The sequence below is a fragment of the Pristiophorus japonicus genome, chromosome 5 (genome assembly GCF_044704955.1).
Source record: "Pristiophorus japonicus isolate sPriJap1 chromosome 5, sPriJap1.hap1, whole genome shotgun sequence".
In the NCBI taxonomy this organism is placed as follows: Eukaryota; Metazoa; Chordata; class Chondrichthyes; family Pristiophoridae; genus Pristiophorus; species Pristiophorus japonicus.
The window spans coordinates 223,211,858-223,500,215 of NC_091981.1; the positions used below are offsets into that span (position 1 = coordinate 223,211,858).

General features: G+C 46.4%; 2 protein-coding genes across 2 annotated transcripts; both read right to left on the reverse strand.

Moving 5' to 3' along the window:
• Window positions 1–5,198: 5,198 nt before the first annotated feature.
• Window positions 5,199–141,850, reverse strand: abcb4 (ATP-binding cassette, sub-family B (MDR/TAP), member 4; the record flags this gene model as incomplete). The annotated part of the gene is made up of 27 exons (XM_070880061.1): window positions 5,199–5,399; window positions 8,391–8,537; window positions 12,961–13,167; window positions 17,321–17,518; window positions 20,398–20,554; window positions 27,617–27,757; window positions 30,992–31,092; window positions 50,271–50,474; window positions 52,263–52,346; window positions 59,304–59,381; window positions 61,363–61,467; window positions 62,034–62,180; window positions 63,170–63,337; window positions 64,219–64,380; window positions 68,345–68,515; window positions 76,317–76,520; window positions 78,675–78,800; window positions 80,190–80,300; window positions 89,100–89,213; window positions 99,706–99,877; window positions 105,733–105,857; window positions 117,745–117,916; window positions 124,044–124,235; window positions 125,502–125,559; window positions 127,860–127,862; window positions 134,926–135,064; window positions 141,833–141,850. Coding segments are annotated over 27 exons (3,705 nt in total), but the record flags the coding sequence as incomplete, so codon positions are not given.
• A 46,638-nt stretch (window positions 141,851–188,488) lies between these two features.
• On the reverse strand, window positions 188,489–190,076 carry LOC139264142 (protein suex-1-like). The gene is made up of 2 exons (XM_070880227.1): window positions 189,950–190,076; window positions 188,489–188,823 (listed from the first exon to the last, which is right to left on the reverse strand). Exons 1-2 carry the CDS (start codon window positions 190,074–190,076, stop codon window positions 188,489–188,491), a joined length of 462 nt encoding a protein of 153 aa, XP_070736328.1.
• Window positions 190,077–288,358: the final 98,282 nt, after the last annotated feature.

The following is a 288,358-nucleotide window of genomic DNA, read 5'->3' on the forward strand; positions in this document are numbered from 1 at the left end:
TCTTTAAATACCTGTGCTCCCAAGGGATTATGGGATCCCTTGGGACTCCAGGGGATGAGTCCTCTGGTGGCTGTACAGAGTAAATACAAGTTTACATATATAACACTTATGTTCATATTAGCAGTACTGTGGCACCAAGCCCAAATCCAAAGTGGACTGGAAAATGATGGTCAAGCCTTCTGCTATTTCTTCTTTTACTTCGCTCAACATGTAGCAGGAACAGAAACAGGTGTACGACAATATGGTTATAATAGATTTTAATTTTAATTTTCACCTGGACTGGAAGCAGACCATCTCAAGTAGTAAATGAATTTCTGGAATATATTCAGATCAGTAATCCAGAAAAATGTTTTAGAACCGACAAGGGAGCAAACCATGTTGGATTGGAGATTGCTAGTTTTGTTAGATATGGGTATCAAGGATATGGAGCCAAGGGGGTTAAGGGGAGATGAGGTAAAGATCAGCCATCATCTAACTGAATGGCAGAACAGGTAAGGGGCTGAATGACGTACACCTGTTCCTATTCCTGCGTACCTGTGGTTTACTGTTTTAATTTCTGTGCATTTGTGGTCGTCTCTCCTTTCCACGTATTTATCTCTTGTTTCTCATCCTGTGTAACCTTTGGGCTTAAATATTAGAGGGCTTAATGCCTCCCATTAATGGCAAAAAATAGCAAAAAGAGGGCGGACGCCGCTCTTTAATCAGCTAGTGGCAGATCCCTTGGCGTCCGCCATTTTACAAGACCTGGCAGTGCTGGCGGTAAGATTGATGGCCCTGCAGATTTAAGTAAGGGAGAGGTGACATCACCAACTTAATGTCATCTCGGCGAACTTCGACCTTAGTGCTGAGTTCAAGGCTGGGTCCTAAGCTCGCCATGAAAGCACAGTGTTCAGCAGACTCAGAGGTGCTGTCAGCACCTCTTAAATGGACACACACATTTCAGATAAGTTTGCATTTAAGTTTTTGGACTGGATTTTTTCAAATTTATTGATGTAGTGGCTTGCTGCAATGCATGTTAAAGTGTTTTAAGTGTGTAGGGAGTGCTGCTGGATGCTTTCAAAATCTCAGATGGTAATGGAAGGCCTCTAAGAAGACAGAAAATGCTGCAAATACTTAGCAGGTCAGGAAACATCCATGGAGAGAGAAACAGTTCACGTCTCAGGTCAAGCTGCTGCCGGACCTGCTGAATATTTCCAGCATTTTATGCTGTCATTTCAGATTTACAGCATCTGCTCACAGAGGGAAGAGGAAGACACAGAAGAGGAGTAAGCAGAAAGAAGGATGTAACCCAGACAGCCCTTTTCTGGCTGGGATATCTGGGATGGAATCATCTGCCTGCAATTCCAGGGACCACTACCCTAATTCCCTTCTCGTCCTTCTTGACTTGTCCGCAGCCTTTGACACGGTTGACCACTTTATCCTTCTCCAATGCCTCTCCACTGCCACCCAGCTGGGTGGGACTGCATTCGCCTGGTTGCATTATTATCCATCTATTCATAGCCAGAGAATCACCTGCAATGGCGTCTCTTCCCATTCCCGCATCATTACCTCTGGTGTCCCCCAAGGATCTATCCTTGGCCCCCTCCTCCTATTTCTCATCTACATGTTGCCCCTTGGCGACACCGTCCAAAAACACAGCATCAATTTCCACATGTACGCTGATGACACCCAGTTCTACCTCATTACCACTTCTCTCGATCCCTCCAAGGTCTCTAAATTTTGAGACTGCTTGTCCAACATCCAGTTCTGGATGAGCAGAAATTTTCTCTAATTAAATATTGGGAAGACCAAAGCCATTGTTTTTGGTCCCCGCCATAAACTTCGTTCCCTAACCACTGACTCCATCCCGCTCCACAACTTCTGTCTGAGGCTGAACCCCGCTGTGTCATATTTGACCCGGAAATTAGCTTTCGACCATATATCCGCAGCATAACTAAGACCGCCTATTTCCACCTCCGTAACATCGCCCGTTTCTGCCCTTGCCTCAGCTCAACCACTGCTGAAGCCCTCATCCATGCCTTTGTTAACTCTAGACTTGACTATTCCAATGCACTCCTGCTGGCATCACACATTCTACCTTACATAAACTTGAGTTGATCCAAAACTCGGCTGCCTGTGTCCTGACTCGCACCAACTCCCACTCACCCATCACCCCTGTGCTCACTGACCTACATTAGCTCCCATTTAAGCAACGCCTCGATTTCAAAATTCTCATCCTTGTTTTAAAATCCCTCCATGGCTTCGCCCCTCCCTATCTCTGTAATCTCCTTCAGCCCCACAACGCTCCCCCCACCCCTGAGATATCTGTGCTCCTCTCCTCTAATTCTGCCCTGTTGAGTATCCCTGATTATAATCATTCAACCATTGGTGGGCTTGCCTTCTGTTACCTAGGCCCAAAGCTCTGGAATCCCCCCCCCCCCCCCCAACCTTTTAGCTCTCTACGTCTCCTTCCTCCTTTTAAAAGGTTCCTTAAAATCTTTGACCAAGCTTTTGGTCACTTGCCCTAATTTCTCTTACTGTGGCTCGGTGTCAAAATTTTTGTCTCATAGTAAAACATCCCAAGGCACTTCACAAGAGTACTATGTTAAAGGCACTATATAAATACAAGTTGTTGTTGTTGTTGTTGTTGTTGTTCAACATTTGTCCCACACCTTACCTGCTCTTTGTTACTGACCATCACAGCGTCCTCTTGGCCACAATGCTGAGATAAAAGCCACCACAAAGCAAACTTTCTAAATCAACTTTTTACATCTATCCAATATGACATCAAGAAATCAATTCATCACCCTTATGCATTCTCTTAGTGACTGTCTTGTGTGTGCCTTTGCCTATCCTACTGATGTCACCCAGTAGCTGCAGCACGGCTGGTGGAAGGCTGCTGACATTCAGTGGGGGACACTGCAGATGGCCTTGCTGGTCGACTTTGAGGAGCTGGTGGCTGGGTGTCAAATCAAGTGATGGTGTTTCTTCTTCACTCTCTTCTTGGTCAGCTACTGGCTGGGCAGATTGCATTTCTTATGTGTGTAAAATGAGGAAGGCACATGGGTAGAGTTGTGGAGAAGGGAGGGTGGGAAAGCAAGAGGTGCATCCGAAATGGAGGATGATGTATGAGGATACCAGCATCTTGTATCTTTTCAGCCCTGCTGCTGGTCACGGGCTCAGCCATGCCCCTGCCAAGAATGGCCAGCACCAAGGGGGTGAGATGAAGCTAGGTATGGGAGGTGTGCCTCGTAATTGGTACAGATTGTTGGTAGGTGAATTATTTGGGGTGGCGTGGGGTGGAATCATGCATTGAGCAGTGTGTGAGGCTAGTGATGCAGTTAGTAGGAAACAGCTTTTGAAGTTGCATTCACTGACCTTGACCAGTTGCCTGAGGTTATGAAACTTCTTTGGGCACTGGAGCAGGTGGTGGAAGTGACACTGCTGGCAGTGATGGCCTCGGTACTGTGGTCTCACATTGTTCTTTCTGCATGGCCTCTTGGCGCCTGTGGGTAGAGGGACTCTCTTGCAGTGTTGACCCATTGCACAAAGCTGGAGTGCTATGTGCGAGACTCTGAGTGCCCCTTTCCTGGCTTGCTGAGCCATTTGTGTTAGCGCTGAAGCACTTTTCCCATTATTTAAGGTGTGGAAGAGAATTCAACTTAAAGAGCGTGAGACTGCCATTTGGGATGTCTTTTTAATGTTTTTTTTTTAAAAAGGCAATAACTTCATTTTTATTTTGTTCAGTTCAGAAGTCTTTTGCCCTTTTAATATCCCACAATGCCTAGTGAACTCATTTCCTTGCTTCTAGAAGCTGTTGGAAGATGGAACGCCGCTTCTGAATGCCAACTTCGCTACCGATGCCTGCACTATCGCCAGCAGGAGGGTGTTACACAGTGAGTTAAATCTGGGCTATGAATCTTTAGTCCCCATCGTGAATTTTGCTCTTCTACCGCTGCGACCATTAATCCGAGGATGCGGTGATTCAGTCAACTCTCGTGGCGACCACGAATTTCTAGCTCTCTGTATTTTTAGTTTGTTTTGTCCTGTTTATGTTTCTCACTCTCTTGCCCCACCCCTCCACCATTGTACCTGTGATTCTGTTTATCCTTCCCCTGTCTGAATCTAACAGGAAGTTTGCACAGATGTAAGTTTTTAATGAGGTATATATATATTTTTTTAATTCTCATACTTCAGTTAAGTGTTATATTTTGATATTTTCTAATAAATAAAAATAAAATTGGTCAGATTTACAGTAGTAATCGCTTTTAATATTTTAAATGTCTTTATTAAAATATAAATCATTAATCATTTTTTAATTATAATTACACATAATAAGGAAAGTTTCCCATATCATCCTCCCAGAGCAAGCCACACTGGAAGATAATGCAGGTCAGAGAATTGGTGTTCTCTGACTCTGCTCCCGTCAAACATGGATCCCTGTTGGGAGCGCGGGACCACTGAATTTGCTCAGATATATCTGCCCAGGAAATTTGGGAGTAGGTGATGGTTTGGTTTGTGTACACTCTTTGCATCTGACATAGCTGGCATTTTCTAACAGATCTAAACCAGGTTTGGTTAACAACCAGGTAACCAGGTTCCCTCCATCATCATCATCATCATCATCATCATAGGCAGTCCCTCAAACGAGGATGACTTGCTTCCACAAAACTTCACAGATGTTTCAATGAAGGACCCGATGTTCTAGTCCTGAACTCCAATTGAGGGGGTGGAAGATGCCTGTGCGTGGATTTTTTTAACACGTGGTGACCGTTGCACATCAGCTAGGCCTTTATCCAGTGGCAAGGGTGGAACCAGGACGACTGGAGACCTGCTCTGTTGCACGGACCTAGTGCGCACACATATCACAGTGTGGGCAGGCCCGTGCTGCCCCTCAGCCTTCGGCTCTTCTGGGCCCCGTACCCTCATTCGACGTACCTTCACCCAAGATGTTCCAGGGCCCGACACTCCAGCTCTATTTACAGCTCCGACCTGCAGTGGTTTTCTCACACAATTTGAAACAGTTATCTCAGATGAAGGTGCAATTAGCTGAAATCGCTGTTGGATGTTTTTATTACATTAAAGGTGCTATATAAATGTTCTATAGGTGTATTTTTTAATTGATTTTACTAGAAATTACAATGAAACTATAAATTATATTTTCTTGAATGATTGCATTGTTGATTATTTCATATCCTACTGTTTTCCCCTTCAGTCAATCAGTTTCGTCTCATTTGTGCATTAACTAGATTGTAGTAAAGAGCCTGGTTAGCAAGAAGCTGATTATGCGTTCCTTCCTCTGCAATCCGTCCATTATTAAACACTGCTATTTTATTGGCATTCTGGATGGTAGACAGGCGATGAGCTATTACAATACAGGTGCGGCCCTCTCTTGCTTTGTCCAGCGCCTCTTGGACAATCTGTTTAAATGAATTAAATGAAAAAATAAACCACATGAACAGTTCAAATTTAATGAATCATTTTGACCATGTTGAGATTTTTCAAAATATGTCTCAGCAATGCTGTTAACATTGATAACTTTGCAATTATATATCTATAATCTGGTACGTATGGAATGCACACAAAACATTTTTCACAGAAAACTGGGTCAAATCTACAGCATGACCAACATTGGCCCCCTTAGCTTCACTCTACACCAATCCCAACTCTCAAAAAGCTACATCCTATATCCTGTTCTGCAGCAAGTCTTTTTTGCCCATCGTCCCTATACTCACCAACCTTCACTGACTCCTTGTCAAAACAGAATTAAAAATCTTTATCCTTGTGTAGAAGTCCCACTAAGATCTTGCCCCAGCAATCGCCTCCAACTCTACAACCTAACACAGTGCCTTCTATCCTCCCTCTGTCCACTCAGCCATCAGCCATTTTGGCCCTACTCTCTGGAAATGTCCTCCCTAACCCAAATTCTGTCTTCCTACTTCTCTTCCCACCTTTAAAAGATATCTCAAAACTTTTTCAACCATGCTTTTGGTCATCTCCAACTTTTTCCACTACCGTTCAGTATCTGTGTTCTCCAATGTGAAGCGCTTTTAAACATTTACTATGTCTAAAGTGTGACGTAAATACAAGTTGTTGGTGCATATAAATGACTTGGAGGAGGGCTTGGGAAGCAAGACAAACAATTTACATGTGATTATAATGAAACCAGATTTGGAAAAATTTGGATCCTTTAGTAATCTGGGCCAGTAGGTAGCAAATACAGTTTAATGTAAATAAATGTAACTGGAATGAGAGCAAGGAACAGATTAAGGAATATGGTCCATTAAATCCATGTAGGGCTGCATCCCAGTATAAGTGCTGAGATGTGCCAAACAGGAACCTTTGCTGCTGACTCTAGCAGATTCTCCATTGACAGGGGAAGTTCCCCAACTACCTTGCCAATGGCAGGTGCCCTTGTTAGTGGGGATGCAGCTAGGGTGTCCACCTACTGAACAAAATGGATAGTCTACCTGAAGAATGCTCAGTTTGGTAGGTATTGTTATCGCTCCCAGAAAGATTTGCTTGACCCTTTGGCAGGGTATTGACTGCATTGGTAGACAAATGGAATATCACAGGAACAAGCAAGTTGTGAGAAAATTGGAAAGACAAGCAGAAAATGCTGGCAACACTCAGCAGGTCAGGCAGCATCTGAGGTCAGAACAGACCAGACATTTTATGCATGGACCTTTCCTTTAAACTACGAAAATTGCACTTAAGAAAGCTGGGCTGCTTCTGGCTGGAAAAGATACTAGGGATGACCAAAATAAGTTTTTAAAATTAAGAACATGATTGTTAAAGTTCATCCAGACAAACTGTTACATTGAAGAAGGGCTCAAAAAGTAGGGGACATAAATTTAAAAGTTAGGAGTACATAAAAATTTTAATCAAGGAATAATTAAACTATGGATTAAATTATAAGGGAAAGGACAAATGAAAAATAAATAGTTGCAAGAAATTGTTATATGTTTCTAGAAATACAAAGGTTAAGGGATATATATGTCAAAGCTGTAAGGGTTAAATTAACCATAACATGGCAGACTAATCAGACCAAATGGCCATTTCCTGTTCCTAAAATTTATTTTACTTCCTCTAATAAGAACATAAGAAATAGGAGCAGAAGTGGACCATTCGACCCCTCAAGCCTGCTCCGCCATTCAATGAGATCATGGCTGATCTTCTACCTCAACTCCACTTTCCTGCACTAGCCCCATATCCCTTGATTCCCTTAATATCCAAAAATCTATCAATCTCTGTCTTGAATATATTGGCCTAGAAATTAGACAACACTGCGCCCGTCCACACAGGTGCTGCACGAGCACCTAAATGTTCAATATGGTGGGCAGGAGGCACACTTTCATTACGAGCTAGAAGTTTACCACCTACCATATTGGCATAGGCCAAAAAATACCTGCCCAGGACCTGCCCATGAATCATGAATTAGGCCCTTTGCGCAGCGAATAAGGGCCCTAATGCCTGTTTGAGGCTCCCTCTGCAATACTGAGTTGTCTTTGGGCATCGTCGGTACTGGCTGCATTCAGGAAAAGCAAGTCTATATGCAGTCCTTAAAGGACCGCTGCAATCAATAAGCCAAGTTTGTTAAAAGTACCCCATATTAAAAACCATGTGCCACTGCCGTCCACCACTCGCCTCCCCCTCCGATCATGACCTCAACCATCTCCCCCACTGCCCCATGATCACCGCTGGCATCACCCACCCTGATCCTGGCCTCCGCCACCCTTCTGGTCACCCACTCTTCCCCTCCCCTTTCAGGGCTTCTTTGGTCAGCTGCCTGGGAATGCCATTCGGGTGTTGCCAGCTTGTGGGTTTGTTGATAATGAGGCCCAAGGTCCAGTATTAGGTGCACCTTGGGCCTGTCCATTTTGGAGCAGGGTATGTTTCCTGCACACCCGTTTTTAGTCGTGAACATATTTTTCACCTCTTATGTTCATAGTATGTGCATTACGTCAATAACTATCCTCAAAGGCATTGCTTAGTAAAGCTTTGTGTACGAACAAATACTGATTAATAGTTGTGATGAGAAACTGGTAAAGATACGAGAATCCTCAAGTAGTAGAAAAAATCATCTGCATATTTTGTCATGAAATAAACCCAGAGCTGTCCCATTATTTGATATTCTGCCTCTTTTCACAGATCAACCCCACTTACCGAACTTCCCACTACAGCACAGCTTTCTCTGCAGAAACCCATTTAGGATTAACTTTTCATCTTTAGTGCTCCTGGCACAGAGCTTTGCACACTTGGTGCACAATGTGGAATATGAGCATGCACAGCTCCCACAGTTTTCTGCCCGTTAATTTACCCCTGGTTGCCTCGTGAACATTTCAAAGTTATAATGGCTTTGCCTACAAACATATTGCACAAGACAACAAGGCCAACAGTTGCAGCCTCACCATTTCACTTTCTGTATCCAGCGCTGAAGTAGCTTCATCTAGAAGGAGGATCTTGGGGTTTCGGACTAATGCTCGGGCAATAGCAACACGCTGTTTCTGACCCCCAGACAGCTGGGCGCCCTTGTCTCCTACACACGTATTGTATTTCTAAATAAATTGAGTAAAATAAATAAAATTACTATTTTAGCATTTTTACAAATACTGCTATTATGTTATTTTACTTGCAGCTACTGTGCCTAGATTAACTGCGGTCTGGTTGTTTTTGACATTAGTTTAATAGCTTCAGAATTAGACTAATATATTAAATATCGTGGCACTGCAGTCAGTGATGAACTGTTTTACAACAGGCATATTATAGCATGTAACACACAATGTATTAGTATAGTATTAAGCAGTCCCTCATGTCGAGGATGATCCGGCTTCCACACCAAATAAAAGATGAGTCCACTGGTGTTTCAATGAGGGACCTGATGTTCCAGGTCCCGAGCTACATCCTGAAGGGTGGAAGATGCCTACGCGTGAATTCTTTTAACGTGGAGTGGCCGTTGCACACCAGCCACCACATGTGCTTGACAGAGCAAGGCCTTGGTCTAGTGGCAAGGGTTAACCAAGACGACTGGAGACCTGCTCTGCTGCACCTCTCCTGGGCCACAACCTCTTCGCTCCTCAACTCCGACACCGCCGCACCTGGGCCATGACCCCATCACTCCTCACCTCCGACACCGCTTTTCCTCGACTCCGACACTGCCACTCGCAGGTCCGGGGACACCGCGCTGGTTCTGGGGCTGGCTCCTCCTTATATCCCCTGTTATATATGCAGACTATAGATATACTCTCTGTGCAGTCACTGTATAGTTGCATGAGATGAAGACTTGATTACCTGATGTACTATCAATAAGGTTTACACTGTGTATATACTATGCTGGCACCACTAGAGGGTGTAACTGGTGGAGACCAGGGTTTCCTGCCATGGTGGCAGGGGCTGTATAAAAGGGTAGCCACCATGCAGCTGCCTCACTCTGGAGTTATTAATAAAGAACCAAGGTCACTACAGCTTGAGTACAACACAGTGCTTCGTGGAGTCATTCATAGGCACATTACAGACATAACAACTGGTGACGAGAATATGGACTTTCACGTGATTATGGCTACCTTTGGCACACTAAAAGACTTCGCAGAGGGTGATGATTGGGATGCCTTCACGGAAAGGCTCGAGCTATATTTCGTGGCAAAAGACCCGGCAGGGGAGACGGACGCATCAATGGAGAAGCGCAAGGCTATACTGCTGACCAGTTGTGGGCCCGGGGTCTACTGCCTAGTCAGAGACTTGCTGGCACCCACGAAGGCCAAGGATAAGACATACAATGAGCTAACTGAACTAATTGGCGACCAATTTAAACCAAAAGAGAGCATCCTTTCTTTCAGGCACAGATTCTACACTCACCGCAGACCTGAGGGCCAGGAGATTGCAAAACATGCTGCCGACCTCAGGAGACTTGCGGCACCGTATAATTTTGGCACGCACCTCAACACAGCATTGCGAGACATCTTTGTTATAGGAATTGGCCACGAGGGCCTCCTTCACAAGCTATTATCTGCCGACACCACAGTCAACCTGCAGAAGGCCATCAGCATCAGTCAGACGTTCATGACCTCGACCTGCAGCACCAAGCAAATTATTCATCCTGTGGACTCAAACCCAGCAAGTACTGTACACAGAATGGTGCCTTTCACAGACAAGATTGTAGAACATGGCTCTGCCCAGGGCAGAGAGCACAGACCTCAGGGTTCTAGAACTCAGAGTCCACCGAGGGGTGCTAATCGAGTAACACCATGCTAGCGATGCAGAGGAAACCATAGGGCTCACCAGTGTCGGTTTGCTGAGTACGTATGCAAAGCCTGTAACATGAAGGGCCACCTCCAGCGTATGTGTAAAAGAAATACGACTCACCATCTAGCAGAGGAGTCGGCAGATGACTTTGAATCCAGCGGGGAGTATGATGATTTGGCCAGAGAGGCAGCTCAGCCCCAAGAAGAAGTGTATGGAATGTATACCTGCACCACCAATTGTCCTCCAGTGAAGATGGAAGTCGAGATAAATGGCGTTACAGTCTTCATGGAAGTGAACACGGGAGCGAGCCAGTCAGTGATGAGCCAGGATGCCTTTGGGAGGCTATGGAACGAAAAACGACCCGAGCTGGTTCCAGTACAGGATAAGTTGCACACCTACACCAAGCAGCTGATCCCAGTCCTTGGTAGTGCGGATGTAAGTGTAATCCATAATGGCATGGTGCACAAGTTACCTCTGTGGATGTTGCAGGTGATGGGCCAACGCTACTTGAATGAGGAAGATCCAGTGGAAATGGGAAGACCTCTTCACTCCAGCAATCGATTTCTCTCATGCTCAGAGGCAGAGCAAAACCTCACCTTCACCTGGGCCAGGCACCAGAGAACAGACCAGCACAGCACCTGAGGCACAGACTGTCCATCATGACTGTGTGACAAAGATCTGACCGGAATGACCTAAAAGTACCTTCCCGGCTCCAGTGGCAGGACTCCTGCAGAGGAAGATCGAATTCACAGGCATTGTTCCAGCTTTTGTGGCAGAATCGCGGGAGAGAAGGATCAAGGCAGTCGACCTCGAGTACGGAGGCAAGATGGTGTCCCTGCTGCAGCGAGGTGCAGCATGGCTGAATAAAAAAGATGGCCGCGGCAATACCACGAGGTGCAACGCTGAGGGACCAACACGTGGTGTCTAACAAAGGATTTGATTGGGGTAAAGCCAGCAGGGTTCTCTTTAAGGAGACCTGCAACCAACTGAACTTAAAGAGACATTGTATGCATGGCAATCAATGTAATGAACTGATTAAGATTGTGAACAAAATGTTGTTGCGAGATGTCGGGAATAGAGTGTCCCCAATAGTAGCAAGTGATCGAATTCGGGACGGTAAAGGCACTGATCCTGATGCCCTGCCCCAGGTGTCCCCACAAGTTATAGTCCAGCGACCTCCGGGTGAAGGCACTGATCTTGATACCCTGCCCCAGGTCTATCCCACGATGTAGGCACCCACTGGCACTATTTACTATGGACCTGGAAACGAAAATGGCGCCAATATGTGCCGTTGCCCACCACCCGGGTGGAGACGGTGCAGCCCCCAGACCCAGTCGCTACCTCGGCCATGTCCGGGAGCGAAAGGTCAGAACCAATGAGTTCCCTAAACCGGACCTGGAACAGCCAGGTTCCCAACACTGTTAGAGAGCAGGCAGAAGATTCTGAAGCTCTCAAAGGTAGACAGGGGGGCCACACACATTTGTGGCTCTGCCTACCACTAGGCAATGGCAAAGGCCCTGAGTCCTGGCAAGGTGAGTGAACCAAGCCCACCCCTTTAGCAGGGGGCACAGCGCCGCTATCAGGCGACTAGGACCCCGTCCAGTTGCTCTGGAACCCGTGTCCTCGCATGCCTGTAATGCTACCTCAGTACTGACTATGACTGAACCATGAATGCAATCTACCCAATCCTGTCGCACAACCGTAAAACGTAACAAATGTAAGTCACTGAACCAAGGTGTCATGATACAAACAATGTTTTTTTCTTCCTTTCTTTGTACTTGCACTGTGTCTGATCCTGTATGTTAATGTAACGGGCCAGCTGCATGATCTCGCTGTGGGAGGGCGAGAGAGTAAATGGATGTATGCAGCCATGGACACATACATGGATCACACCCAAAACCCACTGGAACCTCCACTGTATCATCGAACCATCCAAACCCAACGTTGTGGCAAAAGGACTTGAGGGTTAACAGGGAGAGAGCCAAGCCAAAGCACAGCCAAAGTACAAGGGCTATTGGCACTTAAGTCTGGGGAGAGCTAAGCCAGAGCACATAGTGCAAAGATAATTGGCACAAAGGACTTGGGGGAGAGTGATGTTATATATGCAGACTATAGATACACTCTGTGTAGTCACTATATAGTTGCATAAGATGGAGACTTGTTTACCTGATGTACTATCAATAAGGTTAACACTATGTATATACTATGATTGCACTAGAGGGTGCAATTGGTGGAGACTGAGGTTTCCTGCCCTGATGGCAGGGGCTGTATAAAAGGGGAGCCACCATGTGGCTGCCTCACTCTGGAGTTACGAATAAAGGACCAAAGTCACTACAGCTTGAGTACAACACATTGCCTCATGGAGTCATTCATAGGCACATTGCAGACATAACATCCCCGACCTGCTGCGATGGTGGACACACACACAATGTATTACAATAAAAGGAATCCCTGTCCACTCATGATAAGGTTTGAAAAAGTATTAGAAAGGAATAAATAAGCACCCATACAAATCAAGGAAATACAGATAATTCCTTGGATTGAGGCTATCATTTACCCCACTGAATATCTGTCCCCTAATTTCATGAAGGAAGCTAGCAACCTCTACAATAAGCAGCTGGTCCTACAGTCAACATTTGCTTCTCTCACCAGTGCTTTAGGGTAAACAAGCTGTTATTTTCAGGGTTTATTACTGAGCTGCTACATGATGATATTGAGTGCAACCATGTAGAAACTTACCGCAGGGAGACTTTCAATAAAGGAATGTATGTTTGCTACTTTTGCTGCAGTCACTACCTCCTCCTGCGACACAGCCCTGCTGTTGTCCCCGTAGGCAATGTTCTCAGCAATACTGCAGTCAAACAGAACAGGTTCTTGGGACACAACACCGATCTGTGCCCGAGCCCACTGAACATTGAGATCCTTTACATTGTGCCCATCTAAAAGCTGGAGAAAAATGATTTCAATAATCAGTGCTTTGCCATTAAGGTAGATGTACATTGCAGACTGGATGCAGGAGGATCAAAAGATGGTGACATGCTAAGGAGCGACAGTTATCGCATAGCAAAATGTAGGATTCCTGCACAACAACTTCATGCGAACATATGGCAATGCCTATCATATAAGCACGATGACAACAAGGATGTTAATAATTTAGTCAGGCCTTGAGTCCTACGACAACATTAACAGACACTCCCGACAGGCACTGGTTTTGAATTACACCATTACAAATTTTGATTGATCATACTTCAATAAAATGTTTTTATTGTTGCAGTTTTTTAATACATACTCTTTGCAAATAAACACCTGTTTTTATATTATCCTCATGGAGAAAGCAGGACAGGATAATCTACCATGTGAGCAACTATGTGGATGCTGTTAGTGAAGGTCTATGAGTGATGAACTATGATCAGGGCCATTGACTGAAAATGTCAAATTCTGCTTATTTACATGGGATTGAATTCTGTACTTTGGTTAATTTTTCTATGAAAATGAAATCAGTGATCTCGCTCATGCTATAATTAAAATGAACACCCATTGGGCTAGAATTTCCACATTTAAGAATAGCAGCATTTTTTGGCATTATTTGCGAATAGCGGCCATTTTTTAATGCCGAAATAACGCCAAAAAAAGGGCTCAAGTTTCGCCAAAAGTTTTTAAAATTTTGGCATAGCGTTAAAATACCACCGTTTTTAAGGATGGTGATAAAAATAACGCCCATGCGCAAAAAAAGATCTGGAAGAAATGAACGCTTTTCATATTGTCATTAACATCTGGATTGGTTCAATTCTTCCTCTTTGTTGGACAGTTAAAAAGGCAGTGCTATCCAAAAGGGTTTATCTGTACATTGCAATCATTAAATAATATTCAACTCCTTAAAAATAAAATTTAACTTTAAATGTTCCCATTTTGCATAGGTGATTTGCATTTTCAACTTAGTCATTTGCGGAGGTTCTCGCTATTTTATGGTTGGGGTGGGAGGTGAATTGAATTGTGAGTGGTTTTGCAGACTTCAGTCTTTGAAGATGTATCTTTATTAAGAGTGACGCATGGAAAGATCTCCCAAGGCCGGTGCGTCTTCCCTTTAACTTCCCTCGCAGCGTTTGAGCCTTTTCGCTGCCGCCGCGTGGCCCACGGACAACTTTTCTTTGAACAACTTTTCACACAAAACCCGTAGCAACACCCAACCTGCAAAGCACTGTTTATTGGTATCTGGTGCCGATCTATACTGATTTTCTGAAGTCACAGTTGTACCTGTTCTTTTTGGAACAGCCCAGTGTTTGCAAAGAAGAACATTGCTGCTTTGAAATTGCAGAGAACTAAAAATAATTTCCAATAAAATAAAGTTAATATTTTCTTCAAAGTGGCAATTTAAAAAAAACAGCTAATTCGGAGTGTGAGTTAGCGGGCCCACTGTAAACAAACCAGTGATTGGATTTATTTAGTGCCCTGTTTGTTGTTGAAGGGAACCTTTTTTAAAAAATTCAACAGAAGCCCATGCTTTGTTGAAGTTAATATTTCGGGCTCCGTTTCCCAAGATGGCGCCGTTAACACCGATTTCGATCGGATTTGAGCAGGTACGGCAAGCTTTTGCAAATCGGTATTTATCACTGTCCTTAAAAATGTTCTTATTGGGGAAACTCTCAAACATGGTGTTATCGTTGGTTTTGACGCCGAGTGATGAACAAAAACTGTTCTAAAAAAAAAAAATCGGCCCTTAATTTTTAACGACGGTTTTATACCATTGGCGAAACTTGCAAAATGTCCTTAAAAGGTTTTTTTTTGTGCTAAATAAATTTAATGCCAAGAAATGGAGTTAAATCAATCATTACAAAGTGACAAATTTCTAGCCCAGAAACATCACTTTAAGAAACAGGATTTTAAGGAATAAATGGCAAAATGGACAGTTTTTCACAATATCCATGGTGCAGCAGCTAGCCTTGAGATGTATGTTTCCAGTTGCTGTAATGTGGATCCTAGTTGAAAATTGATGGTTTTCTAAGTTTAACAACAAATATTTTCAAATATCAAGGGAAAGAGAGAAAGGACATCACTGTGTCCTCTTTTGAAATTGGAATATATAAATACTCTCTCCTCCCCTCCCCCCGTCCCCCCCCCCCCTCCTCCTCCTTTTTCCTGGGGCATTTTGTTTATCAGCTTTAAATAGCTTTACAGTGTGGGGACGTGTATTATTAACATGCATAAGCATCTATTATCAGTATTTCACAAACATCAGCATCAACTTCTTGAATACTTTTCACATTTTTAATGCATCAACCTGAATTTCATGAACCAAACCACTGGATCTCAGTTGAAAATATCAGTGTGAAAAATCTAATTCTTTCCACAGTGCATTACAAGATATATGAAAAGCTCTATAAAAAATCAGGTACACCTGTAAAATTGATGTGCTATAACTTCAAATGCATTGATCCAAACATTATTCGGCATTTCACTTGTAAAGTCACTTAATAAAGTGAATAGAACTAATTAACCTGGAGACAAAGGGCTGGATATTCCTCTGATTGGAGGGTTAATGGTAGAGCAGGACTTCCTCCTGCCCACATGACTTTGTCACTAACCACCATTTTTTCCACCTGGGGCCTTACTTATGTTTGTAGAGTAGGTGAGCAGTGGTTACCGCTGTTGGGAGGAAGGGAAAGAGAGTGGCACTGCAGTATCTAAAACATTGCATGGTTCAATGACCACGAGAACAGGAGCCTCAAGGGATTCTAAATGGCTTAAGTAAAGACTAGAAGGGAAAAGCGTTCGCGGACTGAGGGAAAGGAGGTTCCTGAACAACCTAAGCCTTGCCACACTCAGTGCAGGAAGAGGTTTAATGACCTCACAAAATTGGTCAAGATAAGTCAGGACACTGGGGACAGTTTTGGTGTCTGACGTTCATTGGGTTGATTATGTTGATGGTAGGTTCAGTTCATTTTTGTGGTCGGGCTTCATTTGAATACTTCTGGCAAAGTACTAGCAGTGATTCAGCACTGACAGCTCGCCAATTGAGAGAATTCTCATATGGAGCTTTGAGTGCCACATGTGTTGCTCGTTGCCTCTGTGGGGATCTCTGTCAAGTCAGTAGAACTGGATGGCTCTCTCTCTTTGTTAATCTGGTTCCACTGAGAAGGAATGAATTTAAAGAGAGCATCAGTGGCTTTCTTTATACGATGACGGAATGCTGCCTGACTAGTATGTAAAAGGTGCTGCCTGGGAGGATTCAGTCTCAAAGAAATCCAAGGCAGTGGTGACTTTCATTGGTTCAGACTTTGTTGTTCTCATGTTATAAGTGGGCTGCAAGCCTTCAGCCAGCAGCTGATCTATCTATCTCAGTTGCCTCTGGAGGGAACGGTGTGCCTTCAGAAACAGTGCGCGCAGAGAAATCCAAGTTCTATAAACCCTGGTGAGTGGGTATCTGAGTGTAGGGTATAAACACCTTCTCTGATTTCTCACACTAAGTGCCTCCAATCTAACCTCTTCCATATCCTCACTCTTCTCTTCTTCAAAACATAGGAATAGAGGGATTCTCATTGGAAAATCCATGTCTACAGTTCAAAACTGTGCTTTCTGTAGAGCCAACTAAATAAGGCAGGGAAAGTGCTGACAGAACCTCCGGAACACTAAACAGCTATAATCTAAATGCAGGGAAAGTAACACAAACCTCCAACTCCAGCAAACAAAATGTCCTTTCCATCTGCAGTGTCCATCTCAGGGATACCACTGTGCTGCTCATAAAGCCATTTATACATTGGTGGCATTAAGTTAGGTTGAAGGTTCAGTGGTAAAATTGGATTCGGGTGGGTGTTAAAAGGGGAATGAGGAATTCTGTAAAGGGGAATGAGGAATTCTGCAAAGGAAAATTCCAATGCATTTTTTGGGGGTCAATTTGAGGTGGTAGGTCTGACTACCCTATTTTACTCAGTGTAGCACTCCAAAACTGCCCGTAAATGAGTGGTAATTCTAAGGAACTCCGGGCCAAAGTTTCCATCATTCGGACTTTCCTTCAGTTTGTGAAACACATCGATGATTATATGGGTTACGCAACATAAATTAGCAAAATGCTGATCCTGTTGAAAGAGTGTAAATCACCTACCACTTTCCCATGTAGTGGGTCATAGTACCTCTCCAGTAGCTGTACAGTGGTGCTTTTCCCACAGCCACTGCTGCCCACTAGAGCCAAGGTTTGTCCCTTCTCAATTGTAACTGTCAAACCTTGTAACACAGGCACATCGGGGCGAGTAGGATAGTTAAAGACAACATCTTCAAACTTGACTATTCCCTCAAATGTACCCTTTAAAAAAAAAATCAGAAGAATAACATTTAATACCATTTTAAGATTAGATAAACACATCCTGAATTACTTTTGCAAAGATATATTTTTCAAATGTTCTGCTGTCTATTTACAGTCTTAGAAAGCGAACAGGAATGTATAAGGCAACAATTGACATTTTGTACAACTGGTGAGGAGCATTTTATCAGAAAATTTTTGCTTGCATTTGTGAGATAAAATGTCAGAACCTACTTTTAGCCCTCGGGTGTCAACTGTAAAGACTTTTGCAGATGCATGGTAGTCCTTGGTTGAACTGTAAGGACCTACGGCCAAGGACTGCTTAAATTGTCAGTTTAAAAAATTCATTCTCAGGAAGAGGATATCACTGGTAGTGCTTTGATACAACTGAAGAGGGAAGTTAAGAATCAATTATGTTGATTCCTTGTGGATCTGTAAGGATGACAGGTTTCCTCCCCATCATCATCATCATCATAAGCAGTCCCTCAAAATCGAGGAAGACTTGCTTCCACTCAAAGTGAGTTCTTAGGTGACTGAACAGTCCAATACAGGAATTACAGTCTCTGTCACAGGTGGGACAGACAGTTGTTGAAGGAAAGGGTGGGTGGGGAGTCTGGTTTGCCACATGCTCCTTCCGCTGCCTGCGCTTGTTTTCCGCATGCTCTCGGCGACGAGACTCGAGGTGCTCAGCGTCCTCCCGGATGCTCTTCCTCCACTTAGGGCGGTCTCTGGCCAGGGACTCCCAGGTGTCGGTGGGGATGTTGCATTTTATCAAGGAGACTTTGAGGGTGTCCTTGAAACATCTCCTCTGCCCACCTGAGGCTCGCTTGCTGTGTAGGAGTTCCGAGTAGAGCGCTTGCTTTGGGAGTCTTGTGTCAGGCATGCGAACAATGTGGCCCGCCCATCGGAGCTGTCCGGGTGTGGTCAGTGCTTCAATGCTGGAGATGTTGGCCTGATCGAGAACGCTGTTGGTGTATCTGTCCTCCCAGGGGATTTGTAGGATCTTGCGGAGACATAGTTGGTAGTGTTTCTCCAGCGATTTGAGGTGTCGACTGTATATGGTCCATGTCTCTGAGCCATACAGGAGGGTGGGTATTACTACAGCCCTGTAGACCATGAGCTTGGTGCCAGAAAGAACATTAGTGAACAAGTTTGGTTTTATTATCAGAATCTGACAATTTCACTTTTACTGATACCAGCTTTTTATTTCCAGATTTTTAAATTGAATTCAAATTCTCAATTTGCCATGATGGGATCTAAACTCATGTCTGGATTTCTAGTCCAATAATAAAACAACTACACTACTGAACCTGGTCAAATAAATAATAATTCATCACCAGAGATCAAGCCCTCGACACTTATGGGGAGACCACCATTTTGTATCTGTCTCAATATGATACCACAATATTTAAGGCCGGTGGTTCTTCAGGGCAACAAGCGCATTAATTGGAAGACTCTAGTTGAGGTGCAAGTGTCCGTAATCCAGTAAAGAAAAACCCAGCTTTTTGATTGCAAGGAAAGGAAACCCACAATGAGCATGTAGCAGGCCCGGTGGAAGGAGTCACTTTGGCAGTGAGTCCCATCTCGAGGAACCCCTGAAATGTTACCCAATACCAGAAAAAGTTCAGTGACCTTTCCAGGGCAGCCAAGGTTACAAGGGGCATTCTTACCTAGTAATAATGCACTGTAGAAAATTATGTTTGCCTGTTACAGCTATCTTGTCCTCAAAGCCATTGCCCACTACCTGCACCTTAACTGCAATGCGTAGCAGGTACAACAGTAAATTTCACATCACCTTCTTTTGCAAGTGTTTACTTACTCACAGCTGAACACACAGAGTAGCAATAGAAGCCTCACGTGATAGGTATTTCATTGTCATTATCTGTTCTCACTTCCATCAAAGAATCCTTTTTGTCACCTGGGTTGCGTTCCATGTTATGGCAAACAGATGGCATTCACATACTCTTCTTAAAGGCAAGGAAGTGCCACTTTGCGTGCAAGGCACCAGGGCTGCAGAGAAGCTATGTCAATAATATTCATGAGCTGGGCTTGTAATATCCTGTGCACTCAACTACCCACAGTGCTTTCGTGCACAGCAGCCCACATCATGTGACTAGTGGCTTTCATGCTGGAATTGCAAAAACAGCCCTTTTATGCCTAATTCCTGATGCTGATGGGACTACTCAGCTGCTGCTTTGTGCTCGCGGAAGCTTGCTAGCCACTCGTGCTTTCAGCATCAATACTAGACGTTGAGATTAAGATTTGGAGAACCTAAATCTTAGAGCTGCTGAACCCAAAGTGAAGATTTCTGAATATTCAACTCCGATAGATTATCAGAATAAAGTCAACTTTGCAAAAATAATTGGAACAGACTAAACTAGAAACCTGTTAGCTTCTTTATTTCCCTTCTGCAAAATAAACATTTCCACAATAAAAACAGAAAATGCTAGAAATGCTCAGCAGGTCAGGCAGCATTTGTGGAGAGAAAAACAGGGTTAACGTTTCGTGTCAATGACCTTTGATCAGAACGTGAAAATGTTAAAGATGTAACATGTTTTAAGCACGAAAGGTCATCAACCTGAAACGTTAACTCTGTTTCTCTCTCCACAGATGCTGCCTGACCTGCTGAGTGTTTCCAGCATTTTCTGATTATATTTCAGATTTCCAGCATCCGCAGTATTTTGCCATAGTAAACATCCATAGTCCATGCTACTTATTTGTCTAGATTATGGGGATCTGGCAAACATTTCTGGCATTATGATCCAAAATGGATTAAAGTTTGTTTCATAGTTTTGTCTCAACTGTTTGGTGTCCAGCTGCTTCTGAGTAACCGGAGATTAAAGCATTTCATCTTCTACTTTACAGGACAGTGAAGTACTTACAGGAACATCACCAGTATCACTATAGCTGTCTATAGATGGCACTTGCTCAAGCAGCTTACAGATGTGGGCTGCTGACATCTTGGCCTTTGCATAGTCAGGTGCAAATGAGCTGGTCTGTCCCAAAGCCATAGCTCCAAATACAATTGCTGAGAATACGCTGGAATAGTCACAAATCAGATTAAGCAATGCACAGTCTTAACTTTACTAACATGCTAGTGATGTACACATTGATAATTCAAAAAGGAATTGATCAAAATCCTCATAAACATCTTAATGCTTCATCTTAAGTGGTTGTAATACATATCAGACGCAAATATGTAGAGAAAGAAGTTATTTGGAAGACCTTTAACAAAACCATGTAACCTTTCTTTACAAATGCAGTTTATAGGTGGCATTGGCAACAAAGGGTGTACCGAAACAGCAGGACAGCAGACAGGATGATGCTCCAACACATTGCCCAACACACCATCAGACATGGAGAGAGATGGAAACAAACAGAAGATATAGAAGTGAAAAACACAAGACCACGCAAGGAAGGAATAATTTAAATAGACTGTGGGATAGATAGACATTTTGAGGAAAAGAAAGGTGGAAACAAAATTAGAAAATATTGGAAACACTCAGAATTACATTATATTGAAATTACAACATGGAAACAGGCCATTCAGCCCAACCAGTCCATGTTGGTGTTTATCCTCCACATTAGCAGTAGTCAGTCCCATCTGCTCACCCTGTTGCCATATCCTTTTATTATCCTTTCCTTCAACCACCAAAATAACTTACTCTTGTCTTTGCTTCAATCACAACCTCTGGTAGGACATTCCACAGCCTCACAACCATTTCTCCTGCTCTCTATCCTAAATCTCATGCATTTAATTTGAGATCTATGTCCTCTCATTCTAGACCACAAAACCACTGGAAATGGTCTATTCCATCTACCTAGTCTCATTCCTTCATAATTTTAAATACCACTATCAAATCACCCCATATTCTCCTCTGATCAAATAAAAACAGTCCCAATTTTTTAATGCTTTTTTTGTATTAGTATTCCCTCATACCCGGCAGCATTCTAGTGAATCTGCTGTACCCTCTCTATTGCCTGAACATCTTCCCTATAATATGAAACCCAAAACTGCACATAGCACTCTAACTGTGGTCTTACTATGGTGTTATATACATTCACCATTATAGCTTAATCTTATTAAAGGGTTTATGCCTGACACATTAACTCACTTCTGTTTCCATTAATTGCTTGGGGGAACTGCTACTATAAATTCCCTGAGAAACATGTAAACATCTATAGAGGCATAATACATGCTTCAAGGAAACAACATGGGAAGAAGCCGAAGGAGGTCAGATGAGATGCAGAGGCAGGTTGAGTCTCTCACTGTGTACCATCCATGGGTACATGGGGTCTAGGCTGCATTTAAAGTATTTTACACAGTTCAAGAAGTTACATCAATAAGGACTTACTTTAATTGCCTTATTGTAAAGTATTGTCTTGCTGTATACTGAATATTCGCAGCTGTCATGTATGTACTTTTGGAATCACTGGCCACTAGATGGCGTCACTGTTGGAGGCCATTGGGCTGCACGCACGTGTGTCCAGCCCAAGTATAAAAGGCCAGCCATTTTGTACATTAGTCATTTTGGGCCTGAATAAAGCAGGGCCAAGTTCATACCTCTTGGAGTTAAACAGTACTCAGTCTAACAGTTATTGCATACACAACATTTGGCGATGAGGCAACAAGAACCTTTGCATGCAAAAATGAGCACAATTGGATTTCTGGAGGGATTCATGGAAGGAGAAGATTGGGCAGACTTTGTGAGCCATTTGAGCCAGTTCTTCGTGGTCAACAAAATAGAGGAGATCGGTGACGCAGATCGGCACTGGGTGGTGTTTCTCACGGTTTGCGGTCCAAAAATTTATGGTCTGATAAAGAATCTACTCCTGCCTGTGAGTCCAACAGAGGAGACATATGAAGAATTGTGTACACTGGTACAGGACCATCTTAAGCCAGATGAAGGCATGCGGAGGTACGCGGAGTCAGAGGAAATGTATTAGCATGGATAGAGAATTGGCTGGCTAACAGAAAGCAGAGAGTCGGGATAAATGGGTCCTTTTCGGGTTGGAAATTGGAGGTTAGTGGTGTGCCACAGGGATCGGTGCTGGGACCACACTGTTTACAATATACATAGATGACCTGGAAGAGGGGACAGAGTGTAGTGTAACAAAATTTGCAGATGACACAAAGATTAGTGGGAAAGCGGGTTGTGTAGAGGACACAGAGAGGCTGCAAAGAGATTTAGATAGGTTAAGCGAATGGGCTAAGGTTTGGCAGATGGAATACAATGTTGGAAAATGTGAGGTCATCCACCTTGGAAAAAAAAACAGTAAAAGGGAATATTATTTGAATGGGGAGAAATTACAACATGCTACAGTGCAGAGGGACCGGGGGGTCCTTGTGCATGAATCCCAAAAAGTTAGTTTGCAGGTGCAGCAGGTAATCAGGAAGGCGAATGGAATGTTGGCCTTCATTGCGAGAGGGATGGAATACAAAAGCAGGGAGGTCCTGCTGCAACTGTACAGGGTATTGGTGAGGCCGCACCTGGAGTACTGCGTGCAGTTTTGGTCACATTACTTAAGGAAGGATATACTAGCCTTGGAGGGGGTAGAGAGACGATTCACAAGGCTGATTCCGGAGATGAGGGGGTTACCTTATGATGATAGATTGAGTAGACTGGGTCTTTACTCGTTGGAGTTCAGAAGGATGAGGGGTGACCTTATAGAAACATTTAAAATAATGAAAGGGATAGACAAGATGGAGGCAGAGAGGTTGTTTCCACTGGTCGGGGAGACTAGAACTAGGGGGCACAGCCTCAAAATACGGGGGAGTCAATTTAAAAGCGAGTTGAGAAGGAATTTCTTCTCCCAGAGGGTTGTGAATCTGTAGAATTCTCTGCCCAAGGAAGCAGTTGAGGCTAGCTCATTGAATGTATTCAAGTCACAGATAGATAGATTTTTAACCAATAAGGGAATTAAGGGTTATGGGGAGCGGGCGGGTAAGTGGAGCTGAGTCCACGGCCAGATCAGCCATGATCTTTTTGAATGGCGGAGCAGGCTCGAGGGGCTAGATGGCCTACTCCTGTTCCTAATTCTTATGTTCTTATGTTTATCATCTCGAGATACAGATTTTACACGCACGTTCGCTCAGAGGGCCAGAATGTGGCGGAATTCGTTGCCGACCTGAGACGTATAGCGAGACCGTGCAAGTTCGGGGCTGTGTTGGCAGACATGCTGCGGGACTTCTTTGTAATCAGCATCAACCACGAGGTGATCCTGCGTAAACTACTGGCGGTGGAGACGTTGGACTTGAACAGGGCCATCACGATCGCTCAGTCCTGCATGACGACGGATAGAAGTCTAAAGCATATATCAGTGAAAAATCGAAACTCGGCAAGTACTGCAAATATGATTGATTCGGCGTTTAGCAGAGCGGCACATGGCAAGGCCTACCCGACTGCGTACGCGAAACCTGTGGCTGCCCAAAGTCTGCCAGCGGGAATGCATCAGGCTTCTCCATGTTGGCGTTGTGGGGGAAACCCTGGCACCAGCAGTGCTGATTTAAGCAATACAGTTGCAAAGGCTGTCTGAGAGTGGGGCATCTCCAGCGCAAGTGTCTGCAGATGAGCAAGCGTGCTGCGACACACCACATGGAGGATGATGGTCAGACTAGCGCGGATCCGGATACGGAATCCGAGATACCAGAGGAGGAAGTGTATGGACTGTACTCGTTCCTAACTAAGAGCAAACCGATAATGATCAACGTGAAATTTAATGGGGTGCCAGTATCAATGGAACTGGACACTGGGATGAGTCAATCGATAATGAGCCAGAGGGTATTTGACAAGCTGTGGGATACTAAGGCTGTGAGACCCACGCTGAGTCCAGTCAATGCCAAGTTGCACACATACACCAAAGAACTCATAACGGTGATTGGCAGTGCCACAATTAAAGTGTCGTATGATGGTGCGGTTCACGAGTTACCGCTATGGATTGTCCCAGGCAATGGCCCAATGCTGTTCGGCAGGAACTGGCTTGAAAAAATCAGATGCGATTGCAATGACATCAAGACGTTGTCGTCGGAGAAAGATACATGTGCCCAAGTACTGAGCAAGTTCCCCTCGCTGTTCGAACCAGGCATCGGCAACCTCAAGGGAGCCAAAGTGCAGAGCCACGTGGACTCGGATGCAAGACCCGTCCATCATAAAGCCGGGCAGTTCCGTATATGATGAGGGAGAAGGTCGAAATCGAACTGGACAGACTCCAGCGTGAAGGGATCATATCACCGGTTGAATTTAATGAATGGGCCAGTCCCATTATTCCTGTGCTGAAAAGTGATGGCACAGTCAGAATCTGTGGAGACTACAAGGCTACGATCAACAGGATTTCTAAACAGGATCAGTACCCGTTACCGAAGGCTGATGACTTGTTTGCAACGCTAGCCGGGGGGAAGTCGTTCAGAAAACTGGACTTCACTTCGGCCTACATGACACAGGAGCTGGTCGAGACGTCAAAAAGACTTACGTGCATTAACACGCATAAAGGACTGTTTATTTATCACAGGTGCCCTTTTGGAATTCGCTCGGCTGCAGCAATATTTCAGAGGAACATCGAGAGTCCACTGAAGTCTGTTCCCAGAACCATCGTGCTCCAAGATGATATCCTGATCACAGGTCGTGACTCCGAGGAATATCTGAACAACCTGGAAGAGGTTCTACATCGTCTGGACAAAGTGGGACTCAGACTGAAACACTCGAAGTGCGTCTTCATGGCACCAGAGGTCGAATTCCTGGGGAGGAAAATTGCTGCTGACGGCATCAGGCGCACGGACATGAAAACCAAGGCCATCAAGAATGCACCCAAGCCGCAGAATGTGATGGAGCTGCGTTCGTTCCTGGGTCTACTCAACTACTTCGGGAACTTCCTACCTAAATTGAGCACCTTATTAGAACCACTGCACATGCTGTTAAGAAAAGGCGACAACTGGGTGTGAGGTGCATCTCAAGACAGAGTTTTTGAGAAAGCCACTAATCTGCTTTGCTCTAACAAGCTGCTGGTAAATTATGACCCATGTAAACGTTTAATATTGGCCTGTGATGCTTCATCATATGGAATTGGTTGCGTACTCCAACAAGCTAATGAGTCGGGTAAACTTCAACCAGTCGCGTATGCTTCAAAAAGTTTGTCTAAAGCGGAAAGAGCCTATAGCATGCTGGAGAAAGAAGCATAGCCTGTGTGTATGGGGTTAAAAAGATGCATCAGTACCTGTTTGGTCTTCGGTTTGAACTGGAAACAGATCACAAGCTGCTCATTTCACTGTTCTCTGAAAACAAAAATATCAATACCAATGCTTCATCCCGCATGCAAAGGTGGGCGCTGACATTATCTGCTTATGATTATGTCATTCGCCATAGACCTGGCATCGAGAATTGTGCCGATGCTTTGAGCCGTCTGCTGTTGCCCACACTGGAGGTGGAAATGCCACAACCAGTGGACCTATTGTTAATTATGGATGCTTTTGAGAGTGAAGGAACCCCTATCACGGCTCAACAAGTTAAGACCTGGACCAGCCAGGACCCGATTTTATCGGTGGTGAAGAGTTGCATCCTCAAAGGTGATTGGTCTGCCATACCCAAGCAAATGTGCGAGGAGACCAAACCTTATATTCTCGCAAAGACGAATTGTCTGTTCAGTTGGATTGTATACTGTGGGGCAATCGTGTTATGCCCAAGAAAGGAAGAGAGAAATTTGTACGTGAGCTACATAGCACACTTCCCGGCATTGTAATGATGAAAGCGATCATCAGGTCTCATGTATGGTGGCCGGGAATTGATTCTGAGCTGGAATCATGTGTGTATCAGTGCAACACTTGCATGCAGCTCAGCAAAGCACCAACAGAATCGCCGCTGAGTCTGTGGTTGTGGCCGTCCAAACCATGGTCCAGGATCCACATAGATTTTGCAGGTCCCTTCCTGGGGAAGATGTTTTTAGTTGTGGTGGATGCATATTTGAAATGGATAGAGTGTACAATCATGTCATCCAGCACATCCACAGCTACCATTGAGAATCTCAGTGTCATGTTCGCAAAACATGGTCTGCCTGACATCGTTGTTAGTGACAACGGATCGTGCTTCACCAGTCATGAGTTTCAAGAGTTCATGAAACTCAATGGTATCAAACACGTAAGGTCAGCACCGTTCAAACCTGCATCCAATGGGCAAGCAGAACGTGCTGTCCAAATCATAAAGCAGCGTATGAAGTGAGTAACCCAAGGGTCACTGCAGACCCGCCTGACATACATACTGCTTAGTTACAGGACAAGACCACACACGCTTACTGGGGTCTCGCCTGCTGAACTAATGAAGAAGAGAGGTCTTAAGACCAAGCTATCTCTTGTACACCCTGACTTGAATAATCATGTTGAATATAGAAGACAAAGTCAGGGTATCATGATCGCGCAGCTGTGTCTCACGCTATTTCTGAAAATGATCCTGTATATGTTCTGAATTATGGTCAGGTCCCAAATGGATCGCTGGTACTGTCATGGCCAAGGAGGGCAACAGAGTATTTATTGTCATGCTCAAAAATGAGCAAACATGCAGGAAACATATGGTTCAGACAAAGCTGCGGCACACAAAACAATCGACGACCAACCAACCTACCCCCAGTCATCAGAGGACTCAGTGGTCATCATTGAATTGGGACCTTCAATCACTGACATGTTCAATAAAAATGGACTTTCAATCTCTGACATGGCCATTGCCACTCCCACCAGGTCAGCCACCCCACCACCAGTCACAACAGTCTCTGAACACTCACCCAAGGCTGGAGTTGAACTGAGACTTTCAACCCGGGAGCGTAAAACACCGGACCGTCTCAATTTGTAAAAGACTATGTTAATATCTCACGGGGGGGGGGTGGGGGGGTATTGTCATGTATGTACTTTTGGGATCACTAGCCACTAAATGGTGTCACTGTTGGAGGCCAGTGGGCTGCACACAAGTGTGTGCATCCCAAGTATAAAAGGCCAGCCATTTTGTATCTTAGTCACTTTGGGCCTTAATAAAGCAGAGCCAAGGTCATAACTCTTGGAGTTAAACAGAGCTCAGTCGAACAGTTATTGCATACACAACAGCAACAATCATTTATACTTACAGGAAAACATTACGGAACTCCATATAGTTATGTGTCACCAACCAGGCCCCAAATCGAAAACATGCGGCATAAGCGAAGAATACAATTGCTTGTGAAAGTGCAAAGGTCAATCCATACATGTGAGCCTTCTTTACTGCATTCCTTTGGAAAAATAAAAGGGAAAAGGCATGATCATTCTGTTGCCTAGCACATACATTGTCTAATCCAACAGATTAGGATTGCTGAGGCGCCGCCCTGAGGGAGTGGCAGTGGCCATGCAGTATCCTCTCTCAGGATGACAGCATTTGTCCTCTTAAACCCTGCAAATCCGCTAGTGCCCTTACTGATGCTTGTCAGTCAGCCAGCCTAGACCGCAGCCGCCCATGTCGAGGTGGTACAGTCCGAAACTGGCCCTTCTAGGCCCAGTGCTGCTTGAGGTCATCTTCTGAGGCCATCTACATTCTATTGAAATTCAGCAGCCTTCTACCAGCCATGCTGCAGCAACTAGGATAACACTAACCTGAGTACTCATTTTTAGTGTGGAAGCAAGTCATCCTCGATCCTGAGGGACTGCCTATGATGATGATGATGATGGAAACATTGCGTAGGAGCACAAGGACAGGCAAAGACACATTGAAGACAGGTACTAAGGGAATGCACAAGGATGATTATTTTATGTTTGCATGCAATATAGCAAGATTTTATTTATAAATTTGGTTTGGAATGTTTATTTTGTGGTGGCTTTTATTTTTTGCATTGTGGCCAAGCGGACGCTGAGATGGTTACTGGCAGAGGGAAGGTGTGGGGCCTCTGGTGAATGTGGAATTGGGGTTGCCTTTATTGGTAACGTAGCCGGATGAGTTGATCACGGACATCCTGGCCAGATAGGGGCTGTCTGAATTGCCTCTTTCCATCCACTTCCTCCTCCTCCTGCTCCTCAGACGATCGCCGTATAGCTGCTGGCATGGGCTGTTCCGCCATGATGACGAAGTTGTTCAGCATGCAGCAGAATGTCACGAACCTCGACACCCGCTCTGCTGAGTACTGCAGGGCTCTGCCAGAGCGCTCCAGGCAGCAGAAGCGTTGTTTCAGCAAGTCAATGGTGTGCTCGATGTTTCGTGTGGCAGTATGGTTTTACTTTTAGGAATGCTGCCCATGGGTGCATGGGTTGCGCACTGGAACCATGAGCTATGTTGTTCATGGATATCCCTTGTCTCCCAGTAGCCACCCTCTGGTTTGTTGTGGTGGCCCAAATGCAGATGGAACAGTGGACTGCCGCAGAGTGAAGGCATCATGACTAATGCCAGGATACTGGGCATTGACCTGCACGATTCGCTGAGTATGGTCGCACACCAGCTGAGCACAGATGGAGTGGGATCCCTTTCGGTTGCGGTACATCTCAGAGTTGAGATGCGTTGCCCACCAAGCGATGTGGGTACAGTCAATGGCACCCTGCACCATGGGGAAGCCCGCAATCCTCGCATAGCTGCATGCTCGCTCCGCCTGCTGCTCTCTGCCCAGAGAGAAGGAAATGTCGTCAGCTCTTTTGGAATACAGAATGCTGTAGGCCAAATGCAACGTCTACTACTGCACCTATGTCTGCAGAATCCTTGAAGACAGGACACCATCCTTCAGCCATACCACTCCCTGTAGACTCTAGCAACTTTAAAGAACTGTACAAAGCACCAAACACTTGTACAAAATCAGCAACGGCCAGTAGAAATCAATCAGCAACTAACCTGCAACTCTAGGGGCTGGATTTTCGGCTCGGCTGCGCCTCAGTTTGTGCCCCAAAAGGACAGTAAATTGTGTTTCTAGGCATAAAGCTGGGCATCGGCAAATTTGGCTCATGGTTTGTGGCGGCGCAAAAACTTACTGCCCCGCCCTTTAGTTTCACTGAGATTATGATGTCAATCGTAGTGCAGTGCTCCGCTACCCTGCCCGCCCCAGGAAACGTCTGAAAAACCAGGCATTCCCAGAGTGCAGCAGGCGGTATTGGCAGCGTATTTAAATGGAGAGACCTACATCGCTGGTCACATTGACTGCAACGGTTGCGCACATCATGCTGCGTGAAGCTCTGACTTGCAAATGGCACTTTTATCTGCCATTACAGTGTCCTTACAACTTCAGTGAGAGAATTTAATGGGGGTATTACTTGTTTGACAGCATATCATGCTCCATGCTATTGCCAGAAGAAGGGCTCTTGGCTTTGGGGAGGAGGACTTACCCCCGACGGGTTTACAGGCACGAATGCTCATACCTCCAGCTCTCTGAGAAGCAGTGTGTGAGAAGGCTGCGCTTCTGAAAGGAAGTGCTGACAGAAATATGCCAGCTCCTACAGGCAGACCGATGCCTGGATCGCTCTGAAGGCAGCCTTCAATATTCCCATCACCAGGTATCCAAATTCATTGTGGTGTGCTGTATATTTGGCCAACATGCGGGGCCAGGCATTGCCAATGGGGACCTGAGGAGGATGACAAAGAGGAGCCAGGCGAGGCCCCCCATTGGCTAGCCACACCACCCACAGTGGAGGCAACATGGAGGTGCTGTCGGACCAAGAGTCGCACATCGTCAGCTCATAATGGACCGGCTCTCCTAAATGGAGGAATCGGAGGGATGGAGCTAATACTGGACACGCTATGTGCCCCCATAAAGGCACATCTCCGGTGAACGTTGGAATGATATACAAGACACCAAAGGCAAAGGATGAATCATAATTTTACTGCAACAAAGTTAACAAAAACTCCTCCCCCTCCCTCCACCAAGCAAAACCATACAATAGACAATGTTATTTTCCAGGGCACTGAGCAACAATGAAGTTCCTTAAATCAACATTTTTTTAATGCCGTGATTTCCGGTTGGAGCGCAAAAACTTCCTTGTGTAACGCCTGATTTTGCGCCCGTGATCATGGAACCTCCAAGCAGTTTCCATAAACTTACACAGAGCCAGTAGAAATGAAAAATCTAATCAGCTGCAAGTAGCTGATCCCTTTAAATAGCGCTGGTGGGGAGTCCTTCCTGCTGCTGAACACATGTTCAGCTGTGCGTGTTTAAGAGGAGTTAGCTAGGGCATTGAGCTTCAGCATGGTGGCGCTAGTGTCAAATCAGCATCGCACGCTGATTGATGTCACGCTCTGCCTACTCTACACACTTCGGACGCATACTCTCTGTGCCTGCAGTAACGACCTACCCAGGGTGGCATCTGGCGCAACAGGCACCAGAAGTCTCTGCGTGCACCGCAGATGCCATTTTGAACCCGAATCGGCACCTGTAGGGCCAAACAGCGACTGCTATGGAGCCGAATTTATCAGCCATTCCGTCCTAATCAAGATCTTTCCACTTGTTAAACAGAAGCCACCATTACACTGTCAACTAAGGAAGTGTGACTGCCATTACCTGGAAGGAATTTTCAAGCTTTCTTCGTACATTTGTTCAAACCTTCTTTCTCGTGTTAGAGCTACAACTGTTCGAATATTTTCAACTGCCTCTGTAGCAATCTGTTTAAAATGGAGAAAACAATATTGTTAAATAGAGCAGAAGGGAGCTGCTTGCAACGCATTAAGAATAGACTCTTAATTGATGAGCTTCAAAATCCCAATCTTGGAACTCAACTTCTATCCATTGACTATGTTAACCTTGACCTCGTTGTCTGGGAAACTATACGTATTTTTTTTACTGGTGGAACATAAAAAGCAGCAGCACCTATGAAGAATTTTGCAATATGTTATTCCATCATCCCAACAGAGCATAAGGTACTGCCTAGTTTTACAAGGCCGCATTATAGCAATAGTCCAGTGTACCCATGTTATTTGGAGGCAAAGGGAAACAATGGATGGCTGCTGCGAGACCAGGGCTGCCATCTTCATCCCGAGCAAACCCCAGTACAGCTACTGAGTAAAAACACAAGGCACGTTCTTCAACTATAACATAAGAATTTGGAGCAGGAGTAGGCCATTTGGCCCCTCGAGCTTGCTCCGCCATTCAATAAGATCATGGCTGATCTGATCTTAGGCTCAGCTCCACTTCCCTGCCCGCTCCCCATAACCATTCACTCCCTTATCGCTCAAAAATCTGTCTATCTCCACCTTAAATATGTTCGATGACCGTGCTTCCACAGCTCTCTGGGGCAGAGAATTCCATAGATTAACTAGAATTAACCTTGAGCACAATTTCGGTAGGTTTGAGCAAACATTCCACTGTTGGGTCCATTGGGAGCCCTTTGGCCCTCTGGGGCTTCCTTCCAGATATCCATAAGTTGCCACGTGCTCCAAAGTGCATACAGTTGTGTTGTACAGAGATGTCAGAGGTGCACTGCGACAAACTCTGCGACAACCCTTGTAACGTGCTAGGCGCATTTTCAAAGGACATCATGAAAGCATTTGCTCATCCCTTCTAAAGGCAGGTTCAGGGGGGGGTGCCAAGCCCTGGCCTAGCCCGCTGGAGAATGCCTAGAGTTGGCATTATGGTCAACTGCTTCTTGTTCCTCCTCTGCTTGTTCTTCCCCACTTGTGGTGCTCATGGTGCTCCCTCCTCAATTTCACTATCTAAGTGCCCAGAGGTGCATGTAGCTGTGTCAGCACCTGCACTTTGTAGAGTATGTTATGAAGTGTTAAGTTCCATTGAATTGAATCATTCCTCACTATAGAAATCTCTATTAGAAGAAAAAAGATAAATCTGTTACTGTTGTGTTCAGAATAAATCCACAGGACTGTATTGCAAGCTCAAATTGTTGTGACCTTAGTCTCTTTATTCAGAGTGGAGAAGCAGCATGATGAATCACCTTTTATTCCTGCTTGCCCCAGGGTGCACAGGTGACCCTTAGGTCTCCCGCAGGTGTGCCCCCTAGTGGCAAATCTTACATATTGGTGAGGTTTACATACATACATAACATAATTTCCCCCCCGCAAAAGTCTTATGTACAAGTTATTTGCAAGTTGAGGCGATCTGGTGCCCTGCATCCCTGGGTCGATTGCCTGAGTTGAAGTCCTGACGTGGTGGGTTCATCCTTGTGGTTGACGGCGAGGTTGATCGTGTTCGTGGGTCGCTGGGGGCCAGGTCCTTTCAGTGGTTCCTGGTTATCTGTAGTTCGCAGTTAGGTCTGGTCCAAATGCTTTCTGCGTTTGCCCAGTACTTAGGCCCCAAGTTTCCACATGATTTGCGCCTGATTTTTAGGAGCAACTGGTGGAGAACGGACTATCTTAGAAATCGCAATTCTCCACATTTTTTTTTCTGCAGTTGTAGTCAGTTAGAACAGTTTCACTTTGGAACAGAATTTTTTCTTCAAAAGGGGGCATGTCCGGCCACTGACGCCTGATTTCAAAGTTTCCACAGTGAAAACGTACTCCAAACTAACTTAGAATGGAGCAAGTGAAGATTTTTGTAGAACTGAAAAAACCTTGTCTACACATTAAAAAATCAGGCGCAGGTTACAAATTAGGCGTCCAGAACGAGGTGGGGGGGGGGGGGGAGGGGGGGGAAGGGAAGTCATTAAATTCTACAATAAATCCTTATTTATACTTCTACAAATATTATACAAATAAATCCAACCTGAATAAAAATTTATAAGCAAAGAAAAGATTAAATAAGCCATCTTCCTACCTGTGTGAAAGTGCTTCAGCCAGGGAGAATGCTGCAGGAAGCCTCACAAGTTGAGGCAGCCGTTCGTTCCCGACGGCAGGGGGGGAGGAGGAAGCCGTTCCCGACTGCGGGTGGGGGGGGAGGGAGGGAGTGCGGGCCCGACCGAACGCAGCGGGGGGGGAAGGAGACAGTGAGAAGGCTGCAGGAAGCCTCACAAATTGAGCAGCCATTCCCGACGGCGGGGGGGGGGGGGGGGGGGGGGGAAACGGCTGCCTCAACTTTCTGAGGCTTCCTGCAGCCTTCTCACTGCTGCAAGAAGCCTCAGTGCTGATCATGGAAGGACAATGTGCTTTTATTAAAAAATGTTCAAAAATTAAACAGCTACAAAGAACTACAAAAATGGCCGAGTGCCAATGTTTCCTTCACACTGCGCATGCGCGAACGCTCCAACGCGCACGCGCAGGGTTGCTGGCAGGAAAAAACTAATTTAAATGGTACCCGCCCCCTCCCACTTACAAAATCGGCGCGAGTGGTAGGCTCCGCCCCCCTGGGCGCCGCGCCAAGCAGACATGGAGCTGCAGGGCGCTCCAGAATCAAGCGATTTTTTTCCGGCGCCGTTCTCGGCGCGAAAAACGGGCGCCCAGCTCGGAGGGGCACCCGTTTTGTAGCGTGTGGAAACTTGGGGCCATGGTTTCACAATCAAACGCTCCATTTTCATCGCACACACTCCATTCCCCCCCTTTGGCTAATACAGTGCTCGCGGTCCATCTGGGGCCCTGAACATGGTCTACATCACTTATTCTGATGTCGCGTGGAGGAGCTGTGCGATCATGGTACATTCTCTGCTGATAGCATACGTAAGGCTCGGTTCTGAGTGATTCTGTTTCAGCCGGAGTCCCATTCTGCATGTTCGACCTGGAGCCTCTTCCATCATCGCGAAGAGGTCGTCGGCTTTGGGTGGTGGGTACAGCACCTGTACCGTTGCTCAGTTGATCTTTACCTCCTCGTGGTCGTGATGAGTGGCCTGTGCCTCGGGGATCTGCAAAGGATCTGCACTTCGATGCCTGCTTCAGCTGAAGGTGGGGGTTTGCTCAGCCTTTGAGCAGGGGAGACGTCGTTTGCCGGAGAAGGTACGCAGAGATCTTCCCAGTTCCATCGAATCTTCCCCATCCACCTTCTACCAAGCAGCGTTGGCCCATCACCTGAAACAATCCACAGTGGTAAATCGTGCACCGCTCCCTCATGGGATACTCTTATGTCCGCACTACCAATAACTGGTATCAGTTCCTTGGTGTAGGTGTGCAGCTTTGCCTGAATCGGGATCAGCTTGGGTCGTTGTGCTTTGTCGTCCCACAGCCTCTCGAATACCTTCTGGCTCATAACTGATTGACTCACCACCGTGTCTAATTCCATGGAGACTGGAGTGCCGTTGAGTTCAACTTTTAACATCATCGGAGGGCTTTTGGTGATGAAGGTGTGTATCCCATATACTTCCTCTTCATCCTCAGGTTCAGTTGCCTCTCCTGCTCGTTCAGCGTGATCCTCGCTGGATCGGTCGTCCTCTCCTGACTTTGCCATGTGGTGAGTCACAGGTCATTTGCACATTCGCTGGAGATGCCCCATTATTCCACAGCCCTTGCACACATAGGGCTTGAATCGATATTGATGAGCTATGACTGCCCCCGCAGTGCCAACATGGTGCTAATGCATACGCATTCACGCCCCGCGGCGGACTCTAGAGTCACTCTAGGCCTAGGTCTGGCCTCTGCGGTTGTGTGGGCCCTGCCCTGTACAGTTCTGCCCACTGAAAACATTATTTTATGCACAGTGCTTGCTGGTGAGCTTCAATTCTGTGAAGATATCTGTTTCGTGTTATCGCTTGTGGATATGAAGGCTTGGGCTATCGTGATGGCCTTGCTCAGATCTAGGGATTCGGCAGACAGCAGTTTGCAAAGAATAACCTCGTGGCCGATTCCAAGCATGAAAATATCCCGCAACATTTCCCCTAGGGATCCTGCAAATTCGCACTGTCCCACAAGGCGTCTGAGGTCGGCGACAAAACTCGCCACGTTCTGGCCCTTATAGTGATGGTGCGTGTAAAAGCGATACCTGGCCATCAAGATGCTCTCCTTCGGCTTAAGGTATTCCCGCACCAGCGTACATATTCAACCAGCATTGTAACCCATGTATAAACTGACCTAAGTTGTACACTGAGAACAATGACCACTAGGTGGTGAACTTGTGGGAGACACTCCTAACCTGGACCTTCAGATATAAAAGGGGAAGCTCCATCCACTTCCTGCATTTGAGTGCTATGAAATAAAGGACAGGTCACAGACTGACCTTCTCTCAAGCATGGGCCTCGTGTGCATTTATACTGTATAGTAAGGACGTATCAATAGCGACAAGAAACTGGGATTTAAACCACGCGAGCATGGCCACTAGCAATAACAGGGGCAGTCAGGGACGATTGACTGGCAAGGGACCTTTTGTTTCAAACCGCAGCTCATGCTGGAGGCATGGAGGCACACACTCAGCTGGAGTTTGCAGAGGTGAGCAAAATACCTGAAGAAATGAATGCTGGGGAAAATCACTGGAAGCTGAAGTTCAGCGAGTTCATGTGGAGCACGTATACAGTTCATACACCAGGACGCCACCGATAATGATGAAAGTGCTCCTCAATGACATCCCAGTATCAATGGAGCTAGACACGGGGGCCAGCCAGTCCCTGATGGGTATCAAACAGTTCAAAAAGTTGTGGGCATCCAAGGCCAGGAGGCCAAAATTAACGGCGATTGACGCACAGCTACGGACTTACACAAAGCAGATCATTCCGGTGTTAGGCAGCGCCACGGTAGTCGTGACCCACAAAGATTCTGAGAACAGACTGCCACTCTGGATTGTCCCAGGGGACGGTCCCGCACTACTGGGGAGGAGTTGGCTTGCTGTCATGAACTGGAAATGGGGCGATGTCAATGCAATTTCCTCTGTGGAGCGAGTATCATGCTCACAGATCCTGGACAAATTTGAATCATTATTTCAACCCGGCATTGGCACTTTCATGGGGGCCAAGGTAGTGATTCATATAAACCCGGACGCCAAGCCAGTACACAACAAGGCCAGAGCGGTGCCGTATGCGATGCGGGAAAAGATAGAAGGCGAATTGGACCGCCTGCTGAGGGAAGGCATCATCTCGCCAGTCGAATTCAGTGACTGGGCAAGCCCGATTGTGCCTGTGCTCAAGGCGGATGGGTCGGTCAGGATATGTGGCGATTACAAGGCCACCATCAATTGGGTGTCACTCCAAGACCAGTACCCGCTACCGAGAGCGGAGGACCTCGTTGCGACGCTATCCGGTGGCAAACTTTTTTCAAAATTGGACTTGGCCTCAGCTTACATGACCCAGGAGCTGGCGAGTGAGTCGAAGAAGCTGACCACCATCACGACACACAAGGGGTTGTTTGAGTACAACAGATGTCCGTTCGGGATTCGCTCGGCCGCCGCGATCACCAACGAAATATGGAAAGCCTCCTCAAGTCGATTCCAGGGACGGTGGTTTTTCAGGACGACATCCTCATTACGGGTTACGATACTGAAGAACACATCCACAACCTGGAGGAGGTGCTACGCAGACTGCACCGGGTAGGGCTGCGACTGAAAAAGGCGAAGTGCGTCTTCCTAGCTCCAGAGGTAGAATTCCTGGGGATGAGGGTAGCAGCAGACGGGATCAGCCCTCCTGCGTCCAAGACGGAAGTGATCCAGAGAGCACCCAGACCCCGTAACATGACGGAGCTGCGTTCATTCCTGGGGCTCCTCAACTATTTTGGTAACTTTCTTCCCAAATTGAGCACGCTGCTAGAGCCGCTACACGTGCTCCTACGCAAAGGTTGCGAATGGGTCTGGGGGGACAGCCAGGAAAGGGCTTTTAATAGAGCACGCAAATTGTTATGTTCCAACAATCTGTTAACGCTATACGACCCATGTAAGAAACTTGTGTTAACGTGCGATGCGTCGTCCTATGGTGTCGGGTGTGTGTTGCAGCATGTCAATGCCAAGGGTCAGTTACAGCCAGTAGCTTATGCCTCCAAAAGTCTGTCCCAGGCAGAAAGGGGCTACGGGATGGTAGAAAAGGAGGCGCTCGCATGTGTATATGCGGTAAAGAAAATGCACCAGTACCTGTTTGGCAGGAAATTGGAGCTGGAGACAGATCACAAACCCCTAACGTCCCTTTTGGCCGACAACAAGGCCATAAATGCAAACGCATCGGCCCGCATACAGAGGTGGGCACTCACGTTAGCCGCCTATGACTACATAATTCGGCACAGACTGGGCACCGAAAACTGTGCCAATGCACTCAGCAGGCTCCCACTAGCCACCACTGAGGGGGCTACCAAGCATGCTGCCAAGATGGTCATGGCTGTTGAAGCTTTCGGAAGTGAAGGCTCACCCGTGACAGCCCGTCAGATTAAAGTCTGGACAAATAGAGACCCACTATTGTCTCTAGTCAAGAAATGTGTCCTGAATGGGGACTGGGCAGCCACGTACAGGGCATGCCCTGAGGAATTTAAACCATTTCACAGGCGCAGGGATGAACTCACAATTCAGGCCAATTGCCTACTGTGGGGAAACCGCGTAGTCATGCCCCAGATGGGCAGAGAGGTGTTCATCAGAGAACTCCACAATGGGCACCCGGGCATTGTCACGATGAAGGCAATTGCCAGGTCACACGTTTGGTGGCCAGGGATAGACGCAGATCTGGAACTTTGTGTTCGCAGGTGCAACACCTGTGCCCAGCTGGGCAATGCGCCCAGGGAAGCCCCCCTTAGCCCCTTGCCATGGCCCGCCAAGCCTTGGTCACGCATCCATGTGGACTACGCAGGTCCTTTCATGGGGAAAATGTTTTTGATTGTAGTAGACGCCTACTCCAAATGGATCGAGTGTGACATTTTAAATTCAAGCACATCCTCTGCCACGGTAGAAAGGCTACGGGCAATGTTCTCCCCACGGTCTACCGGACATCTTGGTCAGCGACAATGGCCCGTGCTTCACAAACACTGAATTCCAGGACTTCATGGCAGGCAACGGAATTAACCATGTTAGAACGGCACCATTCAAGCCGGCCTCAAATGGCCAGGCAGAACGAGCAGTGCAGATAATCAAACAGGGGATGCTCAGAATCCAAGGGGGTTCCCTACAATGCCACTTATCACGTCTCCTGTTGGCCTACAGATCCCGACCACACTCGCTCACAGGGGTTCCAACTTGCAGAGCTGCTAATGAAAAGGACGCTCAAAACCCGGTTATCCCTTATACACCTCACCATGAAAGAAATTGTCGAGAGCAGGCGCCAGTCACAATATGACTACCATGACAGGAATGCGAGGGCGCGATGTATTGATGTAAATGACCCTGTTTTCTTCCTCAACTACGCTGCAGGGCCCAAATGGCTCGCAGGCACTGTGATTGTCAAAGAGGGAAATAGGTAGTTAAACAAATCTGCCGCAAACATGTGGATCAAACAAAAAGGAGGTTCAGCAACCCCATAGAAGAAGCAGAGGAAGAACACGATGTAGAGTTCACTCCACCACAGGTGACCGAACACCGGAACCAAGTGGAGGCGAGCCCAGTCACTGTGGGCAGTCCGGACAGGCCTGAGGCACCGCAAACAGCAGACACTCAGGCCAGCGCCCGACAACCGGAGCCCCAACTCAGGCGCTCTACAAAGGAGCGTAAACCACCAGAGAGACTCAACCTGTGATCCCAATAAGACTTTGGGGGGGTGAGGTGAGGTGATGTCATGTATTCAACCAGTATTGTAACCCATGTATAAACTGACCTAAGTTGTACACTGTGAGAACACTGACCACTAGGTGGTGAACTTGTGGGAGACACTCCTAACCTGGACCTTCAGATATAAAAGGGGAAGCTTCACCCACTTCCTGCACTTGAGTGCTATGAAATAAAGGACAGGTCACAGACTGACCTTCTCTCAAGCATGGGCCTCGTGTGCATTTATACTGTATAGTAAGGACGTATCACCCCCGCAGTGCCAACATGGTGCTAATGGATACGCATTCACGCCCCGCGGCGAACTCTGAGTCATTCTAGGCCTAGGTCTGGCCTCTGCGGTTGTGTGGGCCCTGCCCTGTACAGTTCTGCCCACTGAAAACATTATTTTATGCACAGTGCTTGCCGGTGAGCTTCAATTCTGTGAAGATATCTGTTTCGTGTTATCGCTTGTGGATATGAAGGCTTGTGCAATCGTGATGGCCTTGCTCAGATCTAGGGATTCGGCAGACAGCAGTTTGAAAAGAATAACCTTGTGGCCGATTCCAAGCACGAAAAAGTCCCGCAACATTTCCCCCAAAGATCCTGCAAATTCGCACTGTCCCACAAGGCGTCTTAGGTCGGCGACAAAACTCGCCACGTTCTGGCCCTTATAGTGATGGTGCGTGTAAAAGCGATACCTGGCCATCAAGATGCTCTCCTTCGGCTTGAGGTGTTCCAGAACCAGCGTACACAGCTCTGTGTAAGACTTGTCCGTTGGTTTGACCGGTGCCAGCAGATTTTTGAGGAGGCCATATATCGAAGACCCACATATGGTGAGGAGAATCACCCTCCGCTTGATCGCTGTCTCAGCCTTGTCCAGTTCATTGGCCACAAAGTACTGGTCGAGGCGCTCATCACCCTCATCCCAATCATCACCCTCAACAAATCTCTCAAGAATACCAATGACAGCCATTACCGCGTGAAAGTTCGTGATCCATTACTCGTCGCCAATTTGTTGTGTTCAGAATAAATCCACAGGACTGTATTGCAAGCTCAAACTGTTGTGACCTTAGTCTCTTTATTCAGGCTCCAGAGTGGGGAAGCAGCATGGTGGATCACCTTTTATACCTGCTTGCCCCAGGGTGAACAGGTGACCCTTAGGTCTCCCACAGGTGTGCCCCCTAGTGGCAAGTCTTACATATTGGTGAGGTTTACATACATACATAACAGTTACAATGATGTCAGGAGAGAACAGCCTTGTGGCAGAAGTAAGTTGTCAATATATATGGGGATGTTTTCCTGAGCCTGTGCACTGGATCGCATGTGTGTGCCAAATATCATAAAATCGGGAGGGTTGGAGCACATGCCTATAAAGGAATCGGTCAATTTTTCTCCGTTAATTTAAATGGAGAAAAGTTGGGTGGGTTTCTTTTTCCAGATTTTCCAATATTCACTGTGCCCAGGTGATCCAGTGCCTTGGTATTGGTGAGCAAAGTATGCTTGTTTGTGGGTGAATGTAACAATGGAATTAATAAAAAGAGGATGCTTGCTGAGTTGTGGTCTCATGCCTTCAAATATTCCATCCCCTTTGGAACCAAATATTGGTAGTGCTCTCTCCTTGAATCTGGTGCTCCAAGTTGGAAGATCCCTTCCAGTCCAAGTTTTCTCCGAATGGTTATGTGCTGCCTTCTCCTGATATTCTAATCACCAATAGAAAAACTGGGGTCATTCTAACTTAGGCCCAGTGTAAGGAGCCTTTCAACTTTTGCTGCACTTTCTGACCTCCAAGAAATCATTTCGGTTTCAGCCATTATTTTTCTCCGGTAGTTAGTACAGTTATTTCCCCCTTTGATGTTATGTAGCAGCCTTTTACGAGCTGATAGAGCACCAGATTTCTGTCACCCCAGCAATCATGCACTACGCTATGCTCCCTGCGCCCATCGCACATGCCAGAGAGCTTATTAGCATTGGTGGGAGGAGCTAATTTCAAAGGATCTGCCCTCTGCATTTTCAGATGCAGAGCGCTCACGCTCAAAGCACTCCCAATTTTCCAAAAGTCATTGTTATTTTGATTCTTACACTATCGGATCATTCATAACAATGCTCCTGTTATTATAGGGCCATTCCCGAGTGCTGCTCGAGGTCAGGGGCGGATTAGCATTGCACGTACTGTCAGTCCTAATTTTTCATTTTCATTGATTTAAAGGTTTCTACTCCTTTTGGGTCAAAATCCTGGGACTGGACAAGCAGGTGTGGCAGTACAAGCTCATGCCGTTGCAGCTATGCCTCCGCATTCTATTTACATTTAATTCTTTGACTAGTGTCACCAAGGGCTTATATTTTCCGACAAGGCCTGCTGTTAATTTTGAAGGTCTTAATAAATGTTTTCAGGTTTTTTAATGATACGAAAGTGATTGCAGAATTGATCATTTGTCTAGGCATCAGCCTTTTCTTTTAATAAAACACCTTATTAACATGCCCTCAAACCAAAGTGTTTCTCTGTGTGCATGTATGAAAGAGATTGCAACAGTCTCCTCTGATTAACTGACAACATTTATCATCAAGAAACAACATGTTATTTATAGCGCTTGATGTAAAAACAAACATCTTAGAGAGCTTTTCAGAAGTTAAAACCAAACATCCCATCGTACACTGAGCTTATACGCCTCCCAAACAAGAGCCATCCAGCCTAACCCCGCTTTCCAGCTCTTGGTCTGTAGTCCTGTAGGTTACGGCACTTCAAGTGCATATCTAAGTATTGTTTTAAAGGCGATGAGGGTTTCATAAGAACATAAGAAATAGGAGTAGGAGCAGGAGTAGGAGTAGGCCTCTGCCACCCTTTCAGGGAGTGAGTTCCAGACCCCCACCACCCTCTGGGTGACATTTTTTTCCTCAACTCCCCTCTAATCCTTCTAACCAATTACTTTAAATCTATGTCCCTTGCTATTGACCCCTCTGCTAAGGGAAATAGGTAACTCTATTTAGACCCCTCCTAATTTTATACACCTCAATCAAGTCTCCCCTCAGCCACCTCTGTTCCTAAGAAAACAAACCCAGCCTTTCCTCATAGCTAAAATTCTCCAGTCCTAGCACCATCCTTGCCAATCTCCTCTGTACCCTCTCTAGTGCAATCACATCTTTCCTATAATGTGGTGACCAGAACTGCATGCAGTACTCCAGCTGCTGCCTAACTAGTGTTTTATACCGTTCAAGCATAACCTCCCTGCTCTTGTATTCGATACCTCGGTTAATAAAGGCAAGTATCCCATATGACTTCTTAACCACCTTATCTATCTATCCTGCTACCTTCTGTGATCTGTGGACATGCACTCCAAGGTCACTCTGTTCCTCTACACTTCTCAGTATCCTACCATTTATTGTGTAACCTCTTGCCTTTTTTTCAATTTAAAAGCTGGCTCACTGGCTGCACGGGATCTCTAGAGCATTGCGTGGCCGCAGGGTTTAAAGGGAACATATCTTTCTTTATTTGTTCCTGGGATGTGGGCACTGCTGGCAAGGCCAGCATCTATTGCCCATTCCTAATTGCCCTTGAGAACACAGATGATGACTGTCCTTGATTAATCCGTGCCTTTTTAAATGACAAATAATACTGTTCCTTGGAATTTTTTCCAATGATTTGTCCACAACCAATATTAGGCTGATTGGCCTGTAATTATTCAGTCTATCCCTTTCTCCTTTCTTAAAGAATGATGCAACATTATCGGTCCTCCAGTACCGTGTCTGTAGCCAGAGACGATTGGAAAAGAATGGTCAGAACCTCCACTATTAACTCCCTTGCTTCTCTTAACAACCTGAAATACATTTCATCTGGGCCTGGCAATTGATCTACTTTCAAAGATGCTATACCATTTAATATTACTTCTCTCACTATGTTTATCTCATCTAATATTTCACACTCCTCCTCCTTAACTACAATGTCTGCAACATCCCTCTCCTGTGAAGACAGCCACAAAGTATTCATTAGGAACCATACCAATGGCTGCCGCCTCCACACATAGGTTACCTTTTTGGTCTCCTTTTTAGTCTCTAAAAGACCCTACTCTTTCCTTAGTTATTTTCTTGCACTTTATGTAATATAAAACATCTTTGGGTTTTCCTTGACTTTACTTGCCAATTTTTTAACGCTCTCTCTTTGCTTTTCTAATTTCCTTTTTAATTTCACACCCGCACTTTCTATACTCCTCTAGGCTTTCTGCAGTATTGTGCTCTCAGTATCTGACAAAAGCTTTGTTATGTCTTTAATACTCTTATGAATGACTCCACGAGGTCTAGTATTGAGCTGTTGTGACCTTAGTCCCATTTATTGTAACTCCAGAGTTGAGGCACAAGCATGGTGGGCAGCCTTTTATACTGGGCCCTGCACACCTATCCAGGTGACCCTCAGGTCTCCCTCCGCAGTGCCCTCTGGTGGCACACCTTATGTGACTAGAGAGTTAGTATACATGGTCTACACACATGACATCACTTTCCCCCAAGTCTTTAATGCAAATTGATTCATACATTGACGGTGACCTGGGCTTTGCTTTTCCTGGTTGACCGTTGGAGGATCGGTTCTAGCTTGGGTGGGTGGGTAGTGAGATTTGTTGCCAGTGGAGGTCCCCGTGGTTTCTGGTTATGAGTCCATGACTACTCCATTCTCCCCGCCCACACAGAGATCATGCTAATGGCCCGTTACATGCAACTTGCACTGAAGTTCATCACATGGGTTTTATATTTACACCTTGGTACATTTGTTGGGTGGATTACAGCTGTGTTTATTTTTGTGTGGTACATTTACATCAATACAGGTATATCAGTACAGGTACACAAGGACAGTCTAGTTCCAGCACGGCCGGATGAGATCCGGGTCATCTGGTGGCGGCACAGCGCCCCATGCTAGTGAGTCTGTGGGCCAGGTGAGCTCATTTTGCTCGAGTTGCCCGAGCTCAGGGCTCTTGCCATTACTCCTAGTGTTGGGCAGGCTCAAAGACAACTAATGTGTCTGTGACCTCCCCGTCCTTTTCGTTTGCACAGTGTCGCTGCTGCTCCCTGGGAAGCGGTCTGAGCGAGTGAGCGTTTCGTCTAAGCGATGGTGGGGCTGCCTCGTCTTGTCTAGCAGTTCGCAGGGGACTGCTGACTCGCTATCTTTGAGGGCACCGTTGTGAGCACTCTCTAGTTTGGGATCCTGGCTGGTCCAGGTCCCGTTCAGAGGAGCTGTTGCGGGTGACCCTTTGCTCTTGGGCATTGCCGTGGTGGCGAATCGGTTTGTGGGCTGCGCCTTTTCCACCCGGGTGGTGGGCGATGGTAGCCGACTGCGAGCATAGGCGCAGTTTACTGTTTCTGGCCCGTGGCGGTTCATGTCATCGGGTGTCTGCAACGTTAAACCGATCTGAGGCAGGGTATCGCTACCGGTGCCTCTGCTCTCTGGGGATCATTTACTCTGCGGCTTGTCTACTTCTGTCAGCTGTGGGGACACTTTATGATACATCATTCTGGTTCCGGGAATGCAGGCTACAGCATTGGGTAGCTCGCTGGAGCTGTATACGACCATTAGGTGTTTGCCCGCTACATTGGCTGATTGCAATTTGTACCCGACATCACTCAACAGCATTTTGCTCGTTACAGCTGGACTTTTACATTGGTTACCAATTCATTCAAGCAGTTCATTCAAAAATGGCGGGTTGCAGGCCTCCTTTAAAATGGCCTTATGTCTTTTACCTCAATCATCTTCCTTGCGTGGAACCACGTGTCGTTGCTCCATTAGCGCTGCACCTCGTGGTTTGGACACCATCTTTTCCCTGTCCATGATGTCGACTGCCGCGATCTTTTTTCCCAGGGATTCTGCCACTGAAGCTGGGAAGGCGTCCTCGGATCCAATCTTCCTCCCCAGGAGTCCTGCCACTGAAACCGGGAAGGTGCTTTCGGGTCGTCTTGGCCGGATCATCGCCATGCAGTTGTGATGGTCTGTGCCTCGGGGGCTGTGCGGATCTGCTCTCCAGTGCCTGTTCCAACCGAAGGTAGAGGCTTGCTCTGCCTCAGAGCATGGGGGACATCGATCGCTGGAGGGATGAAGTCTTCCCAGTTCCAATTAATCTTCCCCATCCATCTTCTTCCAAATAGTGTTGGTCCATCACCTGAAGCAATCCACAATGGTAAATTGTGCACCACACCATCATGGGATACACTTACATCTGATATCAGTTCCTTGGTGTAGGTGTGCAGCTTTGCCTGAACCGGGACCAGCTTGGGTGGTTCAGCTGGATCGTTCCATAGTCTCTCAAAGGTTTCCTGGCTCATTACTGACTGACTCGCCCCCGTGTCCCATGAAGACTGGAATGCCATTTATCTCAACTTCCATTCTCACTGGAGGACAATCTGGGGTGCAGGTATATACTCCATACACTTCGTCCTGGGACTGAGCTGCCTCTCTCGCCATCTCCTCGTAGTCCGCGCTGGATTCACAGCCACCTGCTGACTCCTTTTCCACATGGTGAGTCACAGCTCTTTTGCACATTCGCTGTGCACACATAGTCTCTGAACCGACACTGATGAGCCCTGTGATTACCTCCACAACGCCAGCATGGTGCTACTCGATTTATGTTTGCAGCCCTCGGCGGACTCTGAATTAAAGCACTCGGGGGCCTGTACGTTCTGCCCTGGGCAGATTCACATTCAACAGTTCTGCCTGTGCCATTCTATTTACAGTACTAGCCGGGTTTGAGTCCTGAGAGTGAGTCATCATCTGCTTGGAGCTGCAGCTTGAGGTCATGAACGCCTGGCTGATGCTGATGGCCTTCTGCAGAGTGACAGTGGTTTCGGCAGACAGTAGCCTGTGAAGAAGGGCCTCATGACCGATACCAATTACGAAGACGTCCCGCAATGCATCGGCGAGGGATGCACCGAATTCTCACGGTCCTGTCAACCTCCTGAGGTCGGCAGTGTGCTTCGCGATTTCCTGGATCTTGGGGCGGTGGTGTGTATAAAATCGATACCTGGCCGCGAGGATGCTCTCCTTCGGTTTGAGTTGGTTCCGAATGAGCACATTCAGCTCCTCGTATGACTTGGTCGTTGTTTTCTCTGGTGCAAGCAAATCCCTGACGGGGCCATAGACAACTGGTCAACAGGATAGCTCTGCGCTTATCTGCCGGCGTGGCCGGATCATCGCCTACCAGGTCATTTGCAAGAAAATATTGGGCAAGCCACTCCGTAAAGGCTTCCCAATCTTAACCTCTGAGAACTTTTCTAATGCACCAACATTTGTCATTTTTGCGTAAAAGTTCATAATCTCGTTGCCAGTTGTTATGTCTTTAATACTCTTATGAATGACTCCACGAGGTCTAGTATTGTACTTGAGCTGTTGTGACCTTAGTTCCATTTATTGTAACTCCAGAGTGAGGCACAAGCATGGTGGGCAGCCTTTTATACTGGGCCCTGCATAGCTATGCAGTTGACCCTCAGGTCTCCCACCGCAGTGCCCTCTGGTGGCCCACCTTATGTGACTATACAGTTAGTATACATGGACTGCCTACATGACAAGCTTCCCTTTTTTCCTTATTCTACCCTGTATGCTCCTGGTTGCAGCCAGCTCTTTCAAAGTGATTTTACATGGATGGGGCTTTTTAAGCCCGCCATGCGAGGTTCCCGGCCACTTAAAAGGAAGCAGGTTTGAAGCCATCATTTGATGACACGTCATCAGCCGGTGTCGTTAAAGGGACCATGGCCACATTCATTTTGACAGTTGTTCTGTCAGTGTTCTGCAATACTGAGGTGCTGCAAACACTGACAAGCACTGCAGAAAGGAGCACGGCTGCACCCAGCTCTCCCATACTCCTTCCAGATGGTTATGGAGGGAGTCACAACACGCAGGGAGGTTCTCTTCCCTTCCCATGGACAGAAGAGACCTCCCCAGGAGAGCAAAGCAGCCCGGTTGCACATTGCACAGGAGGGCATAAGCAGGGATGTTGTCAGGAGGACCTGGATGCAATGGCGTAAACCTTTCAACGATCTCAGTGGATCACAAAATTTGAGTACAGGGGCAGGGAGGTGTTGCTACAGTTGTACAGGGCCTTGGTGAGGCCACACCTGGAGTATTGTGTAAGTTTTGGTCTCCTAACCTGAGGAAGGACATTCTTGCTATTGAGGGAGTGCAGCGAAGGTTCACCAGACTGATTCCCGGGATGGCGGGACTGACCTATCAAGAAAGACTGGATCAACTGGGCTTGTATTCACTGGAGTTCAGAAGAATGAGAGGGGACCTCATAGAAATGTTTAAAATTCTGACGGGGTTAGACAGGTTAGATGCAGGAAGAATGTTCCCAATGTTGAGGAAGTCCAGAACCAGGGGACACAGTCTAAGGATAAGGGGTAAGCCATTTAGGACCGAGATGAGGAGGAACTTCTTCACCCAGAGAGTGGTGAACCTGTGGAATTCTCTACCACAGAAAGTTGTTGAGGCCAATTCACTAAATATATTCAAAAAGGAGTTAGATGAAGTCCTTACTACTAGGGGGATCAAGGGGTATGGCAAGAAAGCAGGAATGGGGTACTGAAGTTGCATGTTCAGCCATGAACTAATTGAATGGCGGTGCAGGCTAGAAGGCCCGAATGGCCTACTCCTGCATCTCTTTTCTATGTTTCTATGTTTCTGCAAAGCCATACTCAACCTCATCCTGCTGTGCCATTCATCACATCCCCATCACTCTGCCTTTCCTACCCTACTCCTAAACATCCTTACTCACACTTGCACCTCCACCCATCCCTCTCTCACACAAGGGTAGGCAACTGGGTGCTAGAATCATACAATCATAGAAATTTACAGCACGGAAGGAGGCCTTTTCGGCCCATCATGTCCATACCGGCTGACAAAGAGCTATCCAGCCCACTTTCCAGCTCTTGGTTCGTAGCCCTGTAGGTTACGGCATTTTAAGTACACATCCAAGTACTTTTTAAGGACCCAAATTTCCCCAAGAGTTGCCCTGTTTTTTGGGGAGTAAGTAGCTTTTTTTGGAGTAACTTAAAAATCGCAAGTTTCCCCATTTAACTTGCTCCAATTTAAGTCAGTTAGTTAGGTTTTTTTCTAGTTTAGTTTGTTCTCTCCAAAAGAGGGCATGATGAGCCACTTATGCCTCTTCTGGCCATTGAAACAAATTTGGCCAGCTGAAAGTTACTCCAAACTAACTTAGGCCAGTGTATGTGGCCACTTTTGTAGGCACAGAAAAACCCTACCTACATTTAAGAAATCAGCGCAGGTAGCCAGAGATGGGGGGGGGGATGGGGGAGCGGGGGAAGGTGAGTTAGAAGATTCTAAAGCACTAAAGACCTTCATAACATCAGCACAACATTACAACATCTTTACCACAACAGTTGCACAACATCATCAAAAATAAATGAAAGATAAATCAGCTACTGAAAATAGAGCAGTCCTACCTTGCCGACTGCAGAACACACTGACTAGCCCTCCCACCAGGGCGAGGGGGCGGCAGGCACACATGACTGTAGGCATGAGGGATTTTTACTTTTTACAGTTGACCCTAAATGTTGCGTGGTCTTAATGGAGCATGATTCATTTTTGATGCAAAATATCTTTTATTGGAAATTTTACAGTGCACTTCAACGACACCAACAGCAACAACAGGAAAGAAAGTCTGCACCCATCCCTCACCCACATCTCATAGGATTGGTGATTGGTGGGGGAGGGGGGTTGGGGGACCGGCTTGGGTTTGACCGGTGGCTGTGCGTGGAGTGAAGTGGAATTGGCATTTGAATCTCCGGTCTTTGTACCTTTATTGCAGAAGCCAGCTCCCTCATGGCATGTGCCATCGTCTGCACACCTTCTGAAATGCCCGCCCTCACTTCCCGTCTTAGTGATTTCACCCGACAGTGTGATTCTGTCCGATATTTGCTCTGAACCCTCACTATCTCCTCCTTGAATGCCTCAAAGGTTATGTGGGGAGAGTGATGCTTACCCTTTCTTAACCTTCCACATTTTAACCAGAAGAGGAGGAGGGGAAAAAGAGCAAAAGAAGAATCTATTTTGCTGAGTGGTCATACAGTAAGATATTGCCTTGGCTCTTGCATGCTTATGTATTTCCCAACAGGATATTAATCAGTTGCAGAAAAACCCAGTGCTTTCAGTTTTGCATCTATTCTTGAGCAGAGGAACTTTCGGCCAACCCGAGTCACAGAAGAGGCCCGAGAATCACAAAGGAAACTGAAGTGTTTGTTTTACCCTCCTTTTACCATAGGACACTAGCATCAGAATTGCAAGAAGTTTACATGGGTTATGCACAACTGTAGCTAATAGAATGGTTGTTAACCTACTCAAAGCCCTCGCAAACTCACAGTGAATGGGATCTCAGTTTGCCTGGCACCACGGGGGTCATTTTAACCCCCAAAAATGGGTGGTTTTGGGTCAGGTGGGCAGTTAAAATTTAAAAAATTCAAAATGCTGCCTCAAACCCACCCACTTTCGGTTTTAATGGAGGCAGGACGAAGGCCAGGCCACCAATCCGTTCTCAGGAGGCGGGTTGGTCATTCAAACTTTTTAATGAGGCTCCGTGCCTCCATTTTAACAAGGTTTTTATTTTTAACTACTGACGGCCACCTGCTCCGAACATGTGCCTCAGTAAATATCAGGGCCCATTTGTTGTTTCCCGGCCTGCGCAGTGCACAGGTAAGCCATCCCACGTGTAGAGTGGTCCGCCCCCACCTGTGTGAGAACACCACCACAGGTTGGGGCTACGAATAGAGCTGGAGCACCAGGCCCTGGAACATTGTGGCGGAGGTGCGGCGAATGAGGATATGGGGCCCAGAAGAACCGAGGGCCCGGGGCAGCACGGACCTGCCCGCACTGCGATATGTGTGCGTACTAGGTCCGTGCAGCAGAGCAGGTCTCCAGTCGTCCTGGTTAACCCTTGCCATTGGATAAAGGCCTAGCTCGGCCGAGCCCATATGGTGGCTGATGTGAAACGGTCACCACACGTTAAAAAAAATTCATGCACAGGCATCTTCCACCCCCTCAACTGGAGTTCAGGACTGGAACATCGGGTCCTTCATTGAAACCTCTGTGAACTTTCATGGAAGTAGGTCATCCTCGTTCGAGGGACTGCCTATGATGATGAGAGTGGCCAATTGTGACAGCACCAATGTGCCTGCTATAAGCGGTGGGGAATTACTGTATAGGTTTTGTTTCATCATTATCCTGTTTCCGCCCTCCCCGCTTCCTAAATTTCCATCCCCTCCATAAAATATGGAAATAAAGAATAGGATTACATCGAGTAATTCAAATTAAAATGCCATCAAATACCATTCCCGCTCAAAAATCACCCACCTTTCCTGCATTCTCCAGTTCATTCTTGTCCTTGTTGGCATGTCCAGTGAACATTCTCATCTGGATCAATCCTGATATTGCCAGGATTGGCACAATGCCCAATATCAATAGTGTCAGCTGCCAGCCATAGACGAAGGAAATAATAATTGCACATCCTAGATTAGCTATGTTTTGTGCAATTATACCAAGCCTGACACCAGTAGCCTACAGTAAAGACATGAAAGGAGGAAGTTGTTCATCAAACATTACCTTTAAAACAATAAGCCCATGTATTCTCTTTAGTGCTTCTGTTTAAAGTTAATTGCCCAACTTTTAACAAACTTTTTAACAGCAGGGAATTAGCTTTATGACTTATTTTAGAGACTTGATATGCATTGTTTGCAAAGTGCTTTGATTGAGCTGAAATGCACCTTCTGAATACTACATTAAAGTTAACATCTATATGAAATGCCCATAAGGCACTCAGCTCATGTTACTGGATCAGGAACTGCACAAGAAGCAATATTAATATTCTGCACAAAATATTAACCGTATTGGCTACTTTCATTATTAAGAAATTAATACTCTGCCCTAACTAGACCACCAACAAACTTAGAGTCGAATTGGAGCATTTGTCAGTGATAAATGATGAATGAATTAAGATGTTTCAATTAATTGTTTAGACATTTAAAATAAAATAAGTGTTTAATTACTATATAATAATTAGCTAAAAGCTCACACCATTTTCCCTTCAAAATATTTAGAGAAGCAACGTCTAATCATCTAATTACACAGCATTTGATATTTTCAAGATTTTTGTTTCTAATTACCAACTGGAGTTAGATGTAGTCCTTACTACTCGGGGGATCAAGGGGTATGGCGAGAAAGCAGGAAGGGGGTACTGAAGTTGCATGTTCAGCCATGAACTCAGTGAATGGCGGTGCAGGCTAGAATGGCTGAATGGCCTACTCCTGCACCTATTTTCTATGTTTCTATGTTTCTATGAATTATGTAGAATACTTTGGGGCCTAAATTCGGTAGTGCCCGGTTTAGAGGCAGTAACCGAGGCGAGGTGGGACTTCCAGCGTAGAAGTCCCGTCCCGGCAGCAAAATTGGGATTACCGTCCCCGAGAGTAAGTGGAGTGCATTGTCACGCGGGGGCGGGACTGGAGTATTAACCGCGGGAATTTACCAGTGCTACGTGGAGCGCTGGTGGGTGCACAGGGCTTCTGTTAAAGGGGAGGGCACGCTGTGAATTCTGCAATGGGATGAGGGGGCCCCCATTTCTCCACCAGGGAGCAGGGTGCCGTGGCAGCAACCCGGCACAGAAGTGGAGTGCTGGACTGCAACATGGTGGCTTGGACCCCGTGAATTCCACAAGGCAAGGCCATGACCGTTAAGTTGGCCTTGGTAAAAAAAAATGGTGCGATACACCTCCCCTTTAATTTTTGACCCACGAGCAGAGTGCGACCCAGTTGGCGACCCGCGCGGCCTCACGGGGCGCTACCCAATTTTCGCTCCTGGGCAAAAACAGGTCACTGCACATGGCGATGACGCTGTCATCACTGGCGCAGCAGTCTGGGGTGCTACTGGCAGGAACAGGGCGCTGCCGGTTTTTTGCCTCCCCTAACAGCCCCCGGCGAGAAATTATTTGCACCCACTAACGGGAGGCACAAATTATGCAAATTTCTCCCCCTTTGTTTCTTAAATTACTGAGATTATTGGATATCCATTTGATTGGAGAACTAAATAAAATATTTTTTTATCCTTAAAATACTTGAAGGAGAAAAATCACACGGATGTGGGGAAAGAGCAGGGGAGTGGAACTAACTGGATTGCTCTTCGAAAGAGCCTGCGCAGATTCGATGGGCCAAATGGCCTCCTTCTGTGCTGTACTATTCTATGATTCTAACATTACCTTCAGAGTAATTCAATTCGATTTCATCACGATTTTTGACTCCTGTGGTAGGTATGGCTGGTCAAAGCTAGCAGTCAACTCCTGTAGATACTTACCCCCTTAACTTGAGATGCATCAGTAGCAAGTCTGGTAGTCAACGCTCCAGTGTTGTTTTTAGAATCATCAAACCAGCTAACATCCTAAAAAAATATATATACACGTAAATTATATGGTTATATTTTGCACTTAGGATGAGAAAAGTCTCTGTGACTTACCCCATTTTTTGGCTGGGCTCGACTTGTTTGCAATATATTTTGGAGTATTACTTGGTAGAATGTTAAATGAGCTAAGAGTTTGTTAAATGCTGAAAGGATATTGAATTTTAATAAATTCTGAAGACTAACTGAACGGTTTGCTGTACTTTGTCACTTTGGTAAATTGTGGTGAGTACACATTATACTAACTTTCAATTGACTATTTTCTCATGTCTACATTATTTCTGCAGAAATTACCCCTTGATTAAATGGTAAATCAGAATGGTTTGATCAACATGTCAAGTCTTTTCTGATGGTCTTGGTAATCATACAGCCCTGTTCTATGGCATTGTGACACATTAATTAGTCTGAGTGTTATTGGTCATATTCTTTCCAGTCCAGCAGTTGTCTATTGGCTCCCTTAACCCCTTTCCTACTAAACTGCTGACCACCCAACTTCCTTTCCTGGTCCCCATACTAGCTGATACTGTGAATGATTCTCTCTCCTCGGGTACCATCCCTTTCAAGACCCAACCGTCATTATCCCCCTCCTCAACATATCCACTCTCGCTTCTTCTGTTCTTGCGAACTACCCTCGCATATCCAACTTCCCTTTACTGTCCAAAGTCCTTGACCATATTTATTGTGTTCCTAACACAGATGAGACTGCACACAGGGAGGTTAAAGTAACAGTGACCTCAGTCTTTAATAAGACACTTCAGAGTGAGGAACAGGCCTTAGGGGCCAGTTTATATACAGTGCTCCCATGGGATGCTGAGATCCCTTGGGACTTCAGGGGATGCGCTCCCTGGTGGCAGAACATGGGAGTGCATGCTTTACAGATACACATCACTCCCCCGCAAAGTCAAAGTGAAAACTATTTACAAGGTGAGGCGGTTGGGAGCCTTTCTTTCCCTGGTGGACCACCTCGGTACAAATGTCTGTTCTGGTGCATTGGCTGTGTCCTCGCTGGGCTGGGGTGTTGTTGGCCCTGCAGGCCTGCTGGGTGAGCCTGGCCTTGCTGGCCTGTTGGGCATGATGGGTTCGATTTCCTGGTCCAAGGTGGTGTCATTGATCCTTTGGGTGTGTGCTGTGGGCTCTAAAAAGGTGGTGTCTGCTGTGGGTTGTTCAGGGCAGTCTGTGAACCGCAGCCTCTTTTGGTCCAGGTGCTTTCTGCAAATTTGTCCATTGAGTAGTTTGACTACAAACATCCTACTCCCTTCTTTAGCGATCACCATGCCCGCGATCCACTTGTCAATAGTTTAGCACATACACAGGGTCATTCAGATCAATTTCCCATGACACAGTGGCGCGACCATCGTTTACATTTTGTTGCTGCCGCCTGCTCGCTACCTGATCATGCAGGTTGGGGTGAACCAGCGAGAGTCTGGTTTTAAGTGTCCTTTTCATGAGTAGCTCAGCTGGGGGCACCCCTGTGAGCGAGTGGGGTCTTGTGCGGTAGCTGAGCAGTACTCAGGACAGGCTGGTTTGGAGTGAGCCTTCTGTGACTCGTTTAAGGCTCTGTTTGATTGTTTGTACTGCTCGCTCTGCCTGCCCATTGGAGGTTGGTTTAAACAGAGCCAAGGTGAAATGTTTGATCCCATTGCGGGTCATGAATTCTTTAAATTCGGCACTGGTGAAACATGGCCCGTTGTCACTGACCAGTATGTCAGGCAGGCCGTGGGTGGCAAACATGGCCCTCAGGCTTTCAATGATGGCAGTGCCGGTGCTTCCCGACATTATTTCACATTCAATCCATTTTGAAAAAGTATCCTCCACCACCAGGAACATTTTACCGAGAAACAGGCCCGCATAGTCGACATGAATCCTTGACCATGGTCTGGAGGGCCAGGACCACAAACTTAGTGGTGCCTCTCTGGGCACGTTGCTCAACTGAGCACACACGCTGCATTGCCGTACACAGGACTCTAAGTCATAGTCGATACCGGGCCACCACACGTGGGATCTGGCTATCGCTTTCATCATGTGTGTGCTGTGGAGATCCGAGATGAACGTCTCCCTGTCCTTTTTGGGTAGCACTACGCGGTTACCCCACAACAGACAGTCTGCCTGAATGGACAGCTCGTCCTTTCGCCGCTGGAACGGCTTGATTAGCTCTTGCATTTCAACGGGAATGCTGGCCCAGCTCCCATGCAGTACACAGTTTTTTACTAGGGACAGCAGAGGATCTTGGCTGGTCCAAGTCCTAATCTGGCGGGCCGTGACAGGTGATTTATCATTTTCAAACGCTTCCATGACCATCAAAAAGTCTGCAGGCTGTGCCACCATCAACAAGTTTGCAAGCTGCACCATTTCCACTCCCGTGGTGTGCAATGGTAGCCGACTGAGAGCATCCGCACAGTTCTCGGTGCCTGGCCTGTGGCGGATGGTATAGTTATATGCTGATAGCGCGAGTGCCCACCTTTGTATGCGGACTGAGGCATTAGTATTTATCCCCTTGTTTTCAGCAAACAGGGATGTAAGGGGCTTGTGATCGGTTTCCAGCTCAAATTTGAGGCCAAACAGGTACTGATGCATTTTCTTTACCCCGAACACACACACTAATGCCTCTTTCTCAATCATGCTGTAGGCTCTCTCAGCCTCAGACAAGCTCCTGGAGGCAGAGGCAACAGGTTGCAACTTCCTCGCCACGTTGGCATGTTTAATATACACCCGACTCTGTACGACGATGAGTCACATGCTAGCACAAGTCTTTTACATGGGTTATACAATACAAACAGCTTGTTGGAGCATAAAATGTTTCTGGCTTTCTCAAAAGCAATTACTTGTTTTTTTCCCCCATACCCAGTTCTCACCTTTGCGCAATAACACATGTAGGGGCTCTAAGAGGGTGCTTAACCCCGGTAGCAAGTTACCAAAATAGTTGAGGAGTCGGAGGAACGACTGCAGCTCCATGATGTTGTGTGGCCTGGGCACGTTCCTGATAACCTCTGTCTTGGCATCTGTGGGCCGAATGCCGTCCCAGGAAACTCCACTTCTGTTGCCATGAAGAAGCATTTCGACCTCTTCAGCCGCAGCCCTACGCGATCCAGTCGCTGGAGGACCTCCTCCAGATTTTGTAGGTGCTCGACGGTGTCCCGACCCGTGACCAATATGTCATCCTGAAAAACCATCGTGCGTGGTACCGACTTGAGTAGGCTCTCCATGTTTCTCTGGAAGATCGCTGCAGCCAACCGAATTCCAAACGGGCATCTGTTGTAGATAAACAGTCCCTTGTGCGTGTTGATGCAGGTGAGGCCCTTCGAAGACTCCTCCAGCTCCTGCGTCATGTAGGCCGAAGTCAGGTCGAGCTTGGTGAACATCTTGCCTCCTGCCAGCGTCACAAATAGGTCGTCTGCCTTAGGTAACGGGTATTGGTCCTGTAGCGAGGAACGATTAATAGTTACTTTATAATCGCCGCAAATCCTGACCGTGCCATCACTTTTGAGTACTGGAACAATCGGGCTGGCCCACTCGCTGAATTCCACTGGGGAGATGATGCCCTCGCGTTGCAGCCTGCCCAGCTTGATTTCCACTCTCTCCCTCATCATATGGGGTACCGCTCACGCCTTGTGGTGAATGGGTCGTGCCTCTGGGACCAAGTGGATTTGCACCTTCGCCCCAGAAAAGTTTCCAATGCCTGGCTCAAAAAGGGAAGGAAATTTGTTAAGAACCTGGGTACATGAGGCCTCATCGACATGTGATAGCGCTCGGATGTCATCCCAGTTCCAGCGGATTTTGCCCAGCCAGCTCCTTCCAAGCAGTGTGGGGCCATCGCCCGGGACAATCCAGAGTGGCAGTTTATGCACCGTGCCCTCGTAGGTGATCTTGACCATGGAGCTGCCCACGACAGTGATAAGCTCTTTGGTGTACGTTCTCAGTTTTATGTGGATAGGGCTCAGGGCTGGTCTGAGTGTCTTTTCGCAGCACAGTCTCTCAAACATCTTTTTACTCATGATGGATTGGCTTGCATCAGTGTCCAGTTCCATGGTTACGGGCAAGCCATTTAATTTTACATTTAGCATTATAGGTGGACATTTGATCGAAAATGTGTGCACCCTGTGTACTTCAGCATCTGCCTCCTCTCTCTGAGGCTCAAAATTGCTTTGATCCACCATGGACCGATCTTCCTCTGCCACGTGGTGGTTAGCAGGTTTTGCAGAGCTTGCAGCTCGTCTGCAAGCTCGTTGGAGGTGCCCCATTGTTCCACAGCTCTTGCAAACATACCCTTTGAAGCGGCACGAATAGGCTGAATGGAAGCCTCCACAACGCCAACAAGGTGTAAATTGCTTTGCATTCATCCTTTGTTGCGGATTCTGCGTCATCTGGGTCACCTGAGGTCTGCTGGCAGTTGCAGACTCGTGGGTTCTGCCCTGTACATTTCTGCTCGCAAACACAGTTCCAGTTAATTTATGAACATTGCTAGCACTTGTGCGCTGAGAGATTTGTTTGGTGTTATCACTGGTGGACATAAACGCCTGTGCTATTGCAATGGCCTTACCGAGGGTCGGTGTCTCTACAGTCAAAAGTTTTAGTCGGATGGTCTCGTGGCCAATTCCCAGTACAAAAAAGTCTCTGAGCATTTGCTGCAGGTAGCCATCAAACTCACATTGTTCAGCAAGTCGCCTTAGCTCGGCGATGTAGCTCGCCACTTCCTGACCTTCATATCGCTGGCACGTGTAGAACCGATACCTCACCATCAGCACACTCTCCCTCGGGTTAAGATGCTCCCGAACCACCAGAGCCAGAAGATTCTTCATGAGGCTGTAGGTCGGTGCCCCGCAGACTGTGAGGAGGATCGCTCTCCTTTTTGCAGCGCTTCCTTCTCCGTCCAGCTCATTGGCTACAAAGTACTGGTCTAGCTGTTCAAAATAGGCTTCCCAGTCCTCACCCTCCGAGAACTTCTCCAGGATGCTCACAGTTTGCTGCATCTTTGCGTTGGATTCGTATCCTCGTCGCCAGTTGTTGTGTTCCTAACCCAGATGAGACTGCACACAGGGAGGTTAAAGTAACAAAGTAACAGTGACCTCAGTTTTTATGAAGACACTCCAGAGTGAGGAACAGACCTTAGGAGCAGGCTTATATACAGTGCTTCCAAGGGATGCTGGGATCCCTTGGAACTTCAGGGGATGCACTCCCTGGTGGCGGAACATGGGAGTGCATGCTTTACAGATACACAACAATATTGTTGTCTCCCAATTCAGTGCCCATTTTCCCCACAACTCCATGTTTGAATCACCCCAATCAGGATTGCACCCCTGCCACAACACTGGGACAGCTCTAATCAAATCGCAAATGGAATCATCTGTCACTGTGGTGCACTTTCCCTTCTCGTCTTCCTTGATCTCTCTGCAGCCGATCATCACTCCATCCTCCTCCAACTTTTCTCCTCCGTTACCCAACTGCGTGGGACTGTCCCCGCTTTGTTCCACTCTTACCTATCCAATCATAGCCAGAGCATCTCCAGCAATGCCTTCTCTTCCTGCCGCACACTGTTAGCTCTGGAATGCCTCATGGACCTCTCGTTGACTCTGTCGTATTCTTCATTTACATGCTGTCCCTCAGCATCATCATCCAAAGACATGTTGTCAGCTTCCACATGTATGTAGATGACACCCAGGTCTACCTCATCAATACCTCTCAAGACCCCTCTACTGTCTTTGTCTGACATCCAGTCTTGGACAAGCTGCAATTTCCTCCAGTTAAATATTAGGAAGACTGAAGGCATCATCTTTGGACCCCGTCACAAATGTCGTATGGTTATCACCGAATCTAAATCCAATCCCGCTCCCCAACCACTGTCTCAGGTTGAACCAGACTGTTCACAACCTCTGCATCCTCTTGAACCCCAAGCAGATCTTCTGACTGTAATATATATAGCTCCACCTGTGGACTACTGTGGCACTGCAGCCAGTGCTGTGTACAAGTAAAGAGGGAACAGGTCACCTGACTAGAGTTCCGGAGTGTTGCCATCTTAAGATTGTGTGTGTGTGTTTGTGAGTTGTACTGAAGCTATAACACTGACCTCATATTCTATTCACCTCCGTAACAGCTCCCACCTCCGCTCCTCCCTCAGCTCATCTGCTGCTAAAACTCTCATTCATGCCTTTGTCACCTCCAGATTCAACTATTTCATTACTCTCCTAGCCAACCTCCTATCATCCAACACTCCGCTGCTTGTATCCTATCCCGCACCAAGTCCCACTCACCAACATGCCTGATCCTGCTAACCTATATTGGTTCCAATTTAAAATACTCACACTCGTGTTTAAATTCCTTCACGGTTTCAACCTTCTCTATTTTGTAAACTCTGTCAGCCCAACAAACTCTCCAGAACTCTCTACTTCTCTGACTCTGATAAACACTGTGTGCAGACAATACAGTTTGACATTTGTATAAGGTAAAAAGAATATGGCCCACCAGCCTCATTATTTTTGAGTACGTTTCAGTGCCGAAAAAACAAGGATTAAGTCAGGATATTCGAGGTTATCACTGATGTTAATGGGGGCGGAGACATGGTAATTACCTTCTCACTATTTGGGTGAGGGCAATGGCAAATGGCACAGGAAATTTTGGTATGGAGTAAAAACTAGCATAACTCATATATCCCATAATTTCCATGGAACTTCTGCACTAGAATAACGGTGTACATCGTAGATTCACCATTACTATGGCACACATTAGGTCAGGAAATTTGAGGTCATTAAATCATGTTCCTCTTCGACATTTTATTATTGATTTGGCTGAATCCAGTGATGACAAAGAAAAGGTTAGCTTTTTTCTCTCTGTACCAGGATTATTTGAATATTGAGTAATTACAACTATTTAAATTTGTAAAGTATTTACTTATACATTGCAAAATAATAAAAAAACAAAACCAAATTGTTAATATATGGTTCTTACCTGTCGCATCATTGCCTTAAAGGCATTTAATCGAAGTCTCTTTGTCAGTATCTCTCCAGATTTGCCAAATGTGAAACCCTGTCAAAATTTGCAATGTGAGGATAATGGAAAACTACAATACAAATGAAGAGCTATTACCATCTACATCAATTTTACAGCAGTAAAAATCTTGTACGGTTTTTATTGAATAAATGTTCCCCATACGAAAAAATGCACTGAGCATCCAAACTAGGACAGAGCAGTGTAGAAATGTATTTTGGTAAAGCATAAACAACGGTTATTGTGCCTTGTACTGTATTCCTGTATTACAGGGTATGGTAGCATTGTAGTTATGTTACTGGACTAATAATCCAGAGCCATGAGTTCAAATCCCACCATGGTAGTTTGCGCAAAGGGAGGTGGGGTGGATGGTGATCGTGAAACCACTGGATTGTCGTAAAAACCCATCTAGTTTACTCATGTAATTTAGGGAAGGAATTCTGCCGCCTAGCTAGCCACTCAGTTTTATTCAAGAAGGCGGATCACCACCACCTGCCCGAGGGCAATTAGGGATGGGCAATAAATGCTGGTCTCACCGGAGACACCCGCATCTTAGGAATGAATTAAAAAAATATTCCTATCTGTGCTATTTTTATGCAGGCATTACCCTATGTGGGTTCACAGTTGCAAACAAAAAAAAAAAGCAGCACACATCAGAATCTATTATGAACACATTAAGTATTCCTTAAATGTGTAATTGATTCCTGAATTCAATTGAGCAAAACTCCAAGAAGCACCGAGAACTGATTCCTTCTGAAAAGCACCAAACCATCAGTAAGCAAAGGTTACTGAGCCAATGGCAGGGTGGATGCTACAAATGTACCCTTGCAGGTATATTCAGCATGCCCGTCTGTTTGGATAGCCCCATTTCTAGGCTTGTCCACATGGGAGCCTTAGGGTCCACTCCACCAATCTTCCAGCAAAGCAGCCCTGTAGGAATTTCATAGCCATTCAGTGCACTTCAGGATCTCTCCAAATTTCCCATTTACAAAATTGCTCAAAACAAAGAGAAACCCTTTGGATACTGTGATAGTTTTCCATTCCCCCCTCTTTTTATTCTCCCCACTTCCCTCCTTTTTACGGACTTCTGGCAGAGAAGTGTCACTATTCCTTCAGCAATCTTCAGTGGCTTTGTTTCTCGCTAACAGGCCTCCTCTCTCTTACCAACTCAGCTCTATTCCTGGAGCTCCTCTGTTTACTTATTTATCTTTTGGAATGGTTTTGGACCATTACACACGTATGGGGGTCGATTTGGAATTTTGGGCTGCTGACCGACAGAGGGCACTGATCGTCTGCCCATTCCAGCAGCAAAGAGGCCTCCGCGATTTAAATCTGGCAGGTGAGCTGTTGGGGGCTACATAGGCATCCCAGTGCAGCTGGCAGGATTGAGGGGACCGCCAGCAAGATAATTTGCGCAAGGGGAGGTGGGGGGGCGGGGGATCCTGATTGCGGAGAGTGAGTGTTTCGGGGTGGTAGTGGCCCATATTATTTTTATGAGCACCGGAGGAGAATTCCAGCCCATAAAAATAATTCAACACTTAGCTTTTGCAGGCCTTTTGGATTCCGTTACCCGTCAAACAGGTCGTTGTTGGCACTACGCAGGCTCCAACCAGTTCTGATCTAAAATGGCAATCGGGGTCCTTTATTACGTGATAGGCTCCTTTTTGATATGGAAATGGGTGTCCAATTGCCTGAAACAGGTGGGAGCTTTGGACACCCGGTGGTAGGTCCCTTTCAAAATGGAGCCAGCCACATCCATGGTGTCGGGAAGGCTACTGGCCCTATTTTGAGGATGTTACAGCCCCATTAACGCCAGAAGAAAACAATGAAAGTCCATCCCATCATCTTTCATTGCTGTGTGCATGTGTAGTTTTCCTCCAAAACAATCTGCCCAGAGCATGACCCAAGCAAGTTTTACTCCTGCAGTTTATAATGCTAAATGAACCCCTTAGTTAGATTACTGCCTTGTAATCCACTCCATCCAGTATCCTATTTATTCACAGATTTTATTAAAACTTACCTGGAGAAAAAATGTGATGAAGGAGACACCTCCAATTGCTAGGAATAACAGGGAAAAAAATGTGCTCTCACGGCGCATAACTTCCTTGTCTGTGTTACCAAAAACCTGTGTTGGGTAAAAGAAATCTAATTTAATGGTGATTATTACAAAACAAATTTAGTAAACTTAATATTAAAGACAAAAAATAGGTCATGCATGATTGATCTTTTAAGGTTTCACTCTCTCCATCACCAGGGCAATGTGGCTGCAGTGTGTACCATCTACAAGATGCACTGCAGGAACTAACCAAACCCGCAACCTCTACCACTTTAGAAGGACAAGGGCAGCAGGCGCATGGGAACACCACCACCTCCAACTTCCCCTCCAAGTCACATACCATCCTGATTTGGAAATATATCGCCAATCCTTCATCGCCACTGGGTCAAAATCCTGGAACTCCCTCCCTCACCGCACTGTGGGAGTACCTTCACCGCACAGACTGCAGTGTTTCAAGAAGGCGGCTCACCACCACCTTCTCTAGAGCAATTAGGGATGGGCAGTAAATGCTGGCCTTGCCAGTGACGAATAAAAAGAATGGATGTTAAAATAAACAACCCTTACTTTGTTCAGGAAATTGGTTTTAGACAGTGGGCTCGATTTTCCCCAAATATATTTGAAAATGTTAAACTTACTCCAATAATTTCTGAAAATATCAAGGCAAAGGCAGGCTGCAGGACACCATTTATAAGAGAACAGAAGGTTCCCACGAGCATATAAGGCCATTCAGTCTTGTTCATCTTAAGAACATTCAAGAAGGATATGTTGGGAAGATTTTCATTCTGAAAAATAGAATATTTCACACTTTGTGGTAATATGGAATACGCTTGTCAAATCTATAATCTGCAAATGATTGAATGTCACGCTTTTTACCTGTTCATTTCTAAACCTAAAAAAGGTAAGCAAAGGAATTTATCTTAAATCTCAACAAGAGCAGACAATACACACAAATTCTGATTTCATGTCAAAGAGTGACAATGGGATTCAATTGTAATAACACAGATGAATTATTGTAGTTGAATTATTTGGGGGAAACTTGGGAATTAATATGGTAATTCAAAAACAGCACCCCATTATTTACCACCCATAATTGTGGCCTTGAAGTCTGGTAAGCCAATGCAACATCAGCGGTTTTGTGCTCTGCAATTGCGCAGGAACTGGGTTAAAACTCTTGAATTAAGGTCGAGATAAACAGATTTTTGAGCGATAATGGGTTATGGGGAGCAGGCAGGGAAGTGAAACTGAGCCCATGATCAGATCAGCCATGATCTTATTGAATGGCGGAGCAGGCTCGAGGGGCCAGGTGGCCTACTTCTGGTCCTATTTCTAATGTTCTTATGTTCTATTCTTACAGTCAGCAGGGAACACATTTTTATCTTCTCGGCTTGAGTTGAATTTGAACCCAGGTCCCCAATGTGAAAAGTAATGTTCTAACTCAAAGTTGCACTAAATTTCTAAGTTGCACAATTAATAGAAACCTTACATTAATATAATCATTTGAAACCCATATTACATAATTAGCCTGAATATCGCTGAATTGAGTAAGCAAAGAAACATATTAAACTCATCTCTCTTGCCTTTGTCTTATTAACTTTTAAAATAGGGTTGAAACACAATACATGATAAAGATAAGATATAACTCTCACAAGTGGGCTGACTAGAGAACTCATAAGTAATAAACTCTCAATGTGTCATTAATGCAATATTTAAAATCAAGATTTAATTAAAATGCAGGTTATATATTTCTTAACTAAATTAAAATGACCCATACCTGTGGATCGTCAGTCTTGTCTGTTTTTTCTTTAGCACTTTCTACCTTTTTTGTACTAACTCGTGTTGACCGTCTTCGCAGTGGCTTTGTGGAGCTAACTGTTTCAAGTCCAGCTACATTTCTCTCCTGAATCAATTTATGTGTCTCATCATCTCCATTCTTAAATGTCTAAAAGAAAACAAATTAAATTATATTTTATCTTTTCAGTTTTTCTTCTAACCAAATTAAATATGTGTATGATATATTGGAGGCGGTAACCTTCCAGGGCTGGGGCTTTTAGTGCCCAGCGCAGAGGTCCCGCCCCAGACGCTGAATTGGGCCTACGGCCCCCCACAGGAAGTGAAGCGCAATCTCTGGTGCTCCACTTCCTTTGGAGGCAGGTCCCGGGGCACTGAGATACTCTGCGTACTGCTGATGCGCTTCAACGCCCCTTCCCTTCGATTAAAGGGGAGCGGCCCCATGCATCCAGCACAGTCTCTGATGGGCGCCAATGGACCACCAGAGCAGAATGCGAGCAGGCCAGCAGCCCGGCACCCAAAACGGCGGCCTGGACCACGCTAGGATCGCCATCATCATGCCGACCCGAGAGTCGGCCAACAAAAGAAGATGGTGGCCTGGGGCGCTGGCACCCTCCCCTTTAATCAGCGGCAAGAATGGATGTCTGCCAGCTTTGCGACTGCTGAAGCTGGCGTTGACATCTGCCTGCGCAAGCCTTGCGGCCCGCGGGGCAATTTCCGGGGCGGTGAAGGGTTGACGCGCACGGTGATGTTGTCATCGCTGGTTGCGCGGCCGCCCAGGGTGCTAACCGCGGAGCACTGCGCTGCCATGGCAGCACCTCTGCAACCTCCCAAGCAATTTCCCAGGAGGCGGTAGTGTCCCCCTCCCCCGGGCGAAAACTGTCTTGTGCCCCCCTCCCGGAGGTGCTAACGAAGCTATAAAAAGGGGGCAATTTCACCCCCATTGATTCTTAACTTCATAATTTTATAAACTTTAATAAATGGTTAAAGTCATGCATTAGTTGAAAGAGATAATTGGCTCCCAAGAGGTACCTGTCCGGTGACTAAATTATAATAGATTCCCTTTGTCTCCATCAGTTCTTCATGTGTTCCTAGCTCTACAATTACACCATCTTCCAATCCTGCAATGATGTCTGCGTTTTGAACTGTTGACAGACGGTGAGCAATTACTATAGTAGTGCGGCCTTTCCGTACCTTTGAGAAAATAAAGAACATATGTTCAGGTTGTGGGACACATCCATATTCATGTTTCCACCCCAGTGTCTGTGTCGTTTCCTACTAGAAAAAATGTCTTTAGCACACCAGTTTTCCACACTCTTGCTTCTGGGTCAGAAGATGATAAGGTTGAGCCCCACACCAAGAGTTGAGCTGATTGTGTAGTAGTGAGAAAGTGCTGCATCGTTGGAGCTATCTTCCTTGAAGGAGACATTAGACCCCGTCTGCCTGTTCTTGTAGTTCAGATTGATACTAAAGATTCCACAGCACTATTCAAAGAAGAGCAGGGAGTTCTTCTGGTGTCCTGACAACATTCATAGAATCATAAAATCATACAGCACAAAAGTAGACCATTTGGCCCATCATATCTGTCAGCTCTGTAAAAGAGCTATCCAATTAGTCTCACACTCCTGCTCTTTCCCCCGCATATCATTCACTTTTGAAGTATATATTCTTCCCTCAAGCCACCAGTACCAAAATATAATTAACATGTCAATCATCTTATTGTTATTTGTGGGACCTTGCATTGTGCAAAATGGCTGTCATATTTGCTTACATAACAACAGTCACTGTACTACAAAGTAATTTGTTGTATTGTAAAGTGCTTTGAGATGTCCATGTTGTTACTTAAATGCCTGTCTTTCTTGGGATAATTTCCTCTTGTAATTATGTGGCTTGTTCAAAGATAAAGCAAAGTTCTCAAAAACATCCCTAGTTATTAATTTAAATACGAACCTTTGCATAATGCACTTGCGATGTCACTTCCTGAAACATGTCAATGAAGTTGGCCAGGAAAAATCTTCCCTCTAAAGCTTTATTGGCTTCTATTTAACAAGGAGAGTTCATACAGGTAAACTTCAAAATGATACCTTATAATCAATTCCTATATTTTGCTCAATATGAAAATTGATAAAAGTTATTTGGACCTGGTCTGCTGAACCAGTGGGTATCGGCCAGGGTTCACATGGTACACCTTGCCACAGAATTTGTATAGGGCCGATTTTAACCCTGTGGCAGAAACGGTGCAGGTAGTGTGGCGGGGGGGGCGGGGGAAGGTGCAGCACTGCATTTACACCCTCCGCCATTCTTGTTTTGCTGTTTCGAAGCACGGGAAGGTTGCCCAACCCAGAGGAATGGGGGATCAGTTTACATGGAAACGACGCACCCCGATGACATCATTGCAATACGTTCGCGATGTTAAGTGCAGGCCCGACTGCAGCCCATACAATGTACATTCAGCAAGGATCCAGGCCCAGGTCAGTGTTTTCTTTTTTTTTTAAAAAAGGTTTCCATTGGGCCAGGAGGATACTTCTGGGCTTCTCCCCACCCGCTCCCCCCTCCCTTTCCCGATCGTAAACCTGCCCTCTCCACCAATCACTACATAGCTTGCCAGGGACCATATCCGTGGGTCTCTGGAGTCAATCTGACGTAACATCAATTTTGAATCCTGCCTGCTATCGTTAACATCATTCCCGCCAGCTTCGGGCAGGAGTCAGAGTCGGGGCACGGAATTGAGGCCCGGGAGTTAAAATGTCTGCCGCTTTCTGCTCTGGCACCCCCCGAATCCCACCACAAGTTACATATTGGACCTCATGATTTCAGCTGAACCACAAGTGGAACCATTGGTAAAGGCCAGAAAATTCTTCAGTATAAAAAAGCAGAGGGTGAGTCAATGGAGGCCGTGTCGTTTCAGCCAGTTATGGAGCTGGGCAAACAGTGCATGTAGGTGGGAAAATCTAAAGAGCAATGTGGGGAGAAAATTTAAAATTGTGGAGAGTATGAATGCAGGAATTAAGAAAAAAAAAATCATAAACTGTGTGGTTGAAGACAAAATGGTCTGCAGTTCACTAAAGATCAAGGGGTAGAAATTCGCATGGTTTGCGCATCTCGTAACGTGGTTTGTGCATCCCGTTGGCAAACTGGTAGCACCCTGGGTCGTTGCGCCGGTGAGGATGATGTCATCACCGTGCGCAGTGACCCATTTTCGCCCCAGAGCTCAAATTCGGTTGCCCCCTGAATGTGCCCGGGGAGATACCCGCACCAACTGTGCGGGTCGCGAACCGAGCCTCATTCCACTCGCGGGGCAACAATGAAAGGGTAGATGTGGCACGCACTTTAAAAAAAAAAATGGCTGACTTACCAGTCACGGCCTTGCCTTTGCCAATTTATAGGGTCCGTGCCGCGATGTTGCAGCCCGGCACTCCTCTTCTATGCCAGGCTGCTGCCACAGTACCATGCTCCCCAATGGTGAAGTGGTGGCCCCTTCTCCCCGATGCAGAGTTGGCAGCGTGCCCTCCCCTGTAATGCAATGCGAGGGCCCTATGCTCCCACCAGCAGCGTTGGAAAATTCCCGCGGTTAGCGCCCCAGTCCCGTCCCCGAGCGACAATGTGCTCCACTTCCTATCGGAGACGGTAACCCTAATTTCGCTGCCGGGGCAGGACTTCTGTGCCAGATTCTTCACCACAGTTACCAAATTTTGCCCCTTAGAAATTCGGGTCATTTGTGACCGGTCTGTGTGCTGCTGTAAAAAATAAAATTTGCGCTTTGAACACGGGGTCAGTGCCCCAATCAGTCAGCCCGGCACTCTACTTTTCTAGCCCATATTATTTTAAAATTCAGTTTTAAAATGATGCCCGAAATGATAGGAAAGAGATGATTTACTTAGTTGTTTTCAGTGAAAATGTAACGCCATATCTACCATTTAGCTACAAACAATGAACAGAACAAGTCTCAGCCCTCGTCATTCCTGAACCATGACTTGAAGAGCATTTCATCTGAAAATCTGCAGCAAGTGTGGCCAATTATTTGTGCTGGAGGGCTATTTAGCAAGTTCTGGGGAGCTGTTGAGGGCCTCACACCAATGTTCCCCCCCCACTCCCAAGGTGCACTTCGCGCACCAATCTTGAGGTCCCGTGCAGGCTGCTCACCATCTTCTGCCACTGGAAGAGACACTGCACGTGCAAATTCAAAGGGACCACGCATGAAAAAAATGAAGGTACATTACATCCATTGCATAAACATAAGCATAAATTGACATAGCAGTCAGACACAATCTTAAATACACAAAATGTAGTGTAAAATAGTGAAATCTTCTGTAATTAAATGAATGAAATGACAGATCGATTACATGGTGTACTGAAAGTCTACGTGGCTCGAGTCAGCAGGGCTATTTAAGCTATCTATGTAGTATTGTATATGTAATTAGTAATATTTTGAAAATGTAGTTCTACAATTATATATTTAAAATCTCCTACAGTAATAGAACCAGCATTATATGTGATAGTAACCAGAGTGGCAAGATGAATGTCCCAATGTGTCTCATTTGTAGGTTTATATTATAATATTTAAAGTGCAAACTGACCATAAAATGTAATTTTATTCCTATTTGAAAAAGAACAGTTTACTCATTTGCCAATTATTGCCTTCCATTTGCAGCGTTTAAAGACTGGGTGATCAGTGCAGATATGAAGCAAGGTTTTTTATATAACATAGAAATTTTTGCAGTTTCATTGGATTAATTTTTCAAGGATTGAATGTACATAAAGACGCAATGCCGGTCTCTTCGGTAAAACTAAGAGTCGTCGAGATGAGCAGCCATGACTCGATGGAGGAGGAGCATCCAATGTGCACACACAGCAGCGGTCCCACCAGCCAGTGATGAGTGGCGGATTTGGTGGGTTTTTGAAAAGTGGTTCACGGAGTCCGAGCGAGAGAGAGCCACAGAAGGACGTTAGGCCAGCTCCGAGACACGAAAGGGACACAGTCCTGGCAGCTTTATTTTTTTTTATTTGCCCCAGTTCAGGGTCGCAGCCTACCCCCGGGCAGCAGTAACCCTGAGCCAGCTCTCCTCTGGGAGGGGCCCCTTCACAAGACTGGATAGACTATGCAGCTCGAGCTTCTGTAGGCCGGAATAAACGAACTGACAGGCCATGAGACCATTACCTTATCAAGTGCAACTTGAACCGTAGCTTCACTCTCAGCATCTAATGCCGACGTAGCTTCATCCAGCAGCAGAATCTTGGGATTGCGTACCAGAGCACGTGCAATGGCAATTCGTTGCTTCTGACCGCCGCTTAGTTGAGTGCCTCGTTCTCCAACTAATGTTTCAAATTTCTACAGCAAAATTCAGGATTAGAGTTAATGATATGTTAAAGATGTCTACAACAGTTTCAAATATATTAGCTTCTGTTAAAAGCCCTATATTCTCAAATATGTCTAGACACCCTCACCAGTCATAGTGATCAGGAGAAAATCTAGCCCATAATGTACATTTCCATCTCATGCAAAGTAGGTTTAAATGCTACAACAGCAATTAAGATAAGATCACAACCATTTGTACTGCAATCTACACAATGATTGCTGTATCAGATAAGGACAAACAAATTACAGTTGATAAGGAAAAGGATCATTTTGAGGAGATCTTATTCAGCTGAACGATTGAATAAGCCTAGAATAAGTTACCTGGCTTTATCTGAGGAGTAGACTTTAAGGTTAGTTAGGAAGCCGTAAGAGAAATCCCTTATTGATATGCATTTTATTTTGCATATGCTTGACATCAATTGCATTGCATGTGGCTATATAGATCCAATGCCACATTTACCTGCAGCCAGAAGATGACTGAAGCCTGGCAGGTTCCTCTATTCTACAGAGAGGCCAATATGATTGACTGTATCCTAATCGAGGTACTTTTGGTATCAATCAATCTGATGGTGTACTTAAACCATAATGGCCACCCAGAGAGGGAATCCATCTAACACCATGGAAGAATAGATCCCTGCTCTGTTGATAGGTGCACATCAGGTGAGTGTGAAAATGGTACTGGCCTCAGCTGCAATTTCACTCCCTGATCACCAAAATTAAATTGCCTGCCGCACTTGCTATATAGGCTCATGCATGAAGAATGCCTACTTGGGTGAGGTACAGGAAGGCTACATGGTGCCTCTGGAACTCCATTCAAGTCCAAGTCATTACCTTTAAATGGAGAGAAAAATGGGCGATCGGGGAAAGTGGGAAACAGAAATTCTGGCACATTGACATTTATTTAGCTGTATCACTGTGATATCAGGAGTGTGGGAGACTCTCTATTTGCCTAGATAGGTGCAGCTGCAACAGTACTCTAGAAGCTCAACACCATCAAGGGTAAAACACTCTACTTGATCGGTACCTTATCCACTAGACTATATATCCACCCCCTTCATTACCAGCATATCGTGGCTGCTATGTGTACTATCTACAGGATGCACTGCAGGAACATGACAAAGGTATTTCAGCAGCAAACCTCTCAAACTTGCAAACTCCACCACCTAAAAGGACAAGGGCAGTAGGTACGTGGAAAATCTATCACCTTCAAGTTACCCTTCACGTCACACACTATCCTGATTTAGACATGTATCGCCGTTCCTTCATCGTTACGGCTAAGGGGATCAAGGGGTATGGAGAGAAAGCAGGAAAATGGTACTGAGGGAATGATCAGCCACGATCTTATTGAATGGTGGTGCAGGCTCGAAGGGCCGAATGGTCTACTCCTGCACCTATTTTCTATGTTTCTATGAGGTGTAAATAGGCGGTCTTAGTTATACCATGGATATGTGGCTAGATATAAGTGGTCTTAGTTATGGCATGGATATGTGGTCGAAAGCTCATTTCAGGGTCATATATGACACCAAGGTTGTAAACAGCCCAGCTCAGCCTCAGACAGATGCTAGGGAGAGAGATAGAGTCAGTGGTTAGTGAATGGAGTTTGTGGCGGGGACCGAAGATAATGGCTTTTGACTTCCTAATATTTAACTGGAGAAAATTTCTCTTCGTCTAGTATTGAATGTCGAACAAGCAGTCTGACAATTAAGAGACCTTGGAGGAGTCGAGAGAAGTGGTGGTGAGGCAGAGCTGGGTGTCATTGTCGTACATTTGGAAACTGACACTGTGTTTTTGGATGATGTCACCAAGGGGCAACGCGTAGATGAGAAAAAGGAGGAGACCAAGGATAGATCCTTGGGGGACACCAGAGGTAATGATGCGGGAGTGGGAAGAGAAGCCGTTGCAGGTGATTCTCTGGCTATGATTAGGTAGATAATAATGGAACCAGGCGAGTGCAGTCCTATCCAGCTAGACAACGGTGGAGAGGCGTTGGAGGAGGATGGAGTGGTCAACCACATCAAAGGCTGCAGACAGGTTGAGAAGTATGAGGAGGGTTAGTATATCTTTGTCGCAGTCACAAAGGTTGTCATTTATGCCTTTGATGAGAGCCGTTTCGGTATTGTGGTGGAAATCTGATTGGAGGGATACAAACATGGACTTCTGGGAAAGATGGGCATGGATTTGGGAGGCGACAACACATTCAAGAACTTTGGATAGGAAAGGGAGGTTGGTGAAGGGGCGGTTGTTTGCAAGGACGGAGGGGTCAAGAATTTTTTTTTGAGGAAAGGAGTGATCATGACAGATTTGAAGGAGAGAGGGACAGTTTCTGAGGAGAGAGAACCATTAACAATGTCAGCTACCATGGGAGGGAGAAAAGGAAGTTGGGCAGTCAGCAGTTTAGTAGGAATAGGGTCATGGGAGCAGGAAGTGAGTCTCATGGACAAGGTGAGCATGGAAAGGTCATGAGGGGAGATCGGAGAGAAACAGGAGAAAGATGCAAGTTCAGGATTAGGGCAGAGGGAGCCTTAGAGAAAGTTTGGCCCGGTGGACTAGGGGAAGGAAGGGAAGTAGCAGAGACAGCTGATCGGATGCCCTCAATGTTAGAGACAAAGAAGTCCATGAGCTCCTCACACTTGCTGTTGGAGGTGCTGATGGAGGAGACCTGGGAGAGGGGGTTAAGAATTCAGTTATGAGTGGAGAATCGAAGCCGGGGTTTATCTTTGCATTCCAGAATGATTCTGGAATCGTGAGCAGTTTTGACGGATGAGAACAGGACCAGATAATGCTTTATGTGGTCCAGTCAGATCTGGTGCTAATTGGCTAAACCAGTTGTCCGCCGTATCCTTTCACCTCTGCGTCCCTTGGACTTAAGGGAACGAAGATAAGGGCTGTACCGGGGGAATGGCCACGGTGAGAGAGATTAATGGTTTTAATAGGGACTAGCGAATCAAAGGTGGTGGCAAGGGTGTGGTTGAGCAGATCAGTAGCTGCAGAAATGTCGTGGTGAATGGAGGGCTAAAAGGTAGACAGTTGGGATTTTGTAAATGCAGTTGTGAGTGAGTTGGGCAAGAGATTTTTCCAGGGACGAGCAGAGAAGGCATTAGGGTTTGCCGGGGACAGGGGAAAGGAGGATGTGAGTAAAGAGCGATACAAGGAAGTGGTCAAAGATGGCCTTATCTGCAATTGACAGAATGGGAGTAGCGAGGCCACAAGAGATGGCAAGATCGAAGGGGTGGCCATGAATATGGGTTGAGAAGTTTACATGTACAGAGAGATTAAGGGAGGATAGGAGGGTAGTGAATTCAGAGGAGAGACAGCATGATGAATGGAGATGGAACTTGAAATCACAGAGGATGAGAAGTTGCTAGGTGCAGAGGTTGAGGGAGGAAAGCAGTGGAAATATCTCGGTGATAACATTTCTCAGGTACTTGGGTGGGCTTTAGAGAAGGAAAATTTTAAATGAGAGGTGAAAGGGGTGGAATAAATGAGATGCTCAAAGGAAGAAAAAGTACCGGAGGAGTAGGGAGATAGACCAAGGTGTGATTTGCTGACGAATGCCACACCACCACCATGCCTGGTTGGGGAAAGTGGTGGAAGGTATAGCCAGGCGGGGAGGCTTAGGAGTAAGGTGTTATCATCCCTCAACCAAGTTTACGTCAGGGCCATGATGTCTGTTGTAGAGCCACATAGTAGACCACTGATATAATAACAATAAAGTCATGTTCTTATTCGGGAGCCATGTGTTTAATTGTGTATCAAAATATCACAATGTTGATGCAATCATCCACGATAAGCTCATGGATGGCAAGGGCCTTGTTCATAAGTGAGAGAAGGAGATTCTGAAGGGGGATGCAGAGATGATGGCTGACCCACTGCCAGCATCCACAGGGTTAGCACTGGGAGGGATGAGTTGGACGGGGAGCAATTGGCAAGATTAGCAAGTGGGCGTGCTGGGCAGGTAGGTCGGTGAGAGAGTAGGATGGGACAGTTGGGGTTGCTGCTCATGAGGAGGCAGCAACAAGTGCCTCGATGGGTCCTTTGGAGGATGCCAAGAAAGGCACAGAGGGAAGCTGTAGGCTTATCTAAGAGGGAGTCAGTCCTGGGATGGTAGCAGGAGACTAGGAAGGTCGAAGAGTAATGAGGGGTTGGGGTAGGGATTTGGGAGGGCAGAGTACCCAAGAGAGGAGAGATGGAAGGAGGCAAGACGACAGGAGAGAACGTTCAGGGAGGGATAGAGAGAAAATAAAAGGGGGGAGAATAGTGATTAGCTTGGGTCTGGAGCAGCAGCCAAAATGCGCACGTGAATGGGCATGGAAAAACTCAAGTTGCATGAACCTGGTTATGTAACAATTTTGGAATACATGTTTCCTGGTAGTTATAGGGAATCATAGAATAGTTACAGCACAGAAGGAGGCCATTCGACCAGTCGAGCCCATGCAAGAGCACTTCAGCTAGTCCCATTCCCCTGCTCTTTCCTTCAGGTACTTATCCAATTCCCCTTTGAAAGCCACAATTGAATCTGTCTCCACCACCCTTTCATGCAGTTAATTCTAGATCCTAACTACTTGCTGTGTAAAAACGTTTTCCCTCATGTCTTCTTTGGTTCTTCTGCCAATCACCTTAAATTTGTATCATCTGGTTCTCGACCCTTCTGCCAATGGGAACAGTTTCTCTCTATCTACTCTGTCTAGACCCCTCATGATTTTGAACACCTCTATCAAATCTCCTCAACCTTCTCTGCTCTAAGGAGAACAACCCCAGCTTCTCCAGTCTATCCACATAACTGAAGTCCCTCATCTCTGGAACCATTCTTGTAAATCTTTTCTGCACCCTCTCTAAGGCCTTCATTTCCTTCCTAAAGTGCGGTGCCCAGAACTGGACTATACTCTAGTTGAGGCCGAACCAGTGTTTTATAAAGGTTCATCATAAATTCCTTGCTTTAGTACTTTATTGGTTAAAAATTCGGCTTGCAGTGAAAACAGTATTTTTACGCCAAAATTACTGTTTTCGTTTCACTACCATTTTCAGGCCCGATATTCAGCCTTTAATTTGCGCAGTGGTACAAACCGGTGTTGCACAGGAATTTGCGGCGCAAACTGTGAACTTTGGCAACTTTAGTCTAGGGCTGATAGTGCTGTGAGAGAGTCCTTGGGAGGGGGAAGAAACAACAAAAAAAATTTGCAAGAAACAAAAAAAACATTTACAAAACCCTTACCTACTAAATCACTGAAAAAGAATTAAAAATCAAAAACTTTAACTTAAGTTTTTTGCAGGTCTTCATACTAACCGCTGCTGACAGGACTGCAACGCAGGTTTTTCCGTCGGCATTCTGGGCGCAGAATATGGGTGTGGGGAGAGCCAAATATCAATCGCAAACGCTATTTCGGGTGTTGCACTGTGGCGCTCCTCTCCCCGGCGGCACGTGGAAAGCACCGCCGCTAAAAGGTCACCGAAGATCCCGCCCACCGTGTTTTCGGTGCGGAGGGTGAAAACCCGGTCGCAAATTCGGCAAATTTCTAATCTCTCTATTTATGAAGCCTAGGATCCCATATGCTTTTTTAACCGCTTTCTCAACCTGTCCTGCCATCTTCAACAATTTGTGCACATATACCCCCAGGTCTCTCTGTTCCTGCACCCTCTTTAGAATTGTACCCTTTAGCTTATATTGCCTTTCCTTGTTCTTCCTACCAAAATGTATCACTTTGCACTTTTCTGCGTTAAATTTCATCTGCCACGTGTCCGCCCATTCCACCAGCCTATTTATGTCCTCCTGAAGTCTATCACTATCCTCTTCACTGTTCACTATACTTCCAAGTTTTGTGTCATCTACAAATTTTGAAATGCCCTGTACACCCAGGTCCAAGTCATTAATATATATTAAGAAAAGCAGTGGTCCTAGTACCGACCCCGGGGAACACCACTGTATACCTTCCGCCAGTCTGAAAAAACAACTGTTCACTATTACTCTGTTTCCTGTCACTTAGTCAATTTTATATTCATGCTGCCACTGTCCCTTTTATTCAATGAGCTAAACTTTGCTGACAAGCCTATTATGTGGTGCTTTATCAAATGCCTTTTGGAAGTCCATGTGCACCACATCAATACCATAGTCCTCATCAACCATTTCTATTACCTCATCAAAAAACTTAATCAAGTTAGTTAAACACGATTTGCCTTTGACAAATCCATTCTGGCTTTCCTTAATTAATCCACATTTGTCCAAGTGACTGATAATTTTGTCCCAGATTATAGTTTCTAAAAGCTTCCCGACTATTGAGGTTAAACTTACAGGTCTGGAGTTGCTGGGTTTATTATTAAACCCTTTTTTGAACAAGGGTGTAACATTTGCAATTCTCCCATCCTCTGGCACCAACCCATATTCAAGGAGGATTGGAAGATTATGGCCAGTATCTCCACAATTTCCACCCTTATCTCCCTCAGCATCCTAGGATGCATCCCATTTGGTCCTGGTGCCTTATCTACTTTAAGTACAGCCAGCCAGGAATAGGTTGGAGACAATAGTCGGGAGTCCAGAGTTAAAGTCAGAGGTCCTGTGGAGGGAAAAAGTTGAGGTAGGTGGGATGGAGTCGGCATGGAGCATCGCCAAACTGTTGTCCAAGTTCGGAGATAGGTGTAGTGGCCAAGTGAAATACAGAAGCTATTTGAAGGATAGAGAATTGGTGGATAGAGGTTATTTCCGTGGGAATTAGAATAGGTTGCAGTGCAGAAAGAGTTCAAGAAGACCCAGCACCACCATCACAGGACAATTAGGGATGAGCAATAAAAATAGCGACGTTGGTCAACGAGGTCTACGAGAATGGATGACAAAAGAAATTGCACAATGATGCTATGACGCATGATCTGAGTCTAACTTCTAGGCTCCAAGCCTTGTTGAGTAACATTTAAGTCCAATGCCGAATAGTTAATTTTTTATACTCAAGTAATGAGTGGCACCAGTTCAGATAAGGGATCATAATAGCGTCTTTATATTTTCACTCAGCAAGGGACCGGCAATTTCACCCTGGTGTTTCTATATCCAATTGCATAGGCACAGAAGAAGGAAGTTTCTTGTATGCTGTTACATTCCTTTTTTTTTAATTCGGTCATGTGATTTGGGCATCACTAGCAAGGCCAGCATTTATTGCCCATCCCCAAGTGCCCTTGAGAAGGTGGCAGTGAGCTGCCTTCTTTAACCACTGCAGTCCATGTGGTGAAGGTACTCCCACAGTGCTGTTAAGGAGGCAGTTCCAGGATTTTGACCCAGAGACAATGAAGGAACTGCGATATATTTCCAAGTCAGGATGGCGTGTGACTTGGAGGGGAGCTTGGAGATGATGGTGTTCCCACAAACCTGCTGCCCCTATCCTTTGAGGTGGCAGTGATCATGGATTTGGGAGCTGCTGTCGAAGAAGCCTTGGTGAGTTGCTGCAGGGCATCTTGTAGATGGTACACACTGCAGCCACGGTGCACCAATGGTGGAGGGAGTGAATGTTTAAGGATCAATCACACATGACTTGATTTTTGTCTTGTAATATTAAGTTTACTAAATATGTTGTTATGTAATAAGCACCATTGAATTATATTTCTTTTTATCGAACACAGGTTTTTGGTAAGGTGGGCAAGGATGTTATTTGTCATGATAGCACACTTTTTTCCCTGTTATTCCTAGCATATTCCTGATGGATATGAGCTTATCAGAACAGTAATCTCGCTTAGAGAAACTCATTATCCATAATGTAAACCTGTTAGTTCAATAGAAAATAAGATCAGAACTTACATCTGGCAATTTCATAATGAAATCATAGGCATTAGCTTCCTTGGTAGCCTCTTCAATCTCAGTCATGCTGACATCTTCATGACCAAAGCGAATATTTTCAGCTATAGTGGTGGCAAAGAGGATGGGCTCCTGGCTCACAACCCCAATAAATTCCCTGAGATGCCTAACATTCAAGGATCGAATATTTTGTCCATCAAGCATAATCTGTTGAAAATATTATACATTTAAGCCAATAATTATGCTATCACAGATTTTAAAGTACTGTATATAAAAATTATTGCCATTAAAAGCTGCGATAACTTCACAGGAGAGCAAATTTGTTGCCAAAAATGACATATAAGCCCTCAGATGAATCAAAATACACAATGAGGCAGAAATTGACAATAATCAGGATCCTTATTGTACATACTAAGACAACAATCAATAGCCAATACACCTAACCGAAACCTGGCCCATGCCAGGTATAAGTAGGGTCAGACTGTGTCTAGTACTTTTCCCCAGTACTGTTAGGTCTAGTGTTCGTTACATAAATGTGACCTACATCCTTTACCTAGACAATAAGAAGGGGAAATTTAACTCCCTCCACCTGGCAAGTGGGGAGGCAGTTAAAATGGCACGGGGAATTTACCCACTCAGTTCCCACCCCGATGTGGCCGACTGCAATTTTAAATATATTCACTCGAGAAAAACACCATCTATATTAAATCTCCTCTTTGCTTTCAATGCTTCCTGGTGTCATAAGTGTCTCCTCATAACTATAGTTTCTATCCCTGGCAATATCCTGATGAATCTAAGCTGTATACTCTCTGTAACTTTATTGTTCTTTCCACAATGGAGCATCCAAAATTGCTCACAGTACTCTAACCAATGTTTTATACACGTTTACCATTAGTTCCTTACTCCTATATTCTAGGCCCCTATTTATAAAACCCAAAACACTGTTGGCCTTTTTTATGGCTTTATCTACTGGCAGTTTCAGGGAATTCCATAAGTTTTCCTGTTCATCCAGACTTTGGGGGGAGGGGGTAAAATCTGCTAATTTTAGTAAAAATGCAAATGTAAGTACGGTATGGTGAAGTACAATGTTTTATTCATGTCACCTGCAAAATAAATAAAAACTTAAGTTTTCTAATTGCCAAGGAGATGTCCCCCTGATTTCTGCCGAATCTGAGGAGATTCTGCTTCAAGTTGTGGCAGGTAATTTCACAATCTAAGCATCCTCCTTGTAAAGAAGCATTCATAGCGTCCCTTTTCATTCTTTTTGTGATTGCCTTAAGTTTGTTCTATTTTGTTACTGTCTCACTGACCAGCGGAAACAATTCATCTTTATTCATCCTGTCATAATGCTTCACAACCTTCTATACTTCTATGTAGCCACCCCTCGACCTTTTCAGCTTCAGTGAAAAAAGCTCTATGTGTAACTTTTCCATTTCTTTTGTATTTTTCCTACAATGGGGATCCCAATATTCTACACAATACTCTCACAGTTGGCTAACAAAGGTCTTGTACAATTTCAACATTACCTCCTTCTTTTTTTTAATTTTATGCCTCCAGAAACAAAACCAAAGATTATTGCCTTGTTTACTTGCACTGCCACATTTAATGGCTTGTGTAATTGCACACAAAGACTCCTTTGGTGCATTTTCTTTTCCTATTTCCACTTCACTTTTTCTACTTTGAGCTGCAAGAGCCCATCCTGCTAACCTATCTATGCCCTCCTTCAGTCTTTTAGAATCCTTGTCATAATCTGTCACACACACAATTTGGTGTCATCAACAAATTTTGATATTGCTCCCTTAATTCCTATGTCCAGAACATTTTTGTATTATGTATGCTCACTCTTCCCATATTATCTCAAAGTCCTGTGATCATTGCCTTCACTTGCTTCGAGTCATGCCCTCCCACTTCATCAGCCTCCGTTCTTGGGCATGTTCTATTTCCCGGGGAAAGGCAGTACTACGTTCAGATAGTGAAGCAATAATATGTATAATCTGTATTATACCTGTATCTTATGGACACACAGGAACTGTACAGCATTTTCTGCATACAGAAGGTCATCTGCACGGCGGCTGCACTTACCTCAAACATAAGACAAAAGAATACTGGCTCACGGCCTGTCCTGTCCAGCAGTTCAAACCTCCATGACCTCCTTCTGCTGCGGACAAGTGGGAAATTTACTCACCAATGCGGTTTCCTGTCGGAAACTCACTGCAAGTTAAAATCTATCCCGGCATGTATCGGATCTCAACCTGCTAAGAATACCTCAATTTTGGAACCCCTCAAGTTTTGCTGCTGAAGCCCATTTGGTTTTTAGCTACATTATTTTCACAGCATGGTGAACGTTATTAAATGCTTTACCATTCCATCTTGAGGATCATAGAATCTCTGCAGAAGCTGGATAGTAGTGCTTTTCCCACAGCCACTGCTGCCAACTAGAGCAATTGTTTGCCCGCTTTTCAACTTCAGGTCAAGACCTTTTAATACCTACAACAAAACAATAGAGAAGTAAAATTAAAGAAGGTACTGTTTGGTATTAATATTTAATGTTCTGTGTAACAACATTTTATTTCTGTTGTGAAAACTATGGCATATTTAGTACTTTGCAGATTTCTCATTAGCTGTAGCCTTATGTAACTAAAGACAAATAAGTCGCAAACGTAAGGTCAATAGAGCACGAAGTTAATTTAATGTGATGCAGGTTATGGCTGTGAATAAAAGGTGGCAGGTAAAGTTCACTGTTTAAAGTCTTTCATTTCAAAATGATATGGATTAGTAAATTAATTAAGTACGTTAAATCTTGGTTGTTTTTATAAATTCAGGTTTTATGTTTAATCGTGAATTGCTGGCAGATAAAGCTGAGAATTGAGGCTTATTCCAATTTATTTCAAAATAATTTTCCATCACAAGTGCCTAACAAACTAATGAAAGCACCATCATTGAGTGTATTCACTGGGTGATGTGCTTTTTAATGCAGAGAAAATAGTGAACATCGTGCAGTTTTCTCATATCTTAATCTAGGTAAGATGCCCTTACCTTATTAGCGCACAAAAGTATCACTTAATATATGCTTATATAATTTTCACTGATCTTTCACAGTAGCTCAATCTATGCAAAATGCTTTGAAGTTTTTCTGAGATGTAGTAAGATTTAATGTAAATGCAAGTCTTTTTAATAGGTTCATTTAAGTAAGAACTCTTTGGGGTGGAAATTTGGTTTGAGGCTAATCAGGGCGCTAATGGCGGTGGGGCGATAAATTTTGCGCCGGGAAATGGTTTGCGTCGGTAGCCACAAAATTCATCAGCTGGGCCCTGAGTGTGGAGCAGAGTGCTAAGGGAAGCGTTCCACACCTCTCTTAGGGCACTAGGCCGGCGGAGCAACTGAAAATCCCGAGCTAAAGAGTCAGCCTCAGAGCGCCCGAAGAGAGGCTTTCCTTAAAAAGAAATTGACCAAAAAAAACACGAAAAACATTCCCAATACCTTGCTCACCCCACATAAACATAAATCGCAAAAAAAACCATCACACTTACCTCAGGTAATCACTCCTTCCCTCAGTGCGGCCGGAACAGCTCGGACAGCCCGCTTTCCCAGGTGGTCCCACTAGGGCACGCTACGGGTCCCACTGCATCCAAATTTAAGGACGGTGTCGGAACCGGGTGCATTGCACACTGGCTCGACTCTCCCGGGCGGTAGTGCTCTGCGCCCCTGCAAAACCAGCTCCAAATGTCCCAGCGGGGCGCTGGAAGCTGGCCGCCGGCCTGCCCTCCGGGGTGCAAGCAGAGGCAGCAACAGAATGAATTTCCACCCTTATCTCTTAAAAAAGGGGTGAACAGAGTACTGCAATCTTTAAATCCAAAGAATTAGAATAAGTCCTACCTTAACATCAGGACGTGAGGGGTATTTGAAGTGCACATTTAGAAATTCCACATCTCCTTTAATTTGATCAAGTTTGTGTCCACTTTCTGAGAAACTATCAATTAATGGTTCCTGCATTATGATAATGAAAAATTAGCAAAATTAAACAAGATCATATAGATTTATCCTGTATGTATATTTCAAGTGGCAGCAAGGCATGTGCCAACGGAAACCTGACACTGAGCCAAGGAAGAAATGATTAGGAAGGAAAACCAAAAGCTTGGTCAAAGAGATAGGTTTTAACGAAGGGCTTAAAAAAGAGGATTGTCAACAGCGGAGGAACTTAGGGAGTGAAACTTAGGCAATTGAAGGCATGGCTGCTAATAAGAACATAAGAATTAGGAGCAGGAGTAGGCGATTCGGCCCCTCGAGCCTGCTCTGCCATTCAATATAATCATGGCTGATCTTCTACCTCAACTCCACTTTCCTGCACTGTCCCCATATCCCTTGATTCCCTTAATATTCAAAAATCTATTGATCACTCTCTTGAATATACTCAATGACTGAGCCTCCACAGCACTCTGGGGTAGAGAATTCCAAAGATTCACCACCTGCTGAGTGAAGAAGTTTCTCCTCATCTCAGCCCTAAATGGCTGACCCCTTATTCTGAGACTGTGACCCCTGGTTCTAGACTCCCCAGCCAGGGGAAACATCCTCCCTGCATCAAACCTGTCAAATCCTGTTGCATGTTTTAATGAGATCACCTCTCATTATTCTAAACTCTAGAGAATATAGGCCGAGTCTACTCAATCTCTCCTCATAGGACAATCCCCCCATCCCAGGAAACAATCTGGTGAACCTTCGTTGCACTCCCTCTATGGCAAGTATATCCTTCCTTAGGTAAGGAAACCAAAACTGTATACAGGCCGAGCATCCGAAATCCGGAGTTCCAAAATTCGGAATGTTCCGGAATCCGGACACCGGGCCGATCCATGGCGGGGTCGTCCGAAAACTGGAAAATGTTCCGAAATCCAGACTCCCCCAACAACCTCTCCCCGGCCCGACCCTCGGCGGCCCGATCTCTCCTCGCCACCTCGGTGGCCTTACCTTGCCCCGGCCCTCAGCGGCCCGCCCTCGCCCCGACCTCCGGTGGCCCGCCCTTGCTCCGGCCCTCGGCGGCCCAACCTCGCCCCGGCCCCAGCCCTTGGTGGCCCTACCCTCGCACCGGCCCTCGGCGGCCCTACCCTCGGCGGCCCTACCTCGCCCCGACCTCCGGCAGCCCGATCTCGCCCTGGCCCTCAGCGGCCCATCCTCGCCCCGGCCCCAGCCCTCGGTGGCCCTACCCTCGCCCCCGCCCTCGGCAGCCCGACCTCGCCCCCGCCCTCAGCAGCCCAACCTCGCCCTGGCCCTCGGCGGGCCGACCTCGCCCCGGCCCTCGGCGGCCCGACCTCGCCCCCACCCTCGGCGGCCCGACCTCGCCCCTACCCTCGGTGGTCCGACCTTGCCCTGGCCCTCCGCGGCCCGACCTCGCCCTGGCCTGACTTCGCCCCGTACCTGGCTCCCCCCATTCTCCCCCCCCCTTACTTAGGTGGGCCAACCTTGCCCCCTTACCTTCGCTGCCCGACCCCACCTACCTCGGCCCAGGCAAAGACGTTCCAAAATCCGGAAAAACCCGGAATCCGGAACGGCCTCGGCCGTGAGGTTTCCAGATTTCGGACACTCAACCTGTACAATACTCCAGGTGTGGTCTCACCAGCACCCAATATAATTGCAATAAGATGTCTTTACTCTTATACTCAAATCCACTTGTAATAAAGGCCAACATATCATTTGCTTTCTTAACTGCTTGCTGCACCTGCATTTTAATTTTCATTGACTTGTGTACAAGGAGACCCAGGTCCCTCCAAACACCAACATTTCCCAATCTTTCACCATTTAAAAAATACTCTACTTGTCTATTTTCTTACCAAAGTGGATAACTTCACATTTCTCCACATCATGGGCCCAAGTTTCCACAAGAAAAAAAACCGGCGCCCCTCCGAGCTGGGCGCCCGTTTTTCATGCCTAAAACGGCGCCTAAAAAAATCCTCGGTATTCTCCACGTACTTACAGGTCTTCTGGCCCGAGGCACAGCCAGCACGAGCTGTGTGGGGGGCGGAGCCAGGTCCCGGCGCTGAAAACAGGGCCGGGACCTCTGCACGTGCGCGCTACAGTCGGCACGCAAGTGCAGTAGCTCCAGGCGCCGAACTGTGTGGGAGGGGCCCGAAGCACGCAGCCCCTAGCCCTGGCTGAATGGCCTCACTGGGGCTGCGTCAATGAGGCTCCTCCCACGGCCAGCTCCTGCTCCCCCCCGACCAGACCCGACACTCGCTCCCCCCCCCCCCCCACCCCGACCCGACACCCGCTCCCCCCAACCCGCCGACCAGACACCCGCTCCCCCCCCGCCGCCGACCCGAGACCAGACACCCGCTCCCCCCGCCCGCTCCGACCCGAGACCCGCTCCCCCCCCCGACTGACCCGACCCGCGCTCCTGTTCCCCGACCCCCCCCGCTCTCTCTCCTCACCCCCCCTCTCTCCCTCCCTAAACTAGAACTGTTCCACCTGACTAGAACTGCAGAAAAAAAAAATGTGGAGAATTGCGATTTCTAAAATAGTCCGTTCTCCACTAGTTGCTCCTAAAAATCAGGCGCGAATCATGTGGAAACTTGGGCCCCATATTCCATTTACCATGATCTTGCCCATTCACTGACCCTGTCTATATCCCCTTTATTGTGTTCCAAACACAGATGAGGCTGCACACAGGGAGGTTAAAGTAACAGTGACCTCAGTCTTTAGTCAGACACTCCAGAGTGAGTAACAGGCCTTAGGGGCCGGTTTATATACAGTGCTCCCAAGGGATGCTGGGATCCCTTGGGACTTCAGGGGATGAGCTCCCTGGTGGCGGAACATGGGAGTGCATGCTTTACAGATACACAACATCACTCCCCCACCAAAGTCAAAGTGAAAACTATTTACAAGGTGAGGCGGTCGGGATTCTTTCTTTCCATGGTGGACCGCCTCGGTACAAATGTCTGTTCTGGTGTGTTGGCTGTGCCCTCGCTGGGCTGGCGTGTTGTCGGCCCTGCAGGGTTGCTGGGTGAACCTGGCCTTGCTGGGCTGTTGGGCGTGATGGGTTCGATTTCCTGGTCCGGGGTGGTGTTGTTGATCCTTTAGGTGTGTGTTGTGGGATCGAAAAAGGTGGTGTCTGCTGTGGGTTGTTCAGGGCAGTCTGTGAACCGCATCCTCGTTTGGTCCAGGTGCTTTCTGCAAATTTGTCCATTGTCTAGTTTGACTACAAACACCCTACTCCCTTCTTTAGCTATCACCGTGCCCGCGATCCACTTGGGACCATGTCCATAGTTTAGCACATACACAGGGTCATTCAGATCAATTTCCCGTGACATAGTGACACAACCATCGTTTACATTTTGTTGCTGCCGCCTGCTCTTACATGATCATGCAGGTTGGGATGAACCAGCGAGTGTCTGGTTTTAAGTGTCCTTTTCATGAGTAGCTCAGCTGGGGCCACCCCTGTGAGCGAGTGGGGTTTTGTGTGGTAGCTGAGCAGTACTCAGGGCAGGCAGGTTTGGAGTGAGCCTTCTGTGACTCGTTTAAGGCTCTGTTTGATTGTTTGTACTGCCCGCTCTGCCTGCCCATTGGAGGCTGGTTTAAACGGGGCTGAGGTGACATGTTTGATCCCATTGCAGGTCATGAATTCTTTAAATTCGGCACTGGTGAAACATGGCCCGTTGTCACTGACCAGTATGTCAGGCAGGCCGTGGGTGGCAAACATGGCCCTCAGGCTTTCACTGGTGGCGGTGCTTCCCGACATTATTTCACATTCAATCCATTTTGAAAAAGCATCCACCACCACCAGGAGCATTTTACCGAGAAACAGGCCCGCATAGTCGACATGGATCCTTGACCATGGTCTGGAGGGCCAGGACCACAAACTTAGTGGTGCCTCTCTGGGCGCGTTGCTCAACTGAGCACACACGCTGCATTTCCGTACACAGGACTCTAAGTCAGAGTCGATACCGGGCTACCACACGTGGGATCTGGCTATCGCTTTCATCATTACTATACCCGGGTGTGTGCTGTGGAGATCTGAGATGAACGTCTTCCTGCCCTTTTTTGGTAGCACTACGTGGTTACCCCACAACAGACAGTCTGCCTGAATGGACAGCTCGTCCTTTCGCCGCTGGAACGGCTTGATTGGCTCTTACATTTCAACGGGGATGCTGGCCCAGCTCCCATGCAGGACAGCAGAGGATCTTGGCTGGTCCAAGTCCTAATCTGGCGGGCCGTGACAGGTGATTTATCATTTTCAAACGCTTCCATGACCATCAACAAGTCTGCGGGCTGTGCCACCATTAACAAGTTTGCCGGCTGCGCCATTTCCACCCCCGTGGTGGGCAATGGTAGCCGACTGAGAGCATCCGCACAGTTCTCGGTGCCTGGCCTGTGGCGGATGGTATAGTCATATGCTGATAGTGCGAGTGCCCACCTTTATATGCGGGCTGAGGCATTAGTATTTATCCCCTTGTTTTCAGTGAACAGGGATGTGGAGAGCTTGTGATCGGTTTCCAGCTCAAATTTGTGGCCAAACAGGTACTGATGCATTTTCTTTACCCCGAACACACACACTAATGCCTCTTTCTCAATCATGCTGTAGGCCCTCTCAGCCTTAAACAAGCTCCTGGAGGCATAGGTGACAGGTTGCAACTTCCCCACAACGTTAGCTTGTTTTAAAATACACCCGACTCCGTATGACAACGCGTCACATGCTAGCACAAGTCTTTTTCATGGGTTATACAATACAAGCAGCTTGTTGGAGCATAAAATGTTTCTGGCTTTCTCAAAAGCAATTACTTGGTTTTTTCCCCATACCCAGTTCTCACCTTTGCACAATAACACATGTAGGGGCTCTAAAAGGCTGCTTAAACCCGGTAGGAAGTTACCAAAATAGTTGAGGAGTCCCAGGAACGACCGCAGCTCCGAGACGTTCTGTGGCCTGGGCACGTTCCTGATAGCCTCTGCATTGGCGTCTGTGGGCCGAATGCCGTCCGCTGCGATCTTTCTCCCAAAAATCTCCACTTCTGTTGCCATGAAGACTCATTTCGACCTCTTCAGCCGCAGCCCTACGCGATCCAGTCGCTGGAGGACCTCCTCCAGGTTTTGTAGGTGCTCGGTGGTGTCCCGACCCGTGACCAATATGTCGTCCTGAAAGACCACCATGTGTGGTACCGACTTGAGTAGGCTCCCCATGTTTCTATGGAAGATCGCTGCAACCGACCGAATTCCAAACGGGCATCTGTTGTAGATGAACAGTCCCTTGTGAGTGTTGATGCAGGTGAGGCCCTTCGAAGACTCCTCCAGCTCCTACATCATGTAGGCCGAAGTCAGGTCCAGCTTGGTGAACGTCTTGCCTGCTGCCAGCGTCGCAAATAGGTCGCCTGCCTTAGGTAGCGGATATTGGTCCTGTAGTGAGACACGATTAATAGTTGCTTTATAATCGCTGCAAATCCTGACCGTGCCATCACTTTTGAGTACTGGAACAATCGGGCTGGCCCACTTGCTGAATTCCACTGGGGAGATGATGCCTTCACGTTGCAGCCTGTCCAGCTCGATTTCCACTCTCTCCCTCATCATGTGAGGTACCGCTCGCGCCTTGTGGTGAATGGGTCGTGCCTCTGGGACCAAGTAGATCCGCACCTCCGCCCCAGAAAAGTTTCCAATGCCTGGCTCAAAAAGGGAAGGAAATTTGTTAAGAACCTGGGTGCATGAGGCCTCATCGACATGTGATAGCGCTCGGATGTCATCCCAGTTCCAGCGGATTTTGCCTAGCCAGCTCCTTCCAAGCAGTGTGGGGCCATCGCCCGGGACAACCCAGAGTGGCAGTTCGTGCACCGTGCCCTCGTAGGTGACCTTGACCATGGTGCTGCCCAGGACAGTGATAACCTCTTTGGTGTACGTTCTCAGTTTCGTGTGGATGGGGCTCAGGGCTGGTCTGAGTGCCTTGTTGCACCACAGTCTCTCAAACATCTTTTTACTCATGATGGATTGGCTAGCGCCAGTGTCCAGTTCCATGGCTACGGCTAAGCCATTCAATTTTACATTTAGCATTATAGGTGGACATTTCGTTTAAAATGTGTGCACCCATGTACTTCAGCATCTGCCTTCTCTCTGAGGCTCGAAATTGCTTTGATCCACCATGGACCGATCTTCCTCTGCCACGTGGTGGTTAGCAGGTTTTGCAGAGCTTGCTGCTCGTTGGAGGTGCCCCATTGTTCCACAGCTCTTGCAAAAATACCCTTTGAAGCGGCATGAATAGGCTGAATGGAAGCCTCCACAACGCCAACAAGGTGTGAGTTGCCTTGCATTCATCCTTTGTTGGGGACTCTGAGTCATCTGGGTCACCTGAGGCCTGCTGGCAGTTGCAGACTCGTGGCTTCTGCCCTGTACATTTCTGCTCGCAAACACAGTTCCAGTTAATTTATGAACATTGCTAGCACTTGTGTGGAGAGATTTGTTTGGTGTTATCACTGGTGAACATATAACGCCTGTGCTATCGCAATGGCCTTACTGAGGGTCGGTGTCTCTACAGTCAAAAGTTCTCGTAGGATGGTCTCGTGGCCAATGCCCAGTACAAAAAAGTCTCTGAGCATTTGCTCCAGGTAGCCATCAAACTCACATTGTCTTGCAAGTCGCTTTAGCTCGGCGATGTCGCTCGCCACTTCCTGACCTTCAGATCGCTGGCACGTGTAGAACCGATACCTCACCATCAGCACGCTCTCCCTCGGGTTAAGATGCTCCCGAACCACCGGAGCCAGAAGATTCTTCATGAGGCTGTAGGTCGGTGCCCCGCAGACCGTGAGGAGGACCGCTCTCCTTTTTGCAGCGCTTCCTTCTCCGTCCAGCTCGTTGGCTACAAAGTACTGGTGTAGCCGTTCGACATAGGCTTCCCAGTCTTCACCCTCCGAGAACTTCTCCAGGATGCCCACAGTTTGCTGCATCTTTGCGTTGGATTCGTATTCTTGTCGCCAGTTGTTGTGTTCCTAACACAGATGAGGCTACACACAGGGAGGTTAAAGTAACAGTGACCTCAGTCTTTATTCAGACACTCCAGAGTGAGAAACAGGCCTTAGGCGCTGGCTTATATACAGTGCTCCCAAGGGATGCTGGGATCCCTTGGGACTTCAGGGGATGAGTTCCCTGGTGGCGGAACATGGGAGTGCATGCTTTACAGATACACAACAGCTGCATTCTAAAATCCTCCCAATCCTCAGGCTTCTTACTGGTTGGACCATTTTTTCCTTGGGGGTTCAGAAACTTCTAAAAAGCTAAACGGACAGTAAAAATTATTAATAAATATGTATTTTAAACTTTTTATTTTACGATAAGGAGGTATTAGGTTATTGCAATTTTGAGATTATGAAGCCTTTAAATAACTTTTCATTACCTTTCCGTCTCATTCCTTCCGTGTGTATGTGTCTAATTCTGTCGAAGTAGTTGCTGATTATTTGCCCTTCCCTTATTTATGAGTTATTATTTTGCAATAAATACATTTTTGTGAATTGTAACATTCCCACAAAAAATAAATTATCGCAAATGTTATTTGCTGGTCTCTGTCTTCTGAGGCCGAATACACTTAACAGGTTCTCTTTGAGTTGCTTCGCTCACAAAAACTTTAAACGTGTTTAAGGCTCTTAATTGTAAACAGTGCTGGTGAGCAGAGCACCAGTTGCTGTGGCATCAGCTGGTTACTCTACTGGCTGCAAACTCATCGAGAAATACAAGCAGTGAGGTTTCCGTGTGTGTTCACGGTCCAATGGCAGGGCTTGTAATCTCATTTTACATGTCGTTAAATGCTTAACAATGCACTGCCAATTCCCTCCCCTCCCCCCACCCCGTGCCCACACTCTGCTTTCCGTGCAACGGGGAAAGGGGCTAAAGCGATAAATCCGTTGCACGCCTGACTGACGTTTACTTTTCACGAGAACAAAACCTTTTTTGGTACCGACAAACATTATCTGCAAGTGCCTCAGTTTGGATAGGGCACACAGAGGGGCTTCTGGAACTGGGTGAAGTTTGGGGGTGGGCTGCAATCAAATGCAATAAAAGACAAACATCCTTCACAGACAGGAGAGCTGGAAGAGGCAGAGCACCTGCATTTCACACATACTCCTGATTAAAATGAAGTGCGGACGAGCGGAGAAGCTGACAGGTGGAATGGAGTCCAATGGAAATAGGGCAGTTTTAAGTACACCATACTTTCATGCATCCAGTGTCAGGGACTTGAGCATGAAAATCTAGGCTGACACTCCAGTGCTGAGGGAGTGCTGCACTGTCGGAGGTGCTACCTTTCGGATGAAACGTTAAACCGAGGCCCCGTCTGCTCTCTCAGATGGATGTAAAAGATCCCATGGCATTATTTCAAACAGCAGGGGAGTGTCCTGGCCAATATTTATCCCTCAATCAATGTAACAAAAACAGATTATCTGGTCATTATCACATAACTGTTTGTGGGAGCTTGTTGCGCGCAAATTGGTTGCCGTGTTTCCCACATTACAACAGTGACTATATTCCAAAAGTACTTAATTGGCTGTAAAGCGCTTTGAGACATGAAAGGTGCTGTATAAATGCAAGTCTTTCTTTCTTGGGACTTAAATGCACAAAATAATTGTTTACAGTCTGGATTTCTGGTCACACAAATTATGCGCACGCAAGTTTAATGCTTGACTTTTATTTTTAGGTTTATTAGGTTTGCTCACTCCTAATTCCATTCTGTGGTCAAAAGGAAAGGTGACATCTTCCTCAGGCTCTCTATCCCAATTATTGCTCATCAATGTACAATGCTTTATATGTGCTGTGATGAAATGATAAGGTCACCTGATCAGTGATGCCGAAGATCACATATGCTGCTCCTCTTGCACTTGCGAATGCTTCAATGTTTGGTGAAGCCTGACCAATGGCAAATGCGCCAATTAAGATTCCAAAGAACACCTGAAGATTTTTTAAAATTTACGGAAATTAAAAGGAGGCTGCTACAATCATAAGAATGCTAACATTAGTATTTGTTCATTCCTGATCTGAATTATCATCATATATCTGTAATTCCATAAAAACATGTTGGCGTAGAAATTAGTCTGGGCCCCCCTCCGCATGAGCAGCACCTGCCCGAACAGAGAGGCTCGAGGCCGGCCTGAATTGGGGCCTCAGGCCTCATCGAAATATTCTGCGCACCTGCCGTGCCTCCACAGGCAGCTCACCCCTCAGGAGGATTGAATTTTGGGCCACTTGCCTCACTGCTTTGCACTCCTGGGGCCTGAATTCTGAATTTGCGCAGAGTTCTCTTCTGGAAGCACTAAATTATAACACTTTACCCTGAACATCAAACTCTGAACAGCACTTATAATTCAGCCCCTTGCTGGTAGCTCCTTGGTTAATAACATTGGTAGATTTAGTCCCACTTAGAAGCTTATTACTGTATTGGTATTAATAACATTAATTTGCAATATTCAGAAAAGAAAGCTGAAACGTTCTGGAGGTAAATGTTATGCTGCTGGCATAGAGCATTCTGTGGTAGGTGCACATGTTAGGGAATCTGATGTGGAGGTCAGGGTCCCCAATTCACAGCCTGGAATTTGCTGTTCCTTAATTTTAATGGTATGAAGACCTGCAAAAAAAAGCTTAGTGAACTTCTTTTATTTAATTTTTTCAGCGATTTATGTGGATGGGGTTCCCTGAAGGTTTTCCCAGGGTTTTTTTTTCGTGTAAATTTTTATTTTTATGCGCTCCCCCTTCCCTGGGCCCGACTCAATCCTCGGCGGCGATTGCATTGGGAGCTTTCGCCTGCTGCCGCCCATATTCAAGGACTTTTTTACGAAACTCCCGCCCAAAATACCGTCAGGATCTCAGCGGTCCTTTGGGCGGAACTTAGCTTCCACCAAGTTTGGGCCCATAGGGCCAGATTTTGCAGAAAAAAAGTAATGGCCCCTGAATGACACACCATTATTAATACACAAATCAGCCAGCACCTTGTAGCGAGGAATCGTGAATTGACACAACTTGCTAGACAATTTGCTCTGACGTTAGCTTCATGAAAATGGCATCTTGTGCTTATCACCCCCATGATTTTCATGAAGTTGTTGCATTTGATGGGTTCAGACAGGTTAGATGCAGGAAGAATGTTCCCAATGTTGAGGAAGTCCAGAACCAGGGGTCACAGTCTAAGGATAAGGGGTAAGCCATTTAGGACCGAGATGAGGAGAAACTTCTTCACCCAGAGAGTGGTGAACCTGTGGAATTCTCTACCACAGAAAGTAGTTGAGGCCAATTCACTAAATATATTCAAAAAGGAGTTAGATGAAGTCCTTACTACTAGGGGGATCAAGGGGTATGGCGAGAAAGCAGGAATGGGGTACTGAAGTTTCATGTTCAGCCATGAACGCATTGAATGGCGGTGCAGGCTAGAAGTGCCGAATGGCCTACTCCTGCACCTATTTTCTATGTTTCTATGTCTATGTTTGCACATTAATTGACCATTAAACTAGCTGTAGTGTCCTTACACCTTACTGTAGAATCACACGAGGCATGTACTGCAGACAAAGTCACCTTTATTCCCAGGACCAAGAAGTGCTGATCCTGCGTGGGACCTCCCTTTATATACCTGGATGACCAGGTGAGGAGTGTCTCCCACAAGTTCACCCCCTGTGGTCAAGGTGTGCATTTCTCAGGTATATACAGTGTACAGTGTTGTTACATAAAGGTTACAGTTATGTGAAGGTTACAAACATGACATCACCTCCCCCCAACGTCTTTGGGTCAAAGATTGAGTCTTTCAGGCGGTCGACGCTCTCTCGTGGAGCGCCGCAGTTGGGGCTCTGGTGGTTGAGCCTTGGCATGCGTCTCTGTCCCCTGTGGTGATTCCGGCTCGTCCGGGCTGACCGCAGGGACTGTGCATGCTGGTGAATGTCCTTGTTGCTTGTTCACTGGCGGTGGTGTGGGTAACATCTCATGATCTTCCTCAGGTTCCTCAGTGTCCATGCTGAACCTTTTCTTTACTTGGTTCAGATGTTTGCAGCATATCTGCCCATTGTTAAGTCTGACCACTATGACCCTATTCCCCTCTTTGCCAATTACAGTACCCTCAAGCCACTTGGGTCCCAACCCATGATTGAGAACAAATACAGGGTCATCGATTTCTCCCCACTGAGTTGTGATCATGGCACTCGATTTGGGACTGGTGCTTGCCTTCAACAATGTCTGACAGGGCTGGATGAATGATGGACAGCTGCGTTTTAAGCGTGCATTTCATGAGTAGTTCCGCGGGCGGGACTCCCGTGAGCGAATGCGGGCGGGACCTATAGGCCAGCAGGAGGCGCGATAGGCAGTACTGAAGGGAGGGTCCTTGAATCCGGAGCATGCCCTGTTTTATGATTTGGACCGCACGTTCCACCTGGCCATTGGAAGCCAGCTTGAACGGTGCTGTCCTGACATGTTTGATACCATTACCCGACATAAACTCCTGGAATTCATAGTTAGTGAAACACAGGCCATTGTCACTAACCAGGATGTCCGGCAAGCCATGGGTCGCAAAGACCTTACGCAGACTCTCTACAGTGATGGATGTCGTGCACGAATTCAATAGGATGCACTCGATCCATTTCGAGTATGCATCGACAACAATCAGGAACATTTTTCCGATGAATGGGCCCACATAGTCTACATGAATACGTGACCATGGCCTGGTGGGCCAGGGCCACGGGCTGAGTGGGGCCTCCCTGGGGGCATTGCCCAGCTGAGCACACGTCATGCACCTGCGAACCCAGTGTTCCAGGTCTGAGTCAATTCCCGGCCACCATACATGTGACCGGGCAATGGCCTTCATTAGCACAATGCCTGGGTGCTCGCTGTGGAGTTCCCTGATGAATGCTTCCCTTCCTTTCTGGGGCTTGACTACCTGGTTGCCCCTAGCAGGCAGTCGGCTTGGATGGAGAGCTCGTCCATCCGTCTGTGAAACGGTCTGACCTCCTCGGGGCATGCTCCGTGTGCGGGCGCCCAATCCCCGGTCAGGACACATTTCTTTATCAGGGATAGGAGGGGATAGAAACATAGAAACATAGAAACATAGAAAATAGGTGCAGGAGTAGGCCATTCGGCCCTTCTAGCCTGCACCGCCATTCAATGAGTTCATGGCTGTTGGTCCAGATTTTGATCTGGCGGGCTGTGATGGGGGAGCCCGCGGTGTCGAAAGCCTCAACAGGCATGATCATCTCTGCGCTTTGTTCCGAAGCCCCCTCAGTGGTTGCCAGTGGTAGCCTGCTTAGCGTGTCAGTGCAATTTTTGGTGCCTGGCCGGTGCTGTATGGTGTAGTCATACGCAGCCAGCGTGAGAGCCCACCGCTATATGCGAGCTGACACATTGACATTGACGGCCTTGCTGTCAGACAACAGGGATGGTAACGGCTTGTGGTCCGTTTCTAACTCGAATCTTCTGCCGAAAAGGTACTGGTGCATTTTTTCACCCTGTAGACACACCTGTGTTTCCTTTTCAACCATCCCATATCCCCGTTCTGCCTGGGAGAGCGATCTGGAGGCATAAGCCACAGGTTGAAGTTGGCCCTCATCATTACTCTGCTGCAACATGCACCCAACCCCATAGGATGATGCATCACGTTAAAACCAGTTTCTTATAGGGGTTGTACAGGGTCAAGCTTGTTAGAACAAAGCAGGTTCCGCGCACGATTGAAAGCCCGTTCTTGACAGTCCCAAAACCATTCACAACCTTACGCAGGAGCACGTGTAGCGGCTTCAACAATGTGCTTAGGTTCGGCAGAAAGTTCCCGAAGTAGTTCAAGAGTCCCAGGAATGACCGCAACTCCGATGTGTTGCCGGGCCTGGGCACACGACGGATCGCTTCAGTTTTGGATTCGGTAGGCCGGATCCCGTCTGTGGCAACCTTCCTGCCCAAAAACTCGACCTTTGGGGCCAAAAACACACACTTGGACTTTTTTTAGTCGCAAGCCTACCCGGTCCAGTCGGCGTAGCACCTCCTCCAGGTTGTGGAGGTGTTCCCCGGTGTCTCGACAAGTGATTAGGATGTCATCTTGGAATACGATTGTTCCAGGGATGGATTTGAGCAGGCTTTCCATCTTCCTCTGGAAGATAGCGGCCGCTGAACGAATGCCAAACGGACACCTGTTGTAAACGAATAGCCCCTTGTGCGTAGTGATGGTGGTCAGTAGTTTGGATTCTTCAGCCAGTTCCTGAGTCATGTCGGCTGAAGTGAGGTCCAACTTGGTGAACAGCTTGCCGCCTGCCAGCGTGGCAAAAAGATCCTCCGCTCTCAGAAGCGGGTATTGGTCCTGTAGTGACACTCGGTTGATGGTGGCCTTGTAGTCGCCACAAATCCTGACCGAGGATTAATCCGCTTTAAGGACAGGAACGATGGGGCTTGCCCAATCACTGAATTCAACAGGCGAAATTATGCCCTCTCTTAGTAGCCTGTCCAACTCACTCTCAATTCTCTCACGCATCACATATGGCATGGCTCTGGCTTTGTGGTGTACTGGTCTGTCGTCCGGGGTGATGCGTATCGCTACTTTGGTGCCCTTAAAAGTCCCAACACCTGGTTGAAATAGTGACTCGAATTTCTGTAGGACCTGTGAGCATGAACTTCGCTCTACAGATGAAATGGCGTGCACATCCCCCCATTTGCAGTTCATCTCGGCTAACCAGCTCCTCCCCAAGAGCATGGGACCATTCCCCGGGACAATCCAGAGTGGCATCCAGATCTCCGATCCATTGTGTGTGACCACCAAGTTTGCACTGCCTAGCACTGGGATGATCTCTCTGGTGTACGTCCGTAACTGTATGTCAATGCGTTCCAGTTTGGACCTGTTAGCTTTGAGTGGCCATAGTTTTTCAAATTGTTGGGTACTCATAAGTGACTGGCTGGCTCCTGTGTCCAGCTCCATGCGTATCGGGATGCCATTTAATAGGATTTCCATCATCATAGGTGGCGTTTTGGTATATGAGCTGTGGATGTCTGCCACATGAACCCGCTGGACTTCAGCGTCCATAGCTTTGCCCCAAGCATCAACCTGCCTTGCAGATCCCTTGTCTGGTTCCTCTGCCTCGTAAACTAGCCTCATTATGGGCTTTCTGCACATTCTGGCCAAATGTCCACTGAAGTTACAGTTTCTACACCTAAATTGTTGAAACCTACAGGTTTTCGCAGCATGTCTGCCACCGCACCTCCAGCATGAGCTGAGATCGTTGTGAACAAAGGAACTGTTACCAGACATTCCTCTCTGATTGTCTCTTTGATTACTCCGGAGCACTCTGTTGGTGAGTGTCAATGGTCCCATCCCGGGACGCATTGTCCCTTGTGATGGCATGAATTGCCGATTTGTCTCTGTTGCTGGCCCACCCTAGAGTCTGTTGCTGCCTGGGTGGTGTCGAATTGCCCTTGCCTGCCTGCAGGGTTCTGAGTCGCGTTTACAATGTTAACTCCCTGGTCCATTGCCACGTTGGAGCCATGTCTGCGCGCATAAATTATCTTGGTCTCCTCTTCCCCTGCCGTGAAGGTCTGAGCTATCAACGCTGCCCTTTCCAAAGTAAGTCCTTGGTCTCAATAAGCTTCCTGAAAATCCCGGAATGACAATGCCCTCAGTGAAGAAATCCCTCAACATCTCCCCCCTGCAGGCGTCTGTGAACTTACAGGGGCTGGCCAAACGGCGAAGGTCCGCAACGAAATCAGATATGCTTTGTCCCACCCGACGCCAGTGTGTACAGAACCGGTGCCGGGCCAGGTGTATACTACTCGCCGGTTTGAGATGCTCACCGATCAGTGTGCTGAGCTCTTCAAAGAACTTGTCTGCCGGCTTCTCGGGTGTGAGCAGGTCTTTCATCAGCGCATACGTCTTAGATCCACAGCTGGTCAGTAGATGCGCCCTCCGCTTGTCAGCCGCTTCCTCTCCCAGCCAGTCCTTCGTGACAAAGCTCTGCTGGAGCCTCTCAACGAAATCGTCCCAGTCCTCACCAACACAGTACCGTTCATCTGTGCTACCGGTGGCCATCCTCGTGGGTCGTTGATTCCCGTTTCTCGTCGCCAAATGTAGTGTCCTTACACCTTACTATAGAATCACACGAGGCATGTACTGCAGACAAGGTCACTACATAGAAAATAGGTGCAGGAGCAGGCCATTCAGCCTTTCTAGCCTGCACCGCCATTCAATGAGTTCATGGCTGAACATGAAACTTCAGTACCCACTTCCTGCTTTCTCGCCATAACCCTTGATCCCCCGAGTAGTAAGGACTTCATCTAACTCCCTTTTGAATATATTTAGTGAATTGGCCTCAACTACTTTCTGTGGTAGAGAATTCCACAGGTTCACCACTCTCTGGGTGAAGAAGTTTCTCCTCATATCGGTCCTAAATGGCTTACCCCTTATCCTCAGACTGTGACCCCTGGTTCTGGACTTCCCCAACATTGGGAACATTCTTCCTGCATCTAACCTGTCTAAACCCGTCAGAATTTTAAACGTTTCTATGAGGTCCCCTCTCATTCTTCTGAACTCCAGTGAATACAAGCCCAGTTGATCCAGTCTTTCTTGATAGGTCAGTCCCTCCATCCTGGGAATCAGTCTGGTGAATCTTCGCTGCACTCCCTCAATAGCAAGAATGTCCTTCCTCAAGTTAGGAGACCAAAACTGTACACAATACTCCAGGTGTGGCCTCACCAAGGCCCTGTACAACTGTAGCAACACCTCCCTGCCCCTGTATTCAAATCCCCTCGCTATGAAGGCCAACATGCCATTTGCTTTCTTAACCGCCTGCTGTACCTGCATGCTAACCTTCAATGACTGATGTACCATGACACCCAGGTCTCGTTGCAACTTCCCTTTTCCTAATCTGTCACCATTCAGATAATAGTCTGTCTCTCTGTTTTTACCACCAAAGTGGACAACCTCACATTTATCCACATTATACTTCATCTGCCATGCATTTGCCCACTCACCTAACCTATCCAAGTCACTCTGCAGCCTAATAGCATCCTCCTCGCAGCTCACACTGCCACCCAACTTAGTGTCATCCGCAAATTTGGAGATACTGCATTTAATCCCCTCGTCTAAATCATTAATGTACAATGTAAACAGCTGGGGCCCCAGCACAGAACCTTGCGGCACCCCACTAGTCACTGCCTGCCATTCTGAAAAGTACCCGTTTACTCCTACTCTTTGTTTCCTGTCTGACAACCAGTTCTCAATCCACGTCAGCACACTACCCCCAATCCCATGTGCTTTAACTTTGCACATTAATCTCTTGTGTGGGACCTTGTCGAAAGCCTTCTGAAAGTCCAAATATACCACATCAACTGGTTCTCCTTTGTCCACTTTACTGGAAACATCCTCAAAAAATTCCAGAAGATTTGTCAAGCATGATTTCCCTTTCACAAATCCATGCTGACTTGGATCTATCATGTCACCATTTTCCAGATGCACTGCTATGACATCCTTAATAATTGATTCCATCATTTTACCCACTACTGAGGTCAGGCTGACCGGTCTACAATTCCCTGTTTTCTCTCTCCCTCCTTTTTTAAAAAGTGGAGTTACATTGGCTACCCTCCACTCCATAGGAACTGATCCAGAGTCAATGGAATGTTGGAAAATGACTGTCAATGCATCCGCTATTTCCAAGGCCACCTCCTTAAGTACTCTGGGATGCAGTCCATCAGGCCCTGGGGATTTATCGGCCTTCAATCCCATCAATTTCCCCAACACAATTTCCCGACTAATAAAGATTTCCCTCAGTTCCCCCTCCTTACTAGACCCTCTGACCCCTTTTATATCCGGAAGGTTGTTTGTATCCTCCTTAGTGAATACCGAACCAAAGTACTTGTTCAATTGGTCTGCCATTTCTTTGTTCCCCGTTATGACTTCCCCTGATTCTGACTGCAGGGGACCTACGTTTGTCTTTACTAACCTTTTTCTCTTTACATACCTATAGAAACTTTTGCAATCCACCTTAATGTTCCCTGCAAGCTTCTTCTCGTACTCCATTTTCCCTGCCCTAATCAAACCCTTTGTCCTTCTCTACGTGACCTGAACCTTTATTCCCAGGACCAAGAAGTGATGACCCTGCGTGGGACCTCCTTTTATATACCTGGCTGACCAGGTGAGGAGTGTCTCCCACAAGTTCACCCCCTTTGGTCAAGGTGTGCATTTCTCAGGTGTATACAGTGTACAGTGTTGTTACATAAAGGTTACAGTTATGTGAAGGTTACAAACATGACACTAGCCACAGAAAGTTAAGTCCAGTAATTATCAGCGCAAGTACCCTTTAATTGATATGATAATTATTAATGACTGCCAATCAAGCTCTCTTGCCTAGAAAGTAAACAATTAAAAGTGTGGAGTTTCAGGCTTTAATTGTTGTTGAAGATGTTAAAAATGTCAACTTAAAAAAAACAAATTCTTACTTTTCCTTTCTGTCTCTTTTATTCTCTCTCTCTTAATCCAACCTTTCTTTCCCACTCATAGGGCTCAATTTTCCCCAATTATCTGCGCTGCTTTTTTGGCGTGCATGGTTTTATTTTGGAGTAAATTAAAATTTCCAAGTTTCCCCAAAGTTTCTGCGCTAGTGTAAATTCACTTAGGTAGGATTTTTTTAGGCTATGATTTTATTTTTACCTGCCACCCGCACCAATTCTGGCCATTTAAGCAAGTTAGGGCAGCTCGATTTACTCCAATTTTTCTTAAGACGGCATATGTGACTGCTCTGGAAAAACCTTCTGGGCTGTTAACAAAATCAGCGCAGGTAAGGGAATCAGTGCAGAAGATCCAGTTCCACGGCCTGGACAGCAGCAGCAGAGAGGGAGAGAGAGAGAGGGGGGTGGGGGAAAGAGGAGAGAAGGGGTGTGGGGTGGAGCAGAGAAGAGAGAGAGAGGGAAGTGGCACCGAGCACGGGGGGTGGGGAGGCGGGGCAGGGGAGGGTGGGATAGACTTTTGGCATAAACGCTTTAATAATTTCATGCTGGTAAGCTGCTGCAATGTGCAAGGTGCTGGTGCAGGTTGCTGTGAGCTGGCCAGAATGTCTTGTATGTTTCACTTTCCAGCCTCAGCCCACAGTATGTCCCTCGTTACCCTGGCAACCCGATCTTTTTGGTGCCGATCTTAGGCTCCACCCCCAAAGCTAAAGGACAGGCTACATGACGCCAAAATCAACAATTCAAATGGGAAAAGTTGGATTTTTTTTTGGGGGGGGGGGGTGTGGTTGGCCCCCCAAAATACGGGTGTAACTCTCCAAGTATGCCAAAAAACGGCATTGGGGTAAACTGAGCCCTTTATTTCTCTTTCTGTACCTGCTCAGTCCTTCCTCTGTTTATTTTCTCAATACTTCAAATCTCATTGGTTAAGGAGATATACTGTGTGTCCAGTTGTTCACCAAGGTCCCAGATACCCTGTTGCCCTCCCTGCGCCGTTATCAGCTCGCACTTCAAGCACTTGTGGGCAAAAAATTTTAAAACCTAAACATGCAATTGTAAGTCTAACTAACAGGGCTCGACACGAGGTGCCCTGCTCTAGCAAAATCTGGCCCATGTTGATATTTGCACCCATAATTCCCTACAAAGGGAGCTCCAATCTCAGCCAGGATATCAGGAGAAATTGAAAATTGGAGACAAAGCACTACCACACAGGAAGAGAAAGTAAATCATAGGTCAAATCAATCTGGACCATTTTCATCCATGTCCTTGTGGCCAGTTAACCCGAGAGGTATAGGAGCAGGACTCCTGTCCATCCTCTCAACCAAGAAAGAATGGTACAAATTGGTAGGTGTTACAAAGCATGCCAATTTAGCCATGGAATGGCCTGCGCCCAATCTGCGCAGGTGTCGGTCCCAGACGGACACCTAAAACAGTTGTTAGGTCCTTTGAATATGGTAATTATGGGCCCAACGCCTGTGAAAGGACCCCTTTCCAGAATTAGTTATCGATGAGGCGAGGCAGGCTTTGAACCTGTTCTGCTCAGGATTCTTCAATGGCCCTTGCGGTTTCTAAAGAAAACAAAGTTCTGAACATTTAAAAGAAAATTCTTCTTGTGGAGTCAGAAGGAGCAGGCGTGATCCCTGAATCCACTGGAGTCATGATCACCCACCCTACCCTGGTATCCCGCTCCAAACCCGCCCACCATCCCACTCGGAACTTAGCTAAGGCCCGCTGCTGGCAAGATAGGTGACATTAAAATAGTTTTTTCCCTATCAAGCGAGCTGTCTCTGGTTGCGTGACCAACGTTGGTAGCTTGCCCTGAGGATCAATATAAATTGGTTCTTGGGCATCTTGCTTTGGGCCCAGACTAATTTCTACCCCATGAAGCTGAAATGGGGCAGGAAAAACTAAAGAATCAGAAACAAAATAAGGAAAAATCCAATTTTAAGAATCATAGATTCTTCGCACTTCTGTGTTTAACATAATCTGAAATGTCACTTACTGTTAGCACCGTTCCGATTGTATAGTCCTCATCCAAAATGAGGGTACTTCCATACCAGAATGCCAGAGCATACGATCCATAGATTATGAAGAAGGTGAAACCCACTGCTACGTTGCTGCTAATGGCCTTTTTGATTCCAACTTTCTGTGCTTCAATTAAATTTTTGTGATACCTTTATAAAAAGGCAAATATAATTAGGTGCTGAAACAATAATCCAACCATGCACTACTTTGATTCATCTTTACAATACAATGAACAGAGAACCTTTCTAACCACCTACCTTCATTCTGATCTAAATGAGACAAAGAGACAGAAAAAACACATTTTCCTGAAAGCCATTCAAATTTTTGCCCCAGGAGCTTTAACGTTTTTTTAGTATACATTAAAAATGCAGCACCTGTACATGGAGCAAGAGCACAAGTAAAACTGAAACACCATTGTGAGATGACAGGGATTTAATTAAAGATTTCAATATCTAATTCTACAGGGATTTTCACAGCTCTAATTGGCACTAATAATAAACTATGGGGCCAATTTTGCGGTCCTGTTGCAATGCCGGCTGGACCGCTGTACGTCACATGCACAATGCACAAGTAACGTGCAGATCTGATCCTGCATTATTTCTTAAGATCAGCCCATTTTCCTCATATCCCTGTGCCCCCTGCACTGAACAGATGCAAAAGCAGCTTGCTGGACTTGCAAGATGGGATATTCAACAAGCCAGTAAGCTCTTATACAATTACTGATCTACACATTTTGGAACTGCAAATGTGAGTGTGGCAGCAAGGAGGGAGAGGACCAGAAGTTCACCTTTTGATACAGCTCAGTTTTTTTTGGAGGATATTGATGTGGGCAGACTGTGCCATGACTTAATGGGACAGGCTGAATGGACGAGTTCTTTTCCTGTCCTTATTTTGGTATATCTGTATGAAGTGCTACTCTAGAAGCTACTGCAAAGGAAGCTGAATCTAAATTAAACTGAGGTTACAGGAGTCAGGTTCGAAATGACTGGATGCAAATGGCAGAGCAAGTGAATGCAGACTCTCAAATCCTTTGGTTCGTGTGAACAGATCTGGATAATAGTTTCTGGATTCAAAGGTCCCGATATTGACAGGCGAGGAGTTTCAAACGGAAAACCTGGAAATCCAGGTTCCTGTTGTGTATGTATAACATAAGTATATACCCTGTACACTCAATGTACAGTTACATAAGACTACTGGATGTACCTTCACACTGTATACACTATGCCTATACCACCAGAGGGTGCAACTGGTGGAGACTTAGGGGTCACCTGTACACTACGGGTAACCAAGTATAAAAGGGAGCTCACCATGCTGTACCCTCACTCAGGAACTGTAATAAATGGACTAAGGTCACCACAGTTCAAGTACAATACCTTACCTCGTGGAGTCATTACTAGAGTGCTTACAGACAGAACAATTGGCGACGAGATTACGAATTTCCACGCAAAAAATGGCTAACCTTGGCAACTTTCAACAATTCACCAATGGGGATGATTGAAATGCCTTTGTGGAAAGGCTCGAACACTTTTTCATTGCGAACAACCTGGCAGGAGACACACCGACCTCGCTGGTTGATAAACGCAGAGCTATCCTGCTCAGCAGTTGTGGACCCATCGTCTATGGCCTTGTCAGGGACTTGCTAGCCCCAGAGAAGACAACAACCAAAACTTATGCAGAGCTCGTAACAATGATACAGGAGCAGCTCAAACCTAAAGAGAGCATCCTTACAGCCAGACACCGGTTCTTCACACACCAGCGGCCCGAAGGCCAAGAAATCGCAAAATATGCTGCAGACTTGAGACGATTGGCTGCACCGTGTGATTTTGGCGACCACCTCACTGAAGCACTGCGGGACATCTTTGTTATCGGAATCGGCCACAAAGGCCTTCTCCACAGGCTGCTCTCTGCCGACACCCTGCTGAAGGCAATTAACGTCAGCCAGGCGTTTATGGCCTGGGCCTGTGATTCCAAGCAGATGATGACTCACCCCCAGAACTCTAACCCAGCAAGTATTGTGAATCGACTGCCGCCCTTTAGAGGCAATGCTGCTGCAAGCGGTCTCTCTCAGGGCAGGGAGAACAGAACCCTGAGTCCCGCAACCCTGAGTCCGCCACATGGGGCCAACCGGCCAGCCCCATGCTGGCACTGTTGAGGGAATCACAGAGCCCACCAGTGCCATTACAAAGACTGTACTTGCAAAGGCTGTAACACGAAGGGCCACCTCCAGCGAATGTGCAAGAGAAATTTTACTCACCAAGTCGCTGAAGAGTTGGCCGATCATCCGGACTACAGCGCTGATGAAGAGGAAGAGAGAGTCCAGGAGGCAGCTCAGCCCCGCGAAGAGGTGTACGGAGTGTTTACCTTCTCCACCGAGAGTTCTCTGTTGAAAATGGAAATTGAGATCAACAGTGTTCCAGTCACGATGGAGGTGGACACAGGGGCGAGCCAGTCACCGATGAATCAGGCAGCCTTTGAGAAACTCTGGGACAATCCAATCGAACGACCTAAAATCATCCCGATCCAAGTGAAGCTGCTCACCGACACAAATGAGACCATCCCAGTCGTTGGCAGCGTGGATGTCCAGGTGTCCTACGGCGGCGCGATGCACAAGTTACCTTTGTGGATCGTTGCTGGTGATGGTCCAACGCTGCTAGGAAGATGATGGATGAAACAAATCCAAATCTGTTGGAGCTGGGAAAACCTCCAGGCCCCGGTGATAGACGTCCTATGCGGCCCCAAATTTGGATCCAGCACAACAGCTGAAAATCCAACCGTCCAACTCGACTGCGTGGCGACGACACAGACCACTCAACCCAACAGCGAGATGATCCAGCCCAAACAACCCGACCTCACCTTCCGGGCTCCAGTGGCAGGACTCCAGTGGAAGAAGATCGGCGCAGAAGGTAACTTCCCTGTTTCCGTGGCAAAACCTGGGGAGAAAAGGATCACCACAGCCTACCTCGTGGAGAGAAAGAAAATGGCGCTCGCACCATGAGGTGAAGTGCCTGAAGTAAAGATGGCGGCGGCCAGATCATGAGGGGCAGTGTTGAGGGAGCAACACACGATGCCAAGCAGCGAACCGGATTGGGGTAAAGATTGCAAGGCCCTCTTAAAGGAGACCGGCAACCCAGCACAATTAAAGGGACAGTTCCACTCTTTGTACAGCGATGCCAGTATTACCCATGGAAAAGATGTAATTGACAAATACAAGTATGTAAATGTAACTTTGTACAGCGATGCTGGTAATACACATGGAAAAGATGTAATTGACAAATACAAGTATGTAAATGTAACTTTGTACAGCGATGCCGGTAATACACATGTAAAAGATGTAATTGACAAATACAAGTATGTAAATGTAACTTTGTACAGCGATGCTGGTAATACCCATGGAAAAGATGTAATTGACAAATGCGAGTATGTAAAGGCAACTAACAGTGTCGAGTCGGGCGATTGCGGTCGGAGCCAATGTATTATGACTGTGAATGAAGCAATGATGTCGGGTTCTACATGTATGCCAACAAAACCAAGGGCATCCTCCAGTCAGAAGCACCCAGGTCCAGCGGGCTACCCGATCATGTAGCCTGTGCCTCCGGGACCAATGTGATGCCCCAGGGAGCGTGGCCACACACAAAGGGAGCTTCAGGGCCAGCGATCAGCGGACGGCAAAGGCACCACTACTGGTACCCTGCCCCAGATCGGCTCTATCTCTCTGGCCACCAGGGCCAGTACCGGGTGCAAGAGGCTACCACTCTCCATCCCTCCCAATGGGACCTGGGATGACCAGGCTCCCACTACCGCTGAAGGGCAGCAGGGTGACACTGCACCCCTCAAAGGAGGACAGGGAGGCCACACATTCCTGTGGCTCTGCCCACCACTAAGCAATGGCAAAGGCCCCTGAAACTCAGCCAGGTGAGTGATCCGAGCCCACCCAGCTGGCAGGGGTCACAGCGCCGCCATCAGACAACCTGGACACAGTCCGGTCACTCTGAAACTAGCGTCGTCACCCACCTACACCTACACAACCCAGGGACAAGACTGTGATACCACTTATGTACCTTACCTGTAAAATGTACTTGTTCCACCACTGCAAAACCCAAACAGTGATGTAATTAATCCTATGTTTTTTTTTTGTTCTTTCCTTCTGTACATGTATGCACATGCACATGTTGAGCCACACACATGGTCTATGTATGGGGAGGGGTGAAATGGATGTATGTAGCCATGGACACACATGGGTCACACCCAGAACCCACTCAACCTCCACTGCAACCTCCAACTGTCCACTGCTGACCATTTCCCAATGTTGTGGCAATAAGGACTTGGGGGTCTACAGGGAGAGAGCCAAGCCAAAGCATAGACAAGGTGCAAGAGCTTTGGGCACTCAAGTCTAGGGCCAGAGCACACAGTGCAAAGGCCAGTGGCACAAGACTTAGGGGGGAGTGATGTTGTGTATCTATAACGTAAGTATATACTCTGTACACTCAATGTACAGTTACATAAGACTACTGGATATATCTTCACACTGTATACACTATGCCTGTACCATCAGAGGGTGCAACTGGTGGAGACCTAGGGGTCACCTGTACATTACAGGTAACCAGATATAAAAGGGAGCTCACCATGCTGTACCCTCACTCAGGAGCTGTAATAAATGGACTAAGGTCACAACAGTTCAAGTACAATACCTTACCTCGTGGAGTCATTACTAGAGTGCTTACAGATACAACAGTTCCCCCGCATGTTTTAGCTCTACAGTGTGCTTCTTTTCTCCTTGACAGGTTCCCCACCCGGAAGTCAGCCTGACGGACATGCTTGCCGTCCAGTCGGGAGGGGAGGGCTTTAGAGAGTAGGCTGCAGCAGTAGGTAGGAAGCCTGAAGCTGCAACTCTGAGCATGGGGGGTGGGGCGGCAGAGGGAGGGAATTTCGATCTCTGATCCCGGATCCCGGGAGTGGGTGGGGGGGGGGGGGGTGGTGGTGGGGAGGGTCCGATCTGAACCCCGAACCCTGGGGGATCCAATTCCCGATCCCAGGGAGATCTGATCCCCGACCCTATGGTCTTTGTACGTGTGGGGTTCTGATGGGGGCGGGGAGAGCTTTGGGGGGAAGCACTCCTGCTCCTCATGGACCACAAGCAGTACTGTAAAGGCAGATACCTTCTCCCTGAAGTTGTCCACACCTCCCTTCAGCTGCAGGGTTTCCCAAGGCCTGGGAAACCTAGCCGTGGCAGGATTGCCGACCTCACTAAAATATTTATATTGCCTGCCCGACCCTTTTCCCACCTCCATTAATTCAGGAAGTGTGCAGGTTTGAGACTTTTACAATTTTAATATCTCACTTGAGCCCAACCCACCTGTTTTTGGGGGTTAAAATTCATCCCAAAGAATTGCAAACTAAGAGTAGCTTGTCTACTTTTAGACTATGGTGTTACGATGACTGTCAACAAATGCTCACTTTCACTTAGGTGCTGTTTCACTGAAACAGCATGGAAGGTACTCAGCTGGGTGATATATGTACATCCATTTAGTTCCGGGCCCATTTTTGTTGCTGCCACGCAAATATGCTTCTAAAGCGGCACATAAAGTTAGCACCGCCAATTCCAACCTATATATATTTTGTATTAGGGAAACATTGCACATAACAGGTGGAAACAAATGCAAAGTGTAGTGGAACTCCTGGTGATAAATTAAACTTTCCATTCAGATTTTGTAATGTTGGTTACCAGTTGTCTTTCATTCACATATATTCATGTGTACCCGAGGGAATACACAAACAATAAAACAGCAAAGGGTTAACGTAAAGGAAGAAAATAACGGAATGCCGTTCCATCCTTCCAAGATTTGGATAGGGGCGAGCCTGTATAAAAATGTCCCGTATTTACATATGGTGCATAAACAGGTACTCTACAACACGAATAAATCACGTTGCAAAAGCACAACTTTAGTGCCATCAAGCACCACCTCCCCCATCATCAACCCTTGGGAAAGTAAATAAAAATTCTTACCTCTGAATTTCTTTCTTTTGTCCCCCAAAAGATACCACAGTTCTGAAAGCTGACAACGCCTCCTCTGCTACTGCTCCAGCTTTTGCATAGGCACTTTGCTCTTGTTTTGTGAATGAAGTCAACATCTGAATCATTCAAAAAAAGGAAATAAACAACAAAATTCACATTTATTGATGCACTACGATTATTACTGCAGTCCTCCACGTATCATAAGAACAGAAGAAAATGTAACTTGATTGACCGAAGAGAGGAAGCAAAGCTCCCTCACCAAGCTGGATCCTGTCCCGCTCAACCTCCACACAGACAAATCATTCAGTTGCTGCATACGTTGTCCTGTCTCTCATCAAAGAATGGCTAGCCCAAGGCTCTTCCAACTTCATGAGTTGAAAGAAGCCTCTAAGATGTACAGAACTATAAACAAGACACATCAGTTGACTTTGAAAAGGGAACTGAAGTTGTCAAAAGAACACAAACACTGACAACACTATTTCCAATCAAGAACTGCCCTTGTCTGAAATTGCTTCCATGGTTACGAATTGATCCTTAATAGACAAAAAAAATCTCAAACACAAAGGGGTGAAAATTTGGTCGTTCCACTGCCGCGGCGTTAACCCAGGCAGAGCGGTAAATTTTGAGCCAGGAAATGGTTTGCATCTCCAGCCGCTAAATTCACCAGGCCCCGAGTGTGAACGGGGCGCTAAGGGAGACATTTCACATCTCTTTTAGGGCACTAGGCCAGCTGAGAAAATGAAAATCCCAACGTAAACAGACGGCCTCGGAGCACGCTGAGAGAGGCTTTCGTGAAAAATAAATTTGAAAAAACCCACCAAAAACATTCCCAATACATTACTCACACCACAACATAAAATCGCAAAACAAACCAATTACACTTACCTCAGGTCGACATTACTTAGCTCACTGTGGCCTCTACAGCTTGGAACGCTAGCTTCCACATGCGTTCCCACTAGGGTGCGCTACATTGCGCTACAGATCAGGCGCGAAACATATATCGAGTCGGTGTCACAACCAGGGGCATTGCACACCGGCTCGCCTCTTCCGGGCGGTAATGCTCCGCGCCCCCTCAAAACGGGCATCGAATGTCCCACCCGGAAGTGCTTATTGCCGCCCGGGACGCTAACAGGGTTGGCAGAAGACTGCAAATCCAGCCCAAAAAGCCATATAGGGAACACTAAATTAACACTTTGTTTCTGAGAAAAAAATAGGCATGCATATTCCCTGAAAATAATCCTGTAAACATCACAAAGTAAATTCAGAACGACATATCTCCAAACAGGATAATCTCTCCTCCTTTGATCACTTAGTGGATATCCATAGGCAAGTGCACACCTTATGGTATGGCACAGAGTTATACAGACCAAGGAAGTCTCAAGTCCCACACCTGCCTACTTAATGAGATATGTAATTCTGAATTTACTTTGTGTTGTTTGTGATGTTTACAGGATTATTTTCAGAGAATGTACATGCCTATTTTTTGCCCCAGAAACACTGTTAATTTAACGTTCCCTATAATTGTTTTCAGGGGGACTGTGGGAATAGAAATAAGAACATTCCTTATAAAGACTGAATAAAGGACAGTGTAACACTAATAACATTAGTTCATTGAAAAATATAGGCTTAGAAATCCAGGGGGTTAGTACCTTATCAAATGCCTTCTGGAAATCCAAATACACCATATCCTCTGGTTTCCCCTTATCCACCCTGCTCGCTACATCCTCAAAGAACTCCAGAAAATTTATGAAACATGATTTCCCTTTCATAAAACCATGCTGATTCTGAGGGTGAAGTGAAGCTATGTTTGTGAGGTGTGAGTGGTACTAGGTAGAGATTGTTGGTAGGTGAGTGATGGGGGTGTGGTGCATTGAGCAGTGTGTGAGGCTTGTGGTGCAGATGGTGGGATATAGCTTTGCTGAAGCCTTCACTCACCTTGACCTGCCTTGTGAGGTCATTAAATTTCTTTCGGCACTGGATGGCCATCCTGGGGACCACAGTGCTGGCCATCACATAGGTGGCTATCTCCTGCCAGAGCCTTAGAGATGTGTGTGGTGAGGGCTTCCTGCCAGTCTGCTCTCCACAGCCACCACCAGTGCCTCAAGAGCTGCCTCTGAGAATCTGTGGGGCTTTCTCTCTGTGCTGAGGCTCAGCCATGTGCTTCCACCGCCATCTTCTTCCAGGTGAACTTGTAAGTGGCTTTACAATGAGGTGCTGTAGCATCAATGTACCTCCCCTTTAAGTACTGAATAAAGCCTGCGCCAAACATGGCTGTGAATTAGACTGGCCCATGGATTGGGGTGGAGAAAAACTTTCAAAAACGATAGGTGCACCCTGTTTGTGGTGGGGCTCAATTTCAGCCCCGCAAGACTACAATTATGATAATGAGGCCTGAGCTGAATTTTGCGTGCTACCTGGATCAGTTTTACTTGGGGCAGCTTAACATCGTTGGGCCTCAACATTGGCTGTTTTGTAGCCATATCCCATTTCTATGCCCTTCAGTGCTTCAGTAAATTTGTGTTTATAACACCTTTATGGGACTAATCAGCTAAGTGTTAACTGCCAAATTTTAGAAATGAATTAATTGGCTTTGAAAGCAATGACATTTCATCAGAAACTCCTACAAATATTACTGCATGCCCAGTATACTGCATCTATTCCTTTTTAGGTCATATTAAGTACAAGTGTGGGAAGGCTATCTATAATCAATCCATTGAGAATTCCAGTTTCTGGAACAAATCGCTTTTTATTATAATATTTCAGTTGATGGAGAAAATACCATGAATTTAGGAATGTTTTGTTTTATTTATCCAATTCTTGATCATATTTTAAATTATTTTTGCATTATATGTTATTGTCAGGATCAAAAATTCCACAGGGATTTGATTCTTCACCAAAGCGTGAGATGGCTATATTGACAGAAGTGTTTCCCTTCTCAACCAGTTTCAAAGTCCAGCCAAGCCCAATACAAAGGGATCTTTAACCATATTACATAATCAGTCAATACCATTTAAGGCTATCACGATGGAGTTTATGGAACTAATTTTTATGTTTATTTTTCCAACTTTGTACATGAAATACAGGTGAAGGTGTGACAGAATGCACAATGTGAGATCATTAACCTCATGTCCACATTCCTCTGAATAAAAATAAACCATGCACAGAACTGAAAATGTGCTGAGTGAGTCAACACACTTCATTACATTTTAAGAGCCAGTAAATATTTCAAATTATTCTTGACAAAGGTTTGTATTTTCCGATACCATACTCTGCACTCTGGAAATCCGTTCTTAAACCTCTTTGTCTTGCTACCTATCCCTCCACCTGTAAAAGCTGCCTCAAGACTATGGGACCGAAATTCATCACCTCACCACCCGCTGCCACATACTGCCGCCTACTGCCACCGACATTGCTCTTCTTGATCCGCCCAGTGCCAATTTCGAGGTGGCCTGGAGCGGGTGGGAGCGGAGAGCCGCCGGGAACTGCCCGCTGACATCAGCGGACAGCTGAGTGGCACAACTGGCCTCCCTCCCGCCGAGCTTCCAGATTCCTGCGGGTGGGACTCAGCGGCAGAATGGGGGTGGACCGCTTTGTGGAGGCTGGTCTGTCTTCGACGGTGAGTATGAATAACCTGAAAAAAAGATAAGTGAACATTTTAACATTTTTTTCCCACAGCGACTTACCTGCATGGGGTCCCCTGGAGGTCTTCCGAAAGTTTTTTTATTTTTTTACTGCTGAATTTTTTTCCAGGTCTTCGACCCTCCGTCGCCGAGAATGAGACCTACCGCCTGCTGCTGCCCAGATTGGCGGCGTATGACGTTCATTTGACGCCCGCCGATCTTCGAGGGACCTCGGCGATGAATATCGCGGCCATTGGCGGCACTTTGGGCGGCACGTGGGCGGGCAGAGGCCTTGATGAAAATTGGCCCTTATGTCTTAAGTAACTTCCCCTAACTTCTCACCGACTTCTTGATTGGTGTCTACCACTCATGTTTCCTGTATCTGGCAATGCACAACATCAGAGTTCTGCCTAACCTTGATTTGAGCTTCAAACCCCACATCCTATCCATCCTATCCATCCATCCTATCCATCACCAAGATTGTTCATTTCCATTCCTGCATATCACTCAGCTCCATATTAACTTCATCCAACACTGCCACTGGAACCCACATTTATGCCTTGTTCACCTCAGGATTTGATTAGAGGGTACTGATGATTGGAAAAAGCCTCTTAATTTATTGATGGTCAAGAATGGTGAAGCAGATTTTATATCAATATACAGGATCATTTGTTACGCTCAGTCCCTTTTCTGTTTCCTGTCGCAGCAAAATATATTGGGCCAAAAATCGAGGCCTCTACGGGTGCGTACAATGTCGCACGCACCCTTAGAGGCCTCGCAAGTGCCTGTCCTTGGCTCGCAATGTGCATGCGCCGAAATACAGCACGTGAACTGTCAAAATTTCTTTTGACAATTCCAATGCACCCCCAGGTGAAGGGTGCGCGGGCAGAGATTTGGGCTATTTTTCCAACACCTGCCCAGTGAACATCCTTCAAACTCTTATGCTTAGTAAAAGCATAATGCCTGCTTTTCCCAGCGTAAGAGTTTTCGAAGATAGAAAATAAAATGTCATCAATAATTTTTATATTAAAAGCCTTGTCATTAAGGTAAGTTTATTTTTACCCTTATTAAAACATATTAAAAAAATGTTTGTCTCAAGAATTTCAATTGATTTTAAATATGTGAAGTGCTTTTCTTATTTATTTAAAATGTGTGTGTTTTTGGGGGTATCCCCATTCATAGAAATGGTGATCTGGAGATCAGCATTACTATGAATGGGGATACACCATTTTCATTGGTTGGTCTAGCCCACATGATCCCAGGCTGCACATACGCTCCTGGAATATGTGGGCCCCTACGCTGAACAGTGCTACTCATAATGATTCTATGATCGAGGTAGAATTCGGTGCTGCTTCCTCATTTTTTCTTGCTCACCAACAAAAAAGGCAAGGGACTTATTAGGAAGCAAAGATATTCTTACTACAAGTGAAAAGGGCGATTAGTTCTACGTATCTTTCCACATTTCCTTGGGAAGCAGCTAGCCTCATTTGCCAGTTACCCACACTGAACAGATTATAATTAGGAGCTCACTGTGTGAGAAACTAGCACCTTAAACATTCCTCATGAAGAAGTTGGAAACTATGGGAATACAAGGTGAAATCTTAGATTTTACCTGGGATGTGTACACTAGGTCTAAGAGCTGTTAAATTAAACAAGAGAATCACTGAACTATCTTGCAAAAGAGGAGTGAGGCAAGGTTGTCCACTGTCAGCCGTCCTATTCAACATCTTTATCAATGATGTATTGGATGGCATTGTAAGGAAAGACCTCAAAGTAACTGTTCCAGTCTTTCCAAAAGTATTGCTCCTTTTTGCAGACGTTATTGCGTTGGCAGATTCAGCTGTAGATCTAGGCGGCGTAAATCTGCAGACCAGTGGTCCCAGCACATAGGATGGGATTGCGCTGTCAGAACATTCACTACTGATGCCAGGAAGCATTCGATGTTTGCAAATGGCGAGCGTCTGTGCTACTCTCAAAATCCGCAAAAGGACATAGGCAGACTAAGTGAGTGGGCAAAAATTTGGCAGGTGGAGTATAATGTTGGAAAGTGTGAGGTCATGCATTTTGGCAGAAAAAAATCAAAGCGCAAGTTATTATTTAAATGGAGAAGGATTGCAAAGTGTCACAGTACAGCAGGACCTGGGGGTGCTTGTGCATGAAATGCAAAAGGATAGTATGCAGTACAGCAAGTGATCAGGAAGGCCAATGGTATCTTGACCTTTATTGCAAAAGGGATGGAGTATAAAAGCAGGGAAGTCTTGCTACAGCTATATAAGGTATTGGTGAGGCCACACCTGGAATAATTCGTGCAGTTTTGGTTTCCATATTTACGAAAGGATATACTTGCTTTGGAAGCAGTTCAGAGAAGGTTCACTAGGTTGATTCCGGGGATGAGGAAAGGTTGAGTAGGTTGGGCCTCTACTCATTGGAATTCAGAAGAATGAGAGGTGATCTTATTGAAACATATAAGATTATGAGGGGGCTTGACAAGGTGGGTGCAGAGAGGATGTTTCCACTGATGGGGGAGACTAGAACTAGAGGGCATGATCTTAGAATAAGGGGCTGCCCATTTAAAACAGAGATGAGGAGAAATTTTTTCTCTCAGAGGGTTGTAAATCTGTGTCTGTGGAATGCGCTGCCTCAGAGAGCTGTGAAAGCTGGGACATTGAATAAATTTAAGACAGAAATAGACAGTTTCTTAAACGATAAGGGGTTATGGGGAGCAGGCGGGGAAGTGGAGCTGAATCCATGATCAGATCAGCCATGTTCTTATTGAATGGCGGAGCTGCCTCGAGGGGCCATATGGCCTACTCCTGTTCCTATTTCTTATGTTCTTATTGTGGTGTCTCTGCACCTTGTTACAAACTCACACGAGGCATGTATATATCAGACACGGTCACTCTGTGACCTTCACTTTATTCCCAAGACCAAAGAGTGCTGACCCTGGGTGGGACCTCCCCTTTTATACCTGGAAACCCAGGTGAGGAGTGTCTCCCGCAAGCTCACCCCCTGTGGTTAGGGTGTGCATTTCAAGGGTACAGGTACAGTGTGCATGAGTTAGTTACATAACTATTGTCATTGCAAGATGGTGAAATACATGACATCATCTCCCCCCTTGAGTCTTTTAGTTTCAGAGGTTAAGTCTATCGGGTGGTCGACGCTCTCTCGTGGAGCGCCGCAGTTGTGGCTCTGGTGGCTGAGCCTCAGCACGCGTCTCTGTCACTTGAGGTGATTCCGGCCTGTCCGGGCTGGCCGCAGGGACTGTGCATGCTGAGGGCTCGTACGCTGGCAGTGGTGTGGGTGCTGTCTCATCATGCTCTTTTTCAGGTTCCTCCGTGTCTATGCTGAACCTTGTCTTTACTTGGTCCAAGTATTTGCAGCATATCTGCCCATTGTTTAGTCTGACCACCATGACCCTGTTTCCTTCTTTGCCAATTACGGTGCCCTCAAGCCATTTGGATCCCAAAGCATGTTTAAGAACAAATACCGGGTCATCTTTTTCTATACATCTCCCCCTTGAGCCTCGATCATGGAGCTCGGTTTGGGACTGGCACTTGCCCTCAACAATGTCTGCCAGGTCTGGGTGAATGAGGGACAGCCGCGTCTTGAGCGTGCATTTCATGAGGAGTTACGCTGGCGGGACTCCCGTGAGCGAGTGCGGCCGGGACCTGTAGGCCAGCAGGAGGTACGATAGGCGGTACTGAAGGGAAGGTCCTTGGATACATAGCATGCCCTGCTTTATGACTTGGACCGCTTGTTCCGCCTGGCCATTGGAAGCCGGATTGAACGGCGCTGTCCGGACGTGCTTGATCCCATTGCCCGACATAAACTCCTGGAATTCATGGCTGGTAAAACAAGGGCCATTGTCGCTGACCAGGATATCTGGCAAGCCGTGGGTCGCGAAAACCGTACGCAGACTCTCCACTGTGATGGATGTCGTGCACGAGTTCAATATGATGCACTCGATCCACTTCAAGTATGCATCGACAACGATCAGGAACATTTTCCCCATGAACGGGCCCGCATATTCTACGTGAATACGTGACCATGGCCTGGTGGGCCAGGGCCACGGGCTGAGTGGAGCCTCCCTGGGGGCATTGCCCAGCTGGGCACACGTCGAGCACCTGAAAACCCAGTGTTCCAGGTCTGAGTCAATCCCTGGTCACCATACATGTGACCGGGCAATGGTCTTCATTAACACGATGCCAGGGTGCTCGCTGTGGAGTTCCCTGATGAACGCTTCCCTTCCTTTCTGGGGCATGACTACCCGGCTGCCCCATAACAGGCAGTCAGCTTGGATGGAGAGTACATCCAGCCATCTCTGAAACGGTCTGACCTCCTCGGGACACGCCCTATGTGCGCGCGCCCAATTCCCAGTCAGGACACATTTCTTTATCATGGATAGGAGGGGGTCCCTGTTGGTCCAGAGTTTGATCTGTCGGGCTGTGATGGGGAAGCCCGCAGTGTCAAAAGCCTCAACAGCCATGACCATCTCTGCTCCGACGCCCCCTCGGTGGTGGCCAGTGGGAGCCTGCTGAGCGCATCAGCGCAATTTTCGGTGCCTGGCCGGTGCCGTATGGTGTAGTCATACGCAGCCAGCGTGAGGGCCCATCGCTGTATGCGAGCTGACGCATTAGCGCTGACAGCCTTGCTGTCGGACAACAGGGATGTTAACGGCTTGTGGTCCGTCTCTAGCTCGAACTGCCTACCGAAAAGGTACTGGTGCATCTTTTTCACACCGTACACACACGCGAGTACCTCCTTCTCGACCATGCCGTGTCCACGCTCTGCCTGGGAGAGTGACCTGGAGGCTTAAGCCACCGGTTGGAGTCGGCCGTCATCGTTACCCTGCTGCAAAACACACCCAACCCCGTAGGATGACGCATCGCATGTTAAAACCAGTTTTTTTTTTTTACAGGGGTCATACAAAGTCAACAGTTTGTTGGAACACAGCAGGTTCCTCACCTTATTGAAAGCCCGTTCTTGACAATCCCCCCAAAACCATTCACAACCTTTATGGAGGAGCATGTGTAACGGCTCCACCAATGTGCTTAAGTTCGGCAGAAAGTTCCCAAAATAGTTCAAAAGTCCCAGGAATGATCGCAACTCTGACGTGTTGCCGGGCCTAGGCGCCCGGCGATTCGCCTCATTTATTGATTCAGTGGGCCGGATCCCATCTGCGGCAACCCTCCTGCCCAAGAACTCGACCTCTGGGGCCAAAAACACGCACTTGGCCTTTTTCAGCCGCAAGCCTACCCAATCCAATCGGCGTAGCACCTCCTCCAGGTTGCGGAGGTGTTCTTCGGTGTCTCGACTCGTTATAAGGATGTCGTCTTGGAATACGACCGTCCCAGGGATGGACTTGAGCAAGCTTTCCATGTTTCGTTGAAAGATAGCCGCTGCCGAACGAATGCCAAACGGGCACCTGTTGTAGACAATTCATCCTTTGTGCGTCGTGATGCGGTCAGAAGCTTGGAATCTTCTGCCAGTTGCTGAGTCATGTAGGCTGAAGTGAGGTCCAGCTTCGTGAACAGCTTTCCACCTGCCAGCGTGGCAAAGAGGTCCTCCGCTCTCGGGAGCGGGTATTGGTCCTGCAGCGACACTCGGTTGATGGTGGCTTTGTAGTCGCCACAAATCCTAACCGAGCCATCTGCTTTGAGGACAGGAATGATGGGACTTGCCCAGTCGCTGAATTCAATGGCCGAAATTATGCCCTCTCTGAGCAGCCTGTCCAGTTCACTTTCAATTTTCTCAGGCATTACGTACAGCACCACTCTGGCTTTGTGGTGCACTGGTCAGGCGTCCGGAGTGATGCGTATCATTACTTTCATGCCCTTGAACGTACCGACACCGGGTTGAAACAGTGACTCGAATTTTTGCAAGACCTGTGAGCATGAACTTCGCTCCACGGATGAAATGGCGTGCACATCCCCCCATTTCCAATTCATCTCAGCTAGCTAACTCCTCCCCAAAATCGCGGGGCCATTTCCTGGAACAATCCAGAGTGGCAGCCGGTTCTGTAATCCATTATGCGTTACCACCAAGTTTGCACTGCCCAGCACTGGGATGATGTCTTTGGTGTACGTTCTTAGCTGCGTATCAATGCATTCCAGTTTGGGCCTGCTAGCTCTGTGTGGCCATAGTCTCTCAAACTGTTGGATGCTCATGAGTGACTGGCTAGCTCCCGTATCCAGCTCCATGTGCACCGGGATGCCATTCAGTGTATGAGCTGTGGACGTCAGCCACATGAACTCTGTGAAATTCCACATCCATGGTTGTTCCCCTGGCCTCATCCTGCATTGCAGACCCCTCGTCTGGTTCCTCTGTCTCACAGACTAGCCTCGATGCTGCCTTTTTGCACATCCTGGCCAAGTGTCCACTGACATTACAAATCCTACAGGTATAAACCTGGAACCTGCAGCTTTTGGCAGTGTGTCTACCCCCACACCTCCAACATGAGCTGAGATTGCTGTTAACAAAAGGACTATTCCCAGGCATCCTCGCTGATGGCCCATTTGGCTGTTTCTAAGCACTCTGAATGGTCCCATCACGGGATGCATTATTCCTCGTGATGGCGTGAATTGCCGATCCCCTTTCCATTGTCACTGTTGCAGGCCCACCCTGGAGCTTGTTGCTGCCTGGGCGGTGTCGAATTGCCCTTGCCTGCCTGCCTGGGCGGTGTCAAATTACCCTTGCCTGCTTGCGGGGTTCTGTATCACTTTTACAACATTAACTCCCTGGTTCATCGCAATGTTAAAACCAGGGCTGCGTGCATAAATTAGCTTGGTCTCCTCTTCCCCTGCCACAAAGGTCTGAGCTATCAATGCCGCCCCTTCTAAAGTCAGGTCCTTGGTCTTTATAAGCTTCCTGAAAATGCCAGCATGATTAAAAAGTCCCTTAATATTTCCCCCCTACAGGTATCGGAGAACTTACAGAGACTGGCCAAATGCCGCAGTTCCGCCACGAAGTCCAAGACGTTTTGACCCTCCCGATGCCGGTGAGAGTAGAACCGGTGCCGGGCCATGTGTATGCTACTTGCCGGCTTGAGATGCTCACTGATCAGCTGGCTGAGCTCTTCGAAGGACTTGTCTGCTGGCTTTTGGGGTGCGAGCAGGTCTTTCATCAGCGCATATGTCTGTGGACCTCAGCTGGTCAGTAGATGCGCCCTCCGCTTGTCAGCCGCTGTCTCTTCCAGCCAGTCCTTTGTGACAAAGCTCTGCTGGAGTCTTTCCACAAAGTCGTCCCAGTCCTCACCCACACAGTAACGTTCCTCTGTGCCACCGGTGGCCATCCTCGTGGTTCGGTGATTCCCGTTTCTTGTCGCCAAATGTGGTTTCTTTGCACCTTGTTACAAACTCACACGAGGCATGTATATAATCAGACATGGTCACTCTGTGACCTTCACTTTATTCCCAGGACCAAAGAGTGCTGACCCTGGGTGGGACCTCTCCTTTTATACCTGGAAACCCAGGTGAGGAGTGTCTCCCGCAAGCTCACCCCCTGTGGTCAGGGTGTGCATTTCAAGGGTACAGGTACAGTGTGCATGAGTTACAGTTACATAACTATTGTCATTGCAAGATGGTGAAATACATGACACTTATGTTCTACTAGGGGCGGTTTTAGGGTGCCCGCATTGAGATGATCCAGCAGAGCTGCCCCCAGCAACCTCTTTTCAAAGGTCAGCCCCACAACTGCAGGTACACCAGGCCCCAATGAAGCCTGAGATGTGGATCATTCAGAATTCCCCCCACCCACCCTCCCCACCCCACCTCACACTCCCTCCTATATCGATAGCCATGGCTGGGCAAGCAAAACCCCTAGGAAGTGGCTGTAGATTTTGTCAATAGCTTGAATTGTGGACTTATGAACATTGTAGTGAGTTTCCACATGTCAGATGGCTGACTTAAAAAAAAAGAAGAGGACTGCAGGTGCAGCACAATGTCCCATTGCTCTGTGGTGATCGTTCTTGAAACTGTGCGCTGACCAAGTCACTGATTGGGTTTGTGACCCTCGACAAAAGTTATTACTGACTGGTTCAAAGCAGCATCAACTGAATCCTGAGAGCAGGCGTTGTGTCCAACCTGCAGGAGCTGGGTGGTTTGGGAAAACCACGGGGAAAAAATTGGGATAGAAACTATCCAATTTTTCTTTTACAAATAATGAAAATTAAGACATTATTATTCAAAATGTTTTAGGTAACCAAGATTCTGGTATAATAAAAAGTCCCAGTAAAACACATTTACCTATAAAACATCTTTACAGAGATCATGTACAGAGCTTGATCATTGTTGTTTGATCCTATACCGATAGAAAATCTCATTGTCATTTTTTAAAATTGACTGTACATAATTCTAAATTAAAACACATGGTCAACCATACTAACCTTGGACCAGATTGCTGCAGAAATTCCCAGAACTGGACTCACAGCCAGAATCACTAAAGCCAGCTTCCATCCTTTCACAAAACCAACCACAAATCCAGCTACAAAGGAGGCCAGTGACTGTATGAGCAAGCCTATTTTATCGCCAATTCCATCACTTATTTTTGAAATATCACTGGAAAACAAACAGATTGTAACTCAAGATCACCATCTGGTAAAACAGCAGTCTATAGTAAGTCATGTTTTGCTGCTCAACTCATAACTTCTATCATAAATTCTACTAAGCCCATCCTTTGTCCTACTCGCTCATGAATTGAGTTCCAGTGCCTTCTAGACCATCGTTGTAGGCTCCCCACCCAAGTGGATGTTGACTCAATCTCTTGTCTCAGGAAGTTATTATGTATTTTATAAGTTTTATTCTCAAGGATGTTTATATAGAACAATAAAAAGTTTGTTATTAGGTACACATAAGACCATCCTTAAATCAGATATAACAGCAAAAAGCATTTGATCGCATACTATCTTGGGAGTAGCCAATGTAAGAAGGCCTTAAAGGTGAATGCACAATGCACTAACCACTATGTCACTTGTTATTCCTTCCTGGCAACACCAGTACTACCAAAAATGATACTCCCAAGTTAAAAAGCCTCCGAAGCTGTAATTCTCATAATCTAATATCATGTTTCAGCTCTGGCATGCATTTAAAATCTGTCACTGAGCATCGACAGTTACTACTCCAGTCATCAAATACAACATACGAACAACAACAGACAGGAAAAGACCCTCTGGTCCATCAAGGCTATCCCACACAGCTGCGATGCCTTGTGCATCACAATATATGCATTCCCCACCCCATCTGAAATCTACATGATCTCCTGGCACAGGCAAAAAAGCAAATAGAAACCAGGCCAATTATGGAACATAAAATCTGGAAATTTCCTCTCCGACCCCCTTAGGCGATTAAAACCAGGAGACCACTCTACCCCGATTAATACCATACAGTACTTACATTTTGTACGGAGGTGATATATGCACCAGCCAGAAACAGTTCCAACTCTCACTTGAAGGAATTCATCATTTTGGTGTTCATTGTTTCAGAGGTCTACTATTCTCTGGGAAAAGAATCACCTCCCGACATCTAACCTAGATCTGGCCTTACATAACCTGAATTTGTGACCACTGGTCATCCCTAAACTATTTAGGTGAAACAAGTTGTCTACACAAACAATTTTTTTTTTCTCGTTTTTCATTCTCAGGATGTGGGCAAGAGTGGCATTTATTGCCCATTCCTTGTTTCCCTGAGATTGTGGTGATAGGCCTTCTTCTTGAACTGCTGGTAATGGTTTAGATACAGCCCAGTGGCTTGCTTAGCACAGGCACAATGGGCCGAATGGCCTCTTTCTGTGCTGTATCATTATAGGGACAGCAACAAAATGGGGAATTACAGGCCCATTAACTTGACCTCAGTTCTCGGCAAATTGGTACAAAGGGGTTATTAGAGATGCACTATATTACCAACTTGACAGAGAAGCGGTTATTAGAACTTCAATATGGCTTCTGAAAAAAAAGGCCATATCTTGCCAATCTGGTTGAATGTTTTGAGAAAATTACTAGGATCGTAGATATAGTTAGCTCAGTCAACATAATATACCTTGATTTTCAATTGTTTTGGACACGTGCCACACAATAGGCTATGCAATAAAGGTAGAGTCCTTGGGATTAGCAGGCAGATTTTGTATTGGTTAACGATTTGAACAAAAGCTTGGTATTAATGGTAAAGCTCATAGAATCATAGAATGGTTATAGCACAGAGGGAGGCCATTCGGCCCATCGAGTCTGTGCCGGCTCTCTGAACGAGCACTTCAGATAGTTCCACCGCCCCGTCCTTTCCCCATAGCCCTGCAAATATTTTCCTTCAGCTACTTATCCAATTCCCTTTTGAAAGCCACAAGTGAGTCTGCCTCCACCACCCTCTCAGGCAGCGCGTTCCAGATCCTAACCACTTGCTGCGTAAAAAAGTTTTTCCTCATGTTGCCTTTGGTTCTTTTGCCAAACACCTTAAATCTGTGTCCTCTGGTTCTCGATCCTTCTGTCAATGGAAACAGTTTCTCTCTATCTACTCTGTCTAGACCCCTCATGATTTTGAATACCTCTATCAAATCTACTCTCAACCCTCCCTGCTCCAAGGAGAACAACCCCAGCTTCTCCAGTCTATTCATGTAACTGAAGTCCCTCATCCCTGGAATCATTCTCGTAAATTTTCTCTAAGGCTTTCACATCCTTCCTAAAGTGCGATGCCCAGAATTGGACACAATATTCCAGTTGAGGCCGAACCAATGTTTTATAAAGGTCCATCAAAGTTCTGCTAGTTTACTAGTGGAGACCTGCAGGGATTGAGGTTAGGACCATTACTCTACCATTTTCATTAATGATCTAGATGAAGATGGCAGGAGAGTGGTCTATAAATTTACAGATGATACAAAGATATGTGCAGACATTTGCATATTAGATGACTAAAATAGATTACAGATCGATATAAATGTGATGGGGGAATGGGCCCGCATCTGACAGATATCACTTAATATAGATGAATATAGTGTTATTGCCAAGCATGTGCATGGCATGCAGAGTTGTGTGGTCAAGGTTGTCAAGAAGGATGAGGACCTGGGTGTTAATAGTGTATGAATTGGTGAAGGATCTATTTCCATTTTTAAATATGGTTAGCTGCCTTCCAGTCCTCTGGCACTAAACTGTTTTCTAATGAATTTTTATAAATATATAGGGTGCTTTTACTATCACTTCACTAGCTTCTTTTAGTATGCACAGATGTAATCTATCTGGACCGGGGTTGTTATCTTCTCCAAGTTTAACTCGTTTATCAATTATCTCCCCCCTTTCTATCTGAAATGTTTGATATATTTTTGATCTCTTCTAATGTCTCCTTGGTAAATATGGAGGCAATGTAATTATTCGCTATTTCTGCCAATAACAATAAGTTATGCAAGCATAGAACTAAATGAGCTATCAGGAGACACTTCTTTCCATAGAGAGTTGGGACTTGTGGAACAAGTTGCTGGGTTGTGCAGTGATTGACTGCAAATCTTCAAAAGAGCGCTGGATGAGTTCCTGAGAGTGACATTTAGAAGGTAGGTGGGTATTGGGGTATGTGCTTCCCAGAATTGTTTGATCTCCTTCCGGGGGGTCAAAGAGGAATTTCCCAAAGCATTTTGCTAAATTAGCTTAAGGTTTTCTTTGAATTTCCCAAGAGATTGCATGGCTAGTGTCTGGGAGGAGAACAGCAGTTGGGGGTTAAGGTGTGCGGAAGTTGCAACTTGACAGAATGGGAGAGGCCTGATGGAGCAGCTGTTGTTTTCCGCTCCTTTGTTTTTGTATGTTTTGTATTTGACTTAAACAGTGAGCACAGAACTAGAGAACATGCTTAAACTGAACAACCCTCTATTGAGACTTGAGATTAGACAATGTTTTTTAATGCCTTTAAAAAGTTGGATAAATATTTATGGAGAATAGGATTGAAAGTCTCCAGTTAAGTATAGACCTGGATGATAAAATAGTATCTGAGACACATGGTTCCTTTGTTATTGGGACTCGGGGAGGGGGGCTGTCTATTTTTTTGTCAGCTGGGTAACTGACATGAATGAAACTCAACACTATGTTTAAGAGTCTCCAAGTTAAATTACTGAGAAATCTACATCCACCTGTCGGATTTCCGTTTGCCCAATATGTCCTGTAGGGACATATCCCACTTTCTAAGACCAGACAGCTTAGGTGCAGATTGACAGAGCTAAAACTTAGGGAGCCCCAAGGGTATTGGGGTGAATTGGCTAGGATAGACTGGCGATTGATACTTAAAAGGGTTGACGGTGGATAGGCAATGGCAGACATTTAAAGATCACATGGATGAACTACAACAATTGTACATCCCTCTGTGGCGGAAAAATAAAAAAGGGAAGGTGGCTCAACCGTGGCTAACAAGGGAAATTAGGGAAAGTGTTAAATCCAAGGAAGAGGCATATAAATTGGCCAGATAAAGCAGCAAACCTGAGGACTGGGAGAAATTTAGAATTCAGCAGAGGAGGACTAAGGGTTTAATTAGGAGGGGGGAAATAGAGTATGAGAGTAAGCTTGCAGGGAACATAAAAACTGACTGCAAAAGATTCTATAGATAAGTGAAGAGAAAAAGATTAGTTAAGACTAATGTAGGTCCCTTGCAGTCAGAATCAGAGGAATCCATAATGGGGAACAAGGAAATGGCAGACCAATTGAACAAATACTTTGGATCTGTCTTCACTAAGGAAAACATGAATAACCTCCTGATAATACTAGGGGACCGATGGTCTAGCGAGAAGGGGGAACTGAGGGAAATCCTTATTAGTCAGGAAATGGTGTTAGGGAAATTGAAGGGACCAAAGGCCGATAAATCCCCAGGGCCTGATCGTCTGCATCCCAGAGTACTTAAAGAAGTGGCCCTAGAAATAGATGCATTGGTGATCATTTTCCAACATTCCATGGACTCTGGATCAGTTCCTATGGATTGGAGGGTAGCTAATGCAACCCCACTTTTTTTAAAAAAAGGAGGGAGAGAAAACAGGAAATTATAGTCCGGTTAGCCTGACATGGGTGGTGGAGAAAATGCCGGAGTCAGTTATTAAAGATGTAATAGCAGCGCATTTGGAAAGCAGTGACAGGATCGGTCTAAGTCAGCATGGATTTATGAAAGGGAAATCATGCTTGACAAATCTTCTAGAGGTTTTTGAGGATCAAACTAGTAGAGTGGATAAGGGAGAACCAGTGGATGTGGTGTATTTGGACTTTCAAAAGGCTTTTGACAAGGTTCCACACAAGAGATTAGTGTGCAAAATTAAGGCACATGGTATTAGGGGTAATGTATTGACGTGGATAGAGAAATGGTTGGCAGACAGGAAGCAAAAAGTAAGAATAAACGAGTCTGTTTCAGAATGGCAGGCAGTGACTAGTGGGGTACTGCAAGGTTCAGTGCTGGGACCCCAGCTATTTACAATATACATTAATGATTTAGATGAACGAACTGAATGTAATATCTCCAAGTTTACAGATGACACTAAGCTGGGTGGCAGTGCGAGCTGCGAGGAGGATGCTAGGAGGCTGCAGGGGGACTTGGACAGGTTAGGTGAGTGGGCAAAGGCATGGCAGATGCAGTATAATGTGGATAAATGTGAGGTTATCCACTTTGGTGGCAAAAAAAGGAAGGCAGATTATTATCTGAATGGTGACAGGTTAGTAAAAGGGGAGGTGCAACGAGACCTAGGTGTCATGGTACATCAGTCATTGAAGGTAGGCATGCAGGTACAGCAGGCAGTAAAGAAAGCAAATGCATGTTGGCCTTCTTAGCGAGGGGATTTGAGTATAGGAGCAAGGAGGTCTTGCTGCAATTGTACAGGGCCTTGGTGAGACCACACCTTGAATACTGTGTTCAGTTTTGGTCTCCTAATCTGAGGAAGGACGTGCTTGCTATTGAGGGAGTGCAGCGAAGGTTCACCAGACTGATTCCCGGGATGGTAGGGCTGACATATAAGGAAAGACTGGATCGGCTAGGCTTATGCTCACTGGAATTAAGAAGAATGAGAGGGGATCTCATAGAAACGTCAATTTATAGGTGGAGGCTTGCTGCGGACGGATGCCTTCGACCATCAAAAAATGTACGAATCTACCTGATGTTCTTGGCCTTGCGCTCCTGGGCCTCTATGCACCCAACTCTCCGCCCGCGCATGCCCTTTTCCAGGGGATGTGGATGATCCGTCAAGAAGATTCTTGATAGATCGCAAGTTCCGGGTTTTCGCGCATGCCGGAACTTGCATGGCTCTTATGGGTGCGTACACACCTCCTACGCGCCCGTAGGAGCTGAAAATTACAGGCCATTGTGTTATCTCACTGAGCCATGTAGTATTCAAGCAATCTTGTTGCTGTAACATTTTCCTTATTTTATTTCCTTCTTCTCCCCTCCTGCCTCACCAAATTAAATCACTTATTGCTCTAAGTAGAAAAGTATTCCATTCATCAGCACTAACTCACCTTTGTGAGTACAAAAAAGTAACTAATTAGAATAATTATTCACGTTGCAATCCAAGAGAAATTTAAATCCAGTTTATAAATTCATGGCAAAATTTCTCCATAATTTAGGCTGCCATTGCAAAATAGATACATCTGATTGAGCACAGATGACATATAAATAAGTCAAATGACAACACATATATATTTACTTATATATCTGGGTATCATTAAAGTCTGCATTTGTGATCACTCACTCAGTTAGACGGGTGTTAAGCTCTCCAGCCTGACTGACATCAAACCATCCTATCTCCTGACGCAATACCGCATGAAAAAAGGACCGTCTTATCTTCTTTGTCTGCTTTGCTGCAGCCAGTGACCAGAAGGTGATCTGCATATAGGCAGCAATCATAACAGCCAGCCCTATCCCACAATAGTAATAGGAAAATCTGCAAATAAGGAAGAAAAAAAAAAGCTCTCTTGATATTAAAACTTTGGCTTTAGGCATTTAGTCAATAAATGGCATTTAAAACTCTTAACTGTGAAGTTATTTATGAATAATTTCCATTCCTCGCTTTTCGACTTCCAACGGCCCAGCCCCCAGAGATGCTGGGGGTAATTTTCAACTTTGCTGCCTGGGTGGTAACTTGGAAAAGAGGACTACCCGCCCTTTGTAGAACCTGCCCGATGTTTGTTCCATTGAAATTAATGGAATTAAAATTGGGTGGGTTTTATAAAGCATGGGAGATTTTATAAAGTGTAGGAGATCCACTCTGCCAGGTTACCACCCAGGTGGCAAAGTTGAAAATTCCACCCCCTTCCCCACCTGCTAACTCTTGCTATGGCACCTCAAAGAGAAAATAGATTGAAGTGTAAGATGGTTGATGAGCACTGGCACACATTTAAGGATATATTTCTTAACTCTCAACAAAAATATAATCCAGTCAGAAGGAATGACTTTAAGAGAAGGGAGAACCATCCGTGGCGAACTAAGGAAGTAAAGGATGGTATCAAATTGAAAACAACAGCATACAATGTTGCCAAGATTAGTGGGTGGCCAGAGAATTGGGAAATTAAATGGCGGAGCAGGCTCAAGGGGCCAAATAGACTACTCTTGCTCCTATTTCTTATGTTCACCATCCAAATGACAATTCTTCTGGGCCGAGGCACTGAGTATGAGATGATTCATTGTTTGCTAGATGGTGAAATCACAAATGCCTCCAATCCTACTTTTACCCAAATGTCCGCACCTGTGTTGTTCTAGCAGGAATCATCAGAAAGCAATCAGGAACGTGAGCGATGGTTAATTTTCCCTATTCCAGAGATCCTGTAGCCAATTGTAATCAACTAAAATCACCAATTAACTATTATGATGTATTTACATTTTATTTTAGTAACAAGTAAATAAAAAAACTTTTTCATCAACATACTCTTTCAAAACTAAATCTAAACAAAATCCCAAATCAATTTTTCTCTCCATATATGCCATACAGTTTTAGTTCAAATTGTACCTACTTAATAATGCATCATTCTACAAAATATATTTACAAACTGTTATTTTTACAGACGATGGTGTACAGTGAAATACTTCAGGAGCAAGCAAATTTAAATTCTGTAAGCAATTCTGAAGTAATAACTAGAAAACCTGGATAAAGCCATCTGCAGCCCGGTCACAGTAGCACTTAAAACGTATTCACTTTTGAAATGTTAAATACCTTGTCATCTGCTCCTCCAGTGTCTCTGTCCCGATGGTTATATTCAGTGTTGAATTTTCTGGCAAGCATAATGTTCTAGTTAGTGACATAGTTGGAAGTGATCATCAAATAAATATCAAGCATGAACAATACAGTTATTAGAAAAACTGAAGTACAGGATGAATAATTTTTTAAACTTAAAACATCTACATATGTTAACCTGGGCGGCCATTTCACTTACAGCCAGCCAGGAGGCAAGCAATAGCTTGTTATTCTCCAACGATTAGTTAATCTCCTTTGGCTTTACACGGTGGAATTGAGATAAAAAGCAATCTCTGAGCGGGGGATAATTGTACCAAGGCCCAGGCATCACCGGTAGAGCTGAGTGGGGAATGGGGAGGGCAGGGCAGGGCAGGGTTAGGGTCTGGGGAGTGTGGTCAGGTTTAGATGTTAGGCATTTGGAGTGAAATAAAGTGAAATTGTCTTCCATTTCTGTTTTTATTACTTTTTCTACCTGCAGCAGCCTCCTACTATTGCAGTGATCTTTGGCAGTGGAATGTGAATGAGACTGAGAATGGGGTAGGGGTGGAAAATTGTTGACACAAAAAATGTGACAAAATCATGACAAGAGGAAGTCAAGTTGTACAGAATAATACAGGCGATACTCAGGAGAACTAATAGGAGCTGTTGGAATTGTCAACACAACACAGGCGATAAATCGGGTGCGCTAATTGGAGCTGTTCTACCTGTCAACAGAACACAGGTGATAATCAGGTGAGCTAATTGAAGGGATCATTTGACGCTGTTTGCATCAAAATTCAACTAATTATTTTGCTGTTGTTAAATTAAATCAATTATAAGGAAAAATACTCTGGCCCCAAAATCCACAGGCCATGATCCAAATGCTTACACCTCCATGGTATCCTCCAGCAATGACACTGCCGAGGTTTGCGGAGTCAGGGGGACAGAACCAAATTTTCATGTGAGCACTGGGCAATTGTGCCACTACAGGCAAATCTCTGACATTTGTTTTCCCTATCCAGCTACAAAATCCAGTGCCTGGCTACCTTTCGGGAGGAGGGGGTGTGGTGAGGTTGCCCAACCCCTTACCCACCTTGCCAGAACCAATGGAGAGACCTCCTCAGCCAAGGAGATCAATCCTTTTTTTTTTAATTGCTCAGTGTTCAGGGATCCAGACCAGGCAAGCAGCCATGTGTCAAAGGGACAGCAGAGGTTCCGCACATACATGGCTGCTCGCAAGATGCCAGAAATAGTGGAGTCCCAATGTAACCGAAACCCTACCATTTTCTGTTGGGTTTCACCGGACCTCTTGCTGAGTTACCCCTGAGGAATTTTAGGGTTTCGTCAGTGAAAACTTACTCCAAACTAACTTAGAATGGAGTAAGTGAAGATTTTTGTACGCTCGAAAAAACCTTGTCTACACTTTAGAAAATCAGGCGTAGGTTACAAATCAGGCGTAGGGAATGGTGGGGGGGGGGGTGGTTTAAAGGGAAGTTTACAAACATTAAACACTTCAGTTTTACAAATAAAGAGCCATCATCAATAATAAATGATAAATACATCAATAAATCAACCAATAAATCAATCAAAAAAAATTAATAAGAATTTTTTTTTTTAAATATCAATAAAGCATTTTCAACTTACCGACTGCAGCACCGGGAGCCCTCCAACAGCGTGCTGGGATGCTCCCCCCCAGTGTGTGTCTGTCAGTGTCTCTCATTCTCTGTCTGTCAGTGTCTGTGTTTCTGACAGCGAGGGGAGGGGGAGGGGGGGTAGCGGGAGAGAGGGATGGGGAGGGATGGCGGAGGGATGGGGAGAAGGAGGAGGGATGGGGGAGAAGGGGGAGGGATGGGGGAGAAGGGGGAGGGATGGGGGAGAAGGGGGAGGGATGGGGGAGAAGGGTGAGGAATGGGGAGAAGGGGGAGGGATGGCGGAGAAGGGGGAGGGATGGCGGAGAAGGGGGAGGGATGGCGGAGAAGGGGGAGGGATGGCGGAGAAGGGGGAGGGATGGCGGAGAAGGGGGAGGGATGGCGGAGAAGGGGGAGGGATGGCGGAGAAGGGGGAGGGATGGCGGAGAAGGGGGAGGGATGGCGGAGAAGGGGGAGGGATGGCGGAGAAGGGGGAGGGATGGCGGAGAAGGGGGAGGGATGGCGGAGAAGGGGGAGGGAGGAAGGAGATTGGGGGGGGGGAAGGAGGTTGGGGGGAGGGAAGGAGATTGGGGGGGGGAAGGAGATGGGGGTGGGGGGAAGGAGATTGGCGAGGGGGGGGGAAGGAGATTGGGGGGGGTGGGAAGGAGATTGGTGGGGGGGGGGAAGGAGATTGGAGGGGAGGAAAGAGATTGGGTGGGGGAGGCTGAACGGGCTGGGCCCGAGACTTCCAGATTTACAGATCGGTGGCGTTGGGTCGGGTCGGGTCGGGGGGATGGTGGGAGGGAGGTCGGTTCGGTTTGGTTCGGGGGGGAGGGAGGGAGAGGGAGGTCAGGTCGGGGGGAGGGAGGTCAGGTCGGATCCAGTCCAGGGGCAGGGGGGGGGGGGGGGGGGGGGAGCGGGAGTCGGGTCGGGGTCGGTGTCGGGTCCGGAGGCGGGAGTCGGGGTCGGGGTCGGGGTCGGGTCCAGTCCGGGGGGTCGGGTCGGGTTGGGTCCGGGGGCGGGGGGGGGGTGGGGAGCAGGAGTCGGGTCGGTGTCGGGTCCGGCCCGGAGGCGGGAAGCGGGAGTCGGGTCGGGAGGAAGCAGGAGCTGGCCGTGGGAGGAGCCTTATTCACGCAGCTCCAGTGAGGCCATTGGGCCAGGGCTAGGGGCTGCGTGCTTCGGCCCCTCCCACACAGTTTTGGGCGCCTGGAGCAACTGCACATGTGTGCCCACTGTAGCGCATGTGCAGAGGTCCCGACACTGTTTTCTGCGCAGGGACCTAGCTCCGCCCCCTACAGTTCCTGCTGCGCTGCGCCGAGGGCCAGAGGACCTGCAGGGAGGTGGAGAATACGGAGGGTTTTTTTTAGGCGCACTTTGTGGCGTGAAAAACGAGCGTCCAGGTCAGGACTGCGCCCTTCTAGGCGCGGCTCGAAACTTGGGCCCTATGTTTGCAGATGACACTTAGCTGGGTGGCAGTGTGAGCTGTGAGGAGGATGCTAAGAGGCTGCAGGGTGACTTGGACAGGTTAGATGAATGGGCAAATGCATGGCAGATGCAGCATAATATGGATAAATATGAGGTTATCCACTTTTGTGGCAAAAACAGGAAGACAGATTATTATCTGAATGGTGACAGATTAGTAAAAGGGGAGGTGCAACGAGACCTGGGTGTCATGGTACACCAGTCACTGAAGGTAGGCATGCAGGTACAGCAAGCAGTAAAGAAAGCAAATGACATGCTGGCCTTCATCATGAGAGGATTTGAGTTTTGGAGCAGGGAGGTCTTACTGCAGTTGTGAGTACTGCAGGCCTTGGTGAGACCACATCTTGAGTAGTGTATGCAGTTTTGGTCTCCTAATCTGAGGAAGGATGTGCTTGCTATTGAGGGAGTGCAGCAAAGGTTCACCAGACTAATTCCCGGGATGGCAGGACTGACATATGAAGAAAAACTGGGATCGGCTAGGCTTATATTCACTGGAATTCAGAAGGATGAGAGGATATCTCATAGAAACATATAAAATTCTGACGGGACTGGACAGGTTAGATGCAGGAAGAATGTTCCCGATGTTGGGGAAGTCCAGAACCAGGGGTCACTGTCTAAGGATAAGGGGTAAGCCATTTAGCACCGAGATGAGGAGAAATTTTTTCACCCAGAGAATGGTGAACCTGTGGAATTCTCTACCACAGAAAGTTGTTGAGTCCAGTTCGTTGGATATATTCAAGAGGGAGTTAGATGTGGCCCTTACGGCTAAGGGGATTAGCGGGTATGGAGAGAAGGCGGGAGTAGGGTACTGAAGTTGCATGATCAGCCGTTCATCATATTGAATGGCGGTGTAGGCTCGAAGGGCCGAATGGCCTGCTCCTGCACCTATTTTCTATGTTTCTAATGATCTGGAGACGCAAGTTAAAATACCACCACATCATCTGGGGAATTTAAATTCAGTTAATTAAATAAATGTGGAATTTTTAAAAAGCTAGTATGTGACGTTGAAACTATCAGATTGTCGTAAAAACCCATCTGGCTCACTAATGTCTTGCAGGAACGGAAATCTATCGTCCTTACTTGGCCTGGCCTATATATATATAACCCCAGACCCACAGCAATGTGGTTGGCTCTTAACTGTCCTCTGAAATGGCCACTCAGTTGTACCACCACCTTCTTAAGGGCAATTAGGGATGGGCAATAAATGTTGGCCTTGCCAGCGACACCCACATCCCATGAACAATTTTTTTTTTTTTTTAAATGGGAGGGTGGTCCAAAGTTAGCCCTGCCTGTTTGGCCATATCTACCAAGATGCCACCCACCATTTCAGCAGGCCCTGACATATCTACCTGCCAATGACTGTCTTCCTGGGCTCTGGATTATCAGAGGCAAAGCTGTGTCATCTGCTGCAAGGGCATCTGCAACTACCATGAACTGACAGTATGGCTAGTTATAGACTGAAACTTGACGACACTCCTCGCAGGCCTTTCATATACTGATCCATAGGGAAAGGTTATAAAACAGTAAATAGTAATAGATTGTTTCCACTCGATGGTGAGATGGTAACAAGAAGGCCCAAATTTAAGGTCATCACAAAAAAAATTAATGAATAAGTCAGAAAACAATTCTTAACACAGAGAATAGTTCAAATGTGGAACTCTCAGCCCCTAATCATTGTTGAAGCAGAGTTCATAGATTCTTTCAACAGCAAATTGGAAAGTTGCTTGAAAAAGAGAAATATTAATAATTAATATGCATTTATATATTGGTCGCAGTAGAGTGAGCAAAATTCTCCATCATTTAGTTTTGTAATGTACAGTCTGTCCGCTGTACTTCACTGAGAGGGCTGAACATTTCATGCATACACAGGGCTGGCTGTGATTCCATTTCACTTTTTTTTCTTGCTCCCTTCTTCTACAATGGGAATTTCCTTGGAGGTTTTCCTAATTGGCCACCGTAACCGATAGGCATGTAAATGGAGTTTCCGCTGATATTCACCGAAGTTACTGTGCCTGACCAGGAGAACTCCGAAGAAATTTCCAGCGCAAGATTCTCTTTTTATGAACTTAGTTTCAAGAGTAATTTGTGGTAAAGCATTCCATATTCAAATAAACCTGTGTGAAAAAAATCCTTCAACTCTCCTTTTATACTTCTTTTACTAATTCTGGATTTATGCTCCCTTCTTACCTGACTAATGTAATTAATCTCTAACTATTTACTCTTTTAAATGTATTAATAATTATTAGATTCCCACTTACCTTTCTCTGTTTTGAAAAAACATGGTTCTATTTTGTTTTATCATCATAACTATGAGGTAAATTTTCATCTTCGCCACTTGGGTAGCAATTGTGCGAAGCAGATGGCCTGCCCTTTATAGAACCTGCTCATTTTGGGCCCGAGTTTTGGCCTCAGTTGCTCCTGATTTTTTGGAGCAACTGGTGTAGAACGGAGTATCTTAGAAATTCAAATTCTCGGCATTTAGTTTGCTCCAGTTCTAGTCAGTTAGAACAGTTTCACTTTGGAACAGAATTTTTTTTCAAAAGGGGGGCGTGTCCGGCCACTTACGTCTGTTTTCAAAGTTTCGGCAGTGAAAACTTATTCCAAACTAACTTAGAATGGAGTAAGTGAAGATTTTTGTAGGCTCGAAAAAACCTTGTCTACACTTTAGAAAATCAGGCGTAGGTTATAAATCAGGCATAGGGAATGGGGGGAGGGGGGTTTAAAGGAAAGTTTACAAACATTAAACACTTCAGTTTTACAAATAAAGAGCCATCATCAATAATAAATGATTAAAAACATCAATAAATCAACCAATAAAATCAAAAAAATTAATAAGAAATCATTTTGTTAAAAATCAATAAATAAAACATTTTCTACTTACTGACTGCAGCACCGGGAGCCCTCCAACAGCATGCTGGGAAGCCCCCAGTGTGTCTCTGTCAGTGTCTCTATCTCTCTGTCTGTCTGTCTGTCTGTGTCTCGCACTCTCTGTCTGTCAGTGTCTGTGTTTTGGACAGCGAGTGGTGGAGGGGAGGGGGAGGATGGGGAAAGGGGGTGGAGGAGGAGGGGTGGTGTAGTGGGGGAGAGGGGGTGGGGGGGAGAGAAGGGAGGGAGGGGAGGGAGGTGAGAAGGGAGGGGGGTGAGAAGTGAGGGGAGGGGGGGGGTGAGAAATGAGGTAGGGGAGAGAGGGTGGAGAGGAGGAGGGAGGGGAGGGGGGAGAGAAGGGAGGGAGGGGAGGGGGTGAGAGAAGGGAGGGAGCGAGGGGCGGGAGGAAGAGAAGGGAGGGAGGGGAAGGGGGAGAGAAGGGGGGAAGAGAGAGAGAGAGAGAGAGAGAGAGAGAGAGAGAGAGAGAGAGAGAGAGAGAGAGAGAGAGAAAGAAAAGAGAGGGAGGCTGAACGGGCCGAGCCCGGCCGGGCCCAAGACTTCGAGCTTAGATTTACCGGATTTACAATAGGTGGCGTCGGGTCCGGGGGGGGGGGGGGGGTCGGGAGCGCGGATCGGGGGCGGAGATCGGTCGGGGGGGCGGGGGAGGGAGATCGGTCGGGGGCGGGAGAGGGGAGATCGGTCGGGAGCGGAAGTCGGTCGGTGGGGGGGGGGGGGGGAAAGGTCGGGAGCGGGGGAAGTGGAGGTCGGGTCACGGGGGGGGGGGGGGGGGCGGTCCGGTGGGTGGGGGGGGATGGGAGCGGGAGTCAAGTCGGGTCGGGTCGGGTTCGGAGGAAGCAGGAGCTGGGCGTGGGAGGCAGCCTTATTCACGCAGCCCCAGTGAGGCCATTGGGCCAGGGCTGCGTGCTTCGGGCCCCTCCCACACAGTTTTGGGTGCCTGGAGCTACTGCACATGCGCGCCCACTATAGCGCGCATGTGCAGAGGACCCGGCACTGTTTTCAGCGCAGGGACCTGGCTCCGCCCCCTACAGCTCGTGCTGCGCCACGCCGAGGGCCAGAGGACCAGCAGGGAGCCGGAGAATTTGGAAGTTTTTTTTAGGCGCACTTTGTGGCGCGACAAACGGGCGTCCAGGTTGGGGCTGCGCCGTTCTAGGCGCGGCCCGAAACTTGGGCCCATAATTTCCATTGAAATCATTGGAATGGAAATTAGCTGGATCTAGAAAGGACGAGAATTCGTTACGCCAGATTAACGCCCAGGCGGTGAAAATCAAGATCCAGCCCTGTACCTTCTCATCCCTGGCATCAGCCTCATGAATCCATATTGTACCTTATTCTTGGTTCCAATATCCTAGCCACTTTGTTTTCTTGCACCAGAGGTATGGCAGGCCAGCACTTCAGTGCTGTGAACTGGTGCTGACTCTGTGAATTTCCCTGGATCAACGCCATTGAAATATTTTAGGTGGACCGTTGGTGATGTATCCTCATGTGATCCCGGGAGCTTTCTGCAGAGGGGGGGGGGGCGGGGGGGGCGGGAAGTGGGAGGAAGTGGAATGGCTGCTGAAGTAGCAGGAGTCATATTCTTCCTCTTCCTAACCCAGGGTTACCATAGCCCATTCTGGCTCCCCTTTTACTACCCTGACTGAAATCAGCTAACTCAGCACAGACTGGGGATTGAACCTGGGACCTGCACTATTTATCTGTTCAAAACTGACTAAACTTTTTAAGCCATTGAGGCAGTTTATCACAGTTTTATTATGCGTGCTGTATCATTTTACAAGGGGAACTTCGACTCATAAAAATCAAGCCACACTATTTCCTGTCACCTCTGCACATACATACAAACCATAGTCACGACATAGATAAGTCAGTTATGGTCACATCTAAGTTCAACCAGCTGATACAAACCTTTTCCTTATTTTTTAATATATGCAATGATGCAAGATCATAGTAAGAAAGTTAAAGGTCATCGTAGTGTATGTTTGACTCACTGGGGCTTAATTTCTTTAGGCCTTTTTTTGGACCTGAAATGATCTCCATGCATGGAATACGCACCCTAACCGGCACCACCCCAAAATGAGGTCGCGTGCCTCATTAATATTATTATTTGGGTGAGCTGCCAGCATCCGTTACATCTCCACAGGCAGCTCGCCAATTTAAAGACGAACAATGTCAGGCTACTTGTCTCGTTGGTAGTGCTCCCAAAAGTAAATCCCGGAGAGGGGGTGGAGTGCCAATGGAGGGGGGTGGGAGACAATCAGAAGTACTGTGGAGTCATGGGAGACCTCTGCTCCTCCTGGCTCCACAGGAATTCATTTTGAAATATTTTTAAAAAACAAAAATTACCTTTTGCTACCGACTGCTGCTTAGGCTGGAGAAGCCGCTGCAGAATCCTGAGCGGAGCAGGCCTGGCTCCGGCCTCGCTCATCATTATCCGCTTTTACTGAGGGGGCCGAAAACCAGCATCAGGCCCCTCATTTACAAATCTAAGGGGCCCAACATCTGTGTTAGGAAGCCGTCAGTGTGCCTAAATAATGGCTCGATCAAATATCGAGTCAGACGTCTTTCAGGCATACTTTGGATGTGGGACGTTGGTTTCCAAAATTGGCCCTCGCTGTGCCTATTTTATGCCTGCAAAATGAGCGCAAAGAGGTCCAATTTCTACCCCACAGTCTGTGATGATCTTTTTTCATTAAAATAACGCAGATTACAGAGCGATATAATAGAAGTTTTTTTTAATTATTAAAGGATAAGATAGGCTAGTTAGAAGCAGACTGGTTCTAGTAGTTAAGGGGTCAAGAACAAGGATGCACAGAGTACCTAAGCTGTGATGCAATGAGAATAATGCAAAAAATGTTGAGTGGGCTGACGACATGCTGCAGCAGTGCATTTACTAGCCCCAATAAAACCAGCAGTGACCAGGAGCCCCAGTAAAAAATGGATCTTCCTCACCGACCATCTAAAAGAAAATCTGACCGGTTTATGTTGAGTCAGCAGCCAAAAAGTCAAATGCAAGTGACTTTTAGCTTGTGTGTGCAATGGCACCAACATTACTGTTACTGTATTAAAGTATCTTCTGGTGCATTTTTACATAACCAAACTGAAAGAGGCTCCAACAATGTGCAAGTAAACTGATTAGTAGTACACAACAATAGAATGTCTGGATAAATCAAGTTGTCCAAGGTGTGCACAAAGGGTTAAATTATACTGTACTAAATTTGATGTAGCACCGTAGTTCCTCTCTAAATAGCAACATTACATTGTTAGGTCACCTTTGCCATTTGCTACAGAAAAACTTTGTTCAGTCATTTGTGCAGTTCCATGTACAGAGCCCAGAAAAGAGCCACTGCCTATTTACATAAAGGAGTCATTAAAAGTAATGAGATTCAATAGTGCTTTCAAAGGTAAAGTTGAACATTTATTTGGTAACTTACTTATAATTGAATCTTGAACAAAGCCGTCAGTCATTTCTCCGAACACTATGATCATGAGAGGAAAGCCAGCTCCGTGAAGCAAAGCAGCAACACTACCCAGCACCATCAGCAGTTTGTCGACACAATCTGCATAGCGAAACTAAATAAGAATAATACAATAATATCGTACTATTATTTTTCAAGGCAAAGACACAGTAGCACAGTTATATTATTCTTTTTATAATCACATAGAGATATATTCAAATCCTATGCAGCGCCTGCTTCTCAAAATCAACCTGCCACAGTTGGGATGATTTCCGTTAAAGGATTCAGGATAAATTACTAATTATGTCATCAATTTATTAACAGTAAAATCTTTTACCAAATTCCAAGTTTTCCAAGTTTTTCCCAGTCTGTTACCAATATGTTAAATTTGGGGACTAATTAGTGAAGGAAAATTGTATATGTTGGATATCTTAACTAAAATAAAACACTGGAAATGCACAGCAGGTTCATCATCACCTGAAGCAGAAAGTTAATGTTTATCAGAACATCATGGTCAGACTGGAGAAGGCCTGGCTTTTTTCCAAAAAATGTGTTCCTAGAATGTAGGCGACGCTAGCAAGGCAGTGTTTATTACCCACCCCTAGTTGGCCTGAGGGTATTAAGCATCAACTACATAGTGTAGGACTGGAGTAGGCCATACTGGCTAGGAAAAGCAGGTTCTTGCCCCGAAGGACGTTAGTGAATCAGTCGAGCTTTTAAGACAGTCCAGCAGTTTTTTTGGATGTTTTCCTGGGGCAAGCCCACAACTTACCACATTTATTCAATTAAAGTTCACAACTTACCACAGTCGGAATTGATATTTATATTTCGTTCAGCCAGATGCCTGATACATGCATGCATATATACCCATCACCATGTCTAACATCTTTAATTCAAGTTACAGATAAACTACACCCATCCGTTGGGTTTCTGGTTGCTCAGAAGGGAGTGCACGCTTTCTGTAAGGACACATCTTACTTAGGTCAATCCAGGAAACTTAGGTGCAGATTAACATAGCCAAGGCTTAGGGCCTCCCAGTTGTGCACATGAGTACTGCTGGAGCTTAACTAGCTACAATCACACGTCATTTATCAAAGTAAATTACTGGTAAAGCTACCTGTTGAGCTAGGATGAAGACAAACATGATGCATCATGTTACTTGCTTTTTTTTTCCTGTCACAATACAAACAGGGTTATAAAACAGATTCAGTCATCGAAAATGGCCCACCTTGTTTCGGTACTCATATTTGGATCTAGTATGGGAGAAGCCAACCACCCTCTGAAGAATATGCAAAAGGTGCAGGGTGAGTGCAGTTCCATTTTGCCAATGGCGGGCATGCTGGACACCCAGGAAATTTTGTAGGAGTGAGGCATTAGGACAGACCTTCAAGTGGGAAGGTTTTTGAAAGGTTCACAGATGTTTAGGCCTTTTCTGGGTGCCTCTTGATAGCTTTTTCATTTGCTGGCATTCAGGCTTTCCTTCGCATTTGCGCCATAGACATAGACATAGAAAATAGGTGCAGGAGCAGGCCATTCAGCCCTTGGAGCCTGCACCGCCATTCAATGAGTTCATGGCTGAACATGAAACTTCAGTACCCCCTTCCTGCTTTCTCGCCATACCCGATAGAAACATTGGAGTGAATTCTTTATGTCCAACTCCCTTTAATGGCACCAGTAGGCATTCATTTAAAGTGTCAGAGCCGGTGTTTTAGGAGGAACAAGATGATGCAGCAAAATGTTGCCAGCCAAATCAGGCTGCCAAAGAGGTTTGCTCTTCCACCAGCATCTACAGCTCCACAGATGCAGCGAAAGGTGGAATAACCTTGCTTTGGCAGACATGGTTCGATTGGACTCTCCTTTTCCCAAAGGAAGCTGTGCCAACAGACACCTGGGGGGCATCATTACAAGATGTCAAGGCCGGAGTGTTCTTCAGAAGCACCCCAATCACAGCATGTCATGCTCTGCATGGCATTGTAGCATAGCATGGTAGCATAGTGGTTATGTTACTGGGCTAGTAATCCAGAGAAATGAGTTCAAATCCCACCATGACAGCTGGGGGAATTTAAATTCAGTTAATTAAATACATTTGGAATTAAAAAGCTAGTATGGTGACCAACAGGTTCACTAATGCCCCTTTGGGGAAGGAAATCTGCTGTCCTTTCCCAGTCTGACCTATATGTGACTCCAGACTCACAGCATGTGGTTGATTCTTAACTGCCCTCTGAAATGGCCTAGCAAGCCATTCTGTTGTACCAAACCGCTACAACAAAGTCAGCACTGCGAGAGTACCTTCAACACACGGACTGCAGCGGTTCAAGAAGGTGACTCATCACCACCTTCTCATGGGCAATAAATGCTGGCCTTGCCAGCGATGCCCACACCATATGAACAAATAACTATATATATATTTTAAACTGCATGAAAGGCGGCCTGATTATCGTGCATGACAAGATGCCGACCACTTCTGCAGGCTCTGGCATAAATTACATAGATACCTGTTGTGATATCTTCAGGGAAGCCCACAACACACAACCTCTAAGATGGCTGCAGGTTCCGGAATCATCCCCTGCTGGTCAGGTGACCTGCTCTTTACTAAAGAGCACAGGCGTCCACAGTGTGGCGCTACAGACATTACACCTGTCTTCGTAGGATCGAGGTCAGCAAAGTGGAGCCATATGCTGCAGTGACCTTGCAGCACAGGGCTGGCACATGGAAGAACAGTCAACTGTGATCTGAAAGTTGTTTGCACCTCCTTGCCTTTTCTATGGCTTTAGCTACCACTCATACTTTCAGGGAATTATGTATTTCAATTCCGAGGTCTCTGTTCTTCCATATGCTTCAGTATCTTTCTATTAAATATATCCTTGCATTTCCTAAGATTATGAGGGCTCTTGACAAGGTGGATGCAGAGAGGATGTTTCCACTGATGGGGGAGACTAGAACTAGGGGGCATGATCTTAGAATAAGGGGTCACCCATTTAAAACTGAGATGAGGAGAAATTTCTTCTCTCAGAGGGTTGTAAATCATGGAATTTGCTGCCTCAGAAAGCTGTGGAAACTGGGACATTGAATAAATTTAAGACAGAAATAGACAGTTTCTTAAACGATAAGGGGATTAGGGAGCAGACGGGAAAGTGGAGCTGAGTCCATGATCAGATCAGCCATGATCTTATTGAATGGCTGAGCAGGCTCGAGTGGCCGTATGGCCTACTCCTGTTCCTATTTCTTATGTTCTTATTCATTGTTTTTTCTTCCAAAATCTATAAAGTCGCACTTATCCACATTAAAATATGTCTTCTATTTGTCCACATAATCTGCTACCCAATCTATGGGCTGAATTTTCCAGGGTGATAGTGTCATGTACCTTACATTATTATATATAACTGTATCCTAACATGCTATACATGACTGTAATAAGATATGACCTGTAACCACCAGCATACCTTACCACCAGGGGTGCACTTGCAAGAGACAGGTATATAAGGACAGGTCTCAGGCAAGTGCAGCATTCCAGAGCTGTGAAATAAAGGTGCAGGTCCAGAGTGACCTTGACTTCACTACATGCCTCGTATGAATCTGTACTGAGGGGACAGGACTTTACAGATAGCAGGTGAGATCAGTGATGCGTTGGGTGGGAAAGTTGTTATTTTTGACAGCGGGTCATCTCGCTCCCACGTGGCTTTCCCACAGGCGCGTCCGTCATCGTGGAGCTGAACTGACTGGCAGCACGTGGACCTAATTGCGATCATTATCAGGTAGTTTATAGGCATGCAAGAGCCTTTTTTCACTTACTTTTTAAATTTCCCTGCAATGCCACGGGATTCACGCAGCTTGGGATCCACGTCAGTGAACCTGAGGCGTGAGTTCCGTGGCCATTGCTCCAGCTGATTACTTGACAGCATGAAAAACAAACCAAAATAAAAATATGTTGATTACATCAGCTAACATTGAAGATTCTGTTCTACTTGAAAAGCTGGTAAATATTAATTCCTGAAGGGATGCGAGTGCTGAAGGCTCCCATCCTACCCTGGATGGTGAGGGGAAGACATTTTTCACTGCCCATTCTCGGCTGTTGCCTTCCAAATCATCAGTAATTGCAGTGAATTGATCTGCACTATAAAAAAATTACATATACCATTTAAAAAAATTTGTGTGTTGTTTCTGGTCAGGTTTTTCTCATAGTATACTGCGATTGTCCAGTTACAGATAAATCATCTCATCAACCGTAACAATTTCATTCTCATCACTCATTCCACTGGTTCAATTTGCTTTCAGTCCATGAATATAACAACTGTAATTTTGCAATCTGAAACTTTGGGGGTGAATTTCTGTGGAGGTTCGCTCACTTGTCCATTGTTAACTTCAACGGAAGAGTTGCAGAAATCCTAGAAACATATAAACACCATTTACACTGTTTGCCAGGGTTTCCGCAGTTCTTCTGTTGATCTTGCATAAAATTATAACTCCACCCCTGTACAATTACATTTAAAATCTGCTTAATTATATATATATCACATATACAAGCACATCTTTTATTTGTACCAGTTACTGATACAACAGTCTATAGATTTGTGACTAAAGTGCCAATAACTTCCCAATTAATGTACTTTTTAAAATTATGTTCCTGATCATATTTGTAGATGGCATCATATTACTTAATGATAATATTATTTAAATATTTATTTGCCAGTAATATAGAACTTTTGTTATATTATTGTAGAGTAAAGATTTAAAACCCACTTTGTTAGATTAAATGTTCAATGTAAACGGCCATGGTCCCTTTGAGGATCCTAGCTGAAAACGTGTCTTGAATGACATCACCAGATCCACTCCATCTCATTGGGCCAGGTTACGTGGGCTTAATATGCCTCATTAAGATAAATTCATCTTCTACAGTGGGATGGAGCCAGCAGCGGGGTCGCGACCCGCCACGGACACCGGCAGCACCGGACCTGCCCAGGTAGGCAAAATTATGGCCATGTCTTCCTGAAACTATTTACAATCTATATTAATGACTTGGAAGAAGGGACTGAGTGTAACGTAGCCAAGTTTGCTGACGATACAAAGATGGGAGGAAAAGAAATGTGAGGAGGGCACAAAAAATCTGCAAAAGGACATAGACAGGCTAAGTGAGTGGGCAAAAATTTGGCAGATGGAGTATAATGTTGGAAAGTGTGAGGTCATGCACTTTGGCAGAAAAAAAATCAAAGAGCAAGTTATTATTTAAATGGAGAAAGATTGCAAAGTGTCGCAGTACAGCGAGACCTGGGGGTATTTGTGCATGAAACACAAAAGGTTAGTATGCAGGTACAGCAAGTGATCAGGAAGGCCAATGGTATCTTGGCATTTATTGCAAAGGGGATGGAGTATAAAAGCAGGGAAGTCTTGTTACAGCTGTACAGGGTATTGGTGAGGCCACACCTGGAATACTACGTGCAGTTTTGGTACTTACTTGCTTTGGAGGCAGTTCAGAGAAGGCTCACTAGGTTGATTCCGGGGTTGAGGGGGTTGACTTATGAGGAAAGGTTGAGTAGGTTGGGCCTCTACTCATTGGAATTCAGAAGAATGAGAGGTGATCTTATCCAAACATATAAGATTATGAGGGGGCTTGACAAGGTGGATGCAGAGAGGATGTTTCCACTGATGGGGGAGACTAGAACTAGAGGGCATGATCTTAGAATAAGGGGCCGCCCATTTAAAACAGAGATGAGGAGAAATCTGTGGAATTTGCTGCCTCAGAGCTGTGGAAGCTGGGTCATTGAATAAATTTAAGACAGAAATAGACAGTTTCTTAAACGATAAGGGGATAAGAGGTTATGGGGAGAGGGCGGGGAAGTGGAGCTGAGTCCATGATCTTATTGAATGGCGGACCAGGCTCGAGGGGTCGTATGGCCTACTCCTGTTCCTATTTCTTATGTTCTTATGTAAATCTTTGACAGACTTCCTCTCTTATTTGTCAAACCCTCTACTTTTTTGTAATCAGCAACTTTCAAATTTTTATTCCTTAGGCTCATTTCCAAATCAATTATATATCAACAGGAAAAATAGACCCAGCACTGACCCCTGAGGCACACATTTCCAACCCTCCTCCATCTGAACACCACCCATCTTTCTATCCATGCTCTTACATTTCCTCTTGTAGCATATGCCTGAATTTTACAAACAAGCCTCTGGTAAGCCCTTTAATTAAATGCCTTCTGAAAATCTATATACATCACATCTACTGAATTCCCTTCATCAATCCAAATCATTCACTTCTGCAATTTTAAGGCAGGAGTGGAGGTAGGTAATGTTAGAGGTGGAAGTAGGTGATCTTTGAAATGGAGAGGATACATGGTTGGAAGCTCAGCTTGGATTTTTAAACAACTGGTTCAATCTATGGAGGTTAACAGAATGAATGGTGTGGATATGGGGTGTACATGTGGAAGCTGATGGTATCACAGTATGTAGATGAGGAAGAGACTGGGGCCAAAGATAGATCCTTGGAGGACTCCAGAGGTAATGGTGTGGGCTGGAAGAGTATCTATTGCTGAGATGCTCTGGCTACAATTGGATAGGCAAGAGTGAGGGCAGTCCTACTGAGCTGCACAACAGAGGAGAGACACTGGAGGAGGATGGTGTGGTCGACTATGTCAAAGGCTGCAGAAGGTCAAGAAAGACAAGGAAGGATAATACCCATTTGTACAGTCACATAGGATATAATTTGTCATTCTAACTAAGGCCATTTCAATGCTGTGCAGAGAAGGAAACCTGATTGCAGAGATTCAAACATGCAGCTGGAAGAATTATGTGCATGGTCATCATCAGAGGCAGTCCCTCGGAATCGAGGAAGACTTGCTTCCACTCCCAAAGTGAGTTCTTTAATGGCTGAACAGTCCAATACAAGAGCTACAGACCCTGTCACAGGTGGGACAGACATTCGTCGAGGGAAGGGGTGGGTGGGGCTGGTTTGCCGCGCGCTCCTTCCGCTGCCTGCGCTTGACCTCTTCACGCTCTTTGCGTTGAGACTCAGAGGTCAATGCCCTCCCGGATGCACTTTCTCCACCTTGGGCGGTCTTCGGCCAGGGTCTCCCAGGTGTCAGTGGTGATGTCGCACTTTACCAGGGAGGCTTTGAGGGTGTCCTTGCAACGTTTCCGCTGCCCACCTGGGGCTCATTTACCATGAAGGAGCTCCGCATAAAGCTTTGCTTAGGGTATCTCGTATCTGGCATGCAGACTATGTGGCCTGCCCAGCGAAGCTGATCGAGTGTGGTCAGTGCTTCAATACTGGGGATGTTAGCTTGGTCGAGGACACTGATGTTGGTGCGCCTGTCCTCCCAGGGGATTTGCAGGAGCTTGTGGAGCCTTCTATATATCATCCATGCCTCAGATCCATACAGGAGGGCGGGTATTATTACAGCCCTGTAGAACATGAGCTTGGTGGTAGATTTGAGGGCAAGAAACATACTCCCAGTTGTCTTTCAAGTGCGTTGAAGGGTAGTGTAATATTCTTGTTAATGTCACAGTGTTGTGCTTCAGAGATGATCCTCTTGATCTTATAGACACTTTTCATGGTAGATCCCATATAAGGTCATCTTCTTTCTTCAGTAGATCACAAAGAAGAGCAATTAAGAACATAAGGATTAGAAGCAGGAGTAGGCCATTTGGCCCCTCGAGCCTGCTCCCCCATTCAATGAGATCACGGCTGATCTTCTACCTCAACGCCACTTTCCTGCACTATCCCCATATCACTGGATTCCTTTAATATCCAAAAGTCAATCAACCTCTGTCTTGAATATACTGAACGACTGAGCTTCCATCGCCCTCTGGGATAGAGAATGCCAAAGATTCACCACCCTCTGTGTGAAGACATTTCTTCTCATCTCAGTCCTAAATGGCCAACCCTTATTCTGAGACTCTGATCACTGGTTCTAGACTCGCCAGCTAGGGGAAACAACCTCCTTGCATCTGTTCTGTCAAGCCCTGTAAGAGTTTTGTATGTTTCAATGAGATCACCTCTCATTCTTCTAAACTCTAGCGAATATAGTCCTAGTCCACTCAATCTCTCCTCATAGGACAATCCCCCCATCCCAGGAATCAGTCTGGTGAACCTTCGTTGCACTCCCTCTATGGCAAGTCTATCCTTCCTTATGTAAACTGCACACAATATTCCAGGTGTGGTCTCACTAGGGCCCTATATAATTGCAGTAAGACATCTTTACTCTTATACTCAAATCCTCTTGTAATAAAGGCCATTCAACTTGAGGAAGGACATTCTTGCTATTGAGGGAGTGCAGCGAAGGTTCACCAGACTGATTCCCAGGATGGCAGGACTGACATATCAAGAAAGACTGGATCAACTGGGCTTGTATTCACTGGAGTTCAGAAGAATGAGAGGGGATCTCATAGAAACGTTTAAAATTCTGATGGGTTTAGACAGGTTAGATGCAGGAAGAATGTTCCCAATGTTGAGGAAGTCCAGAACCAGGGGTCACAGTCTAAGGATAAGAGGTAAGCCATTTAGGACCGAGATGAGGAGAAACTTCTTCATCCAGAGAGTGGTGAACCTGTGGAATTCTCTACCACAGAAAGTTGTTGAGGCCAATTCACTAAATATATTCAAAAAGGAGTTAGATGTAGTCCTTACTACTAGGGGGAATCAAGGGGTATGGCGAGAAAGCAGGAATGGGGTACTGAAGTTGCATGTTCAGCCATGAACTCATTGAATGGCAGTGCAGACTCGAAGGGCTGAATGGCCTACTCCTGCACCTATTTTCTATGTTTCTATGTTTCTAGCTTTGTATCATCAGCAAACTTGGATATATTACATTTGGTCCTCTCATCCAAATCATTGATATAGATTATGAATAGTTGAGGCCCAAGCACTGATTCTTGCGGTATCCCACTAGTTACAGCCTGCCAACCCGGAAATGATCCGTTTATTCCTACTCTCTGTTTTCTGAAATTACTTAACCGCTTTGGAGCAAACTAATGCAGGTTGTTATTCATTCCCAAGAAATCTGCAGCGATCTTGTTTGACAACTGAAGGAGGCACCTTAATTACAATCTCTGCATCAGCAGGTTCTGGTATCAGTCCATTTTCACAGAGTAAATGGTGCACAGATTTCACTTCCTTTTTATGTTGTCACCGCTTCTAGTTTCTGATCGTGATCCATATCATTCAGCCCACTAACAACTCCCTCCAGATTTTCAAAGTTCCTCATGAAATCTCTGAAATTCCTTCTAAACCAGAGAGACTCTGAAGGATATTTACAACTATCTGTATTCTGCTAAAAGGGTTTCCTGACAAGTTACTTTACAGCGAGAGATTTCTTCATGGAAACTATGTAGGTTAAACTTTGGGATCAATTTGTAGTTGCAGGGTGCCTTCTAGCTTGTCTCCTCCTAGAAAGCATCCTAATACTTGGTTGCTAAATCTTGTTTAATGAATTTCAAAGAATCATCCATTATTATAATGGTCTTGTCACAAGTTGCATATGTTGAATAACTCCAGTACCTTTAACAGGCCTGCTTTATTTTATCACTTTGTTTAAAGCTCAATGCTGTACTTTTTATTGGTCTCAAAGTTTCTATCCCCAACAGCTTAATTTCTCTTCCATTGAACAGCAGCAGTGCAATGATCCGAGTCCTAAAGCTTTCTACCATTTTATCATTGAACAGTCTATGGTATTCATTCTCAGGTAGAACACTGACTGTAGCGCAAAAGCAAAACACTGCTGGAAATCTTAAATAAAAACAAAAAATGCTGGGAATACTCAGCAGGTCAGGCAGCATCTGTGGAGAGAGAAACAGAGTTAACGTTTCAGGTCGGTGACCTTTCATCAGATGTAGCATTACTGTCTAGTTGTTACATGATGTCCCGGTGTGTGACAACTGAGAAACCTGGACATGGAGTGGATTCTAGTGAGAGAGGTTCTGTGTGGTAACCGGTTTCACACTCCCGCTATACACACTATTGCCCACTGATGAAGAGCGCCTCAATGAGAGGTCTAGTAGGCACGAATGTAGCATGATACGAGGAGCCAGGATGAATATCCATGGACTGAACCTAGTTATGGCCAAAGTGACCATACCCTAGTGCCAGGGCTGTGCTACAGATGACCGGTGATATTCTTGTAACACCACTGCACTGTTATACACCTCCTTGATTATTTGACATAGGCTCGTGAGATCAATCTCTCCAGCTCAAGTTTTGCTCAAAGTCTAGGGGCTCAATTTTCCTCAGTGATTTGCACCATTTTTTTGGAGCAGGCTGCTGTTTTTGATCTAAGTTGAAAAAACAGTTTCCCCAATCAACTTGCACCAGTGTAACTCAGTTAGTGATGATTTTTTTAAGTCAGTTTTTTTTTCAGCTAAAGGGTGTAACCAGCCACCTACGCCATTTCTGGCCATTTAGGGAAGTTTGGCCAGCTGAGAGTTACTCCAGTTCTGCTTAGGCCAGCGTATATGGCCTCTCCAGAAAAAACCTTCCCTAGAGTTAAGGAAATCAGCGCAGGCAAGGGAAACAGCGCAGCAGATGCCCGGACACACTGAAAGAATTGAAAAACATATAGCAGCAACTTATCTCCAACCCCGCCCGAAGGGGCTGTCCGGTCCCATTCTCGGTCCCCGGTTCAGAGAGAGAGAGAGAGAGAGAGAGAGAGAGAGAGATCGAGAGAGAGATCGAGAGAGAGATCGAGAGAGAGATCGATCCCAGGGACAGAGAATGTGATCAGACTGGGAGAATGGGGACAGAGAATGGGACCGGACCGGCAAGCCCTACAGACCAAAAACCTTGAGTGAAGATGGCAGTAAGTTGCTCAATGTCCTAGCATAAATCTTGAAACACTGGGCCATCTATTCCAACCAAGCCTCCAACTGTCCCAAGGCAGTGTCTGCTGACATGATAAATGGCATACCGCAACTATTTGTGCAAGACAGCGTTGCCATCTCAGCTGATATTGCTGAGATTGAATTTATGATAAAGCAAAAGTCGCATGGAAAAGCAGTCGGTATGGATGGTATCCCTGGAGAATTCTGCAAGCAGGGGGGCTTAAGAAGAGACGCCTCGCCCTCCACAATAAAAGCTGTGAACATGAAACTGTACCACAAGAATTTAAAGATCCTGACGTTGTGCATCACAAGTGCAAAAAGCGAAGTTCACTATCGCAGCATGGGCTTTTCGCTTGTAGAGATGCACAATGTCGGCACCTTTAAAGTCTTGTGGTACAGTTAAAGGTGACCGCCCATGCTGCGATAGTGACTGTGGAACTTCATTTCCATCGATAGCAGGTAAAATCACACTCCGCTAAGTAAACAAGCAAGTAACAGCAACATTTCTCCCAGAAAGTCAATCCAGCCATTGGGCTGGTTGCAGAACATCTGACATGGTTTGCTCAGCCCACCAATTCCAGGAAAGGTGCAGAGAAGAGCACCGAAATCCTGCTGTGGTTTTTGTTAACCTGACAAAGGCATTCAATTCTGTGAATTATGATGCACTCTGGGAGACTCTTCCAAAGTTTGGATGCCCTAGCAGATCTGTGAATATTGCTCAGTAATTACGTGTTGATATGCTAGCCCGATTGCTAGAGCAAGTTCATATGCCACCACCATTTAGTCACCAATGATGTCAAATAAGGTTGTGCTCTTGCCCCAACCCTGTCCAATGGTATTACTCGAGGCGTTCAATAACTGTGATAAAGGAATCTGTATTTGATACCACACAGACAATGGCATCTTCAATCTATGTTGGCTGCAAGCAGAAACCAATGGAATGCAGATAACTGTTCGGTATTTGCTTTTTGCCGATGCATTAGTTGTCCACACGCTCGAGAACATTCAGTTGCTATCCAACCAATTTGTTCAGGTGGCACAACATTTAAGCCTTAAAATAGACTGAAGTGATAGTCCAGTCCATCATCATCATAGGCAGTCCCTCGAAATTGAGGAAGACTTGCTTCCATTCTAAAAGTGAGTTCTTAGGTGACTTAACAGTCCAATACGGGAGTTATAGTCTCTGTCACAGATGGGACAGACAGTTGTTGAAGGAAAGGGTGAATGGGACTGGTTTGCCACACACTCCTTCCTTGTTTTCTGCATGCTCTCAGCGACGAGACTCGAGGTGCTCAACGCCCTCCCGGATGCTCTTCCTCCACTTAGGGCAGTCTTTAGCCAGGGACTCCCAGGTGTCAGTGGGGATGCTGCATTTTATCAAGGAGGCTTTGAGGGTGTCCTTGAAATGTTTCCTCTGCCCACCTGGGGCTCGCTTGCCATATGTGAGTTCCAAGTAGAGCACTTGATTTGGGAGTCTTGTGTCAGGCATGCAAACAATGTGGCCCACCCAACGGAGCTGGCTGAGTGTGGTCAGTGCTTCGATGCTGGGAATGTTGGCCTGATCGAGGACGCTAACGTTGGTGCATCTGTCCTCCCAGGGCATTTGCAGGATCTTGTGGAGACATCGTTGGTGAGATTTCCCCAGCGATTTGAGGTGTCTACTGTACATGATCCATGTCTCTGAGCCACACAGGAGGGCGGGTATCACTACAGCCCTGTAGACCATGAGCTTGGTGGCAGATTTGAGGGCCTGATCTTCGAACACTCTCTTCCTCAGGCGGCCGAAGGCTGCGCTGGCGCACTGGAGGCGGTGTTGAACCTCGTTGTCGATGTCTGCCCTTGCTGATAATAGGCTCCCGAGGTATGGAAAGTGGTCCACGTTGTCCAGAGCCGCACTGTGGATCTTGATGACTGGGGGGCAGTGCTATGTGGCAGGGTCAGGTTGGTGGAGGACCTTTGTCTTACAGATGTTTAGGGTAAGGCCCATGCTTTCATACGCTTCAGTAAAGATGTTGACTATGTCCTGGAGTTCAGCCTCAATGTGCGCAGATGCAAGCGTCATCCACGTACTGTAGCTCGACGACAGAGATTGGGACGGTCTTGGATCTGGTCTGGAGACGACGAAGGTAGCCTTACATTCAACTTAAAATAGACTGAAGTGATGGTCCAGCCCATACCTGGTCATCCAGTCACACCCCTGTGGCTATGATCAATATTGTACCACTTAAGGTCACGGAAAATTATGCTACTCCAGTAAAGTTTTTTCGGAAAATGCCACAAGCAATGACAACTTGACCCATTGGTTTGGCAGGACCAGCTCTGCATTTGGCAAACTCAAGCAGAGATTCTGGCAGCAACGAGGGGTTAGCCTGCCAACAAAAGTTGTTAAATAACAAGCTATTGTCTTCACCACCCTACTTTATGGATTAGTGTCCTTGATCTGCTACCGTCACCCTGTCAACGACTTTGCCATTACCACTTCCACTATCCACAACTTATCACGGACATCAAGTGGTAGGATAATATGCCAAAAGTGATGTAATCAGCACTTCAACATTACTGGAATTGTGGCCATGATCAAAAAGGTGAAGTTGCTGTGGTCTGGACACGCTGCTCGCATGCCTGATTATAGAATTCCCAAAGCCGTCCTCTATGGCGTGCTGTAGTCCAAATATTGCAGCAGAGGTGGGCAAATGAAACGCTATAAAGACATATTGAAGCCTACATTGATATCCTGTAATATTAACCTCAACACCTGGAAAAACACAGCTACCGACAGACCACAATGGCAGCATGTTTACTGGGTCAGTTTGAGTGATTTTGAGGCTATGAGGTTGCAAGATCTGGCTGCCAAGCTCCTGGCACACACATCTATCCATCTCATCTGGCTTTCAATCCAGTATGTGCGACCATACATGAATGTCTATGATCAGAGTTTTCTCCCATCAGCGCACCCATCATAACCAACTCTCATCTGTTGATTTGACTCCATCACTGTCTTGTTTAAATCTGACTTGCTTGTTATTTATGAGAATGTTGGAATATACTCCTGTACGTTTTTATTTAAGTAAAGTTGTGCTAGTAATGGCATCTGAGCAAGTGTGATCATTTGATGATGTCAGACTAAAAACATCAAAAAAATGATTTAAAGCCAATTGAGCTAATGAACCTGGAAGAAATGTATCAGGATAATGGAAACTATGAAAACAATGGTCTGAATTCTTTGTGAGTGCATCAGAAACTGAAGTAAAATCACCAAATGTACCATGCAATAACTTACTACGTGCAAAATATGAAAAGGCATTTGAAACGCGTAATACACTTGAATTTATCTGGAAAGAAAACAGACTTGGAAAGGAAACAACTCATTTGTGGTGCTACAGTCAATGTTCTACCTGAGAATGAGGATTCAAGCTTCACGATAGAAAGCTTCTGGACTTTAGTGCTTATGTTTAATAAAAACACAAGTGAAACCTCTGGGGAAAGAAATCCCAAAACAACAGGAAGCACAGAATCAAACTAAAGGTAACAATAAATAAATTTAAAGATCATTTCATGCCACAGAAAAATGTAATATATGAAAGGCATATATTTAACACAATACAGGAGCTAAAATAGTCGATTCACCAATATGTAATGGACTTAAAAAAGCAGGCCAAGTTCTGCAAATGTGCTGCATCATAAGATAACTGCATCAAAGATAAAAAGATAGAGTTGTGGTAGGTGTTGCAACGAAACAAGTAAGAGGCAGGTATTTTCTGTGAAGAAACTGTTGACCTTCAAAAGGCAATGATCATTTGTCATGCTACAGTGATGCAATAAGACTCAATTAGGAAAGTTGGTAGCTGGACCCACGAAGAGTAAAACTGTACATACAATGAAAAAATGAACGGGACAAAATTTACAGCAAAATGAAGCACAGCTAAATTGTTGGAAAGGTGACTATCAACTACTGTGGCAGAGGACAATAAAGACTACAACAAAATTGAAAAAAAACAGTAAAATGTAAATTATGCCTGGGGTTAGAAATCAGAATTGGGCAGACAGATGAGCACTGAAGTTTTTGAGGTCTGTGCTCAGCCCAGAGAGCTGAAGAGATTTGTGTTGCAATTGCTTATATTAATATAGTAACAACAGTGGAAAATTACAGTGAGAATGGGGCAGGGGGTTGAAGTGGCACATCACAGGGAGTTCAGGGATCATGTTCATTGACAGAACAGAAATGATCCCCTAAATAGTTACCCAATCTGTGTTTGGTTTCCCAAATATGGAAGAGACTTCACAAGTTGCTACCCATACACCTAATGACTATGAATAATATAATAACACATTTTTATTCAAGAGAGTTAAAGGTCATACAAATGGTAACATTTTCATCTAAATGCTGTGTACAATCTTGTTTTACACTTCAAGAAGAATATATCTTGTCTCTTTTAATACTATCCACCTAATAGGTCTTAAAAATACTCCATGTTTGGGAAAAAAAGACAACCACAAGTTATTTTTTTATAAATCATGAAAATGTCTCTTACCAAAGTCAATGGGCCGACCATTTTAAGCTTTTCTTCTTTCTCCTTCTCTTTTGTTTCACTGCAAATTTACACGGTATAATAATTAGATTTCATGAAGCTTTTACTGTTTTTCTCCAAATGTTTATTGGAATAAATGTGTCAAACCATTTAGGACCGAGATGAGGAGGAATTTCTTCACCCAGAGAGTGGTGAACCTGTGGAATTCTCTACCACAGAAAGTTGTTGAGGCCAATTCACTAAATATATTTAAAAAGGAGTTAGATGAAGTCCTTACCACTAGGGGGATCAAGGGGTATGGCGAGATAGCAGGAATGGGGTACTGAAGTTGCATGTTCAGCCATGAACTCATTGAATGGCGGTGCAGGCTAGAAGGGCCGAATGGCCTACTCCTGCACCTATTTTCTATGTTTCTATGTTTCTAAACTATTTCCTGAAATCAGTTAAAACCTGCCAACCTTGCATTGTTAGAAAGTGATTATTAAAGGAAGGTTAAAATAATATAAAACCATGAGCACAATTGTTTTATTTCACAATTATACTTGGGCATAATTATCCCTAATTATTATATTTTTACTACCATTATTTTCAATAGTGATCATAATATAATTAGATTTAATTGTATCAGCTAAGCAAAGGATAATGACAATTTAATGTTGGCTCCTGATTTCAAGAGGTCTAATTTTACAAAAATAGATGTGGAAAAAGTTAAATTGGACTATTGGCTGAGGATGTCATTTCAGGCAGAGTAAGTTCAGGCATCATGAATGGGGCAGGCTTGGTGGAGTAGATGGTCTTATCCTGCCTGTTATTTTTGTATGTGCATATTATTATACAACTATATTGGCAAATTAAACAGTAACAAACTACAGCTTGACCAAGATATCATTTTTTATGGGAAGTGATGTTTCAATATAAATTGAATATATCAGTGAATTAGTTAATTAAGTACTTTTTCACACAATCAAAGTAGTAAAAAAAATGTAGATGTCATAACTAGAATGTGATTTATATAACGGTATAAGTGGTTGAATTACTGTTATTTCTCCATAATCTTCCATGCAGTTTCTCACCTTTTTCCATCTTTTTCTCCATCAGTACCAACATCGCCTTCCATTTCGTCAAGCTCAGTCGTGTTCCTTGTTGTATCTTTTTCTGGCATCTCTTCACCTGTTGTAGAAATGTAACTGTCTCATGATGGAGGAACTTTAAGTTGCAAACAACTTGAAATATATTCCTGTACAATTAAAGGAATAATGAAAGCGGACATAAAAATGTGTACGAGATCCTGTTTGTTTCTTAGCAAATCCAGCCTGCACCTCACGGGATCCACTCTCTACCCCCCAACAGATTTACCATGTGCCTTACGAAGTCTTTAACAATTACATTTAAAATGCAAACTTGCAAACTTGCAATATTGAAAACCAATACCCAAGGCCACTGGAATGTAAATTTAGACAGTAAAAACTGACTGTATTGCCTCAACTCCTGCCTGTGCTCCTCAGTCACCAAAGATGCTATTGTATTGCTCAGTTCTCCCCTCCTGTCTGGAGTGTCTTCCATTTTAAATCTCCCTCTTTTACTTTTAAAGTTGTATGTCAGTCACAGTGGGCTATACCGTGAATGGAGAGAATGAGTTGCTCCATTAGTAGAAATGTGGGGCAGTAACTGACGCCATCTGCTTCACAAGAATTGCCCTGTGATTTTGTTTTTCTTTATTCTGATTCTCCCAGGAGATTATGTGGCCTAGTGGGGCGAGGGGGGGGGGGGAGGGGTGAAAAGTTGCACTATGACAGCATGGCACAGGCGTATTGGACCAGCTGGTCATTTGCTGTCGATTATTTTTATATGATTTATCTCCCCCCCCCCCGGCCCCCCCAGAATTGGCTCCGGACATTTACATTGTTATCGGTCCTCAAACCTGGAGGCATAGACATAGTGGGGCTTGTCCCAGATACACAGTGGGGCTTGTCCCAGATACACAGTGGGGCTTGTCCCACAAAGGAAGACTCATTCAGCTCCTATTAGTTGCACTCCTAGAAGAATGCCTTAAAGGCTGAAATATCTGAGGACGCACTGGCAACAGGCAAGGTTGCTTACTGCTGGTGTGTTCTCTGAACATGTACTCCTAATGTGCAACATCCCCACTGACACCTGGGAGTCCCTGGCCAAAGACCACCCTAAGTGGAGGAAGTGCATCCGGGAGGGCGCTGAGCACCTCGAGTCTCATCGGCGAGAGCATGCAGAAATCAAGCGCAGGCATTGGAAAGAGCATGTGGCAAATCTGTCCCACCCACCCCTTCCTTCAACGACGATCTGTCCCACTGTGGTTCCCATATTGGACTGTTCACCACCAAAGGACATTTTAAGAGTGGAAGCAGTCTTCCTTGATTCCGAGGGACTGCCTATGATGATGATGACGACGACGACCCCTAAATGCCGACATATCACTTAGCACCTGGTTGTCTCATCGCAATTTTCAAGTGAGACCAAGCGCCTTGAGACCAATGTTCTCTCTAATTTTCCCCCCCCTTTAAATTTGCAGCGTGTCTGCGTACCTTTGTGGGAAGCATTACTCGAGGCTTTTTACTGAGTGAAAGACACTATATAAATGCAAGTTGTTGTTGATAACTAAATTGAAAGCTTTTTGTTCTTCATCTCCCTGATTTGCGCTCAATTTTACGTTAAGGAATATGCTAATTAGATCAGCAGGAAATTTGAGCGTAATCTGACCTGGGTAGAACGGGCGTAATTATTCCTGCACATCTTTTACTCCGACCAAATCTGTACCATACTAGATTCAATTAGTGCCTAAAAAGATTAAAGACTATCAAGTACCCAAGACCAGATCCAATCTGTACTCCACTGGAATTCGGCGTGTATTTCACCAGCTCCAAAGTTTGCACATTATCCACAAGCTTTCCAGATAATTAAGTTTTTTTTAAACATACGAACCTCCGTAATATTAGTGAACGGCATCAGTCAAATCATATTTCTTAGCTCATTATGACACTGAAGAAACGAAATGAAACTTACTGATTTCGCCGACGAGGAATACCTGAAAGTGGGTGACCCTTTCGAACGAGATGAAAGGTCCACCGTGCCGGGGCTCTGAACTGCTTTTGAGGGAGTGTAAGAATAAAAATAGGCGTGTTTCTCAAAGACAGTGAACTTTGAATGTTTTGCATTACGGTGTAATGTCTCATGTCAAAAGAAAGATTGGCCGCTCATCCATAAAACCAAACCTGTTGCGGAAGGTGGGCGTTGCTGATGGATTGACTCGGCACCAGTCACATCACACGGCTCATTTCGGGAGGCTGGGTAAAGCATCACAGATAATCTGATTGGCTGTTGTGTTGTCTGTCGTATCAATGTGTGGGATCAGCAATGTTGATTTATTGTAAAGTGAATGTGAGATCATCGCACTCCTCGAATAAGTAAATTTTTAAACTACTATATACAGTATTGAAATTTGGCCTTGTGTTGTGCACGTTAATGTGATCCACCTCAGTAAAACCCCAGCATTGCTCGAGGTAGAAAAAGCCATAAGACAACTTAAGAACAACAAGGCTACAAGAGCGGATGGAATCCCCACTGAGGCACTGAAGTATGGCAGGGAGGCACTGTTGGCGCGAATACGTGAGGAGAGCATGCCGGAAGATCTCAGAGATGCAGTGATCGTGACCATCTTTAAAAAAGGGGACAAGTCCGACTGCGGCAACTACAGAGGAATCTCTCTGCTATCAGAAAGTCGTCGCTAGCGTCCTCCTCAACCGTCTTCTCCCTGTGGCTGAAGAGCTCCTCCCAGAGTCACAGTGCAGATTTATTCCCCTACGGGGCATAACGGACATGATTTTTACAGTGCGACAGCTGCAGGAAAAATGCAGGGAACAGCGCCAGCCCTTACACATGGCCTTCTTCGACCTTACAAAGGCCTTTGACACTGTCAACCGCGAGGGTCTATGGAACGTCCTCCTCCGTTTTGGATGCCCCTAAAAGTTCGTCACCATCCTCCACGACGACATGCAGGCCGTGATCCTCACAAACTAATCCATTAAAGACCCAATCCACATCCGGACCGGGGTCAAACAGGGTTGTGTCATCATCCCAACCCTCTTCTCAGTCTTCCTCATTGCCATACTCCACCTCACAGTCATCAAGCTCCCCGCTGGAGTGGAACTAAACTATAGAACCAGTGGGGACCTGTTCAACCTTCGCCGTCTCCAGGCCAGGTCCAAGACCACCCCAACCTCTGTCGTCGAGCTACAGTACACGGACGACGCCGGCGTCTGCGCACATTCAGAGGCTGAACTCCAGGACATTGTTGAAGTATTTACTGAGGCGTAGAAAGCATGGGCCTTACGCTAAGCATCCATAAGACAAAGATCCTCCACCAGCCTGTCCTCACCGCACAGCACTCTCCCCAGTCATCAAGATCCACGGCGCGGCCCTGGACCATTTCCCATATCTCGGGAGCCTCTTATCAACAAGAGCAGACGATGAGATTCAACACGACAGCAGCGCAGCCTTTGGCTGCCTGAGGAAAAGAGTGTTTGAAGACCAGGCCCTCAAATCTACCACCAAGCTCGTGGTCTACAAGGCTGTAGTAATACCCACCCTCATGTATGGCTCAGATATAAGAGATGGAACGGGCTGTTTGTTAGACACACACACTAGACACTGGACATTCGGAAGGTGTGTGCCTCGCAAGCAGCCACTGGAAATCGGAACAAGCAGAAAGTTGGCCTGTGAAGTGTTTGTGTCTCAGTAGCATTCATACTGGGTTTGTTTAGTATGAATATTTAAATAAAAGACCTGATCCTGTCATTACTACAACTGAGCGTGTGTGTAATTCGACGTTTAAAGCAACGAAGCGAAAAGAGCAAGAAAGCTGTACAACATCTTGGTGACCACAATGTGATTTTCAAAAGTTCAGCTCGAGTGGTGAGCATTCTCTTAGTTGTCATGACTTAAAGGGATCTCCAGTTAGTAATGGGAGGATCAGGAAATATTCCAGATGAGGTCCAGTCATTTCTTAATGAGTAGATTGAGTCGAAAGGGGAACCTTATGGCAGGAAACAATGACAGGAGGATGGAAAGAGACACGGCAGTCCTTAGTGGAGAGTGTCCAGTTAAAAAAGATTAAAGTGTTCGGGTTAAAAAATGATAAAAAGAGAAAAGCATTAGTGTTGCAGTGTCTCATGCTGGGGATTCAAAAGTTAGGAGAAGAGGTTGAGGCTAGAGATTGGGAAGTCCCAGATCTGAGAGAGCAGCTAACAGTAGTGAGTAAAGAAGTAGAGAATTGGCGATTTCAGGCATTCGGGGCAGCCAGGACTGTTCTGACGCTGGATCAGCATCTTGCTGATGAACAGAACCGTAATCAAGATCCAGGAGAAAGAATATCTAAGTTGCAGCAGATGGTGGTATTGGGGATGGCAATTGATAAAGCCGGGTGGTATTCTGAGTTTTTCCCAGGTCTGAGAGCTGAAAAGGAGATGAAGGGACCTGGAGAATGCCCACTGTTCCCATCCACAACTCCTTTGTGTTATATATGTGAACTTGTATTTATGCTGTACAGCCACCAGAGGGCTCATCCCCTGGAGTCCCAAGGGACCCCATAATCCCTTGGGAGCACAGTTTTTTAAGGAGGCCTCACAGGTTGGAGAGGCACTCTGGAGACCTGCAATGAAAGACTAAGGTCACACTTTACTTTGAGCTCACAGTGTTCAGTCTGACTCTTTCTCCATACATAACAACTGGTGAAGAGATACAGATAGTGAACCCAAAGATGCAGAGAACAGTGGGCATCCTGGAGAAATTCTCGGAGGGAGATGATTGGGAAGCTTTTGTGGAGCGACTCGATCAATACTTCGTGACCAACGAGCTAGATGGGGAAGAGAGCGCTGCCAAATGAAGGGCGATCCTCCTCATCGTCTGTGGGGCACCAACGTATGGCCTCATGAAGAATCTGCTCACTCCAGCGAAACCCACGGAGAAATCGTACAACGATTTGTGCACACTGGTCCGAGAGCATTTGAACCCGAAGGAAAGCATTCTGATGGCGAGGGACCGGTTCTACACCTACAAAAAGTCTGAAGACCAGGAAGTGGTGAGTTATGTCGCCGAGTTAAGACACCTTGCAGGACATTGTGAATTTGAAGGACATTTGGAGCACATGCTCAGAGACTTTTTCATACATGGCATTGGCCACGAAACTATACTTTGCAAACTTTAGACTTTAGAGACCCCAACCTTTGAGTAAGGCCATAGTGTGCAATGAGAGAGGATTAATTAGCAATCTTGTTGTGCGAGGCCCCTTGGGGAAGAGTGACCTTAATATGGTGGAATTCTGCATTAGGATGGAGAATGAAACAGTTAATTCAGAGACCATGGTCCAGAACTTAAAGAAGGGTAACTTTGAAGGTATGAGGCGTGAATTGGTTAGGATAGATTGGCGAATGATACTTAAGGGGTTGACTGTGGATGGGCAATGGCAGACATTTAGAGACCGCATGGATGAACTACGACAATTGTACATTCCTGTCTGGCGTAAAAATAAAAAAGGGAAGGTGGCTCAACCGTGGCTATCAAGGGAAATCAGGGATAGTATTAAAGCCAAGGAAGTGGCATACAAATTGGCCAGAAATAGCAGCGAACCCGGGGACTGGGAGAAATTTAGAACTCAGCAGAGGAGGACAAAAGGTTTGATTAGGGCAGGGAAAATGGAGTACGAGAAGAAGCTTGCAGGGAACATTAAGACGGATTGCAAAAGTTTCTATAGATATGTAAAGAGAAAAAGGTTAGTAAAGACAAAAGTAGGTCCCCTGCAGTCAGAATCAGGGGAGGTCATAACGGGGAACAAAGAAATGGCAGACCAATTGAACAAGTACTTTGGTTCGGTATTCACTAAGGAGGACACAAACAACCTTCCGGATATAAAAGGGGTCAGAGGGTCTAGTAAGGAGGAGGAACTGAGGGAAATCTTTATTAGTCGGGAAATTGTGTTGGGGAAATTGATGGGATTGAAGGCCGATAAATCCCCAGGGCCTGATGGACTGCATCCCAGAGTACTTAAGGAGGTGGCCTTGGAAGTAGCGGATGCATTGACAGTCATTTTCCAACATTCCATTGACTCTGGATCAGTTCCTATCGAGTGGAGGGTAGCCAATGTAACCCCACTTTTTAAAAAAGGAGGGAGAGAGAAAACAGGGAATTATAGACCGGTCAGCCTGACCTCAGTAGTGGGTAAAATGATGGAATCAATTATTAAGGATGTCATAGCAGCGCATTTGGAAAGAGGTGACATGATAGGTCCAAGTCAGCATGGATTTGTGAAAGGGAAATCATGCTTGACAAATCTTCTGGAATCTTTTGAGGATGTTTCCAGTAGAGTGGACAAGGGAGAACCAGTTGATGTGGTATATTTGGACTTTCAGAAGGTTTTCGACAAGGTCTCCCACACAAGAGATTAATGTGCAAAGTTAAAGCACATGGGATTGGGGGTAGTGTGCTGACGTGGATTGAGAACTGGTTGTCAGACAAGAAGCAAAGAGTAGGAGTAAATGGGTACTTTTCAGAATGGCGGGCAATAACTAGTGGGGAACCGCAAGGTTCTGTGCTGGGGCCCCAGCTGTTTACAATGTACATTAATGATTTAGACGAGGGGATTAAATGTAATATCTCCAAATTTGGAGATGACACTAAGTTGGGTGGCAGTGTGAACTGCGAGGAGGATGCTATGAGGCTGCAGAGTGACATGGATAGGTTAGGTGAGTGGGCAAATGCATGGCAGATGAAGTATAATGTGGATAAATGTGAGGTTATCCACTTTGGTAGTAAAAACAGAGAGACAGACTATTATCTGAATGGTGACAGATTAGGAAAAGGGGAGGTGCAACGAGACCTGGGTGTCATGGTACATCAGTCATTGAAGGTTGGCATGCAGGTACAGCAGGCGGTTAAGAAAGCAAATGGCATGTTGGCCTTCATTGCGAGGGGATTTGAGTACAGGGGCAGGGAGGTGTTGCTACAGTTGTACAGGGCCTTGGTGAGGCCACACCTGGAGTATTGTGTACAGCTTTGGTCTCCTAACTTGAGGAAGGACATTCTTGCTATTGAGGGAGTGCAGCGAAGGTTCACCATACTGATTCCCGGGATGGTGGGACTGACCTATCAAGAAAGACTGGATCAACTGGGCTTGTATTCACTGGAGTTCAGAAGAATGAGAGGGGACCTCATAGAAACGTTTAAAATTCTGACGGGTTTAGAAAGGTTACATGCAGGAAGAATGTTCCCAATGTTGGGGAAGTCCAGAACCAGGGGTCACAGTTTAAGGATAAGGGGTAAGCCATTTAGTACCGAGATGAGGAGAAACTTCTTCACCCAGAGAGTGGTGAACCTGTGGAATTCTCTACCACAGAAAGTTGTTGAGGCCAATTCACTAAATATATTCAAAAGGGAGTAAGATGAAGTCCTTACTACTAGGGGGATCAAGGGGTATGGCGAGAAAACGGGAAGGGGGTACTGAGGTTGCATGTTCAGCCATGAACTCATTGAATGGTGGTGCAGGCTAGAAAGGCCGAATGGCCTACTCCTGCACCTATTTTCTATGTTTCTATGTTTCTATGATAGCCCAGGCGTTCATTGCCACCAGTGACAATACAAAGCAAATCTCTCAGCACACAATTGCTGCTACAAGTACTGTGAACAAAGTGATGTTGTTTTCAAATCGTAATGTACAGGGCAAGTCACACATACCTGCAGCTGCAAGTCCGCAGATGTCTCAGAGTCCACCATCAAGGGTGATGAATGCAAGGCCATTAACACCTTGTTGGTGCTGCGGGGGTGATCATCGTTTTCATTCATGCCGATTCAAAGGGTACGTTTGCAAGGGCTGTGGAACAATGGGACACCTCCAACAAGTGTGCAGGCGAGCTGGAAAGCCTGTTAAACCTGCAAACCACCATGTTGCAGAGGAGGACAAACCCACGGAGGATCACGACGAACCAGAGCCTCAGACCGAGGAGGCAGAGGTACATGGGGTGCACACATTCACCACAAATTGTCCCCCTAAGGTTGAAGTAAAAGGACTCCCGGTGTCAATGGACATGGGCGCGAGTCAGTCCATCATGGGCAAAAAGACTTTCGAAAGATTGTGGTGCAACAAGACTTCAAGGCCAGTCTTAACTCCAGTTCGCACAAAACTAAGAACTTACACAAAACAATTGATTCCTGTAATCGGCAGTGCTACCATAAAGGTCTCCTACGATGGAATGTTGCACAAGCTACCACTCTGGGTGGTACCGGGCGATGGTCCCACACTGCTCGGCAGGAGCTGGCTGGGAAAGATATGCTGGAACTGGGACGACAACCGAGCGCTATCGCCCCTGACGACACTTCGTGTGCCCAGGTCTTGAACAAATTTTCTTCGCTGTTCGAACCAGGCATCGGGAAATGCCAAGGAGCAAAAGTGCAGATCCATCTAATTCCGGAGGCGTGACCCATCCATCACAAGGCGAGAGCAGTACCGTACGTGATGAGAGAAAGAGTAGTGATCGAGCTAGACCGGCTGCAAAGAGAGGGCATCATTTCACTAATCGAGTTCAAAGAGTGGGCCAGTCCGATCGTTCCTGTCCTCAAGGGAGACGGCACCATCAGAATCTGTGACGATTACAAAGTAACTATCAATAGTTTCTCCCTGCAGGACCAATACCCACTACCAAAGGCTGACGAGCTTTTTGCAACGCTAGCGGGAGGACACACGTTCACAAAGCTCGATCTGAATTCAGCCTACATGACGCAGGAACTGGAGGAATCATCAAAGGCCCTTACCTGCATCAACACGCACAAAGGTTTTTTTTATAACAGATGCCCATCAGCGATCCCGATCAGCGGCGGCGATATTCCAGAAACATGGAAAGCTGACTGAAGTCGGTCCCACACACCATGGTCTTCCAGGACGACATCTTGGTCACGGGTTGGAACACAGTCGAGCATCTGCAGCATCTGGAGAAGATTCTTAGTCGACTCAACCGCGTGGGGCTCAGGTTAAAACGCACGAAGTGCGTTTTCCTGGCGCCTGAAGTGGAGTTCTTGGGAAGGAGGATTGCGGCAGACGGCATCAGGCCCACCAATGTGAAGACGGAGGCAATCGAGAACGCACTGAGGCCTCAGAACGTGACGGAGCTGCGGTCGTTTCTGGGACTCTTGAACTACTTTGGTAACTTCTTACCGGGTCTCAGCACACTGTTAGAACCACTGCATATTTTACTATGAAAAGGGATGAATGGGTTTGGGGAAAAAGCCAAGAAAATTGTTATGCTCAAACAAATTGCTTATGCTGTATGATCCATGTAAGCATTTGGCAATAGCATGTGATGCATCGTCATTTGGCATCGGGTGTGTATTGCAACAAGCTAATGATTCTGGGATATTGCAATTGGTTGCTTATGCATCCAGGAGTCTGTCTAAGGCTGAGAGAGCCTACAGCATGATTGAGAAAGAAGCGTTAGGGTGTGTCTTTGAGGGTAAAGAAAATACATCAATACCTTATTTGGACTAAAATTTGAATTGGAAACTGACCATAAGCCACTTATAGCTCTGTTTTCCGAGAGTAAAGGGATAAATACCAACGCATCGATCCACATCCAGAGATGGGCACTCACGTTTTTTTTTTTCCGTTGCCAATCTTTCCAATTCTTTGTCAAATCACAAACGCCAGAGGTCACCTTGCACACATCAAGGATCACTCTGCGCCAATGCTCTTAGCCAAAAGGCCTAGAGCCACTGCACCGTTCCTGGAAGTACTGCAATACCAGGTTCGTGCCATGGAGGTGGATGGGTCAGGCCCCCCACACACCTCCGTGGAGGTGGATAGGTCAAGCCACCCCACCCACCTCCTATCACGTTGTCCGCATACAACTATGCCATCCGCCACAGGCCAGGCACAGAAAACTGCGCCGATGCTCTCAGTAGGCTGCGATTGCCCACCACAGGGGTGGAAATGGCGCAGCCCGCAGATCTAGCCATGGTATGGAATCATTTGAGAGTGAGCAATTACCTGTCATTGCCCGGCAGATCAAAACCTTGACAAGCCAGGACCCCGTATTATCTCCAGTCAAAAGCTGTGTGCTTCATGGGAGCTGGTCCAGTGTCCCAGTGGAAATGCAGGAAGAGATAAAGCCGTTCCAGTGGCGCAAAGTTGAAATGTCTATACAGGCAGACTGCCTTCTGTGGGGCAATCGAGTAGTGGTCCCCAAGAAGGGCAGAGACACCTTCATCAATAACCCCCACGGTACCCACCCAGGCATCGTAATGATGAAAGCGATAGCCAGATCTCACATGTGGTGGCCCGGTATCGATGCGGACTTAGAGTCCTGCGTTCACAGATGTAATACATGCTCGCAGTTAAGCAATGTACCGAGGGAGGCGCCACTAAGTTTATGGTCTTGGCCCTCCAAACCATGGTCTAGGGTACAGGTCGACTATGCAGGCCCGTTCTTGGGTAAAATGTTTCTTGTTGTAGACGCGTACTCCAAGTGGATTGACTGTGAGATAATGTCGGCTAGTACGTCCGCTGCCACTACTGAAAGCCTGCGGGCCATGTTTGCCACTCATGGCTTACCCAATGTCCTGGTGAGCGACAACGGGCCATGTTTTACCAATGCTGAGTTCAAAGAATTCATGACCCATAATGGGATCAAACATGTCACATCTGCCCCGTTTAAACCAGCGTCCAATGGTCAGGCAGAGAGAGCAGTGCAAACAATTAAGCAAGGCTTGAAGAGGTCAACTGAAGGCTCACTGCAGACTCGCCTATCCCGAGTCCTGCTTAGCTACCGCATGAGACCCCACTCGCTCACTGGGATCCCACCTGCTGAACTGCTCATAAAAAGAGCACTTAAGACAAGGCTCTCGTTAGTTCACCCTGATCTACATGAACAGGTAGAGAGCAGGCGGCTTCAGCAAAGTACATACCATGATAGCGCAAATGTGTCACGCGAAATTGAAATCAATGTATTTGTATTTGTATTGAATTATGGACAAGGTCCCAAGTGGCTTCCTGGCACTGTCGTGGCCAAAGAGGGGAGCATTCTGTTTCGGGTCAAACTTTCAAATGCACTCATTCACCGGAAACACTTGGATCAAATCAAACTCAGATTTATGGACTATCCTGATCAACCCACCTTGGACCCTATCTTTTTTGATCCCCCAACATACACATCAGTGGCAACCGGCACCATGGTTGACCACGAAGCAGAACCCATCATCCACAGTAGCCCTGCAGGGCCCAACACACCAGGCAGCCCAGCAAGGCCAGTTGCACAGCAGCCCAACGAGGCCCAACAAATGATTCAACAATACCAGCTTTGGCACCGAGATGGTCAACCAGGGCAAGAAGGGCCCCAGATCAACTCACGTTGTAAATAGTTACACTATTGACTTTGGGGGGGGGGAGTGTTGTTATATATGGGCTCATCCCCTGGAGTCCCAAGGGATCCCATAATCCCTTGGGAGCACAGGTAGTTAAGGAGGCCTCACAGGTTGGAGAGGCACTCTGGACACATGCAATAAAAGACTAAGGTCACACTTTACTTTGAGCTCACAGTGTTCAGACTGACTCTTTTTCCATACATAACACTTTGTCTTCTCCGACTTTGGAGCCTCGAACCCGTGGGGTTGGCATGGCAACGTTAGGTATGAAGGCGGAGCAGTTAGATACCTCTTCGGCTCCTCAGATGCTTCAACTTCCACAACATTACACACGACCTTCCGGTGATGTGGAGAGTGGGGGAAGCATGTTCGGGCAGACAAGGCGAGAGCAGGATGATTCCTCTACTCCCTATGGAGCATGTGAAGGGAACACTAAGTGGTTTGGGGGATTCCTGGTATAAGCGAGGAGGGATAAAGTTACAGGACATGAGAGCTATTCTTAGTGAAGTGGGACCTGCAGCCCTTCAGGATCTTAATAAATTTTCCCAATGGTGGTGTAATATTCTGGGATGGTGGCAGTCAGGGGACATATCGGAGAAACAGAGGGTTCACACGATTCTGCGAGCTTTAGGGAATCACCGGGGAAAGGTAATAGGTTTTGAAACAACTTCCAGGGCTCTGCTTGGTCGAATCATAGTTGCAATCTTTGGTGCACACTCAGGGCCACAGTTAATAAAGCGGCTTGCATTATTACCAGTGAAGCGAGGAAACGTATATTCCAGTTATGTAAAAGTTTGGGAACTAATTGGATTGATATCAGTCATTACGGGGATGATACACATGGAGAGATCATTTTGACCCTCCTACCTCCTTCAGTAGTTCTGGAAGTAGAGGCCTGGGATGAGGACGATAGTTTTGATAAATTATTGGCAAGGGGAGAAAGCTTGTATCAGAGAGCGTCATGAATTGCAGTCAGGGAAGTTGTCATGTATTTAACCCCTTGTAAGCTGCATCACACCTGACCACCAGAGGGCCCACCTGTTGGAATCCCAAGAGATCCCAGCATCCCTTGGGAGCACATAGAAACATAGAAACATAGAAAATAGGTGCAGGAGTAGGCCATTCGGCCCTTCGAGCCTGCACCACCATTCAATAAGATCATGGCTGATTATTCCTTCAGTACCCCTTTCCTGCTTTCTCTCCATACCCCTTGATCCCCTTAACCGTAATAGCCATATCTAACTCCCTCTTGAATATATCCAGTGAACTGGCATCAACAACTCTCTGCGGCAGGGAATTCCACAGGTCAACAACTCTCTGAGTGAAGAAGTTTCTCCTCATCTCAGTCCTAAATGGCCTACCCCTTATCCTAAGACTATGTCCCCTGGTTCTGGACTTCCCCAACATCGGGATCATTCTTCCCGCATCTAATCTGTCCAGTCCCGTCAGAATCTTATATGTTTCTATGAGATCCCCTCTCATCCTTCTAAACTCCAGTGAATAAAGGCCCAGTTGATCCAGTCTCTCCTCATATGACAGCCCAGCCACCCCTGTAATCAGTCTGGTGAACCTTTGCTGCACTCCCTCAATAGCAAGAATGTCCTTCCTCACACTAGGAGACCAAAACTGAACACAATATTCCAGGTGAGGCCTCACTAAGGCCCTGTACAACTGCAGTAAGACCTCCCTGCTTCTTTATTCAAATCCCCTAGCAATGAAGGCCAGCATACCATTTGCCTTCTTCACCGCCTGCTGTACCTGCATGCCCACTTTCAGTGACTGATGAACCATGACACCCAGGTCTTGTTGCTCCTCCCCTTTTCCTAGTCTGCCGCCATTCAGATAATATTCTGCCTGCGTGTTTTTGCCCCCAAAATGGATAACCTCACATTTATCCACATTATACTGCATCTGCCATGCACTTGCCCACTCATCTAACCTGTCCAAATCACCCTGCAGCCTCTTACCATCCTCCTCACAGCACACACCGCCAACCAGTTTAGTGTCATCTGCAAACTTGGAGATATTACACTCTATTCCTTCATCCAAACCGTTAATGTATATTGTAAAGAGCTGGGGTCCCAGTACTGAGCCCTGCGGCACTCCACTGGTCACTGCCTGCCATTCTGAAAAGGACCCGTTTATCCCAACTGCCAACCAGTTCTCTATCCACGTCAGTATATTACCCCCAATACCATGTGCTTTGATTTTGCACACCAATCTCTTGTGCGGGACCTTGTCAAAAGCCTTCTGAAAGTCCAAATACACCACATCCACTGGTTCTCCCTTGTCCATTCTGCTAGTTATATCCTCAAAAAATTCCAGAAGATTCATCAAGCTTGATTTCCCTTTCATAAATCCATGCTGACTTGGTCCGATCCTGTCACCGCTTTCCAAATGCGCTGCTATTTCATCCTTCATGATCGATTCCAACATTTTCCCCACTACTGATGTCAAGCTAACCGACCTATAATTGCCCATTTTCTCTCTCCCTCCTTTTTAAAAAAGTGGTGTTACATTAGCTACCCTTCAGTCCATGGGAACTGATCCAGAGTCGATAGACTGTTGGAAAATGATCACCAATGCATCCACTATTTCTAGGGCCACTTCCTTGAGCACTCTGGGATGCAGACTATCAGGCCCCGGGGATTTATCGGCCTTTAATCCCATCAATTTCCCTAACACAATTTCCCGCCTAATAAGGATATCCTTTAGTTCCTCCTTCTCACTAGACCCACTGTCCCTAGTACCTTAGGAAGGTTATTTGTTTCTTCCTTTGTGAAGACAGAACCGAAGTATTGGTTCAATTGGTCTGCCATTTCTTTGTTCCCCATTATAATTTCACCTGAATCCGACTGCAAGGGACCTACGTTTGTCTTTACTAATCTTTTTCTCTTCACATGTTTGTAGAAGCTTTTGCAGTCAGTTTTTATATTCCCTGCAAGCTTCCTCTCGTACTCTATTTTCCCCCTCTTAATTAAACCCTTAGTCCTCCTCTGTTGAATTCTAAATTTCTCCCAGTCCTCAGGTCTGTTGCTTTTTCTAGCCAATTTATATGCCTCTTCCTTGGCTTTAACACTATCCTTAATTTTCTTTGTTAGCCACGGTTGAGCCACCTTCCTAGTTTTATTTTTTACTCCAGACAGGGATGTACATTTGCTGAAGTTCATCCATGTGAGCTTTAAATGTTTGCCATTGCTTATCCACAGTCAACCCTTTGAATATTGTTTGCCAGTCTATTCTAGCCAATTCATGCCTCATACCTTTCCTTAAGTTCAGGACCCTAGTTTCTGAATTAACTTTGTCACTCTCTATCTTAATAAGGAATTCTACCATATTATGGTCACTCTTCGCCAAGGGGCCTCGCACAACAAGATTGCTAATTAGTCCCTTCTCATTACACATCACCCAGTCTAGGATGGCCAGCTCCCTTGGTTCCTCGACATATTGGTCCAGGAAACCATCCCTAATACACTCCAGGAAATTCTCCTCCACTGCATTGCTACCAGTTAGGTTAGCCCAATCAATGTGTAGAGTAAAGCCGCCCGTGATTACTGATGTACCTTTATTGCACACATCCCTTATTTCTTGTTTGATGCTGTCCCCCAACTCATTACTACTATTTGGTGGTCTATACACAACACCCACTAGTGATTTCTGCCCTTTGGAATTCATAAGAACATAAGAACATAATAATTAGGAACAGGAGTAGGCCATCTAGCCCCTCGAGCCTGCTCCGCCATTCAACAAGATCATGGCTGATCTGGCCATAGACTCAGCTCCACTTACCCGCCCGCTCCCCATCACCCTTAATTCCCTTATTGGTTAAAAATCTATCTATCTGTGATTTGAATACATTCAATGAGCTAGCCTCAACTGCTTCCTTAGCAGAGAATTCCACAGATTCACAACCTTCTGGGAGAAGAAATTCCTTCTCAACTCGGTTTTAAATTGGCTCCCCCGTATTTTGAGACTGTGTCCCCTAGTTCTAGTCTCCCCGACCAGTGGAAACAACCTCTCTGCCTCTATCTTGTCTATCCCTTTCATTATTTTAAATGTTTCTGTAAGATCACCCCTCATCCTTCTGAACTCCAACGAGTAAAGACCCAGTCTACTCAATCTATCATCATAAGGTAACCCCCTCATCTCCGGAATCAGCCTAGTGAATCGTCTCTGTACCCCCTCCAAAGCTAGTATATCCTTCCTTAAGTAAGGTGACCAAAACTGCACGCAGTACTCCAGGTGTGGCCTCACCAATACCCTGTACAGTTGCAGCAGGACCTCCCTGCTTTTGTACTCCATCCCTCTCACAATGAAGACCAACATTCCATTCGCCTTCCTGATTACCTGCTGCACCTGCAAACTAACTTTTTGGGATTCATGCACAAGGACCCCCAGGTCCCTCTGCACTGCAGCATGTTGTAATTTTTCCCCATTCAAATAATATTCCCTTTTACTGTTGTTTTTTCCAAGCTCCGCAGCTCCATCCATACCGATTCCACATCATCCAGACTAATGTCCTTCCTTACAATTGCATTGATTTCATATTTAACCAGCAATGCCACCCCGCCTCTTTTTCCTTTCTGTCTATCCTTCCTAAATGCTGAATACCCTTGGATGTTGAGTTCCCAGTCTTGGTCCCCCAGGAGCCATGTCTCCATGATGCCAATCACATCATATCCATTAACTGCTAACTGCGCAGTTAATTCATCCACCTTATTCCAAATACTCCTCGTATTGAGGCACAGAGCCTTCAGGCTTGTTTTTTTAACACTCAGTATATAAGCAGGCCACCCACGAGGTGCCTGCACTCTGGAATCTCAATAAAGGAGCTAAGATCACACTTGTTCTTTACACACAGCACTCAGTCTCACCATTTATTATGAGTGTAACAATTGGCAACAAGGTAACGAACAACTGCGCAAAAATGCCAAGAACAGTCAGCATCCTGGAGAAGTTCTCAGAAGGGGACGATTGGGAGGTCTTCATGGAGAGACTCGACCAATACTTTGTGGCCAACGAGCTAGAAGGGGACGAGAACACCACCAAACGAAGGGCGATCCTCCTAACTGTGGGGCAACAACCTATGGCCTCATGAAGAATCTCCTGGCCCCAGCAAAACCAACAGAGAAATCCTACAAAGAATTGTGTACGCTGGTCCGGGAGCACCTAAATCCTAAGGAAAGTGTTTTGATGGCGAGGTATCGGTTCTACACATGTCATTGATCGGAGGGCCAGGAAGTGGCAAGCTATGTTGCAGAACTAAGGCGCCTCGCAGGACATTATGAGTTTGAAGGATTCCTAGAAAAAATGCTCAGAGACTTTTTTGTACTGGGCATCGGACATGAGACAATCCTTCGTAAACTGTTGACTGTCGAAACTCCGAATCTGAGTAAAGCCATAACGATAGCCCAGGCATTTATATGCACCAGTGACAACACCAAGCAGATTTCGCAGAACAAAGAAGTTTCGGCCAGTACTGTGGATAAAGTAACATCGGTTTTGAGCAGAAATGTACATGGCAGAACGTACACGCCGGCTGCTGTGGCCCAACCTCAATTGACCCAGAGTCCGCCATCATCTGATAATGCGAGGCAGTTAACACCCTGTTGGCGCTGCGGAGGTGATCATCGGCCCCTCAATGCCGCTTTAAGCACTATGCGTGCAATGGTTGCAGAACAATAGGACATTTCCAACAAATATGCAGGCGAGCTGCAAACCCTGCAAATCCTGCAAACCACCACGTTGCAGAGGAAGATCAGTCCACAATGGATCAAACTGAATTGGAAACTCATACAGAGGAGGCAGAAGTGTATGGGTTACACACGTTCACAACAGAATGCCCACCAATAATGTTGAAAGTTGAACTGAACGGCATTCCAGTTGGAGCTGGACATGGGGGCAAGTCAGTCCATAATGAGTAAAACGGCCTTTGACAGGCTATGGGGCAATAAGGCACACAGGCCCAAGCTCAGCCCCATTCTCACCAAACTAAGGACTTACACCAAGGAACTAATCCCTGTAATTGGCAGTGCTGAAGTCAAAGTCTCCTATGATGGAGCAGTACACGAACTCCCGCTGTGGATTGTGCCAGGGGATGGCCCCATGTTGTTTGGCAGAAGCTGGCTGGGGAAAATCCGCTGGAACTGGGATGACATCCGAGCACTTCGTCTGTCGATGACACCTCATGTACCCAGGTTCTAAGCAAGTTCCCATCGTTATTTGAGCCAGGCATTGGAAGCTTCTCGGGGGCGAAAGTGCAGATCCATTTGGTTCCCGATACGTGACCCATCCACCACAAGGCTCGGGCGGTACCGTACATGATACAAGAAAAAGTGGAAATCGAGCTGGACAGGCTGCAATGTGAAGGCATCATCGTGCCGGTGGAATTCAACGACTTGGTTAGTCCGATTGTCTTGATACTCAAGGAGGATGGTACGGTTAGAATTTGCGGGGACTATAAAGTAACATAGAAACAGAGAAACATAGAAACAGAGAAAATAGGTGCAGGAGTAGGCCATTCGGCCCTTCGAGCCTGCACCGCCATTCAATGAGTTCATGGCTGAACATGCAACCTCAGTACCCCATTCCTGCTTTCTCGCCATACCCCTTGATCCCCCTAGTAGTAAGGACTATATCTAACTCCTTTTTGAATATATTTAGTGAATTGGCATCAACAACTTTCTGTGGTAGAGAATTCCACAGGTTCACCACTCTCTGGGTGAAGAAGTTTCTCCTCATCTCAGTCCTAAATGGCTTATCCCTTATCCTTAGACTGTGACCCCTGGTTCTGGACTTCCCCAACATTGGGAACATTCTTCCTGCATCTAACCTGTCTAAACCCGTCAGAATTTTAAACGTTTCTATGAGATCCCCTCTCATTCTTCTGAACTCCAGTGAATAACGATTAACCGTTTTTCGCTGCAGGACCAGTACTCGCTACCCAAGGCAGACGACCTATTTGCGACCCTGGCTGGAGGGAAGATGTTCATCAAGCTGGACCTGACCTTGGCCTACATGATGCAGGAGCTGGAGGAGTCTTCGAAAGGCCTCACCTGCATCAACACGCACAAAGGTTTGTTTATCTACAACCGGTGCCGGTTCGGGATTCGGTCGGCCGCAGCGATCTTCCAGTGGAACATGGAGAGCCTGCTTAAGTCGGTTCCTTGCACAGTGGTCTTCTTGGACGACATATTGCTTACAGGTCGGGAGACCATGGAGCACTTGAACAAACTGGAGGAGGTTCTTAGTCAGTTGGATCGCTTGGGGCTCAGGTTGAAATGCTCGAAGTGTGTTTTCCTGGCACAAGATATCGAATTCTTAGGAAGGAGAATCGCAGCAGATGGTATCAGACCCACTGACACCAAGAGGATGGAGGCCATCAAGAACGCGCCGCGACCACAGAATGTGACAGAGCTGCGGTCGTTCCTGGGACTCCTTAAATATTTCAGTAATTTTCTACCTGGGTTAAGCACCCTGCTAGAACCCTTACATGTGCTACTGCCCAAGGGAGGCGACTGGGTATGGGGGAATTCACAAGAGGCTGCCTTAAAGAAAGCCAGAAATTTATTGCGTTCTAACAAACTGCTTGTCCTGTATAACCCATGTAAACGATTAGTGTTAGCTTGCAATGCGTCGTCATACGGGGTCCTGTGTATGTTATAACAGGCTAATGAATCCGGGATTTTGCAACCGGTTGCGTGTGCATCCAGGAGTTTGTCCAAGGCCGAAAAGGCCTACAGCATGGTTGAAAAAGAGACTCTGGCATGCGTTTACTGGGTAAACAAAATGCACCAGTACTTATTTGGCCTCAAGTTCGAGCTTGAAACTGACCACAAGCCGCTCATATCACTATTCTCGGAGAGCAAAGGTTATATATCCTTACTATACAGTATAAATGCACACGAGGCCCATACTAGAGAGAAGGTCACTCTGTGACCAGTAATGTTTTATTAGCCAGCACTGAAGTGATGAATGTGGGTGGAGCTTCCCCTTTTATATCTGAAAGTCCAGGTTAGGCGTGTCTCCCACAAGTTCACCACCTAGTGGTCAATGTTCTCACAGTGTACAACTTAGGTCAGTTTATACATGGGTTACAATGACAGTTAAATACATGACATCACCTCCCCACCAAAGTCTTATTGGGATCACAGGTTAAATCTCTCTAGTGGTTTACACTCCCTTGTAGAACGCCTGAGTTGGGGCTCCGGTTGTTGGGCGCTGGCCTGAGTGTCTGCTGTTTGCGGTGCCTCAGGCCTGTCCGGACTGCCCACAGTGACTGGGCTCTCCTCCACTTGGTTCCGGTGTTCGGTCACCTGTGCAGGAGTGAACTCTACATCGTGTTCTTCCTCTGCTTCTTCTATGGGGTAGCTGAACCTCCTTTTTGTTTGATCCACGTGTTTGCGGCAGATTTGTCCATTGGTAAGTTTAACTACCAGAATCCTATTCTTCTCTTTGGCAATTACAGTGCCTGCGAGCCATCTAGTACCTGCAGCGTAGTTGAGGACAAAGACAGGGTCATTGACATCAATACATCGCACCCTCGCATTCCCTTCATGGTAGTCACATTGTGACTGGCATCTGCTCTCAACAATTTCTTTCATGGTGGGGTGTATAAGGGATAACCTGGTTTTGAGCATCCTTTTCATTAGCAGCTCTGCGGGCGGAACCCCTGTGAGCGAGTGTGGTCGGGATCTATTGGCCAACAGAAGGCGTGACAAGCGGCATTGTAGGGAACCCCCTTGGATTCTGAGCATCCCCTGCTTGGTTATCTGCACTGCTCGTTCCGCCTGGCCGTTTGAGGCCGGCTTGAATGGTGCCGTTCTGACATGGTTGATACCATTTCCTACCATGAAGTCCTGGAATTCAATGCTTGTAAAGCTCAGGCCATTGTCGCTGACCAAGACATCCAGTAGACCATGGGCGGCGAACATTGCCAGTAGACTTTCTACTGTGGCAGAGGATGTGCTTGAATTGAGAATGTCACACTCGATCCATTTGGAGTCGGCGTCTACTACAACCAAAAACATTTTTCCCATGAAAGGACCTGCGTAGTCCACATAGATGGATGCGTGACCATGGCTTGGCGAGCCAAGACCAGGGGCTAAGGGGGGCTTCCCTGGGCGCATTGCCCAGCTGGGCACACGTGTTGCACCTGCGAACACAAAGTTCCAGGTCTGCATCTATCCCTGGCCACCAAACGTGTGACCTGGCAATTGCCTTCATCATGACAATGCCCAGGTGCTCATTGTGGAGTTCTCTGATGAACATCTCTCTGCCCATCTGGGGCAGGACTACTCGGTTTCCCCACAGTAAGCAATCGGCCTGAATCGAGAGTTCATCCTTGCGCCTGTGAAATGGTATGAATTCCTCAGGGCATGCCCCGTACGTGGTTGCCCAGTCCCCATTCAGGACACATTTCTTGACTAAAGACAGTAGTGGGTCTCTGTTTGCCCAGACTTTGATCTGATGGGCTGTCACAGGTGAGCCTTCGCTTTCGAAAGCTTCAACAGCCATGACCATCTCAGCAGCATGCTCAGTTGCCCCCTCAGTGGTGGCTAGTGGGAGCCTGCTGAGTGCATCGGCGCAGTTTTCAGTGCCCGGTCTGTGCCGAATTGTATAGTCATAGGCGGCTAACGTGAGTGCCCACCTCTGTATGCGGGCCTTTGTATTTATGGCCTTGTTGTCGGCCAAAAGGGACGTTAGGGGTTTGTAATCTGTCTCCAGCTCACATTTCCTGCCAAACAGCTACCGGTGCATTTTTTTTACAGCATATACACATGCAAGCGCTTCCTTTTCTACCATCCCATAGCCCCGTTCTGCCTGGGACAGACTTCTGGAGGCATAAGCTACCGACTGTAACTGGCCCTTGGCAATAACATGCTGCAACACACACCCAACCCCATAGGACGACGCAACGCACGTTAAAACAAGTTTCTTACATGGGTCATATAGCGTTAACAGATTGTTGGAACATGACAAATTTCATGCTCTATCAAAAGCCCTTTCCTGGCTGTCCCCCCAGACCCATTCGCGACCTTTGCGTAGGAGCACGTGTAGTGGCTCTAACAGCATGCTCAATTTGGGAAGAAAGTTACCAAAATAGTTCAGGAGCCCCAGGAACGAACGCAGCTCCGTCGTGTTACAGGGTCTGGGTGCTCTCTGGATCGCTTCTGTTTTGGACGTAGTAGGTCTGATCCCGTCTGCTGCTACCCTCATCCCCAGGAATTCTACCTCTGGAGCTAGGAAGACGTACTTCGCCTTTTTCAGTCGCAGACCTACCGGTCCAGTCTGCGTAGCACCTCCTCCAGGTTGCGGAGGTGTTCTTCAGTATCACAACCCGTGATGGGGATGTCGTCTTGAAAAACCACTGTTACCTTGGAATCGACTTGAGGAGGCTTTCCATATTTCGTTGAAAGATCGTGACGGCCAAGCGAATCCCAAACGGACATCTGTTGTACTCAAACAACCCCTTGTGTGTCGTGATGGTGGTCAGATTCTTCGACTCACTCACCAGCTCCTGGGTCATGTAAGCTGAGGTCAGGTCCAATTTTTTTGAAAGTTTGCCACCGGATCGCGTCGCAAAGAGGTCCTCCGCTCTCGGTAGCGGGTGCTGGTCTTGGAGTGACACCCGATTGATGGTGGCCTTGTAATCACCACATATCCTGACCGACCCATCTGCCTTGAGCACCGGCACAATCGGGCTCGCCCAGTCACTGAATTCGACTGGCGAGATGATGCCTTCCCTCAGTAGGCGGTCCAATTCGCCTTCTATCTTTTCCCGCATCATGTACGGCACCGCTCTGGCCTTGTGGGGTACTGGCCTGGCGTCCGGGTTTATGTGAATCACTACCTTGGTCCCCATGAAAGTGCCAATGCCGGGTTGAAATAGTGAGTCAAATTTATCCCGGACCTGTGAGCATGATATTCGCTCCACTGAAAAAATTGCATTGACATCGCCCCATTTCCAGTTCATGATAGCAAGCCAACTCCTCCCCAGCAGTGTGAGAACGTCCCCCGGGACAATCCAGATTGGTAACTGTCATGTATCTTACATTATTATATATAACTGTATCCTAACATGCTATACATGACTGGAATAAGATATGACCTGTAACCACCAGCATACCTTACCACCAGGGGTGCACTTGCAAGAGACAGGTATATAAGGACACGTCTCAGGCAAGTGCAGCATTCCAGAGCTGTGAAATAAAGGTGCAGGTCCAGAGTGACCTTGACTTCACTATATGCCTCGTGTGAATCTGTACTGAAGGGACAGGACTTTACAGTGGCGACGAGTTACGGGATTACAGAATCCACAGAATGGCGAACAATGGATCAGATGAAAAGTACAATGCGGGAGACAATTGGGAGGACTTTATAGAAAGGCCCCAGCAAAGCTTTGTAATCAAAGACTGGTTAGGCAATGATAAGGCAGACAAGAGACGAGCCCATCTCTTGACCAGCTGTGGCTCGAAAACATACGCTTTAATGAAGGATCTGTTGGCACCCAAGAAACCAGCAAGCAAGTCATTTGAAGAATTGAGCACACTGGTAAGAGACCACCTGAAGCCAGCGAGCAGCCTACACATGGCCAGACACAGGTTCTACAACTACAGACGCTGTGTGGGCCAGAGCATACCCGACTTCGTGGTGGAACTTCGGAGGTTGGCTAGTTTATGTGAGTTCTCCGATGAACTGAGGAGAGAAATGCTGAGAGACTTGTTCATTGAAGGAATAGGCCAAGCAGGCATATTCTGAAAGCTCATAGAGACCAAGAACCTTACCAGCAGCACTGGTTGCACAGACATTCTTGGTAGGGGAAGAAGAAACGAGGTTGATTTACAATGCAGGTATGACAACCAACGAAATATCGGAACAAGAAGTTCACAGCACTAAACAAGCTGCTACCCCCTCACACAGACGAAACCGGGAGAACAGGCTCTCGACAGCAGGCAGAAGCCATCAAGGGCCACAGGAACGGCCGTTCACACCTCATCAACCCACAATGCGAGCAATCAACTACAAACTGAGAGAAGCTCAAGAGAGATCAGCCAGACGCAGCTCATTCTTTGGGAACACTTTGAACAATGGAACAGGTCTGTGCTGGAGGTGTGGGGGTGGGCACTCATCAAGGGGATGTCGATTTCAGCAGGCTGGTTGCAGAAATTGTGAATATACAGGGCATTTGGCCCGCATGTGCAAAAAAACGGCAGCGCGGCTGGTATACGAATCGGATGGGTCGGAAAGCGGACCAGAAGATGGTGGGGACAGTACCCGGGACACCGATGTACAGCGAGTCAACACGATCGATGGCCGCTGCTCCTACAACAGGATGCCTCCGATAATGATGAGGGTCCTACAACGGGATGTCTGTCAACATGGAGCTGGATACGGGAGCGAGTCAATCTCTCATGGGCGCTCAACAATTTGAACAACTGTGGCCGCATAAAAGAGACAGACCAAAACTCACAAGGGTCGACACCACACTAAGGACCTATACCAAAGAAATCGTACCAGTCCTCGGCAGCGCCATGCTCTCTGTCACACACAAAGGGACAGTGAACCGACTTCCCCTGTGGATTGTCCCCGGATTGTCCCAGCACTGCTGGGGAGAAGCTGGCTGGCAAAACTAAACTGGAAATGGGATGATGTCCATGCCATGTCATTAGAGGAAAGGACCTCCTGCTCAACAGTTATAAAGCGATTTGAACATCTCTTTCAGCCAGGTGTGGGCACTTTCAAAGGGGCCAAAGTCAAAATCTACATCACACAGGATGCTAGACCGGTCCATCACAAGGCCAGAGTTGTACCGTATGTGATGAGGGAAAAGATTGAACAGGAACTAGACAGGCTTCTGCGGGAAGGCATTATATCACCTGTGGAATTTAGCGACTGGGCAAGTCCCATCGTCCCAGTCATGAAGCCTGATGGATCCGTACGAATCTGTGGGGACTACCAATCTACCATAAATAGAGTCTCCCCACAGGACCAGTACCCACTGCCCAGTGCAGAGGACTTATTTGTCACATTGGATGGAGGTAAACTTTTCTCAAAATTAGACCTCACATCTGCGTATATGATGCAAGAATTGACCGAGGAATCCAAGCTACTCACCACCATCAACACACATCGAGGCCTTTTCATGTACAATCGATGCCCATTCGGTCGGCAGCTGCCATATTCCAGCGTAACATGGAGAGTCTGCTCAAGTCCATCCCGGGTACAGTTGTATTTCAAGATGACATACTTATCACGGGCAGGGACACCAACTCCCATCTCCGTAATTTGGAGGAAGTACTAAAGCGGTTGGATCGGGTCGGCCTACGAGTCAAGAAATCCAAGTGCCTGTTTCTCGCACCCGAGGTTGAATTTTTGGGCAGAAGGATTGTCGCTGATGGAATCTGCCCAACAGAGTCCAAAACAGAAGCAATTCGCCTGGCACCCAGGCCCCGGAATGTCTCAGAACTGCGCGCCTTTCTCGGGCTACTCAATTACTTTGGGAACTTAATGCAGAAATTAAGCACGCTGCTGGAGCCTCTCCATGTGCTACTCAGGAAGGGGTGTGATTGGTTTTGGGGGGACGCCCAGGAACACGCCTTCAATAAGGCACGCAACCTTCTGTGTTCCAACAGTATTTTGACTTTCTTTGACCCAGGTAAAAAGCTAGTTCTCACATGCGATGCGTCAGCGTATGGGGTCGGGTGCGTTTTGCAACATGTCAATAGTGCGGGCAAATTACAACCCATAGCTTATGCCTGCAGGTCACTTTCGCGGGCGGAGCGCGGGTACGGAATGGTAGAGAAGGAGGCGCTCGCGTGCGTGTTCGGTGTCAAAAAGATGCACCAATACCTTTTCGGGGCTAAGTTCGCATTAGAAACCGACCACAAGCCCCTCACGTCCCTCCTATCCGAGAGCAAGGCAATAAACGCCAACACCTCGGCGCTAATTCATCGGTGGGCACTCATGCTGACGTCCTACGACTATACCATAAGGCACAGACCAGGCACAGACAACTGTGCCAACACGCTCAGCAGGCTACCCCTGGCGACCACGGAAGGGTCTGATGAACAGGACTGTGAGATAGTCATAGCAATCAATTCCTTTGAGTCCACAGGTTCGCCTATGATGGCTCGCCAAATCAGAGCCTGGACGGCCAGCGACCCCACGTTATCCTTGGTAAAATGAGGCTCGCGATACCTGCCCCGAGGAATTAAAACCCTTTCACAGGCGCATGCATGAGCTATCACTACAAGCAGACTGCTTGATGTGGGGCAGCCGAGTAGTCATGCCTCTGCGAGGCAGAGAGGCATTTGTCCGGGAGCTCCACCGCGAGCACCCGGGGATTGTTCTCATGAAGGCCATAGACAGATCCCACGTCTGGTGGCCTGGTATTCACGCGGACTTGGAGCTCTGCGTCCGAAGGTGCACCATTTGTGCCCAACTCAGCAATGCCCCCAGGGAGGCTCCACTGAGCCCCTGTCCCTGGCCTGCCAAACCGTGGTCGCGGGTGCACATAGACTATGCGGGCCCATTCATGGGCAAAATGTTCCTCGTAGTTGTAGATGCATTTTCAAAGTGGATCGAATGCACCATTTTAAACACGAGCACAACCTCCACCACTGTGAAGAACCTCGCAACCATGTTTGCCATGCATGGAATCCCTGACATATTGGTCAGTGACAATGGTCCATGCTTCACCAGCGCAGAATTCCAAGACTTTATAATTGACCACGGCATAAATCACGTCAAGATGGCACCGTTCAAGCTGGCCTCCAACGGCCAGGCGGAGAGAGCAGTGCAAATCATTAAACAAGGCATGCTTAAAATCCAAGGTCCCATGCTGCAGGGTTGCCTGCCGTGACTGCTGCTGGCATACAGATCTCATCCGCACTCACTGACTGGGATCCCCCCGCGCAACTGTTGATGAAAAGAACTTTAAAAACAAGGCTCTCATTAATCCTCCCAGACATGCATGAAATCGTTGAGGCAAAGCGCTGTAAGCTGACTGAGTACCATGAGAGAAATTCGAAGGGGAGATGGAATGAGATAGGGGGCAAAGTGTTTATACTAAACTATGGCAGGGGCCCCAAATGGCTTGCGGGGACAGTAACGGGCAAGGAAGGAAACAGGCTACTGTTAGTACAAATGGACAATGGCAAAACCTGCCGGAGGCATGTAGACCAATTCAAAATTCAAGATTTACCAACAACACTGCGGAACCAGAGGCAGAATACAATGTGGAACTCGCACCACACCTGGTGGACAGACAGAGGGAACAACCTGAGGAAAGGGCAATCCCAACAGACAGCCCAGGCGAGTCAACAACAATCACACCAATCGAAACAGACAGCCCAGGCGAGATACCAGCAACCACACCCAAAGAAAAACAGACACCAAGGCAAACAACTGAACCACAACTCAGATGCTCCACGCGAGAGCGTAGACCACCTGAGAGACTGAACCTATAAAGACAATAAGACCTTGGGGGAGGGTGATGTCATGTATCTTACATTATTATATATAACTGTATCCTAACGTGCTATACATGACTGTAATAAGATATGACCTGTAACCACCAGCATACCTTACCACCAGGGGTGCACTTGCAAGAGACAGGTATATAAGGATAGGTCTCAGGCATATGCAGCATTCCAGAGCTGTGAAATAAAGGTGCAGATCCAGAGTGACCTTGACTTCACTACATGCCCCGTGTGAATCTGTACTGAGGGGACAGGACTTTACAGAAACCTGTTCTCCGAATCTTTGTGGGTTACGACTACCATGGCGCTGACTAGCACCGGAATGATCTCCTTTGTATATGTCCATAGCTGTGCGTCAATTGGCAATAATTTTGGCCTCCTGGCCTTGGACGCCCACAACTTGTCGAACTGTTTGATACTCATCTGGGACTGGCTGACCCCTGTGTCTCGCTCCATTGATACTGGGATGCCATTGAGGAGCACTTTCATCATTATCGGTGGTGTCCTGGTGTATGAACTGTATATGTGCTCCACATGAACTCGCTGAACTTCAGCTTCCAGCAATTTCCCCCAGTGTCCATTTGGCCTTGTAGGGCTTACATCGGGCCCGTCCTCCTCGTTCATAAACCTGGCTGCAGGCTTCCTGCACATACACGCCAAGTGACCACTGACGTTGCAGTTTCTGCAGGTATATTGCTGATACCTGCAAGCTCTGGCTGTGTGTTTGCCTCCACACCTCCAACATGAGCCGTTGTTGGAAACAAAAGATCCATTACCAGTCGATCGCCTCTGACTGTCTCTGTAACTGTCCTTAAGCACACCATTGACAGGTGTTGATGGCCCCATTACTGGCCGCATTGTCCCTTGCGATGGCATTAATCGCCGTTCAGCTAGCCATTGTCTCTGTTGAATTCCCCCTTTGGGTTCGACTACATGCTCGGGCATGTCCGATTGCCCCTGTCTGCCTGGAGAACTGTGTGCCACGGTAACAATGTTGACTCCCTGTCCATTTGTTACATTTAAACCAAGATTTTTGTCAAACATCATTCTGGTCTCTTCCTCCCCTGAAATAAATGTCTGGGCTATCAGAACCGCCACTTCCAGCGTCAAGTCTTTGGTCTCAATCAGTTTCCTGAAAACCCCAGCGTGCCCGATGCCCTCAATAAAAAAGTCTTGCAGCATCTCCGCTCTGCATGCATCTGGGAACTTGCATAGGCTCGCCAGTCACCGGAGGTCTGCCACGAAGTCTGGAACTCTTTGCCCTTCTCGCCGCCGGTGCATGTAAAACCGGTGTCTCGCCATGTGCATGCTGCTCGCCGATTTAAAGTATTCCCCGATCAACTTACTGAGCTCTTCAAAAGTCTTGTCCGCCGGCTTCTCTGGCGCTAGAAGGTCCTTCATCAGGGAGTATGTCCTGGATCCACAGACCGTCAGGAGATGAGCCCTGCATTTGTCGGCCGAATCCTGTCCCAGCCATTCCTTAGTGACGAAACTTTGCTGTAGTCTCTCAATAAAACCGTCCCAATCATCACCAACACAGTACCTCTTGTCTGTGCTGCTAGTGGCCATGTTCGCGTCGTTTAAATCCCAGTTTCTCGTCGCCAATAATATATCCTTACAAAACAGTATAAATGCACACGAGGCCTATACTAGAGAGAAGATCACTCTGTGACCAGTAACCTTTATTAGCCAGCACTGAAGTGATGAAGGTGGGTGGAGCTTCCCCTTTTATACCTGAAAGCCCAGGTTAGGAGTGTCTCCCACAAGTTCACCACCTAGTGGTCAATGTTCTCATGGTGTCTAACTTAGGTCAGTTTATAAATGGGTTACAATGACAGTTGAATACATGACAAAAGGGATTAATACCAATACCTCTGCCCACATCCAAAGATGTGCACTCACGCTGTCGGCATATAACTATGTAATCCACCACAGACCAGGCAAGAGAACTGCGCAGATGCTCGCAGTTGGCTACCATTGCCCACCACTGGGGTGGAAATGGCACAGCCAGCGGACTTGCTCATGGTCATGGAGGCATTTGAGAACAAGAAGTCCCCCATTACGGCCCGGCAGATCAGGACCTAGACCAGCCAGGATCCTTTCCTGTCCTTGGTAAAAAAAACTGTGTCCTCCATGGGAGCTGGTCCAGTGTCCCAGTCGAGATGCAGGAAGCGATTAAGCCGTTCCACAGATGCAAAGACGAGTTGTCCCTGCAGGCAGACTGTTTATTGTGGGGCAATCACATGGTCTTGCTCAAGAAAGGCAGAGACACATTTATTTGCAAACTGCACAACACCCACCCAGGCATCGTAATGATGAAAGCCATAGCCAGATCCCATGTGTAGTGGCCTGGCATCGACTCAGATTTAGAGTCATGCGTGCGCCAGTGAAACTTGCTCTCAGTTGAGCAATGCACCCAGAGAGGCACCGCTAAGTTTGTGGTCATGGCCATCCAAACCATGGTCGAGGATCCATGTAGACTATGCGGGCCCATTCCTAGGCAAAATGTTTTTGGTTGTCGTGGATGCTTACTCAAAACGGATTGAATGTGCAATAATGTCTGTAAGCACATGCATGGCCACCATTGAAAGCCTATGAGCCATGTTTGTCACACACAGCTTGCCTGATGTCCTTGTCAGCGACAATGGGCCGTGCTTCACCAGTGCTGAATTCAAGGAATTCATGACCCGCAACAGGATCAAACATGTCACATCTGCCCCATTCAAACCCGCATCCAACGGCTAGGCAGAACGGGCTGTTCAAAACATCAAGCAAAGCTTGAAATGTGTGTCGGAAGACTCCCTGCAGACCCGGTTCTCCCGAGTGCTGCTTAGCTATCGCACCAGACCCCACTCACTCACCGGGCTTCCCCCAGCTGAGCTACACATGAAAAGGACGCTTAAAACAAGGCTCTCTCTTGTCCAACCTGATCTCCATGATCACGTGGAGGGCAAGTGGCATCAACAAAGTGTGTAACATGACCGTGCAAATTGAGATCAATGAACCTGTGTTTGTGCTCAATTATGGACATGGTCCCAAATGGCTTGCTGGCACGGTCACTGCCAAAGAGGGGAATAGGGTGTTTCAGGTCAAACTGACCAATGAACAAATGCACAGAAAACATTTGGACCAAATCAAATTGTGGTTCGCCAACAGCTACGAACAACCTGAAGAGGACACCACCAACTTTGACCTTCACACACACACACAAGTGGCAACTGACATCATAGTTGACCACGAAACCGAACTCATCATCCCCAGCAGCCCGGCAAGGCCGGCTGCCCAACAGCCCAGTGAAGAACTGACCAACCCACCCACACCTGCATTTGTATCGAGACAATCGACAAGGGAGCGCAAAGCCTCAGATCATCTCACCTTGTAAATAAGTGTATTGACTTCACGGGGGAAGTGATGTTTTGTATTTAACCCCTTGTAACCTGCATCACACCTGACCCCACCTGTTGGAGTCCCAAGGGATCCCAGCATCCCTTGGGAGCACAGTATATAAGCAGGCCACCCACGAGGTACCTGCACTCTGGAATCTCAATAAAGGAGCTAAGGTCACACTTGCTCATTACACACAGTACTCGGTCTCGCCATTTATTATGAGTGTAACAGAAGTGAGACAGGGGTTACAGCGATGGAAGGCAGAAGGGCCTGAGTGGATGAATCCCACGAGGAGTTGCATAAAAGGAGCAGGACCAGGCGGTGCCTGGATCCTGACTCGTCAGTTGATAAAGGACAGGGATAGACTGGCTAAAGAATTGGAAAAGTTAAAAAGAAAAATTGAAGAATCAGGAAAGAGAAGCTAGAGTCACAAACAGGAATGATACCTCGGTTCACTTGAGATTCCGCAGGTGAGGGAGGATTGCTATAGGGATGCCGTGCTTCAACCACACATGTCGTTTCTTTAGGACCCTTACTTCAGGATGGGGGGTGGCCATACCTTTATCGAGGCATGTGAGGCAGTGCAGCGGGAAATTAACACAGTGTCCGCCAGACAAATGAAGGTTGAGGTGGTCCTGTAGGAAGGGGACTTCCCTCTTCAGAGACAGTACCCCATCACCCCAGATGCACGAGGAGCAGTTACTGGACAATCAGAGATGAAAGCAGTGAGAGAAGCTTGTTCAGAAGCATTTCAAGTTTCTGTAGGAATGGGCTGCCTCAGAACTGAGTCGAGCAGCGGGAGTCCGGGGTCGGAGGCCTGTAAAAGGCTCGTCAAGGAGCAGTTCGGGCAGTCGAGCAGCCAGCCGGTGCAGGTGCAGCAGGGAGAGAAGGCAAAAAAGAAGCAGAAAGAAATCGAAAGGTGACGTCACAGCCAAGGGGTAAGTGATTGGCTGGTGATTGGTGAGTAGTTTTTCTTTTACTTTTCTTTATCAGTAAGTAATCTTTAGTATTATTGTTGCCAAATTAAGTTAATCTAGGGGTTAAGTCATGGCAGGAGAGCTCGGACACATGTTATCCTCCTCCTGTACTATGTGGGAAGTCAGGGACGCTTCCAGTGTTCCTGACGACTACGTGTGTGGGAAGTATGTCCGGCTGTAGCTCTTGACAGACCGCATTGCGGCACTGGAGCTGCGGGTGGATTCACTCTGGAGCATCCACAATGCTGAAAATGACGTGAATAGCACGTTTAGTGAGTTGATCTTACTGCAGGTAAAGGTTACACAGCCAGATAGGGGATGGGTGACCAACAGGAAGAGCAGTGGAAGGAAGGTAGTGCAGGGGTCCCCCGCGGTCATCCCCCTGCAAAACAGATACATCACTTTGGGTACTGTTGAGGGGGATGACTCATCAGGGGAGAGCAGCAGCAGCCAAGTTCATGGCACCGTGGGTGGCTCTGCTGCACAGGAGGGCAGGAAAAAGAGTGGGAGAGCTATAGTGGTAGGGGATTCTATTGTAAGGGAAATAGATAGATGTTTCTGCGGCCGCAACCAAGACTCCAGGATGGTATGTTGCCTCCCTGGTGCAAGGGTCAAGGATGTCTCAGAGCGGGTGCAGGACATTTTGAAGGGGCAGGGTAAACAGCCAGTTGTTGTGGTGCATATAGGTACCAATGACACTGGTAAAGAAACGGGATAAGATCCTACAAGCCGAATTTAGGGAGTTAGGAGCTAAATTAAAATGTAGGACTTCAAAAATAGTAATCTCAGGATTGCTACCAGTGCTACGTGCTAGTCAGAGTAGGAATTGCACGATAGCTCAGATGAATACGTGGCTTGAGGAGTGGTGCAGAAGGGAAGGATTCAAATTCCTGGGACATTGGAACCGGTTCTGGGGGAGGTGGGACCAGTACAAACCGGATGGTCTGCACCTGGGCAGGACCAGAACCAATGTCCAAGGGGGAGTGTTTGCTAGTGCTGTCGGGGAGTGGTTAAACTAATATGGCAGGGGGATGGGAACCTATGCAGGGCAACAGAGGAAAGTAGAATGGGGCAGAAGCAAAAGGTAGAAAGAAGAAAAGTAAAAGTGGAGGACAGAAAAACCCAAGGCAAAAAGCAAAAAGGGCCACATTACAGCAAAATTCTAAAGGGGCAAAGGGTGTTAAAAAGACAAGCCTGAAGGCTCTGTGCCTCAATGCGAGGAGTATTCGTAATAAGTTGAACGAATTAACTGCACAGACAGCAGTTAACGGATATGATGTAATTGGCATCACGGAGACATGGCTCCGGGGTGACCAAGGCTGGGAACTCAACATCCACGGGTATTCAACATTTAGGAAGGATAGACAGAAAGGAAAAGGAGGTGGGGTGGCATTGCTGGTTAAAGAGGAAATTAATGCAATAGTAAGGAAGGACATTAGCTTGGATGATGTGGAATCTGTATGGGTCGAGCTACGGAATACCAAAGGGCAGAAAACGCTAGTGGGAATTATGTAAAGATCACCAAACAGTAGTTTGGGGACAGCATCAAACAAGAAATTAGGGATGCGTGCAATAAAGGTACAGCAGTTATCATGGGCGACTTTAATCTACATATTGATTGGGCTAACCAAACTGGTAGCAATGCGGTGGAGGAGGATTTCCTGGAGTGTTTTAGAGATGGTTTTCTCGACCAATATGTCGAGGAGCCAACTAGAGGGCTGGCCATCCTAGACTGGGTGATGTGTAATGAGAAAGGACTAATTAGCAATCTTGTTGTGCGAGGCCCCTTGGGGAAGAGTGACCATAATATGGTAGAATTCTTTATTAAGATGGAGAGTGTCATGGTTAATTCAGAGACTAGGGTCCTGAACTTAAGGAAAGGTAACTTCGATGGTATGAAGATGTGAATTGGCTAGAATAGACTGGTGAGTGATACTTAAAGGGTTCATGGTGGATAGGCAATGGCAAACATTTAAAGATCACATGGATGAACTTCAACAATTGTACATCCATGTCTGGAGTAAAAATAAAACAGAGAAGGTGGCTCAACTGTGGCTAATAAGGGAAATTAAGGATAGTGTTAAATCCAAGGAAGAGGCATATAAATTGACCAGAAAAAGCAGCAAACCTGAGGACTGGGTGAATTTTATAATACAGCAGAGGAGGACAAAGGGTTTAATTAGGATGGGGAAAATAGAGTATGAGAGGAAGCTTACTGGGAACATAAAAACTGACTGCAAAAGCTTCTATAGATATGTGAAGAGAAAAAGATTAGTGAAGAGAAACGTAGGTCCTTTGCAGTCAGATTCAGGTGAATTTATAATGGGGAACAAAGAAATGGCGGACCAGTTAAACAAATACTTTGCTTCTGTCTTCATGAAGGAAGACACAAATAACCTTCCGGAAATACTAAGGGACCGAGGGTCTAGTGAGAAGGAGGAACTGAAGGAAATCCTTATTAGGCGGGAAATTGTGTTCGGGAAATTGATGGATTGAAGGCTGATAAATCCCCGGGGCCTGATAGTCTGCATCCCAGAGTACTTAAGGAAGTAGCCCTAGAAATAGTGGATGCATTAGTGATCATTTTCCAACAGTCTATCGACTCTGGATCGGTTCCTATGGACTGAAGGGTAGCTAATGTAACACCACTTTTTAAGAAAGGAGGGAGAGAGAAGGCGGGTAATTATAGATCAGTTAGCCTGACATCAGTAGTGGGGAAAATGTTGGAATCAATTATTAAAGATGAAATAGCAGCGCATTTGGAAAGCAGTGACGGGATCGGTCCAAGTCAGCATGGATTTATGAAAGGGAAATCTTTGACAAATCTTATAGAATTTTTTGAGGATGTAACTAGTAGAGTGGACAAGGGAGAACCGGTGGATGTGGTGTATTTAGACTTTCAAAAGGCTTTTGACAAGGAGTCACACAAGAGATTGGTGTGCAAAATTAAAGCAGATGGTATTGGGGGTAATGTACTGACGTGGATAGAGAACTGGTTGGCAGACAGGAAGCAGAGAGTCGGGATAAACGAGTCCTTTTCAGAATGGCAGGCAGTGACTAGTGGGGTGTCGCCGAGCTCAGTGCTGGGACCCCAGCTCTTTACAATAAACATTAATAATTTGGATGAGGGAATTGAGTGCAATATCTCCAAGTTTGTAGATAACACTAAGCTGGGTGGTGGTGTGAGCTGTGAGGAGGATGCTAAAAGGCTGCAGGGTGACTTGGACAGGTTAGATGAATGGGCAAACAAGTGACAGATGCAGTATAATGTGGATAAATGTGAGGTTATCCACTTTGGTGGCAAAAACATGAGGGCAGAATATTATCTGAATGGCGGCAGATTAGGAAAAGGGGAGGTGCAATGAGACCTGGGTGTCATGGTACATCAATCATTGAAAGTTGACATGCAGGTACAACAGGCGGTGAAGAAGGCAAATGGTATGTTGGCCTTCATAGCTAGGGGATTTGAGTATAGGAGCAGGGAGGTCTTACTGCAGTTGCACAGGGCCTTAGTAAGGTCTCACCTGGAATATTGTGTTCAGTTTTGGTCTCCTAATCTGAGGAAGGACGTTCTTGCTATTGAGGGAGTGCAGCGAAGGTTCACCAGACTGATTCCCGGGATGGCAGGACTGACATATGAGGAGAGACTGGATCGACTGGACCTGTATTCACTGGAATTTAGAAGAATGAGAGGTAATCTCATAGAAACATATAAAATTCTGACGGGGCTGGACAGGGTAGATGCAGGAAGAATGTTCCTGATGTTGGGGAAGTCCAGAACCAGGGGACACAGTCTAAGGATAAGGGGTAAGCCATTTAGGACTGAGATGAGGAGAAACTTCTTCACTCAGTGCGTTGTTAACCTGTGGAATTCCCTACCGCAGAGAGTTGTTGATGCCAGTTCATTGGATATATTCAAGAGGGAGTTAGATGTGGCCCTTGCGGCTAAAGGGATCAAGGGCTATGGAGAAAAAGCAGGAAAGGGGTACTGAGGTGAATGATCAGCCATGATCTTATTGCATGGTGGTGCAGGCTCGAAGGGCCAAGTGGCCTACTCCTGCACCTATTTTCTATGTTTCTATGTTGCTCTGTTCAGTGAAAAGCTCAAATGTGGGAGTTACAAACATGATCTTAAAGGATGTGAAATAGAAGTTGGAGCGTTGCAAATGTCGAGAGAGGAAATCACAGCAGTTCCGAAGGGTGAACTGAAAGAATAACAGGGACTTTCGACTGACTATTCAGCATTTTCGTCATCCTTTATTCTATGTTATTACACTTCTCCCACAAAGCAGAGGAAATTGTTAAAAACTGTGCAGAGGGCAACAGACTTGGTCAAAGACACCGATTGCGAGTTTACATTTCTGAATGTAAACAGCATGGAATTCAGTCGTGTGATGTACTCAAATCACTGACTCCACACGGTCTTGTGTTGTAGTAACTGCTGTGACCTTAGTCCTTTATTAGGTAACTCCAGAGTGCCTTCTCAGGTGTGGTGGGCAGCCTTTTATTCTCTGTCTTGCAGGTACTTTCAGATCTCCCACCACAGCGCCCTCTGTGGCGCACTATTGTACTATTACATTTAATGTACCTGGACAATACATAACATCTCACTCCGCCCACCCCCCCCCCCCAAAGTTCCAAAAGCCATTGCCGGTAACCTCGGCCTTGTTTGTCCTGGTTGGTTTGTGAGTGTGAGTCCATGACCATCCACTTCCCTCTTCCCCCCCATGTAGAGATTATGCTTGCGATCTGGTGCAAGCATGTGGTGTTTGCAGTCCTTACATGGGTGATACAAGTACACGAGTATAACCTCCTACAGAAAGCAGGTACACATAGACAGTACATTTGTATGGTATATATGATATATGGTACAGATGTTATGTCAAAAGGTTGCAGGTGCATTGAACAGTTATTTAATCCCAGCTCCACTGGTGGTGGTATGGTGGCAGTGTACTGTCCCTTTTTGCCCAAGGTGATGGGCTGTGCTGAGACAGGTTATCGCAACTAGTGCGTTGCCTCTGTTTTCAGTAGTCGCCTCAGCAGCTCATCTGCAGCTGCTGAACCATTGCATGAATCACATAATATCGGAAATCGCATTGACCCCTTAGGCATGTTAGTCCCGGACCCATCAACCCTTTTACTTATACCTCGTGGTATTGACTCTTTTCCTAAATCATTCATCCCAATCACATTTTAAACGCAGTGACCATTCAGCATCAAACTATCAACTCTTATCCTAAATCACTACATCATACAAATCATATTACACATTTAGACTCGCTCTTGCCTTACAAGAGTCTTTTTGTGGGGACCGCCAACGGTGTAAGGCCCTTTTAAGGCTCCCGGGTGCATTTCCCTTTTAAGACGCCATCTTGAGATTCCCATGAGGCTTCCCTTAGGTGTCGCCATTTTAGTTGTACTGCTTGCCTTTGTTCTTTGCAGCCGCGAGGCTCGCCACCATCTTGAGCTCGCTGGCAGTGAGATCACTTTATTTTGTTATTTCTCCATTAAATTAAAAATTATTTGATTTTAAAATTAATTCAAAGTTACGTTTTTTTTAAAGAAGTTTGTTCGTGGTATTTCAGCATCTACCTTAACCCGGGTTACTGATTTCCAAGCTGTTTGTCGAGTCAGGATTAGCGCCTGCCGATGAGCAGGATGATATGAAACCTTCCGTTCTCCCTGCACCCTCCCTCTCCCATGCTTCAACTGCAGCTATTGATGTTTCTTATTGAAATGGTGGTTCTGAATAAGAACGTTTATGCCACTGATTCGGAGAAGCGCACAGCATTCAGTAATAGCCGGCGGTGGATATATTTTCAAGATCTTGCATAAAATACTGATATAACAGTAGGTGCAGCTCTGTGCAGAACATACTGATAACTGCAGGAGTAAGGAAAAACGGCCAAGAACGATTCGATCAGTCATAGTCCCTGTGGCCTCTGTACTTGCCGTAACTGCTGCCGTCCCCGCCATTCTGGCTCAAGTACCCACCCGAGTAGCTGTTGCGTTCTCCCGAGTTATGCTGGCCGCCTCCTCTGCCGCCGTAGCCGTGGTCCCCAACGCCGCCGCTGCCGTCCCTGCCTCCACCGTAGCCGCGACCGCTGCCTGACTTTCTCTCCACGTGGGCCCCCCCCCGATTTGTCGCCCGTCGGTGGATTTCCTGATCAATGCCTGCTCTTCCAGGGTCTACTCGTCTGTGTGGGAATTTCGACTGCCAATGAACGGCTTCTTTCTCCTCCAACTCGGTCGGCGCTGCTCTTTGGGGACAGCGGTCTGTGGAGGGATGAAGTCTTCCCAGCTCCCAAAGACCTTCCCCATCCATCTCCTGCCTAGTAGCGTCGGTCCATCACCTGCAATGACCCACAAAAGTAACCCGTGCGTCTCACCCCCGTGAGATACCTGCACATCCGCTCTGCCAAGGACAGGTATCAGTACCCTGGTGTAGGTACGCAGCTTTGTCGTGACCGGGACCAGCTTGGGTCATGCAGCTGGGTTGATCCACAGTTTATCAAAAATTCTCTGACTCATCAATGACGGACCCGATCCAGTGTCTACTTCCATACTCACAGGGACTCCGTTGATCTTGACTTCCATAATCACTGGGACCGAATCGTCGGTACACGTATACAGTCCAGCACCTCATCTTCTTCTGCCTGCTCCTCGCTGGATGGTGGATCCTCTACCATCTCCTCAGCCAGACGGTGAGTCAGGTTTCTTTTGCACATACGCTGAAGGTGGCCTTTCGTGTGGCAGGCATTGCACGTTTACTCCGCAAACCTGCACCGGTGAGCCACGTGGCTTCCTCCGCAGCGCCAGCATGGTGCTACTCGATTAGCCCCCCTCGGCGGACTCTGAGTTCCCAGACCCCAAGGTCCGTGCTCGCTGCCCTGGGCAGAGCCATGTTCTGCAGTTTTGCACATGGTGGCCGCTATCTTGTGGACAGTGCCTGCCAGGTTCGAGACTGTATGTATCATCTGCTTGGTGCTGTAAGTCGAGGTCATAAATGCCCTGCTGATGGTGATGGCTTGCTTCAGGGTGACTGTAGGTTCTGTGGATAGCAGTCTGTGAAGGAGACCCTCATGGCCAATCCCCATAACAAAAACGTCCCGCAACGCCTCGTCAAGGCGTGTGCCAAAATCACATGGCGCCGCGAGTCTCCTGAGGTCCGCAGCATATTTGGTGACATCCTGGCCCTTAGGTCTGCAGTGGTGGTAGAATTTGTGCCGGGCTGTGAGGATGCTCTCCTTCGGTTTCAGTTGGTCACGAATGAGTGTGATCAGCTCCTCATATGACTTGTCCCTGCCGTTCTCGGGTGCCAGCAAATCCCTGACGAGACAGTAAACCTCATTGCCACAACTGGAAAGCAATATCGCCTTACGCTTCTCTCTCTGTGCATCCGTATTCCCCGTCAGGTCGTTTGCTGTGAAGTAGTACTCGAGCCTTTCCGTGAATGTCTCCCAATCATTGCCCACCGTAAAATCCTTTAACGAGCCCAGAGTAGCCATGGTTGCGTGAAGTTCGTCCATGTCCTTGTCGCCAATATGATGTATGTCGCACTCAAATCACGGTGGGCTCAAATGACTCCACACGGTCTCGTGTTGTAGTAACTGCTGTGACCTTAGTCCTTTATTAGGTAACTCCAGAGTGCCTTCTCAGGTGTGGTGGGCAGCCTTTTATACTTTGTCTTGCAGGTAAGTTCAGGTCTCCCATCACAGCGCCCTCTGTGGCACACTATTGTACTATTACATTTAATGTACCTGGACAATACATAACAAGTAGAAAACATCAAAAATTGAAAGCTGGCTTAAGGGAAAGTGGATATGTGGTTAGGCCAATTATGTGTACGGTTTTGTTGTTACTAATGACTAGCTACAAATATATATGTGTCTGGAGGTTGGATCTTATTGCTCTAATCGATCTCTTCTAATTGTGGAATGTGGTAATGTACAATTCTATTGACACAAGCTGATCACAGACCAACGGACTTTAAAATGGTATCCTGAGAATCTGAGTCTGCAGCTACCCGACATTGACCCTAATCGTGCTGTTATTCAGAAGAAGGAAATGCAGAAATGGAGTACAAGATTTCAACAGCTACAGAGCTTGAATCAAGCAATTGTTGTGGACATTAACCATTACACTGCGGAAATTGAGAACGTTCGCATAACTTTGGATCAGATTGGACATGTAAGCTGGTGGGAATCATTGTTCGGATGGAACCCGACGGCAACAAGCGTGATGAACACAATGATACACCCAGTTCTTATGCTGGTGCTGTTTCAATTAATTGTGCTTGTCATTTTGATTTACCATGGATAGCGTGTTCGAAAACGAGGACTACAACTGGAAAATGCTGTTGAACTAGCTCAACTGGCCATATAAATGTATAAGGGCTGGCAGAGAGGCAAAGAGAAGAAGTGGAGGAATATGAGAGCACAGGCCCGCATTTCTGAAACACTTTGCTTCAGCGCAGTCTGGAGACATCGAAAAGGTTAAAAGTTGAAGATTGTAGTTTGGATTCCAGCAGTGGATGTTTGGATCGAAGCAGGCTGCGAGACGATATGGAGCAATGTAGCCATTCAAGTTTGTCTATCTGATCACCTGTGTGTTCACAGTACTTCATGGTGGGAGGCGATTTATGGCGGTGAGACTTGACTTCAGGATAAAGAGTAGCTGGTCATTTATCTGTATGTTAACTATTTGTATGTATCATCGATATTATCTATGCAGGGAATCAAAGAAACTCCTGTTTCTGATTACTATGCGAGGAAAAGATCTGGTTTGTGTACAGTAATTCATGACATCGTCTGTGTTAATTATCTGTATGTACTATGCAAGGAAACAAGAGTTCAAAGGCTTTTTAGGTATAAGAGATGGAACGGGCTGTTTGTTAGACACACACACTAGACACTGGACATTCAGAAGGCGTGTGCCTCACAAGCAGCCACTGGAAATCGGAACAAGCAGAAAGTTGGCCTGTGAAGTGTTTGTGTCTCAGTAGCATTCATACTGGGTTTGTTTAGTATGATTGTTTAAATAAAAGACCTGATCCTACCATTACTACAGCAAAGGGTAATGGTTGATGGGTGTTTAAGTGGGGTTCCGCAGGACTCAGTACTAGGTCCCTTGCTTTTTATGATATATATCAATGATCTAACTTGAATATAGGGGGTATGATTAAGAAGTTTGCAGATGATACTAAAATTGGCTGTGTGGTTGATAATGAAGAAGAAAGGTGCAGACTGCAGGAAGATATCAATCAACTGGTCAGGTGGGCAGAACAGTGCCAAATGGAATTTAATCCAGAGAAGTGTGAGGTAATACATTTGGGGAGGGCAAACAAGGAAAGGGAATACACATTAAATGGTAGGATACTGAGAAGTGTAGAGGAACAAAGGGACCTTGGAGTGCATGTCCACTGATCCATGAAAGTAGCAGGCCAGGTAGATAAGGTGGTTAAGAAGGCATACAGAATGCTTGCCTTTATTAGCCGAGGCATAGAATACAAGAGCAGGGGGGGGGCAGTTACGCTTGAACTGTATAAAACACTGATTAGGCCACAGCTGGAGTACTGCGTGTAGTTCTGGTTACCGCGTTAAAGAAAGGACATGATTGCACTGGAGAGGGTACAGAAGAGATTTACAAGGATGTTGCCGGGAGTGGAGAATCTAAGCTATGCGGACAGATTAGATAGGCTGGATTTGTTTTCTTTGGAACAGAGGAGGCTGAGGGGAGACCTCATTGAGGTGTATAAAATTATGAGGGGCCTAGATATAGTGGATAGAAAGGGCCTATTTCCCCTAGCAGAGGGGTCAACAACTAGGGGGCATAAATTTGAAGTAATTGGTAGAAGCTTTAGAGGGGATTTGAGGGGAAATTTCATCTCGCAGAGGGTTGTGGGGGTCTGGAGCTCACTGCCTGAAAGGGTGGTAGAGGCAGAAACCTTCACCACATTTAAAAAGTACTTGGATATGCACCTGAAGAGCTGGAAAGTGTGATTAGGCTGGATAGCCTCTTGTTGGCTGGCATGGACACGATGGGCCTAAATGGCCTCCTTCTGTGCTGTAAACTTCTATGATTCTATGATTCATACTAAGAGCAGTGAAAAGCTGGCACTCTCTCCCTAAAAAGCTGTTGAAGCAATTGAAAATTTCAAAATTGAAATTGATAGATTTTTGTTAGGTAAGGAAGGGCATTACTGGATATAGAACCAAGATGGATGAATGAAGTTAAGATACAAATCAGCCATAAAATCATAAAATCATAGAATGATAACACGCAAGGAGGTCATCCAGCCCATTGTGCCTGTGCTGGCTCCTGCTAGAGATATCCAATTAATCCCACTCCCCTCCCCCGTAGCCCTATCAATCTTTCCCCTTCAATATTTATCCAATTCTCTTTTGAATGTTACAATTGAATCTGCTTCCACCAGACAGTGCATTCCAGATCAGAACAACTCGCTATGTAAAAACATGTTTCCTCATGTCACCAATCAGATTAAATCCGTGTCCTCTGGTTAACAATCCTTCTACACGGAAATAGTTTTTCTTTATCAAAATACTTTGTTATTTTGAACACATCTATTAAATATTCTCAACTTTTTCTGCTCTAAAGACAACAATCCTAGCTTATCAAGTGATTTGATACAAAAATTGGCTGCCTGGTTGATAATGAAGAAGAAAACTCTATACTGCAAGAAGATATCAATAAACTGATCAGGTGGGCAGAACAGTGGCAAATGAAATTCAATCCAGAAAGGTGTGAGATAATGCATTTGGGGAGGGCTAACAAGTCAAGAGAATACACATTAAATGGTAGGACATTGAGAGGTTGTGAATCTTTGGAATTCTCTACCCCAGAGAGCTGTGGAGGCTGGGTCTTTGAATATATTTAAGATGGAGAAAAGCAGATTTTTGAATGATGAGGGAGTCAAGGGTTATGGGGAGTGGGCGGGGAAGTGGAGTTGAGGCCAGGATCAGATCAGCCGTGATCTTATTGAATGGGGGAGCAGGTTCGAGGGGTCAAATGGCCTACTCCTGCTCCTATTTCTTATGTTCTTATGTCCTTATGTAAGTGTAGAGGAACAAAGGGACCTTGGAATGCATGTCCACAGATCCCTGAAGGTAGCAGGACAGGTGGATAAGGTGGTTAAGAAGGCATACAGAATACTTGCCTTTATTAGCCGAGGCATGGAATATAAGAGCAGGTAGGTTATGCTTGAACTGTATAAAACACTGGTTAGGCCACAGCTAGAGTACTGCATGCAGTTCTAGTCACCACATTACAGGAAATATGTGATTGCACTGGAGAGGGTATAGAGGAGATTTACAAGGATGTTGCCTGGACTGGAGAATTTTAGTTAAGAGGAAAGATTAGATAGGCGGGGTTGTTTTCTTTGAACAGAGGAGGCTGAGGGGAGACCTTATTGAGGTGTATAAAATTATGAGGGGCCTAGATAAAGTGGATAGGATGGTCCTATTTCCCTTAGCAGAGGGGCAACAACCAGAGGGCATAGATTTAAAGTAATTGGTAGGAGGTTTAGAGGAGATTTGAGGGGAAATGTTTTCACCCAAAGGGTGGTAGGGGTATGGAACTCACTGCCTGAAAGGGTGGTAGAAGCAGAAACACTCAGCACTTTAAAAAAGTACTTGGATATGCACTTGAAGCTCCATAACCTACATGGCTACGGACCAAGAGCTGGAAAGTGGAATTAGGCTGGACAGCTCTTTGTTGGCCGACGTAGACACGATGGGTCGAAATGGCCTCCTTTCGTGCTGTAAGTTTCTATGGGCTAGACTTTCTACTATGATCGCTATCGCCCAAATATGGCCGATATTTCCGACCTTAGTGCTTTTTTATATTTTTCATGATCTCTGGAATATCGCCCATTTCAAAAACCGCTAGTTTCACCTTTTTAATTTGGGCAATAGTCTTAGCGATGTGAAATGGGACTTAACGATAACATTATCATCATCATAGGCAGTCCCTCCAAATTGAGGAAGACTTGCTTGCACTCTAAAAGTGAGTTCTTAGGTGACTGCACAGTCCAATATGGGAATTACAGTCTCTGTCACAGGTGGGACAGTCGCTGAAGGAAAGGGTGAGAGGGACTGTTTTGCCACATACTCCTTCCACTGCCTGCGCCTGTTTTCTGCACACTCTCAGCGACGAGTCTCGAGGTGGTCAGTGCCCTCCTGGATGCACCTCCTTCACCTAGGGCAGTCTTTGGCCAGGGACTCTCAGGTGTCAGTGGGGATGTTGCACTTTATGAAGGAGGCTTTGAGGATGTCCTTGAGATGGTTCCTCTGCCCATCTTGGGCTGGCTTGCCATGTAGGCGTTCCGAGTAGAGCGCTTGCTTTGGGAGTCTTGTAATAAGAACATAAGAAATAGGAGCAAGAGTCGGCCATACGGCCCCTCGAGTCTGCTCCACCATTTAATATGATCATGGCTGATCCGATCATGGACTCAGGTCCACTTCCCTGCCCACTCTCCATAACCCCTTAATCCCTTATCGGTTAAGAAGCTGTCTGATAATGACGCCACCAGGCAATGTATTGTACTTGAACTGTAGTGACCTTAGTTCATTTAATTTAACTCCAGAGTGAGGATCACACATGGTGGCCTGCCTTTTATACTAGGCCTGGCACACCTGTACAGGTAACCTACAAGTCTCCCACTGCAGTGCCCTCTTGTGGCACACCTTAGTGACCATACAGCTGGTGTACAAGTTTCCCATCGTCGTGCCCTCTGGTGGCATATCATATGTAATAGTACAAGCAGTAAACATGTCTGGATACATGACATCACTCTCCCCCAAGTCCCTAGTGCAAATCGCCTCGAGCATTGACTGTGCTCTGGGCTTAGCTCTATGTGGTTGACCCTTGGAGGGTCGTTTCCATCTTGGGTGAGTGGGTGGTGTTTCATTGGCAGTAGAGGTGCTGGTGGTTTCTGTTTGTGCGTCCATGACCACTCCATTCTCTCCCCCCACATATAGGTTATGCCGGTGGCTCATTACATTCATATACATTCAAGTCCAGAAAAGAAAATTTGCATTTACATCATTACATTTGTGATACAGTTGTGAGGCAAGTACATTTGACTGGGGAGGTACATACTTGATACATACTTGGAATCAGTACTGGTGTCGGCACCGGTGCGTGAGGACAAGCTAGTTCCAGAACTGCTGGAAGGTATCCAGGTAGTCTGGTGGCGGCGCAGTGCCCAATGCTGGCAGTGGGAACCCGGTTGGCTCAAGTTGCCTGCTCTCGGGGCCTTTGCTGTTGTTCCTAACGTCGGGCAGGTTCACAGGTGACTGTGACCTCCCTGTCCTTTCCTTACACCCCGGGTCGCTGCTGCTCCCTGAGGAGCAGTCATCTGGCAGTGCACAGGGAACTGCTGACTCGCTTGCCTGGCCGTTATTTGGTTTGAGATCCTGGCTGGTCCCGGTCCCATTTGGGAGAACCGTTGCTGGTGACCCTTCGTTCCCGGGTGTAGCCTTGGTGGCGATATGGTCTGGGAGCTGCGCGTTAGCGCGGTTTGCTGTTTCAGGCTCGTGGCGGTTTGTGCCATCGGGTGCCTGAGAGGTGGAGCCGATCAGGGGCAGGGTATCGATACCGGTGCCGTTGCATTCCTGAGATCGCTAGCACACTCCGTGGTGCATCACTCTGGTCCCAGAGACACAGGCTGCAGCATTGGGTAGCCCGCTGGACCTGTGTGCTCCCGATGGGTGTTTGCCTGCTACATTAACTGAATACAGTTGAAATCCTACATTGCACAACGTTTCATTACTCATTGTAGTTAAGCTGAAGCTCCGATCGCAATCGCATGACTTTTCTTTGCTTATTACATGTTTAAAACTCTGATCATCAATTACAAGCTTTACATTTAACTCACAGTTGCTATTACATTGATTGAGAGTGTGGAACTGTCCCTTTAAGTGGGATGGGTTGCTGGCCTCCTTTAAGAGAGCCTTGCTGTCTTTACCCCAATCCTCTTCTTCACTTGGTACCACATGTTGCTCCATCAGCGCTGCACTTCGTGGTCTGGCCGCATCCATCTTTTTCTTCACTGCTTCACCTCGTGTTTTGGGCGCCATCTATCTTCCATTCACGATATCGACTGCTGTGATCCTCTTCTCCCCGGGTTCTGCCACTGAGGCTGGGAAGTCACCTCTGGATCCGATTTTCTTCCTCCGGAGTTCTGCCACTGGAGCCTGGAAGGTGCGCTCGGGTCGTCTCAACTGGATCATCTCCACGCAGTCGTGCTCAGCAGTCTGTGCCTCGGGTGCTGTATAGGTCTATTCTCTGGTGCCGGATCCAACCTCAGATAGGGGCTTGCTTTGCCTCTGAGCACAGGGGACGTCAATCGCTGGAGGGATGAAATCTTCCCAGCTCCAATGGATCTTCTCCATCCACCTTCTTCTGAGTAGCGTTGGTCCATCACCTGCAACAATCCACAGGGGTAACTTGTGCATCGCACCATCATGGAGTACCTTTACATCCGCACTACCAACAACTGGGATAAGTTCATTGGTCTAGGTGCGCAGCTTTGCCTGAACCGGGACCAACTTGGGTCATTCAGCTTGATTGTCCCATAGCCTCTCAACCTTCTTGATTCATTACTGACTGGCTCGCCCCCCTGTCCACTTGCATGAAGATTGGAATGCTGTTTATCTCAACTTCCATCCTCAATGGGGAACATTCTGTGGTGCAGGTAAACATGCCATACACCTCATCGTGGGGCTGAGCTGCCTCTCTGACTATCGCTTCATAATCCGCGCTGGACACATGGCCATCTGCAGAATCTTCATCAACATAGTGAGTCATATTTCTTTTACACATTCGCTGGAAGTGGCCCTTTGTGCTGCAGCCTTTACATACATAGTCCTTAAAACGGCACTGGTGAGCCCTGTGATTCCCTTCGCAATGCCAGCATGGTACTACTCGATTAGTCCCCCTCGGCGTATTCTGAGTTAAGGGACTCGGGGGCCTGTTCTCTCTCCCCTGAGGAGATTCACATTCTACAGTCCAGCCTCTAAAAGGCGCCATTCTGTGTCCAGTACTTGTTGGTTTTGAGTCCTGAGGATGAGTCATCCGCCTAGAGCTGCAGGTCGAGGTCATGAATGCCTGGCTCATGGTGATGGCCTTCTGCAGTGTGACTGTGGTATCCGCAGATAGTAGCCTGTGAAGAAGGCTCTCATGGCCGATTCTGATGACAAAGATATCCCGCAGCGCTTCGGTAAGGCGTTCGCCGAAATCACACGGTGCCGCCAGCCTCCTGAGGTCTGCAGCATATTTCGTGATTTCCTGGCCTTCGAGCCGTCGGTGAGTATAAAACTGGTATCTGGCTGTGAGGATGCTCTCTTTGGGCTTGAGTTGTTCTTGGATCAGCATTACAAGCTCCTCGTACATCTTGGTCGTTGTCTTCGCTGGTGCCAGCCAGTCCCTGACGAGGCCATAGACGGTGGGCCCACAACTGGTTAGTAGGATAGCTCTGCACTTATCAGCCAGTGTGGCCGGATTATCGCCTGCCAGGTCGTTTGCTGTGAAGAAATGGTCGAGCCTCTCCACAAAGGGGTCCCAATCATCACCATTGGCGAACTGCTGCAATGTACCAAGGATAGCCATTTTCGCGTGAAAGTCCATAATCTCGTCGCCAATTGTTATGTCTTTAGATGCTCTGATAATGACTCCACAAGGCAATGTATTGTACTTGAACTGTAGTAACCTTAGTCCATTTAATGTAACTCCAGAGTGATGATCACACCTGGTGGCCTGCCTTTTATACTAGGCCTGGCACACCTGTACAAGTAACCTACAAGTCTCCCACTGCAGTGCCCTCTGGTAGCAGACGTTAGTGACCATACAGCTGGTGTACAAGTTTCCCATAGTATTGTCCTCTGGTGGCACATCATATGTAATAGTACAAACAGTAAACATGTTTGGATACATGACACTGTCGAACTCTGTTTTAAATTTATTCAATGTCCCACCTTCCACAGCTCTCTGAGGCAGCGAATTCCATAGATTTACAACCCTCTGAGAGAAGAAATTCCTTCTTATCTCAGTTTTAAATGGGCAGCCCCTTATTCTAAAATTATGCCCCCTCGTTCTAGTCTCCTCTATCAGTGGAAACTATCTGCATCCACCTTGTCAAGCGCCTTCATAATCTTATATGTTTCGATAAGATCACCTCTCATTCTTCTGAATTCCAATGAGTAAAGGCCCAACCTACTCAACCTTTCCTCATAAGTCAACCCCCTGATCTCCGGAATCAACCTAATGAACCTTCTCTGAACTGCCTCCTAAGCAAGGATATACTTTCGTAAATATGGAAACCAAAACTGTACACAGTATTCCAGGTGAGGCCTCACCAATAGCCTGTATAACTGTAGCAAGACATATCTACTTTTATATTCCATCCCCTTTGCAATAAAGGCCAAGATTCCATGGGCCTTCCTGAACACTTGCTGTACCTGCATACTAACCTTTTGTGTTTCATGCACAGGTACCCCCAGATCCCGCTGTATTGCAGCACTTTGCAATTTTTCTCCACTTGCTCTTTGATTTTTTCTGCCAAAGTGCATGACCTCACAACATTATACTCCATCTGCCAAATTTTTGCCCACTCACTTAACCTGTCTGTGTCCTTTTGCAGATTTTTTGTGTCCTCCATTGGATATATTCAAGAGGGAATTAGATATGGCCCTTACGGCTAAGGGGATCAAGGGGTATGGAGAGAAAGCAGGAAAGGGGTACTGAGGGAATGATCAGCCATGATCTTATTGAATGGTGGTGCAGGCTCGAAGGGCCGAATGGCCTACTTCTGCACCTATTTTCTATGTTTCTATGTTTCTCCTCACACATTGCTTTTCCTCCCATCATTGTATCGTCAGCAAACTTAGCTACTTTACACTCGGTCCTTTCTTCCAAGTCATTAATATAGATTGTAAATAGTTGGGGTCCCAGCACTAATCTCTGCGGTACCCCACTAGTTATTGATTGCCAACCAGAGAATGAACCATTTATCCCGACTCTCTGCTTTCTGTTAGTTAGCCAATCCTCTATCCATGCTAATATATTACCCCCAACCCCGTGAACTTTTATCTTGTGCTGTAACCTTTTATGTGGCACCTTGTCAAATGCCTTCTGGAAGTCTAAATACAACACATCCACTGGTTTCCCTTTATCCACCCTGTCCGTTACATCCTCAAAGAATTCCAACAAATTTGTCCCCTTCATAAATCCATGCTGACTCTGCCTGACCGAATTTTGCTTTTCCAAATGTCCTGTTACTGCTTCTTTAATAATGGACTCCAACATTTTCCCAAGCACAGATGTTAGGCTAACTGGTCTATAGTTTCCTGCTTTTTGTCTGCCTCCTTTTTTAAATAGGGGTGTTACATTTGTAGTTTTCCAATCTGCTGGGATCTCCCCAGAATCCAGAGAATTTTGGTAAATTACATCCAATGCACCCACTATCTCTGCCGTTACTTCTCTTAAGACCCTAGGACGCAAGCCATCAAGCCCAGCGGATATATCTGTCTTTAGTCCCATTATCTTGCTGAGTACCACCTCCTTCGTGATTGTGATTGTATCCTCCCCCGTCCTATAGCCCCTTGACTATCCACTGTTGGTATATGCTTTGTGTTCTCTACCGTAAAGATTGATACAAAATATTTGTTCAGAGTTTCTGCCATCTCCATGTTCCCCATTACTAATTCCCCGGTCTCGTCCAGGATCCATGTAGATTTTGCAGGTCCCTTCCTGGGCAAGATATTTTTAGTGGTGGTGGATGCTTACTCGAAGGGGATAGAATGCATAATCATGTCATCCAGTATGTCCACGGCAACCGTAGAGAATCTCAATGTAATTTTGCAACACATGGTCTGCCTGACATAGTGGTGAGCGACATGGGTCGTGCTTCACCAGTCAGGAGTTTCAGGAGTTCGTAAAACTTAACGGCATAAAACATGTAAGGTCAGCATCGTTCAAGCCTGTGTCTAACGGGCAAGCAGAATGTGCAGTACAAATTATCAAGCAAAGCTTGAGGAGAGTCACTGCAGACCCGCTTGTCTTGCATACTGCTGAATTACAGAACAAGATCCCACACACTCACAGGGGTCTCGCTTGCTGAATTCATGATGAAAAGAGGTCTTAAGACCAAGTTATCTCTTGTACACCCGGATTTAAGTAATCATGTTGAATACAGAAAACAGAGTCAACAAGGGTACCACGATCGCGCAACTGTGGGATGCGAGATTTCTGTTAATGATCCTGTATATGTGTTGAATTATGGTCAGGGTCCCAAATGGATCACTGGTACGGTCATGGCCAAGGAGGGCAACAGAGTATTTGTTATTAAGCTCAAGAATGGGCAAACTTGCAGGGAACACATGGATCACACAAAGCTGAGGCACACAGACGAGCGAGAACAGTCGGACGAAGAAACCATCGACGACTAACCCACCTACCAGCAGCCTGCAGTGGACTCAAGGGTCATCAGTGAACCCGAAATTTCCATCATGGACTTGTTCAATAAAAATGGACTTGCAATTCCTGACATGGCCACTGCCACCCCCAACAAGTCAGCCATCCAGCCATCAGCCACAACAGACTCCGCACATTCACCCAAGGCCGGAATTGAACTGAGATGGTCAACCCGGGAGCGTAAAGTACCAAACCGTCTCAACCTGTGAAAGACTGTGATAAGATCTCAGAGGAGGGTATTGTCATGTTTGTACATGCTGTTTGTAGCCACCAGATGGTGTCATTGTTGGAGGCCAATGAGCAGCACGCACATGGTGCTGCTCTGGTAAAAGACCAGCCATTTGTGAGTCAGGCACTTTGGGCTAAAATAAAGCAGAAGCAAGGTTGTACCTTGCTTAGTTAAACAGAACTCAGTTTGAACCTTTATTGCATACAAAACAGTTATGAAAAAGCTCTGGGTTCCGAGAAGGTGCTCGCATGGCGATGTGAGTGCACTGTATTGCTCCCAGCACCCTCGGGAACTTAACAATGCGGTAGAATGCTCCAGCCCTGTCAGTCTGAGCTTCCGTGGTCATGGGGAAGCTGATAAAGTCCATCCTTCACGCGTACAAGGCCTCCGTGACCTGTCTAATGCAACGATGGGTGGCATGGTGAGACAGAGGGGAAATCTCGACCGCGGAGGCCCGAAAGGAACCGGACCCATAGAAAGACTGTGCCACGGTGACCTTGACCTCAACCGACACTGATGTCCTGATAGCAGGCTGCATATGTGGCCGGATGAGCTCACATATTTCATTGATCACCAGCTTGTGGAAGCGCAGTCTCTGAAGGCAGTTGTGCTCGGATACGTCGAGGTAAGACCTCCTTTCCCTGTACATGCGGGCTGTGTATGGTCTGGCCCTCCTTCTCATTCTTGCACGTCTTAAATTGGGGACATAATGATGTGCATTACACATTGAGCCATCTACACTCTGCAGCATCTGCTTATTAATCAATGCAGGCTGAGAAATGGCTGGCTCCATTGCAGTGAAAGTATAATAGCGATTGATCAGAAGCAATAATTTCCTCACTAAAATACACCTACAGTAAACCCCCAATAGTCCAGAGACTGAAAATATATCTGCTGAGATGGTCACTTCACCTGAGAAGAAGTCTAGAGTCAATGCAAACTCCCCTGAAGTTGAAGCAGCCTTTTGAATGAAGCGACCTGCGATTTTAAAAATGGCACCCACACTGCTGGCTTTAGTTCAGGACAGTTCCACTTTTTCCGGGTGTTTTTTTGGGCGAGCGATATTGTGGGCGATATGTGTGCGAGGTGGTGAAAGTAACGCTGGGCGATCTCCTGGGCTTGAGTTTCGGCAAATGTGATCTTTACGACAAAAAAAGTGGGCGGGCGGTATTATTGAATCTCGGCGTTAATTACGTGCGGTAACTAATACTGAGCGATATTATGGCCATTGATTTCGCCCATTCTGATGAGACCGCCCAAAAAAAGTGGGAGGGCAGTATTATTTTTTCCCCGGTGTTACACACTTGGGGAAAGTAACGCTCGGTGAAAAATGCCCATCAGTTTCCATTTTGTGGCTAAATGGGTGATATATGGGTGTTATATGTCATTTCAGTGGTAAAATGGACGTTAAGTGGACAAAAAACGTGGAAAATTTAGCCCTAAAGCCCTCCCACCTGTACCATCTCTCCAGCCACGTATTCATCGGCTCTATCCTCATATTTCTGTACTCACTAGCGCGTGGCACCAGGAGTAATCCGGAGATTATTACCTTTGAGGTCCTGCTTTTTAATCTCTCTCCTAGCTCCCTAACCTCTGACTGCAGCACCTCATCCCTCTTTCTACCTATGTCATTGGTACCGATATGGACCACGACCTCTGGCTGTTCATCCTCTCCCTCCAGAATGCCCTGCCTCAGTGACATCCTTGACTCTGGCACCAGTGAGTCAACATACCATCCTGGAGTCATGTCTGTGGCCGCAGAAACGCCTGTCTGTTCCCCTGACTATTGAATCCCCTACCACTATAGATCCTCCATTCTCCTTCCTCCAACCCCCCCTCCCCCGTGCCCCCCCCCCCCCGTGCAACTGAGCCATCCATGGTGGCTCTGGCTGCACTCCCCAGAGCTACCATGGCCCTCACCGGTACTCAGAACAGAGCCAACCCCAGCATTGAAGCACTGACCACACTCGATTAGCCCCGCTGGGCAGGCCACATCGTTCGCATGCCAGACACGAGACTCCCAAAGCAAGCGCTCTACTCGGAATTCCTTCACAGCAAACGAGCCAAAGGTAGGCAGAGGAAACATTACAAGGATACCCTCAAAGCCTCCCTAAAAAAGTGCAACATCCCCACTGACACCTGGGAGTCCCTGGCCAAAGACCGCCCTAAGTGGAGGAAGTGCATCTGGGAGGGCGCTGAGCCCTTCAAGTCTCATTGCCGAGAGCAGAAATCAAGCACAGGCAGCGGAAAGAGCGTGCGGCAAACCTGTCCCATCCACCCTTACCCTCAACGACTATCTGTCCCACCTGTGACAGGGACTGTGGTTCTCGTAATGGAATGTACAGCCACCTAAGGACTTATTTTAAGAGTGGAAGCAAGTCTTCCTCGATTCCGAGGGACTGCCTACGATGATGATGATAACTCAGAACCGAGTACCGGTTGGAGAGTGAGATGGACTCAGGGGACTCCTGCACTACTTGCCTAGTCCTCCTCTTCTGTCCAGGGGTCACCCAATCCCTATTTGCCTGCACACTCTTAAGATGCGGGGTGACCACCTCTAGAAACGTGCTATCCACGTTGCTCTCAGTCTCACGGATGCACTGCAGTGACCCCAGCTGCCACTCAAGTTCCAAAACACGGCGCTCGTGTTGGTGCAGCTGGAGACACCTCCTGCATACGTGATCGTCCCGGCTGCACGAAGCATCTAGGATTTCACACATGCCACAGGATGTGCAATCCACGAGACTGAGCTGCCCTGCCATCCCTCTAGTTACACTCGGAACTATCAAGTAGAGCTAAACTCTAAAGCTTAGCAAATCACACCCAGCAACTACTCAGCAATCAGCTGATTTAACAAACCATTATTTAAAGACTAAGGGCTCAATTTTGGCCATGACTTGCATCAATTTTTTTGGAGTAAGTTGTTTTTTCTGGCATAAGTTAAAAATGCCAATTTCCCCCAAAATTTTGCTCCAGAGTAAGTCAGTTAGGTACGATTTTTTTTAGTTCCGTTTTTTTTTCAAAAGGGGGCATTCCCAGACACTTACGACAGTTTTGGCCATTTATGCCAATTTGGCCAGTAAAAACTTACTCCAAATCGACTTAGGTCAGTGTATGTGGCCAGCTCTGAAAAACGATGCAGGCAGTTAAGAAATCGGCGCAGGTAAGTCAGTAAGGACCTGCACCCAAGCACCAAACATTCCAAATAAAAGTTAAAATAGGTAAACAATTGATGAACAATTAAATATTTTAAGTAAATCCTACCTTGGGACGGGGAAGGCAGCAGGCCGGCCTGTATGGGAGGCCATTCGGCGTGGGATACGGGCGGCCGGCAAAGACGCATCGGGCGGTTGGGGGGGGGCGGCGTGGGTAAGGGAGGGAGGGAGAGGAAAGGCAGGGCTCCCCAGCATTGGGAGGCAGGGAGGGAGGGAGAGGGAAGGCTGGGCTCGACGACATCTCGGGTAGGGTTCTGACAGCCTGGGCTGCACTCAGATGCAGGCTACCATTAGGCCACGGCTAGGGGCGGCGAACATCGGGTCCTGCTGACAGCTTGCAGGACACACTGGGAGGGCGAGGAGCATGCGCGCAGACTCCACTGCGCATGCGGACAGCTGCCTGCAGGGTTTTCAGCGCAGGGCTGTAGCTCCGCCCCCCCCCCCCCCCCCACTCCACCATGAATCCCACGCCAGGATCCAGGATATTCGGCAGAGGGGCCAGGATACTAAGAACGTTTTTTGGCGCCCTTTCCAGCGCACAAAGGCGGCGCATAAAGGGTCAGTGCGCCCAAAAAAACGGGTTGGCCAAAATTGGGCCTTATGTACTAACTTAACAGGGGAAAAAAAGCACTCACCAATCAGCTACTTCCCTTGTGCCAAAGTCACTTTTAAACTCTGATGTCCCTTTCGAATGTTGCCTGTTGAGCCTTGCCTTTTAAGCCTTTTAAGCCTTCGCCTTAGCTCCCGCTGCTGCTCCCACACAGGTCCACTGCCTCTGTGACATTATCACTTACCTATTTGTAATCTTTAAATTAATGTCAGGCATGCGAACAGTGTGGCCCGCCCAACAGAGTTGGTCGAGTGTGGTCGGTGCTTCGATGCTGGGAATGTTGACCTGATCAAGAACGCGAACGTTGGTGCATCTGTCCTCCCAGGGGATTTGCAGGATCTTGTGGAAACATTGTTGATGGTATTTCTCCAGCTGTATATGGTCAACGTCCCTGAGCCATACAGGAGGGCGGGTAGACCATGAGCTTGGTGGCAGATTTAAGGGCCTGATCTTTGAACACTCTCTTCCTCAGGCGGCCGAAGGTTGCACTGGCGTACTGGAGGCGATGTTGAACCTTGTTGTCGATGTCTGCCTTTGCTGATAATAGGCTCCCAAGGTATGGAAAGTGATCCTCGTTGTCCAGGGCTGCACTGTGGATCTTGATGACTGGGGGGCAGTGCTGTGTGGCGGGGTCAGGTTGGTGGAGGACATTTGTCTTGTACATGTTTAGCGTAAGGCCCATGCTTTCGTATGCCTCAGTGAAGATGTTGACTATGACTTGAAGTTCAGTCTCTGAATGTGCATAAACGCAAGCGTCGTCCGCGTACTGTAGCTCGACAACAGAGGTTGGGACGGTCTTGGATCTGGCCTGGAGACGTCGAAGGTTGGAAAGGTTCCCATTGGTTCTGTAGTTTAGTTCCACTCCAGTGGGGAGCTTGTTGAGTGTGCAAGGCTGGCATCCATAGAAATGGTCGTTCTGCGCGTGCGCGTTTTTTTTTCAGGCAAAGAACTTTTCTCACGGGGGTTGATAGAGAGAACAGTGGATCTGGTCCCCATCAATAACATAATGAACCTTTATTTTATTTTAGACCCTGTTGGTTTATAAAATAAAATCTATCAGCCAACTGAGGTGAACTCCATTTCCTTCCTCATGGGATGACATACTCTAGTTCTGCTTCTACTTGTACTGTGGACCAGAGGGGGGAAAATCCATGATTAATATTAACCCTGACATTACAGCAATGTACTTGTATGTAAATGTTCTCATTTTATTTTAACTTGCATCAAAGGAATTGTTGTCCTCTTCTGATAGCTACGTTATGAAACATGCAGCACACCACAATGAACTCAGCGACCTGCTCAGGGTGGTATTGTAGGTTGCCTCCTGAGTGGTCCAGGCATCTGAAGCGCTGCTTCAGAACTCTAATTGTCTTTTCGACAATATTGCGTGTGGCTATATGGCTTTCATTGTAGCGCTTCTCAGCTTCCGTCTGGGGCTTACGCAGGGGGGCCATGGGTCAGCTGGCAAGGCCATATCCTTTATCCCCCAGCATCCAACTGTGACCCTGTTGCTGACTCTTAAACAGGTCAGACACAGTGCTCTCACGCAAGATGTGCGCATCATGGATGCACCATGGAAAATTTGCATCTACTGCCATGATTATTTGCTTGTGGTCGACAACGAGCTGCACATTCAGGGAGAGGAATCCCTTTCGGTTCCAAAACACCTCTGCATCCTGTAAAGGTGCTCGCACGGCAATGTGCACACAGTCTATTGCTCCCTGCACCTTGGGGAAGTTTGCTATTCTCGAGAACCCCAAAGCCGTCTCTGTCTGTGCCCTCCTGATCATAGGGAAGTTTATAAAGTCCATCCTGTGTGCGTAAAGGACTTTAGTCACTTGGCGAATGCAGCAATGTGTGGCGTGCTGAGGGATACTGCAAATGTCGCCAGCTGAGGCCTGAAAGGAGCCCGATGCGTAGAAGGAAAGTGCCGCAGTAACCTTAATCTCAATGGGCAGTGCGGTCTTGATGGTGCTGGTAGGCTGCAGATCTCCCTTAATTAGATGGCATATCTCACTGAAGACCTCCTTTTAGAATCGCAGCCTTCTAACGCACGTGTTATCGGACAAGTCCAAGTATGAGCGCTTATCCCTGTAAATGCATTGGGTGTAACTTCTCCTCCTCCTCAGCCATCTCTTTGATTGGGCACATAATGCTCTGCAATAAACCTTCTCCCATCTCTATTCTGCAGTATGTAATTAGTGATCAATACTGGTTGAGAAATTACAGGCCCCATCACTATAAATCGCTATAAATGCCCTTAATTTTTCCTCAACAAATACAAATGTAATCCCTGTAATTGGCAGTGCTGAAGTCAAAGTCTCCTATGATGGAGCAGTACACGAACTCCCGCTGTGGATTGTGCCAGGGGATGGCCCCATGTTGTTTGGCAGAAGCTGGCTGGGGAAAATCCGCTGGAACTGGGATGACATCCGAGCACTTCGTCTGTCGATGACACCTCATGTACCCAGGTTCTAAGCAAGTTCCCATCGTTATTTGAGCCAGGCATTGGAAGCTTCTCGGGGGCGAAAGTGCAGATCCATTTGGTTCCTGATACGTGACCCATCCACCACAAGGCTCGAGCGGTACCGTACATGATACAAGAAAAAGTGGAAATCGAGCTGGACATGCTGCAACGTGAAGGCATCATCGTGCCGGTGGAATTCAACGACTTGGTTAGTCCGATTGTCTTGGTACTCAAGGAGGACGGTACGGTTAGAATTTGCGGGGACTATAAAGTAACATAGAAACAGAGAAACATAGAAACAGAGAAAATAGGTGCAGGAGTAGGCCATTTGGCCCTTCGAGCCTGCACCGCCATTCAATGAGTTCATGGCTGAACATGCAACCTCAGTACCCCATTCCTGCTTTCTCGCCATACCCCTTGATCCCCCTAGTAGTAAGGACTATATCTAACTCCTTTTTGAATATATTTAGTGAATTGGCCTCAACAACTTTCTGTGGTAGAGAATCCCTGTAATTGGCAGTGCTGAAGTCAAAGTCTCCTATGATGGAGCAGTACACGAACTCCCGCTGTGGATTGTGCCAGGGGATGGCCCCATGTTGTTTGGCAGAAGCTGGCTTCCCACCAGGCACAGCAGCAGCACCAACAACAACACCAAACCCCTCAATAATCAACTGAAGCTGCACACTTGGTGTTCACATTGTTGGCAGGGATGGCCTCACCATAGCCAGTTTTACTTCACTTGATGCAGCACCCCACACCAACACTATAAAGCCTCCCGACAATGCCCAAGTCATTCCTTTCACATTCATCAGCATTGCTGAGGGTACCGTTGTGTCTTACCATTCACTGCAACTCACTAAGCCTCTTCAAAAGGTGCACAGAAACCTGTCCAAGAAAGCAAAGTGTTGAAAATAAAGATTTCAATGTTTGACAGCACATTAACAGAAACTTCACATGAACATTGCCTAAAACAAACAAGTCTCTACCCTTGTGTGTTGTTAGTTGGCACGATTGAACTAGGATGAGTGTGAGGGGTGGCTAATGAGATGGGGAAGTGATAATGTAGATAGAGAGGGATGGGTGGAGGTGCAAAGTAAATTGGTGTGAGTAAGGATGTGCGGGAGTAGGGGAGGGAAGGCAGAGTGATGGGGATGTGATGAGCGGCACAGCAGGATGAGGTTGAGTGGTTTTCCATAACATTTCGTGATCTAGTGAGATCATTGAAAGGTTTGCGCCACTGCAGCCTGGTCTTCCTGATGACATCCCTGCTTGTGCCCTGCACAATGTGCAACCGGGCTGCATTGGTTTCCTGGGGAGGTCTCTTCTGCCTATTGGAAAGAAAGAGAACCTTCCTGTTTGCTGTGACTCCCTCTTTAAGCATATGGAGGGAGTCATGGGAGAACCTGGATGCAGCCCTGCACCTTTGTGCAATGCTTGTCAGTGTATGCAGCACTTCAATGCTGTAGAACACTGACAGCACAAATGTCAAAATAAATTTGCACATGGTCCGTTTAACGAAATCATCATAGGCAGTCCCTCAGAGTCGAGGATGGCCTGCTACCACACTAGGAATGAGTTCTCAGGTGACTGAAGAATCCAGTGCAGGACCTACAGTCTCTGTCACAGGTGGGGCAAACGGTGGGGTGCTTGGGTTGCCGTGCGCTCCTTCTGCTGTCGACACTTGGCTTCAGTTTACTTTCGGCAAAGAGACTTGTGATGTTCAGCGCCTTCCCGGATGCTTTTCCTGCACTTTGAACATAAGAACATAAGAACATAAGAATTAGGAACAGGAGTAGGCCATCTAGCCCCTTGAGCCTGCTCCGCCATTCAACAAGATCATGGCTGATCTGGCCGTGGACTCAGCTCCACTTACCCGCCCGCTCCCCATAACCCTTAATTCCCTTATTGGTTAAAAATCTATCAATCTGTGACTTGAATACATTCAATGAGCCAGCCTCAACTGCTTCCTTGGGCAGAGAATTCCACAGATTCAACCCTCTGGGAGAAGAAATTCCTTCTCAACTCGGTTTTAAATTGGCTCCCCCGTATTTTGAGGCTGTGCCCCCTAGTTCTAGTCTCCCCGACCAGTGGAAACAACCTCTCTGCCTCTATCTTGTCTATCCCTTTCATTATTTTAAATGTTTCTATAAGATCACCCCTCATCCTTCTGAACTCCAACGAGTAAAGACCCAGTCTACTCAATCTATCATTATAAGGTAACCCCCTCATCTCCGGAATCAGCCTAGTGAATCGTCTCTGTACCCCCTCCAAAGCTAGTATATCCTTCCTTACATAAGGTGACCAAAACTGCACGCAGTACTCCAGGTGTGGCCTCACCAATACCCTATACAGTTGCAGAAAGACCTCCCTGCTTTTGTACTCCATCCCTCTCGCAATGAAGGCCAACATTCCATTCACCTTCCTGATTACCTGCTGCACCTGCAAACTAACTTTTTGGGATTCATGCACAAGGACCCCCAGGTCCCTCTGCACCGCAGCATGTTGTAATTTCTCCCCATTCAAATAATATTCCCTTTTACTGTTTTTTTCCCAAGGTGGATGACCTCACACTTTCCGACATTGTATTCCATCTGCCAAATCTTAGCCCATTCACTTAACCTATCTAAATCTCTTTGCAGCCTCTCTGTGTCCTCGACACAACCTGCTTTCCCACTAATCTTAGTGTCATCTGCAAATTTTGTTACACTACACTCTGTCCCCTCTTCCAGGTCATCTATGTATATTGTAAACAGTTGTGGTCCCAGCACCGATCCCTGTGGCACACCACTAACCACCGATTTCCAACCCGAAAAGGACCCATTTATCCCGACTCTCTGCTTTCTGTTAGCCAGCCAATTCTCTATCCATGCTAATACATTTCCACTGACTCCGCGTACCTTTATCTTCTGCAGTAACCTTTTGTGTGGCACCTTATCGAATGCCTTTTGAAAATCTAAATACACCACATCCATAGGTACACCTCTATCCACCATGCTTGTTATATCCTCAAAGAATTCCAGTAAATTAGTTAAACATGATTTCCCCTTCATGAATCCATGCTGCGTCTGCTTGATTGCATTATTCCTATCTAGATGTCCCGCTATTTCTTCCTTAATGATAGTTTCAAGCATTTTCCCCACTACAGATGTTAAACTAACCGGCCTATAGTTACCTGCCTTTTGTCTGCCCCCTTTTTTAAACAGAGACGTTACATTAGCTGCTTTCCAATCCGCTGGTACCTCCCCAGAGTCCAGAGAATTTTGGTAGATTATAACGAATGCATCTGCTATAACTTCCGCTATCTCTTTTAATGCCCTGGGATGTATTTCATCAGGACCAGGGGACTTGTCTACCTTAAGTCCCATTAGCCTGTCCAGCACTACCCCCCTAGTGATAGTGATTGTCTCAAGTTCCTCCCTTCCCACATTCCTGTGACCAGTAATTTCTGGCATGGTTTCTGTGTCTTCCACTGTGAAGACCGAAGCAAAATAATTGTTTAAGGTCTCAGCCATTTCCACATTTCCCATTATTAAATCCCCCTTCTCTTTGAGTGGTCTTGGGCCAGGGATTCCCAGCTGTCGGTGGGGATGTTACATTTTTTCAAGGAGGCATTGAGGGTGTCCTTGAAGCATTTCCTCTGCCCACCTGGGGCTTGCTTGCTCGGAAATCCAAGTAGAGCGCTTGTTTTGGAAGTCTCGTGTCAGGCATGCGGACGATGTAGTCCGTCCAGCACAGCTAATCGAATGTGGTAAGTGGTAAGTGCTCTGATGCTGGCGATATTGGCCTGAGCGAGGATACTGATGGTGCGCCTATTCTGCCAATAGATTTGCAGGATCTTGTGGAGGCAGCGTTGATGGTATTTCTCCAGTATTTTGAGGTGCCTGCTGTACACAGTCCATGTCTCTGAGCCATATAGGAGGGCAGGTATCACCACTGCTTTGTAGACCATGAGCTTGGTGCCGAGTTTGAAGTCCTGGTTTTCAAACACTCTTCTTCAGGCTGAAGGCGGCACTGGTACACGGAAGGCGGTGTTGGACCTCATCATCGATGTCTGACATTGTTGACAGTAGGCTCCTGAGGCATGGAAAATGGTCCACCTTGTCCAAGGCCTCGTTGTGGATTTTGATAACCGGGGGCCAGTGCTGTGTGGTGGGGGCAGGTTGGTAGAGGACCTTTGTCTTATGGATGTTTAGTGTAAGGTCCATGCTCTCGTATGCCTCGGTGAAGGTGTTGATGATGCTTGGAGTTCAGCCTCCGAATATTCGCAGACGCAGGTGTTGTCTGCATACTGTAGTTCGATGACGGAGAATGGAATGATTTAGACCTGGCCTGGAGGCGGCGGAAGTTGAACAGATTCCCGTTTGTCATGTAATTTAGCTCCACTCCAGCAGGGAGCTTGCTGGGGGGGATGGAGTATTGCAGCAAGGAAGGTTGAGAAGAATGTTGGTGCGATGACACAGCCTTGCTTGACCCCGGTCCGAACGTGGAATGGGTCTGTGGTGGATCCATTGAGCAGGATGTCAAACTTTTGAGGACAGCCGAATCTGAGGAAGACGCTCCATAATCCCTCATGGTTGACAGTGTCGAAGGCTTTTGTGAGGTCAAAGAAGGCCATATACAAGGGTTGGTGCTGTTCCCTGCCGCATCTCTTGTATCTGCCGCACGGTGAAGATCATGTCCATTGTGCCCCTTAGTGGGGCGGAATCTGCATTGTGACTCTGGGAGGAGCTCTTCAGCCACAGGAAGAAGGCGATTCAAGAGGATTCTTGCGATGACTTTCCTGGTGGTCGACAGCAGGGAGATTCCTCTGTAGTTACCGCAGTCGGACTTGTCACCTTTCTTGAAGATAGTCATGATTACAGCGCCTCTGAGATCTCCTGGTATGATCTCCTCCTTCCAGATAAGGAGATGAGGTCATGGATCCGCGCCAGTAGTGCTTCTCCGCCATGTTTTAGTGCTTCGGTGGGGATACCATCTGCTCCTGATGACTTGTTCTTCAGTTGTCGGATAGTCTTTTCAACCTCATGCCGGGCTGGGGTTGTGCTGAGATGGTGGTGGGTGACATGCTGTGGGATGGAGTCGAGGACACTCACGTTGATGACAGAGTCTTGGTTGAGGAGATCCTCAAAGTGCTCCTTCCAATGGGCACTGACTGCCTCTCTGTCCTTGATGAGCACCTCTCCGTTCTTGGCCAGTAGTGGGGTAGGGCCTTGGGTGCTTGGACCGTAGGTCATCTTGATTGCGCTGAAGAAGCCTCGCACGTCGTGGTTCTCAGCTAGCTGCTGGATTTTTTTGAACTTTCTCCACCCACCATCTGTTCTTTAGGTCGCAGGTTTTCTGTTGGACCTCAGCCTTCAGACTTCTATAGAGCTGCTTTCTTGCCTTCGAGTTGTGTTGCTGTTTCCAGTCCAAGAATGCTTTACACTTGTGGTGTATTAGCTCCTGGATCTCCTGGTCGTTCTTGTCGAATCAGTCTTAGTGTTTCCTGGTCGAGTAACCGAGCGTGTCTTCGCAGGTGCTGATTATGGAAGCCTTGAGAGTTGACCAGGCACTGTGGATACTCTGCGTCTCTGGGTCACAGGGAGTCATCAGGTTGGTAGCGAGGCGCTTGCTGAATAGGGCTTTCTTAGCAGGATCTTTGAGTGCAATGCACCGCCGTTGATTTTCCTACGGCATTGTTTCTATTACCGTCGCTGTTTTGGGGCAATGTTGATGGTGATGACAGAGCGAATTAGGTGATGGTCCGTCCAGCAGTCGTCAGCTCCTGAAATGGCATGGGTGATGCGCATGTCTTTGCAGTCCCTCGCTTGGACGATGACGTAGTATAGCAGATGCCAATGCTTGGAGCGAGGGTGTTGCCATGAAGCTTTATATTTGTCCTTCTGATGGAACATGGTATTGGTTATGACGAGGCTGTGTTCTAAGCATTTCATCAGGGTACCGTTGGAGTTGACTTTCCCTACCCCCTCTCTGCCTATCATACCTCCCCAGAGGTCAGTGTCCTTTCCGACTCTGGTGCCATAAAGCATCCCTACATGCCCAAGCCGTTCCTTTCGCATTCATGACCATTGCGGGGGTACTGTTATATCTCACCATTTACTGCAACTCACTAAGCAACTTCCAAAGGTGCTCTGTCAAGCCCGTGTGGTAGCTGGTGTGCAACGGCACCCAACATTAAAATAATTCACGCACAGGCATCTTCCACACTTTAAGATGAAGTTCGGGACCTGGAACGTCAGGACCCTCATGGACAACCCCAACAGTGACAGACCGGAATGCCGCACTGCTATCGTTGCCTGGTAACTCAGACACTTCGACATTGCCATCGCCGCCCTAAGCGAGACCCGATGGGCAGGGGAAGGCCAGCTCAAAGAACAAGGTGGTGGCTACACCTTCTTCTGGAAAGGCAAACCAGAAGCAGAACGCCGCCTCCATGGGGCTGGCTTTGCCGTAAAAAACGAGCTTGTGGGCTGTCTCAGAGACTTCCCCTACGGGATAAACAAATGACTCATGACTCTTCGGCTCACCCTCGCCCGGAACCAGTGCACTACGGTCTTCAGCGCATACTTCCCAACACTGGAAGCTACAGACGAGACTAAAAAGGAATTCTACTCCAGCCTCGAATAATCCCTGTCCAGAGTCCCAACGAACGACAAGCTGATCTTCCTTGGCGACTTCAACGCCAGAGTCAGAAAGGACACTGACCTCTGGGGAGGTGTGATCAGCAGAGAGGGGATAGGGAAAGCCAACTCCAATGGCACCCTCCTCCTGACGAAATGCCTAGTACACAGCCTCATCATAACCAATACCCTGATGACACGTCATCAAATGATGTCATCAGACCCGCTTCCTTCAATTGATTGGGAAACGCACCAGGCGGACTTAACAAGTCCAATCATGGGAAATCATTCTACACAGCGAGGCTGGGACCCAGCACCAACGATGCCCGCCATGGAGCCGCTGAGGTTGGTAAAACCCAGTGCACAATGTCACTTGGTGAAATTGACAGATGACACTAAATTAGGGGACAGAGCAGCAGTAACATGAAGCAATCTAGGAGTGACAAAGCATCAGCACAACTCATAGACCAAATTATAGAATTTAGCATGCTGCCAGGTAATGATTTATTTTTAAGAAAGTTTGTATCTTTATTAGTGCCTAATAGGCAGACAGCATGATTATGGCAAGATATTGTGGAAAGTGTTAACTATAATGTCTGACTTGAATTTTTACAGCTCCACAAGATTTTTTCCAGTTTTTGACTTATTCCACAATTATATTTGTGATTTTATGTAATGTGCACTTTAAATAAAAATGTAATTGAAACCGAGCGAAATATTTTTAATAATCAGAAGGTTAAAAAATAGCTTTCTCCAACAATGTGTTTTCAGGGCTAAAATATCATCTTTTGAGAGAATGATTTTGCATTGTGCAGTATATATGGTTAGCATGATTGTCAACTGAATATAGAAGGGTATTGTAGATGACTATGGAGGTGGGAGGAATTTCCTCAGGGATTATCCTACTCGTCCCTGTAACCTTGGTGGAAGAGCTGCAGAAACCACGCAAACAGCATTTAGGCCGTTTCTCTGTGGATTCTGGAACTAGTTATTTCTAGAATCAGTAGTTATCAGTATATTGCGTTTGCCAAGATTGCTACAGGACCATCACTTGGAAGTAACCTTGTTTAAATCAGGATGCCATTGATAATCCTACACAAGGTCTTTGTAAATGGCTTTCACACTGATCACTTGTTGATCTCTCAAAGTGCCATGTAATGGGTCATTAGTGTGAGACTGTGCTGATGTGAGATGGTGGGGCAGATTTACAATTTTCTGCCTGGATGTAAAACTGATCTGTGGATTGTTCACCCATTATCACAAAAAAAGCCTGCTTTTCATTTCTGTTGTCTAAAATGATGATAAATGACCATAGTTAATTTAAAATCTATTTTAAACATAAATGGTCCCAAAGCACAAATATTTATAAATTCACAAGTTGTTTGCAATTTTTGTTCCTTCTTTCTCCGTGGCATGTGAAGCTTGTGCCTCTAAAACAGCGGCATTTCACTAGTATAAACAATTTACATTTACATAAACTAAAACCCTGCTGTCATCAAGGGTTTTGACTGTAAAAATCTGCTGTTATAATAGCTGGCTTGTTCTAGTGAAACACAAATGTTGATTTAATAATTATGATTAGATGATCATTTTATCGTGTTCAGTCTCATTCTTGGTTTAGCAGATTGCATGAACGTAAGTCGTCTTTTCTCTTTTCTCCCCTCCTCCCCAGAAGGTGCTCACTCTTGTTACGATAGTTTCATAGGCGCTGGTAACCCTCCAGTATCCTGCACAAGTTGCCGTGGGAGCCTGGCTATTAAATGTCAGCAGGATATTTGGCCCGGGGAGAGTATCACACTAGCCTGAGCCTGATTGAAACACGTTTACTTTCTGCCAGTAGTCACTGGTCAGGAGTGAGGAACTGTGGCTGAGTTTCCTAATCAAAACAGTAGGAGCACTACAAAAGGCCTCAGTCCTCAGTACTCCTGGGTTAGGAAGAAAAACTGGACAGGGTTCCTGCCCTCGATCATTATTCATCGATGCCTGCTGGAAGTGCACGTGTGAGGACAAGATCAGGCTGTGTTGTATCTCGCCTGCTAACACTCACTGTGAAGGATCACACAGGGATAATGGCCACTTGTGAGAGGCACTGCAGCATGTTTGGCGTCCATGAAACTATACGTCAGGACTGACGAGGACAGGAAGGAAGAAAAACAGAGAGAAAAAAAACTGTAATGTGATTACCAGCAGAGTAATTGCCGCATATTGTATTTACAACAAACATGATCCAAGCTACTACTCCCACATTTGAAGATCAAAGTTCACAACTACTGCAACGATCAATAGAGGCAAATAAAACCCAAAATAAACTGAGTTTTGTCATTCATAGTTGAGTTCAGTGTCAAATGGAGAGATTTCCTGTGTGCAAAACTGCCCGCGAAAAATTCATTAAAAAAAGTGAATAGAATCATTGAATAATTCAGCTCAGAAGGAGACCATTTGGCCCATCGTGCCTATGCTGGCTCTTTGGCCTACTCCCCTGCTCTTTCCCCATGACCCTGTATTTTTTTTTGCAATTCACTTTTGAAAGTTACTTTTGAATCTGCTTCCACCACCCTTTCAGACAGTGCATTCCAGATCACAACAACTCGCTGCCTAAAAAAATAAATCCTCATGTCGCCAAAGGTTCTTTTGCCTATCACCTTACACCTGTGCCCTCTGGTTACCGACCCTTCTGCCACCGGAAACAGTTTCTCCTTATTTACTCTATCAAATGTGAACATCTCTATCAAATCTCGTCTTAATCACTCTAAGGAGAACAAGCCCAGGTTCTCTAGTCTCTCCACATAACGGAAATTCCTTTATCCCTGGTACCATTTCAGTAAATCTTTTCTGCCCCCCTCTCCAACGCCTTGATATCCTTCCTCAAGTGTGATGCCCAGAATTGAAAACAATACTCCAGCTGATTGTTCCTAGTATTTTATAACGATTTAGCATAACTTTCTTGTTTTTGTATTTTATGCCTCTATTAATAAAACCATGGATCCTGTATGCTTTTTTAACATCCTTCTAGATTTTCGGCACATCATCGCCCATTTAGTGCCCATTTATTGCCCATATAAGCGCTGAGATTCAGGCTATCGCCCATTTTTGATGAAAGATGGAAACTAGCGTCCAATTATAGCCTATTTATCGCTGGTGCAACTTTCGGCATACAGGAATGAGCTGCATCGCCCGGCCTAGTTTAAAAAAAAAATGATGTCATCCTCGCGCAAGGCCAAAAATACTGTTTATAATGGAAACTTGTGCCCGATTATCGCCCGGATGATTGTCGAGAGCTACGTTTGGCATTTCGCCCATAATTGGCCCAAATGATCACTGAAGAAAAGCTTCACTCACCTGACCTTATCTCAGCAGTATGGACACCATTTTGTAACTCGGAGGATCTTTAATAAAAGGTTGCTTGAAGTATTTCTCAGGAGAAGCAATTTGTGATTGAATTTAAGGGTGTTTTTGACTCTTGCCAATCATTTAATCACATTTGTATTTGTTGAGGAAAAATTAAGGGCATTTATAGCGATTTATAGTGATGGGGCCTGTAATTTCTCAACCAGTATTGATCACTAATTACATGCTGCAGAATAGAGATGGGAGAAGGTTTATTGCAGAGCATTATGTGCCCAATCAAAGAGATGGCTGAGGAGGAGGAGAAGTTACACCCAATGCATTTACAGGGATAAGCGCTCATACTTGGACTTGTCCGATAACACGTGCATTAGAAGGCTGCGATTCTAAAAGGAGGTCTTCAGTGAGATATGCCATCTAATTAAGGGAGATCTGCAGCCTACCAGCACCATCAGGACCGCACTGCCCGTTGAGGTTAAGGTTACTGCGGCACTTTCCTTCTACGCATCGGGCTCCTTTCAGGCCTCAGCTGGTGACATTTGCGGTATCTCTCAGCACGCCACACATTGCTGAATTTAGGGAGTTAGGTATCTCCTAGCTCCCTAAAATTTAAAAGTAAGACCTCAAAGGTAGTAATCTCAGGATTGCTACCACTGCCACATGCTAGTCAGAGCAGGAATCACAGAATAGTTCAGATGAATACGTGGCTTGAGGAATGGTGCAAGGGAGGGGGCTTCAAATTCCTGTGACATTAGAACCGGTTCTGGGGGAGGTGGGACCAGTACAAATGAGACAGTCTGCACCTGGGAGTTAAACTAAAATGGCAGGGGGATGGGAATCTATGCAGGGAGGCAGAGGGAAGTAAAAAGGGGGCAGAAGCAAAAGGTAAAAGGAGAAAAACAAGAGTGGAGGGCAGAAAAATCAACGGCAAAAATCAAAAAGGGCCACATTGCAACATAATTCTAAAAGGACAAAAGGACAAAAAACAAGCCTGAACGCTCTGAGTCTCAATGCGAGGAGCAGTCATAATAAGGTGGATGAATGAACTGTGCAGATAGTAGTTGACTGATATGATGTAATTAGGATTACGGAGACATGGCTCCAGGGTAGCCAAGGCTGGGAACTCAACATCCAGGGGTATTCAATATTCAGGAAGGATAGACAGGAAGGAAAAGGAGGTGGGTAGCATTACTGGTTAAAGAGGAGATTAACACAATAGTAAGGAAGAACATTAGCTTGGATGATGTGGAATCTATATGGGGAGATCTGCAAAACACCAAAGGACAGAAAACGTTAGTGGGTGTTGTGTACAGACCACCAAACAGTAGTAGGGAGGTAGGGGATGGCATCAAACAGGAAATTAGGGATGCATGCAATAAGGGTACAGCAGTTATCATGTGTGACTTCAATCTACAAGTTGATTGGGCTAACCCAACTGGTAGGAATACTGTGGAGGAGGATTTCTTGGAGTGTATAAGGGATGGTTTTCTGGACCAATATGTCGAGGAACCAACTAGAGAGCAGGCCATCCTAGACTGGGTCTTGTGTAACGAAAGAGGATTAATTAGCAATCTGGTTGTGCGAGACCTCTTGGGGAAGAGTGATCATAATATGGTTGAATTCTTCATTAAGATGGAGAGTGACACAGTTAATTCAGAGACTAGGGTCCCGAACTTAAAGTAAGGAAACTTCGACGGTATGAGACGTGAATTGACTTGAATAGACTGGCGAATGATATTTAAAGGGTTGACGGTGGATAGGCAATGGCAAACATTTTAAGATCACATTGGTGAACTTCAACAATTGTACATCCCTGTCTGGAATAAAAATAAAATGGGGAAGGTGGCTCAACTGTGGCTAACAAGGGAAATTAAGGATAGTGTTAAATCCAAGGAAGAGGCATATAAATTGGCCAGAAAAAGCAGCAAATCTGAGGACTGGGAGAATTTTGTAATACAGTAGAGGAGGACAAAGGGTTTAATTAGGAGGGGGAAAATAGAGTATGAGCGGAAGCTTGCTGGGAACATAAAAACTGACTGCAAAAGCTTCTATAAAAGAAGTAGAAATAAACAGAAAGGTGATGTCACAGCCAAGGGGGTAAGTGATTGGCTGGTGATTAGTAAGTAGCTTTTCTTTTTTCTCTTCTATAACAGTCAGTAACTTTAACATTGTTGTTGCCAATTTAAGTGTATCGAAGGGTTAAATCATGGCAGGGGAGCTCGGTCACGTGATATGCTCCTCCTGCAACATGTGGGAACTCAGGGACGCTTCCGGTGTACCTGACGACTACGTGTGCAGGAAGTGTATCCGCCTCCAGCTCCTGATGGACCGCGTTGCGGAATTGGAGTTGAGGGTGGATTCACTCTGGAGCATCCACGATGATGAGAACGACGTGAGTAGCACGTGCAGTGAGTTGGTCTTATCGCAGGAGAAGGATCCACAGCCAGATAGGGAATGGAAGACCAGCAGGAAAAGCAGTGCAAGGAAGGTAGTGCAGGGGTCCCCTGTTGTCATCTCCCTGCAAAACAGATACACTGCTTTGAGTGCTGTTGAGGGGGATGACTCATCAGGGGAGGGCAGCAGCAGCCAAGTTCATGGCACCATGGCTGGCTCTGTTGCACAGGAGGGCAGGAAAAAGAGTGGGAGAGCGATAATGATAGGGGATTCAATTGTGAGGGGAATAGATAGGCGTTTCTGCGGCCGCAACCGACACTCTAGGATGGTATGTTGCCTCCCTGGTGTAAGGGTCAAGGATGTCTTGGAGCGGGTGCAGGACATTCTAAAAAGGGAGGGAGAACAGCCAGTTGTCGTGGTGCACATTGGTACCAACGACATAGGTAAAAAAAGGGATGAGGTCCTATGAAACGAATTTAAGGAGCTAGGAGCTAAATTAAAAAGTAGGACCTCAAAAGTAGTAATCTCGGGATTGCTATCAGTGCCACGTGCTAGTCAGAGTAGGAATCGCAGGATAGCGCAGATGAATACGTGGCTTGAGGAGTGGTGCAGCAGGGAGGGATCAAATTCCTGGGGCATTGGAACCGGTTCTGGGGGAGGTGGGACCAGTACAAACCGGACGGTCTGCACCTGGGCAGGACCGGAACCAATGTCCTCGGGGGAGTGTTTGCTCGTGCTGTTGGGGAGGAGTTAAACTAATATGGCAGGGGGATGGGAACCAATGCAGGGAGACAGAGGGAAACAAAAAGGAGTCAAAAGCAAAAGACAGAAAGAAGATGAGGAAAAGTGGAGGGCAGAGAAACCCAAGAAAAAGAACAAAAAGGGCCACTGTACAGCAAAATTCTAAAAGGACAAAGAGTGTTAAAAAAAAACAAGCCTGAAGGCTTTGTGTCTAAATGCAAGGAGTATCCGTAATAAGGTGGATGAATTAACTGTGCAAATAGATGTTAACAAATATGATGTGATTGGGATTACGGAGACGTGGCTCCAGGATGATCAGGGCTGGGAACTCAACATCCAGGGGTATTCAACATTCGGCAAGGATAGAATAAAAGGAAAAGGAGGTGGGGTAGCATTGCTGGTTAAAGAGGCGATTAATGCAATAGTTGGGAAAGACATTAGCTTGGATGATGTGGAATCTATATGGGTAGAGCTGCAGAACACCAAAGGGCAAAAAACGTTAGTGGGAGTTGTGTACAGACCTCCAAACAGTAATAGTGATGTTGGGGAGGGCATCAAACAGGAAATTAGGGGTGCATGCAATAAAGGTGCAGCAGTTATAATGGATAACTTTAATATGCACATAGATTGGGCTAGCCAAACTGGAAGCAATACGGTGGAGGAGGATTTCCTGGAGTGCATAAGGGATGTTTTCTAGACCAATATGTCGAGGAACCAACTAGGGAGGAGGCCATCTTAGACTGGGTGTTGTGTAATGAGAGAGGATTAATTAGCAGTCTCGTTGTGCGAGGGCCCCTGGGGAAGAGTGACCATAATATGGTGGAATTCTGCATTAGGATGGAGAATGAAACAGTTAATTCAGAGACCATGGTCAAGAACTTAAAGAAGGGTAACTTTGAAGGTATGGGGCGTGAATTGGCTAGGATTGGCGAATGATACTTAAGGGGTTGACTGTGGATGGGCAATGGCAGACATTTAGAGACCGCATGGATGAACTACAACAATTGTACATTCCTGTCTGGCGTAAAAATAAAAAAGGGAAGGTGGCTCAACCGTGGCTATCAAGGGAAATCAGGGATAGTATTAAAGCCAAGGAAGTGGCATACAAATTGGCCAGAAATAGCAGCGAACCCGGGGACTGGGAGAAATTTAGAACTCAGCAGAGGAGGACAAAGGGTTTGATTAGGGCAGGGAAAATGGAGTACGAGAAGAAGCTTGCAGGGAACATTAAGACGGATTGCAAAAGTTTCTATAGGTATGTAAGGAGAAAAAGGTTAGTAAAGACAAACGTAGGTCCCCTGCAGTCAGAATCAGGGGAAGTCATAATGGGGAACAAAGAAATGGCAGACCAATTGAACAAGTACTTTGGTTCGGTATTCACTAAGGAGGACACAAACAACCTTCCGGATATAAAAGGGGTCAGAGGGTCTAGTAAGGAGGAGGAACTGAGGGAAATCTTTATTAGTCGGGAAATTGTGTTGGGGAAATTGATGGGATTGAAGGCCAATAAATCCCCAGGGTCTGATGGACTGCATCCCAGAGTACTTAAGGAGGTGGCCTTGGAAATAGCGGATGCATTGACAGTCATTTTCCAACATTCCATAGACTCTGGATCAGTTCCTATCGAGAGGAGGGTAGCCAATGTAACCCCACTTTTTTAAAAAGAAGGGAGAGAGAAAACAGGGAATTATAGACCGGTCAGCCTGACCTCAGTAGTGGGTAAAATGATGGAATCAATTATTAAGGATGTCATAGCAGCGCATTTGGAAAGAGGTGACATGATAGGTCCAAGTCAGCATGGATTTGTGAAAGGGAAATCATGCTTGACAAATCTTCTGGAATTTTTTGAGGATGTTTCCAGTAGAGTGGACAAGGGAGAACCAGTTGATGTGGTATATTTGGACTTTCAGAAGGCTTTTGACAAGGTCCCACACAAGAGATTAATGTGCAAAGTTAAAGCACATGGGATTGGGGGTAGTGTGCTGACGTGGATTGAGAACTGGTTGTCAGACAGGAATCAAAGAGTAGGAGTAAATGGGTACTTTTCAGAATGGCAGGCAGTGACTAGTGGGGTACCGCAAGGTTCTGTGCTGGGGCCCCAGCTGTTAACACTGTACATTAATGATTTAGACAAGGGGATTAAATGTCGTATCTCCAAATTTGCGGATGACACTAAGTTGGGTGGCAGTGTGAGCTGCGAGGAGGATGCTATGAGGCTGCAGAGTGACTTGGATAGGTTAGGTGAGTGGGCAAATGCGTGGCAGATGAAGTATAATGTGGATAAATGTGAGGTTATCCACTTTGGTGGTAAAAACAGCGAGACAGACTATTATCTGAATGGTGACAGATTAGGAAAAGGGGAGGTGCAACGAGACCTGGGTGTCATGGTACATCAGTCATTGAAGGTTGGCATGCAGGTACAGCAGGCAGTTAAGAAAGCAAATGGCATGTTGGCCTTCATAGCGAGGGGATTTGAGTACAGGGGCAGGGAGATGTTACTACAGTTGTACAGGGCCTTGGTGAGGCCACACCTGGAGTATTGTGTACAGTTTTGGTCTCCTAACTTGAGGAAGGACATTCTTGCTATTGAGGGAGTGCAGCGAAGGTTCACCAGATGGATTCCCGGGATGGCGGGACTGACCTATCAAGAAAGACTGGATCAACTGGGCTTGTATTCACTGGAGTTCAGAAGAATGAGAGGGACCTCATAGAAACGTTTAAAATTCTGACGGGTTTAGACAGGTTAGATGCAGGAAGAATGTTCCCAATGTTGGTGAAGTCCAGAACCAGGGGTCACAGTCTAAGGATAAGGGGTAAGCCATTTAGGACCGAGATGAGGAGAAACTTCTTCACCCAGAGAGTGGTAAACCTGTGGAATTCTCTACCACAGAAAGTTGTTGAGGCCAATTCACTAAATATATTCAAAAGGGAGTTAGATGAAGTCCTTACTACTAGGGGGATCAAGGGGTATGGCGGGAAAGCAGGAAGGGGGTACTGAAGTTGCATGTTCAGCCATGAATTCATTGAATGGCGGTGCAGGCTAGAAGGGCCAAATGGCCTACTCCTGCACCTATTTTTTATGTTTCTATGTTTCTATAGATATGTGAAGAGAAAAAGATTAGTGAAAACAAACGTAGGTCCCTTGCAGTCAGATTCAGTAGAATTTATAATGGGGAACAAAGAAATGGTGGACCAGTTAAACAAATATTTTGGTTCTGTCTTCACGAAGGAAGACAAAGATAACCTTCTGGAAATACTAGGGGACCAAGGGTTTAGTGAGAAGGAGGAAATGAAGGAAATCCTCTTTAGGCGGAAAATTGTGTTATGGAAATTGATGTGATTGAAGGCCAATAAATCCCCGGGGCCTGATTGTCTGTATCCCAGAGTACTTAAGGAAGTAGCCCTAGAAATAGTGGATGCATTGATGATCATTTTCCAACAGTCTATCGACTCTGGATCGGTTCCTATGGACACCACTTTTTTAAGAAAGGAGGGAGAGAGAAAATGGGTAATTATAGACTAGTTAGCCTGACATCAGTAGTGGGGAAAATGTTGGAATCAATTATTAAAGATGAAATAGCAGCACATTTGGAAAGCAGTGATGGGATCGATCCAAGTCAGCATGGATTTATGAAAGGGAAATCCTGCTTGACTAATTTTCTGGAATTTTTTGAGGATGTAACTAGTGGAGTAGACAAGGGAGAACCAGTGGATGTGATGTATTTGGACTTTGAAAAGGCTTTTGACAAGGTCCCACACAAGAGATTGGTGTGCAAAATTAAAGCACATGGTATTGGCAGTAATGTACTGACGTGGATAGAGAATTGGTTGGCAGACAGGAAGCAGAGAGTCAGGATAAACGGATCCTTTTCAGAATGGCAGGCAGTGACTAGTGGGGTGCCGCAGGGCTCAGTGTTGGGACCCCAGCAATTTACAATATACATTAATGATTTGGATGAGGGAATTGAGTGTAATATCTCCAAGTTTTCAGATGGCATTAAGCTGGGTGGCGGTGTGAGCTGAGAGGAGGATGATAAAAGGCTGCAGGGTGACTTGGACAGGTTAGGTAAGTGGGCAAACGAGTGGCAGATGCAGTATAATGTGGATAAATGTGAGGTTATGCACTTTGGTGGCAAAAACGCGAAGGCAGAATATTATCTGAATGGTGGCAGATTAGGGAAAGGGGAGGTACAATGAAACCTGGGTGTCATGGTACATCAGTCATTGAAAGTTGGCATGCAGGTACAGCAGGCGGTGAAGAAGGCAAATGGTATGTTGGCCTTCATAGCTAAGGGATTTGAGTATAGGAGCAGGGAGGTCTTACTGCAGTTGTACAGGGCCTTAGTGAGGCCTCACCTGCAATATTGTGTTCAGTTTTGGTCTCCTAATCTGAGGAAGGACATTCTTGCTATTGAGGGAGTGCAGTGAAGGTTCACCAGACTGATTCCCAGGATGGCAGGACTGACATATGAGGAGAGACTGTATTGACTGTGCCTGTATTCACTGGAGTTTAGAAGGATGAGAGGGGATCTCATAGAAACATATAAAATTCTGATGGGACTGGACAGGTTAGATGCGGGAAGAATATTCCCAATGTTGGGGAAGTCCAGAACCAGGGGACATAGTCTTAAGATAAGGGGCAGGGCATTTAGGACTGAGATGAGGAGAAACTTCTTCACTCAGAGAGTTGTTAATCTGTGGAATTCCCTACCGCAGACAGTTGTTGATGCCAGTTCATTGGATATATTCAAGAGGGAATTAGATATGGCCCTTATGGCTAAAGGGATCAAGAGGTATGGAGAGAAAGCAGGAAAGGGGTACTGAGGTGAATGATCAGCCATGATCTTATTGAATGGTGGTGCAGGCTCGAAGGGCCGAATGGCCTATTCCTGCACCTATTTTCTATGTTTCTATGTTTCTATCTGAATGGTGACAGATTAGTAAAAGGGGAGGTGCAACGAGATTTGGGTGTCATGGTACATCAGTCATTGAAGGTAGGCATGCAGGCACAGCAGGCAGTAAAGAAAGCAAATGGCATGCTGGCCTTCATAGCGAGGGAATTTGAGTATAGGAGCAGGGAAGTCTTGCTGCAGTTGTACAGGACCTTGGTGAGACCACACCTTGAGTATTGTGTGCAGTTTTGGTCTCCTAATTTGAGGAAGGACGTGCTTGCTATTGAGGGAGTGCACTGATTCCCGGGACTGCAGGACTGACATATGAGGAGAGGTTGGATCGACTGAGCCTGTACTCACTGGAGTTTAGAAGGATGAGAGGGGATCTCATAGAAACATATAAAATTCTGACCGGACTGGACAGGTTCGATGCGGGAAGAATGTTCCCAATATTGGGAAGTCCAGAATCAGGGGACACAGTCTAAGGATAAGGGGTAAGCCATATAGGACTGAGATGAGGAGAAACTTTTTCACGCAGAGAGTTGTGAACCTGTGGAATTCTCTGCCACAGAAAGTTGTTGAGTCCATTTCATTGGACATATTAAAAAAGGAGTTAGATGTGGCCTTTACAGCTAAAGGGATCAGGCGGTTCTGGAGAGAAGGCTGGGGTGGCGTACTGAGGTTGAATGATCAGCCATGATCATATTGCATGGCGGTGCAGGCTCGAAGGGCCAAATGGCCTGTTCTTGCACCTATTTTCTATGTTTCTATGTTTCTATGCTGCATTTGACTGGTGACTGAAGCCCTTTATGCATGCAGGATTGACTTGATAAACTTCCCTATGACCAGGGAGGCACACACTGAGAGTGCTTTGTGTTTATCGAGAATAGCAAACTACCCCAAGGTGCAGGGAGCAATAGACTGTACATATATCACCCTGGGAGCATCTTTACAGGATGCAGAGGTGTTTCGGAACCGAAAGGGATTCCACTCCCTGAATGTGCAGCTCATTGTCGACCACAAGCAAATAATCATGGCAGTAAATGCTAATTTTCCAGCGAGCATCCATGATGCGCCATTCTTGCGTGAGAGTACTGTGTCTGACCTGTTTAAGAATCAGCCACAAGGTCACGGTTGGATGCTGGGGGATAAAGGATCCGGCCTTGCCAACTGGCTCATGACTACCCTGCGTAAGCCCCAGACATAAGCCGAGAAGCGCTACAACGAAAGCCATATAGCCACATGCAATATCGCCGTAAAGACAGTTCGGAGCGATGCCTGGACCACTCAGGAGGCAACTTGCAATATCACCCTGAGCAGGTCATTGAGTTCATTGTGGTATGCTGCATGTTGCATAATCTAGCTATCAGGAGAGGATAACAATCGCCAGATGGGACCGCCAGTTCACCTCAGGAGAGAGGGGAGGCGGAAGAGGAAGACAAGGAGGAGGACGAGGACCTCGGGGAGGACAATCAGCCTGGCGATGAACCCATGCCCCCACGGTCCCCCTCCCCCCCGCCCCACTGGAAAAGCCCCGTGGTAGTTACGCAGCTGCAAAACTCTTGCGTTAGCTGCTCATAAATGAACGCTTTGCGTGAAGTTACGTTGGTGACAGTTAAAATTGCTTTACGTTTCATCCTTGCCTGGCCTGACCTGGCCATGGCCATCGTTTCCAACCATTGTCTTGATGTTTTACCTTATGTTATTAGAAGACACTTCACAACAATTGTAAAGTTCAATAAAAATGTTTAATAATTTAACAGGTAATTTTAAAAACATTTTAACAAACATATATAACATCCGTCCCCCCAAACCCCAACAGTGAACAAAATTATTAACAGAACAATATAACAACAACACCCTCCCACCATCCCCAACAGTCAACATTCAACAATTTTTTTTTAATAACAACAACAATATACGGCCCACCCCCGCCCCCCCCCCCACCCTACCTGCGGCCACGCTTCCTTCTTGTGACCCCCATGTTGTAACCCCCTGTTTCCCAAGTAATCCCTGAGTAACAGGACCAAGACATCTTGCAGCAGAGCACTTGCTGCAATGGCTGCTGCTGCTGGGGGCGGGGGGGGGGGGGGGGGGGCGGGGGAGGGGTGACTTCGGCAGAATGACCTCAGTGGATAGAGGAGAAGACGTTTGCGAAGAAACATCTTCCGAGTCAGAAGGAAATTCTTCCCCCTGTCTGGCACCTGTTGTGCTGATTGGTGGTACAGCACCTTGGGGTGCAGTGCCGTATCCCAAAACTATCGCGTGCTGCAAAGCATCGACAGAGTCAGTTGTTCGCCCCATTGCTGCAACTATTTGTCCATGCCCTCAATTATTCTCGCAAACAGTGTGGCAATGTTGCCGGGTCAACTCACCAAATGCCTGGAGCAGCTCTCGACCTATGTCGACGCTCACCCTTGACAGCGACACCATATCCTCATTGACAGCTGCCCGTCGCAGCGCATGTCTACTTCGCCAACTCAACCTCCGCAGGGTCAACGTGGGCGCTGAACGCCTTGGAATGGCCTGCTGCAAGCCGTTTGGCCACGCTACTTCATCCATTGAGGATGACATGGCCGCAGGTACCACAGATGAGACATCAGGCTCTGTTTTGTCCTCCTCCTCCTCACTTTGCTGTTCGTCACTCATGGTGATGACTACCTGCAGCGGTACAGGTGTTGGTGCAGGGGCCTCCCATTGAGTCTGGGGAGCTAGACAATATAATTGAGGTTTTTAGAAGAGAAAGGGAGACACATGAGAATGCTTGTGCTGCACTGGCATATGTACAAGGAGCAACACTACTGCAATAAATGTGAATGAGAGACGTTACATATAATTAACATGAGAGTACAGAAGAGTACAGAAGCTGCATGCATCACATTACATCACTCACATATTATAATCAAATGCCATTAAATTACTTTAAATTATCACTGGTTTACCACTGCTTTACACATTACTCATGTGGTGCAACAACGGGATCTGCACCACCACGGGTCGCAGAATGATTATGGGTGCCTACTAATGCTGCGGCACATTCTTCCAGGTCAGTGAGCTCAGCAGGCACTCCTCTGGTCCGCCTCTGTTCAACATGACTCTTAGATATCTTCCTCTGCAAATGTGACAAGAGCATGGCATAATTGACTAGGTACTATTACGGAAACACAACAGATATTGTAATCCAAAATTAGTCACCCCACATGCTATTCATCATTAACGTTAATATATGCTAAAACGGTTTGTATCCAATGGATGCCTGGTTATAACATCTATGTTCAGAGAAAATATTTAATAAGATTGCGTTTATGAACTAATGCTTGACACCAAACATCTCGCGTACAATCTCCAGGAAGGGCCCCATCCACGGGTCATGCCATTTGGCGCCTGAGGGGAGGTAGGCGGTTTATTTGACTCGATGGAGGTCCCCCGGGGGAATCAGGACCACTGGTGAGCTCGGCAATGACAGGACTGTAATGGGAGGAGGTACCGTGTCCATGGGCTGTGCTCGGAGACCTCCGTGTGGCTGGAGCTAATGTCCTAAAGTGTCCCAGGGCAGACAGTGAGCCAGGACAGCTCTCCCCCAGTCCAGGCTGGGTCACTGGGTGAATGACAGTAGCCAGAGAGACTCACACAGTCTGGCTAAAGGTGACAGGACTCCTCAGTGCTCAGTCGTGCCCCAGCTACCAACGTAATCAAAAAGGAGATGGTGCCCAAGTTAAAGACTTGCTCACAGCACACAAGAATTCTCCTTCTAAACTAAAGTGGGAGAAATGCCGAGTGTTTACAGGCTGTCTGTTTCCAGTCATTCCTTTGGCCACAATTTTCGATCAAAGCCTTTAAATAATAATAATTAATACTGTTGATTAAATGTAAAGCATCTCAGCAAACTTAGACTTAAAGGACGCAGGTTCCGACCCCAGTCCAAATCTTAGCAGGGAAGCTACCCAAGATTACCCAGCTTAATTACAATCCGGCAGATTTACATTCTAATTAATGAGTCAGTATAACATTACTTTTTAAAATGTAATAATTGAATACTTACTCTTGCCGATGCAACCAGACCGTTCCATCGCTTGTGACACTGGTCTGCCTCACGCCTATCGTGGGCCACCGATGAGACTAGGGCGGCGATATCACCCCATATTTTTTGATAAATGTGGAGGGGAGGTTTCCCACGCCCACCCTGGGTTAATTGGCCCCACCGATTTTCGACTTCATTAACCAGGGCCTCATTGGCCTCATCAGAGAATGCTTTTCCCCTCCTTATCTCTGAAAGCTCCTGCTGCATACTATTAACTTTTGCACCCTGCACAGACTTCTCTTCACCTTCCTTCTCTCTCTCCCTCTCTTTCAGTCTTCTGAGCATGCGCAAATGACCTCTGAATTCCCGAATCGCGGGAAAAGTTATTTGCTGAAAAAAAACATTCATGCGCAGAACGCCTGTTGCTATGGACGCCAGCCTTGCACGACTGAATACATCGCTAACGCCCATTTCACATCGCGAAGGCTATCGCCCAAATGAAAAAGACAAAACTAGCGGTTTTTAAAATGGCCGATATTCCAGCGATCCTGAAATATAAAAAAAGCACTAAGGCCGGAAATATCGCCCATTTTTAGGCCGTATGCTTTTTTAACATCCTTCTCAATTTGTCCAGCCACGATCAAAGATTTGCGTACATACATCCCCAGGTCTCTCTGTTCCTGCACTCCCTTTAAAATTGTACCCTTTGGTTTATTTTGCCTCTCCTCATTCTTTCTACCAACTTGTATCACTTCACACATCTTGCATTAAATTTCATTTGCCATGTCTCTGCCTTTTCACCAGTCTGTCTCATGTCCACCTGAAGTCTGTTACTATCCTCCTCATTGTTTACTACATTTCTGAATCTCATGTCATCTGTAAAGTTTCAAATGATGTCCTGTATACCCAAGTACAGTTCATTAATATATATCAAAAAGAGCCATAATACTGACCCCAGTCGGAAAAAACAATCGTTCACCACTACTCTCTGCTTTCTGTCCCTTAGCCAATTTTATATCCATGCTGCCACTGTCCCTTTAATCACATGGGCTAGAACCTCCACTTTTGTGCTTATTGCCCAAAAATGAGCGTTATTTCTGGCATGGGCGGTAAAAAAGGGTTTGCAGATTTCTGGCATCTTGCCCATTCTCAAAATACCTAGTTTACATTTTTGTAAATGGGCGTTACCGCAAGCGATATCAAGTGGGCAGTAGCATTAAATCTTTTTGACCTTCTGCCGTAAAGTGTGGCCGTCCTTAGCAATGGCATGGCAATGCTTGATTCCCGCGATTTCGGAGGTCAAGGGTCACTGCTTTGGGAGGAAGGAGGGAGACTTTAGAGCTTCACAGCAAGTCGGCAAACAAAAATTAGCTGTTACCAGCCATATATTTGATTGAATTTGCCCTATAATGGAGAGAGAGGAGGAGACACCACAGCACGCTGTGGAGACTGACGCTGGAGAGAGCAGTGAGGTGGGAGAGGAGCACATTGGAGGCCGCAAAAGAGCCAGGAGGTTTTCGGAGGAGGCAAATGCCTCCCTCCTGCAGGAGGTCGAGTAACGCTGGGGTGATTTGAAATGGAGGGCGTGGGAAGCCCATCCCAAAGACCTACCAGAGGATATGGACTGAGATAGCAAAGGTAGTCTCGTAGGCGACCAACGAATTGCATGAGGGCAACCAATGCCGCAAACGATGGAACGACCTTGTGGGATCCGCAAGAGTAAGTATTACATTGATTTACATGTATTTATGTATTTATATAATTTGATTTGTAACAGTAATGAGTGACTATCAGCAGATGTGAGTTCTTGCACTTTTATCGGGAATGTTTTACTCAAAGTCTGCGGTCTTTAGGTAAAGAACGATAATAATCATAATAATCATGATTACATCTGTCAGTTATGTGTTGTATCAGTCTCTGTGACAGTACCTAGCAATGATATCATGCAATGATCTCATGCCATGTCGCCCTGTCACCTTTTACAGAAGAAGCTATCGATGATGAGGTCCGTGCAGAGACGAACAGGCAGGGGGCCACCAGTCCCCAGCGACATCACAAAGAGGAGCAAGTGCCTGCACTCATGGGGATGTCATGTATTCAACCAGCATTGTAACTCATGTATAATCTGACCTAAGTTGTACACTGTGAGAACAATGACCACTAGGTGGGAGACACTCCTAACCTGGGCCTTCAGGTACAAAAGGGGAAGCTCCACCCACCTTCATCACTTTTGAGTGCTAAGGAATAAAGGACAGGTCACAGACTGACCTTCTCTCAAGCATGGGCCTTGTGTGCATTTATACTGTGTAGTAAGGACCTATCAATGGCGACGAGAAACTGGGATTTAAACCACGCGAGCATGGCCACTAGCAGAACAGACAAGAGGTACTGTGTTAAGGAATGGTTGGGACAGAGATTCAACATTGTTAAAGCAGCACACAGTTCTCCAGGCAGACAGGGGCAATCGGGCATGCCCCAACATGTAGTCGAACCCAGAAGGGGAGTTTGACAGAGACAATGGCAAGCTGAACGGCACAAGGGACAATGCGGCCAGTAATGGGGCCATCAACACCTGTTAATGGTGCACTCAAGGACAATAATAGGGGCAGTCAGGGACGATCGACTGGCAAGGGACCTTTTGTTTCCAACAACAGTTCATGTTGGAGGCGTAGAGGCACACACTCAGCCGAAGTTTGCAGAGATGAGCAAAATACCTGCAGAAATTGCAGAAATGAACGCTGGGGGAAATCGCTGGAAGCTGAAGTTCAGCGAGTTCATGTGGAGCATGTATACAGTTCATACACCAGGACGCCACCGATAATGATGAAAGTGCTCCTCAATGGCATCCCAGTATCAATGGAGCTGGACACGGGGGCCAGCCAGTCCCTGATGGGTATCAAACAGTTCGAAAAGTTGTGGGCGTCCAAGGCCAGGAGGCCAAAATTATCGGCGATTGACACACAGCTACGGACTTACACAAAGCAGATCATTCCAGTGCGCCATGGTAGTCATGACCCACAAAGATTCGGAGAACAGGTTGCCACTCTGGATTGTCCGAGGGGATGGTCCCGCACTACTGGGGAGGAGTTGGCTTGCTGTCATGAACTGGGAATGGGGCGTTGTCAATGCAATTTCCTCTGTGGAGCGAGTATCATGCTCACAGATCCTGGACAAATTTGACTCATTATTTCAACCGGCATCGGCACTTTCATGGGGGCCAAGGTAGTGATTCACATAAACCCGGACACCAGGCCAGTACACCACAAGACCAGAGCGGTGCCGTACGTGATGCGGGAAAAGATAGAAGGCGAACTGGACCATCTGCTGAGGGAAGGCATCATCTCGCCAGTTGAATTCAGTGACTGGGCGAGCCCGATTGTGCCGGTGCTCAAGGCGGATGGGTCGGTCAGGATATGTGGTGATTACAAGGCCACCATCAATCGGATGTCACTCCAAGACCAGTACCCGCTACCGAGAGTGGAGGACCTCTTTGCGACGCTATCCGGTGGCAAACTTTTTTCAAAATTGGACCTGACCTCAGCTTACATGACCCAGGAGCTGGCGAGTGAGTCAAAGAAGCTGACCACCATCACGACACACAAGTGGTTGTTTGAGTACAACAGATGTCCGTTCAGGATTCGCTCGGCCGCCGCGATCTTCCAACGAAATATGGAAAGCCTCCTCAAGTCGATTCCAGGGACGGTGGTTTTTCAGGATGACATCCTCATCACGGGTTACGATACTGAAGAACACCTCCACAACCTGGAGGAGGTGCTACGCAGACTGGACCGGGTAGGTCTGCGACTGAAAAAGGCAAAGTGCATCTTCCTAGCTCCAGAGGTAGAATTCCTGGGGATGAGGGTAGCAGCAGACGGGATCAGCCCTACTGAGTCCAAGACGGAAGCGATCCAGAGAGCACCCAGATCCCGTAACACGACGGCGCTGCATTCGTTCCTGGGGCTCCTGAACTATTTTGGTAACTTTCTTCCCAAATTGAGCACGTTGCTAGAGCCGCTACACGTGCTCCTATGCAAAGGTCGCGAATGGGTCTGGGGGGACAGCCAGGAAAGGGCTTTTAATAGAGCACGCAATTTGTTATGTTCGAACACTCTGTTAACACTATACGACCCATGTAAGAAACTTGTGTTAACGTGCGATGCGTCATCCTATGGTGTCGGGTGTGTGTTGCAGCATGTCAATGCCAAGGGTCAGTTACAGCCGGTAGCTTATGCCTCCAGGAGTCTGTCCCAGGCAGAAAGGGGTTACGGGATGGTAGAAAAGGAGGCACTCGCATGTGTATATGCGGTAAAGAAAATGCACCAGTACCTGTTTGGCAGGAAATTTGAGCTGGAGACAGATCACAAAACCCTAACGTCCCTTTTGGCCGACAACAAGGCCATAAATACAAACGCATCGGCCTGCATACAGAGGTGGGCACTCACATTAGCCGCCTATGACTATACAATTCGGCACAGACCGGTCACCGAAAACTGCACCGATGCACTCAGCAGGCTCCCACTAGCCACCACTGAAGGGGCTACCGAGCATGCTGCTGAGATGGTCATGGCTGTTGAAGCTTTCGGAAGCGAAGGCTCACCCGTGACAGCCCGCCAGATTAAAGTCTGGACAAATAGAGACCTGCTAGTCAAGAAATGTGTCCTGAATGGGGACTGGGCAGCCACGTACAGGGCATGCCCTGACGAGTTTAAACCATTTCACAGGCGCAGGGATGAACTCTCGATTCAGGCCGATTGCCTACTGTGGGGAAACTGCGTAGTCATGCCCCAGATGGACAGAGAGGTATTCATCAGAGAACTCCACAATGAGCACCCAGGCATTGTCATGATGAAGGCAATTGCCAGGTCACACGTTTGGTGGCCAGGGATAGACACAGATCTGGAACTTTGTGTCCGCAGGTGCAACACGTGTGCCCAGCTGGGCAATGCGCCCAGGGAAGCCCCCCTTAGCCCCTGGCCATGGCCCGCCAAGCCTTGGTCACGCATCCATGTGGACTACGCAGGTCCTTTCATGGAAAAATGTTTTTGGTTGTAGGAGACATCTACTCCAAATGGATCGAGTGTGACATTTTAAATTCAAGCACATCTTCTGCCACGGTAGAAAGTCTACGGGCAATGTCCGCCACCCATGGTCTGCTGGACGTCTTGGTCAGCGACAATGGCCCGTGCTTCACAAGCACTGAATTCTAGGACTTCATGGCAGGCAATGGAATTAAGCATGTCAGAATGGCACCGTTCAAGCCGGCCTCAAACGGCCAGGCAGAACAAGCAGTGCAGATAATCAAACAGGGGATGCTCAGAATCCAAGGGGGTTCCCTACAAAGACGCTTATCACGCCCCGACCACACTCGCTCACAGGGGTTCCACCCACAGAGCTGCTAATGAAAAGGATGCTCAAAACCCGGCTATCCCTTATACACCCCACTATGAAAGAAATTGTCGCGAGCAGGCGCCAGTCACAATATGACTACCATGACAGGAATGCGAGGGCGCAATGTATTGATGTAAATGACCCTGTTTTTGTCCTCAACTATGCTGCATAGAAACATAGAAACATAGAAAATAGGTGCAGGAGCAGGCCATTCAGCCCTTCTAGCCTGCACCGCCATTCAATGAGTTCATGGCTGAACATGAAACTTCAGTACCCACTTCCTGCTTTCTCGCCATACCCCTTGATCCCCCGAGTAGTAAGGACTTCATCTAACTCCCTTTTGAATATATTTAGTGAATTGGCCTCAACTACTTTCTGTGGTAGAGAATTCCACAGGTTCACCACTCTCTGGGTGAAGAAGTTTCTCCTCATCTCGGTCCTAAATGGCTTACCCCTTATCCTTAGACTGTGACCCCTGGTTCTGGACTTCACCAACATTGGGAACATTCTTCCTGCATCCAACCTGTCCAAACCCATCAGAATTTTAAACGTTTCTATGAGGTCCCCTCTCACTCTTCTGAACTCCAGTGAATACAAGCCCAGTTGATCCAGTCTTTCTTGATAGGTCAGTCCCACCATCCCGGGAATCAGTCTGGTGAATCTTCGCTGCACTCCCTCAATAGCAAGAACGTCCTTCCTCAAGTTAGGAGACCAAAACTGTACACAATACTCCAGGTGTGGCCTCACCAAGGCCCTATACAACTGTAGCAACACTTCCCTGCCCCTGTACTCAAATCCCCTCGCTATGAAGGCCAACATGCCATTTGCTTTCTTAACCGCCTGCTATACCTGCATGCCAACCTTCAATGACTGATGTACCATGACACCCAGGTCTCGCTGCACCTTCCCCCTTCCTAATCTGTCACCATTCAGATAATAGTCTATCTCTCTGTTTTTACCACCAAAGTGGATAACCTCACATTTATCCACATTATACTTCATCTGCCACGCATTTGCCCACTCACCTAACCTATCCAAGTCACTCTGCAGCCTCATAGCATCCTCCTCGCAGCTCACACTGCCACCCAACTTAGTGTCATCCGCAAATTTGGAGATACTACATTTAATCCCCTCGTCTAAATCATTAATGTACAATGTAAACAGCTGGGGCCCCAGCACAGAACCTTGCGGTACCCCACTAGTCACTGCCTGCCATTCTGAAAAGTACCCATTTACTCCTACTCTTTGCTTCCTGTCTGACAACCAGTTCTCAATCCACGTCAGCACACTACCCCCAATCCCATGTGCTTTAACTTTGCACATTAATCTCCTGTGCGGGACCTTGTCGAAAGCCTTCTGAAAGTCCAAATATACCACATCAACTGGTTCTCCTTTGTCCACTTTACTGGAAACATCCTCAAAAAATTCCAGAAGATTTGTCAAGCATGATCTCCCTTTCACAAATCCATACTGACTTGGGCCTATCATGTCACCATTTCCCAAATGCGCTGCTATGACATCCTTAATAATTGATTCCATCATTTTACCCACTACTGAGGTCAGGCTGACCGGTCTATAATTCCATGCTTTCTCTCTCCCTCCTTTTTTAAAAAGTGGGGTTACATTGGCTACCCTCCACTCCATAGGAACTGATCCAGAGTCAATGGAATGTTGGAAAATGACTGTCAATGCATCCGCTATTTCCAAGGCCACCTCCTTAAGTACTCTGGGATGCAGTCCATCAGGCCCTGGGGATTTATCGGCCTTCAATCCCATCAATTTCCCCAATACAATTTCCCGACTAATAAAGATTTCCCTCAATTCCTCCTCCTTACTAGACCCTCTGACCCCTTTTATATCCGGAAGCTTGTTTGTGTCCTCCTTAGTGAATACCGAACCAAAGTACTTGTTCAATTGGTCTGCCATTTCTTTGTTCCCCGTTATGACTTCCCCTGATTCTGACTGCAGGGGACCTACGTTTGTCTTTACTAACCTTTTTCTCTTTACATACCTATAGAAACTTTTGCAATCCGCCTTAATGTTCCCTGCAAGCTTCTTCTCGTACTCCATTTTCCCTGCCCTAATCAAACCCTTTGTCCTCCTCTGCTGAGTTCTAAATTTCTCCCAGTCCCCAGGTTCGCTGCTATTTCTGGCCAATTTGTATGCCACTTCCTTGGCTTTAATACTATCCCTGATTTCCCTTGATAGCCACGGTTGAGCCACCTTCCCTTTTTTATTTTTACGCCAGACAGGAATGTACAATTGTTGTAATTCATCCATGCGGTCTCTGAATGTCTGCCATTGCCCATCCACAGTCAACCCCTTAAGTATCATTCGCCAATCTATCTTAGCCAATTCACGCCTCATACCTTCAAAGTTACCCTTCTTTAAGTTCTGGACCATGGTCTCTGAATTAACTGTTTCATTCTCCATCCTAATGTAGAATTCCACCATATTATGGTCACTCTTCCCCAAGGGGCCTCGCACAATGAGATTGTTAATTAATCCTCTCTCATTACACAATACCCAGTCTAAGATGGACTCCCCCCTAGTTGGTTCCTCGACATATTGGTCTAGAAAACCATCCCTTATGCACTCCAGGAAATCCTCCTCCTCCATATTGCTGCAGGGCCTAAATGGCTCGCAGGCACTGTGATTGCCAAAGAGGGGAATAGGATTCTGGTAGTTAAACTTACCAATGGACAAATCTGCCGCAAACACGTGGATCAAACAAAAAGGAGGTTCAGCAACCCCATAGAAGAAGCAGAGGAAGAACACGATGTAGAGTTCACTCCACCACAGGTGACCGAACACCGGAACCAAAGGGAAGTCTGTGGGCAGTCTGGATAGGCCTGAGGCACCGCAAATAGCAGACACTCTGGGCAGCGCCCAACAACCGGAGCCCCAACTCAGGCACTCTACAAGAGAGCGTAAACCACCAGAGAGACTCAACCTGTGATCCCAATAAGACTTTGGGGAGGAGGTGATGTCATGTATTCAACCAGCATTGTAACCCGTGTGTAATCTGACCTAAGTTGTACACTGTGAGACAATGACCACTAGGTGGGAGACACTCCTAACCTGGGCCTTCAGGTACAAAAGGGGAAGCTCCACCCACCTTCAATCACTTTTGAGTGCTAAGGAATAAAGGACAGGTCACAGACTGACCTTCTCTCAAGCATGGGCCTCGTGTGGATTTATACTGTATAGTAAAGCCCTATCAGGGGAAGCAACCCCGGACAGCCATAAATGCATCTGCAGACCCTGAAGTGATGCAATGTGAGTAAAGCTTACATCTATGCATGATGTAAAGTCAATAGATGCCACACCAACTCATATCCGAACAATCATAGAAACATAGAAACATAAAAACTAGGTGCAGGATTAGACCATTCGGCCCTTCGAGCCTGCACCACCATTCAATAAGATCATGGCGGATCATTCACCTCAGTACCCCTTTCCTGCTTTCTCTCCATACCCCTTGATCCCTTTAGCCGTAAGGGCCATATCTAACTCCCTCTTGAATATATTCAATGAACTGGCATCAACAACTCTCTGCGGTAGAAAATTCCACAGGTTAACAACTCTCTGAATGAAGAAATTTCTCCTCATCTCAATCCTAAATGGCTTACCCCTTTTCCTTAGACTATGCCCCCTGGTTCTGGACTTCCCCAACATCAGGGGAACATTCTTCCTGCATGTAACCTGTCCAGTCCCGGCAGAATTTTACATGTTTCCATGAGATCCCCTCTCATCCTTCTAAACTCCAGTGAATACAGGCCCAGTCGATCCAGTCTCTCCTCATATGTCAATCCTGCCATCCCGGGAATCAGTCTGGTGAATCTTCGCTGCACTCCCTCAATAGCAAGAACGTCCTTCCTCAGATTAGGAGACCAAAACTGATCACAATATTCCAGGTGAGGCCTCACTAAGGCCCTGTACAACTGCAGTAAGGTCCCCCTGCTCCTATACTCAAATCCCCTAGCTATGAAGGCCAGCATGCCTTCTTCACCGCCTGCTGTAGCTGCATGCCAACTTTCAATGACTGATGAACCATGACCCCCAGGTCTCGTTGCACCTCCCTTTTCCTAATCTGCTGCCACTCAGATAATATTCTGCCTTCCTGTTTATGCCAGGGTCACATTTATCCACATTATACTGCATCCGCCATGCGTTTGCCCACTCACCTAACCTGTCCAAGTCACCCTGCAGCCTCTTAGCGTCCTCCTCACAGCTCACACCGCCACCCAGCTTAGTGTCATCTGCAAACTTGGAGATATTACACTCAGTTCCTTCATCTAAATCATTAATGTATATTGTATATAGCTGGGGTCCCAGCACTGAGCCTTGCGGCACCTCACGAGTCACTGCCTGCCATTCTGAAAATGACCAGATTATCCCGACTCTCTGCTTCCTGTCTGCCAACCAGTTCTCTATCCACGTCAGTACATTACCCCCAATACCAAGTGCTTTAATTTTGCACACCAATATGTGCTTTTTGAAAGTCCAAATACACCACATCCACTGGTTCTCCCTTGTCAACTCCACCAGTTACATCCTCAAAAAGTTCTAGCAGATTTGTCAAGCATGATTTGTCTTTCATAAATCCATGCTGACTTGAAGCGATCCTGTCACTGCTATTTCATCTTTAATAATTGATTCCAACATTTTCCCCACTACTGATGTCAGACTAACCGGTGTATATTTACCCGTTTTTTCTCTCCCTCCTTTCTTAAAAAGTGGTGTTACATTAGCTACCCTCTAGTCCATAGGAACTGATCCAGAGTCGATAGACTGTTGGAAAATGATCACCAATGCATCCATTATTTCTAGGGCCACTTCCTTAAGTACTCTGACCCCGGGGATTTATCGGCCTTCAAACCCATCAATTTCCTTAACACAATTTCCCGCCTAATGAAGATTTCCTTCAGTTCCTCCTTCTCACTAGAACCTCGGTCCCTTAGTATTTCCGGAAGGTTATTTGTGTCTTCCTTCGTGAAGACTGAACCAAAGTATTTGTTTAACTGGTCCGCCATTTCTTTGTTCCCCATTATAAATTCACCTGAATCTGACTGCAAGGGACCTACGTTTGTATTCACTAATCCTTTTCTCTTCACATATCTATAAAAGCTTTTGCAGTCAGTTTTTATGTTCCCAGCCAGCTTCCTCTCATACTCTATTTTCCCCCTCCTAATTAAACCCTTTGTCCTCCTCTGCTGAATTATAAAATTCTCCCAATTCTCAGGTTTGCTGCTTTTTCTGGCCAATTTATATGCCTCTTCCTTGGATTTAACACTATCCTTAATTTTCCTTCTTAGCCACGGTTGAGCCACCTTTCCCGTTTTATTTTTACTCCAGACAGGGTTGTGCAATTGTTGAAGTTCATCCATGTGATCTTTAAATGTTTGCCATTGCCTATCCACCATCAACCCTTTAAGTATCCTTTGCCAGTCTATTCTACTCAATTCACATCTCATACCATCGAAGTTACCTTTCCTTAAGTTCAGGACCCTAGTCTCTGAATTAACTGTGTCACTCTCCATCTTAATAAAGAATTCTACCATATTATGGTCACTCTTCCTCAAGAGGCCTTGCACAACAAGATTGCTAATTAGTCCTTTCTCATTACACATGACCCAGTCTAGGATGGCCAGCCCTCTAGTTGGTTCCTCGACATATTGGTCTAGAAAACCATCCCCTAATACACTCCAGGAAATCCTCCTCCACCGCATTGCTACCAGTTTGGTTAGCCCAATCAATATGTAGATTAAAGTCGCCTATGATAACTGCTGTACCTTTATTGCACGCATCCCTAATTTCTTGTTTGATGCTGTCCCCAACCTCACTACTTCTGTTTGGTGGTCTGTACACAACGCCCACTAGCATTTTCTGCCCTTTGGTATTCCGTAGGTCCACCCATTCCGATTCCACATCATCCAAGCTACTCTCCTTCTTACTATTGTGTTAATTTCCTCTTTAACCAGCAATGCCACACCACCTCCTTTTCCTTTCTGTCTATCCTTCCTGAATGTTGAATACCTCTGGATGTTGAGTTCCCAGCCTTGGTCACCCTGGAGCCATGTCTCCGTGATGCCAATTACATCATATCCATTAACAGCTATCTGCACAGTTAATTTGTCCACCTTATTACGAATACTCCTCGCATTGAGGCACAGAGCCTTCAGGCTTGTCTTTTTAACACACTTTGCCCCTTTAGAGTTTTGCTGTAATGTGGTCTTTTTGATTTTTGCCTTGGGTTTCTCTGCCCTCCACTTTTACTTTTCTTCTTTCTATCTTTTCTTCTTCCCCCATTCTACTTTCCTCTGTCTCCCTGCATAGGTGATAGATGATTTCATATATGATAGATGATTTCTAAAAGTGTCATAGAAATAATGCTGGCCTAATGAAAATCATTGCAATGCACAATGTGTTGATGGTCATGAAATGTGATGTCTGTGATGATTTTGAGAGCGGTGGTGCTTTTGTCATGCATATGCTGTGTGTAGCGCTGGACTCACCTTGTGACCCTAGCACACCCTTCTCCTCTAATAACCTCATTTGTGTTTTGCAGCTCAGCCAGCAGCTCGGCCCCAGGCAAGACCACAGAGGCCAGAAGGTGGGGGTGCGGGGCAGGAGTTGGCGGACGATCCTGCTACATCTGGTGCTGAGGGGCTCCGATTGTCACCCGTGAATCTGCTGGGTCTGTTCTCGATGGATGAGAGCGTGGACTTCGAAGAACTTGTATCGCCATAATTCAGAATCCACTCCACCCCAAGGCCATCTAGTGGTCCTCCAGTCATTCCCACCTCCACTCTGAAGGTACTAGCCCCAAGCACCTCTCCACAGGGCACCCCATCTGTCCCTAGGATGGTGCCGATCCCGCGGAGGCCTCGTGGATGTTGCAGGTCTGTTCCACGAGCGCGACATGACAGCGGAGAGATGGTACAGTTGTCCAAGAGGACTGTAGACATTGGTGACCAGCTCATCGAAGCATTGGGGGGCAGATCCTGACAGCTGGCCACCATGACTGAGTACGTTCCGTGCATGGGGGAATCCCTGGATGCAATAGCCAGGAACACTGCTGCCACAGGCTTCACAGTGGTCCTCGAGCGCGGCACTCCACCACTAGGTTTTGCACCACCACTGCGAACGACAGATGAGAGCAAGGACCAAGATCTTGCTTCTGCTTCAGAGAATGTTGCCCCCTCGGCACCCCCCACTCCCGTACCTATGCAACGACCGCATCTGCCTTCATTCCCCCCGCAATGAGGCACCGCCTGAAGTGCTCCTCGGCCAGGCACCATGGAGTGAGGAGGGGAAGGGGTAGAGATGGGGAGAAGAAGGAGAGGAGGGGAAGGAAAGTGAGGTGCATGTGCGCAGGTGATGGCTGTGTTATATCTCCATCTGGGTGTATGCAATTTCTTAATGCAAGGAGTATCCGTAATAAGGTGGATGCATTAACTGTGCAAATAGATGTTAACAGATATGATGTGATTGGGATTACAGAGAAGTGGCTCCAGAATGATCAGAGCTGGGAACTCAACATCCAAGGGTATTCAACAGTCAGGAAGGATAGAATAAAAGGAAAAGGAGGTGGGGTAGCATTGCTGGTTCAAGAGGAGATTAATGCAATAGTTAGGAAGGACATTAGCTTGGATGATGTGGAATCTATATGGGTAGAGCTGCAGAACACCAAAGGGCAAAAAACGTTGGTGGGAGTTGTATACAGACTTCCAAACAGTAGTAGTAATGTTGGGGAGGGCATCAAACAGGAAATTAGGGGTGCTGCAATAAAGGTGCAGCAGTTATCATGGGTGACTTTAATATGCATATAGATTGGGCTAACCAAACTGGAAGCAATATGGTGGAGGAGGATTTCCTGGAGTGCATTAGGGATGGTTTTCGAGACCAATATGTCAAGGAACCAACTAGGGGGGAGGCCATCTTAGACTGGGTGTTGTGTAATGAGAGAGGATTAATTAGCAATCTCGTTGTGCAAGGCCCCTTTGGGAAAAATGACCATAATATGGTGGAATTCTACATTAGGATGGAGAATGAAACAGTTAATTCAGAGACCATGGTCCAGAATTTAAAGAAGGGTAACTTTGAAGTATGAGGCGTGAATTGGCTAGGATAGATTGGCGAATGATACTTAAGGGGTTGACAGTGGATGGGCAATGGCAGACATTTAGAGACCGTATGGATGAGCTACAACAATTGTACATCCGTATCTGGCGTAAAAATTAAAAAGGGAAGGTGGCTCAACCGTGGCTATCAAGGGAAATCAGGGATAGTATTAAAGCCAAGAAAGTTGCATGCAAATTGGCCAGAAATAGCAGCGAACCCGGGGACTGGGAGAAATTTAGAACTCAGCAGAGGAGGACAAAGGGTTTGATTAGGGCAGGGAAAATGGAGTACGAGAAGAAGCTTGCAGTGAACATTAAGACGGACTGCAAAAGCTTCTATAGATATGTAAAGAGAAAAAGGTTAGTAAAGACAAACGTAGGTCCCCTGCAGTCAGAATCAGGGGAAGTCATAACGGGGAACAAAGAAATGGCAGACCAATTGAACAAGTACTTTGGTTCGGTATTCACTAAGGAGGACACAAACAACCTTCCGGATATAAAAGGGGTCAGAGGGTCTAGTAAGAAGGAGGAACTGAGGGAAATCCTTATTAGTCAGGAAATTGTGTTGGGGAAATTGATGGGATTGAAGGCCGATAAATCCTCAGGGCCTGATGGACTGCATCCCAGAGTACTTAAGGAGGTGGCCTTGGAAATAGTGGATGCATTGACAGTCATTTTCCAACATTCCATTGACTCTGGATCAGTTCCTATGGAGTGGAGGGTAGCCAATGTAACCCCACTTTTTAAAAAAGGAGGGAGAGAGAAAACAGGGAATTATAGACCGGTCAGCCTGACATCAGTAGTGGGTAAAGTGATGGAATCAATTATTAAGGATGTCATAGCAGCGCATTTAGAAAGAGGTGACATGATAGGTCCAAGTCAGCATGGATTTGTGAAAGGGAAATCATGCTTGACAAATCTTCTGGAATTTTTTGAGGATGTTTCCAGTAGAGTGGACAAGGGAGAACCAGTTGATGTGGTGTATTTAGACTTTCAGTAGGCCTTCAACAAGGTCCCACACAAGAGATTAATGTGCAAAGTTAAAGCACATGGGATTGGGGGTAGTGTGCTGACGTGGATTGAGAACTGGTTGTCAGACAGGAAGCAAAGAGTAGGAATAAATGGGTACTTTTCAGAATGGCAGGCAGTGACTAGTGGGGTACCGCAATGTTCTGTGCTGGGGCCCCAGCTGTTTACACTGTACATTAATGATTTAGACGAGTGGATTAAATGTAGTATCTCCAAATTTGCGGATGACACTAAGTTGGGTGGCAGTGTGAGCTGCGAGGAGGATGCTATGAGGCTGCAGAGTGACTTGGATAGGTTAGGTGAGTGGGCAAATGCATGGCAGATGAAGTATAATGTGGATAAATGTGAGGTTATCCACTTTGGTGGTAAAAACAGCGAGACAGACTATTATCTGAATGGTGACAGATTAGGAAAAGGGGAGGTGCAACGAGCCCTGGGTGTCATGGTACATCAGTCATTGAAGGTTGGCATGCTGGTACAACAGGCGGTTAAGAAAGCAAATGGCATGTTGGCCTTCATAGCGAGGGGATTTGAGTACAGGGGCAGGGAAGTGTTACTACAGTTGTACAGGGCCTTGGTGAGGCCACACCTGGAGTATTGTGTACAGTTTTGGTCTCCTAACGTGAGGAAGGACATTCTTGCTATTGAGGGAGTGCAGCGAAGGTTCACCAGACTGATTCATGGGATGGCGGGACTGACATTTCAAGAAAAACTGGATCAACTGGGCTTGTATTCACTGGAGTTCAGAAGAATGAGAGGGGGTCTCATAGAAATGTTTAAAATTCTGACGGGTTTAGATAGGTTAGATGCAGGGAGAATGTTCCCAATGTTGGGGAAGTCCACAACCAGGGTTCACAGTCTAAGGATAAGGGGTAAGCCATTTAGGACCGAGATGAGGAGAAACTTCTTCACGCAGAGAGTGGTGAACCTGTGGAATTCTCTACCACAGGAAGTTGTTGAGGCCAATTAACTAAATATATTCAAAAAGGAGTTAGATGTAGTCCTTACTACTAGGGAGATCAAGGGGTATGGCGAGAACGCAGGAATGTGGTACTGAAGTTGCATGTTCAGCCATGAACTCATTGAATGGCGGTGCAGGCCCGAAGGGCCAAATGGCCTACTCCTGCACCTATTTTCTATGTTTCTATGTTTCTATGTTGCAATGCTTGGGGGCTGGGGACCACGCTCCTGCTTTGCCTTTGTATTCTGTGTCGGTGGACATGTTGAATGTGTGATTTATGTCAATTGAGGAAAAAGTGGGGTGTGGACAGAGGTTGGGTGTTATTGGCTGTGATGATTTTGATTTCAGACCAATGCTGGTATTAATCTTTAGTTATTGAACATAACCTTGTTGCGCATTGTCTCAGATAGCTGGACCATTATACACTGGTGATTCCTTACCATGAAAGGGTTAAATACAACTTAATATCAATCAACGTAAACTTTAACTGGCACCAAGATGATGGGCACCATTAATGTCTGAGCTGCACACACACAGCAGTATGTCAGTGTTGTCACTCACATCTGCGCTCTTTCAGGCAAATCTTTCAGCTATCAGCTCCTCACATAAGAGTGGGATTTAACAAATGGCAGCCACACCGCTGGCGACTTTAAACTACGCATTGATTGGGCTAACCTAACTGGTAGCAATGCGATGGAGGAGGATTTCCTGGAGTGTATTAGGGATGGTTTTCGATGCCAATATGTCGAGCAACCAACCAGAGAGCTGGCCATCCTAGACTGGGTATTGTGTAATGAGAAGGGACTAATTAGCAATCTTCTTGCGCGAGGCCCTTGGGGAAAAGTGACCATAATGTGGTAGAATTCCTTATTAAGATGGAGAGTGGCAAAATTAATTCGGAAACTCGGGTCCTGAACTTAAGGAAAGGTAACTTCGACGGTATGAGGCGTGAATTGGCTAGAATAGACTGGCAAGCGATACTCAAAGGATTGACGGTGGATAAGCAATGGCAAACATTTAAAGATCACATGGATGAACTTCAGCAAATGTGCATCCCTGTCTGGAGTAAAAATAAAACGGGGAAGGTGGCTCAACCATGGCTAACAAAGGAAATTAAGGATAGTGTTAAAGCCAAGGAAGAGGCATATAAATTGGCTAGAAAAAGCAACAAACCTGAGGACTGGGAGAAATTTAGAATTCAACAGAGGAGGACTAAGGGTTTAATTAAGAGGGGAAAATAGAGTACGAGCGGAAGCTTGCAGGGAATATAAAAACTGACTGCAAAAGCTTCTATAAATATGTGAAGAGAAAAAGATTAGTAAAGACAAATGTAGGTCCCCTGCAGTCGGATTCAGGTGAAATTATAATGGGGAACAAAGAAATGGCAGATCAACTGAACCAATACTTCAGTTCTGTCTTCAGGAAGGAAGATAACCTTCCGAAGGTACTAGGGGACAGTGGGTCTAGTGAGAAGTAAGAACTGAAGGATATCCTTATTAGGCAGGAAATTGTGTTTGGGAAATTGATGGGATTGAAGGCTGATAAATCCCCGGGGCCTGATAGTCTGCATCCCAGAGTGCTCAAGGAAGTGGCCCTAGAAATAGTGGATGCATTGGTGATCATTTCCCAATAATCTATCGACTCTGGATCAGTTCCCATGGACTGGAGGGAAGCAAATGTAACACCACATTTTAGAAAAGGAGGGAGAGAGAAAACGGGTAATTATAGACCGGTTAGCTTGACATCAGTAGTGGGGAAAATGTTGGAATCGATTATGAAGGACGAAATAGCAGCGCATTTGGAAAGCGGTGACAGGATCGGACCAAGTCAGCATGGATTTATGAAAGGGAAATCATGCTTGATGAATCTTCTGGAATTTTTTGAGATGTAACTAGCAGAGTGGACAACGGAGAACCAGTGGTGTATTTGGAATTTCAAGAGGGTTTTGACAAGGTACCGTACAAGAGATTGTTGTGCAAAGTCAAAGCACATGGTATTGGGGGTAATATACTGACGTGGATAAGGAACTGGTTGGCAGACAACAAGCAGAAAGTCGGGATAAACGGGTCCTTTTCAGAATGGCAGGCAGTGACTAGTGGAGTGCCGCAGGGCTCAGTGCTGGGACCCCAGCTCTTTACAATATACATTAACGATTTGGATGAGGGAATTGAGTGTAATTGTCATGTATGTTACATTATTATATATAACTGTATCCTAACATGCTATACATGACTGTAATAAGATATGACCTGTAACCACCAGCATACCTTACCACCAGAGGTGCACTTGCAAGAGACAGGTATATAAGGACAGGTCTCAGGCAAGTGCAGCATTCCAGAGCTGTGAAATAAAGGTGCAGGTCCAGAGTGACCTTGACTTCACGACATGCCTCGTGTGAATCTGTACTGAGGGGACAGGACTTTTCAGTGGCGACGAGTTGCGGGATTACAGAATCCACAGAATGGCGAACAACGGATCAGGTGAAAAGTACAATACGGGAGACAATTGGGAGGACTTTATAGAAAGGCTCCAGCAAAGCTTTGTAACCAAAGACTGATTAGACGATGATAAGGCAGACAAGAGAAGAGCCCATCTCTTGACCAGCTGTGGCTCGAAAACATACGCTTTAATGAAGGATCTGTTGGCACCCGAGAAACCAGCAAGCAAGTCGTTTGAAGAATTGAGCACACTGGTAAGAGACCACCTGAAGCCAGCGAGCAGCCTACACATGGCCAGACACAGGTTCTACAACTACAGACGCTGTGTGGGCCAGAGCATACCCGACTTCGTGGTGGAACTTCGGAGGTTGGCTAGTTTATGTGAGTTCTCCGATGAACTCAGGAGAGAAATGCTGAGAGACTTGTTCATTGAAGGAATAGGCCACGCAGGCATATTCCGAAAGCTCATAGAGACCAAGAACCTGACCTTAGAGGCAGCAGCACTGGTTGCACAGACATTCTTGGCAGGGGAAGAAGAAACGAGGTTGATTTACAATGCAGGTACGACAACTAACGAAATATCGGAACAAGAAGTTCACAGCACTAAACAAGCTGCTACCCCCACACACAGACAAAACCGGGAGAACAGGCTCTCGACAGCAGGCAGAAGCCATCAAGGGCCACAGGAACGGCTGTTCATACCTCATCAACCCACAATGCGAGCAATCAACTACAAACTGAGAGAAGCTCAAGAGAGATCAGCCAGATGCAGCTCATTCTTTGGGAACACTTTGAACAGTGGAACAGGTCTGTGCTGGAGGTGTGGGGGTGGGCACTCGTCAAGGGGATGTCGATTTCAGCAGGTTGGTTGCAGAAATTGTGAATATACAGGGCATTTGGCCCACATGTGCAAAAAACGGCAGCTTGGCTGGTATACGAATTGGATGGGTCGGAAAGCGGACCAGAAGATGGTGGGGACAGTACCCGGGACAGCGATGTACAGCGGGTCAACACGATCAATGGCCGCTGCTCCTACAACAGGACGCTTCCTATAATGATGAGTGTCCTACTCAACGGGATATCTGTCAACATGGAGTTGGATACGGGAGCGAGTCAATCTCTCATGGGCGCTCAACAATTTGAACAACTGTGGTCGCATAAAAGAGACAGACCAAAACTCACAAGGGTCGACACCAAACTAAGGACCTATACCAAAGAAATCGTACCAGTCCTCGGCAGCGCCATGCTCTCTGTCACATACAAAGGGACAGTGAACTGACTTCCCCTGTGGATTGTCCCCGGAGACCCCCCAGCACTGCTGGGGAGAAGCTGGCTGGCAAAACTAAACTGGAAATGGAATGATGTCCATGCCATGTCATTAGAGGAATGGACCTCCTGCTCAACAGTTATAAAGCGATTTGAACATCTCCTTCAGCCAGGTGTGGGCACTTTCAAAGGGGCCAAAGTCAAAATCTACATCACACAGGATGCTAGACCGGTCCATCACAAGGCCAGAGCTGTACCCTATGTGATTGAACACGAACTAGACAGGCTTCTGCGGGAGGGCACTATATCACCTGTGGAATTTAGCAACTGGGCAAGTCCCATCGTCCTAGTCATGAAGCCTGATGGATCCGTACGAATCTGTAGGGACTACAAATCTACCATAAACAGAATCTCCCGATAGGACCAGTACCCACTGCCCAGAGCGGAGGACTTATTTGCCACATTGGATGGAGGTAAACTTTTCTCAAAATTAGACCTCACATCTGCGTATATGACGCAAGAATTGACCGAGGAATCCAAGCTACTCACCACCATCAACACACATCGAGGCCTTTTCATGTACAATCGATGCCCATTCGGCATCAGGTCGGCAGCTGCCATATTCCAGCGCAACATGGAGAGTCTGCTCAAGTCCATCCCGGGGACGGTTGTATTTCAAGACGACAGACTTATCACGGCAGGGACACCAACTCCCATCTCCGTAATTTGGAGGAAGTACTAAAGCGGTTGGATTGGGTAGGCCTATGAGTCAAGAAATCCAAGTGCCTGTTTCTCGCACCCGAGGTTGAATTTTTGGGCAGAAGGATTGCCGCTGATAGAATCTGCCCAACAGAGTCCAAAACAGAAGCAATTCGCCTGGCACCCAGGCCCCGGAATGTCTCAGAACTGCGCGCCATTCTCGGGCTACTCAATTACCTTGGGAACTTTATGCAGATCTTAAGAATGCTGCTGGAGCCTCTCCATGTGCTACTCGGGAAGGGGTGCGATTGGTTTTGGGGGGACGCCCAGGAACGCGCCTTCAATAAGGCACGCAACCTTCTGTGTTCCAACAGTGTTTTGACTTTCTTTGATCCAGTTAAAAAGCTAGTTCTCACATGCGATGCGTCAGCGTATGGGGTCGGGTGCGTTTTTCAACATGTCAATAGTGCGGGCAAATTACAACCCATAGCTTATGCCTCCAGGTCACTTTCGCGGGCGGAGCTCGGGTACGGAATGGTAGAGAAGGAGGCGCTCGCGTGCGTGTACGGTGTCAAAAAGATGCACCAATACCTTTTCGGGGCCAAGTTCGTGTTAGAAACCGACCACAAGCCCCTCACGTCCCTCCTATCCGAGAGCAAGGCAATAAACGCCAATGCCTTGGCGCGAATTCAACGGTGGGCACTCATGCTGGCGTCCTACGACTATACCATAAGGCACAGACCAGGCACAGACAACTGTGCCGACGCGCTCAGCAGGCTACCCCTGGCGACCACGGAAGGGTCTGACGAACAGGACTGTGAGATAGTCATGGCAATCAATGTCTTTGAGTCCACAGGTTCGCCCATGATGGCTCGCCAAATCAGAGCCTGGACGGCCAGCGACCCCATGTTATCTTTAGTAAAAAGATGTGTCCTAACCGGTGACTGGGCAGAGGCTCACGATGCCTGCCCCGAGGAATTAAAACCCTTTCACAGGCGCATGCATGAGCTATCACTACAAGCAGACTGCCTGATGTGGGGCAGCCGAGTAGTCATGCCTCTGCGAGGCGGAGAGGCATTTGTCCGGGAGCTCCACCGCGAGCACCCGGGGATCGTTCTCATGAAGGCCATAGCCAGATCCCACGTCTGGTTGCCTGGTATTGACGCGGACTTGGAGCTCTGCGTCTGAAGGTGCACCATTTGTGCCCAACTCAGCAATGCCCCCAGGGAGGCTCCACTGAGCCCCTGGCCCTGGCCTACCAAACCGTGGTCGCGGGTACACGTAGACTATGTGGGCCCATTCATGGGCAAAATGTTCCTCGTAGTTGTAGATGCATTTTCAAAGTGGATCGAATGCACCATTTTAAACTCGAGCACAACCTCCACCACTGTGGAGAGCCTCGCAACCATGTTTGCAACACACGGAATCCCTGACATATTGGTCAGTGACAATGGTCCGTGCTTCACCAGCACAGAATTCCAAGACTTTATAATTGACCATGGCATAAATCACGTCAACGGCCAGGCGGAGAGAGCAGTGCAAATCATTAAACAAGGCATGCTTAAAATCCAAGGTCCCACGCTGCAGGGTCGCCTGTTGTGACTGCTGCTGGTATGCAGATCTCGTCCGCACTCATTGACTGGGATCCCTCCCACGCAACTGTTGATGAAAAGGACTTTAAAAACAAGGCTCTCATTAATCCTCCCAGACATGCACGAAATCGTTGAGGCAAAGCGCCGTAAGCTGACTGAGTACCATGACAGAAATTCAAGGGGGAGATGGAATGAGATTGAGGACAAAGTGTTTATACTAAACTATGGCAGGGGTCCCAAATGGTTTGCAGGGACAGTGACGGGCAACGAACGAAATAGGCTACTGGTAGTACAAATGGACAATGGCAAAACCTGCCGGAGGCATGTAGACCAAGTCAAAAGCAGATTTATCAACAACACTGCGAAACCAGAGGCAGACTACAATGTGGAACTCGCACCACACCTGGTGGACAGACAGAGGGAACAACCTGAGGAAAGGGCAATCCCAACAGACAGCCCAGGTGAGTCAACAACAATCACACCAATCGAAACAGACAGCCCAGGCGAGATACCAGCAACCACACCCAAAGAAAAACAGACATCAAGGCAAACAATTGAACCACAACTCAGACACTCAGACGCTCCACGCGAGAGCGTAGACCACCTGAGAGACTGAACCTGTGAAGACAATAAGACCTTGGGGGAGGGTGATGTCATGTATCTTACATTATTATATATAACTGTATCCTAACATGCTATACATGACTGTAATAAGATATGACCTGTAACCACCAGAATACCTTACCACCAGGGGTGCACTTGCAAGAGACAGGTATATCAGGACAGGTCTCAGGCAAGTGCAGCATTCCAGAGCTGTGAAATAAAGGTGCAGGTCCAGAGTGACCTTGACTTCACTACATGCCTCGTGTGAATCTATACTGAGGGGACAGGACTTTACAGTAATATCTCCAAGTTTGCAGATGACACTAAACTGGGTGGTGGTGTGAGCTGTGAGGAGGACGCTAAGAGGATGCAGGGTGACTTGGACAGGTTAGGTGAGTGGGTAAATGCATGGCAGATGCGGTATAATGTGGATAAATGTGAGGTTATCCATTTTGGAGGCAAAAACACGAAGGCAGAATATTATCTGAATGGCGGCAGACTAGGAAAAGGGGAGGTGCAACGAGACCTGGGTGTCATGGTTCATCAGTCACTGAAAGTGGGCATGCAGGTACAGCAGGCGGTGATGAAGGCCTTCATAGCTAGGGGAATGAATATAGAAGCAGGGAGGTCTTACTGCAGTTGTACAGGGCCTTCGTGAGGCCGCACCTGGAATATTGTGTTCAGCATTGGTCTCCTAGTCTGAGGAAGGACGTTGTTGCTATTGAGGGAGTGCAGCGAAGATTCACCAGACTGATTCCAGGGACGGCTGGGCTGTCAAATGAGGAGAGACTGGATCAACTGGGCCTTTATTCACTGGAGTTTAGAAGGATGAGAGGGGATCTCATAGAAACATATAAGATTCTGACGGGACTGGACAGGTTTGATGCGGGAAGAATGTTCCCGATGTTGGGGAAGTCCAGAACCAGGGGACATAGTCTTAGGATATGGGGTAGGCCATTTAGGACTGAGATGAGGAGAAAGTTCTTCACTCAGAGAGTTGTTAACCTGTGGAATTCCCTGTCGCAGAGGGATGTTTATGCCAGTTCATTGGATATGTTCAAGAGGGAGTTAGATATGGCTCTTACGGTTAGGGGGATCAAGGGGTATGGAGAGAAAGCAGGAAAGGGGTACTGAAGGAATGATCAGCCATGATCTTATTGAATGGCGGTGCAGACTTGAAAGGCCGAATGGCCTACTCCTGCACATATTTTTCTATGTTTCTATGTTTCTATTCCGGTTAGTTCCACTTTTTGTGGGCGTTTTTTTGAGCGAGCGATATTTTGGGCGATATGTGTGCAAGGTGGTGAAATTGACGATGGGCGATCTCCATGGCTACTAGTTTGGGTAAATATACTCTTTACGACAAAAAACAGTGGCCGGGCATTCATATTGAATCTTGGCGTTAATTCCGTGCGGAAAGTAACGCTGGGCGATATTATGGGCGTTGGTTTCGCCCATTCTGCTGATTCCACCCAAAAAAAGTGGATGGGCAGTAATATTTTTTCCCGGCGATAAGCACATTGGGAAAATAACGCTCCTAAAAAAAGCCCGTCAGTTTCCATTTTGTGCCAAAATCGGCGATATACAGGCGTGAAACGTAATTTCAGCATTAAAATGGGCGTTAATTGGGCGTTAAGCATGCAAAAAAAGTGGAGGTTCTAGCCCCATGAACTTTAATTTTGCTGACAAGTATATTATGTGGTACTTTGTCAAAAGTCTTTTGAAAGTCCACATAGACAACATCATGCACTACCCTCATCAATCCTCTCTGTTACTTCACTAAAGAACCCAATCAAGTTAGTCAAACGCGATTTGCCTTTAACAAATCTGTGCTGACTTTCATGAGTTAAAGTGCTCATTTAGTATCTGAGCCACGCCCTCTGCCTCCACAAGAAGATCCCCTGTATGGCCCCTAATTGGCCCCACCCTTCCTTTGATTACCCTTTTACTATTCATGTTTGGTCCCTACTGAAAGCTCAAAATGCAGAAGAGCAATTGCTCATTTCCTGTCACTGTATTCTTGAAGGATTGCACTCACAAGCTAATAAATTATGAAATAATAATATTGCTTTCATCATAGTTTGCATAAGAAAGTCACAAAGGAAATTAAGATTGTACATGCAAAAGGAGATTAAAATCTATAACTCCATATTGTGAATCTATTATGTACTTGTTCTGTTCCTCTTATTTAGCTGGAGATTTCGCAATGTGCTTTGGAAAGTAAAGATAATATTTTATAATGATCATAAACTTGCAGATAATTACACGGAGAAAGAAGTGGATTATTACCTTGTTATGATTCACTTAACTGATGCGGTCACCAGAACAAAAGTTTGGGCCCAATTTTCCCCAGTGATTTGCAGCGTTTTTTTGGCGCGTGCCGCATTTTTTAGCGTAAGTTAAAAAAATAACGTTTCCCCAAGGAATGTGCGCCAGCGTAACTCAGTTCTGATTTTTTTATGTTCATTTATTTTTGCATTATAGGGGGGCGTAACCTGATGTCTGCGCCAGTTTTTGTCAATTATGGAAATGTGCCCCAAAAACATGTCTCCTAGGTCAGCATATGCGACTACTCTCGAAAAACCTTCTGGTGAGTTAAGAAAAAGCAGCGCACATTGAAAAATCGGCACAGAAAGATGCCATTGTTTGTCAGCCAGCCTCGGATGGTGGGGCTCTGGATGTGCCCTGGGTGTGCCTTGCTGCATCCCACTGGGACCCACAGCCTTGGATGGTGGGGCCCTGGGTGTGCCTCGCTGCACCCTACTGGAATCCTCAGCCTCAGATGGTGGGAAACCATGGAATGTCCCACCAACACTCAAACCACTACTCGGGGAAGGGGCTAGTACCTCAATGGGTGGCACCTGCACCTCCCCCAAACAGTGGAGACTTCATCCATCCCCTTCCCCATGCTCTTAGTCTGGAAGGTGGGGTTGGAAGATGCTCTCCTCTTCAGGCTCGTCCTCATCTCAATCTTCTTCTGCGTCGTCAGGGTTTTCAAAATATAACAGAACAGACAAATGGTTAGCAGCAGAGGAGGGGGCAGGGTGGGTGGCATGAGTAGGCTCACACAGCGCAGACAGCAGGCTGATTTGAAGGACCACGATGAATGATAGCACATTGCATCAACCGAAGCGTAGCTGAGGGAGACATCCCCATGAACCGAAGCATGGCTAGCCCACTCTGTACTTAACAACTAGGGAAGACAGACTGTGGAATTTGCAGGACTTATCCTCTCCCTCGTGCAGTGGTGGTTGCTTTTCTCCAGGCAGGACCTATCAAAGCAGCGACCCTCTCTTCCAAGGGGGTCAGTGGATGCAGATTTGCCGGGCCTCCTCCTGTTCGAGTTCTTTCTCTTTTGTTGTGTGCCATTTTCCTCTGCAAAGATGAAAATATAACTCTTTTAGAGATGGTGTTTTTCTGCTGGGTGGGACATATATATAGATGGTCACATTTACAATTGCAATTCCATTGAAAAATTAAAATATTACTCTAACTACTTGACCAAGGTCCTGCTACTTCTTTTTGCACTGGCCTCCAGACCTCGGAGTGGTCACCATTGCACAGTAATCTCTGCAAGTTGGTTCTAACGATTCTTCATTTCTTTGGGTGGAACTTTTATGTGGCCTCTGCTGGTGTCCAGCTCTTGCCATCTGCCCTCAATCACGGTAACTAGTGCCTTCACTTCATCCTGTATGATATTCTTGGTCCTTGCACCGTGTTGCATCTGTATTGCAGCTCCGATTTTTTCAAATGATAATTACAGTTCTCAAAGTTCTCACACACACAACTGGCTCTTTAAAAATAGCTGATTGCAGACCGGGAGCTGTACTGCGCATGTGCACCCATAGGAATCATGTCAAAAATGTCCTCTTTTCTCTGCGCATGCGCAGAAGGGGCATCATCATTTTTTCGGTGCAGACAGTGGGCTCCACCCCCCCCCCCCCCCCCCCCCCCCCAAGGCTACTAGACAGGCTGCGTGGCGCCAATTTTGAAAAATAGAGTGGGGAAACTTGGCACATTTATTTTTGGAGTATTTCTGGCCTAGAAAAATGGGTGTAACTCTGGCAATATGCCAAAAAACAGCTTTGGGCAAAATTGAGCCCATAGTCCCTATTTGGAATTTTTCATTTCCTCACATGAACCCTGATGCTCGGTAAGAGGTTCCTCTTAGCCAGAGATTGAAATTCAGTAAAGAAAATATTAAAACATCTACCTATCTATAACTCCTCCATCAGATTACATAAATGAAATTGGCGGGGAGCATGCATGATTTTCGTTACCAAATAAATGGATAAGTCATTTATGAATAAAATGATGTCGGTATTTCTGTGAGAAACAAGATGTACTGCTTCCACAAAACTAATATCTTGGCTCTATTACTCCCCTTAATATATTCCATATCCCCCCTTCCCTACGAGCCAGTATATGTATTCTGAAGACCATTCCCTGTTTTAAAATGTAGTTATAACTATTACAACCATTGGGGATATTCAATACTTATTGATTAATGTGAATTGCTTCTTATCTCCCTTTCATAAGTTGTTAGATCTCTTAATTTTCAATGAAATGCGAACTCCGGTTGTAGTTTTAACATAACTTTTATTCTGGCAGCAGCAACAAGCTTCTGGCTGATTGCCAGTTCCTTTGTCCTTCTGAGAACACATGGCAAAACATGGCTGTACTTATACCTGGCTCAGTTTACAGAAAAGAACACGCCTTCTTTGACCTTATTGGCTCAATTAATATACTGTTAACCTTTAATTAGCTTATGACCAAAGGTCCTGAAATGTCAAGTTGATTGATGACTTAAAGCAACGTACTTAGTTGCACGTAGAAGCTCTAGCTTCTCACAGCCTGTGTATTCTCACAGCCTGTCTGTCTGCAGCCTATTTGAATTCTCTATCAGTGAACAACTGCTGCCTTGAAAATTCCTTCAGTGAGAGCGAAGGATTAAGTTGAGCCCATTTTAATATGAAATATAAACCTAAATTTTCTAAGGTTGCCTACCAGCGAGGATTTGCCAGCAGTTTCTCAGAATGGGGCATGACTGCTGTTAGCAACCTGGGACAAGCATTTCCTGTAGAGCTGAGAGCAGCAGCAGGAGCAACATGATGATTGGGAGCAACACCGAGAGAGGATCAGCCAGTAAAGGACTGAGTGAAACCCAAAGACTTTACTGGAAATAAATATTTAAAGATTGTTTCTACTGCTGGGCGAATAGGGAACAAAGGACGGAGACTGAAGATTTTCACTGGAAGAACTAAGTGGGAAGGGAGAAGGAAGGTGTTTGAACTGAGGGATGCTTCACCACTATTGAAGTGGCTCAAGTGGCTATTGAGGCAGAGACCAGAATATTATTTAAAAGGGAGTGGGATAAGTATTTGAAAAGGAGAAATATGGAAGTTGCTGTGGGGAATGGAGTTACAAGAGAAGGAACCAGCACCAGCACAGGCACTGAGGGCCAATTGGCCTCCTCCTGTGTCAGAACTTCTATAATTCTCTAAAAGTTCTCCTTTATTGAGCCCAGGGAGTGGTTTAGAAATGTTGATGCTGAGCTGAGTTTAGGATGATGAGCCCTGTGAGAACATCCCCAAACACTGAGCCCACTGCCCCTTGTGTGATCTCTCGGTTTGATTCAGGTTGGCCTTTACCAGCTAGTTTTGACCTGTGAAGCCTAAGTACAGACTAACTTTGACTGAGACTCCCAGTTCAGAGTTGTCACCTTCACATGTAATCTGAGTCCTTGGAGATCGGGAGAGAGATGTGGTCTATTAAAAGTGACATTGACTGTGGAGCCTGACTGCACCTTGTCTAGGGGGATTCTGGTTGTAGGTGCGGGGTGATAGAATTCCTCATCAGCCAATCCCAAAAACCTCCCTCGGGAGCTGGCACCTCACAACTTGAGCCTCCTCGGGGAAATCCCCTCCATGCATTTCAGTTCTGCACGGAGGGGATTCCTGTACGGGCTGCTCTTGCACACTTTCCACTTTACCATCCTCGTTTGCCATCCGGACACGCCATGGCGCACCATCTTGCCTGCTGGAGGAGGCAGGGTCTCCAATGGAGTCCTCCCTTTATTTATTGGGGACTTAGCCTGGAGGGTGTTGCACGGAGCACTCCCGTGCAATAAGTTTTTAAGTCAGTTCACGGGGTCCCAGGCCGCCTGTAATTTCTGCGGTCTAGAGGAGTTCGTGTTGCATGTATATGTTGAGTGTGCGAGATTGCAGCCCCTGTTCCATTATTTGAAGGGGCTGCTCCTCAAATTCTGGTTACACTTCAGTCCCACACTCCTGATCTTTGGGCACCCTGTGCAGAGGAGAGCGGGCAGGTCGGAAGGCCTCCTCGTAGGACTGCTCCTGGGCATGGCCAAGGAGGCCATCAGCCAATCCAGGCAGCGGGTGGTCGAGGGGTTCGTTCAGTCCTACTGCCTGCTCTTCCGCTGTGACATCCGAGTCAGGGCGTCCCTGGAGATGGAGCACACGGTGTCCACGGGTATGCTCGCGGATTTCCATGAGAGGTGGGTGCCGGAGGAACTGGAGTGCATCATCACCCCCGGCAACCAATTTTAATTTGATGTTTTTTGTCTAAAGTTTAATTTGTTTATTGTGCCGGTTTTAGTGCCCCCCCCCCCCCCCGCCCACAACCCCCCGTTTTAGCCAGGGGGCATTTGTATAATTTTTGTTTTTAGTGCCCTCAAAAAAAAAACAATAAAAAAGAAAAAACAAGGGGGCACTTGTTTGAAAGAGTTTGGCGTGTCCCCCCCCCCCTTTAATCAGGGGGCACTTGATTTAATTTTTCATAACAAAATAGTTGTAGTTACGGGTTGTAGAATTACCAGTCATCATCATCATAGGCGGTCCCTCGAATGAGGATGACTTGCTTCCACATCAAAAGGGATGAGTTTGCAGATGTTTCAATGAAGGACCCGATATTCCAGTCCTGAACTCCAGAGGTGGAACCCTGTGTGTGGATTTTTTTAACGTGTGGTGACCGTTGCACATCAGCCACCACACGGGCTTGATAGAGCGAGGCCTTTATCCAGTGGCAAGGGTAAACCAGGACGACTGGAGACCTGCTCTGCTGCACAGACCTAGTGCGCACACATATCGCAGTGTGGCTGGCCCATGCTGTCCCTGGGCCCTTGTCTTTTCTGGGCCTCGTACCCTCATTTGCCGCACCTTCACCACGATCTCTTGCCGCTCCTCCGCCACAAACATTCGCCACACAACCGTCACATTCACTCAATTACCACTAGCTAGGATATCAGGGCATTACACATATAACTACGAGTTACAATATAGATTATCAGTGAGTTATTGCATTACTAGAAACATAGAAACATAGAAATTAGGTGCAGGAGCAGGCCATTCGGCCCTTCGAGCCTGCACTGCCATTCATAGAAACATAGAAACAAAGAAAATAGGTGCAGGAGTAGGCCATTCGGCCCTTCGAGCCTGCACCACCATTCTATGAGTTCATGGCTGAACATGCAACTTCAGTACCCCATTCCTGCTTTCTCGCCATACCCCTTGATCCCCCTAGTAGTAAGGACTACATTTAACTCCTTTTTGAATATATTTAGTGAATTGGCTTCAACAACTTTCTGTGGTAGAGAATTCCACAGGTTCACCACTCTCTGGGTGAAGAAGTTTCTCCTCATCTCGGTCCTAAATGGCTTACCCCTTATCCTTAGACTGTGACCCCTGGTTCTGGACTTCCCCAACATTGGGAACATTCTTCCTGCATCTAACCTGTCTAAACCCGTCAGAATTTTAAACGTTTCTATGAGATCCCCTCTCATTCTTCTGAACTCCAGTGAATACAAGCCCAGTTGATCCAGTCTTTTTTGATATGTCAGTCCCGCCATCCCGGGAATCAGTCTGGTGAACCTTCGCTGCACTCCCTCAATAGCAAGAATGTCCTTCCTCAAGTTAGGAGATCAAAACTGTACACAATACTCCAGGTGTGGCCTCACCAAGGCACTATACAACTGTAGTAACACCTCCCTGCCCCTGTACTCAAATCCCCTCACTATGAAGGCCAACATGCCATTTGCTTTCTTAACCGCCTGCTGTACCTGCATGCCAGGTGATCAATAAGATCATGGCTGATCATTCAACCTCTACCCCTTTCCTGTTTTCTCTCCATACCCCTTGATCCCTTTGGCCATAAGAGCCATATCTAACTCTCTTTTGAATATATCTAACAAACTGATTTCAACAACTTTCTGTGGTAGAGAATTCCACGTGTTAACCACTCTCCGAGTGAAGAAGTTTTTCCTCAACTCGGTCCTAAATGGCTTACCTCTTATTCTTAGACTGTGTCCCCTGGTTCTGGAACTCCCCAGCAACGGGAACATTCTTCCTGCCTCTAATCTGTCCAATCCCGTCAGAATTTTATATGTTTCTATGAGATCCCCTCTCATTCTTCTAAACTCCAGTGGATAAAATCCCAGTTGACCCAGTCTCTCTTCATATGTCAGTCCTGCCATCCCGGGAATCAATCTGGTGAACCTTCGCTGCACTCCCTTAATAGCAAGAACGTCCTTCCTCAGATTAGGAGAACAAACTGAACACAATATTGCAGGTGTGGCCTCACCAAGGCCCTGTACAACTGCAGTAAGTCCTCCCTGCTTTTATACTCAAATCCTCTCGCTATGAAGGCCAACATGCCATTTACCTTCTTCACCGCCTGCTGTACCTGCCTGCCAAACTTCAATGACTGATGTACCATGACACCCAGGTCTCGGTGCACCTCCCCTTTTCCTAACCTGTCACCATTCAGATAATATTCTGTCTTCCTGTTTTTGCCCCCAAAATGGATAACCTCACGTTTATCCACATTATACTGCATCTGCCATGCATTTGCCCACTCACCTAACCTGTCCAAGTCACCCTGCAGCCTCTTAGCATCCTCCTCACAGCTCACACCACCACCCAGCTGAGTGTCATCTGCAAACTTGGAGATATTACATTCAATTCCTTCATCTAAATCATTGATGTATATTGTAAATAGCTGGGGTCCCAGCACTGAACCCTGCGGCACCTCACTGGTCACTGCCTGCTATTCTGAAAAGGACCCATTTGTTCCGACTCTCTGCTTCCTGTCTGCCAACCAGTTCTCTATCCACGTCAGTATATTACCCCCAATATCATGTGCTTTAATTTTGCACACCAATCTCTTGTGTGGGACCTTGTCGAAAGCCTTTTGAAAGTTCAAATACACCACATCCACTGATTCTCCCTTGTCCACTCTACTAGTTACATCCTCAAAAAATTCTAGAAGATTTGTCAAGCATGATTTCCCTTTCATAAATCCATGCTGACTTGGACCGATCCTGTCACTGCTTTCCAAATGCGCTGCTATTTCATCTTTAATAACTGATTCCCACATTTTCCCCACTACCGATGTCAGGCTAACTGGTCTATAATTCCCTGTTTTCTCTCTCCCTCCTTTTTTTAAAAATGGTGTTACATTAGCTACCCTCCAGTCAATAGGAACTGACCCAGAGTCAATAGAATGTTGGAAAATGATCACCAATGCATCCACTATTTCTGGGGCCACTTCCTTAAGTAGTCTGGGATGCAGCCTATCAGGCCCTGGTGATTTATCAACCTTCAATCCCATCAATTTCCCTAACACAATTTCTTGACTAATAAGATTTCCTTCGGTTCCTCCTTTTCGCTAGAACCTCGAACCCCTAGTATTTCCGGAAGGTTATTTGTGTCTTCCTTAGTGAAGACAGATCCAAAATATTTGTTCAATTGGTCTGCCATTTCTTTGTTCCCCATTATAAATTCATCTGATTCTGACTGCAAGGGACCTACGTTGGTCTTCACTAATCTTTTTCTCTTCACATATCTATAGAAGCTTTTGTCGTCAGTTTTTATGTTCCCTGCAAGCTTCCTCTCATACTCTATTTTCCCCCTCCTAATTAAAGCCTTTGTCCTCTTCTGCTGAATTCTAAATTTCTCCCAGTCCTCAGGTTTGCTGCTTTTTCTGGCCAATTTTGTATGCCACTTCCTTGGATTTAACACTATCCCTAATTTCCCTTGTTAGCCACAGTTGAGCTACCTTCCCGTTTTATTTTTACCCCAGACAGGGATGTACAATTGTTGAAGTTCATCCATGTAATCTATAAATGTTCACCATTGCCTATCCACTGTCAACCCTTTAAGTAACATTTTCCAGTCTATCCTAGCCAATTCACGTCTCATACCATCGAAGTTACCTTTCCTTAAGTTCAGGACCCTAATCTCTGAATTAACAGTCACTCTCCATCTTAATAAAGAATTCTACCATATTATGGTCACTCTTCCTCATGGGGCCTTGCACAACAATATTGCTAATTAGTCCTCTCTCATTACACAACACCCAGTCTAGGATAGCCAGCTCTCTAGTTGGTTCCTCGACATATTGGTCTAGAAAGCCATCCCTAATACACTCCAGCAAATCCTCCTGCACTGCATTGCTACCAGCTTGGTTAGCCCAATCTATATGCAGATTAAAGTCTCCCATGATAACTGCTGTACCTGGTTAGGAGGGTAATCTGAGTGATATCACTATTACTATTAGTTATCATTGTAATATCATTGAGTTACTATTAGTTACTGGTGGAATCAAAATTCCTCTGGTTTCCTCCCTGCCAATCATTCCCCCAGCTTTGGTTTCCCTCTGCCCTGCCCTCAGTTTTCCGTCTTTGCCAGGTGGCCTCCTGGTTCTCGGAACTTCGCGCACAACAGCTGCTGGCATGAAACCACGAGCAAAGATACTTGACTACAGGGGACCCAACCTTTATAAGGTTAATGCGGTAATATTTGCACACATCACATGATCAGATGCCATGTGGGCAGATGTGATCACACCTCCTCGAACATCCCCAACCAGAGTTGGCAAAACTAACCAGGAGTGAAGTACCTTGACCACCAGCAACACATAGTGAAAACAGTCGGCAATTTGCCAGTATGTACTGACACTAAACGAGGTTTCTCACCACCAGCACATAGGATATACGGCACAGAAATAGGCCATTCGGCCCAACCAGTTCATGCCAGTGTTTATGCTCCACTCGAGCCTCCTCCTGTCTTTCCTCATCTAACCCTTTCAGCATAACCCTCTATTCCCTTCCCTCTCATATGCTTATCTAACCGCCCCTTAAATGCATCTATGCTATTCGCTTCAACCACTCCCTGTGGTAGCGAGTGCCACATTCTCATCACTCTCTGGATAAATAAAACATTTTCTGAATTCCCTATTTGATTTCTTGATGACTATCTTATATTGATGGCCTCCAGTTAAGCTCTTCCCCACTCTCTCTGTATCTACTCTATCAAAACCATACTTGGAAAATTATTCCCATAAAGTCCAAAACGTAAAGGCCGCAAATTTGCATTAGCCACAATTCCAACCATGAACAAACCTGGGCGTGTCATGCAGCACTGATGCACGATTGGGGAGGGCACCTAATCTGGTGGGAATTATGCTGTTTTTGCCTTTTTTATTTCCTTTTTTCCAGTATTTCCCTATGATATTCTTGGTTGGAGGATCTGGATGGCAATTTCATGGAGGGGCAACAAATGAAAGAGCAGTGCCAGTGACACCTATATACCCTCACCCATCAGCACTCCCAACAAGTCCTTAATGACCCCGCCCTTACATTTACATTTTACATTTTCCTTTATTTGTTGTGGGACGTTACAGGTGGCCTATCATTGCTTCACAAGATAGACTGGCCCAAAGCCATACTATCTACTGCAGGCTAGCCTGTGAATAACTTGGAACACAAGGATGGCCTATCCTGTGGGTGTGCAGTCCTTTTTTATGCCATTGGCTCCTTCCAAGCCATCACTGGTAATATATGTCAACTTACCACAGCTGTATTAAGTGTTTGCAATAGACAACAAGTTCCATTTTTGTTCCCTGCGGAAAAGAGGCATCAGCAGAATATGACACATAACGTTCCTTCAGTCGAAGGTTTCCCAGGAACATAAGAACATAAGAACATAAGAATTAGGAACAGAAGTAGGCCATCTAGCCCCTCGAGCCTGCTCCGCCATTCAACAAGATCATGGCTGATCTGGCCGTGGACTCAGCTCCACTTACCCGCCCGCTCCCCATAACCCTTAATTCCCTTATTGGTTAAAAATCTATCTATCTGTGACTTGAATACATTCAATGAGCTAGCCTCAACTGCTTCCTTGGGCAGAGAATTCCACAGATTCACAACCCTCTGGGAGAAGAAATTCCTTCTCAACTCAGTTTTAAATTGGCTCCCCCGTATTTTGAGGCTGTGCCTCCTAGTTCTAGTCTCCCCGACCAGTGGAAACAACCTCTCTGCCTCTATCTTGTCTATCCCTTTCATTATTTTAAATGTTTCTATAAGATCACCACTCATGAAGCATTATAAATACCCCCATGTACTCAGATTGTTGAATTTAGATGCTGCCTTCTGACAAGCATAGTGCACTGCTGCCTTCTGGGGAGGATGTCCTGAAGTCCTCACACCCACCTCATGCAGTGCTGCCTGCATGTTTTCAATCAAACAGGGGATCAGGTGCTGTGCCTCTGCCCACAGGCCCCTCTTTGTGTATCCACTTTTGGATTTCCGATCATTTTGTGTTTGTTTGGCATATCTCATGCACCCCCACCCTCACCCCAGACTCGTCAAAGGCTACCAAATACTTAAAATCCAGTTTGAAACTTTATAAAAGCTGAAGCAATATTTGTCCCAATATGCAACCAAGGATGGCTGCTGGGTGATGGAGATATTTGCCCCTCCCATGGCTCAGGATGGCTCTTCATACGACCAGCAGTGCTGCAGAGCTATGCTACAATGACGCACATATGAGGACAGGGATAAGAATTGGGGAAAACCATTGGGATGCTTAAAAAATGTGAGAGACAATGTTGGGTCTTGCAGTATGCTCCCAGCACTGCCTCTCACATTGTAGTAGCATATTGTCTGCTTCACAACTCTGCAATCAGAAAAGGGCTGATGATTGATGTCTTAGAGAGCACCAGAGAGTCTGATGGTGACATTGCTAATGCTGAAGATGTGAGTTATGAAGAACCGAAAGCAGATGCAGTAGCAATGGCTGCTAGACACCTGACAGACAGACTCACTTCACACACCTTCACAGGCAAATAGAGCATTATTATTTGGAACTCTCAGCCAATCAAATATTTGCTTCTTCCCACCAAACTTTCAATGGGCTAAGTAAAATCCTTGTTTCTCACAGCTAGCCATCACAAGCCCAAACATAAGCAGTTCCCCATTGTTCTACAAAAGAACCAAACACCGTACCTACACCAACTATTCCAGTGATTTATTACAACTATTTACAAAAACATAATTTGGTTCTGTCACATTCACACTCCTAGTGACCATGCAAGCTTATCTCTGCCCTGTTCTAACATTTCTTCTATGTGCCGCCTGCGCACCTGGGGCCTGAAATGAAAATGGCTGCTGCAAAAATGATGAGCTTCTTGCAATAGAGGTGGCAGTTTTCTCAGGGACCACATTCCCTGGGATCGACATCGTTACCATGGCAACCGGGTCCTGCAGAGAGGTGATGGAGTACTCTTACATAAGAACATAAGAAATAGGAGCAGGAGTAGGCCATATGGCCCCTCAAGCCTACTCCGCCATTTAATACGACCATGGCTGATCCGATCAAGGACTCAGGTCCACTTCCCCGCCCGCTCCCCATAACCCCTTATTCCCTTATCAGTTAAGAAACTGTCTATCTCTGTCTTAAATTTATTCAATGTCCCAGCTTCCACAGCTCTCTGAGGCAGCGAATTCCACAGTTTTAAAACCGTCTGAGAGAAGAAATTCCTCCTCATCTCAGTTTGAAATCGGCGGCCCCTTATTCTAAGATTATGCTCTCTAGTTCTAGTCTCCCCTATAATAGGAAACATCCTCTCTGCATCCATCTTGTCAAGCCCCCTCATAATCTTACATGTTTCGATAAGATTACCTTTCATTCTTCTGAATTCCAATGAGTACAGGCCCAACCTACTCAACCTTTCCTCATAAGTCAACCCCCTCATCTCCGGAATCAACCGAGTGAGCCTTCTCTGAATTGCCTCTTCTGCACTGCAGTAATTTCCAGGCCTTTTTTGACAGAGGCAATTTTGTTGTTCTGTTCCGTTGTTCTCACAATGCCTGTTTTCTTCAGGAAAACTCATTTTTCAGGGGTTAAGTGACAATTAAGAGATGAACACGAGGCTCAAAGACTGGTGTGGGAAAAATGGGTTTCAATTCATGGGGCACTGGCACCAGTACTGGGGTAAGAGGGAGCTATTCCATAGAAACATAGAAACATAGAAACATAGAAAATAGGTGCAGGAGTAGGCCATTCGGCCCTTCGAGCCTGCACCACCATTCAATGAGTTCATGGCTGAACATGCAACTTCAGTACCCCATTCCTGCTTTCTCGCCATACCCCTTGATCCCCCTAGTAGGAAGGACTACATCTAACTCCTTTTTGAATATATTTAGTGAATTGGCTTCAACAACTTTCTGTGGTAGAGAATTCCACAGGTTCACCACTCTCTGGGTGAAGAAGTTTCTCCTCATCTCGGTCCTAAATGGCTTACCCCTTATCCTTAGACTGTGACCCCTGGTTCTGGACTTTCCCAACATTGGGAACATTCTTCCTGCATCTAACCTGTCTAAACCCGTCAGAATTTTAAACATTTCTATGAGATCCCCTCTCATTCTTCTGAACTCCAGTGAATACAAGCCCAGTTGATCCAGTTTTTCTTGATATGTCAGTCCTGCCATCCCGGGAATCAGTCTGGTGAACCTTCGCTGCACTCCCTCAATAGCAAGAATCTCCTTCCTCAAGTTAGGAGACCAAAACTGTACACAATACTCCAGATGTGGCCTCACCATGCCCTGTACAACTGTAGTAACACCTCCCTGCCCCTGTACTCAAATCTTCTCGCTATGAAGGCCAACATGCCATTTGCTTTCTTAACCGCCTGCTGTACCTGCATGCCAACCTTCAATGACTGATGTACTATGACACCCAGGTCTCGTTGCACCTCCCCTTTTCCTAATTTGTCACCATTCTCTCTGTTTTTACCACCAAAGTGGATAACCTCACATTTATCCACATTATACTTCATCTGCCATGCATTTGCCCACTCACCTAACCTATCCAAGTCACTCTGCAGCCTCATAGCATCCTCCTCGCAGCTCACACTGCAACCCAACTTAGTGTCATCCGCAAATTTGGAGATACTACATTTAATCCCCTCGTCTAAATCATTAATGTACAATGTAAACAGCTGGGGCCCCAGCACAGAACCTTGCAGTACCCCACTAGTCACTGCCTGGCACTCTGAAAAGTACCCATTTACTCCTACTCTTTGCTTCTTGTCTGCCAACTAGTTCTCAATCCACGTCAGATCAATAGCCCCAATCCCATGTGCTTTAACTTTGCACATTAATCTCTTGTGTGGGACCTTGTCGAAAGCCTTCTGAAAGTCCAAATGCACCACATCAACTGGTTCTCCCTTGTCCACTCTACTGGAAACATCCTCAACAAATTCCAGAAGATTTGTCAAGCATGATTTCCCTTTCACAAATCCATGCTGACTTGGACCTATCATGTCACCTCTTTCCAAATGCGCTGCTACGACATCCTTAATAATTGATTCCATCATTTTACCCACTACTGATGTCAGGCTGACCGGTCTATAATTCCCTGTTTTCTCTCTCCCTCCTTTTTTAAAAAGTGGGGTTACATTGGCTACCCTCTACTACATAGGAACTGATCCAGAGTCTATGGAATGTTGGAAAATTACTGTCAGTGCATCCGCTATTTCCAAGGCCACCTCCTTAAGTACTCAGGGATGCAGTCCATCAGGCCCTAAGGATTTATCGGCCTTCAATCCCATCAATTTTCCCAACACAATTTCCTGACTAATAAGGATTTCCCTCAGTTCCTCCTTCTTACTGGACCCTCTGACCCCTTTTATATCCGGAAGGTTGTTTGTGTCCTCCTTAGTGAATACCGAACCAAAGTACTTGTTCAATTGGTCTGCCATTTCTTTGTTCCCCGTTATGACTTCCCCTGATTCTGACTGCAGGGGACCTACGTTTGTCTTTACTAACCTTTTTCTCTTTACATATCTATAGAAGCTTTTGCAGTCTGTCTTAATGTTCCCTAAAGCTTCCTCTCGTACTCTATTTTCCCTGCCCTAATCAAACCCTTTGTCCTCCTCTGCTGAGTTCTAAATTTCTCCCAGTCCCCAGGTTCGCTGCTATTTCTGGCCAATTTGTATGCCACTTCCTTGGCTTTAATACTATCCCTGATTTCCCTTGATAGCCACGGTTGAGCCACCTTCCCTTTTTTATTTTTACGCCAGACAGGGATGTACAATTGTTGTAGTTCATCCATGCGGTCTCTAAATGTCTGCCATTGCCCATCCACTGTCAACCCCTTAAGTATCATTCGCCAATCTATCCTAGCCAATTCACGCCTCATACCTTCAAAGTTACCCTTCTTTAAGTTCTGGACCATGGTCTCTGAATTAACTGTTTCTTGCTCCATCCTAATGTAGAATCCCACCATATTATGGTCACTCTTCCCCAAGGGTGCCTCGCACAATGAGATTGCTAATTAATCCTCTCTCATTACACAACACCCAGTCTAAGATGGCCTCCCCCCTTGTTGGTTCCTCGACATATTGGTCTAGAAAACTATCCCTTATGCACTCCAGGAAATCCTCCTCCACCATATTGCTTCCAGTTTGGTTAGCCCAATCTATATGCATATTAAGGTCACCCATGATAACTGCTGCACCTTTATTGCATGCACCCCTAATTTCCTGTTTGATGCCCTCCCCAACATCACTACTACTGATTGGAGGTCTGTACACAACTCTCACTAACGTTTTTTGCCCTTTGGTGTTCTGCAGCTCTACCCATATAGATTCCACATCATCTAAGCTAATGTCCTTCCTAACTATTGCATTAATCTCCTCTTTTCTACCCCACCTCCTTTTCCTTTTATTCTATCCTTCCTGAATGTTGAATACCCCTGGATGTTGAGTTCCCAGCCCTGATCATCCTGGAGTCACGTCTCTGTAATCCCAATCACATCATATCTGTTAACATCTATTTGCACAGTTAATGCATCCACCTTATTACAGATACTCCTTGCATTAAGACACAAAGCCTTCAGGCTTGTTTTTTTAACACCCTTTGTCCTTTTAGAATCATGATGTAGTGTGGTCCTTTTTGTTTCTTGCCTTTGTTTACTCGGCCTTCCACTATTGCTTATTATCTTTTTACCGTTGGGACAGGCTTCACTTGAACCATGCTGGGAGTAGTGTCCTGGCGAATCGAATAACTGCGGCTGTAGAAAGGGCTTTAAATTAAATAGTGGCGAGAGGTGGTGGGGCGGGGGGAGGATTCAGGTGAGTGGAAATGTAAAAAGTCAAAGAGCAGGGAGGAGGCAATAGAGTAGGGTAGCATTGGGTGAAATGATAACCAGAGCGTGACAGGAAGGGACAGAATTTATAAACATAAGAGTGTATCAGAAAGTGCGGTCAAAGCAAGGAAAATGGTAAAAAAACAAAATTAAAAGCTCTTTATCTGAATGCACACATCATTCATAACAAGATAGATGAGTTGACGGCAAAAATAGATATAAATGGGTATGATCTGATAGCCATTACAGAGACATGGTTGCAAGGTAACCAAGGCTGGGAATTGAATATTCACGGGTTTTTGACAATTCAGAAGGGTAGACAGAAAGGAAAATGAGGTGGGGTAGCACTGTTAATAAAGGATGAGATCAGTGCAGTAGTGAGAAATGATATTGACTCAGAAGATCAAGGTGTAAAATCAGTTTGGGTGGAGATAAGAAATAATAAGTGGAAGAAGTCACCGGTGGGCATAGTCTATTGACCTCCTAACAGTGGCTACACTTTTGGACGGATTATAAATCAAGAAATAATGGAGGCTTTTAAGAAAGGTACGGCAATAATCATGGGCGATTTTAATCTTCATTTTGATTGGAAAAATCAAATTGGCCAAGGTAGCATTGAGAAAGAGTTCATAGAGTGTATCCGGGATGGTTTCCTTGAACAGTACATTGTGGAACCAACCAGGGAACAGGCTATCTTGGATTTGGTATTGTGTCATGAGACAGGATTAAAAAATGATCTCATAGTAAAGGATCCTCTAGGAAAGAGTGATCATAGCATGGTTAAATTTCAAATTCAGTTGGAGGGTGAGAAAGTTGGATCTCAAACCAGTGACCTAATCTTAAATAAAGGTGATTACAAAGGTATGAAGGCAGAGTTGGCTAAAGTGGACTGGGAAAATAGACTAAACTATAAGGCAGTTGATAAGCAGTGGCAGACATTTAAGAAGATATTTCATAATTCTCAAAAAATATATATTCCAGTGAGAAGGAAAGACTTTAAGTGAAGGGAGAACCATCTGTGGTGAACTAAGGAAGTAAAGGATGGTATCAAATTCAAAACAATGGCATACAAAGTTGCCAAGATTAGTGGCAGGCCAGAGGATTGGGAAATATTTTAAAAACCAGTGAAGGATGACTAACAAAATAATAGAGGGAAGATAGATTATGAAAGTAAACTAGCAAAAAATATAAAACAGATAGTAAGAGCTTCTACATGTATATAAAAAGGAAGAGAGTAGCTAAAGTAAATGTTGGTCCCTTAGAGGATGAGACTGGGGAATTAATAATGGGGAACAGGGAAATGGCAGAGACTTTGAATAAATATTTTGTATCGATCTTCATAGTAGAAGACACTAAAAACATCCCAATAATGGATAATCAAGGGGCGATAGGGAGGGAGGAACTTAAAACAATCGGTAAAATAATGGCACTAAAGGTGAACAAGTCCCCTGGACCTGATGGCCTGCATCCTAGGGTTTTAAAAGAAGTGGCTGCAGAGGCAATGAATGCATTGGTTGTAATCTACCAAAATTCCCTGGATTTTAGAGAGGTCCCAGCAGATTGGAAAACCGCAAATGTAACACCCCTATATAAAAAAGGAGGCAGACAGAAAGCATGAAATTATAGACCAGTTAGCCTAACATTTGTCATTGGGAATATGCTGGAGTCCATTATCAAGGAAGTAGTAGCAGGACATTTGGAAAAGCATAATACAGTCAAGCAGAGTTAGCATGGTTTTATGAAAGGGAAATCATGTTTGACAAATTTGCTGGAGTTCTTTGAGGATGTAATGAGCAGTGTGGATAAGGGGGCAACCAGTGGATGTGGTGTATTTGGGTTTCCAGAAGGCATTCGATAAGGTGCCACATAAAAGATTATTGCATGATAAAAGCTCATGGGTTTGTGGGTAATATATTAGCATGGATAATGGATTGACTAACTAACAGAAAACAGAGAGTCGGGATAAATGGGTCATTTTCCGGTTGCAAACTGTAACTAGTGGGGTGCCACAGGGATCGGTGCTGGGGCCTCAAGTATTTACAATCTATATTAATGACTAGGATGAAGGGACCGAGTGTAATGTAGCCAAGTTTACTGATGATACAAAGATGGGTGGGACACAAAACATAAAAACAGATAGTGCAAAACATATATATAAACCGATATATAAAACGGAAGCGAGTGACTAAAGTAAATGTTGGTCCCTTAGAAGATGAGAAGGGGGATTTAATATTGGGAAATGTGGAAATGGCTGAGACCTTAAACAATTATTTTGCTTCGGTCTTCACAGTGGAAGACACAAAAATCATGCCAAGAATTGCTGGTCACGGGAATATGGGAAGGGAGGACCTTGAGATAATCACTATCACTAGGGGGGTAGTGCTGGACAGGCTAATGAGACTCAAGGTAGACAAGTCCCCTGGTCCTGATGAAATGCATCCCAGGGTATTAAAAGAGATGGCAGAAGTTATAGCAGATGCATTCGTTATAATCTACCAAAATTCTCTGGACTCTGGGGAGGTACCAGCGGATTGGAAAGCAGCTAATGTAACGCCTCTGTTTAAAAAAGGGGGCAGACAAAAGGCAGGTAACTATAGGCCGGTTAGTTTAACACCTGTAGTGGGGAAAATGCTTGAAGCTATCATTAAGGAAGAAATAGCGGGACATCTAGATAGGAATAGTGCAATCAAGCAGACGCAACATGGATTCATGAAGGGGAAATCATGTTTAACTAATTTACTGGAATTCTTTGAGGATATAACGAGCATGGTGGATAGAGGTGTACCGATGGATGTGGTGTATTTAGATTTCCAAAAGGCATTCGATAAGGTGCCACACAAAAGGTTACTGCAGAAGATAGAGGTACGCGGAGTCAGATGAAATGTATTAGCTGGATAGAGAATTGGCTGGCTAACAGAAAGCAGAGAGTCGGGATAAATGGTTTTTTTTCGGGTTGGAAATCAGTGGTTAGTGGTGTGCCACAGGGATCGGTGCTGGGACCACAACTGTTTACAATATACATAGATGACCTGGAAGAGGGGACAGAGTGTAGTGTAACAAAATTTGCAGATGGCACAAAGATTAGTGGGAAAGCAGGTTGTGTAGAGGACACAGAGAGACTGCAAAGAGATTTAGATAGGTTAAGCGAATGGGCTAAGATTTGGCAGATGGAATACAATGTCGGAAAATGTGAGGTCATCCACCTTGGAAAAAAAAAACAGTAAAAGGGAATATTATTTGAATGGGGAGAAATTACAACATGCTGCGGTGCAGAGTGACCTGGGGGTCCTTGTGCATGAAACTCTTTTTGGAGTTCATCTGCAAAACAAAAAAAAACATTAAACGGTGCCACCCGACCTGGGTGACACTCCAGACATTTACAAGGCCCTTTTTTTCCCCCCTTTTTTTTTTGTGTTTTTCTTTTTTTGGTTTTTTTTTTGGGCACTAAAATCACAATTTTCCCCAGTGCCCCCTATAAAAGGGAAGGGGACACTAAAAGCACCGGCAATTAAAACAAATTAAACTTTAAAACGTAAAATCAAATTAAAATTTGGTTGCCGGGCGTGATGATGCACTCCAGTCCCTCCGGTGCCCACCTCTCGCGGAAGGCCGCGAGCGTACCGGTGGACACCGCGTGCTCCATCTCCAAGGACACCCTGGACCGGATGTAAGAGCGGAAGAGAGGCAGGCAGTCAGGTTGAACGACCCCCTCGACCGCCCGCTGCCTGGACCGGCTGATGGCACCCTTGGCCGTGCCCAGGAGCAGTCCTACGAGGAGGCCCTCGGACCTACCCGCTCCCCTCCGCACAGGGTGCCCAAAGATCAGGAGAGTGGGACTGAAGTGCAGCCAGAATTTCAGGAGCAGCCCCTTCAAATAATAAAACAGGGGCTGCAACCTTGTGCATTCCATAAAAACATGGAACACGGACTCTTCCAGACCGCAGAAATTGCAGGCGGCCTGGGAGTCCGTGAACCGGCTTAAAAATTTGTTGCACGGCACTGCTCCGTGCACCACCCTCCAGGCCAAGTCCCCGATGAATAGTGGGAGGACCCCTGCGTAGAGTGCCCTCCATCGGGGACCCCCGCCTCCTCCGGACGGCAAGATGGTACGCCATGGCGTGTCCGGACGGCCGGCGAGGATGGCAAAGTTGAGGGTGTGCAGGAGCAGCCCGTACAGGAAACCCCTCCGCGCGGAACTGAAAGGCACGGAGGGGATTTCCCCGAGGTGGCTCAAGTTGTGAGGCGCCGGCCCCCGAGGGAGGTTCCGGGGTTTGGCGCCGATGAGGAATTCCGTCCGGACGGGGGTCAGTTCGGACGGGATCTCCCCACGAGCTTGAGCCTCCTCGATGCACCTAACGGAGTCAGGGCCCAGAGCTGTTTTTAGCGACTCGATGGCATCGGCCGCGTGGCGGACGTTGGCAGAATTTAGGCGCCGCGCCAGCGTGTCTGGCGCCATCCAGCCCGCTCCTCCGCCATCGAGCAGGTCCCTGACCCTGGTCACCTCACCAGCCACAGCCCTCTCTTCCGACCGCCACATAAAGCCTCGGCCGTGGAGGTACGGATTCCCGAGCAGCGGTTCCTGCAGGACGGCCGCCACTCCAGCCGGCGGAGAGCTGCGCTTGGTGGAGACTTTGTTCCAGACCCTGATGAGTTCCCTGTAAAAGACAGGCAGCTCCCGGAGGGCGGTCCTGGCACCCCCCAAGTTCACAAACAGGAGCTGCGTGTCATAATTGAGGTCGCGCTGCTGGCGGAAGAAATACCTCGCCAGAGCGCACCACCTAGGAGGGGGCTCGACGTAAAGGTATCTCTGCAGGGTCTGAAGACGGAACGTCGCGTCCTTGTGCATGAATCCCAAAAAAAAAGTTAGTTTGCAGGTGCAGCAGGTAATCAGGAAGGCGAATGGAATGTTGGCCTTCATTGCGAGAAGGATGGAGTACAAAAGCAGGGAAGTCCTGCTGCAACTTTACAGAGTATTGGTGAGGCCACAACCTGGAGTACTGCGTGCAGTTTTGGTCACCTTACTTAAGGAAGGATATACTAGCTTTGGAGGGGGTACAGTGACGATTCACTAGGTTGATTCCGGAGATGAGGGGGTTACCTTATGATGATAGATTGAGTAGACTGGGTCTTTACTCGTTGGAGTTCAGAAGGATGAGGGTGATCTTATAGAAACATTTAAAATAATGAAAGGGATAGACAAGATAGAGGCAGAGAGGTTGTTTCCACTGGTCGGGGAGACTAGAACTAGGGGGCACAGCCTCAAAATACGGGGGAGCCAATTTAAAACCGAGTTGAGAAGGAATTTCTTCTCCCAGAGGGTTGTGAATCTGTGGAATTCTCTGCCCAAGGAAGCAGTTGAGGCTAGCTCATTGAATGTATTCAAATCACAGATAGATAGATTTTTAACCAATAAGGGAATTAAGGGTTATGGGGAGAGGGCGGGTAAGTGGAGCTGAGTCCACGACCAGATCAGCCATGATCTTGTTGAATGGCGGAGCAGACTCGAGGGGCTAGATGGCCTACTCCTGTTCCTAATTCTTATGTTCTTATGTTCTTATAATCTGCAAAGGGATAAAGGGCTAGAACCTCACTTTGTTTGCATGCTTAATGCCCACTTAACACCCATTTTACCGCTGAAATGATGTATAATGCCCAGATATCGCCCATTTAGCCACAAAATGGAAACTGATGCTCATTTTTCAAAAACTTATCGCCGAGCGTTACTTTCCCCATGTGCTTAATGCCGGGAAAAAATAATCCCGCCCGTCCACTTTTTTTTGGCGGAATCATCAGAATGGGCGAAATCAACGCCCATAATATCGCCTAGCATTAATTTCCACACTGATTTAACGCCAAGATTCAATAATTCCGCTTTTTTTTGGCGTAAAGAGCATATTTACCGAAACTAGCAGACATGAGATCGCCCAGCGTCACTTTCACCACCTAGCACACAGATCGCCCATAATATCGCTCGCCCAAAAAACCACCCAGAAAAAGTAGAACTAACTGGAACTAATCCCAGCATTATGGGTGGCATGATCTACATCACATGTCACATCCTTTAATAGGCTGCTGTGCTTCAACCCCGGGGGAGTTCGGGTGTACTCTGGAGGTTGTTGGAGTTGATGTGAACATCTCTACAAACATTTTGACCACACTGTGACCGATTGGAATTTAATAGGTGTCTTCGTCGGGACATTCATTCTTTGTGACCAATCAGTGGAAAACAGAGAGCTACTGCAATGGGGCCTGTCCTTTCTCACCCTCTCCTGATGACCAATTACATGTAGCTTACTCGAGTTTGCCGAAGGTACACTCCATAGCATTATGTGCCCAATGTAAGACATGCCAGACTGATGAGGAGGACCAGACGTTACAACCACCCCCCCCACCCCCGAGTATAGGGAGAAGCAGTCTTACGTCGACTTGCTCGACACCATCTGCTTTTGGAGACTGCGCTTCCACAAAGAGGTTATCACTGAGCTTTGCCAGCTGTTAAGGGGAGATCTGCAGCCTGCCAGCACCATCAGTACTGCAATGTCGAGGTCAAAGTCACCGCGGCACTGTTGTTCTATGCCTCGGGTTCTTTTCAGGCCACAGCTGATGACATTTGCGGACTTTCTCAGCATGCCACACATCGCTGTATTAGACAGGTCACTGAAGCCCTGTACACACACAGGAGGAACTTGATCAGCTTCCCTATGACCAGGGAGGCACAGAGCGAGAGGGCTCTAGGATTCTCCAGAATTGCAAACTTCCCCAAGGTGCAGGGAGCAATAGACTGTACGCACATTGCGATGTGGGCACCTTTTCAGGATGCAGAGGTTTTCAGGAACTGCAAGGGATTCCACTCCCTGAATGTCCAACTGGTTATACTGGCAGTGAATGCTCAATTTACGGGCAGCATCCATGATGCTCACATCCTGTATGAGAGCACTGTATCTGACTTGTTTAACAATCAGCCACAAGGTCAATGTTGGATTGTTGGCGACAAAGGATATGGCCTCGCCACCTGGCTGATGTCCCCCCTGCGTGACACCCACACCGAAGCCAAGAGGCGATACAATGAGAGCCACAAAGCCACTCGCAATATTGTGGAGAAAACCATTGGAGTTCTGAAACAGCACTTTAGGTGCCTGGACCACTCAGGAGGTGACCTCCAAACCATCCTGAGCAGGTAGCTCAATTTGTGGTGGTGTGCTCCATGCTGCACAACTTGGCTATCAGACAGGGACAAGAATTGCCTGATGAGTCTGACAGTCCACCTCACCAGAGAGAGGAAGAGGAGGACGAGGAGGTGGACGCTGACATTGGCCCAGACAATCAGACTGATGCTGAAGCCATGCCCCCGCCTCCCTGTAGACCACATGAAAGGGCATGATAGCTGCAAAAGCCTTACGTCAGGAACTCATCAATGATCGCTTTACCTGAAAGAATATTGGTGTTATTTACAAGGCTGCTGGGTGTGCAGGTGATATATCAATGGTGGGCATCACCTTGGTGACAGTTAAAGTCTAAGTTGATTGAAGTTAAGTGTCATTATACCCTTTGATGTTAAGGAATCACCAGCGTGTAACGGTGCAGCTATCTGAGCCAATGCGCAACAAGGTTTAGTTTAATAAAAAACATTTAAACTGAACATTTGTCTGAAATCATCCATATTTCTGTAAAAACCAACCCTTCCCCCCGCCCCTCTCCCCCCCCCTCCCCCGCTTCTCCTCCCTACCTTTACCCCTTCCCTTTCCCCTCCTGACTCCAAGCCGCCTGCCGAGGAGCTCCTCAGGTGATGCTTCATTGGGAGGGGCGGTGGGGGGGATGACAGCCGAAACGCTGCTTGGATGGATACGGGAGATGACGGTCCTGAGGTAGGAACGTGCTCTGAGCCAGAAGCAAGATGTTGCAGTGCTGTGCTCCGGGACCACTGGGAGCCCTCTGCCACCACTGTTCCTGGCTACCAGCTCCAGGGCCTCCACCATCCCTTCCATGTTATATCTTATTTGTTGGACAAAAACTCTGTGCCAACTGTGTTCTTGGTGCTTAATAGGCTTTTTGCTGCTGGTGAATCTCCCTCAACAGCCTCGCACAACAGCCAAACAAGCACACACCACAGCCACACACGCCTTCAGTCCCTCTGAGCTCCCTTTCTCTCTGTCTCCTCTTCTGCACATGTCATGATGACCCTTGACCTCCTTTATTGCGGGAATCGAGTGTCACCATGCCATTGCTAAGGAAGGCGATACTTTGCGGCAGAAGGTCAGCGAGATTTAGCACTACCGCCCATTTCATATCGCTCGCGGTAACGCCCATTTTAAAAAATGGAGATTAGTTGCTTTGAGAATGGGCGAGAAGCCGGCGATCTGAAAACCCTTTTTTACCGTCCATGCCAGAAATAACGCCCATTTTTGGGTGATAAGCCAAAAGTGGAAAATCTAGCCCATAGACAGGCTAAGTAAGTGGGCAAACATTTGGCAGATGGAGTATAATGTTGGAAAGTGTGAGGTTATCCACTTTGGCAGGAAAAATAAAAAAGCAAATTATTATTTAAATGGAGAGAAATTACAAATACTGCAGTACAGAGGGACCTGAGGGTCCTTGTGCATGAAACACAAAAAGTTAGCATGCAGGTACAGCAAGTAATCAGGAAGGCAAATGTTGACCTTTATTGCAAAGGGGATGGAGTATAAAAGCAGGGAAGTCCTGCTACAACTGTACAGGGTATTGGTGAGACCACACCTAGAGTACTGCATACAGTTTTGGTCTCCGTATTTAAGGAAGGATACTTCCATTGGAGGCTGTTCAGAGAAGGTTCACGAGGTTGATTCCTGAGATGAAGGGGTTGAATTATTAAGAAAGGTTGAGCAGGTTGGGCCTATACACATTGGAGTTTAGAAGAATGAGAGGTGATACTATTGAAACAAGGTAGATGCAGAGAGGATGTTTTCCCTCGTGGGGGAATTTAGAACTAGGAGAATAAGAGGTCGCCCATTTAAAACTGAGATGAGGAGTAATTTCTTCTCTCAGAGGGTTGTAAATCTGTGGAATTCTCTGCCCCAGAGAGCTGTGGAGGCTGGGTCATTGAATATATTTAAGGCGGAGATAGACAGATTTTTGAGCGATAAGGGAGTGAAGGGTCATACTATGGGGAGCGTACAGGGAAGTGGAGCTGAGCCCAAGATCAGATCAGTCATGCTCTTATTAAATGGCGGAGCAGACTCAAAGGGCCAAATGGCCTACTCCTGCTCCTATTTCTTATGTTCTAATGTTCTAATCCAGACAGTTTGATGTTTTGCATTGATATACAGTATACCCGATAACTAGGTCATATTTTTGCACTACTAAATGGAATTATCCAATAATTTGAATGAAGCATCATAAATGATACAGCAAAATGGAAGTAAAGTAGTGAAAAAAAATCTGAATTATCAGATAATTTAAATTAAGTGACTTTGAATTAAGAGGAGACGGTAGTGTCATTTTTTGTTTAACCACAGGAGGGTGCTAGTACAGCATGCTTTGATTGAATGCACAGTCCCATGTGAATTTTTGTAATCAAATAGATTAAAATTAATTTGGGCCTGTTTTCAGGCCCAGAATTGGCGCTGCACAGGCAGCGGCATCCTAACCGGGAGGCCCGAGGCATCAGGGCTCATTTCAGTGTTTGGCAAGCAGCCAGTGCCTGTTGTGCCTCCACAGGCAGCTAGTCCATTTCAGACAACTCGTTTGAAGGCAAGCGGCCCTCGGGAAGGTTCTGGGGGGGAAGGGAGAAGCATTGGGGAGGACAATAGGAGGGGGTTCGATTGAAGCCACAGCGGCCAGAAGGAGTGCTGCCCAATAAAGGGGAGCAATCCTCTTGGCTCCACGTGAATTTAAAAAAATTAACTAAAGGAACATAGGGACAGGAGTAGTTTATTCAGCTCCTCGAGCCTGTTCCACCTTTCAATTAGATCATGGCTGATCTTTTTGGTGGTGGCCACTTGCTAAGCCACACCAACATCTGCAGAACCTGAGTGGGTCAGGCACAAGCTGTGTTCCACTCAGGGCAGCCCACTTTTCCTAAAACAGATGTTGTAATAACATCAGAAATAAGAGCAGGAGTAGGCCATTTGGCTCCTCTCATCCTGAGATTGCATCTAATAGTGTAAATATCTCTAACTTTTCCAGTTCTGACGAAAGGTCATTGACCTGAAGCATTAACGGCGTTTCTCTTTCCACAGATGCTACCTGACCCGTTGAGTGGGTTATTTCAGATTACCAGCATCCGCATTTTGCTTTTGCACAAGGTGGTGGAAACCTGAATACACCAAAAATCTCACCATCTCCACCACATTCATAATATCCCATTGTGAGGAGCAGGCCTAGATACTAATGAAAAGAATAAAGTAGATTCAATTTAAAAGAAAGTATTTCCAATTGCTAAAACAGCAACAGAATAAACAAAACCAAATGACAATGTTACAGATGACTTGGATGATGTATTAAAGACTGTAATGCATTGCCGGGGTTCAGATTACTTTATAAACTTTGAATTTCATTCTTGTGTATGGCTTCCTCTTCAGTTGATTAGTTTTACAGCTTCAAAGCATTGTCCAAACATGTTGCAATTCCATTTAAATGTATAACAAACCTGGCACCAGACCAGAAAAGGAAGGTATTCTTTCAGAGTCAAATCTTCTGTTAAATGGAGACTGCAGACTGCTAACATGTTGACGATGCACTTAATAACAACATAAGAAATAGGAACAGGAGTAGGCCCCTCGAGCCTGCTCCGCTGTTCAATATGATCATGGCTGATCTGATCCTGGCCTCAACTGCACTTTCCTGCCCGCTCCCCATAACCCTTGACTCCCCTGTAGTTCAACCATTTTTCTATCTCTGTCTTGAATATAGTCAATGATTCTGCCTCCACAGCTCTCTGGGGTAGAGAATTCCAAAGATTCACGACTCTCATCACCATCTTAAATGGGCGACATCTTATTCTGAAACTATGCTCCCTAATTCTAAATTCCCCCACGAGGGAAAATATCCTCTCTTGTTGAGCCTCCTCAGTACCTTATATGTTTCAATAAGATCACCTCTCATTCTTCTAAACTCCAATGAGTATAGGCCCAACCTGCTCAAACTTTCCTCATAAGACAACCCTTTCATCTCAGGAATCAACCTAGTGCACCTTCTCTGAACTGCCTCCAATGCAAGTATATCCCTCCTTAAATAAGGAGACCAAAACTGTACTCTAGGTGTGGCCTCAGCAATACCCTGCACAGTTGTGGCAGGATTTTCTAGCTTTTCTACTCTATCCCCCTTGCAATAAAGGCCAACATTTCATTTGCCTTCCTGATTACTTGCTGTACCTGCATACTTACTTTTTGTGTTTCATGTTCGAGGGCACCCAGATCCCTCTGTACCACAGCATTCTGTAGTCTTTCTCCATTTAAATACTATTCTGCTTTTCTGTTCTTCCTGACAAAGTGGATAACCTCACATTTTCCCACATTATACTCCATCTGCCAATTTTTTCTCCACTCACTGAGCCTGTCTATTTTCCTTTCGGACACTCTGTGTGTCCTTCTCACAACTTGATTTCCCATCTATCTTTGTATCATCAACAAATTTGGCTACATTACACTCGATCCCTTCATCCAAGTCATTAATATAAATTGTAAATAATGTGACATCACAGGAATGCAGGTAAGTATTTCTCAATTTTTCTCTAAACTATTAGTTTAAATTAAGACCTGTGATTATAAATTAAAAACTATACATGGATAATTGAGTGAATTTTCAAAATTTTTAAAACTAATGAATTAAATAAAATACAATAGAGATGGCAGGGCAGGTGATGCGTTGCAGCTGTAGCACGTGGGAGCTGGTGGACACCAGTGTGATCCACAAGCGCATCTAAGGTAAGTGTCTGCAGCTTGAGAAACTTTGGCTCAGAGTGGATGAGCTGAGTCTGAGTTTCGGACACTACAATGCACCAGGGAGGGGGAGGGTTACCTGGACACTTTGTTCCAGGCACACCCCTTAGGCTAAATTCTTCAAATTTGATCCGTGGTCAGGGACAGGAGGGTGGGACTATGAGCAAGGCAGGTATGGGGACCCAGAAGGTAGCATTGGAGGAGCCTCAGCCCTTGCACCTGTCCAACAGGTACGAGCTTCTTGCAGCCTGTGTAGACAAGAGCAGGGACTGCAGGAAGGATGTGCAATCTGACCAGAGAACCATGGTACAGGGGGTCATTCAAGTTGGGGGAGTAAAAAGGAATGTACTAGTGGTAGGGGACAATATAATTAGGAGGATAGATACTGTTCTCTGCAGCCGAGAGCGAGAGTCCCAAAGGCTGTGTTGCCTGCCCGGTCACCATCTTCCTAGGCAGTCCCTCAAAATCAAGGAAGACTTGCTTCCACTCTAAAAGTGAGTTCTTAGGTGACTGAATAGTCACAGGTGGGACTGACAGTGGTTGAAGGAAAGGGTGGGTGAGACTGGTTTGCCGCACGCTCCTTCCGCTGGCTGCGCCTGTTTTCTGCATGCTCTCGGCGACGAGACTCGAGATGCTCAGCGCCCTCCCAGATGCACCTCCTCCACCTAGTGCGGTCTTTGGCCAGACACTCCCAAGTGTCGGTGGTGTTGTTGCATTTTATCAAGGAGGCTTTGAGGATATCCTTGAAAGTGCCGGGGTTAAGGACATCTCCTCTGGGCTGGAAAGGAACCTGGAGTGGGAGGGAAAAGATCCACATAGGTACCAATGACATAGGTAGGACTAAGAAAGAGATTCTGCTGAGGGAGTATGAGCAGCTAGGGGCTAAATTAAAAAGCAGAACCACAAAGGTAATAATCTCTAGATTACTACCTGAGCCATTAGCAAATTGGCATAGGGTCAATAAGATCAGAGCGTTGAATGTGTGGCTCAAAGATTGGTGTGGGAGAAATGGGTTTCGATTCAAGGGGCACCAGGAAGGGGCCTAGAGTGGAAGATCAGCCGCAGTGTGTGTTGTGCCTCTGCTCTATGCCAGTGATTTTCAAATTTTTTTGTGTTAAGGAACCACCACAAATATTAGCATGTCCTAACTTCTGAAAGACAGCTTCACCTATGCAAAGAAAAACAGTGCCATCATTGTAGAAAATATTGTTCTTTTATTCGTGCAACGACAGAAATAATGGGCAGGATATTCCGACCTCGCCGGGTCCTTAGGAAGTGCGCACAGACCCAGCGAGGCCTTGCAAAAGCCAGTTTTATGCACAGGCTGCAAGATTTCCCCAGATAGATCCCCGCATCGCCGGGAGAGGGACATTTGCGCGGGAGAGATTGGGCTATTTGCCCAACTCATGCCCAGTGAATGTCCTTCAAACTTTTACGCCTGCGTTTCGGTGTTTTAGGGATTTTTCTCAATGACAGTAATGGGAGTCCATACAAACAGAGAACCCATTTTTATCAATGAGAATACTACATAGTGATTGATGGTCCAGGCCCACGTGACTCCAGCTTGTACGTACGTACGTACCTGAAAGGCATCTCCCCATGCGCTGCGCAGTGAATCTCGGCCTCCGAGCAGAATTTCTACATTCCTCCGGGACCACCAGGTACTTCCGTAGATTTTTTTCAGGTCAGAGGCGTTCGTATGAAGGAAGCATCCGACCACAATTTTCCCCCCAATATGTTAAAAAACTGGAAACAGATATATCTTTAGATGATTTTATAATCATTAATTTAAATAGTCATAAAATCACACACTCCCAAATTTCCAATATGCACTCCTGATGGGTAAGGTTCCTCGTTGGGAGCATGAACTCAGAAAAGTATCCCGATGGAATACAGAATACTCAAGACAGGGTGTGCCTACAGTGTGGGCCCAGTAACCTGGCCTCGCTGGCCCCTCGCAAGGGAAACTGGCCCCTCTGTCTCTGTCTATTTCAGTCTCGGCCCTTCTTCCTCTCTCCAAAACTTGCTCTTGGTTTTCTTGCCATCTGTCATAAGTAAGGCCAAAACATATTTATCAAAGACAACAATAAAATTGAACTTAAAAGTAAAATGGGTTCAAATAAAATATTACAGCAATAAATAAAGTGTGAAAATATAAAAAATAATTTTTAAAGTATCTAAACAATGTTCAGAAACAATACGGATTTAATTCCTTTGAGCGAGGGTGCAATTAAAAACTTGTGCATCACAATTGTCGAAGAATTGTGTGTGTTCCATTGACAAGTGGGATAACTCAGTACTCTATTAAGTATTGTATTAAAATGAAATATGTGATACAAAATAAATTAGAACAAAACTGGCTATTATTCTATTACTGTATCAACGTTATTTTATTATAGACTAGTAGAGGATGTTCCAGTACGTATCATGTCTTTAAACAAAGTGGTTTTTACTTATCCCTGAAAGTATAGCTCCACAATTATAGCAATGATACTGAAATATCTTGGGGCAATTTTAACCTCAGGTGGGCAGTTAAAATCACCCAGGTTACTTACCCACCCTGGAGCCGCCAGGTGTTGACCGTTCCCGATTTTAACTGATCAGGTGTCAAGGACATCGCCCTAAAGGTGGCAGGGTAATTTTCTACATATGCATGTCTGGGCCGATGACATCATCTGAACTGAACTGCAATTTTAACTCGGTGGCCTAAGTGGAAATTTGCAGTGAGTGTTCTGCCAGGCCAACTCAGTGGTGAAGCAGATTGAGGCCATAAGAGGCCCAAAAAGTATAATTTTTCTAACTTTAGTTTAGTTTCCTTTTGGGACCAGTATGAACAGGAGTACTCCTCCGGGCTCCAAAAGGAAAGCTTACCTCCCCGGCCATGGACTCTCCCCTTCCCGATTAAAAGACACCTGCAAGATGGACCTGCAGCTGATGCATTAAAGGGAAAGCTAAATAAACACGAGGGAGAAAAGATATGGGGGCCTAGATTCAGGGTCTCAGAGAGACCCGTTACTGCCCGTTTGCGGTGACCATTTGTCAAAATCGAATGGCCGCTGCTTTGGGGTCAACTGGCTGATCCGACCCAAATTCAGGTCGGGGATTTTTCGGCCTCGACCCCATACTGCCCGACGCTGATGACCACCGCAAGCAAGTGAGTCATCAGTTAGTGCACAGTCGCTTTTAATTACAATAAAAATTTACCGATCTATTCAGCTCGATCTGTCGATCCCCTGATCGGCCATCAAGACAGTGCCCCTGGACTCAGCCGGGCCGCCAACAAGCAGCCTGGCACCCCCTCTTCGGTGCCAGGCCATTGGCCCGGCCGAAACCCTCCCTGGTGGGCCAGTGACCAAAGATAAAAAATGACTGAATCTCTCCCCTTTAACGGAGGGGTGAGAGCGTGGTGACACACATGTGCTATGATGTCACCACTACTCCACCGCTGATTTACAGCAGTGGAGTCCCGGTCTGACCTATATTCAGTCACTCAGCCTGGCTTTGAATCTATGGCCTTCCCCCATTATGACACATTTCCTCTGGGACTCTGAAAAAATGTCAAAGTCCTGAAAATGGCTCTTCCGACCGCAGCAAGGATCCGTGCGGTAAGTACAAAGAAAACTCATTGGTGCACCAGTTTTCTTGCCCTGCTGAATTTCGGCCTCACGGAAGGTTATGTTGATAAAATTAGATGAAGAGGGGTGGAGGAGGCTCATGTTGAGCAAGGATAAGTTTCTTTTATTCGTTCCTTGGATGTGGGTATAATTTATTGCCCATCCCTAATTGCTCTTGAGAATGTAGTGATGAGCCGTCTTCTTGAACCGCTGCAGTCCATGTGGTGAAGGTACTCCCATACTTTGCATCTGTTTTCACAAAGGAAAGGGGTAATGCAGATACTGCTATCGAGGAGGAGTGTGATATTCTGGATGAAATAAATATAGTGAGAGAGGAAATATTAAGGGGTTTAGCAGCTTTGAAAGTAGATAAGTCCCCAGGCCCGGATGAAATGCATCCCAGGCTGTGAGCGAAGTAAAAGAGGAAATAGCAGAGGCCTTAACCATCATTTTCCAGTCGTCTTTGGATCTGGGCATGGTGCTGGAGGATTGGAGGACTGCTAATGTAGCACCCTTGTTTAAGAAGGGAGAAAGTGATAGGCTGAGTAATTACAGGCCTGTCAGCCTAACCTCAGTGGTGGGGAAATTATTGGAAAAAATCCTGAAAGACAGGATAAATCTGCATTTGGAAAGGCAAGGATTAATTAGGGATTGTCAGCACGGATTTGTTAAGGGAAAATCGTGTCTGACTAACCTGATTGAATTTTTTGAGGAGGTAACCAAGAGGGTCGATGAGGGTAGTGCGTACGATGTAGTATATATGGACTTTAGTAAGGCTTTTGATAAGGTCTCACATGGTAGACTGGTCATGAAGGTTAAAGCCCATGGGATACAGGGCAAAATGGCAAGTTGGATACAAAATTGTCTTGGAGGTAGGAAGCAAAGGGTAATGATTGATGGATGTTTTGGAAGGATGTTTCCAGTGGGGTTCCGCAAGGCTCAGTACTGGGTCCCTTGCTTTTTGTGGTATATATCAATGATTTAGATTTGAATATAGGGAGTATGCCTAAGAAGTTTGCAGATGACACTAAAATTGGCTGTGTGGTTGATAATGAAGAGGAAAATCATGGGCTGCAGGAGGATATCAATCTACTGGTCAGGTGGGCAGAGCAGTGACAAATGGAATTTAATTCAAAGGAGTATGAGGTGATGCACTTTGGGAGGGCTAATAAGGAAAGGGTATACACATTAAGTGGTAGACCACTTAATAGTTTAGATGAACAAACAGACCTTGGAGTGCTTGTCCACAGATCCCTGAAAGTAGCAGGCCAGGTGGATAATGGAAGGCATATGGAATGCTTGCCTTTATTGGCCGAGGCATAGAATATAAAAGCAGGGAGATTATGCTTAAATTGTATAATACTTTGGTTAGGTTTGGTTTTTAATCTGGTTTTTGTCGCTCCCAGGAGATCACGTGGCTCCGGTTGGGGTGGAGTGTAGAATGTTTCAGTATAAGGGGTGTCACAGTTATGTGAGGCGGACTGGTTGGGCTGGGTGCTCTTTGCCTTTCCGTCATTGTTCATATGCAACCTTTAGGGCTGCTGACCAAAGGCCGTACAGCTCTTGTCGGCCGGCGCGGACACGATGGGCCGAAAGCTTCCTTCTGCGCTATAAATTTCTATGGGCTAGAACCTCCACTTCTACCAGCGTGGCTGGTAGAAAAGGGTTTTCAAATCGCCAGCTTCTCGCCCATTCTCAAAACATCTAGTTTACATTTTTGAAAATGGACGTTACTGTGAGCGATATCAAATGGGTGGTAGGGTGAAATTTTTTTGACCTTCTGCCATAAAATGTGGCTGTCCTTAGCAACAGCATGGCAATGCTCGATTCCTGTGATTCTGGAGGTCAAGGGTCACCATGACATGCGCAGAAGAGGAGACAGAGAGAGAGGGAGCCCAGAGGGACTGAAGGCGTGGCTGGGTGTGGTGCGGCTGCTTTGGGAGGAAGGAGGGAGACTTTAGAGCTTCACAGAAAGTGGGCAAACAAAAAGTAGCTGTTACCAGCCACATATTTGACCGATTTTGCCCTATAATTGAGAGAGAGGAGGAGGCATCACAGCTCGCTGTGGAGACTGACGCTGGAGAGAGCAGTGAGGTTGGAGAGGAGCATATTGGAGGCCAGGAGGTTCTCGGACAAGGCAAATGCCTCCCTCCTGCAGGGGGTCGAGTCACGCTGGGGTGATTTGACACAGGAAGCCCACCCCAAAGGCTTACCAGAGGATATGGACCGAGATAACAGAGGTGGTCTCGTCGAGATCAACGAGGTGCGTGAGGGCAACCAATGCCGCAAACGATGGAACGACCTTGTGGAATCCGCAAGAGTAAGTATTACATTGATTTACATGTACTTATGTATTTATATAATTTGATTTGTAACAGTCATGAGTGACTATCAGCAGATGTAAGGTCTTGCACTTTTACCAGGAATGTTTTACTCAAAGCCTGCGGTCACGGTGTACGTCTTTAGGTAAAGAATGATAATAATCATAATAATCATGATTACATCTGTCAGTTATGTGTTGTATCAGTCTCTGTGACAGTGCCTAGCAATGATATCACGCAATGATCTCATGCCATGTCATCCTGTCACCTTTTACAGAAGAAGCTATCGACGATGAGGTCCGTGCAGAAGTGAATGGGTGGGGGGCCACCAGTCCCCAGTGACATCACAGAGATGGAGAAGCAAGTGCTCGCACTCATGGGGAAGCAGCCCCAGATAGCCACGGACTCATCTGCAGACTCTGAAGTGATGCCATGTGAGTAAAGCTTACACCTATGCATAATGTAAAGTCAATAGATGCCACACCAACTCATATCCGAACAATCATATATGATAGATGATTTCTAAAAGTGTCATAGAAATAATGCTGGCCTAATGAAAATCATTGCAATGCACAATGTGTTGATGGTCATGAAATGTGATATCTGCGATGATTTTGAGAGTGGTGGTGCTTTTGTCGTGCATATACTGTGTGTAGCGCTGGACTCACCTCGTCACCCTAGCACCCGCTTCACCTCATTTGTGTTTTGCAGCTCAGCCAGCAGCGCGGCCCCAGGCAAGGCCACAGAGGCCAGAAGGTGGGGGCGTAGAGCAGAAGTTGGCAGACGATCGTACATTTGGTGCTGAGGAGCTCCGATTCTCGCCCGTCAATCCGCTGCGTCTGTTCTCGACGATGAGAGCGCGGACTTTGAAGAACCTGCATCACCACGCTCCAGAACCCATTCCACCCCAAGGCCATCTAGTGGTCCTCCGGTCATTCACGCCTCCACTCTGGAGCTGCCGGCCCCAAACAGCTCTCCACAGGGCACCCCATTTGTCCTCAGGACGGCGCCGACCCCACAGAGGCCTCATGGATGCGGCAAGTCTGTTCCACGAGCGCTACATGAGAGTGGAGAGATGGTACAGTTGTCCAGGAGGACTGTAGACATTGGTGACCAGCTCATCGAAGCATTGGGGGGCATATCCCGACACCTGGCCACCATGACCAAGTACATTCCACGCATGGCGGAGTCCCTGGATGCGATAGCCAGGAACACTGCTGGCACAGGCCTCCCAGTGGTCCCCAAGCACGGCACTCCACCCCTAGGTTCTACACCACCATTGCAAATGACAGATAAGAGCAAGGACCAAGATTCTGCTTCTGCATCAGAGAATGTTGCCCCCTCAGCACCCCCAGCTCCCGTACC

Bases quoted from the DNA above. Each gene is read 5' to 3' on its own strand.
- LOC139264142 (XM_070880227.1), bottom strand. From the start codon at position 190,076: ATGGCTACTCTGGGCTCGTTAAAGGATTTTACGGTGGGCAATGATTGG. The intron at 188,824-189,949 runs GTAAGGCGATAT...CCCAAAGAGCAG, and splicing joins GGATGCACAGAGAGAGAAGC to CGCCGACCGAGTTGGAGGAG.